Source organism: Macaca mulatta, chromosome 6, assembly GCF_049350105.2.
Source record: "Macaca mulatta isolate MMU2019108-1 chromosome 6, T2T-MMU8v2.0, whole genome shotgun sequence".
NCBI classification, from domain to species: Eukaryota; Metazoa; Chordata; class Mammalia; order Primates; family Cercopithecidae; genus Macaca; species Macaca mulatta.
The window spans coordinates 107,520,961-107,757,210 of NC_133411.1; the positions used below are offsets into that span (position 1 = coordinate 107,520,961).

Here is a 236,250-nt window from a genome sequence, read left to right on the forward strand (position 1 = left end):
GCAAATGAAAAAAACTTAGGAACATCAGGAGTAAGCAAGCTATGATCTTGACAACTGAAGGGTTAGATGTACACATTAGTTGAATGTTCTAAAAGCTCAAGTGCTATCACCTTTTAGTGAATATTCAGAAGATGGTGCATATACACATTGTATCACCAAAAAGTTTCTTTATAGTCAGTAGAAAAATGTTAAGTCAACTTTACTGAAAGGGGACTTTTTTTCCCTTCTCTATTCCCATCTTTGTTCTATTTTGCTTGATGTGACAAAAAAAGAAAGATCAAGGCCAGGCGTGGTGGCTCACGCCTGAATCCCAGCTCGTTGGGAGACCTAGGCCGGTGGATCACCTGAGGTCAGGAGTTCGAGACCAGCCTGACCAGCATGGTGAAGCCCCGTCTCTACTAAATACAAAAGTTAGCCGGTGTGGTGGTGCATGCCTGTAGTCCCAGCTACTTGGGAGGCTAAGGCAGGAGAAGCGCTTGAACCCGGGAGGCAGGGGTTGGAGTGAGCCGAGATTGCGCCATTGCACTCTAGCCTAGGCAACAAGAGAGAAACTCTGTCTCAAAAAGATAAAAGAAAAGAAAAATCAAAATGAAATCAGGTGAGAATGTTGTGAAGGATTGAGCAAGATTTTTTAAAAATGGGGATAAGAAACAAGTCATGTCCTTTTACCAATGAAACATCCAAGATCTATTTAGAAATGTAAATGTTTTAGCATATTTGAATGAGGCAGTGGGAGTGTTGAGATTGATACAACTGAAAGCAACAGACTACTGTATAACATTTTGACTATAGTTACTAACAAAGTATTCTATTCTTGAAATTCACTGAGAGTAGATGTTAATTGCACTCACCATAAAAAAAGATATGTGAAGTAATGCATATGTTAATTAGCTTGATCCAGCCATTCTACAATGTACACATATTTCAAAACACTATGTTGTATACCATAACTATATATAGTTTTATTTGTCAATTAAAATACAACTTCTGTTTTTAGAGACAGAGTCTCATTTGTTGCCCAGGCTGGAGTGCAGTGGCCAGACCACAGCTCTCTGTAACCTGAAATTTCTGGGCCCAAGTCATCCTCCTACTTCAGCCTCCCAAGTAGCTAGGACTACAGGCATGTGCCACCATGTCTCCTAAGTTTTTAAAATTTTGTAGTAATGAGGTCTTGCTATGTTCCCCAGGTTCATCTCTAACTCCTGGACTCAAGTGATCCTCAAGCCTTGGCCTCCCAAAGCACTGGGATTACAGATGAGCCTAAAATATAATGTTTTTTAAAAAATGAAAGCAACAGAATTAGACAAGCTCACAATATTTTCCTACCAATGTTGTTTAAGGAAACTTTTTTCCCAAAAAAAAAGTATCCCAAAAAGATACTTAAGAATCCTCTTTAATAACTTGTAAAAGTGTGCATTGTATGAAAGCTAAGCCATTCTAAAATTCTGTTGTTGAAATTGAAGCATGATATTTGTAATTTAAAAGTTAATGCTTCTTTATGAGATTTTACCCTTTTTTGCCTTGGTTGCATAGAAAGTTCCCAGAAATCAGACAAGCTTGCCCAGAGGGAGAACTAATGTTCAAGCTTCCAAAGTGGGTAGTGAATTGAAAATCATGAAAAATGTTATGAAACTAAAGAAAAATTAAATGTATGATTTGATGAATGTATTTATGTGATGATTGACAAGTTAGCATCCAGGTTCTACTGACCAATATTTATGGGAAAAGACTGGAGGAGACAGGGAATTCTGGCAGCTTTTGCCTGCTATTTATGTACCGTCCAGCTTAGCAGGAGAGGGAGGAAGGACTGGGGCTGCATTAAAAAACATCCTCTGGGCTGGCTCACTGGGCTTGCTTTGAACTCTTGTTCATCATTATTTTATGCTGCAGCTTGTCTTTGTGTTGGTGGAAGGGAAAAGAAAAACACAAGAGACTAGCCTTTAGTTTCTAAATCAAAGCTGTGCTTTGCTGACTGCTGGAGTGGCTTTTCAAAAGCAAAACAAGTGGGGACATTAAAATTCCTTGCTTTTGTGAACCAGGAGCTGAGTTGGGTGTTTTTTCTTCTTCTTTTTAAATTCTCAGATGCAAAAGAGTGTGTTTCAATGTGTCTTACATTTACCTTTAAACGATCTTAGTATTTTTTTTTTCAATTTGACTGTCACTTAGAAAAGATAAAGCAAGGTGAAAAAATACTAAGAAGGAACCTGCAGAGGTTTGGAGGAAGGGCGTTCATTGTCATCGCATTTAAGAAAGAGAAAAATATGTAAATTTTACTAATTATTGCCTCTTACACATCCTTTCTTGATAGTGACCCCAAGGTCCAAAGACGTTAAATCTGTTGCCTAAGACTCAGACCCAGAAAGTCAGAACTAGACCTTCCTCTGTGGATTCCCACTCGCCCTCTTTACACTGCCCTATGCTGCCTCTAGCGTTAGCCGGAGAAACTATAAGGAGGGGTTGGGGGAGGAGAAGGCAAAGAAAAGCTGGAGAGGGTCGTAGATTCTTGCCTAAGGAGGCAAGAAGTGACCTCCCTGAGTCAAGGTACTTGAGCATTTGACTTGACTAAGAGAAGCAGCTCGCTAGTTCCAGGAGTTGAACGCGCCGATTAGCTGCCGCTGAGTATCTATAATTTTTTTGTTTGCTTGTTTGTTTTTCTACTTTGGAAGATCAATGTAAGGTAGAAAGTTAATCGCTTTCTTCTCGCCCTCCACGCCTTCCACGCTGACCGAAGCGACCGTCCTGCCTCGAACGTTTCGTGGGCTCATTCTTTGTAACACTTGCTCTGGGCCTTAGGTGTCTCTTTAAACCCTCTCTCCCCTCTTTATTTCCAAATCTTTATCATTGACTTTCTTAAGCTGTAAAGACACACTGGCACCTTAGGTGGTCAGGGAAGATCGCTGGATTCCTTATTTCGGCGAAAGTCCAGAGGACCATTCCCGCCACTGTCCCCATTTTAGAAACACTTGGAAGACCCTTAAGGATCATTTACGGAGAGAAAGGGGAGCATTCTGCTGCTGCCGGCGGGCAGCTAGAGAACGTGGCGGGGGGCAGCGCATCTGGCGCCTTGGCCGAGGCGCAGAGTGGGAACAGCCCGCACGCGTCCGCTGCCGCCCTGCCTGGCGACGAGTGGCAAAATCGCCCACCAGGAATCGGCTGGTGCCGCGGGTGGGCGAAGGCACGGCCGCCGGCCCGGAGGGCAGCGCGGAGGGTGGCGCTGGCGGCGTGAAAGGCGTCTTTGTGCAAGACTGAGTGTGGTGGGGGGAAGGCGAAGAGAGAACTGAGCCCGGACCTGGACGCGGGGGTCTAGGGCGCCCCTATGCCCCTAGCCGTCCGCTGTGCCGGAATGAGCCGGGTAGCGCCGGAAGGGGGCAGTGTGGCGACAGAGGAGTTGCCGGGAGGAGGGGGTTCTCTGTTCACCTCTATTTGAGGCTGGACTGGGGGAAAAGCTGCCTGGAGGAAGCTGCTGGGGTGCGGGGGACTGAGCGATTTGGCTCCCCGCCCTCTCCCCTAGGTGGCGGAGAAATCGGGCTAGCTGGAAGGGCGCAGCTCCTCTCCGAGAGCTCATTCCGGAATCGGAGAGCTGGGAGAGCGGCCCCCGAGGCGGAGCCTCCCTCCCGCCCGGAGTCCCGCTACCCCCAACCTGGGGGAGAGGGGCGGGCGCCGCGCTGCCTTCCCTCCGCGCCTCGGCCGCGTGGCTTGCGGCTTATTTTCCCAGCTGGCAAGCGTCGCGCTGCAGACAAGGGAATGCCTGTGGTGAGTTGTTTATTTTGTTGAAGTTTGCGGTGGGCCCAGGGGACGTGGGGGGCGAGCGGCAGGCAGCGGCCGGGACTGTTTTGTTTAGGTCTCCATCCACCTGTGTGGTATAAATCTGCCAGCCTCAAGGCGGCGGGGGACCGGAGTGAGAAAGCGCTCCCAAAAGCCCCTTTTCGCCACTTACAGATATAGGACCACATTTGATTCTCCACGCCTGGAACCGGCTAGATCCTAATTTACTCTCACCCCGCCCTCCAGCCTCCCATCAACGCTTCCCGCACCCGCTGTGTGCAGGGCTGGCGCTCCGCAGAGCAAACAGCGCCCACGACCCAGGGACAGCTGGCCACCGAAATCCCTCCCCGGCTCTCTTCCCCGTTCCTTGAGGACAGGGGAGCTGAGGTTTTGATGTGAAGGGCGCCCATGAAATTCGTGGGAACTTGTTCTGGCGTCTTCTGGAGTGGAGTTCTTTCAGGGGTGCCGGGTCTGCCCGGGACTACAAAATGGGATCCTGGGTTGGCTGGAGTCTCCCAGACTAGGCTGGAGAGAGGTCGGCTGTTGGCTCGCGGGAGAGCCCAGAGGAACCCCTTGAGCTGATGGCAGTCAAGACCGGCGGCTGCGTTTGCCTGGAAGAAAAGCCTAAATACATTAGCGAGCCGGTAAAGCTTTTAAGGCCTTCTTGGGAACGAGTGGCTGGCTAATGAGAGGTTAATTTTGTTTCGAAGGGAAAGCTGCACTGGTTTCCTGAGATAAATGGACAGGAAGCGCATTACCTCCGCGCCCTGGCAAGCGGCTCCCAAATGCTTTTTGCACCTGCCGTTTTGAGCGGTGAGAGCAGCGGCGGAGCCCGCAGGGATTGCGGGGGCCCGTTGTCTACGAGCGGGTGATGAGCCCTTCGCAAGCCCCGGGCTGTCTCCCTCCGGGAGTGCATTGCTCACACCAAGCTCTGGGACTCTTCTCTCACACTCAGGTCCTGCGTGTTCCGAAGTTCGGGGGCCCCCTGATCCCGCTGAGCCCCCTCCAGGAGCGGAAGGGTTAAGAATGATGTAAGTACAGGGACTTGGTTTCTCAAGTCGCCCGCTTGGCCCTCTTCCAAGTTGTACTTTCCTTATTTTCTCTCCTTTCCTTTCCTTACTGTTCTAACGCTTTTTAATAAACTTTTACTCCTGCTATGAAAAAAAAAAAATGATGTAAGTACAAACCACAGGCTGCTTGACGCTGAGCTGTCGGACTCTGAGCCATTTCAGCCGCTGCTTTGGGTACACAGTGGCCGGGGAGCAGCCGGGGAGCCCTTACTCTAGAATGGATTGCACAAATCGCAAACCTAGATGATCTGTTAAGCAGTCAGAGATTCTCCTGTTAGATTTCTGGAAATGGAGACATATTAACTGGAGAACAGTTAAAAACATCACGTATAGGTTCAGGAAATGAAACCGCATCTTGTTTAGAATCCATTAGTGTTTCTGACATGTGTTTTAATTCTGTGCACTTGCACGTTCATACCGTGGTATGCTTTGCTGGATTCTCTGGATGTACTGTTCAGGTCTCCTCCTTCCTTCCTGAAAACAAAGAGGAAGGGAGAAAGAGTACCAGTGGCAAGAAACAGGGTGGATGTGTGAGTTGCACCACTCATCAGTCACTTCATGATTTTTTTCTGATTAAAACATAAAACTTTTATAAGTCACCGATTTTATGTTTGTTTTCTACCTCCCTCCCCGATTTTTCTTTGTAGAATCTAAAATCCTTTGTAACTTGCAGCTCACGGGGTCGAGGAGTGGCTGCGCTATAAGTGACTATTCACTACACTCTTGCTTGCCAAGCTGATTCCTGCTCTTGCGAACAGTACGAATTTACCCGCGAGTGTGTCAACTGACCTATGTCTTGAAAATAGGAACCACCTTGCGGTTTAATTGTGAAAATTAGCATTTTCCTTTAGCGGGTGAACACTTATGCAGCAATAGAAAGTGAATTGTTAGGCTTATAAATCTCGAGCTTGTCAAATTTTACAACAGAGGAGCAATAAAGCGCCTTAGAGATGAAGTTTTTCCTCTGAAGAACAGTTCGGTTTAACGACACCAGGGTATACAATGACTCGAGGACGCCCTCTATTGATAGGAAAATCTGGAGCACCCGTGTACTTAAGGAACAGGATATGGGGGGAGGGGAGTAAAAACATGATAAAGTCACGAGTGGAAAGACCCAAACCAAACAGAAATTATTGATCCTTAACTATTGAGTATATGTTTTGAAGTATGATCAATAAAGTGAAGTGTTTCTTGTATAGGGGTCGAATTAAATCTTGGATTAAGAGAAAAAAAAATTTAGTCCTTGTTAGCCAAATACTTTGAAAATCAGTATTTGATTACTTAAGATGCTTCTTAGTATGTCATGAACTGTACCTCATTAGTTATATGAAGTAATTGCAAGATAGTAAATTTTTGCTCTAATAATATTTAATCCACAGCATTATCTAAAAATGTCATATACCTTCCTCCCCAAAAGTCATTTCTCCAGGCAACTGTGAAGCTATTATTAAGCATATTATGGATATACACAGGCTTGGATTATATCGTGGGTAGTGAAAGGTGTGTTTACCCCGTAAGTCATCATAGTATGTAATAAGTAACTAATGAAAAGTTACAGTAAAAACAGATAGGCATCCTTCGTTAGGGACATAGTGGTTTGGGCAATTCACAATGTGTCTATAATGAGTGAGCTGGTGAGACCGAAGGTTTGCCCCTCAATTATCTTAGTCCATTGATTAGCACATTTAAACATGTGTGGAATATCAGCATGTCCGTGGTTGATACGAAATTCCTAATTAGAGATTCTGAGTAATGTAGCGTGTAGAGTTGCCAACTACGATTTGGATGTTAGTGGATTTTAAATGGCGGTCCTGTGCTGTTTGGGGAAAGGCAAAGGCAAGGGCAGTATCAAGTGTCTCTCATTCTTGAGGTTATTCTTGAGATTAGATACCACTTCACACCTACTGATAACAAATTGGAATCTATCACCAGTCTCATAACTGCTTTTCTGTCTCCACTTGGCAGCCTCTTTCTTTGCAGACAATTGGCTTTTTCCTCACTTTCGGACCTATCCAATCATAAAAGGAGGAAGTAAGCTGCCATTGAATTAATCTATAGAAATTTGCGGAAAATTGAAATAATCTGTAGAAATCTGTGAAAAAGTCACTGAGCAACAACAAATCGTGGCATAATTACACTGCATAAAAACCCACCACTCTCATTAATTACACTGTAACCGAACGTTGAAGTTTGCCCACTCTTAGACCTCTCCTTGCCGCTTTCAGGAAGGGAAATGTCAAAGAAACTAGAACACCTGAGCCTCGCACAGCTGCCAGCGAATTCCGCCGGGAGTTCACGGGTACCTTCCCAGCCCATCCTATCTGCTCCGGACCGCGGGTGACATTCAGATTTCCAACACTGCCCCGAGCTTGCTTTACCAGACACCCGCAAACGGTTCGGAACGCTGTTCCGCAGATGTGATTGGCTAAAAGGGGACCTGCCGCGCGGCGCTCTGTAAAAGCGCCAGCTTCCTCCAAGGAGGTGGAGCTGAAGTTGGCCGGGCCAGGGCGGGGAAGGGTAATTAAATTAAAAAAAAAAAAAAAAAAAAAAAATCTTGGAGGGAAGATGAATCGGATCACATTAATTCAAGCAGAGGTCAAAGGCCGGTACCTTTGTAACGCCGGCGGGAGTGAGAGCTGCGGTCGCCCATTTCTATTGGGCGCAAGGAAACAGTAAATCGCGGAAGGTGGTAGAGGGGAGAGGAAAGGGAGTGCGAGGAAGGTTGCGGCACAGGAGAGGACTTGCAGTCTCGATGGACACGGAACTCGAATTACACTGAGCAGGCGGGGGAGAGGGCCCTCTGAGTCCTGCGATTGGCAGGCTGAGTCGGGCGGACGTGCGGTCACAACCAATGGGGAGGAAGGGAGGGACGCGGCGGGGGATGATGGCGTCGCAGATTGGCGGGCACAGGGCGGGGCGGGACGGCAGTGCGGGACTGAGATTGATTGACCGCTGGAGCTGCCGCGCAGAGATATCCGGGCCGCCGGCGGCTGCCACTAACTAGGGCTGGGCGAGCCGCTTGGAGGTCCACGCCCGCCGAGCCCACGCTGGCTGGGGCCGGGGTGCCGGCGCGCTCGGGACTCGTCTCAGCAGTCGCTCACGGTCTTTGTGTCTTCTCTTCCGCCCCTCTTTCCCTGCCCGCCGCCTCCGGCCGCCACGATGCCCTTGCGCCCCGTTGTTGCCGCCGCCGACTGGCTGCGCCCGCGGCGTGCTGCTTGCTGCGGCGGTGGTGGCGCCCCATCTGCTACACGGGCCTGAAGGAGGAAGAAGAGGAAGCGAGGCGCGCCCCCCGGCCCATGCCGCAGCCACGGGCCCAGACCCGCCACGGCGCCCGCCCCGCCGCCCTCGCCGGAGCCCACGAGACCTGCATGGACGGGCATGGGCTTGAGACCAGCACCTTCCAGCGCCGCCGCTGCTGCCGCCGAGGTTGAGCAGCGCCGCCGCCCCAGGCTCTGCCTGCCGCCGCTGGAGCTGCTACTGCTGCTGCTGCTCAGCCTCGAGCTGCTCCACGCAGGTAGGACGGGAGCGCGTGAGGGGAGCCAGCCCTGGGGCCGAGAGCTTTGTTCCCAAACAGCCCTGGGTCTCGAAGGCGCTCGCCCGGGCGGAAGGGTGGCGTGGCGCAACGAGAAAGGCCTCCCGAGCCCCTGACACGCACCTCTGCCGGGCTCCCGGCGACAGGAACGCAGCCACCCACCGGGCGGCCGCCAGGCGCAGAGACGAGCCCTTTCCCCACCCTCCCTGCCCTCGGCTCGGACCGCTGACAAATCTCCCCACCGACAGCCGCTTATCAAACACTTAGCGGGCGGGGGCCGCGCGCCGGAGACAAATGTTCCGGATGCTTTATTGCTCTGCGCTGGTGTTTACTGAAAGTGAGGCTCGGATCAGGTTTCCGCCGCCGCAGCCTCCTCGGAGGGAGACCGGGAGCCTTGTGCCTTTTTTCTTGAGTTGGGGGTGGCGGCGAGGCGAAGGAAGCGCATCAGATGGAAAGATTTTCACCAGATTTTGCAAACCTGGAAGTTAATCTCGAAGTAACGTCAACTTTTTTGACTAGGGATTTCTTTCGTTTTGGCAAAAGCTGCTTTTAATTCAGCTATCAGTCTCCCGGGAAAAGCTCGTGCTCTGTGGCTAGCCGGGTGTCTTCGGGCTCCGTGAGGGGTTGACAGATAACCGTGCTGTCTTCTGGAGGTCGGCGCTTCCCCCGCGTCGAGGAATATGTTCCTAGGGAAGTAAGCCTGCAAATGAGCCTTCTACCATGTGATACCTATTTTTCTTTTAAAAAAATAGTTTCATGAAAATCCAGGACGCTCTTCACACTATTTTATTTTAGGAATTTGCCTAGACAACTTTTTTTAATGCTAAGGTTGAAAGAGGCATTATCTTTTAGTCTTGAGAACAAACAGAGCATTGGATAAGTTTCTTTTCCTTCGAGACCTTTTTGTCCTGTGTATATGAGACACTTCACAACGTTCTGGTCTGGAGAATCCTGAACTTCGATGCTACGCAACTGTGCAGAGTAATTTTTACTTATTTATTAAACCATACCCGCCATGCTAAAAATCAGGGAGGTCTTTTAAGTATTGGGGGGAAAGTGTGGCATCTGAGAAGACTTAATTTACTTTGCGTAGCTTTGCATTGTGATGTAATAGCTGCCTTTTAACACCGACAATTAGGGAAAAGACTGACGACTTAATAAAAAAGTGTAATAGAAAGTTTTAGAATGATTACGGCTTTCAATTAGTAACTTAAGAACCTTAGGAAATAGTGTCAATCTGCATGTAGTTACGTGGAACATTTTTCTTGATATGTTAAAAGATATATTCAGGAGTGTTTTGTGCGAAAAATATGTGTCCATAATACAAAAAGGTACGTTTCATGAAATGGAAATTGTGCTAGGTGGGACTCTGTCCCCCTTGGCTGCTTGGATATTGTTTCCCATAGTTGCCATAGGATCCTGTGACAGAATTGGAATGTGGTCCCTGAAGATTTCTTTGCTGGCCTTTGAAAGGCATAGTAAGTTGGCTTAAAGGTTTAGAAAAGTAGGGTGTCTTAGTTCAAGAATTTGGAATGTGAAGCTCTCAGTAGCTTCATGTGTCCTCATTTAAGTCACCATTAGATTCAACCCAACATAATGTGGTGAGTGATTTCTATGGACAACTTATTGGAGTGAAGCGATTAATCCTGTTAAAGAAAAGAACGCTGCTTTTGAGAGATTTCTTTGAAGAGTGGTGCTATTTAAATGCCCGGGTTGTTTCTCAGAGAAGGGAGCCTAGCAAGAGTGCCAGTGCTCTTTGCAGATGGACTATACTATATATTTTATGCCTGAATCCTTATCATCTGCCTCAGCACCCCATATGGCTCCACATTTCACTTGGTTCAGCTTCAGAATATCTCATTTCTTTTAGTATAAACTGGTGATTGTGCTGCAGATTCACACGTGTAGTCCTGGTGTTAAGGAAACTGTCTTGAATGGTGAGGTCTTTATGTCTGACTCATTAAAAAATGATTAAATGAAAGCTCTAGACCCACAAAGGCTTTAGCATATTCAGTAACTAGTATGAAAATACTGTCACACTGATCACAGATGATCTGACCCAAAAGTAGAGAAATCTGTAACTGCAGAGTTTTCATTCTGCCCTTGGGGAATGAAAAGAGTATGAAAGGAGTACCTTTAGTTTCATTTTTTTTTTAAGCAAATCTCTGCTATTCGTGAATGGAGATCCAATATGGGAGTTACTTGCTTACTCATACGCTTCATGGCCTTCTTGGCTACATCCTTGAGATTGTTTCTGTTCCGCATTGTCTTGGCATTTTGGCAGGAGGCTTACTTTACCGCCTGTAACAGGCAAAGTGTGCATTGTCGTTATAAATTCATGAAGCCTGGATATTTCTGGGTGTATGCTACAAATTAGTCATTATATAGGAGCCCACAGCGAAGCTGAAAATGCTGACCCAAATGCACTTTCTCTCTAGCCGTCTTCCCTCCCATCATCTCTGTAGCAAAAGGCTGTTGGAAGCCTTAGCCAAAGCAAAAGAACCCCAGGAGATCTGTTTGATTTGAGATTTGTTTAAGCAGTCAACACCTACCTGCTATGAAAAAGGAAAAGGTGTAGGCCGGCGCGGTGGCTCACGCCTGTAATCCCAGCACTTTGGGAGGCTGAGGCGAGCGGATCACCTGTGGTCGGAAGTTCAAGACCAGCCTGACCAACGTGGAGAAACCCTGTCTTTACTAAAAATACAAAATTAGCTGGGCGTGGGGGTGCATGCCTGTAATCCCAGCTACTTGGGAGGCTGAGGCAGGAGAATCACTTGAAACTGGGAGGTGGAGGTTGCAGTGAGCCGAGATCGCGCCACTGCTCTCCAGCCTGGGCAACAAGAGCAAGACTCCGTCTCAAAAAAAAAAAAAAAAAGAAAAAGAAAAGAAAAAGGGAAAGGTTCGGAGGGTTGCAAGGAAGGTATGAAAAGGGAGCTGGGAGGCCAGGCGCGGTGGCTCGAGCCTGTAATTCCAGCACTTTGGGAGGCCGAGATGGGCGGATCACGAGGTCAGGAGGTGGAGACCATCCTGGCTAACACGGTGAAACCCCGTCTCTACTAAAAAATACAAAAAACTAGCCGGGCGAGGTGGCGGGCGTCTGTGGTCCCAGCTACTCCGGAGGCTGAGGCAGGAGAATGGCGTAAACTCGGGAGGCGGAGCTTGCAGTGAGCCGAGATCGCGCCACTGCACTCCAGCCTGGGCGACAGAGCCAGACTCCGTCTCAAAAAAAAAAAAAAAAGAAAGAAAAGGGAGCTGGGAAACTAAATTGTACTTTTCTTCCTTCTGAATGATTCCATCTGCATTTCCATACTGTTCTTACTTTTGATATTTTATGACTGTTTAAAATAATTATAAAGAAACGCATGCTCGGATAGATTTTATAGACCATAAAAAGAACAAATAGGCACTGCAAGTTTAGCGGTAAGTTCTTGTGCTGTCATTTATCTGTAGTCTTAAGAGCTCCTCATCACTGAGATGTTGGCCCCGTGTTTATTTTCTTGCTTTCTGTGTATCTGATTTTAAAAGAAAAAAAAAAAATACAGTGTTAAGTCTTTTTTTTTTAGCCATCAAGTACTGTCATTAGAGTTAGGAAATAAGAGGAGACATGATCTGTGATGGAAGAACAAGTTTTGAGGGAAAGCACCACCTCCTGGCTTAATAATGCTAGCTGTTTTATGAATCTGCTAGAACAAGCCTTTTAATATCGCTTTGCCTTGGTTTTTCCATATGCAAAATGGCTTTAACCCTTTTGGGATTAATTAGTTAATTTCTGTTTCAGTTTGATTTGGGTTCTAGTGAAAAATAGCCAAAAATTATTTGATCTGCTTTGGAAAAAGAAATTCTGTAAATACCGGGAGCTACTTTTGTCAGCTTTGGAATGAGCAAACATAGATTCCACACAAAGATGTTTTTGTAAATTTTTTTTTTAAAGTATGATTTGGTGATTGCTGTAAATCCATAGCTCCAACATATTAAAATGTTTTAATCTTTGACTCAGGTTAAAGTGAATACCAAGCCTTAACTACATAGTATTTTCCCCTTTTGACCCAAATGCACTTTCTCTCTAGCCCTTTTCCGTCCCATCCTCTCTGTAGCAAAAGGCTGTTGGAAGCCTTAGCCAAAGCAAAATAACCCAAGATTTGAAATTTAAAATTTAAAATTTAGAATTTTTCAAATTTAAAAATGGTGACAGAGTTGTCTTCAGAAGTTGTCTCCTCCCACCTATTTCTCCCAGCTAAAGCCAGAAACAGATTACAAGCTACTAAATTCAGATTTAAGAGCAGTTTACTAGTGAAAATGTTAAAATAGCTTTCTAAGACAATATTAGACTTAATTTTAAGTCTTTATCAGATGGAGTTCCCTAAATCTTGATATCATCCTAAAGTTTATTGCATCCACATCTTGAAATAATTATATATTTAATAATAATCTACTGGCCCTGAATTTTTTCCCACATCCAGAGTATAAATTAGAAGATATTTACTGTCTGGAAAAGATGACAAATTTCGTCTTAGAATAGCTTCCTCGTTTCTCAGATGGAGGACCCTCACACTTAAAGAGATTAACAGACGTCTCCATAGTTTAAAGACCTATAAAGATTTTATGTAACACAAATGTGTGTTACAGTTCATTTATATAAAATTTGCAGTTGATGAGAAAGAATAGTGTCTCTTTTCATTAAGTCTGTTGTTTCCATTTTATGGAACAGAATATTAAATTTTTGGGGGGCACAAAACTGACCTAGTATTGGTAGTTCTTCTGCTTTTTGTGCTTTAGGAGATTTTATAAATTTTTGTTCGAGAAACTAGTGGTAAAAAGCATCATTTGGGAATTGATTTTTTTTAAACTAATAGGGCAGTAATACTTTGGTTTTTCATAATGTTTATATGAATTGTTTTTATTTAGTGTGCTTTTACTTGTGATCTGCTTGGGAGCTAGAATCCTAGGATAGTGGAGATAGATGGTAAGGAAAAAGCAAATATATAGCTTGGTCAAGTTAATCTTGTGGTTTTTTTTTTTTTCTTAGAGCATTTACATTTTGTAGAAATTAGAAAATTGTGTCAGTTTATTTAAGTTCCTTGGTAAATGTGCCTCAGGAGAAGTAGAATGACAGTACCTGGATTTTTGTTTGTTTTGTTTTGTTTTCTTATTCTGTAGCCATACAGGTAAATGAAGTAAAGGTGTTTTAACTAATCATACTACCATTTAGGATTTTACACCTTCCTGAGGTGGGAAGGTTTTAACCATTTTTGTGCCTAGTGCTGCTTTTCCAATGCTTTCTGAAGGATGTTATGCAATTTTGGAAAACCAAAACAATGTTCATGTTTTTGGCGTAACCTTAGAGTAGAGGAATCTTTTTCAAAACCTATAAACAAATAGCAACATTGATAAAATATTTTATTTACTATTCCCTTGTAATCTCAACCTGTGATCACTGGACTAGACTCATGTTCGTTCACAGTGGCTCATGCATTAAAGTTTTAAGTTAACTCATTGCATGCAGTTTTTCTTCCAGTGGCTTAATTTGAGGAAGACACAGGAACACAATGAAACCCTATTTCTGAAGGTTTCTTAAAACAGGAGTACAGTATATAAAATAGAACAAACAGTTCCCAAATAACAATGCCATTTTCTCATGTAGCCCAGGAAGTTAAGAAGAGTTTACAAATGTTTGGTCTTATCTTCTTTCCCATAGGTGACTGCCAACAGCCAGCCCAATGTCGAATCCAGAAATGTACCACGGACTTTGTGTCCCTGACTTCTCACCTGAACTCTGCCATTGACGGCTTTGACTCTGAGTTTTGCAAGGCCTTGCGTGCCTATGCTGGCTGCACCCAGCGAACTTCAAAAGCCTGCCGTGGCAACCTGGTATACCATTCTGCTGTGTTGGGTATCAGTGACCTCATGAGCCAGAGGAATTGTTCCAAGGATGGACCCACATCCTCTACCAACCCCGAAGTGACCCATGATCCTTGCAACTATCACAGCCACGCTGGAGCCAGGGAACACAGGAGAGGGGACCAGAACCCTCCCAATTACCTTTTTTGTGGCTTGTTTGGAGATCCTCACCTCAGAACTTTCAAGGATCACTTCCAAACTTGCAAAGTGGAAGGGGCCTGGCCACTCATAGATAATAATTATCTTTCAGTTCAAGTGACAAACGTGCCTGTGGTCCCTGGATCCAGTGCTACTGCTACAAATAAGGCAAGTATACTTTCTTTTTTCCCTCTCCCTACTCAACTTTCAGATGTTTGATTCTTCAGATAACTTTTGAAATGTGCCAAAAAGGGCCTAGTTTGAAAGGAACTTCTTTTTGGAAAGCAATTAACAGTTGATAAAGGGTTAAATAAAAATTACTTAGTAAGGAATTTCTCATTGGAATGTAAACGTGGTTCTAATTTTAAATAGACAGTGATATGAAGAATAAAAAGTAAACAGTGAAATCGAGTTCTCCAGGGAAAAGACAGGCCTGTTTAATAAAAAAAGGATGCTTTTTTCAGTGATGTCTTTTTTTGAGTGCATATATGTATGACTCTTGAAGAAATCCAAGTTCAGATTTATCAGATGATTGACGTGGGTGTTCTGAATAAAGAAAGCTGTGAGGCCTGAGGCAGTGACCTATCAGAAAACATATTTTATTGGAGATTTGGAAGGTATAGTAAAACATAATGGCAGTAAGCCAGCCTCTCAGTGGTAAACCCAATGTGGTGTTTTAGTTACTAACTTCTTGATGACCAAGAAGGTTAATAAGTGGATATTGCAGAGCAGCAATGTGTAACCTCTGTGTAATCTCAGGGCCTCAGGTTAACAGTTTCAGTCAGAAGCTAAGAGAAACACTGACAAAATTTAGCTTACCATGACTAGCTGCCGGTTTCTGTAGTCTGTGTTCATTTGTTTTAAAGAAACTACTACTGTACAGAGATCTTTGAAACCGACTTCAAGGCACCAGTGTTTAGTGCAACCAGGTAGAGAGGACCTATGAACTGGGTTTCTAATTGACAGTCAGTGTTAATCCAACCATTAGTAAGTAAAGTGAAAAGAGTTTTCCGCTAAAATAGTGTCCCAACTAACCACCTCCTTCCCTGTCTTTTCCAACCACAAAACCACACGCATAGATCATCTCATCTTGCTTTATTTCCTGCATTTATTGTATCTATTCAAAAACATTGATTTAGATTTTTTTAATGTAATTGACAAGACACAGGCTTTTGAAATACTTAAGACTGTTCTCTTGATTCCAGGACACCCTCCCCTGCGTCTAAACATGTGTGGCATACTTTTTAAATGAATTAGAGTTATTTTACTTGGCATTTTGTGGAGGGAATTTTACAACACCTCGGGAGATATCTGCAGACACCCTGGGGTGTCACAAATTTAAGACTAGAAGTCATTTCCCTAAACAAAGACGACTGTTACACTGGTCTAGAAATCTTAGGGGAGCTCCAAAATGTTTATACTTCAACTCTCAGTAAAAGCTCAAGTTTCTATTTTGCCTTACCAAATTCCATATCTCAAAGTTTTCTCCCTCTGGTTTTGTATGTATGCAAATCATTTTTTCTGTAAATATCTCAGAATATGTATTTGCTATGTTTTATATAGAGTTATAGAATTACGAAGTTATAAGAGAAACCGTGGCCCCAAATCCATCATTACTGCAGAGTCATATGGCACATGAAAGCTAGGAATAGTCTTTGGGTAACTGAAAGAAGGCAGTCCATTGAGAATGGAAAAAGTCATCAATTGTGCAAATAATTGAGGACTTGGCAGAGTAACCTTCAAACAAAACTATAGAGATTAATCAGAGCTTGTACATGGGGAAATACTGGTTCTCGTCACAAGAACCAGTATTCAAATTTTATTCTCCATGTCTTCCATCCACTCATGTCACTTCTGTTTGTTATTCAGTCTTTCAGAATTCTGTTGTTACTGATTATGGTGAAAATATGTGGGGGATAGCCTTATGAAAATTGCTATTATATAAATGGAACAGTTTACACTGAAGTATTTAAGATCATTTTATTTCAGTTGAATTAGTTGTAATTTTTAGCAAATAAATAAAAAGGACAATCTTGTTTTCTCCCTCAGTTTGGAATAAGGATCAAAGGTTTTACCCATTCAAAAAAAGTTGGAGAAAGTGGTCCTCTGACATAAATTCAAGTAGATGATGGGAATGCTTGGTCTTTAATTGCACTATTGGAAAGTATTTTCCCACATCTGGTGACCATGCTGTTTAGCAGCAAGCTATTCTGTAGCTTCATTTCACGACCTCTAGGAGTTGTTGGGTTTGGTTCCCCACCCCCCTTCTCTTTGTAACTCTCTCCAAAGCACCATAAGCATCTGGAAGGTTGCTCTTGAAGACCTGTCTCAATACTAGTATGACATGTGCTGGTGAAACCAAAGAAAGTCCTAGAATCTTGCAGTATGATTTCCTTTTACCCACATAGGACCAAAATAAAACCTTAAGCACAAAAAAGTGGTGGTAATAAAAATAAAAACAATAGGAGGCACAAAGTGCTTATAAAATAAGTTCTAAACAAGATCTGAAATTTTCTCTTAATGTCTACCACAATACTTTCTTTGAAAAATCTTTTGAAAAATTATTTCATGGGAATCTCAGCTTTACTGAGAATTTAAGCAAGTGCATAGACCAGTTGTTGGGTAACCTAGTACTGTGCCTTGTAGATACCAGATCATCCTTGTGTGGTCAAGCGTTTTTAATAACCCACACGCGCAGTGCCACTAGATTGAAAGACTGATGATGTCGTTGACTAGCTAGCCAGCTGTGATACTGAAATTTTTGTAAACATCCATTCATTTCGCTCCCTTTAGCACTGCACTGAAGCACTAGACCCTAGGATATTTTGCTCAGTGAGGCTATTAAGACAGCTCCTCAGTCCTGGGTACCTGGCCTCTTAAGCAAGCCATCTTCAAGCCCAACTTTGTGAGCTCTGTCTATTCCTAAGTACCCCCCTTTTCCTTATCACAAAAAAGACAAAGTGGGGGGAAAATCTAAACACCATAAAATAAAATGAAGTCATCCGGGGTCATATATTAGCTAAACCTTTTCTTTTTTTCTACATGGCAAGCAATGAGTTCAAGGCAGACAGGCTTGCGGTGCTTAATGATGTTGCCTCATCTCCCCTGGTCTACTGTTTTCTTCCCCACCATGGCCCTCTCCTCCCCTTCCTTGGGAGAGGTAGGCTTGTTTTCCCGTCGGTCGTGGTGTGCACAGGTATGCCTTCTCAAGGCCTCTGTGTTTTTAGTTTTGCCCTCTGCCTGCCTCCCTGTCTTTGGAGGAGCCTGTGCCAGTTGGCTACCTTGCCAGGTAGATGTGTTTCTGAAGGGGAAGCCAGGGCTGGTTTTTCATCTCTCCACCCCGGGGGCTGCAGGGGTGTCTGGCACACACACATACCTCGGCTGACATCCACATCAGCTCTGGGCCATCTTCCCCACCTTTGGCTGTGAGAGGCGGCTACAGGCATGCAGGCACTCAGAAAGAGGTGAGAGGGACAGGCTCTGAACTGGCAGAATTAGCTACACTGAGAAGAAAGGCAGGTTTTGTTTTGTAGGAGGAAGTAGCCCACCCTTCACAGGCTCCAGAGAGGGCACATGTCAGCAGTTGTCTTGTACCTCACACACACAAGAGAAACCAGATCATCTGTTTGTGAGGATGCTTGACTTTTTCCATGTTATTTTTGCCAGCCTCTCAGTCTCAACTCGTTTCATTCATTCTATGGATCTTTGTATTTCTGTTTAAGTGGGTTCAATAAGAATCTGTATATGCCATGATCACAGAAGGTGATTGGGGAATACATTTTTTTATGAAAGATTCTGCTTTTGCAAATGTATTCCCAATAGCATATATTAAAATTGGCAGTGTCCAGGGAATTCAAAATTACTCCTTTTTCAAAAACAATTCAGAAATCATTTATTATTAAGTTGCATACCTAAACAAATAATGGAAATGTTTTTAGTAATTATTTTTGTGCAAGTAGTTTGAATTCCTTCACTTTATTTTTCCTTTTGTTTTAATGTGATTGTATCCTTTTTCACCACTCTTGCTTTCTTACGCTATCCTTCTACCTCAGTAACACAAAATGAAGAGCAGGAGTGAGACTGGGGATGACAACAGGTCCTATTGCAGATCTTCTACTACACATTTTACTGTGCCTCACTCTTGAGTAGAGAAGGTGGTTTACCTTAAGGCATTTGAATTTGGGAAAGGACTGTGCTCATTATACTTGACCAAGCCAGATGACCATTGGCCAGATGGGCAGATGCTCTGAGGTGCCTGTCTTGTATGTTTTTGGAGCTGCCAAGGGCCACCAGCTCCTGGCAATCCTATGGGCAGCACTCACCACCTGTCCAAAGCATGGTAGCATACCCTGCCCATCATGTATTATGGATATAGTCTAAATTCCATACTTACCCTGAATTTCAAATTCTGCAGCTACTTTCTTGGGAGTTCTTGAAAATTTCCACTGGTTGAAGATACTAGAGATGTAGAAAGACTTAGTTTGGTTTGCTGTTGGTTAATGTCTTCTTCAAACTATAACCTGCAGTTTTCCATTGTAAGAAACACCATTGCCTTGTAGGCTGCTAGAGCATGAGGTAGGTCTACTGCTTTCTGGTGCCCCTTAGCATGTAGTTATTGTTCGGCAACAGCTTGTGGGCATGTAAACCAGTGTTCTGGGTCATTCTTTGTTGGTTACAAAATCAGAACCAGACATGCCTGCATTGCAACAGCTTTCAGCTGTCATTTTAAGTATATCTCTGCATAAGGTTTGGAAATCTGTCCTCTGTTGACCCCAGACCTAGTACATTTATTGTAGCTAAGTTTTTGCAGCCCATTATGTTTTTAGCATCTTTATGGAAACCATGTGAGCTACATAGTGTTTATCATTATTTTTCTAGACTAAGGGATATGGTTCTTCCATTGATAGGTCTGTGTTTGAATGCAAGACACTATTCTTGCACGCAGTGTTATAAAGAGGGGGACACATAGTATTTTTGGGGGAAAAATAGACCATTTTCCCTCCACAAGGAAACTACAACTCTCTTGGTGATACGTTGTAACTAATCCTTATAGTCTAAGATTGCTCTTTATTTTGGTTGTGATTATATTGCTGCATTGGTCATTCTTGCCATCTTTGGGAGATTTGCTCCTTATTGTGACCCGCCTTGCTTTATGAAGATGCTAAGAAGTTCTGACTGGTTGAGGCATATTGGGAACAGCAGATGGGAAAGGGTTTTGCAGTTACAGCTCCCTGCTTAATGTAATTCTTTCCCTGATAATCATTCTCTGATAAATGTATGGTTAATTTGGTGCTGCATTTGAAAGAGAAGGTACTAAAGGGTCCACTGTGGGCGATGTAGAGGTGAATGTAGCCTTTGCCTCAATCTAAGCACATAACTAAAATTTACAGCAGTCGGTGGGAAAGCGTGGGGTTTGTGTATAAACCTAGCGTTTTCAGGGTTTCTTTGTGGAACACGGGTGAACCACATTGACAAGCTGGTTCCAATTGATGTTATTCATTTAGCGAGTTGGCAGGGGTGTCAAGAAGGGCCAGAAGAGTGGGCTGCTACAAAGGCCCGTCCCATGCTAACACCTCTCCTTGCCAAATCATTGTCTTTACTCCTGGGATTTGGCACAGTCTCTTTCCACCTCCCACGGTAAGAATGCCCACCTGCATCTGTATTTCCTCGTCTGCATACAAGCTAGCACGGCCTAGAACCCTGGCTCCCACTTTTGAAAGGCTGCTGATCTTTGATGTTATACCAAAAGCTTTCTAGAATTTGACCATCACAGTCGCCAGTTCTTAATTAAATTCATTTTCCAGAGCCTCATCTCATCTTTAAAATTCTCATAAAAGCATATATTCGCTATTTTTACTCTCCGTGAATTTTTTTTTATTGTAGAAACAATATTGAAACATGAAAAGGCAGGTTTTCAGAAGAGCAGAAATCAGCTGTAGTTCCACGTGGCAGTCTTCTTATTTGTCCTTTTCTGTTTACCACGCAGCTCTTGTGCATACTGGATTATAAGGTCTTAGGCCCAGGAAGTACTCAACTTTGCTTTATATCATTTCAGGAAGTTGCCTGGAGGTGAAAAGGTTTGCAAGTGGATGTGGGGAAAGGAAGCAGAGAAAAATGGGGAAATTACTAGTTGTGTAATGAACCTATAAGTCTGAAAAATCATTTTGTAAGATAAATGAGCTACCTGTTTATTGTTTATGCTATACTTTTCAAACAAGCTATGCCTTTATTTCATTCATACACATTAAAAATTCTGGGTAATGAGTCTTTTACCATCTTTCTAATCTCCCTGACTGTGCCACTCCCTCTGTCCCAGATGTGGTTTGGAAGGAAAAAGAAACCTTCAGAACCCCCCCCCCCCCCGTTTGTAAGTGAAATTAACCCAGTGCCTACCCCTGTGTGAGCCAGTCAAGATTCCATGAGGGTGCTATGGGGCTCTACTGCTTTAAAACAAATCCACACTCTTCCATAGTTTCAACCAGAGGCATGAGGCCAAGTCTGATACACAGCTGAGAGTTAGAACTTGTTTTTCTGTCACATTTCCAAATGTCTCTTTGCCTGGTTAAATTTTCTTTGAGTCAACATTTTGAGGGGAGAGGGTGAGAAGGAAACATTGGGCGATTGGTCCTTTTTTTGTTGGCTTCAATTAATGCTAACCAGTTTCTGCTCGTGTGGAATGTGGCATGTGAAAAGTTACCTACAGTGTTGAACAATGAAAACTGCTACCTTACCCATTTTGTTTTTGTTTTGACTGCAGTAGAACTTGCTCTTCCACTGTTTTGAATTTTGTGTTCTTGTGGGTGTGGTAACTTAAGGACTTTTCATACTGACAAGGAAGCTGGCCAACTTGTCAGTAAGTGATAACTTAAAAGAAAAGCTAACATACATCTAAGTTACAGACTTGAACTGGACAGCCTTGCAGTGAAATCACAGTGCTACTGGGTCTAGAAAGAAGTTTAGGTGAAACTGGTTCTATGGAAAGAGGAGTTTTTTTATGCCCCAGTTAACTGGTTATTTTAAGAGTTGGAGCCAGAAGAACATGGGTTCTTTCCTTTTGGGACATAGCACGTATACTGTGGATAGGATGATATGACACCTTCTAAAACTCACTTCTCATCTGCTCTGCGTGTGCTCCTGAAATGGGGGTCAGTTTCCATTTAAGACGTGTGTGTGCATGCATAGATGTACGTGCATGTGCTTTTACGTGGTATTGAGGTCTTCCACTCTCCCTACCCAAGGAAAATGCAGACATAAAGATACTGTTTTGTAGGATTTCAGTTAACTGACTTCTTGAAATGCATGGGGACCACTTCTAACCACCTCATTCCTGAGTTCTCATGGGCCCTTTTTTTTTTTTAAGCCCTCGTGACTTAAAATTGAACCTACAAGTGACAGAAAGTGAGTGTATTGTGAAGACCTTCAAGCCCTTTTGCTTTTTTTGCTCACCTCCCAGAGCTGAAAAATGATCAAAGAGGCTGTGGTTTTCTAATCCCATCGGTTTGGAGAGCAGCTGTGCTGAACCTAGGCCCAGAGTAGGGCCTCGGGTCTGTAGTTCTGCAGCTTCTCTCCACCAGGAGGGGGAATGCCTGAAGGCAAGACCTGCTAGGACAGATTCGGCTGAGAGTTACTGCCACCAACCCTGGCTCTCACCGTTCAAAATATTTTTAGCCTCTAGTCTTAAGCAAGGTGGCATCCTGGGCCTGTAATACTCTCCATACAGGCCTGACTTCATATCTGGGCGCATAGTGAGTTCCTACACTTGCTGGCCTCCTCACCATGCAGAGTCCGAACACAACAGACAAGCTAAGGGAGAGGCTCCATTTGGAGTTTTTGGAATGGCCAAGATTTCCAGGACAAAGGCCTTTCCTCATGCTCACCCTAGCATTGCTCTGGTCTGTACAAGGAAGTTGGCCAATTTGCCTATCTCTGCACCTATTTATGCTTCCTGCCTTCATTGTCTTAATTGTACAGAAGTTACTCTTGGGAAGCCAGCATTTTTGTGCCTGTTCCTTTTATGTGTTTTCCGGGGCCAGCTTCCCTTTCATTCTCTTTTTAGCCTCTGAGCTTGATGCTGCTTCTCTAGACCACCCTAGCTGCCTTCAGCTCTGGGTGTCCTTCCCCTCTGGTTTGGTTTCTTCGTTCTCTATCTGCTGCCAAGTACCCCTTCTGAAGCCAAGGCAGCCCCTGTTTCTGCATGTATTTATTACCTAGGGCAACACTGAAGAATAAGTTTGGTCCATTCCATTTCTCTGGATCCTGTAAGTGCTCCAAGCTCTGTGGAAAGAGACGTGAGGATAGAGAAACTGATACCTCTTTTGAAGGTAGCCCATTTCTTAGTCTCATTCAAGCCCTAAAAGGAGTCCACAGTATGAGTTTTAATCTGCTACTCACCTCGTAAACACAGGTACTGTCTTACGGTTAGTATCTTGTCCTAGTCCAATAAAATTGTTTAACAAAATGTATTTTTGTGGATCTTAAGTTCAGCTTCCGGTAGATACTTGTTTTATAAGATATTTGATACATTGGCTGAGTGGTGATAGTAAAATTACATCCCAGTTCATTGAGTTCATAGCTTCCTAACAGTTTTTTTCATAATTTTTAAAGGAAATTATCAATGACATCAAATATTTTCTAGTCCAGTATTTTTTAATTAAACATGGCATATATAAAAACTCTCCTGAATTTTGCAAGAAATTGTTCAGAGTTATTCTAAATCAATACACCTCTTTTCCCCCCTCGAGGGAGAGACAGAGTTCTCCCCAGTTGTTATGTAACCAGGGGACAATTGCCACCCTTCCTGGACAGAGTTCCTCTGCTCTGGCCAAGATCCACACTTCAAAATTACCCTGGCGGGTAGGGAAGAATGGGACCAGGGAAGACACTCGAAGGTGCTTTCAAAGGCCTCTACTTCCTTTAGGTGCTTCAGAGCATCCTAGTCTCTGACTTCTTAACATTTAGAAAAATCGACCCTTGGAAGTAAAATTTGGGTTTCTTAGGAATGGAGAGAGAGTATGTGTATTTTTTTTTTTCCTTTGAAGTATGTGCTTTTGTTGGAATGGTTTCTTTTTTGTTCACTGGGGAAGACTGATTGTAGAGGCTGCATGCTGTTACCATGTGTTAAGAGTAAAAGGGGCTGTGAGCACCATGTTCTTATTCTCCCTTAGAGTCTTCTATTTTTCAACCTATCATTGCACCCAGAGGATATGGCAAAGTAGACACATCAGCTAATTATATGAAATACAATTTATTGACTTCTTTGACACAGCAGAATTTTAACCAGGTGCATATCAAAATTATGTTTCCATGTGTTTCAAGCTAGTTTCTGTGACTACTTCAGTTTAGTTTACTGACCAAGCTAGAGCCCAGAGATGAGAGCTCCTAAAGTCTGGTTCTCATATTTGAGGATTCCAGAAAAGTCCTACACTCACAGTGCCAAATGGCCTGATTAAACACAGATAAATGTTTCTTCCAAAATACGTTATGCACAAATAGTCAAGGTGCACAGCCATTTGAGAAGTCTGCTATTTTAAAACCTGTTTGTGGCATTTTGCAAGGCTGCTGTGCCTTGGATAGATATCTCTCTATCTCTTGGCGAGGCAGTACCTGTGTATTTCCCTCCTTGTTGGCTACCTCATTTTCATTTTATATATATATTTTTTTCTCCTGGTGGAAAGGAGAGGCAGGTGCCTCTTAGAATTATTTCACAGCAAACCTCCGTAAGTTCTTGTTGCCTGTTTCACGTAGAAAGGTTGATTTGTAGCTGCTGTCTTTCTCTTCCTAATAAACCTTGTGGGCGGTGAAGATCTAGGAGAGTGAAACATTAAAAATGAATGAAGAGAACTGGAGTAGTTGGTCTAAGGTGGGGGTTGAGAGGGGCCGGGTGGAGGAGGTTTAACAAAAGGCATTGATGTTTTAAATGCACAGAAATGCCATCTATCAATAATAAATGGTGTGGCATAGAACAGATGTGCCAAATTGAGTTATGACGGCATATAGATTAGTTCATAGAGGGGAAAAGTAAGTAGCATAGATAGCGTTTTTAAATTATCTTTGTGTGAGCTTTTGAAATACAATTTTGAATATTCAATTTTTATTTTCTAGTGGCTGCTAGCTGGAAATATTAAAAGTTTGGTGTTTTTTAAAATTCCAATTAAATTTTTTGTGCATGTTTCTAAAGTAAGAGTTAAGAATGAATAAATTTTGCTTTTCTGAAGAGGAAGACAGTCTGAAAAGGAATTTCTTGCCCTTCATTGGCTGAGTGCTTGCCTTTTGAAAGCTCATGTTGTAATTGTTATGAGGAATGAAATTGCATTATAAAACTTAAGTCATGTGAAACTATTACCCAGTGTTTTCTAAATTTACATTGATTGTATCTCTAGGTACCTGTTCAGTGCATATTTAAACTATAAGGGACTACTCAGGAAACCCACTCATGCTTTACAATCAATTCATCACCCTCAGCATTTTGATTCGAGGAATAATTCTACACATATGTTCTGTGTACAAATTACCTTGCTCAGTAGGGAAACGAGAAATATCCACTTGTCTCCGAGCAAATCACTACTAGTAAATTGGAAAGACAAATCTGTTAGGTTAACTAGAATATTTTGTAGGTGTAGATACTAGAGCAGAAGACAAGTTTTGAGCTGCTAGATAGGTAGGAGTTATGGTTAATGTCACTGGCATAGCAGAGGACAATAATGTGGGAGGTGTTTGAAACGAATCCTGAGTTCCTGAGTTGGAATTGTTGTGCTTAATGAAAAAAACAGTCATGGTGAGACGAATGGAACCATTCCATTCATCTCAATATGGACCCTTGCTTGCTTTTTGGAAACTTGTTTGGAATCAGTTACCTTTGCTTTGTTGGCCCAACACAAGTAAATCCTCTTTGTTTTTCCTAAGGTGAACAAAAAAGTAGTTCTTGCACATAGTATCAAGTTGGTTTAAATTTTAGGTTAGACTAGAGAGACCAATTAGCCGTTGTTGAAGAGGTTAATCGTTGAGTGGATGTTATAGGTGAAAATGATCAGAGTGATTATATAAAAAGTCTATTACTAACTCTTCTTTTAGCCATCTGTATTGTTAACGTTCAGTTTTTTCAGGTGTAAGATTTTCTTGAATCAATCTTTTCATCTCCAAGGGATCCCAGCATGCCTTAAAAAAAAACACTTGTCAACTGATTTTAGAGCCACCAAATAAAGCTATTTTATGGCCCCGTTAGATATCTAGCTGCAAACCCCCACTCACTCTGAAAAGACCTATGGATGGATGCACAACAAATTTCCTGAAATCATCTCTGATGCACCTCCTTTGGGTTGTTAAGAAGGTGTTGAAATGTGAGAAGGCTGGTAGTGAAATCAAGTTGTGGCTCAGGGTAATTAGGAAGGGAGAAAACCCAGCATTTTCATAGTACATTGTCTGGCTTTTAGTTGCAGCTGCAAACAACGGATATGAATTTAACCAGTTGCTACAGTGCAGCTGGTTCAGATCTGGCTTTATAACTGGCTGAAGTAAAATGAAATGGCTGGAAAATTCCAGTCAAGTAACACCAGTGGGAACATGTGGAATTAAATAGTGTGAGCAAATGCTGGCCGAGTTAGAGAAAAACTTCAGACATAAACTTGAGGGTGGTGGTGAGGACTTCAGGGGGGCCATTTTCTGGTCTTTTTCACAAGGGTCTATTGTTTTGATTAGTTTCCTTGCAGGGGGTAGGTTTCCTCCATCCAGGGTAATTCATAGGGTGTTTGGCCTGTCTACCTTCCTCCTGACTGAAATCACCTGATAGTTTTTGTTTTTTCAAGAAGGAAGAGAGAACCCTGTTGCCTCAGTTACTAGCAATGATACAAATCTCAAAATGTGGTCTTTTTTCTTTGAAATAGGTTCTCCTTGTTGTGTGACACAGCAGCCCCTGTCTCTTCATAGTTACCTTCCCTCCACCACCTGTACCAGAGATGTTGGATATGTTGGAGGTGAAGGTGTGCAAGGTTTTTAAATAACCGTTCTAATTAAGGGATTCTGCAGGAAAGAACATGGGTTTACAAAAGAGAGGCTTTTGTATTATTAGTAATTTTTTTTATTTGATGAATTTATGTGCTTAGTTTGGAGAATTGAGAGTTGGCTGGGAAAAGATTTCTGAGGAGTTAAGGGACTCTGGTGCTGTTTGGGAAAACATTTGCTGTAACTAGGTTTAGGGTATTCAGTCTCTGCCAGTGCTTAGGAGCTATATTTGCCAGGTGATTTCCCTGTCACAGGGATTAGCCAGTGATGTGAAACATTTGATGAAGGGACTAATAGAAATCTTTCCTGGGGTACATGAGTCGTGGCTGTTACTGGGGTGCCCCCTCCTCAGCTCTTTCTCTTTGTATTTCTAATGAGTAAGTTTGTAGTGGTGAGTCATGGGATATGGTTTTTTAGTTCTATGAAGAATCTTTGTAGGAAGCAAAGTTCTGTTAGGTATATTGTGTTTTTTTTTTGTTTGTTTGTTTGTTTGAGACGGAGTCTCGCTCTGTTACCCAGGCTGGACTGCAGTGGCCGGATCTCAGCTCACTGCAACCTCCGCCTCCCGGGTTTACACCATTCTCCTGCCTCAGCCTCCCGAGTAGCTGGGACTACAGGCGCTCGCCACCTCGCCCGGCTAGATTTTTGTATTTTTTAGTAGAGACGGGGTTTCACCGTGTTAGCCAGGATGGTCTCGATCTCCTGACCTCGTGATCCGCCCGTCTCGGCCTCCCAAAGTGCTGGGATTACAGGCTTGAGCCACCGCGCCCGGCCATGGTATATTGTTAATTAAGCCCCTTAAAGTTTCTGCATCACAACTTAGAAACGAACCTTGTTCTTTTCTCAGAACTATGCCATGACTCATCCACTGTGGAAGGAGACAAGATATAAATCATCAATAAAAATTGCCCATAATCTGGCCTGGCACAGTGGCTCATGCCTGTAATCCCAGCACTCTGGGAGATGATGGTGGGAGGATCACTTGAGGCCAGGAGTTCAAGATCAGCCTGGGCAACATAGCGAGGAACCCCCGACCTCTGCCGCCTCCCTCCCCCCGTCCAACCCCCCACCAACCCCATCACTTCGAAGTTTTTTAAATCAGCCAGGCATGGTGCCATATGCCCTTAGTCCTGTGGACTCAGGAGGCTGAGGTGGGAATGCCCTTTGAGCCCAGGAGTTGAATGTTGCAGTGAGCTATGAATATGCCACCGCACTGTAGCCTGGGCAAGAGAGTGGACCCCATCACTTAAAACAAAAACAAAAAAAAAGAAAGGAAGCCTATATTCTGATAGCAACACCGCTCGCTCACGCTCTTTCTCTTAGGAAAGTAAAAAAGTTTTATCTTGATGTACGTTGCCTGGATTTATGTTAAATTTTAATTCTAAATATATGGGACTTTAAAAAATGTTTTCTGAAAGTGATACCCATTTTTGAGGTACAAGCAGTTGGGTCCATTTTGGAGATACTGCCTTAAGCCATTCAACTTCAAAATGGATGGGAGCTCTTGCTACAGAGAGTTACCCCATTCTGCTTCCCTCGCATTCTGTTAAACCTTGTACATGCTCCTTCCCACAGATCACTATTATCTTCAAAGCCCACCATGAGTGTACAGATCAGAAAGTCTACCAAGCTGTGACAGATGACCTACCAGCCGCCTTTGTGGATGGCACCACCAGTGGTGGGGACGGCGATGCCAAGAGCCTGCGTATCGTGGAGAGGGAGAGTGGCCACTATGTGGAGATGCACGCCCTCTATATAGGGACCACAGTGTTTGTACGGCAAGTGGGTCGCTACCTGACCCTTGCCATCCGTATGCCTGAAGACCTGGCCATGTCTTACGAGGAGAGCCAGGACCTGCAGCTGTGCATGAATGGCTGCCCCGTGAGTGAACGCATCGATGATGGGCAGGGCCAGGTGTCTGCCATCCTGGGACACAGCCTGCCTCGCACCTCCTTGGTGCAGGCCTGGCCTGGCTACACACTGGAGACTGCCAACACTCAATGCCATGAGAAGATGCCAGTGAAGGACATCTATTTCCAGTCCTGTGTCTTCGACCTGCTCACCACTGGTGATGCCAACTTTACCGCCGCAGCCCACAGTGCCTTGGAGGACGTGGAGGCCCTGCACCCGAGGAAGGAACGCTGGCACATTTTCCCCAGCAGTGGCAATGGGACTCCCCGTGGAGGCAGTGAATTGTCTGTCAGTCTAGGACTCACATGCTTGATCCTTACCGTGTTTTTGTAGGGGTTGTCTTTTGTTTTGGTTTTTTATTTTTTGTCTATAACAAAATTTTAAAATATGTATTGTCATAATATATTGAGTAAAAGAGTATATATGTATATACCATGTATATGACAGGACGTTTGTCCTGGGACACCCACCAGATTGTACATATTGTGTTTGGCTGTTTTCACATATGTTGGATGTAGTGTTCTTTGATTGTATCAATTTTGTTTTGCAGTTTTGTGAAATGTTTTATAATGTCCCTGCCCAGGGACCTGTTAGAAAGCACTTTATTTTTTATATATTAAATATTTATGTGTGTGCTTGGTTAATATGTGTAGTACATATACACAGACACCCATACGCAGCGTTTCCTTTGAAGTGACCAGTTGTTTGTAGCTATTCTTGGCTGTACCCTCCTGCCCTTTCCCATTGCTACTGATTTGCCACGGTGTGCAGCTTTTACTCGCCACCTTCCGGTGGAGCTGCCTTGTTCCTTTGAACTATGCCCTCACCCTTCTGCCCTCACTTGATTTGAAAGGATCGTTAACTCTCCCTTACAGGTGCTTTGACTCTTAAACACTGATCTTCAGAAGCTCTCTTCCGGTCTAACAGCTGTTACTTTTTCAGAACGGAGGGTATTACTGGTTATTCTGATAACTCTCAATTCTAATTGTTATATATTTGAGCCCATACAGTGTATTAGGTTGAACCACAGAAACTGTTGTTCTTGTAGGTCAAAAGGGTGTAGTGATGGCAGTTTTTGTAGATAAGTACCAGGCATCTTGCTAGACCTCAGAAACTCCCAGACTTTTTCTCATCCCATGCCCCTTTTTAAATGGTCAGTTTTTCCTCTGACTCTTCTGTGTTAAAACATGAAACTATACATTTAGTAATTATCATGCCTTGCTCTTTTTTTAATCTGTATGACTGGCGCAAGCCCCTGATCTTAACCTTTTCTTGGCTGTCAAACCCAGAAACACACAGCTCTCCCTGTCTCCACCTCCAGTAAGCCCTCCTCAACCTCACCTTACGAATCCAAAGAACTGGGGTTAGGTTCTTTCTCTAATGTAGAGGCCCAGATCCCATCACAAAGTTTTTCATTCTTCCTTGTCCACCATGATCTTCATCACAGTCTTTGATGTGTCTGCATGCAAAGTGGAACAGAGTGGGGCAGCAATGACAGAAAAGCTTCCTTGGCCTGACTCAGTGTGTGGCCACTTCGGCACTGCTTAATCCAGATATTCTTGTTAACTAAGCATTGTGCTGCTTCCCAGGTGGTCTCTGAAGTCAGGTACTCTCCCTCTTCACACCTGTAATTGAATATGATTTAGTCAGTTGCTCATTGTAACTTGGAGAAATTTCTATAAAGTATGATCTCTCCTTGCCTTTTCCATTCCATTGTTGGCACCCCCTTGGAAAAGGAAAAGAACAGCAAAAGGCAGGAACAGTAATCTGAGAAAGTTAACTCCAGGATAGGTAGATTTCTATTGTTATATCTAGATGGAAATCTTTGGTTCCAACAAGAAGTGATACAGTTTGTGCTTTAATAATTTATTGATAAGTTTACATAAACAGAAATAAAGGGTATGAACTTTAAATACGGTAGTAGTTTATGCCAAGATTATGCTTAGTTTTAGGTCTCCAGGTAGTTACTTTTGCCATGTCCTATTGATCAGTGACACTGCCAGAGGCCCAGACTGGCAGGAAAAAGAGGACGTCGTTTTGTAAAGTTTTATTTCTTAGTGAACTGATGTGCCATCCAGTCACAGAGTGGAGTTGTGAATTCATGTAGAGATGGCAAACCTCTGCCTTGTGTTTATAGGAATAATCTTGGGCAGTTTGGGAAAATAAGGAAGGCATCTGCTTCTTACTTATAGAGATTCAACTGTAGAGAGTTGAAACCTAAACCCACCTTCCTTTTACAGAAGCTGGACTAGGGACTGACTGACCATCAGCTCTGAACTGTGGCTTTTTTTGTTCACCTGTGGAGCCATGTACCAAATTCAGAAGCTATTGTTGATAATTTGTTTTATAATTGAGTAGTACAAGTGAAGAAAAATACAGAGGATACTTTAACCACCATTTTTGTGCAAATACGAAAGTGAAGTAAAAGCAATAGAAGAAATTTCTATAGGATCTGGGTTTAGAGTGTATATGATTAATAAATATACCTTTGCTCTTTACAGGGAAAATTACAAAACCACCCTTACTGATAGTTGGGAAATGAAGATTGGGTTATTTTGCCATATGTAGCTGGAAGTGACACTTCAAAGCACCCTGCATCACTAGTAATAGTGTATTTTGCTATTCTCCCCTTATAATCGGTGTCCCTGTAAAACAGTCCCCACAGATTACAAATAGATGTACTTCTCTACATAAGGGCCAGGTTTATTTTCTCCTGAGATTTCTAGAAAAGAAAAATGCTGCTTGCACATGTTGGTTCTTGAAACCTTAGCTAGAAGAGTTTCAGGTCATGCCAACATGTGGATAGGCTGTAGCTGTTCAGAGGTCTCCCGGGGGAGCTTAAACCGGGGGAAACACTGGTTTTCACAGATGCTTCACATGGCTGTCTTTAAAAGACTCAAAACTTGTCCTCTTTGTTATGCTTGGAAACCCCCCCCCCCCACAGTGTGTCGAGTCTTTGCAAAGAAACCTTTAGATGTGGTTCATAGATATATGAATACGTACCTGTGTAAAACAGTGAGTGTGCAGTGTGTAAATACTTTAAATTATTACGCTAGAAAAATAAAGTTACATACCATGCTGTGGAATGTCTGTTCTGTGATTATAGGGACACCTGCTGGAAGAACTGAGAACTGCAGAAGAAAGGGAGTCGTGGGAGGGTGGGATTGTATAAAATCCCTAAAGGTTGCTGATAAGTCATACCACCTGCCCACAAATTCACTGATTTTCAAAACTATAGCACTACTGTCATTTTTTTCTTTTAAAATTTTAAGCAGTTACAAATCAGTATCTGTAAGACTTGTCCACTAGTATTGTCCCAAAGTTCTGTCTTTAGTAACAACTTTGGTCCCTTGAAGACGTGCAGCCTGCACTCTAGTTCTTTTTAAGGCAATATGAACTGTAACAACTTCCTCCTGGTGGGGAGGATTTGGGAGGGCAGTATTTTCTGGCTTTGAAAACATAAAGTCTCACTTCTTGGGCTTTAAAAAGAGACATCAAGAGATCATAAGTTGGTCTTTGTTCAAGAAACATACTAAAGAGTAGAAAAGTTAGGAAAATAAACGAAAGGCACAGGAAAGCAGTGTTACTTGTATTAGGTAGAATACTAAATGGATCAAATTCTGATTGGGGTAAACATACATCATTTCTTCTTCTTTCTTTTCTTTTTTTTTCTTCTTTTTGTTTTTGGAGACGGGGTCTCACTCTGTCACCCAGGCCGGAGTGCAGTGCTGCAATCTCAGCTCACTGCAGTCTCGACTTCCTGGGTTCAAGTGATGCCCCCAAGTAGCTGGGACTACAGGTGCCCAGCTAATTTGTGTGTTTTTTGTAGAGACTGAAGACAGGGTTTCACCATGTTGCCCAGGCTGGTCTTAAACTCCTGGACTCAAGCAATCTGCCCGCTTCAGCCTCCCAAAGTGCTGGGATTACAGGCATGAGCCACCACACCTGGCCATAATCATTCCTTAAAGAAATAAGCTTAATCATTGCAGTTGGTTATTTACATGCAGTAGTTCAGAGCAAAAAAAAAAAAAAAAAAAATCATGTCAGCTGAACAACATAAAATAGGAATGAAGTGACATAGTCACTGAGTACCCAGTGATGTTTCTGTGCTGAGTGAATGCAAATAATCTATAGCACAATGACATGTGCTATAGACTATTTGACTTTTATGCTTAAAAGTCAAAAATAATTCTTTATCATTCTCTCTTCATTCCCAGAACTCCAGCTCTTTGGGAATGAAACTTCAACTCCAAAATCCCAACAGTGACACAACCCTAAGAGTCCTGTTATCTGATTTATTTTTTGTCTTATTTTTAATTTTGTAGCATTGGCAGCATTCTATTGTCTGGGGTTAGCCGGAATAACACAGTATTGGATTGCTGCTGTCCTTTCTGAGCAAAGATACCTTGCTGCAGATTTTCTCCCTGTTCTATTTGTATGTGAACCAATGTCTCCTCCACAGAGAAAGTAATCGGGATGTTCAAGGAGCAGTTCAAAGTTCTTTATTATTTCACTACCTAACTCATCATACTGTTTCTTTCTGCTTCTATCCCTTTTCTGTATGTCTTCCAAATGGACAAGTTACATGCAAACAATTATTTAGATGGTATTTTCCTTTAAATTTACTGCTCTTTGGCTGGGCACAGTGGCTCACGCCTATAAACCCAGCACTTTGGAAGGTTGAGGCGGGCAGATCCCTTGAGGTCAGGAGTTTGAGACCAGCCTGGCCAACATGGTGAAACTACCATCTCTACTAAAAATACAAAAATTAGCTAGGTGTGGCGGCGCACACATGTAATCCCAGCTACACGGGAGGCTGAGGTAGGAGAATCGCTTGAACCCAGGGGGCAGAGGTTGCGGTGAGCTGAGATCATGCTACTGCACTCTAGCCTGGGTGACAGAGCAAGACTTAAAAAAAAAAAAAAAAATTCTGCTCTTCTTCCCCCAAGTACCTCTAATAAGCATGCCATTTGATACTATCAACTAAATAATATAATATGCTGTCCTTTGTACCCAAAAGGTTATGTCATGGCTCCCTGCCAGTGAAATATGTGCTTGGGGTGGTGATGTGTTTGTGTCTCACCTCCCTTAAGATCATGCTACAGATTTACAAGAAGACTGGGGCGTCCAGCACCCAGCAGGATACGCTAACATTCTACAAAGCCAGAATGGCTGCCCTCAGCCTCCTTGGAATGATGTTAAAGCAACTGAGTAAACTGGTCCTGCCAACTGCAATGTAATAAAGTAGGTCTATCAAACTTCAGCAGGAAGAAAGCAACAGGGCAATATTTTCTAACTGAGTTCTTCATGGGTAATATTTCTCTGACCCATTTTTTATTTCAGTAATGAAAACTCCAACTCCAGAAAGAAAAAAAAAAAAAAAAAAGCATTCTGCTACCAGATTGAGTATACGAGACCTAGCCACAGATGAATTAACCAAGTAGGAATTGCACCTGCCATAGATGACATTTTCAGAACATTATCTCAATCAATAATGTAACACTACCAAGGGAAATGGTGCTATTTGATAACCCAGAGGGTTTCCAAAGCCTTCTAACAGGAAGCAGTAAGGTGGGATTCACTGAAGGGGGAGATGGAGAGGGACAATAAATTTATTTTCTAGTGAGCCCTTCTTTTGTGCTGCTAAATAGCGATGCCATTAATGCAGGGTTGGTCATCAGCACAGTGAGGACTGTGAGTAGAGCTATTGATTGGCTCACCCTAAGTGCAAGGGAAAGATTCTCGGCCTGAGTCAGCTCATGAATGTCCATCTTCCTTCTTGGAAAGGAAAAGGAAAAAGTAGTGAAACAATTTGGGGCAGCCTGCAATACACGATCCTTAGCATCCCGTCACATTGGAAACCTGGATGACATCTGGAGGTTAGGAAAGTATACCTGGGGAGCTGGGAGGAAGGGTGGCAATAGGACAGGAAGCGTTCACAAAGCAAAATGACAAATGTGGAATGCATTCTGGTTACATTTTGAGCCGCAGGCCATTATGAAGGGTTCATTTGTGCATGGTCATTTATTTTATATATTCTGCCTTGAGGCAGCATACCATAGTGGTCAATATTATGGGCTGTAGAGTAGACAGTTTTGAGTTTAAATCCACCTACTTTACTAGTTATGTGGCCTTAGATGTGCCAAGCTCTACTTAAGCTTCAGTTTCCTCATGTTTACAATAAGAATTCTAAAAGAAATTCATACCTCCAACATTCATTATGAGGTTCAATTTGTTGCATTTTAAAGTTTTTAGCATAGGACCTGATACAAACCTAGTGCTCAACCTACCTTACTCAGAAATGGACCTAAGATGGATAGTTAGTTGTATTTTCACCTTTGGGAACTGGCAAACCTATGAGCTATTCCTAGAATGAAATTTGCATGTATGCCCCTGTGAACATCCAAGAATTTAGGACGCGGCCACAGTTCTGCATAGTTTATTCACATCTATGAGGGAGATGTGCTGTGCGCATGGTTCCTTGGAAGAGTGCATGAGACCAAATGCAAAACCTGTGCATATCAGGTGCTTCCTACTGGATCCCTCACTGCAGCCACCCCGGAAATCCAGCAAACATTCTTTAAAGCACCTACTAAAAAAATAACCCTGACTTGTGAGTAACCATTTGCCCTGGACATAACTTCAGGAATTAGGGATAAACTGGGGACAGAAAGAACTCTGAGGAAAAGCTGCTAATGGAGAAATTATTGCTAGTGATTGCTGGTCATGTATTATACAGCTTGGCAAATCGCAGTCCCAGTGTAGAGAGCACCTAACTTTGGGAAAGAACACTCTGAAATGTTTTGATAGATGGGGTTGTATATAAGTGGTGTGGAAACTGGGCTTCCAGGGCTCACATCATCACCATAACTCTTATCCACAGATCCCTTCTCGTCGTTCAGCCTAGGCCAATGATAGCATTCTTACCTTCTCAGAATTGCTTGAAATAGACAATGAAGAAAAGAAAGAGAATAGGCTGTCTGCCATGAAGGCTGACAGATTTAAATTGGCCCAATTGAGCAATGCCTTTCTCCTCTCTGATCTTAAAATGGTTTTCAAATGTGAGAGGTGAGAGGAGCTGTGAGAAATTTTACACAGGTGCTCAATAAAAAGGCAACATGGGAAAAAATAATGAAAAGATGTCCAAAAAAAAACTATAAAAATGACAGAAATGGGAAAGAGAACGTGGAGCAAGTGACAGAGAAGGGTGGAAGAGAGATGATTAAGAAAGTTGTATACAGTTAATAGAAACACTGATTACAGGCAATGCTTGAGGTGTTTATGGAGAAGAGCAGTGACAGGGAGCAACCATGTATTCTTTCATATCATGACTTTTAAAATTTATTTTATTATGTATTTATTTTATTTCTTTTTTTTGAGACAAGAGTCTCTGTTGCCAGGCTGGAGTGCAGTGGCTCCATCTCGGTTCACTGCACTCTCCACCTCCCAAGTTCAAGTGATTCTTCTGTGGCAGCCTCCTGAGTAGCTGGGATTACAGGCGCCCGCCACCACACCTGGCTCATTTTGTATTTTTAGTACAGACTGGGTTTCATCATGTTGGCCAGGATGGTCTCAATCTCCTGACCTCATAATCCGCCCCCCTCAGCCTCCCAAAGTGCTGGGATTATAGGCATGAACCACCACGCCCACTTTAAAATTTATTATAGATCCCTCAAGCATTAGAGAGCATAACTGGCCAAGACTGGTTTTGTCAACAAAATCGAATTTGGACTATCTCCAGCATGAAAGGAGAAAGGAGGGATTTATTTTATGGTCACAGAGGTACCTTGTGGAACCCAAGGGCAGGAATGGAGCCTGGGAAGCTGTTAGGATCTCATCTTCTGACTCTAAAGTCACTTTCTCCTCTCCCTCTCAGCAAGCTGACTTCTCTGCCTCGCAGGTACTCATGGTGGAACGTGGCCACCTCACAGAGTTATAGTTTTATCCACCTACAGAGAGTTCACAGCCTCAGCGGAGAATCCCTTTGGCTCAGCTTAGGTCAGGTAAGATAGCATAATACAAAAAGAGCAGCGGGCATCTCCCTCATTTCACCACAGGCCTCCGTGAATTTTTGGCACTCTGGGGCTCTAAGGCATTGGTGGTGTGGCCCAGCAGGAGAAGGCAAAGCACCAGCGCCCAGCAGTGCTGGGCAGCAACATCCAGGACAGATAGTCTAAGCTCCTTAGGAAAAGCAGCAGCCCAGCTGGGCACAGCAGGAGAAACACAGGCACACTCAGAGGAAGAGGTACAGGGCAGAGGCACCACCCAGTTAGCAAGACTTACCCAAAAGCCCATACAATTCAGCCCTGCAGCACTCACACCTAGGTATCTGAGTGGAATCTATAGGAGGCAGATGTGGCAAGAATCTTGGAAAGTTGTGCTGTTAATGCTAATATCACTGTATTTCTTTACGTTTGAGGGTGTTACGTAGATATAAAGCTCCTGCCAAATTACCTAGCACATCAACGATGCTTAATAAAGGTAGGTATTCTTGTTATCAGTACTGAGATTTAGGTAGTTTGGTTTTCTAATCCCAGTCTCTCACCTGAATTCCAGACATGTATTTCCAACTGCCTGCATATCACTTCCACATTAATGTCTCATAAAGATCTCAAATGTAACAAATCTAAAGCCAAACACTTGATTCCTGTCACCTACACACAAACACTGTCTGCTCAACCCACAGCCTCCTCCTGTCTCTAGCGATGGCACCACCCTTCACCAGGGCTCAGGCTTAAATAGTAGCTCAGAGAATCGGCCATGTGTCTTTTCATCTCACACCATACATTAAATTCACCAGAAAACTCTGTTACACATATTCCAAATCTGACCATTCGAAAGGTCTCCCTGCTGACTCTTTCTCCTGCCCATGCCTCCATGGACTCTAACCTGGACGATAGCAAGACACTCTTCACGAGCCTTCCTGCCTCCACACTTGCTCCTCTGTGGGCTCCAACTCGCCATGTGGCAACCAGATAGAACCTACAAAACATAAGTAGAATCACTCCCTGCTCAGAACTCCGCCCTGGATTTCATCACATTTAGAATAAAATTCAAAACCCATAGACAAACACAAACAGATGGACTTTCTACAAACTATTGACTTGTACTCTTCAAAAAGAGCAGTGTCATAAAAAACAAAGTAAAGCTGAGGATCTGTTCCAGACTAAAGGAGACTAAAGAGACATGGCGGTTAGATGCAGTCTGTGTAGGATTCTGGACTGGACCCCGATGAGGGGGAAAAATGGTTCTTAAAGGACATTACTGGGACAACGGATAAAATTTGAATATGAACTCTGTCTTCGATTATAGTGTTATACAATGTTAAATTTTTATGAATTATGAAAGTGAATATCCTTGTTCTTAGAGGCATACACTGAAATATTTTGAAGTAAAAGGTCTGCAAATTATTCTCAAATAATTCAGCAGATAATGGTAGTGTATATGTGTATATAATATACATAGCTAGATAAATAGTCTGAATGTGGCAGAAATTTAATAATTAGTTAATTTAGGTGACGCATACACAAAAGTTAATTGTACTATTTTTACAAGTTTTCTGCAAGTTCAATTTTTTTTTCCAAAAAAGTTAAAAACAATCCTTAGCCCATGCTGGCTGACATGGTCTATATTTTCAGCCCACCCCCTTCTTCTCACTTTAACCACATCCATCTTTGCTTCTTCTAGGACAGGTATGCTTCTGCCTCAGGGCTTCTCATCCACTCTCTGCCTTAGATATTTGCAGGCATAAAGCCCTTCTCTTTATTCAGGCTCTGAGAGGCCCATCATGACCATTCTATCTAATGATACCCCCTCCCTCTCTACTCCTGCACCCTCCTTTGTTTTCCTTCACTATCTTACTACAGTCCTTGTTTATGTGTTCACTGTTTGTCTCCCAAGTTAGGATGTAAAGTCCATAAGGCAGATAATTTTTCCTATTTATTGTTTTGTGCCCAGAGAAGACAGTTTTGCCCCTATGAATAAATATAGGAAGGGAGGAAGGAAGGAAGGGAGGGAGGGAGGGATTCAACTTGGTAATGCTTCAAGAGTAGAAGTAAAACTGAAACTAGAAGAAACAAAAAATGAAGGAGTCAAGAGTGAGCTGACAGATGTGATTTTATAATCAGAAAGGCTTTAAGCTTATGGTAACCCCTTTTTCTGATACTTGCCTATTAGCGATATCAGTAATGGAGGCTGTATGGAAGGGAGGGAGTTGGTTCTAGAACTAGACTGATCCTGTATCCAGTGCAGGGGAAGCAAAGGGATCTAATTTCTGTTGATCACCTCCTATGTCCAGACACAATGCAGGCACCTTGCAAACTCTATGAGATTTGAGGAAACTGAGGAAAGTGGTTGAGTAATTAGACGGTGATCACCAATCAGTGAGGGGTGGAGCTTACATTAGAATTTAGACTCCTTGGGATCTAAAACTCATGCTCCCCATATGAAGCCATGATCCTGCCCAATAATGTCTTACTGTTGCTATAAGGTTTACATTGAATTATATAGTACCTACTTGAAAGAAAATACTAACAAAGTCTGAACAAATAGCCCTATTAAGGTAACCCCCTTTTATGAATAAATAAACACTAAAAATGGCCATTTTAATTGTTTGCTAACAGGGCATCAAAAATATTTGAGAATACTGTCATTAAAATGTAAATGTTTCTCCTGTAATCTTACTTATCAAACACTTGTTTAATTATTATAAAAATGAATTTTTCCCCTAGTCCATAGCAAATGCAAAAATGAATTGTATTATTGTTGTTTAAATCAGTGGGGTCAATAAATCAGGCTAAAGAATCTTTAGCCTGTTTTGTGTGTAAACATCTGTATAAACACATATGCATATGTATAATGTTGATAAAACCTTATGTAAGCTTCAGCATTACTAATCACTTCATAAAAATGTGCTAAAACTTGTCCACTCATCAGAACCACATTCTTTGGCAATCAGAGGATAGTATGATGAATTCAGTTTATAAAATAACTCTCTGCAATAGAATAGAGATTTTAGTGAGGAGAAAAATTGGACTGAATGTAGCATAGAAGGGAAGAGTCATTCATTTAACAAATGTTTATTGAACACCTACTAAGTACAAGCCACTCTGTTAAAAACTGGAAATTCCACACTAAATAGGCTCATTTTCTTACCTGGAAGAACTTGTGGTCTAGCAAAAAGGAATATTATGTTCAACCTTCGGTGCTCAACTTTGAAATAAAATGTTTTAAAATGGACTAGTATGGTTTTAATATACCAACTATAATTTATTTCTATAATGCCTATCCATAATTTCAATAAAGTATAGTAATTTCTCTCATGATGTGTGCACTGACTGGGCTCAGCTGGGTGGTTCTTCCTTGGGATCTCTCATGAAGTGGTGGTTAGAGGTCACCTGAGGGAAGCAGTGATCTAAAGTTTCAGTTGGGCTGGACATCCAAGGTAGCCCACTCAAATGGTTTCAGTAGACTTTCAGTCTACTGAAACTTGTAATTTGCATTCATTTAGAAACAGGTTCAAGCATCTTATTTGCCCATCATTAGAAAGAAGATCACTTTTAAAGTCTCAAATTTTTCCCTAGTGCTTCATATAAAAAAGAACTATAATAATTTTCACAATAACTAACATAAATTAACTTTGGGAAATTGTTATCAATTCTTCATATTTGAATAGGTAGGCTCGGAAAACCCCCAAAGACTCTCCCTATACTTAAAAATTTGTAACTCACCATGTGGTTTAGTATTCTCAAAAAGATAAGTAAGGAAATAAAAAATTCCAGATGGCAACATGAGAGCACCCAGATCTATAAAGCAAACATTAGGTCTAAAGAGAAATATAGACTCCAATCAATAATAGATGGGGCTTTCAACACCCCACTCTTGGCACTGGACAGATTTATCTAGATCTAAAACCAACAAAGAAACATCAAATTTAAACTGTAGCATGGACCAAATGTACCTAACAGAGATTTATAGAACATTGCAATCAACAGCTGGAGATAATACACATTTTTCTCATCAGCACATGGAACATTCTCCAAGATAGACCATATGTTAAGATACAAAACAAGTCTAAACAAAATTCAAAAAACATAAATCATAACAAGTATCTTACCTAACCACAGTGGAATAAAACTAGAAACTAGTAGCAAGAGAAACATTTAAAACTATACAAATGGGCCAGATGTAGTGGTTCATGCCTATAATCCCAGCATTTGGGGAACCCAAGGCCAGAGGATCAGTTGAGGCCAGGAGTTCGAGACCAGCCTGGGCAAATATAGCAAGATCCCATCTCTACAAACAATTTCAAAAATTAGCTAGGCATGGTGGCACATGCCTGTACTCCCATTTACTCAGGAGGCTGAGGCAAGAGGATTGCTTCAGCTATGATCACACTACTACACTTCAGCCTGGGCAAGAGTAAGACTTTGTCTCTCAAATAAAAACACAAAAAGAAAACTAAACAAAAAATACTATACAAATACATCAAAATTCAACAACATGCTCCTGAATGGCCAGGCATGGTGGCTCACACCTCTAATCCCAGCACTTTGGGAGGCCAAGGCAGGCGGATCCCCTGAGGTTGGGAGTGCAAGACCAGCCTGACCAACATGGAGAAACCCCATCCCTACTAAAAATACAAAATTAGCCGGGTGTGGTGGCACATGCCTATAATTCCAGCTACTCAAGAGGCTGAGGCAGGAGAATCGCTTGAACCCAGGAGGCAGAGGTTGTAGTGAGCCAAGATCATGCCACTGCACTCCAGCCTGGGCAACAAGAATGAAACTCCATCTCAAAAAAAAAAAAAAATCAGTAACATATCTATACACAAATAGTGAACTAACTAAAAAAAAAGTCAAGAAGGCAACCCTATTTACAAATGCTACAAAGAAAATACGATGATTAAGAATAAATTTAACAACAATAAAAACAAAAACACAACAACAACAAAGGAATGAGTTTAACCCAGGAGGTGAAAGATCTCTACAAGGAAAACATACAACACTGATGAAGGAAATTGAATCTTTAGCCTGTTTTGTGTGTAAACATCTGTATAAACACATAGGCATATGTTGATAAAACCTTATGTAAGCTTCATCATTAGTAATCACTTCATAAAAATGTGAAGTGTCATAAAAATGTGAAGTGTCATAAAAATGTGAATGTCAAAAAAAATGAAAAGACATTTGCATCCATGCTCATGGATTGAAAGAATTACTATTGTAAAAATGACCATACTACCAAAAGCAATCTACAGATTCAATGCAATTATTATCAAAACTACCAATGATATTCTTCACAGAAATAGGAAAAAACTTAAAATTTGTAGGGTACCACAAAAAAAAAAAAAAATCCTAAGCAAAAAGAACAAAGCTGCAGACATCACACTACCAGATTTCAAAACATACTACAAAGCTGTAGTAACAAAACCAGCATGGTGCTGTCATAAAAACAGATACATAGACCAATGGAACAGAATAGTGAACTCAGAAATTAATCTGCACATATACAGCCAAATGATTTTTGACAAAGTCACCCAGAATACTCATAGGGTAAAGGACAATCTCTTCAATAAATGGTACTGGGAAAACTAGATATCCATGTGCAGAAGAATGAAACTACCTGTCATCTGTTTAAAAAATCAACTCAAGTGGATTTAAGACCTAAATGTAAGATCCAAAACTACAAAACTACTAGAAGAAAACAGGGGAAATCCTTCAGGACATTGGTCTGGAAAAATATTTTATGTATAAGACCTCAACAGCATAAGCAACATAAGCAAAAATAAACAAATGAGAAAGGGAATTAACATCCAGAGTATACAAGGAACTCAAACATCTCAATAGCCAAAAAAAAAAAAAAAAATCTGATTAAAAACTTGGCAAATGATCTGAACAGACATTTCTCAAAAGAAGGCATACAGTCACTAAACATATGAAGAAGGGCTTGACATCACTAATCATCAGGAGAATGCAAATCAAACTGTAATAGTGTATTATCTCACCAGAGTTAGCATGGCTATGATCAAAAAGACAAAAAATAACATGGTGGCAAGGATGTGGAACAAAGGGAACTCTTATACACTGTTTTGAGAAAGTAAACTAGTGCAGCCACTATGGAGAACAGTGTGAATGTTCAAAAAAAAAAAAAAAAAACGACAACTACAAATAGAGCTACCACATAATTCAGCAATACCATTATGGGCATTTATCCAGAGGAAAATAAATCAGTATATCAGAGACCTCTGCACCCCCATGTTTAATTGCAGCACTATTCCTAATAGCCAAGATATGGAGTCAACCTATGAAATCAACCTAGTTGTACAACACCAGATGCTTGGTTAAAGAAAATATGGTATACATACACAGTGGAATACCATTCAGCCATAAAAAATAATGAAATGCTGTCATTCACAGCAACATGAATAGAACTGGAGGATATTGTGTTAAGTGAAATGAACCAAGAACAGAAAGTTAAACTCCACATGTTCTCTTTCTTATGTGGAATCTAAAAAAAGTGGGTATCACAGAAATAAAAAAAAAAAAACACAAACAGAGTATACTAGAGGCTAGAAAGGAGAAGAGCTAAGAGGGAAATAAGGAAAGATTTGTTGACCAATACAAAATTACAGCTACATAGGAGGAGTAAGTTCTAGTGTTTTATACTACTGGAGGATGACAGGAGGAATACCAGAGTTAACAATAATATGTTATATAGTTTCAAATAGCTAGAAAGAGGATATTGGCCATGTGCAGTGGCTCACACCTATAATCCTGACATTTTGGGAGGCTGAGGTGGGAGGATTCCTTGAGCCTATGAGTTCAAAACCAGCCTGAGCAACATACAAAGACCTCATCTCTACTAATCTTTTTTATTAATTAGCTGGTCATGGTAGTCCACATCTGTAGTCCCAGCTACCACTTGACAGCTGTGGCAGGAAGATCGCTTGAGCCCAAGAGGTCCAGGCTGCAGTGAGTTGTGACAGTACCATTGCACTTTAGCTTGGGTGACAGAGGGAGACTCTGTTTAAAAACAAAACAAAACAAAACAGAAAGAGAAAACTGAATGTCCCCAGTAGAAAGAAATGATAAATGCAAATGAGTTATGAATATGCTAATTATAATTACTATGTGTTATTTTTTAATGTTATTCAGTAAATATATGTGTGTGTGTGTCTGTATACATATATACACACACATTATACGTGTGTGTATGTATGTATGTATAGACACAGAGTCTGACTCTGTCACCCAGGCTGGAGTGCAGTGGCGCAGTCATAGCTCACTGCAGGCTTGAACTCCCGGGCTCAAGCATTCCCCCTGCTTCAAGCCTCCTGAGTAGCTAGGACTACAGGCACTGCCACCATACCTGTCTAATATTTGTAATTTTTTGTAGAGATTTGATCTTGCTATGTTGCCCATGCTGATCTTGAACTGGCTTCACGTGATCCTCCCACCTTGCCCTCCCAAAGTACTAGGATTACAGGTATGAACCAGGTATGAACCAAAAAAAAAAAATTAAATTAAATTTAAAAAATAATAATTTAGTTGAACTGAGTAAAAACAAAGAGAAAACGAGAAATGTCCAGATAGTAAATAACAGATTCTAGCATAGAAGGAAGAGAAAAAAGTACATTAAGAGGTCTCAGTTGCAATTTTTTCCGATAAGAACTTCCTCCAGCCTCACTCTTTGTGTAGTCGCACAGTGCTTCCTGTACCTCCTGTTCTCCATAAACAAAGATTCAGTCCCATTTCCTAGCTCCCATTTTCATTGTAAGCCCTGCTGCCATTTATCAGTATAGACATGCATGTTGATTCCCGAGCTCTCTGGGAATCTCCGGATGATGAGATTACAAAGAAAGTCTCAGGAGGCTGGTTCACTGGAGGGCATTTTGAATCGATTGTGAACATGTGTTGGGTGTGTAGGTCAATGAATTCTGGGGGTAGGCTCAGGTGGCTCAATGAAGAAGGCTACTTCCTTAGGCTACTTCTGACCTCAATTTAAGCAAATTATTTATAGTTGGGATAAAGTAGTTTTTGCATGACCTTAAAGTAAATTGAACAAGCCAATAGACAATGTAATGATCACCCACTTTGAAGCTCCTTTTTTTTTTTTTTTTTTACAGGAAAGAGATGCATTTAGATATTTGGTAAGAATTTCATAGAGACTAAGGTGATGGAAGTGTGGGAAGAAATTTCAGAAGCAAAGAGAAATGGTTTGTTTTTTAGAGAAATAAATGGGCCAGTGTTTCAAATACTGCATTTCATTCATGAAGTTGGCAGCAGTATCAATAAGCTCAATTGCTAGCAAATGGTGATCTGATTAAAGTGGGAAGAATATATCCAAACAGGTAGAGATTATGAACTAAAATTCCTAAGATTAAATTATTATTATTTTTTTAGATGGGGTCTCACCCTGTCACCCAGGCTGGACTGCAGTGGTGCAATCATAGCTCACTGCAGCCTCAAACTTCTGGACTCAAGTGATCCTCCTGCCTCAGCCTCCTGAGTCACCAGGATTAAAAACATATACCACCATGCCCCATTAATTTCCTGCCTTAGCTTTCCAAAGTGTAGGGATTACAGGCATGAGCCACCATGCCTGGCCTAAAAGTACTTTCCTTCTTTCTTTCTTTTTTTTTTTTTTTTTTTTTTTTTTTTTTTAAGAGATACTGTCTCATTTGTTGCCCAGGCTGGTCTTGAACTCCTCGCCTCAAGTGATCCTCTCACTTTGGCCTCCCACAGTGCTAAAATTACAGGAGTGAGCCACCACTAAAAATATTCTTAATGTATTATTTTCTGACTGTGTTAGTAGGACATTGGGTAACTTTTTTTTGCCAGAAAAAAAATCTCAAAGATTTGCTTTTACTTTACAAACTATACATTCCTTGTTCTCTTGAGAATGTCATTCCACTTTTCAAGTTCACTGAACTATGCCAACCCACTTGAAAAATGAAATTGACCTCAGTTATCCTTGTTTATGCTGTTGAAAATGAACTTCTTAAGGTCACATTGCATTAAGTTGTTCATTCCTTTTGTTGTCCCATTCCCAAGTATCTCCAGGTGCTTAAAATGTCGATAGTAATAATGAAATCACAAAATGAAAACTGGAGACAATATGCCCAAATTTCAGAGAAGAAAGAAGAAAATGTTCTTTCTCTTCACTCCTCCCATGGAATATGAAAATGATAAAGAGAAGTAGTGACTAACCTCCAAACTCTTGCTTCAAGGCAGGCAAATGGTGTTTCAGATGGATATCTAAGACATTGAAGCTCCAAGCCCCAGACCTGCAACACCTCTGTCTCCTACCCTTGGATGACTCAGTTCTACATTTTGGATTATATGGTCTGCATTTACCTGGAGCTCTGCCTTAACTGATCTATTATGTGTAACAGGATGGCTCACCCGGCAGCAATTTTGCAATCTCTTTCTCATGAAATATTTTGCAAGAAAGCTCTCCCTTTGACACCCTATTCAGCATAATATTGTATCATGTGTAGATTAATATTGCATTTGTTCCATGATTAGTTATCTTGCAAAGTGAGTTATTCAGAACACAGCCAAGAATCAATAGGAAGATGAAAAAATTATCTGAAAAACCAAGTAATACTCTTACAGAATATTACTCAAAGAAGAATCTCTCTGGCCATTACTCAGGACTTATTTACTTCTATTTTAGATACAATTCTTACATGCTTAATAAATCAACTTGTTATTCACCCAATTCTATGCAATCTTTTTTAGAGATAGGGTGTCACTGTGTCGCCCAGGCTGGAATTCAGCGGTACGACCACAGTTCACTGCAGCCTCGGCCTTCCGGGCTCAAGCCATCCTCCCACCTATACCTCCAGAGTAGTGAGTAGTGGGAACTACAGGCAGGCTCCACTACTCCTGGCTAATTTTTTATGTTTTTTAAAGAAACAGATCTCACTGTGTTATACCTGCCTCAGGCCCACAAAGTGTTGGGATTATAAGCATGAGTCACTGTGTCCAGCCACTAATGACATTCTGAAAGTTACTCCTAGGCTAACCCAGGCCATAAAGATGGTGCAGAACTGAAACACGGTGCCTGGTCTTACACAGGTCCTCAGCAGCCTTAGAATGTGCTCAATGAACTGTTTATGATGTGACTGAATGGGATAATGAGACGCAGCCCAACAACACTATGTTCACTATGAGAAACTTAGTGAAAATATATGGATCTGAGGATTCATTTCTTTCTCTTCTTAATGTAAGGAACCATACTGGCTCTTCTTTTTAAATTGTAAACTCTGTGAACAATGTAAGTGATTGTCATTCATATTCTGCCTTGGTATCAGAAAGCTCAAAGCCAAGATTGTGATCCATTTCTCATTAGTGTAAAGGATTTCATGGGAATAATTTTGTGTTTTGCATTTTGTTTTATTTTTTATTGGCATCATTTTTCTTATTTTGAATTTACATCTTTTTGCCATATTGTTTGTTTTATTTTTAAAAACTCATATGGAATTTACCATATGCTAGACACTGTTCTAAGCACTTTGCAAATATTAATTCATTTAGTTCTCATAGTTACCCTATGTTATCATATCCATTTATGGATAGTTAACAATGGAGGCACTTAGAGATTAGTTGTATATAATTAAATCTACATAAAATCTTTTTGGAATATAAGAAAATATATGGCTGGGTGCAGTGCCTCATGCCTGTAATCCCAGCACTTTGGGAGGCTGAGGCAGGTGGATCACTTGAGGCCAAGAGTTCGAGACCAGCCAGGGCAATGTGGCAAAATCCCATCTCTACAAAAAAAATAAAAATTAGCCGGGCATGGTGGCTGCAGCCTGTAGTCCCAGCTACTTGGGAGGTTTAGGTGGGAAGATTGCTTGAGCCCAGGAGGCAGAAGTTGTAGCAGTGCTGAGATTGTGCCACTGCACTCCAGCCAGGGCAACAGGGGGAGACCATGTCTCAAAACAATAAATAAGTAAATAAATAAAGCAAGCTTATTCAAGCTGGAAAGGCTGATTGAAAAAAAAAATTTAATGCTTAAAATCGATGTTAGTAAAAAGCAATAGGTAGAAATATAGAGGTAAAATACTAGGGGAACAAAAGCTAAAGGTTTAAGTGATTGCTTTTGGGGAATATGATTCAGGTGTTAAGGATCATGGGAACTGCTGTGTGTGTGTGTGTGTGTGTGTGTGTGTGTGTGTGTGTGTGTGTGTAAGCCTTTAACACTTTAATCCTTTTTAAACCAGGAATGTGATAATGTGATTTCTTTGAAATTTCTAAAATATTATGAAAACATGCACACAAACTTCTCAATCATAAAAGTGACTATCCTTTGATCACTCGCTGTGTGTGGTTCACTGGAAGGATATGAATCATGTGATATCATAGGGAATTTCTTGAGCAACAGAGTGAAATTGAAAAATATGTTAGACTCTAGATCTGACTACATTTGAGGTTGGTATAGCTCTTCTGTCAAGGTACATATCTTCAGATTACTAAGGTTCTACTTCTCTGAAACATAGTACAAAGCTATGGCACTTTTGAAGCAAATACCTGAGAACAGGGCTTTTCACAGTGCTGGCCTCAGACTCTGTCTCTCATGGTCCATGAAGGATCATCTGTCTGTTTAGCAATTAAATATTTTTTTGAACTTACAATAATTATTTATATATATTTTGTAAATTTAAGATGTAAGATTAACTATAAGTTTTGCTAAAATCTTATTCTGTTCTAACAATTTATAGACTTTAAGAGTTTGTACTGTATTAATAAGAAACTCTTGCTTAACATTCAATTAAACTGAAATATTGTCTCTTGACCTCAGTGTTTTCAAGTTAATTAAATATTATCACTTAAATTTGTTACATTAAGCATGTTTCATTGCTGTCATTCCAATTCAAAGAATATACCCATCTATCAAAAGCAGCTCATTAAACATTAAAAGAACTGATAAAAATGGTAATATAAATACTGTGACCCAAAATAAAGTTGGAAGTATGAATAGGGAGAAGTGCTCTAGTGTGAATGTAAAATGCAGATCTGTATGTGCAAAAGCAAATAAATCTAAACATGTAATGATTTTGCACAAGCAGCCAAAAAAGAAAAGGGTGATTAAGTCCCATGATGAATATATAATAAACAAACTTTATTGGAAAATTGATCCACTGCCACCAGTCCCAGTACATTATCTGTTAGAATACTTGTCTATAGCAACATACAGCTCTAGAGGACTTCAGGCATAATGACTGTTCTTGTAAAATCAATCAGTTTTTACGAAACTGTGCAGAATTATGGTATTCAATAAATGATTTCTTTTTCTGATGACATATAAATGACCAAACTACCAACTGATATTTAAACAAATTTATATACCTATTACACTTTATTGCTGTGAAGGTTTTTAAAATCATAAAAATGTAAATGCCTTTTGTTATACCAGGGAGAACGCAGAATACTTTTGAAGAATAACATGTCCAAACAACATGTCTTACTAGGAATGAATAACTTACATAACACATAACAATTAAAGCAACATTATACTGCCTCAGAATTAGAAATACAATCTAGTGAAACAGAAACCAGCAGTTGACCCCAGCATATAAATAGAAATGACATATAATGGAATTGACAATTCAAATCAATGGGAAAAGAGTAACGTATTTAATAAATTGCACTTGAACTATTGTTTATTCATTTTCAAAAAAAAGTATCTTTACCTCACCCTACATGAATATAAACTCCAGATGTTTTAAAGACATAAATGTCCAAATTAAAACATTTTTAGATGTTAGAAGAAAATATAGATATATTTGTTTATAAATGAACCTTAAATTGAGTAAGAATTTCTTAAACAATATACCAAAAACACAAGAAGCAAACGACATGACAGTTGATATATCTGATTATATCAAAATGCTTAGCTTGAATATAAAATTTTAAGATATATTTATGTACTAAAAATATAAAATCATGAATCATTGTTAATTTGAGAGAAGCAGGAAAAACAATAGATCCAGAGAAAGTATCCAGGAGATTTTAATTATATGTATAATTTCTCAAAAACATCTTTATATCCATATATGCTTATCTATATATAATTGTATCTATATTTCTCAAAAATATGTATAATAAGCATTTATGGCAAAATGCTATAGTTTGACAAAGATGTCTTACTGGTGTGGGTTGTATTGTTTTTTATACTTTATCTATTTTATGCTTGAAATAGATTGTAGTAAAAAAAATCAAGAATATTTAAGAGACATGGAAAATAGAATTTCAGGTCCATCACATAGTAATAAGAGCTCCAGAAGGAAATATTAGGGAAAATGGAAGCTTAGTGATATGGTTTGGCTGTGTCCCCACCCAAATCTCATCTTGAACTGTAGCTCCCATAATTCCCACGTGTCATGGGAGGTACCTGGTAAGATGTCATTGAATCATGGGTGTGGGTCTCTCCCATGCTGTTCTATAAAGGGGAGTTCCCATGCACATGTTCTCTTTCCTGCCACCATGTAATATTGTGAGGCCTCCTCAGCTACGTGGAACTGTGAGTCAATTAAACCTCTTTCCTGTATAAATTACCCAGTCTCAGGTATGTCTTTATTAGCAGCATGAGAATGGACTAATATACTTTAGTATATTCCAAGAGATAGTGGCTGAATATTTTCCAAAATTCACAAAAGACATAAATCAAGTTTAAAAAACACATCCCCTTACACCCTCTCATAAATACATATTTTTCTCAAAGATCAGTTGTGCTCGATCTGGGATCTTTTTGCTACAATTTGTGCCAAAAGTATAAAAGTATCTGAACTGGGATGGAACAAATTTATTATAAAATTAGAATATCACAATTAAATATTCTTACCTAGATGGCCCAGACTGTTACCTGAGAAAGCTGAATAATTACTCTGACCAACTTAGGGCAAGCTTATGTATCCCTTCTACTACCACAGTTGGTGCTCTCTTGAAAGTGTTGCCTTTTGACTGCAGGCCAACCAACTCAGTCCATTACAGTAACTCCATAAGAGAACAACTCTGCTCCAAAGAAGGAGAGAACAACAGCTAATTCCAGTGCCTGCCACATCCTGGCTAACGAGAGGTCCTGAGTCTTTCCACATGGTGACTTCACTGCTAGCATAAGCAGCATTTGAGACAACCACCACACTAAACAAAACTACAACCACGGACTCTCACAGAGTCCAATTCACTGCCCTGCCACCTTCACCAGAGTAGGTGCTGGTAGCCACAGAGTAGGTGCTGGTAGCCGTAGCCGGAAGATTGACCACATCACAGAACATTTGCAGACATTCCCTAGCACCAGCCCAGCATCTGGTATCCCTGCTGGGTGGCTAGATCAATAGCCACCTGAGATCACTCCATGAGACAAAAGAATCTGAATAGCAGCCCTTGAGTTCCAGATTTTTCCACTGAAATAGTCTACCCAAATAAAAAGGAAGCAGAAAAGTAATTCTAGTATTATGACAAAACAAGGTTCTATAGAACCCCCAAAAGATCATACTAGCTCTCCAGCCATGGATCCAAACCAAGAAGAAATCTCTAAATTGCCAGATAAAGAATTCAGAAAGTTTATTATTAATCACTCAAGGAAGTACCAGAGAAAGGTGAAAACCAACCTAAAGAAATTAAAACAACAATACAGGATATAGATGAAAAAGTCACCAGATAAATAGATATCATAAAGAAAAAACAATTATAACTTCTGGAAATAAAAGACACACTTAGAGAAATATTACTGTAGTATTGTGGCAAAAACACAATTACTTTTGCACCAACCTAATACAAAATACACCAGAAAGCTTCAACTATAGACTATAACAAGTAGAAGAAAGAAATTCAGGGCTCAAAGACAAGGCTTTCAAATTAACTTAATCCAACAAAAACAAAGAAAAAAAGAATTTTTTAAAAATAAATAAAGCCTCCAAGAAATGTGGGATTATGTTCGATGACCAAATATAATTGTTCAATATATGTTCAGTGACAAAATATAACTGTTTAATATATGTTCAATGACCAAATAATTGGTATTCCTGAGGAAGAAGAGAAATCTAAAAGTTTGGAAAACTTATTTGAGGGAATAATGGAGGAAAACTTCCCTGGCCTTGCTAGAGATCTAGACATTTAAATACAAGAAGCTCAAAGAACACCCAGGAAATTCATTACAAAAATATCATCACCTAGGCACACAGTCATCAGATTAACTAAAGTCAAGATGAAGGAAAGAATCTTAAGAGCTATGAGGCAAAAGCATCAGGTAACCTATAAAGGAAAATCTGTCAGATCAGCAAACTTCTTTTTTTTTTTTTTTTTTTGAGACGGAGTCTCACGCTGTTGCCCAGGCTGGAGTGCAGTGGTGCGATCTCGGCTCACTGCAAGCTCCGCCTCCTGGGTTCACGCCATTCTCCTGCCTCAGCCTCCTGAGTAGCTAGGACTACAGGCGCCCGCCACCGCGCCCGGCTAATTTTTTGTATTTTTAGTAGAGATGGGGTTTCACTGTGGTCTCGATCTCCTGACCTTGTGATCTGCCCGCCTCAGCCTCCCAAAGTGCTGGGATTACAGGCTTGAGCCACCGCGCCCGGCCAGATCAGCAAACTTCTAAGCAGAAACCCTACAAGCCAGAAGAGACTGGAGCCCATCTTTAGCTTCCTTAAACAAAGTAAATATCAGCCAAGAATTTTGTATCCAGTGAAACTAAGCTTCATAAATGAAGGAGATTTTCAGACAAACAAATGCTGAGAGAACTCATCACTACCAGGCCAGCACTACGAGAAATGCTGAGATTTCTAAATCTTGAAAAACCTCAAAATACGCCAAAATAGAACGTCCTTAAAGTATACATCTCATGGGGCCTATAAAACAATAATACAATTTAAAAAACACAAGGTATTCAGGCAACAACTAGCATGACTAATAACAGAACGGTACCTCACATCTCAATACTTATATTGAAGGTAAATGGCCTAAATGCTCCACTTAAAAGATACAGAGTGGCAGAATTGATAAAAATCCACCAACCAAGAATCTACTGTCTTTAAGCTACTGACCTAACACAAAAGGACTCACATAAACTTAAGGTAAATGGGTGGAAAAAGATATTGCATGCAAATGAAAACCAAAATTGAGCAGGAATAGCTATTCTTATATCAGACAAAACAGACTTTAACGCAACAGCAATTTAAAAAGACAAAGAGGGATTAGTCCAACAGGAAAAGATTACAATACTAAATATATATGTACCTAACACTGGAGCTCCCAAATTTATAAAATAATTACTACTAGACCTAAGAAATGAGATAGATAGCAACACAGTAATAGTAGGGGACTTCAATATTCCACTGACAGCACTAGACAGGTCATCAAGACAGAATGTCAACAATAAAAAATTGACTTAAACTGCATTCTAGAAAAAATGGACTTAACATATATTTGCAGAACATTCTACTCATCAGCTGCAGAGCATACATTCTTTTCATCAGCACATGGGACATTCTCCAAGATAGGCCACATGACAGGCCACAAAACAAGTCTCAATAAATTTAAGAAAACCAAGATTTTATCAAGTACTCTCTCAGACCATAGTGAAATAAAATAGGAAATTAACTACAAAAGGAATTCTCAAAACTATACAAATACATGGAAATTAAATAATCTGCATCTAAATGATTGTTGGGTTAACAATGAAATCAAGATGGAAATTTGTAAAAAATTATTTGAACTGAAGAATAGTTGTGACACAACTATCAACACGTCTGAGATACAGCAAAGGTGGTGCTAAGAGAAAAGCTTATAGCATTACATGCCTACATAAAAAGTCTGAAATAGCATAAATAGACAATCTAAGGTCACCCCTCAAGGAACTAGAGAAACAAGAACAAACCAAACCCAAACCCAACAGAAGAAAATAAATAGAAAAGATCAGAGCAGAACTAAATGAAATTGAAACAACAACAACAACAACAAAATACAAAGGATAAATTAAACAAAAAGCTGGTTCTTTGAAAAGACAAACAAAATCAATAGATCATTAGTGAGATTAACCAAGAAAAGATCCAAATAAGCTCAATTAGAAACAAAACAAGAGATATTACAAAAAATACCACAGAAATATTAATACAAAAGATCATTCAAGGCTACTATGAACACCTTCACATGCACAAACTAGAAAACCTAGAGGAGATGGTTAAATTCCTAGAAATATGCAACTCTCCTAGATTAAGGAAAAAATAGAAACCCTGAACAGACCAATAATAAGTAGCAATATAGAAACAGTAATTTAAAAATTACCAACAAAAAATAAGTCCAGGACCAGATGGATTTACAGCTGAATTCAATCAGACATTCAAAGAAGAATAGTGTCAATCTTACTGAAACTATTCCAGAAGGTAAAGGGAATCCTCCCTAAATCATTCTATAAAGCCAGGATCACCAAAATACCAAAACCAGGAAAGGACATAACAAGAACAAACAAACAAAAACAAAACTACAGAACAATATCCTTGATGAACATATATGCAAAAATCCTCAGCAAAATTCTAGCTAACCAAATCCAAGAGCATATCAAAAAGATAATCCACCATGATCAAGTTGGTTTCATACCAGGGACACAATGATGGCTTAACATCTGCAAGTCAATAAATGTGATACACCACATAAAGATAATTAAAAACAAAAATCACATGATCATCTCAATAGACACAGAAAAAGCATTTGACAAAATCCAGCATTGCTTTATGATTAAAACCCTCAGGAAAATCAGCATAGAAGGGACATACCTTAAGATAATAAAATCCATCTATGACAAACCCACAGCCAACATTATACTGAACAAGGAAAAGTTGAAAGCATTCCCCCTGAGAACTGGAACAAGACAAAGATTCCCACTTACACCACTTCTATTTAACATAGTACTGGAAGTCCTAACCAAAGCAACCAGACAAGAGAAAGAAATAAAGAGCATCCAAATTGGTAAAGATGAAGTCAAACTGTCACTCTTCACCAGTGATATGATCGTATACCTAGAAAACCCTAAACACTCATCCAAAAAACTCCTAGGTCTTTACTAAATGAATTCAGTAAAGTTTCAGGATGTAAAATCAATGTACACACATCAGTAGCCCTGCAATTCACCAACACTGACCAAGCTGAGAATCAAATCAAGAACTCAACTCCTTTTACATCAGTTGTAAAAAGTAAAATAAAAATATTTGGAATATACCCAACCAAGAAGGTGAAAGATTTCTATAAGGAAAGTTACAAAACACTGCTGAAAGAAATCATAATTGACACAAACAAATGGAAACACATCCCCTACTCATGGATGGGTAGAATAATATTGTAAAAATGACCATATTGCCAAAAGTAATCTATAAATTCAATGCAATTCCCATTAAAATACCATCATCATTCTTCATAGAACTAGAAAAAAAAAAATCCTAAAATTCATATGGAACCAAAAAAGTGCCCGCATAGCCAAAGCAATACTAAGCAAAAAGAACAAATCTGGAGGCATCACATTATCTGACTTAAAACTATATTACAAGGTTATAGTTACCAAAACAGCATGGTACTGGTATAAAAACAGACAGATAGACCAATGGAACAGAATAGAGAACCCAGAAATAAAGTCAAATACTTACAGCAAACTGATCTTCAACAAAACATACAAAAACATAAAGTGAAGAAAGGACACCCTATTCAACAAATGGTGCTGGAATAGTTGGCAAGCCACATGTAGAAGAATGAAATTGGATCCTCATGTCTCACCTTATACAAGAATCAATTCAAGATGGATCAAAGACTTAAATCTAAGTCCTGAAACTATAAAAAATCTGGAAGATAACATCGGAAATACTCTTTTAGACATTGGCTTAGGCAAAGAGTTCACAACCAAGAACCCAAAAGCAAATGAAATAAAAATAAAGATAAATAGATAGGACTTAATTAAACTAAAAATCTTCTGCACAGCAAAAGAAATAATCAGCAGAGTAAACAGACAACTCACAGAGTGGGAGAAAATATTTGCAAACTGTGCATCCAACAAATGCCTAATATCCAGAATCTACAAGGATCTCAAACAAATCAGCAAGAAAAAAAAATCTCATTAAAAAGTGACCTAAGGACATGAATAGACAATTCTCAAAAGAGGATATACAAATGGCCGACAAACATAAAAAATGCTCAACATCACTAATTATCAGGGAAATGCAAATCAAAACCACAATATGATACCACCTTACTCCTGCAAGAATGACTATAATTTAAAATTCAAAAAATAATAGATGTTGGCATGGAGGTAGTGAAAAGGGAACACTTTTATACTGCTGATGGAAATGTAAACTTGTACAACCACTATAGAAAACAGTATGGAGAATCCTTAAAGAACTGAAAATAGAACTACATTCCATCCAGCAATCCCACTACTTGGTATTTATCCAGAGAAAAAGAAGTCATTATATGAAAAAGACACTAACTAGCACATGCATGTTTTTGGCAGCACAATTTGCAATTGCAAATATATGGAACCAACCTAAACACCCATCAACCAATGAGTGGATAAAGAAAATATGGTATATATACATACATATATACCATGGAATACTACTCAGCCATAAAAAGGAATTAAATAGTGGCTTTCACAGCAACTTGGATGGAGTTGGAGACCATTATTCTAAGTGAAGTAACTCAGGAATGGAAAACCAAACGTTGTTATGTTTTCACTTACAAGTGGGAGCTAAGTTATGAGGATGCAAAGGCATAAGAATGATGTAATGGACTCTGGGGACTCAGGGGAAAGGTTGGGACAGGGGGATGAGGGATAAGACTACACATTAGGTACAGTGTACATTGCTTGGATGATGGGTGCACCAGAATCTCAAAAATCACCACTAAAAAACTTATCCATGCAACTGGACCCCACCTGCTCCCCCAAAAAACTATTGAAATAATTAAAAAAAGAAAAAATATATTATGCACTAAACTCCATAGCCTGACATATTAGTTTCTCCCTGATGTCACTTGCCTTCTTTCCAGCCTCATTTTGCATCTTAGAAATCTTGCACTGAGTTGTGTACAAGGTCACCTGTGTCACTGAGGGCCTTGTTTTTTAAAACTTCTAGGTATTTTATCTTCCCAAGTTTCAAAATTCCAGTTTTGCTCCCACCAAGGATTTTTCTGACAAGAGTGGGTTCCTTCTCATGTTTATGCTGGCTTTTCTTTCTGAATGCCTTACATGAACTGTAAAAAAATAAATAGAAACATAGAAATATTAAAATATATCAATGTCTTAGTCTGTTCAGGCTACCATAACAACAACAACAAAAAATCATATCCGCCTGCCAGTGAACAAATAAAAAAAAAATTAAGTTACTGGTAAAATTCATTTTTCAAATGACACTGTTAGATATAATATAAGCGGTATAAAAGTGTAACAGCAATAATTTTCTTCGTGTTAGCAGATCATTCACTTTACTGTTAAATTACTACCAATGGTAAATGTATGATTTAGATTTAGGCATATATGTAATACATATAACGTATTTGATTATTTTTATTTGTTTTGTTTATCACTGAAAACCCAGACTACATGAGAACAGATATAGGCCAGGAGTTGACAAACTATGGCCCACAGATCAAATCTGGCCCACCACCTATTAGCCCTCCAGCTAAGAACAGACTTATATTTTTAAAGGGTTTTAAAAATAAAAAGCAATATTCCCTTATATATGAAAATTTTGTGAAATTAATATTTCATTATCCATAAATACAATGCTATTTTTTTAAACACAGGCACATTTGTTTGTTTATGTATTGTTTATGGCTGCTTTTATGGTACAATGGCCAAGTAGTTTCAACTGAGGCCATAGGGCCTACAAAGCCTCAAATATTAACTCCCTGGCTTTTTGCCAAAAACGTTTACCAGCCCCTGACATAGGATACAAATGGGCGACTTATATGCTCCAATTGAATATGCAGGAAAGAAAAGAGGTAAATTGTAAATGAAATAGTTTATACATTGATGCCAATGTACATACTACTTTATTCACAGAAAAGAGTTATGAAGAAAAATATGACACCTTACCATGAATGATTCAGCACTAGGTGAAATTGTAAAAATTATTAAGATAATTAAATTGTGGTAATTACTATAACTCCTTCATGTTATATGAAGGAATAATGAGTAAGTAAATGACTGTGCTTTTTCATACTACAGTTACTGAGATTTTGAAAGGAAAGTTGCTCACATGACTTTTGGAAAGGAGAGATGAAATTAAAACACTTCATCATGATGCTGAAAATGCCAGGAAAGATTATATTTTTAGTTTTATGTTTTGTTACTCTAGTGAATAGCCAGAATCTAATACTTCAAGACCAAAATCTCACAAGTTTATAAGTTGAAAATAAGATATAAATTTTCATCAGAAGACAAAATTGTGGCTCAAATTATTCCATTGCTGAGTGTTACTCTTTTTAAGCACTTAATATTTTTTCATTTTTCAGAGAATTAAATCAATGATATATTATTGTACAGACTTTAAGTACCCAACCCCACAAATGCTGAAACAGAACATGAAGAAATTATCCAGAACTACACGAAACCTACAAGTTTAACCTCATATGTCAAAGCAATCAACCTTATAGATTCCTTTTTGTTTTTAGTTGGGGTCTCGCTCTGTCACCCAGGCTGGAATGCAGTAGCACAATCATACCTTCTGCAGCCTTGAACTCCTGGACTCAAGCAATCCTCCTGCCTCAGTGTCCCGAGTAGCTGGGACTACAGGCATGCACCACCAGGCCAATCTAATTTTAAAATTTTGTTTAGAGAGTGTTTTATAAAGAGTATTTCTGTCTTGCCACGGTGCCCAGGCTGTTCTCGAATTCTTGGGCTCAAGCAATCCTCTCGTCTTGGTCTCCCAAAGTGCTGGGATTATAGGCATGAGCCACTGTGCCCAATCCAACCTTATAGGTTGCTTTGGTGGCTGTTGTTATTTTAATGTGATAACTCATCCACACCGTGTCCAAGAAAGTAACTAAAGTCATTATCAGTGAGCAATCACTAACTTTAGGTTCATTTTCAACACAAACATGGAAAACTGATGGTTATCAAATAGTTGCTCCCATTCTCAGTGATGCACAAATGTAATGTTCTAGCTCAATTGAAATAATCACAAGATAAAAACTGCCTGGATATGGAACCTCACTACTACCTTCATGAAAACTGCACATTGATTAGAAAAAAAGAAAAATTATTTCCAACCTAGAATTTTAAAGTCTGCCCAATTATCAATTAAGTGGGAGATTAGAAAAAAACCACATTTTTAGAAATAGACTCTCAAAAACTTAATTCCTGTTTATCCTTTCTTAGAATGCTGCTGGAGAACACACTCCACAAAATAAGAGAAAAACCAAAGAGGAAAATAGGAGATCCAGGAACCAGGGAATACAACACAGGAGGGAGGCCAAGAGAACCCCTATTTATGGAATGAAGAAAAATCCCAAGGCTATAGTTACAGCAGGGTAGAAGCACACCAGTCCTGAAGGGGAAAGGTTAGAAAGTTTTGGAAGAGACTTCTGAAAGAGATGAAGTTGATAGAGTATCTAATGTGTTTGAACATCATAACTGAAGATTTACACAATTAAGGGAGAGTTTGGGACTAAATTAAGTACATAAAAAGAACAAGTAAATTGACAAGACATTTAAAAATTCCAAGGAAGATAAAATATTGTGCTAGCAAAAACAAAAAGAGTAACCACAATATACCGCATGGTTCATCAACAAACTGTTTACATGGTCATCATAATGTCAACACTGAACATTTCTCTTTTTTTTTTAGACAGTCTCACTCTGTCTCCCAGGCTAGAGTGTAGTTGCATGATCTCGGCTCACTGCAACCTCCGCCTTCTAGGGTCAAGCAATCCTCACACCTCAGCCTTCCTAGTAGCTGGGACTACAGGTGCGTGCAATTGCACATCCAGTTAAAGTTTGTATTTTTTGTAGAGACGGGGTCTCATCATGTTGCTCAGGCTGGTTTCCAACTCCTGGGTTCAAGTGATCCTCCTGCCTCAGCATCCTAAAGTGCTGGGATTAGGCATGACCCACTATGCCTGCCAGAACATTGTTCTTATTAAAGTTATATCTATACCGGAAAGATGCGGTATGTGAATGCTGTTGGGGGGAAGCTGGAGATAAAATTGAACTAAATCCTTTCATAACAGAAAGTTAATAGTTAATGCTGAAAACGGTAATATTGAGAAGCAGAAATACACACCTTTTATAGAGATTTAAGTCAGTTACAACCACAAGAATCAATCAAGAGAGTTAAGAAGGGAAGTAGACAATGCTGGGGGTGAGTTGGGGGAGGCAAGGGACTGCTCTTTTTCATAAAAGTTTTGTGGAGGTATTTCTGTCTTTATATTACGTGAATGATTAATTTCAATAAAAACAGAAAAGTATGTTTTAAATAGTTAATAGTTTTAACTAGTTACTTTTAAAAGTATGTTTTAAAAGTATGTTTTAAATCATTTATATATAAATATCCATATATATATAGAGAGAGAGAGAGAGAGAGAAAGAGACAGAGAGAGAGAGAACTTATCTATCAATTAAAAAACGACTTCTTTATTTGAAAACAAGGATGAGTCTAGGCAGGGCTGGGAGAGGGGCACCACCCACAGAAAGCACAAGTCCCTCCCCAACACCACACCATATAATTTTTAAACGGATAGTGATGACTATAAAACTGCTAAGTTATTTAGATTCCTTCAGATACATGAAAAATGTACTATTTTATTTTAAAATGCTGTATTAGGGTTCTCTAGAGGTACAGAACCAATAGCATAGATGTATATATAAAAGGAAGTTTATTAAGGAGTACTGACTTATATGATCACAAGGTCCCACAATAGGCCATCTGCAAGCTGAGGAGCAAGGAAGTCAGTCCAACTCCCAAAGCTGAAGCACTTGCAGTCCAATGTTCAAGAGAAGGAAGCATCCAGCACCACGGGAGAAAGATAGAGGCTGGGAGGCTAAGCCAGTCTAGTCTTCCCATGTACTTCTGCCTGCTTTTTTTCTGGCTGCTCTGGCAGCTGATTAGATTGTGCCCATCCGGATTGAGGGTAGGTCTGCCTCTCCTAGCCCACTGACTCAAATGATAATCTCCTTTGGCAGCCCCCTCACAGACACAGCCAGGAACAACACTTTGCATCCTTCAAGCCAATCAAGTTGACAGTATTAACCATCACAAATTCCAATATTTAAAATGCACTAGAAATGATATGCTTTATTATAACATACAAAAATTATGTCTTATCTTGAACAATTTTAGATATCAACTTAAACTGTTTCATGGGATTCATAATTTTTGAAATTATTTTAGAAAGTCTGAGACCAAGCATTTCATACCAAACACCTGTTAAAAGTAAATGTTTCTGTGGTTCATTTTAATGGGTGGACTCATACTCCCCTCTAGTGGTTAAGATGGTCAAAAACACATGAGATACAAATTTGGACCTGTGGCATTTTGGAGACACAGGAATTTCATTTCCTTTTGTTGCATTAAACAAATAACAAGTTTTGTGAAATCTGGATATAGTAAAAGGATTTTGAAAACTAGGATTTGAGAACAAAATGGACCACAGAAAAACAACTTATCTGCCTTTAATATTGTGATTGGGTGTGAACCAAGCAAGAAAATTTTTGCTTTCCAGAGAGATCCAAACAATACAATGTCAGCATCATATTCAGAGACACGATGAAGACATTCAATTAACTGAATGCACCTATAGGTTCACTGTGTTCTCTGTGTAACTGTGGAGGTTTGCCTTTGTATAAGCGTCCCCATAGCGTCTTTTCTCCTTACCCATCACTGTCCCCAAGGATTCCATGGTGTGACACTGTCAGTAACAAGAACACACATTATGGAGAAAGCACAGCTTAGTGGTATGAGTAGGGAATGATGAAATTTGAGAAAGACTAGATATCTGAATTTTATCCCCGTCTATCCCTAACTGTGATCTTGGAAGAATTAACTTATTTAGGCCAATTTCCACAATAATAAAATGGTTAAAATTCTAGCATGTGTGTTGCCTCTGCCACTGTGGTGTGCCCCCATGGAGGCCGGCATCCCAGCACCCACTAGCACCCTGCTACAGCTGATGGAACATATACCCCACAGCGCTGCTGCTGGCACATGCAGATGAGAATGAATCATGCTGCCACTGCACTATGAAATGCTTTGACTGACACCACCCATCAGAGTGTAGTGACCAGCAGTCTGGGAGCACCTTGGGCCTCCTCCTACAGCACAGTGGATTTCTAATCTCGAGGAGACAGAGAACAACACTGAGCCTCAATACAAGTCCCCCTTAGTTAAAGCATGCAGTCTAGGAGTTAAGAGCTGACCAATGGTCTCCTAAAATCTTCCAGAAATGAAACCAGTCAGCGGAATCCACCTTATATCACAATCAAACCCTCAAGATGATTGAATAGGATAAAAGGGAAAAAAATCCAAAGGTTAGCAACTTAAAAGATTGAAGAAATTTTCAACCAAAAAGATGAGAAAGAACCAACGCAAGAACTCTGACAACTCAAAAGGCCAGAGTGCCTTCTTTCTTCTAAATGACCATACCACCTCTCCAGGAGGGGTTCTGAACCAGGCTGAGATGGCTAAAATGACAGAAATATAATTCAGAATATGGATAAAAACAAAGATCATTGAGATGCAGAAGTACATTGAAACCCAATCCAAAGAAGCTAAAAATCACAGTAAAACAATACAGGAGCTGACAAACAATATAGCCAGTATAGAAAAGAATATTACTAACCTGATAGAGCTGAAAAACACACTACAAGAATTTTAGAATGCAATCACAAGTATTAATAGTAGAATAGAACAAGCAATCTCAGAGCTTGAAGACTGTCTTTCCGAAATAAAACAGGCAGACAAGAATAGAGAAAAAAGAATGAAAAGAAAGTAACAAAACCTTTAAGCAATATGGGACTATGTTAAGAGAACAAATCTATGAATGACAGGTATACCTGAAAGAGATGAGGAGAATAGCACCAATTTGAAAAACATACATCAGGACATTATCCATGAGAACTCTCCCAGCCTAGCCAGAAAGGCCAACATTCAAATTCAGGAAATGCAGAAAACTCCAGTAAGATAATTCACAAGAAGATCATCCCCAAGATAGGTAACCATCAGATTATCCGAGGTTGAAATGAAAGAAAAAATGTTAAAGGCAGTTAGAAAGAAAGGTTAGGTCACCTATGAAGGGAAGCCCATTATACTAACAGAGGACCTCTCAGCAGAAACTCTATAAGCCAGAAGATATTGGAGGCCAATATTCAGCCTTAATTCTTAAAGAAAAGAAATTTCAACCCAAAATTTCATATTCAGCCAAACTAAGCTTCATAAGCAGAGGAGAAATAAGATTGCTTTCAGACAAGAAATGCTGAGGGAATTTGTTACCACCAGACCTGCCTTACAAGAGCTCCTGAAGGAAATACTAAATATGGAATGGAAAGATCATTATCAGCTACTACAAAAACACACATAGTGTGTTATAGGCCAGTGACACTATAAAACAACCACATAAACAAGTCTGCAAAATAACCAGCTAACATCATGATGACAGGATCAAATCTACACATATCAATACTAAAGCTGAATGTAAGTGAGCTAAATGCCCCCAGTGAAAAGGCACAGAGTGCAATCTGGATAAAAAAACAAAGACCATTAGTATGGTGCCTTCAAGAGACCCATCCCACATGCAATGACACTTGCAGGCTCAAAATAAAGCAATGGAGAAAAATCTACCAAAAAAAATGAAAAACAGAAGTAAGTAGGAGTTGCATTCCTAATTGCTGACGAAACAGACTTTAAACCAACAAAGATCAAAAAAGACAAAGAAGGGCATTACGTAATGGTAAGGGTTCAATTCAACAAGAAGACCTATCTATCCTAAATATATATACACCCAACATAGGAGCACCTAGATTCATAAAGCAAGTTTTTAGAGATCTCGAAGGAGACTTAGACTCTCAAACAATAACAGTGGGAGACTTTAACATCCTACTGACAATATTAGTCAGATAATTGAGGCAGAAAATTAACAAAGACATTCAGGACCTGAACTCAGCACTGGATCAAATGGATCTGATAGATATCTACAGAGCTCTCCACCCAAAAGCAACAAAATATACATTCTTCTCACCACCACATGGCACATACTCTAAAACTGATTACATAATCAAATACAAAACTTTGCTCAGCAAATGCAAAAGAACTGATAACAACCACTCTCAGACCACAGCACAATCAAATTAGAAGTCAAGACCAAGAAATTCACTCAAAACCATATAACTCCATGGAAATTAAATAACCTGTTCCTGAATGATTTGGGGGTAAATAATGAAATTAAGGCAGAAATCAAGAAGTTCTTTGAAACGAATGAGAACAAAGATACAGTGTACCAGAATCTCTGGGATACAGCTAAGGCAGTGTTAAGAAGGAAATTTATAGCACTAAATGCCCACATCAAAAAATTAGGAAGATCTCAATTTAACAACTTAACATCCCAACTAAAAGAAATAGAGAACCAAGAGCAAACAAATCCCAATGCTAACAGAAGACATGAAATAACCAAAATCAGAGCTGAACTGAAGGGAATAGAGACACCAAAAACCATTTAACAGATCAACAAATCCAGGAGCTGGTCTTCTGAAAAAAATAATAAAATATACCACTAGCTAGACTAATAAATAAGAAAAGAGAGAAGATTCAAATAAACACAATCAGAAATGATAAAGGGATATTACCACTGGACCCCACAGAAATACAAATAACCATCAGTGAATATTATGAACACCTCTATGCACATAAACTAGAAAATCTGGAAGAAATGGATATATTCCTGGAAACATACATCCTCCCAAGACTGAATCAGGAAGAACTTGAATCCCTGAACAGACTATTAGTCAGGGTTCTCTAGAGAGACAGAACTAATAGGATAGATGTATGTATGAAGGGGAGTTTATTAAGGAGTACTGACTCGCACAGTCCCAAGGTGAAGTCCCACAATATGCCATCTGCAAGCTGAGGAGCAAGGAAGCCAGTAAAAGTACTAAAATCTTAAAATTAGGGAAGCTAACAATGCAGCCTTCAGTCTGTGGCCAAATGCCCATGAGCCCCTGGCAAATCACTGATGTGGTCCAAGAGTCCAAAAGCTGAAGAACTTAGTCTGATGTTTGAGGGCAGGAAGCATGCAGCACGGGAAAAAGATGAAGGCTGTAAGACTCAGCAAGTCAGCGTCTCCCATCTTCTGCTGCCTGGTTTATTCTAGCTGCCCTGGTAGTTGACTGAATGGTGCTGACCCACATTGAGGTGGGTCTGCCTCTCCCAGTCCACTGAATCAAACTTTTTTGGCAACACACTCACAGACATACCTGGGAACACTACTTTGCATCCTTCAAAGCAATCAAGTTGACCTTTAACATTAACCATAACACAGACCAATAATGAGTTCTGAAATTGAGGCAGTAATAAATAGCCTACCATCCAAAAAAAATAAGCCCAGAGCCAGACAGATTTACAGCTGAATTCTACCAGATATACAAAGAAAAGCTAGTACCATTCCTACTGAAACCACCCCAAAAAATTGAGGAAGATGAACTCCTCCCTAACTCATTTTATGAGGCCAGCATCATCCTGATACCAAAACCTGGCAGACACACAACAAAAAAAGAAAATTTCAGGCCAATATCCTTGATGAACATCAATGCAAAAATCCTCAACAATATACTGGCAACCAAATCCAAAAGCACATCAAAAAGCTTATCCACCACAATAAAGTAAGCTTTACCCCTGGGATGTAAGGTTGGCTCAACATATGCAAATCAATAAATGTGATTCATTGCATAAACAGAACTAAAGACAAAAACCACAGATTATCTCAATAGATGCAGAAAAGACTTTCAATAAAATTAAACACTGCTTCATGTTAAACACTCTCAATAAACTAGGTGTTGAAGGAACATACCTCAAATTATTTGCCATATATGACAAACCCACAGCCAACATCATATTGAATGGGCAAAAGCTTGGAGCGTTCCCCTTGAAAACCAGCACAAGACAAGGATGTCCTCTTCTCACTATTCCTGTTCAACATAGGAGTCCTGGCCAATGCAGTCAGGCAAGAGAAAGAAATAAAGAGCATCCAAGCCGAAAGAGAGGAAGTCAAACCATCTCTGTTTGCAGACAACATGATCCTGTATCTAGAAAACCCTATAGTCTTGGCCCAAAAGCTCCTTAAGATGATTAACAACAAAGCCTCAGGATACAAAAGCAATGTACAAAAATTACTAGCATTCCTATTTACCAACAACAGTTGAGCAAAGAGCCAAACTAGGAATACAGTCTCATTCACAGCTGCCACAAAAAAAGAATACCTAAGAATACAGTTAACTATGGAGGTGCTTTCACCTCTCTACAAAGAGAACTACAAAAAACTGCTCAAAGAAATCAGAGATGACACAAAAAATGAAGACAATTTTATGTTCATGGATAGGAAAAATCAATATTGTTAAAATGGCCATATTTCCCAAAGAAATTTATAGATTCAATGCTATACTTATTAAACTACCACTGACATTCTTCACAGAACTAGAAAAAACACTACCTTAAAATTCATATGGAACCAAAAAAGAGGCCCGGTATTGGGAGAACCCCCCCGCCAATATTTCAACATAGGTTCTATTTTCCATAAGTGTCAGTCAGCTGAGAAATAGAGACAGTACAAAGAGAAGAATTTTACAGCTGGGCCGCCAGGGGTGACATCACATATTGGTAGGACTGTGATGCCTGCCTGAGTCTCAGACCAGCAAGTTTTTATTAAGGGTTTCAAAAGGGGAGGGGATGTAAGAACAGGGAGTAGGTATAAAGATCACATGCTTCAAAGGGCAAAAAGCAGAACCACTGATAAGGGTCCAACAAAGATCACGAGGCGAAGGGCAAAAGCAGAACCACTGATAAGGGTCTATGTTCAGCGGTGCATGTGTTGTCTTGATAAACATTTTAAACAACAGAAAACAGGGTTCAAGAGCAGAGAACCGGTCTGACCACAAATTTCCCAGGGCTGAGTTTTCCCAACCCTAGTAAGCCTGAGGTTTCTGCAGGAGACCAGGGCTTATCTCAGTCCTTATCTCTACTGTACAAGACAGACATTCCCAGACTGGCCGTTTATAGGTCTCCCCCAAGGAACGCATTCTTTTCCCAGGGTATTAATAGTAATATTCCTTGCTAGGAAAATAATTTAGCGATATGTCTCCTACTTGCATGTCTGTTTATAGGCTCTCTGCAAGAAGAAAATATGGCTCTTGGCCGGGCGCGGTGGCTCAAGCCTGTAATCCCAGCACTTTGGGAGGCCAAGGCGGGTGGATCACGAGGTCAGGAGATCGAGACTATCCTGGCTAACATGGTGAAACCCCGTCTCTACTAAAAATACAAAAAAAAACTAGCCGGGCGTGGTGGCGGGCGCCTGTAGTCTCAGCTACTTGGGAGTCTGAGGCGGGAGAATGGCGTGAACCCGGGAGGCGGAGCTTGCAGTGAGCCGAGATCACGCCACTGCACTCCAGCCTGGGAGACACAGCGAGACTCCGTCTCAAAAAAAAAAAAAGAAAATATGGCTCTTTTTGCCCTACCCCGCAGGCAGTCAGACTTTATGGTTGTCTTCTCTTGTTCCCTAAAAATCACTATTATTCTATTCTTTTTCAAGGTGCACTGATTTCATATTGTTCAAACACACATGTTTTACGATAAATTTGTACAGTTAACACAGTTATCACAGTGGTCCTGAGGTGATGTACATCCTCAGTTTATGAAGATAACAGGATTAAAAGATTAAAGACAGGCATAAGAAAGTATAAAAGTATCATTTGAGAACTGATAAATGTCCATAGTAAGATGAAATCTTCACAATTTATGTTCCGCTGCCATGGCTCCAGCCTGTCCCTCCATTCGGGATCCCTGTCTTCCCATAACAGCCAGGCACAGTGGTTCATGCCTGTAATCCCAGCATTTTGGGAGGCCGAGGTGGATGGATAACTTGAGGTCAAGAGTTCGAGACCAGCCTGGCCAACATGGTGAAATCCCATCTCTACTAAAAATACAAAAATTAGCCAGGTGTGGTAGCACACACCTGTAGTCCTAGCTACTTGGGAGACTGAGGTAGGTAAATTGTTTGAACCCAGGAGGGGGAGTTTGCAGTGAGCCAAGACTGCACCACCGCACTCTAGCCTGGGTGACAGAGTGAGCCTCCATCTCCAAAAATAATACTTTTTATTTTTAAATTTATATGACACCAAAAGAGCCTAAATAGCCAAGGAAATCCCAAGCAGAAAGAACAAAGCTGGAGGCATCACACTACCCAACTTCAAACTATACTATAGGGCTTCTATAACCAAACAGCCTGGTACTAGTATAAAAACAGACGCATATACCAATGGAACAGAATAGAGAGCTCAGAAATAAAGCCACACACCTACAGCTACCTGATCTTTGACAAAGTCAACAAAAACAAACAGTGGGGAAAGGACTCCCTATTCAATAAATGGTGCTAGGATAATTGGCTAGCCATAGATATAAGATTGAAACTGGACCCCCTCTTTACACCATATACAAAAATCAACTCAAGATGGATTAAAGACTTAAATGTAAAGTGCAAACCTATAAAATCCCTGAAAGACAACCTAGGCAATACCAGTCTGGACATAGGAACATGAAAAGATTTCATGACAAAGATGCAAAAAGCAATTACAACAAAAGCAAAAATTGACAAGCAGGATCTAATTAAACTAAACAGCTTTTGCACAGCAAAAAGAACTATCAACAGAATAAACAGACTATCAACAGACAACCTACAGAATGGAAGAAAATTTCTGCAAACTATGTATCCAACAAAGGTCTAATATCCAGCATCTGTAAAGGAACTGAAACAAAATTGTAAGAAAAAAACAACCCCATTAAAAAGTGGGCAAAAGACATGAACAGACACTTTTCAAAAGAAGACATACATGAGGCCAACAAGCATATGCAAAAAAGCTCAATATCACTGATTATTAGAGAAACGCAAATCAAAACTACAATTAGATACCATCTCGCATGAGTCAGAATGGCTATTACTAAAGAGTCAAAAAAACAAATAACAGGTGCTGGTGAGGTTGTGGAGAAAAGAGAACACTTTTGCACTATTGGTAGGAAAGTAGTGTGGTGATTCCTTAAAGAATGAAAATCAGAACTACCATTTAACCCAGCAATCCCATTACTAGGTATATACCCAAAAGAATATAAATCGTTCTGTGATAAAGACACATGCATGCCTATGTTCATTGCAGCACTATTCACAATAGCAAAGACATGGAATCAACCTAAATACCCATCAATGGTAGACTGGATAAAGAAAATGTGGTACATAAGTACCATGGAATTCTATGCACCCATAAAAAAAGAATGAAATCATGTCCTTTGCAGGAACATGGATGGAACTGGAGGCCATTATCCTTAACAAACTAACACAGGAACAGAAAACAAAATACTGCATGTTCTCACTTGTAAGTGGAGGCTAAATGATGAGGACACATGGACACATAGAGGGGAACAACAGAAACTGGGGTCTAGCAGAGGGTAGAGGGTGGGAGGAGGGAGAGGATCAGAAAAAATAACTAATGGGTACAAAGCTTAATACCTGAGTGATGAAGTAATCTGTAAAACAAAGCCCCATGACACAAGTTTACCTATGTAAGAAACCTGCACATGTACCCCTGAATTGAAAATAAATGTTTTTCAAAAATAAAATAAAGTATAACTAATAAGTAATTTAAAACTTCTAGCCCTGGCCAGCTGCAGTGGCTCATGCCTGTAATCCCAGCACTTTGAGAGGCCGAGGCGGGCGAATCATGAGGTCAGGAGATCGAGAACATCCTGGCTAACATGGTGAGACCCCGTCTCTACTAAAAATACAAAAACTTAGCTGGGCGTGGTGGCGGACACCTGTAGTCCCAGCTACTCGGGAGGCTGAGGCAGGATAATGGCATGAACCCGTGAGGCGGAGCTTCCAGTGAGCTGAGATTGTACCCCTGCACTCCAGCCTGGGCAACAGAGTGAGACTCCATCTCAAAAAAAAAAAAAAAAAAGAAAGAAATTCTAGCTTCACAGGTACCTTGTAAAATTATAAAAGCATATAAGTAAGGTGCTCAATAATAGCAACCACTTGTCGTTATTGCTACATTATATGCTTGAAAGATAAGTAGCTCTGTCCATTTAGAGGATACAGAATATAATTGCAAGGAGTCCCTTAAAGTAGCTTAGTCATTTAGTCATTTCTACTTATTTGGTCATGATAGTGCCATCTTCTAAGGGTTTTCTTTCCCATTCTCTGACATAAATATTTCCATTGAACTTCCTCCCTTCTTCTTTTATCAGGTTTGTATTAGGAAAAAATATCCAGCCCCCACAACAACCAGACTTTGAGCAATCATACCCATATGATTGCTCCTCCCTGACTGCTCTGACACTTGACCCCTGTAACTTTTATCAAAGGCTTCATCCTTGCAATTATCTGCTCTTCTGTGCGTTCCTTAAAGAACTAAAATCAGAACTACCTACTGTCATTTTTCCCCCTCTACTGGATCATTTTCATCCACCCAAAATATCCTCAAGTATCTGTTTCTCTTGAAAACAATCCCCACCCCTACCTCATTCCTCGAAATCCTTCTTAACTTCACATAATCTTGAAGCTAATGACCTATTTCTCTGTTTCTCTTCATCATTAAACTTATTGGGGCTGGGTCCAGTGGCTCACACCTGTAATCTCAATACTTTGGGAGGCTGAGGTGAGAGGATAGCTTGAGGCCAGGGGTTCCAGACCAGCCTGGGCAACATAGTAAAACTCCTGTCTCTATTGAAAATACATTTGTTTTTAAATTTATTGAAAGTGTTGTCTATATTAAATTTCTTGAAAGAGTTGCCTATAGTCCCACTTTCTATTTCCTCACCTCACATGCTTCCCTCAGTACTATCCATTTGGAATAATTTTCTTCCACTCAGCTGAGACTTCTCTTGTCAAGGTCAGAAATTAATTCCCTGATACTACATTCATTGAAACCTTTTCTGCTCTTACGTTAACTAACTCCTTAGCAGCTTTTGACAGTTGACCACTTAAATTTCTTTTTAATGTGGTATGTGAAAATGATATACTGGTGATACCTTGATGACTTGGTAGTAAATAATACAAACTCACTCAAAGTAACTTAAATAGAAAAGGATTCATTGGAAAAATGAAAAAATGATTAGGGGCTGGGCATGGGGGCTCAGGTCTGTAATTCTGAGACTGAGATGGAAGGATCACTTTAGGCCAAGAGGTCAGGACCAGCCTGGGCAACATAGTGAAACCTCCATCTCCACACACACAAAAAAAGTTTAATTAAAAGATTAGCAGCCGGGCACAGTGGCTCATGCCTATAATCCCAGCACTTTGGGAGGCCAAGGTGGGTGGATCACAAGGTCAGGAGATTGGGACCATCCTGGCTAATACGGTGAAACCCCGTCTCTACTAAAACTACAAAAGAAAATTAGCTGGGCATGGTGGGGGGCACCTGTAGTCCCAGCTACTCAGGAGGCTGAGGCAGGAGAATGGCGTGAACCCAGAAGGCCGAGCTTGTAGTAAGCGGCGATTGCGCTACTGCACTCTAGCCTAGGCGACAGAGCAAGACTCTGTCTCAAAAAGAAAAGATTAGCATATTTTAAATTAATACTATTTATTATAACATAGTACATTATAAACTCAAATACAAATTAATATTCGTAATATAGTTAAAATTTCAATCACTTCCTTACATAGTTTGACTATTCATATTGACATTTTATAGCTTCGGTGGCTAGAACTAAAATAGAAAAGGGACTGGTCGAGGTGGCTTACGCTTGTTATCTCTGCACTGTAGGAGGCTAAGGTCAGAGGATCGCTTGAGCCCAGGAGTTTGAGATCAGCCTGGAAAACGTAGCAGGACACCATCTTTACAAAAATAAAAATTAAAAATTATAAAATTTTAAAAATAGGCAAGGGCTAAAGGCTACAACAAAGAAACAAAAATATAAAAAGATTAGTGAAAAGAAGATGTTCACTCCTGTTGCAGTTTTATGTAAGGGGTTTCCTGCAGACTTCATCACGCACTTCAACTCAGATAGCAACTATAGCTCCCATCTGAAGCAGCCATTCCTCATTCTTTTCAGGACCCTGAACCACCAATATGACTACACATTTGATTGGATAATGTAAAAGCAAAAAGTAGCACAGCAAGCAGCCTCTTCCAGTGGGCAGCGTCAGCAGGCCCAAACTCCCACAGACAAGCAAACTGATAAAACCAAGAGTAACACAAAAGGTTTCTAAGCATGAATTGGGGAACAGAAGCAGCAGAGCAGACGATCAGAGCAGCATTCGTTTCTCTCCAAATCTAGAATTTTTAGTTCATATGTACACTAGCCAGTGGTTGTGGACAGTGATTTACTTGATGTAAAGAACTTAATTTCAGTATAAACTGACTTTGAGCAGCACTGGTGATGTTGTATCCTGAGTTGTAGCTGCTGTAACTGTGACTATTAACTGAGATAGTGAAACATGGTGTCTGGTTTTCTATTGCATTTTTTCAAGTGGAAAAGTTAACTAAACGGTTGACACACACAAATTGGGGGAATTTAAAAAATTAAAAAGTAGAAAAGGCACTCTGGAATCCTCTGCATTCTGGAAGTGAAAGAAGAGGTGACACTTTCAAAAAGATAGACCATATAGAAGAAAAGTTCATTGGAATGGAGCAAAGAGGTGAAAGATCCAAGGCAAAGAGTAGGAGGGAGTCTGACCTCACTTTCTGACAGCAGCTAGCCACTAGTAAACTCTTACCCTTGCCATTTTCTTTCTAGACCAGTATAGGGCAATCTTGAATACCACAGTAGTAATACAATATTTATTCACCCTAACGCTAAATTCCTAAAGTATACATGAAATGCAGTGTCTTATTTCTGTTTGTATGTGCGTGTCTTGTTTTCACAATTTGCAGCCAGAGCAAAACCAAAATTAACTGGAATTCTACAGATCAGAAAATAGGTTATACAGAAACTGAGGTGAGGGAAAATGGTTTGAAGAAGGAAAATGGGTTGCTAAAAAATTAAGCAGAGTTTGAGGTAGAGAAGACAACCAGATAAAAATGTCCAATGGGCCTCTGAAAACAGCACTCTAGAGTTTGGGAGAGGTCACCACTGGCAATGATGTAGAAATTATCTACTGAAACATAATAATTAAAGCCATGAGCCGGGCGCGGTGGCTCACGCCTGTAATCCCAGCACTTTGGGAGGCTGAGGCGGGCGGATCACAAGGTCAGGAGATCGAGACCACGGTGAAACCCCGTCTCTACTAAAAATACAAAAAATTAGCCGGGCGCGGTGGCGGGCACCTGTAGTCCCAGCTACTCAGGAGGCTGAGGCAGGAGAATGGCGTGAACCCGGGAGGCGGAGCTTGCAGTGAGCCGAGATCGCGCCACTGCACTCCAGCCTGGGCGACAGAGTGAGACTCCGTCTCAAAAAAAAAAAAAAAAAAAAAAAAAAAATTAAAGCCATGAAAGTAGATGGCATTGCCAAGGAAGAATGTGTAAAAAGAACAAAAGAGAGTGTATTAGTCCTTTTTCATACTGCTGTGAAGAAATACCTGAGACTGGATAATTTATAAAGAAAAAGAGGTTTAGTGAACTCACAGTTCCACATAGCTGGGGAGGCCTCACTATCATGGTGAAAGGTGAAGGAGAAGGAAAAGCATGTCTTACACGGCAGCAGGCAAGAGAGGGTATGCAGGGGATCTGCCCGTTATAAAACCACCAAATCTCATGAGACTTATTCACTATTATGAGAACAGCATAGAAAATACTCACTCCTATGATTCAATTACCTCCCACCAAGTCCCTCCCAGGACACATGCCGATTATGGAAGCTAAAATTCAAGATGAGATTTAGGTAGGGACACAGGCAAACCATATCAGAGAGCTTGGTACATTTTTAAGGATTTCCAACAGACAGAAAAAAGAGATCTGATTTAAGGGAGGGGAAACATCCACTATTATGCAGCTGCACTACTTGGCCTCTCAGGAGCATGTTTCCCTTTCATTCATTTTTCTCTTTTATTTTTGCTATGCCAATCCCAATTTATTCTATTTTGCCCACTTCACTCTGGGAAGGGTGAGCTACTCCCAGCTCCAGGGGTAAATCCTAATTTACCTAAGCTGATCATTGTACTCCCTTCGTCTTGTCATAGATTGGCATGCATATCTCTATATATAATATATGCATGTATATATTTGTATATGTTATATATAATTGTGTATACGTTTATATATATATACACACAGTAGTTCTGGCTCATGCATTGTGAGAGAAAACCCGCTGTAGAGACTTCTGGGAGAGAGTTTCGCTGCTGAAAGACACATGAGAAATGAAGTTCCCCTTCTTCTGGCTGTTGTTCCTCTTGGAACTGCAGCAGCCATCTTGTGGTACTGAAGAAAACGATCTCAAGATGGCAGAGTAGAAAATGGAAAGGACCTGGGTCCTCAATCACATCATTAAATTGTTGATGAGTTACCCTTGAGACAAAATACTTCAGGACTATGGAAGATAACTTTTCCTCGGTGTTTAAATCAGTCTAGTAAGGATTTTCTGCAGCCCAAAGTGCACATTAATATGTAAAATGCAGCCAGAGTTAAGAAGAGTCAGCTTAACCTTATCAAATGTTCCTGATAGTTGAAGAAGAAGAGAAGAGTCATTCTTGGTTTAGGTCCAAATAGAAAGTGAAAAACTCAAAATCCTTCATTTGATTTTAATACATATGTGCTATGTATAACACATATAGCTTAAAAGGACATTTTAGTCATATTTCTTCAAATAAATGAAGAAATATATCAAGTAAGGTTTAATCAGAAAAGAACTATTAGGAGACAGATGATTATGATGACTAGATAGATAGATAGATAGATAGATAGATAGATAGATAGATAAAGGGGATTCGGTACAGGGATTTGACCTTATCAACTTTGGGAGCTGGTTAAGCAGTCTCTGTAAGGCTGTAGACTTTGCACCTGAAGCTGAAACTCTTAAGTCCATACAGTAGACAGTCGGGAAAGAAGATGGGTCTAAAGTGAGGAAGACCAAGAACAGTCTCAAACCCATAAGCACAATTGGAGCCCCTGAGAACACACTGACCAATATGTCATTTCTTGTTTCTTCTCACCTTAAGGAAATACAAGCCCTGCAGAAACAAGGGCCTTTCATCAAGGTGTTAAACACACACACCTGGCCCAGGAGTCAGAGACACTGACTCCAGGGGAGGGTAGAACAGGTGCAGGCCTGGTCACTGACTCATGCCAGGAGGTGATCCAACAGACAAGCAACGAGCTGTCTAGGCCATAAAATGGCTGCATCTTCACTTTTGCCCTCTGAATCTCCCACAAAAATGTCCCTGGTGGCTCACTGTAACTGGCAACACACAGGACAGTAAATTCTGGGAAGTGTAATGTAGACTAGCCAAGTTGACACACTAAAAATTCACCAAAACTTGCCAGGTTCTCATGAAATAAATGGAGTCTATTGTTATCATGGTGTTTCTTTTTCTTAATCTAATAGGACAGTCTTTGGAAAAAACATTTACATATTTAGATGCATGCTTACCAAAGCCTTTTAGTGGCATCTGTTTTGCAAAATATTTGCATCTGCTCAGCATCTTACTATTTTAATTAAATGTTATAAATAAGAGAGCACTTATCGTCTCTGAACTGTATCCTGAACTTTCTTGAATATGCAGATAGTGAGAGATGTCCTTTCTGAAGACAGTTGCTTTACAGACATATGCTACTTGTTATGATAGCAGAACACCTTTGCCAAAGCACCATATCCTAGTCTCAATTTTGCCAAATTTATCAAGAATAAATATTATCTCTGCCCTAGAAGACCAATAATGAAGGTTATGCATGATCAAGGTAATGTGAACAAGAATTGTCTAATATATGAAAAATCTATTTTAACAAACATGTTTTTCTGTGTTATAGTGAATGAAAGACTCAGCACTGAATAAACCATAGACATCAGTACTATATACAAAGGTCAAAGTTAAGAAATACACGTATATGTTAAATGAGATTGATGAAGTCAATAATTAACCTGTATCCACTTAGGTCAATTTACCTCTTTGTGTCTCTATTTTCTTATTTACAAAGTGAGATAAATAAAGCAAATTCTAAGATTAACTTCCAACTTGATTCTATATATATTTCTGAATGTATTCATGTATTTAATTCCAGTATTATTTAATACTTTAGGAGTACAGAATAAAACAATTTAAAACATAAAAATACTTATACATAAAATATTTATACATTTGCACAAATATATTGCAAATATATCATTATAACAGAGGCATGAACTACTTTATAATTATTTGCATAAACTAAAAAATATAAATCCAACCAGAAAAATTTTGCATCAAATGTATCACAGAATATTTTTCTGTTTTGTTGTTGTTGTTTGTTTTGACACAGAGTCACACTTTGTTGCCCAGACTAGAGTGCAGTGGCATCATGTCGGTACAAGTGAGTCCCCTGTCTCAGCCTCCTGAGTAGCTGGGATTACAGGCGCCCACCACCACGCCTGGCTAATTTTTTTGTATTTTTAGTAGAGATGAGGTTTCACCGTGTTGGCCAGGCTGGTCTCAAACTCCCGACCTCAGGCGATTCGCCTGCCTCTGCCTCCCAAAATACTGGAATTACAGACATGAGCCACTGTGCCCTGCCCTGTGTATATTTTTTAATTTGTACAAGTTAATTTTAAAATCTGAAGGCCAAAATATACAATGAACAAACAAGACAATGTATTAAACAAGTCTAAATATAATATCAGCTTTGGGAAACAAGAAAAAGTTAATGACAGATAATTGGTTGGGAGGAGATATTTACAATATTTTGAACCAATAAGGAACTAACTTTTAGTATCCCAAAGGAACAATAATTAACACGTAAAAGGAAAATCAATATAAAAATTGGTAAATGATATGAGCAGGCAATCCATAGAAGAAAATAACTCAAAAGAGTATAAAATATATGAAAAGATGTCAAACTCATTGTTAATCGAGAGAAATACAAGTGAAATAAAAGGGAGAATTTTTAAAATAAAGCAAGATGATGCTACTTTATACTATAAGATTGGGGAAAAAAAAGAAAGTCTGATAATGTCAATCATTGACATGAATAAGGGACTACAGAATCTACAAATGGGAGTGTAGACCGGTGCAGACCCTCTGGAGAGCAATTTGGTAACAGTTTGTCAAATGGAATAATAAAGTAAAACAGACCCTGTGACTGAGTAATCCTATTCCTGGGTACATATGCGAGAATTTTCTTACACAGGCTCAACCTATAAGCGGACATATGCAAGGATATTAATCTCAGGGTTGTTCATAGTAATAGGAAGTTAGCTAAACTGGAAAGCTGAATGGAGAACTATACAGTCATAATAAAAGAATGGGGAGATTTATGAAACCAAAGTAAATATTAAAAACCAAAACACCACTGTTAAAAATTATAAAGAAATTAGAAACAGCACGGGGCAAAACAACCACAGCTGAAAATCAAATCAGCGGCCTAGAGAGAAAGACATAAGAGAATGACTGCAGATGCAAAATAAGAAAAACAGATTGAGGCCGGGCGCGGCGGCTCACACCTGTAATCCCAGCACTTTGGGAGGCCAAGGCGGACAGATCACCTGAGGTCAGGAGTTCAAGACCAGCCTGGCCATCATGGTGAAACCCCGTCTCTACTAAAAATACAAAAATTAGCCGGGCATGGTGGTGCATGCCTGTAATCCCAGCTACTCGGGAGGCTGAGGCAGGAGAATCGCTTGAATCCAGGAGGCGGAGGTTGCAGTGAGCAGAGATCATGCCACTGCACACCAGCCTGGGTGACAGAGTCAGACTCTGTCTCAAAAAAAAAAAAAAAAAAAAATAGATTGAAGAAATTATATAGAGGATTATAGAAAAAGAGGACAATGAAACAGAAAATATATTCATAGATACTATTTTCTTAAAACAACTTTCATAAATGGAAGAAGTAATGCAATCTGCAGTGTGAAAAAGTATACAGATTATCAACATAAACACATATTCTGGTTAAGTTACTGAAATTAAGAATAAAAAGTTATTCGTGTTTCCTTACAAAACAACTAACTACATGAGGAAAAAGGCTGTTAACAGCACACGACGTAGCAATAGCTACAAAAGGCTGAGGGAAACAAAGTTCGACCTCTGGGCATGATATTCAGTCAAGGGGATACACAGATGAAAGGCAGGTGTCCTAAGACCTCACTGAACTGGGAGAACACTGAAGTCTCTGCAAAATCTATTGGATGACAGAACCGACTCAACCTCGAGATTAAAGTAGAAATTTTGGGTGGCAACTTGGAGCCCTGGGCCCGGCAGCAGCCCCCGCGCGGTGCAGGTGTTCGCTTAGGCCCGAGCACTGGCAGGGACCCCTGGAGGCGGCTGGGCGGGAGCCAGGCTGGCCTGGGAACCCGGCACCTGGCGCCCGGCACCGGACGCCTCCGTAGCCAACGGTGCGCAGCTGACAAGACGGGACCCTCGGGCACCTGGAGACCATGCCAAAGCAGCAGGGCTTCGAGTTCTGGAGTTGCACCCTGGGCCACGGCCGCGCCATATGGTGGCCCCCATGGTGACCAGAGCAAGCTGGCCTGGAGGCTGCTGAACCGCCGCCATGGGGCACAGCTGTGCTACACACCCACGCTGCACACCCAGGTATTCAGCCACAACACCAACTACTGAAAGGAAAACCTGTACTGCGAGGTGTATCCTAAGGACCGGGCCCCTCATCCTGCAGTTCTGTGCCAATGACCCTGAGGTGTTAGTTCAGACAGCTCTCCTGGCTCAGGATTACTGTGACGCCATCAACCTGAACTTGGGCCGCCTACAGGTGATAGCCAAGAGAGGTCACTGTGGCGCCTACCTGCCAGACGAGTGGGACCTGCTCCAAAGAATGATTGAGCTGACACACGAGAAACTCTGTTCCGGTCACATGCAAAATTCGTGTCTTCCCAGAGATTGACAAGACTATGAGGTACGTCCAGATCCTGGAGAAGGCCAGCTGCCAGTTGCTGACCTTGCATGGGCGTGCCAAGAAGCAGATGGGGCCCCTGTCGGCCGCAGCGTCCTGTGAGCAGTGTGGAAGGCTGTGGCCATCCTTGTGTTTGCAAACGGAAACATCCAGTGCCTGTGGAATGTGGAGGGCTACATTTAGGACACACGCGTGCAGGGACTCATGAGAGCCGAGGGTAACCCGTACAACCTCACCCTATTTGAGGGCCGGAGCCCTGTGGGGTGGGAGCTGGCCAGGGAGTACCTGGACATCCTGCAGGAGCACCCCCGGCCACTGTCCTGCGTCGTCGGGGCCTACCTCTTCAAGCTGTGGCACCGTGCACTGCAGGTACATCAGCAGCTGCCAGAGGAGCTGGCCAAGGTGAAGACCCTGGAGGAGGTCACTGCGTGAGCCAGGAGTTGAAGCTGTGGTGTCAGGAGGAAATATCCAGGCAGGAGGTAGCAAAGACAGCCAGCGACTTGCCCTTCCCCTGGATCTGCCAGCCCTACCTCGGGCCAGGGCCCAGGGAGGTGAGCAAGGAGAAGGTGGGTGCGTGCAACAAGCAGACCCAGGAGGTGGAGTGCTGCACAGACGTCCTGTCCAAGAACAAGCAAAGAAGCAGCTGGGGATCTGCCACAAGACCTTCTACCCTATCTGGAGCTAAAATATGCAAAGTCTGACCAATGTGGAAATGTTACACTGGAAAGGGGAGAGGGGGTGTGGGTCCTTCTTCTTAGAGCTCCCAAAATGGTGGTGGGCTGCTTCCAAGATGGCGGCAAGCCTCTTGTTCTCTGACCTGGGATTCTTGGCCTCACCAATTTCAAGGAATGGAATCTTGGGCCATGTGGTGAGTGTTATAGCTCTATTAGAAGCCGTGGGCCACAGAAGAGAACCATGGAACCCACTGATTAGTGTTCAGCTCCATTAGGACCAACCTGGGCACTTAGCCCTGCGGGAACAATGGCAAGCCTTTAGCCCGATAGGGAGTGGCCATGGGCACCTCACTGGATCAGGAGGCAGCAGACACACTGCTGGATCTGGAGGGATAGAAGTCAGCAGTGGGTCTGCCACTGCACACAGCAGTGGTGGATGGTAAGCAAAAGCTCACCTTGAGCCCTAACAAACATGGAACAGAAGAGTGTGTAGTTGCAAGATTTAATAGAGTGAAAATAGAGCTCCCATAAAATGGGAGGGGACCCAAAGGGGGTTGCCCCTCCCTGTTTGAATGTCTGGGGTTTATATCCCAATCATTGTCCCTCCCTCTGTGCTCTCAGGCGATAGGTGATTGGCTATTTCTTTACCTCCTGTTTTTGCCTAATTGGCATTTTAGTGAGCTCTCTTTACTACCTGATTGGTCGGCTGTGAGCTAAGTTGCAAGCCCCCTGTTTATAGGTGGATGTGGTCGCCTTCCCAGCTAGGCTTAGGGATTCTTGGCCTAGGAAATCCAGCTAGTCCTGTCTCTCATTAACCCAAAGGGCAACAGGTGTGTGTTCAGCTGTGCTGTGGCTGCTGCAAGAATCAAGCCTCCAAAGAGACCACGGATTGCTTTTTTAAACCAAATTTGAGAAGAGTCTGGCCTGAGCTGCAGGAGCCTCACCTGACAGGGCCTGGAACACCAGGTGGCTTCTCCCAAGTCATGGGAGTGCCCTGGCCTGAAGGCCCCAGAACCCCCAACCCCCAGCACTGTTGCTGGAGACTGCCTGTGTCCTACTTGAGGAAACGCCTTTTACTTAGGGAATCTCCCACTACTTAACATGGAAAGATGCGCTCATGTCCTTGCCTTGGCCTACTCTTAGGGCCTGGAAATGTTGCAGCAGGAAGCAGGCCCCAGGCTGGATTAGCCTTGTTCTCCCAATGCATGTGTTCAAAAGTAAACAAATTATTTCAAAGATTTAAAAAAAAAAAAAAAAAAAAAAAAAAACAGAAATCTTGATAAAATGGGAATATTGAATAAATGTATAGAAATAAATTTACCAATGTAGACATTTTGATTGTAGAATACAATGTATGTGTTGCAAAACTTTACAAATTAACAATATAAGCTAGTTAATAAAATATCAGGAGGGAAAATATGGGAGAGGGACAGAGAATAGTTTACTAAATGTTTTATATTTCATAAAAAAGAGTCATTAGACACTACGTGAATTTTATAAATCAAGAAAGAGTTAAAAAGTATAAAATTTATAAAAATAACTGATATAAGAACTAAAAACAGACCTTTCAGATATCAGAAAAAAATACACAGAGAAAAAGAGAGCAAATCAAAGATAATATATAAAGTAAAAGAGAATATAAAGCATTATAAATAAAAAATAAGATGAAGACTAAACATATCTGTTCTTTTAATAAACATAAATGAGATAAATGCATTTTTTTGTGAGCAATCTTCACTCGCTGCAACCTCTGCCTCCTAGGTTCAAGTGATTCTCCTGCTTCAGCTGCCTGAATAGCTGGGATTACAGGCACACACCACCTTGCCCAGCTAACCTTGCCCGGCTAATTTTTAGTAGAGACAGGGTCTCACCATGTTGGCCAGGCTGATCTCAAACTCCTGACCTCAGGTGATTTGCCCATCTCAGCCTCCCAAAGTGGTGGGATTAGAGGCATGAGCCACTGCACCTGGCTTTTTTTAAAATTTGCTTTCTTTTGTCTGTCATATTGATGCAGGATTTTTGCTTCTTAGTTCAGCTAAAATCCAAGTTCTTATCCCATGACCAGGAAAAAATTAGGCACAAGGACACATTGAAGGTAGAGGAGAGCTGACTTATTAGGCAAAAAGAAAGCTCTCAGCAAACAAAAAGGGAGTCCTGCCAACAGGCTCCCACCTCACAGATTGAATACTAGGCCACCACACATGAGCTGAGGAGGCCAGGCTCCTCCCCCTGCATAAGGTGCAAATCCCCATTGGCTTCACCCTGCACAAGCGGGGCCCCAGTCAGTCGTGGGCATGCCTAGACAAGGCCCTGGGCAGGTTCCCTTATCTGCTTTCTTCATGGATCATTCCCTCCTCTAAAGAAGTACATTCAACTGCCATTAGAATAAGGATAAGGACAAAGACCAATCTTAACTGCTTCCTGCTGACAGAGGGCACTGTTTTGGGAAGACAGCATCAGATCTCCCTCAGAGGCCTATCTAAGGGTCCTTGGTAAAAGGGGGCTATTGTTTAAGGTTCCCATCGTTTGGAGTTCAGTGGCCTGAAGGTAGAAGAGACAAACTGTGTTATTAGAAAACATGTAGCAAAACGAAACAAAAAAGGGTAAAGACAGCTCAAAAATCCCAAGACTTCCAACACTCCCAGATAACTGGTGGCTACAGTCATGCCTGGTAAGATTTGGGTGCATGAGACTTGGCTTTGGTGAGCTCCATAGGTCTTATTTTCCCAAAAAGAAACCTCCAGGTTAGGAGCACCTATTTACTCCCATCACCTGGTAGGATTTGCAGGATAATTACTCAGAATTAAAATATTAATCTAGATTTTTACATTACCCATCCCTTTTGTTCCTTCTGAGCTGCAGCCGGAGATTGCTGGTTGGTCCACAGCAACAAGTAGGCTTAGTCTAAAATATAGGCAAAAACTTAAAAACAACTAATGAGTTTAGAATTTAATGACAAATGTATGATAAATTTCGAAACATAATTTCTCTCTCTCCAATCCTCAATTAGTTAAAAGCAAATCATGATAAGCCTGAGCTGTTTGCAAAATAGAGTTTAGTCTTAATACTTGGTTTGATTACTTGCATAAAGTGCAACAAGAATAATTGTTTTTACATAGGCTTTTTTTTTTTTTGAGACAGAGTTTCGCTCTTGTCGCCCAGGCTGGAATGCAGTGGTGTGATCTTGCCTTACTGCAACCTCTGCCTCCCAGGTTCAAGCGATTCTCCTGTTCTCCTGCCTCAGCCTACATAGGCTTTGATGGAATTCTGTTCCACAAGGAATCTCAGATAGGACTTTCAAAAGCCCAGCCCAGCCATGGGTTTGTACACTCAAATATCTATGAGTTGGGTAAACTCCATTCTTCTTGAGGTCCCAAGAACATGGCATTCCACGACCTGTTAGAAAGTGACATTCTTTACTCACCATAGGTTAGGAACCCTGTACAGGGACTGTGTAGACAAGGTATGAGGTCAGTTTTCCCAAGGGGCTTTTATCGGCTCTGCAAGTCAAGCTTGATTCCTTAAAGGGAAGCATACCCTTCCAGTCAAAGCCTTGGTAAAACAACCAGTTTCTCTAGTTGCATCCTGTTGCAAAAGAAAATGGATTCTTACTGCACTGATGCAAACAACTATACTGCCATAAGTCAAGAATACTCATAACAAGTTTCCAAATCCTGAAGAAGCCAGTCAGAGAAAAAAACAAATATGCTCCAAATTTTGTTCACAGGAGTATACGTTACTCAATTATTAAAGGCCATAAATAGCTCAAAATACATATCCTTGACTCTGAAAAACAAAACAAGGATCAGGAATGTTCCAAGCAAAGGTATGAAAAAATAGTACTTTAGTTTTCTATGAGGTCAGTCCATTCAGTTTACTCTTGCTTTGCTTGATATTCATGAACACTTCAGCTCTTCATGAGTCCTGTACTTCTTTTTATTCCATTGTCACATTCCCCAAAGTTATCAGAAACTTGCATTTGAGAGTACCTGTCAGGTTCTATAGCTGATTATAAACTGTGTTTTGAAGAGGATCAAAACAAGACAACAATTGTCTGTGAATAACAAAATGTCTAGGGTAGTTACTCTCAAAACATGACTGACAAAGAAATTTGGTTATCTCTGTGGTTTCTAATAACATAATAATCTTAATTGTGATTGATAGCATATACTCAGTCATTGAATTTTAGAAATCTCATACAATTCTGAAACAAATGTTAATATTATTTCCTAAAGTACAATCTGAAGAAGATTAAACATCATATTGGCAATCACACATACCTAAACATGTCAAATAATCCTGCTTACCTCTCTTTTGAATGTTCCAGGGGCCCTCTGTACCACTGAAAAGGTAGGGGTCAGGAAAGACAATCTTGAGGCTGAAATTTGATTTTGGGAAGCCCGTTAATGTTATGAAATAGAATTCCATATTACCATATGGAAGTTATTTATTTTGCCAAAATGATGACTCAAAAATTTTAAAACAAAGCAAAAACCTTTACTGATTAAGAGGGAAAATTTAGCTTTCCAAATAATTTGTCTCCTGCTTTCTCTTTCTTTTCCTTGGCAGCCTATCCACAAGGCAAACAGAAATCTTTCATTATCCTTTACTATTACACAAAAATCTTGTACATGGGAGAGAAAGCCAAATTTTGCCCTTACATTAGTTTACTGTTAATGTCAACCCCAATTTTCTAATGAAAACTTAGACAATTCTATCCAATCTTAAGCAGTTTGACCACGAGGTAAGATTCTTATAACCTTTTATAACCCTTTACAAATTTTGCTAAAGAGCAGATTCGTGCCGTAAGGGAAATTTGTTATGCTTTTATTTCAATGCTGAATTTACAGAAAAACAATATAATACACTACTGAATTTAGTCAATGTTTACACATAGAATTTCTTTTGCAAGATTTTTACAATCCTTCCATAATTTTCTTAAACCTTTAGCTTTATTTTAACTAATTTAAAGCAATCCTTTTACCATAGGCAAAAATTTAGATTTCCATGCCTTCTTATAATATTTTACTAAGATTACATGATTAATGAATATTTACTGAGATTAAGGCCTATGTACACAGGACTTACCATGTTGTAAAACAGGCAAGTTCTCAAAGGCCAAAGAAACAGTTTACAACTTTAAAACATTTAGCAAATCTAGTATCTGACCCACATAATTTAGACCACCTACTTCCATTTTAACTACATTTGCATTTTACCAGTAATCTTTAAGACTTTTTTTTTTTTTTTTTTTTTTTGAGACGGAGTCTCGGTCTGTCACCCAGGCTGGAGTGCAGTGGCCGGATCTCAGCTCACTGCAAGCTCCGCCTCCCGGGTTCACGCCATTCTCCTGCCTCAGCCTCCCGAGTAGCTGGGACTACAGGCGCCCGCCGCCTCGCCTGGCTAGTTTTTTGTATTTTTTAGTAGAGACGGGGTTTCACTGTGTTAGCCAGAATGGTCTCGATCTCCTGACCTCGTGATCCGCCGGTCTCGGCCTCCCAAAGTGCTGGGATTACAGGCTTGAGCCACCGCGCCCGGCCTTTAAGACTTTTTTTTTTTTTTTTTGAGACAGAGTCTCACTCTGCTGCCCAGGTTGGAGTGCAGTGGTGCAATCTCGGCTAACTGCAAGCTCCGCCTCCCAGGTTTATGCCACTCTGCTGCCTCAGCCTCCAGAGTAACTGGGACTGCAGGCACCCACCACCACGCCAGGCTAATTTTTTGTGTTTTTAGTAGAGATCGGGTTTCACCGTGTTAGCCAGGATGGTCTCAATCTCCTAACCTCGTGATCTGCTCGCCTCGGCCTCCCAAAGTGCTGGGATTACAGGCGTGAGCCACTGTGCCCAGCCAAGACTGTTTTCATTACTCAAAGATTAATGTCACATGAACTAAAAGGCATTATAGCTTATATTTTTCTTTCAAAAATATTTGATCTAAGTACTCATTTTCCTTTATGCCAATTAATTAGAGCTCTCTTTTTTATAGACATCACACACAACACGTATATAACCACACAGACAAACAGAAGCAGATCCAGTAGTTACAAGATTTTCTGTTTACCAGCCAGGCGCGGTGGCTCACGCCTGTAATCCCAGCACTTTGGGAAGCTGAGGGGGGTGAATCACCTGAGGTCAGGAGTTTGAGACCAGCCTGATCAATATGGTGAAACCTCATCTCTACTAAAAATACAAAAATTAGTTGGACGTGGTGGTGGGCGCCTGTAGTCCCAGCTACTCAGGAGACTGAGACAGAAGAATTGCTTGAACCTGGGAGGTAGAGGTTGCAGCGAGCCAAGATCTTGCCATTGCACTCCAGCCAGGGTGACAGAGCGAGATTCTGTCTCAAAAAAAAAAAAAAAAAAAAAAAGATTTTCTGTTCACCAATCTCCTTTTTGGACTATTGGCCTCTAAGTGGGGCCCTTTAAGAGCAAGGCTAGGAAAGCATGCAGTTTCTAAGGCCTAATAAACAGGTATAGCTGGAAGACAAAAGCAGATTTTGAAAGGGATCCATCTGCCTCTAATTCCTGGAGCTCCATGAGGAAAACAGAGGTCTCTCCAAAAGTGGAAGCAGTGGCACCTTTTCTGTTTTTACCAGGCCATCAAAAATTATCTTAGGGCCTCCCATGCATACATTAAGGGTGGCAAGAAAAAATGGAGAAAAAGAATTTAGTCAACTGAGAAAACAACTTTTTTCCAACAAAATAAGATCCAAGAGGAGAAAAACATAAAGGTCTAATATACCTATAACTTGGATATCCACTTTTAATTAAGCTAAGTGCTCTTTAAGAAAATCCTTTTAAACCCCTTATTACCTGACTTTGCCCATGCCAAGCAGGCAATATTTCTGGCTTTTGAACTTTACCAAAGGTAATCTCCTAGGTGCTCAGAGAAAGGAAAATTGAAGGTGGTTCATGAAGGGGGAGCAAATCAACAAATGGTAAAGGCCATGCAGATATCAAACTAGTAAGGACCCTTTACCTAAGCCAGGATTGAACCCAGGCCACCGTTGTAAAATGGCAGAGTCTAAAAGAAAGCATTGCCACGTGGTTACAGGTCATCCTTTCAAGGAAGTAAAACAAGATGGAGACCTGCAGCAAAGTTTGCCACTGACTGGTTTGCTAGACTGCGTTGAACAGTGGGCCTATGGAGTCCTAGGCCCACATGGCATCCTATGGTACCCCTATTTCTGACAGAATCATACAGAGAGACATGCCAAGCACACCAGCTTGGCTACAGCTTAAGACCAACCTCACAAATACTTTTTCATAATTAAAACTTTAAAGAGAATATAAACAGTGATCCTTATCATTCTCTTTACTGATTTGCACAGGGACAGGGAGGCCAAAAGCCTGACTGGTTTAAAAAAACTCTTATCCTTTTTCTAGCATGTCAGGCTTCTGGCTTCCAACCCCTCAAGTTCAATCCCAAGCCAACCAGTTTAAGGCTTGGGAAATTAACTTTTCCCAGTTTGGAGGATACAGCTGAGGGGAGTGCCCTGTAGCATGGGGACACAACCACCCATCTGTAAAGAAAGGACAGAGGAGGAAAAAGGCAGCATTTTTTCAAAGCAACCCCAGGACTCAGTATGCATTTGAAAGAGGTGCAGACTGAAAATGAATGGCTGTGCATCTAGAAAGAGGGGAGAGAGGCATCCCTGATTCCCTTCTCTTCCTAGTGAATACCTGAGGTACATGAGGTAGAGAAAGTGAAGCATCCTTCTTTCTTTATTTTTATCCCTGAGTCCCAGTGACCACACCACCAGGTGGTCACCAGCACATGGGTGCTGCCCATGAGTGTCAAAGCAGCTTTCACCCATGTTAACAGTGGGACCTAGGTGATAGGATTATCCTCTCTTACCCATGTATGTCCTATCTCCCCTGCTGTCAGTAGCTTGAGTTCCCTAGACCTCATTTATGCCATGGGATACTAGCATGACCTGTATCCATGAAATGGGAGACTTGGCTTAATCAGCAGCAATTAGTCATGCTCACCTGCACTGTGCCTTTTAACTTCAGTCATCATCTGCCTCTGAATCCCTCAGATACAGTTTTCTTTCCTAGGGCTTCAAGTCGAAGCTTGGAATTGAGTTTGGGACAAAAGACCAGCCTCAGGGGGTTGCATGGACTCCTTATCATAAGCTGAATGCTAAGGTGAAGCTGTAGAATTGAGTCCTCCTCCAACAAGGGAGACAAAAGGATGTCTTGTGAATTGAGGTCCTGTAAAACATCTTCTAAAAGGAAAAACAAAAACAAAAAACTGTTAACTCCTGACAGGGTGGAGAAAAGAAAAAAAAAAAAAACAGCTTAAATGCAGGGCTGGAAAGATGCCTCAAGGAAGAACCTCTTATTCTTATGCAAATAGGTTTCTCCAACAGGGAGATATTTTTTTTTTTTTTTTTTTTTTTTTTTTTTGAGACGGAGTTTCACTCTTGTTGCCTAGGCTGGAGTGCAATGGTGTGATCTTGGCTCACTGCAACTTCTGCCTCCCAGGTTCAAGCAATTCTCCTGCCTCAGCCTCCCCAGTGGCTGGGATTACAGGCACAGGCCACCACGCCCAGCTAAGTTTTTGTATTTTTAGTAGAGACTGGGTTTCCCCAGGTGGACCAGGCTGGTCTTCAACTCCTGAGCTCAGGTGATCCACCTCCCTTGGCCTCCCAAAGTGCTGGGATTACAGGCATGAGTCACCACACCCAACCAAGAGAAACTTTTCATTGCTGTTTCTTCCCTGGGGCTTAGACCAAGCTGGAGCTTAGACCAAGCTGGAGCCCTTGGCTGGGGGAATGGGGGAAGGGAAGACTCTGTGGGCACTTAGCAGGAAATGCTGTCCTGATGGCCACACAGGGCCCTGGCCTCCAAGGCCACCTTGGGCTGGGCGGTGTTGGTGGCTTATTCCTGCCCTCCATGGCCACTGGACATGGCATGCACATGCAATGGACACTGCCATGCACCCCAGCTGGGAGGGAAGTGGGGCAGGGAGCCGCCACTCACCCATTTGTCCCACACGTGCACCTGTGGCCATTGGGGTGGGAGTGGAACACCCCCAATATTGTAAAAGAAAAGATAGGTGACATTACAGTCCCCCCAGAAAAGAAGGGAAATGCCATAGAAAAGGCTGGGTTGGACCGAGACCAATATTCCTGATCCCCAAGAGCAACAAGGGCTCGGGGGTCAGGGGGCAGAGTTTCCTCTACCTTCAGAAGAAGTCTTAGGACAAGAAGGCTCAGAAATGACAGGGAAATAAATTTTTTTGTCCACATTTTACTCACCATTTCTCATAGTTCCAAGCAGGCCACCAAAATGATGCAGAATTTTTGCTCCTTAGTTCAGCTAAAATCTGGGTTCTTGTCTTACAAAAAGGAAAAATTAGGCACACAGGCACACTGAAGGGTGAGGAGTAGGCAAAAAGAAAGCTCTCGGCAAATAAAGAGGTGGTCCTGCCAACAGGCCTCCACCTCACAGATTGAATACCAGGCCACCACACACAAGCTGAAACCACAGGCTCCATCACCTGCATAAGGTGTGAATCCCTGGTGGCTCCACCCCATTCTCCCAGTGCACATGCGGGCCCCCAGTCTGTTGCAGTCATGCCCAGACAAGGCCCTGTGCACCCTTATCTGCCTCCTGCATCTATCAGTATTGTACAGGATAAGGCCTTTTTATAGGACACCAAAGGCACAATCCATGAAAGAAAAAATAAACTGGACTTCATTAAAATTAGTTTATTTTTTTATTTTTTTATTATTATTTTTTACTCTGTGAAAGACATTGTCGAGAGAATGAGAAGACAAGACACAGACTATGAGAAAATATTTGCTGAAGACGTATGTGATAAAAGACTGTTATTCAAAATATGCAAAGAATGCTTAAAACTCAACAGTAAGAAAACATACCCAATTTTTTAAAAAGGGGGGATTAAAGACCTGAACAAACACCTCACCAAAGAAAATATACACATGGCAAGTAAGCATATGAAAAGATGTTCCATATTATATGTCATCAAGGAAATGCATATCAAAACAAGTGAGATAACACTAAACATCCATTAGAATGTCTATAGTCCAGCACACTAACAACACAAAATTCTGACAAACACATGGAACAGAAACTCTCATTTACTGCTGGTGGGAAGCAAAATAGTACAGCCACTTGGAAGACAGTTTGAGAGGTTCTTCCGTAAGTCAACATACTCTTAGCATGTAATCCAGTAATTGCCCTCCTTGGTATTTACCCGAACGAATTGAAAATTTATGTCTCCACAAAAATATGCACATGGATGCTCATAGCAGCTTTATTCATAATTGCCAAAACTTGAAGACAATCGAGATATCTGTCCTTCAGTATGTGAAGGGATATATAAAACTATGGTACATCCAGACAACAGAATATTACTCAGTGCTAAGAAAAAAATGGGCTACCAAGTTATGAAAAACATGGAGGAAACTTAAATGCATATAACTAAGTGAAAGAAGCCAATCTGAAAAGGCTAGCTACATGCCATAGGATTCTAACTGTGACACTTGAAAGGTAAAAACTATGGAGACAGTAAAAGGATCAGTGGTTGCCATAAGTTAGGGGATTGAGGGAGAGAGGAATGAATAGGAGGGACACAGAATTTTTAGGGCAGTGGAAATACTCTGTATGATACTATAATGAAGGATACATGTCATTATACATTTATCCAAACCCACAGAATATACACCACCAAGAGTGAACTACTGACTTTGGGTGATGATGTGTCAATACAGATTCACCAATTGTAAGCAAATGTAGCACTCTGCTTATGGGGAGGTTATATGTGTGGAGACTAGAGAGTATATGTCTGTACCTTCCTCTCAATTTTGCCATGAACCTAACACTGTTCTAAAAAAATAAAGCCTTTTAGGCTGAGCACAGTGGCTCATGCCTATAATCCCAGCAGTTTGGGAAGCTGAGGCAGGAGGATCGCTTGAGGCCAGGAGTTAAAGCCAGTCTGGGAAATATGTGAGACCCTTTCTCTACAAAAAATTAGCTGGGCATGGTGGTGCATACCTGTAGTCCTGGCTACTTAGGAGGCTGAGGTAGGAGGATCCCTTGAGCCCGGGAGTTCAAGGTTACAGTGAGCCATGATGGCAACACTACACTCCAGCCTGGGCAACAAAGCAAGACTCTATCTCTCAATAAATAAGCCTTAAAAAATACATTTTTATAAAAAGACAAGCAATAAAAAAACCCAAAAGCTGGTTTTAAAACTATCAACAAAATTGGCAAACCTCTAGTTAGGCTGAATAAGAAAAAAAGATAAACAATTAATATCAGAAACAAAAAAAAAAAAAGGAAAGATCACTATGGAACATACAGACATTTAAAAGTTAAGGTGAAAGAACATATCACCTCAGTAGACAACATTTATGATAAAGCTTCTCTAAAAACCAAGAATACAAGGTAAATTACAAAGCCTGATAAAAGGCATCTATTTAAAAAAACTTAATGCTAATAATAAAGAAAGGCTAAATGCTTCCACTGTAAGATAAAGGATAAGCCAGGATATCCACTCTCCACCTCTCCCCCATGTCAACATGGTATAAGAGGTCATACCTAGTGCAGTAAAGCAAGGAAAAAAAAGTATACAGATTGCAAAGAGGAAGTAAAGCTGTTTTTATTTGCAGACATGATCATGTGCATAGAAGAACCTAAGGTACAAATAAAACTTTTCACTAAAGACATGATCATTTATGCAGAAAATCTTAAAGAATCTGGAACAAAACTATTAGACCCAATGAGTCAGTGAGCATGATCAGAGGACACAAGGTCAAAGGACACAAGGTCAAATCCAAAACATGAGCACTTAAAAACTGAAAATAAAAAAAAAAAAACATTTAAATAGCACAAAAATATAATTTACCAAAGATAAATGTAACAATATATGTTACAAGATTGTATACACTGAAAAACTGCTATATGCTGATGAGAAAAATTAAAATACCTAAATAATGTAGACATATTTTGTGTTCGTGGGCTGAAAGTCTCAATATTGTTAAATTGTCAGTATTTCCCAAATTGATTATGTAAACAATGCAATCTCAAAATCCCAGCATGTTTTCTAATTTAGAACAAAACATTGCAGTTCATTAAGATCCTTTTTTTTTTTTTTTTTTTTTGAGTTGGAGTCTTGCTGTCGCCCAGGCTGGAGTGCAGTGGCGTGATCTCAGCTCACTGCAACCTCTGCCTCCCGGGTTCAAGCAAGTCTCCTGCCTCATCCTCCTGAGTAGCTGGGATTCCATGCGCACACCACCATGCCCGGCTAATTTTTGTATTTTTTTAGTAGAGACGGGGTTTCACCATGTTGACCAGGCTGGTCTCGAACTCCTGACCTTGCAACCCGCCTGCCTCGGCCTCCCAAAGTGCTGGGATTACAGTCATGAACCACCATGCCGGGTCTGGGATCCAATTTTTAAAATATTAAATAAACAGAAAGCCAAAACAATTTTGAAAAAGCAAAATAGGATTCACGACTACCTGATTTTATGGCTTACTATAAACTATAGTAATCACCATAGTGTGGTGTTGGCATAAGGACAGAAATATAAATTAATGGGACAGAATAGAAAGCCCAGAAACAGACTCACACATATATGGACAGCTTATTTTCAATAAAAATCAAATAAGCCAGGCAAGGTGGCATTCATCTGTAGTCCCAGCTACTTGAAAGATTGAGGTGGGAGGATGGCTTGGAGCATGGGTGTTTGAGACCAGCCTGGCAATATAGTGAGACCCTGTCTCAAAATAAATAAATAAATAAATAAATAAATAAATAAATAAAAGAAATGTAGTGGAAAAAAGGATAGTCTTATTAACAAATGGTGCTGAAAAAAATGGATATATAATATTTAAATAGTAACAGAACCCACAACTCTTTGTGTTCCACACAATATAGAAAACATCAACTCAAAATGAATCACAGACATACTTAAAAGGTCAAGGCTGCAGTGAGCCATGATTGTGCCACTGCACTCCAACCTGGGAAAGGAGGATCACTCAGCAATAAAAGGAAATGAACTACTGATAGATGCAAAATCATGGATAATTACAAAAGCATCCTGCTAAGCAAAAGGCAAACTCAAAGGGCAATATACATATGATTCCATTTATATGACATTATGAGAAAAATAAAACTATAGGAACAAATCAGTGATTGCCAAGGGCTTGGTATAGGGGAAAGGAGCAAAAGAGAACTTACTTGATAAGATGGAAATACTTTATATCTCAAGTACGCTGATGGTTACAACAACTGCATAATCTGTCAAAACTCATCATGATGTATGCCTAGAGAAGGTGAATTTAACTTGGGTAAACATGATGTAAATTTCTTAATGGGAAAAATATAGCAAGTAACAGCAAGAGAGGGGATATTTTTTGTTTTTGCAATTTTACTTTAAAAACATTGGAAATACAACATATTTCTCTTAGTGTTTTTACAAGTTGTGCTCTTGTGCGTTAAAAAAGATAGTGTCTCATGATACTATCTAAAAATATATTTCTTTTCGAAAGATAAGGGAATAGACAACCCAGTCATTGTGGCTTGAGTCTGTAATCCCAGCTACTTGGGAGGCTGAGGGAGCAAGATTGCCTTGATCCCAGGAGTTCGATACCAGTCTGGAGCAATATAGCAAGACTCCACTTCTAATTTTAAAAATAATGAAGAAGAAAGGTAAAGCAATAGACAAATCAAAATGTTTTACATTTTCCTATTTTATATATACCACGTCTCTGCATATCTCTTTGCAAAGTATCGATTATATTTCCTAAGTAGCCATATAGTTACAGAAACCAGGTTTTCATTTAAGCATTAGTGTATTATTTATAACAGTGGAATTAACCTCTGTATTAATTATTCAGGTCAATGAAAGAGATATTAAAACCCCATTACTTGGAGCATTTCCCTGCCATTTTAATTCCAAGAGATGAGGCTTACGTTTTTCTATGTTTCTCAAGTACCTCTGGTGATTTTTATCAGTCAAGTTTAAAAACTGGTAGTAAACAGACTCAAGTAATCCATGAAACAGTAAAGCATACGATAGTTTCCAATACTAACAAATCAGGTTAACAATGGTAAGACAAAAAGTTTGGTAATGCTGGCCATTTATAGGGCATAGCATTTCTGGGAAGGACACTAAAAAAATGAAAACAATGTAATTGATACAAGGCATTAAGTACTGAGAATATAGCAGTGAACAAAATAAAGTCCCTGCCCTAATGGAACTTATCTTCTAGTGGGGAAGCAGTCAATGGCAAATGAACCAAATATATAAGCAGTGGTAATGCTAGAAGATGCAAGATAAGGGATTTTTTAAAACGATGGGGCAGGGTACTAATTTCAAGACTTGAAATGACATGAGCTGAAAGAAACCTGAATTGAGGAAACAAGTTTTGTACAAATCACAAATAAGCATTTTTAATAGATGGACAACAATGCAAAGATCAAGAAGTATTTTCTTTGTATTGAGAGGAGTGACTGAAGTGAAGCAAAAAGAACAGAAATAGGTAAGTAGAAAGTGCCTTAGGCAGAAAGCCGTGAATGCATTTATCAAAGACCCTAGTTTTTAAAACTTTCTCTTTTTTTGAGGCAGTCTCACTCTGTCGCCCACGCTGTAGGGGCGTGATCTTGGCTCACTGCAACTTCTGCCTTCTGGGTTCAAGCAATTCTCCTGCCTCAGCCTCCCGAGTAGTGGGGATTACAGGCGCATACCATCATGTCCAGCTGATTTTTGTGTTTTTAGTAGAGATAGGGTCTCACCGGGTTAACCAGGCTGGTTTCAGACTCCTGATCTCAAGTGATCTGCCTGCCTCAGCCTCCCGAAGTGCTGAAATTACAGGAGTGAGCCACTGCACCCAGCCTCGTAGTTTTTAAAACTTTTAATGTCATTAGTGTAAAAGGGTTGAGTTTGGTTTTACATATTTTAAAATTACATATTGTTAGCTGTCTAAGTGGAGATGACTTCAGGGTAGTGGTTGAAGCTAAAGATAGTCAGCACTAGAAACAGGAAAAAAAAAGAGTACAGCTGTTGAGAAATAAATCAGAAATTAAGTCTTATCATAACAATGACATTGGATTCCAGAAAGTAAAAAGAAGTGGGTAAGAGGCAACAGCTGATCAAAAAAGAAATTAAAATAATAATAATAATAAAACCACCACAGGACTTAATATAGTCAGCCTGCAGAACACTAGAGACAAAGCAAAGATTTGAAAAGTAAACAGAAGAAATAAAAAAAGTAACAGGTAGTGGCAGTTCCATAGCTCATTCTAAATTTGAAATCTAATGAATAGTAGTCTACAATAATGAAATGACAATACATCACTTTTCAGTCACATAAAGTTTTTGTATCACCAACGCAAACAATATCATTAGCTCCTTTAACAGAATCGTTAGGAGTTTTAGATTGTTCATACCTCTTTAGTTTCATCTTTAGATCAGGACTCAAATGTGGAGTAGAACATGGAATTAAAATTATTTCATTCATTTGAATGAATTGAGTTTCTACTACAAATTTTGTTTCAAATATAGGTGTAATTGTTTTTTACACCTTAAAAAAATTGTTTTTAAAAACAATTTTATGAAAAAAAAATTTTCCATAGTCTGAACATTAATTTCTAACATACTCTAAAAAATTGTTTTTTTTTTTTAAGCTAAAGGACAGAGTGGTTAGTGGCCTTTTAGTGTAGAAAATCCAGTGCATGAAGCCCCATTAGAGAATTTGTATAGGTACTTGTAACAATCGTAACAATCTTTTAACATTTTTTATTAATCCTACTTTCTCCAGTAATCTCATCTTTCATCCTTTTACACCATAGCTAAGATTTCCTATTCCAAGATCTTCCTATCAGAATTCATGGAATTTCTGTAATGGAGTCAACCTATTAGGTCCTAATTTTTTTTGAGTTAAGAAAATTAGCATGAAGTGTTCCACAAAATCAATTACTATTGTCAGAAAATATAATCTCAAATTTTCTTCAAAATATCTATAATTGAATGTCTTAGAAATTTTAACACATTTCCACTATCTCAAAATATTTGTTGTTGCATTACTATCTAATTGTGTCCTCTGTAACATCCTCCATTCATTACAATTATTGTACAGTGCTAAAATCTAAGTTTCGTTTGCATTTTGAGTAATGTGTATTTAATAGAGGCATCTATATTAATGTGCTTTTACATATTAACTCAGAAATATTTTAAAACATTTTTGCAGTTTCCTATGAAGCTGAAAGTCTTTTTTAAAAAATCCTGTATTTAAATATTAGTTGCTCTTCCAAATCCCTATCCCTTTTTAAAGCTGTTGTATTTATAAAGCTATGACAGCTAATTTGGGGTGCAAAGATCATTTTCTAGTTAGAGATAGTAGTGGGGTAGAAATACAAATCATGCCATTTACCCCTAGAGCATATTCTTGATAAACTTCATGAAAATGAATAACCTACTCAACCTTTTCATATTAATTACAAAAAGAGAAATTATATATACAATCTACATTACATAAAATTAAAAAGGTTCTCATTAAGCTACTCACTCTGAAAATAAATTATTCAAACTCATTTTCCATAGTCTGAACATTAATTTCTAACATACTCTAAACAAAGAATACCTTTATAAGCAAACAGGCTATTGCTTTTAGTAAGAATCATTTATTGTGTAAGAGTGGAAGGTTAATTGGTACAGTACTATGCATAATCTCTCACCCTTGAAAAATTAAACATAACTGGATAAAAATAACAAAGCAGAATGAGCATGTGAAAGACAAAAAATAAGCAAATTTTATAGAGAATGTTCTGCTATATTTATGTACTGTTCTTCTCCATTGTCTTTTCTACTTACTGATCTCTTACAAAAAAATGAACATATTTTGTCATTTGATAAATGTACATACAGTTCTATATTTTTCATTCAACTCAGCTGACTGAAACTTTCAACTAAATGTAGCATTATTTTAAAAATTAGAGCCCATTCCCTTGTCTCAGAAAATGCAACATTGTTCTGTGAAATTTGCACAATAGAATATTATGCAAGTATCTCAACTACAAAGCAATAAATTAAAAAATACCAGCCATGATCTTATGACTTAAGCATCATGAATTAGTCAAATGCTAGCTTGTGGAATAAAATAATCATACTAAATGTAGAGAAAAGTGATAAAAGTTTCAAAAATGTGTGCCAGGACTACGTTCATTACTTTTATATTTAAATATAAATTAGATGTTTAAAAAACTGAGCCATTTCCTCCCATGTTATCTCATATACCAGAAAAGAAATAAACCATCATTATTCTTCAGGGTAACTGTATTAGAAAGAGAAATTACTGCAAAACAAAACAAAAAGCAGAAAAACCCACAAGCTTTTATACACATAGACCTAATTGGACAAAGGAAAATTAAAAAAAAATAAATCTATGGACAGGTATCTGTAGGTTGCTCCCACAGCCAACTAACAGTGACACACAGAGGAATATTATAGAAATTATGTCCACATACTTATGTTTGTCAAAGTTAAGATTCAAATTTGTTACATCAAAGCATACATGCTAGAACGTGCCACATGACTTTAAAAAATCCCACTGAATATAAAACAACATAAAAATCTATGAATAAATATAAAGCATCCCATAATAATATCTGCAGGAAGCCAAAAGGGGCCAACAAAAATGTCTATGGCCTAAGTCTTACTTCATAGGAATATTCATATATTCTCCAAAAGATTTAGTTGTTAATGCTACACATTACAAATATTCAACTGCTTACCAAAATACGTTTTCTGGCGGCAAAACGTTACTTAAAAAGGGAGTACGGGGGGTGTTAAGTGCTTGAGGGAGTAAGAATGCAGCAGAAAATTACAGGAGCCCACATATCCTTTTTCTTAAATTTAATTTGTCATATATAAGGTTTTTATATACAATCAGTGTGCATTGTAACAGTTTATATTAAAAGTCAATCAAGTTTGTCTAAAATGTTAACCTGGCTGCATAGCACATTTGACATTATTGCCCACATGAAACGGGAAAACAAACAGATTTACAATAACTTTTGGCCGTTTTGGATTCTGAAAAGTGTTTATACACCTACCCTTTTAAACCAGATGCATCTGAAAAAAATGTTTCCAGAGCATGCAGTTTAAGATTTTACATATCATCTCGCCATTTTAAAACTACAAACACAATATTGACTAAAAAAGGAAAAAAAAGGGGGAAGAAATAACATGTATCTAATAAAATATTCAGTATAAAAAGAGGACTAATGGAATTAAAGTGGCCCCTTTCCCCATTTTTACATTCTAAACAATGATTCCATCAAGACAAATCATTAAAAAGTGTTATTACACTGATTTTTTTTTTTTTTAATAAGAAGGCCTGAGTTGGTAGGGAAAGGAACAGTCAAAAAAAGCCTGAGAAAGGGAAGGAAGTAAGGAAAGTTCCTTTAATATTTACAGTAATTTACAGCCATTTCTTTTTTGTAAAAAGGCATAATAATAGATCACAAACAGGAAATTCCTGGCTATTTTACAGATATAAGTACAGAATTTAAATATTCAAGCTTGTGATGAAAAGCGGCAAGGTGGTCGCAGTGTACAATGTAAACAAGTAGCTTTGGAAATGAACAAAGTCCTTGAGTGTTTTTCTTTATTAAGAAAGAACTCTCTTTCATTCCTTCCTGAAACATGATCACAGGTCAGAGTAAAGTTCATATATAAACATAATTTAAATGGAGGTCAGTCTAAAATCACTGACTTAAAAACAGTTTTATCCAGCCTGTATGGGAGGGCAGTGTTGAGGTCCCTGTAATAGTAAACATTTTCCATTTCTTTAAAAAAGAAACAAACAAAAAAAAAGTACTACAACATTTGTAGTACAGTGCAGCATAATCCTTAAATATAAAAATATTTTCTCTTCTGTTGGGATAATAGACCTTGCATCCTGGAAAGAAGTAACAATACTGCTACTGATAGAAGATCTGTTTATATCTTTCAAGTCATGTAAGGCAATTACTGTGTTGGTTTATGATATATGGCTAAAAGTCCAGAAAGACGAAATAGCAGTTTTTGTTATGTTTTCCGACTACTCCAGGTATGCTCCGGTGTACTTTTGTGTTCAACTGAATGTTCAAATGGAGATCTGGAGCCATAAGGAGATCTCTGATCTAGTGGTGACCTAGGGCCACTGCTGGAAGCTCTGTGGTCCATTTGCCAATCTGAGTGATACCTATAATCCCTGGAAGATTTATGGTGCGTATATTCAGAACTTGATCGGTGGTCTGAATGTAACCGATGATCTGAATGAGAACGATGATCAGAATGAGATCTATCTTTTAAATTTCCTTCCAAATTTGACCTGTGATCTCTACTCCTGTGATCATCCAGTTTTCTGTGTTTCTCTCTGTCACCGTAATATCTAATAAAGAAAAATTGAGAATTTTAGATAAATAATGCAAATTAAAATGTTTCCAAATAAAAGATTATTAAAAAACATAAAAATACCTTAAAACATGTTTTTAACTGTATACAAGCTCAGTGTTTCATTATAAAACTTACTAAATTAACTCAAAAATCACTGGAAATATCTCTTTGGAAGAACTATTTGATTCATAAAACTAAAGTGAACCATACAAAGTCCTTAAAATAGCATCTAATTTCACATGGCTATTTTAGATAATTAGCTGCTTTTTATTTTACAAATCATTTATATGACTGCATCTTAATTGTCTGAAAGTTGAAATTAAGACTATTACAACTATCTGAAACACTCCTGAGACCAGAGACTTTTATCAACCACTAAGCAGGAAAAAGTTTTAAAATGCTAGAATGCAGTCTACGAAATAATCTGAAAAAATTTTTCATTGGTTGCTGATGCCTATTACAAGCTTCCTCAAGTTTGACTAGTAAGACGTGACACATGAATCATTAAGAAATTTACTCCACAAACATGTGACAGCTTGACAAAAAATAAATGTGGCAGTTTAATGAGAAGTATTCTCTAAAATGACTGCCTATTCCAAAGTGACACACACTGAAGATAATGTGTTCCTTTTTTGTTGACCTTACTACAAACAACTATATTGTATAGGCCTGTGAAATATATATTACAAATCTGCCTTTTTAATTATTTGACGCTTTCTAATAATAAAGAGACATTTACAACTGATGTGTTCATAGTGTTGACAGAAGTTCTCAAAGAAATTATTGTAGTGAACACAACTAAAATACAAAGAATGTCTTCTAATTTGCTGCTTCTACTTACTATAAAAGCATAAATACCATAAATCTGTTTTCAAGTTTACTTTTAGTAATCATCATTAACTACTGACAATACTTCTTTATCAATAAAGGAATAAAAAGTATTCTATGTTATTACACTGAGGTTGCTTACTGTTCAAAGGCTTCAAAAAACAACAATAAACAAAAAACCCTCCTGGTTCCAAGAATATTCCAGATTGCTGAGATGAAGTTTAACCTCAACGAGATGTGTTTGCATATATTAATTTTTCCCCTCATGACTTTTTAAAAATATGGAATACAAAATTTCCTAAGCCAAACCTGAACCACTATTACATCAAGTTTTTATTTCATCCCATTTATTATATTTTAAAGAGTATTTGAGCCAATATTCTCCAAAACCAACAATGAATCCCACACAATTTATAATTATGCAACTCCCTACATTAACTTTCTTACTACATATTTTGATCTCAATTTTATGATTCAAAAGCCATTTTATAGAGAAATTCAGTTCTTAAAATATATAAATTTTTCTTAATTATATACAACACCTTTATTTCACAAGATTTGTTTTGACTGCATGAAGATTGAATTAGTTGATAGGTTAAATACAGGAACATCATGATAAGGAGAAAGACATGCATAAGCAAAATTTCTAAAGTGACTGCCAAGTTTACCTGCTGTCTTGCTTGTAGTGATCCCAATCACGATGGTCTTTACCATTACTAAAAGAAGAATAGGGTCTTTTCCTGGATTCACTTTTTTTGTAAGAATCTCCCTGATGTCGGTCTTTATGATGATCATGGTACTGAGTTAAGTGTCTATCAGAGGAATAACTGTCCCTGCTGCTATCATCGTGATTTGTATTCTCTTTTAATCTTTCCACATCTGTTAGATAAGTACAACTTTTATTAACGACCTTAAAAATAATATGTGGCAAAAAAAACTTAAGTTGATAGATAACAAGAACTCGTTTCAACCCTTGCCAAAACAAAATTGGTTCCCAAATACAAGCAGTTGAAGCATTTATAAATGGTGTATAAAAGCAGTACTAAGGATTATTTTAAAAGGGTCACTTGATTCTGAAATGTGACAAAAACTAAAAAATATGGGACCCATTCCTTTCTCAGACTATACTTTTGTGGCTGTCATACAGAAAGAATGCATTACTATTCCAAATTACATAAAAAAGAATATTTGTTCATTTTAGCAGTTATTCTACAATTTCTAGAAACTGGGAAAAAGATGATTAAAAGGATAATCAACTAAAAAGAACGATAGCTTAAGAGAATACATTTTATATAATAATGTAGGTATGTATCAGAATTACCGTATCTTCTTAATATAAAGGTACTTGTAAATAAAAACAAGGTAACAACTTTAACATTTAGTTTATTTAAAACAAATATTTAAAAAAAAAATTTTTTTTTAATTTATTTTCCCAATCAGTAAGACTTACATACCTGGATTTCTAATCACATGAGGATTCAAGTTGCTGTTTTGATCATTGTTTTGCTAAAATAAATGCACACATGTGTAAGAATCTTTAGGTGACTTCACAAACTTACAAAAAAGGATAATTCTTAGAAAATACTGATACTGAAGTCTTCAAACAAGGTATTAGAATGTTTATGTGTGTACATATATGTATATATGTGTGTATATATACATGTATGACATTTATAGATCTCCATTTTTAAAGTATGAACTACTTGTCCCATGACTTAAAGATATTTTTTCACTTTGAAATAAACTGACTTAACAGAAAAGTTGCAAAAATACTGAGTTCTCACATACCCTTTATCTAGCTTCTCCTAATGTTAATATCTTATATAAACATAGTATAAAGATCAAAACCAAATAATTAACATTGGTATAACACTATTAACTGAAGAACAGACTTCATTCAGATTTCACATTTTTCCACTCATGTTCTTTATCTGCTCGGGGATTCGATTTGGAAGCCCATATTACACTAAGTTGTCATGTCTTCCTCTGGGGCAGCTCCTTAGTCTACTGCATGCTGTTAATACTTCTGGAGAGTAGCAGTTATTTTATAGAATATCCCTCAAGAAGGGCTTGTCTGATATTTTCACATAACACTTATATATTTTTGGCAAGAATTCCACATAAGTCATGTGCCTTTCTCAGTATCAGAGGGTTCATAATGCTGATGTGTCTTACCACTGGTGACATTAACCTTGATCACTTGTTTAAGGTGGGTCAGGCAAGTTTCTCTATTATAAAGTTATTATTTTCCCTTTATAATTAATAAACATTTCAGAGATCTGTCAATATCCTATTTTCTTGCCCATTAACTTTACCTCCCTTCTGTGAATCTTGCCTGCAACAATTATTACTGTGGTGTTCAAAGGTGATTTTTAAAATTTATCTTATTCATTCTGTATTTATTAATCAAATTGCTTTGTAAAAAGAATGTCTCATGGTTTTAATTATATAAATTAAGGGAAAAAAATATAATGGCAAGTTTACCTGAGATTCCTGCCGTTTTTTAATAGCATGCTTATATAATTTATGCAATTTTCTTGCATCAAATTCAGTAAACTTAGATACAAAAATCCATAGGTTTCTAGAAGAATTAAAAAAAAGGCAAATTACATTAGTCTGGTGGAAAATATTTAGTTTTTTTCATGGAACTCCTTCCCTCCAAACAGAAACACATACACACATACACAGCCCTCTATGGAACAAACTCTTAAGGATATTAATTCTATGTATTTTTTCAAAACTTCATATAAGACTCCAGTGAAACTAAACATTATATTTTACTTCTCTTCCAGATCACTTCATTTTATAGTCTTTAGACTGAAAAGCAGTAAACAATCCTAATTTGAAATGCACCAAAGATATAAATTAAATCAGGAAGTGATTCAGATTCATACTGTGATCCTGATTATGCATATAAGGGACAGGTATGTTAATAATTGGGAGTGGAAATACCATCAGGTAATACGGATTATGCTTGTAAAGAATTGTCTTAAATAATGCATTAAAAAGTAACTGTCACTTAATAATAGTAATGTAATGGTCCCAAGAGTTAACACGATCAAACACCATAAATAAGGTACAGCTTGGTATCTCTTGCCATTCCAACAGAGGCATCAGTAATTAATCAGAAACTGTGGTGATTATTTCATAATGCATGTGTATATCAAATCATCAAACTGTATACCTTAAATACATAAGAACTGTAATTGTTAAATATACCTCCAAAAAGAAAAGGAATGTTAAGTTCTAAGGGAGGGTGGTAGTCCCTAGAAGATTCAAATGTACACTAGAGGTAAAATATTTACCTTGAAATATATTTTTAAAATGAACTTAAGAGAATATATTGAATGGTACCTTACTGAACTGAAATCCACAGAAGGGGGAAAATTCATCTAGCCTTTACATAAATTCACAGACTATCTCGAACATATCTACATTCTAAGGTTAACTCATAAGGGTAAAAGGTGGGAATTTAATAAAGTACCTTTTTGTTCCTAAGTAAATTCCTTGTAAAAACATATTTTCCGGCCGGGCGCGGTGGCTCACGCCTGTAATCCCAACACTTTGGGAGGCCGAGGCGGGCGGATCACGAGGTCAGGAGATCGAGGCCAACCTGGCGAACACTGTGAAACCCCGTCTCTACTAAAAATACAAAAAAATTAGCTGGGCGTGGTGGCGGGCACCTGTGGTCCCAGCTACTCGGGAGGCTGAGGCAGGAGAATGGCATGAACCTGGGAGGCACAGCTTGCAGTGAGCGGAGATCGCACCACTGCACTCCAGCCTGAGCAACAGAGCGAGACTCCGTCTCAAAAAAAAAAAAAAAAAAAAAAAAAAAATTAAAAAAAATTAAATAAAATTTAAAAAAATATCTATATATACACACACACATACATATACATATTTTCCCCCAAAAAATCTAGTCAGGAACCAGATTCTGGTCTTAATTATATCATCCAAATGACTATCTGATCTTGAACAAAGCACCAGAGCTGAGGCAAGCATCAGCACTTACACAAACCTAAGAATTAGTGCCTCTTTTAGAGTTCAGGTCCTAGTGTTTCCTCTGTCATTCTCCAGTTCCAGCCCTAAAATGCTTTTCAACTGAATCCATTTTTTTCCTTCTGTAAAATGGAATAGTAAATATCTGTTCATATTTCCTACAAGTAATACTATTAAAAGGATCAGCTAGAATGAGGCATATTTGATAGACAAATAAAATACAAATATACATTCTATTTTGGCCATCACTTTATTACAGTGATCTTTAAATAAAAACTAGTGTTGCATTTCAGTTGTTTTTAAGAAATTTGGTCAAAAAATATATTGAAAAAAATTGTAAGCAAAAAACAAAAAGATCATTATAGTAACTACTGTAACACTTGCTTAATGCCAACCGTTCTGTAATCTTTAGATTTCTATCTTCTTTCATTCTGTACAATTCCCCAGATGGGGAAGGAAAGATGGAAATATCTCATAAAGCAAAACAGCTGCGACTTCTGCCTCCTTGGTTCAAGTGATTCTCTTGCCTCAGCCTCCCGAGTAGCTGGGTCTACAGGCACGTGCCACCATGCCCGGCTAATTTTTTTTTTTATTTTTTTTTTTATTTTTAGTAGAAAGGGGGTTTCACCGTCTTAGTCAGGATGGTCTCGATCTCCTGACCTCGTGATCTGCCCGCCTTGGCCTCCCAAAGTGCTGGGATTACAGGCATGAGCCACCACGCCTGGCCCACAATGACTGTTGTTGAGGGGATGGGGTCAGCCAATAATAGGTCTCAATATAAGGTACTTTTTTTTTCTTGTTTCTGTATTAAAAAAAAATTCCCCCCAGCACTTTGGGAGGCCAAGGCAGGCAGACCGTTTGAGGTCAGGAGTTCAACACAAGGCTGGCCAACATGGTGAAACCCGTCTCTACAAAAAATACAAGAATTAGCCAGGCCTGGTAGCCTGGGCCTGTAATCCCACACTACCAGGGAGACTGAGGTGGAAGGATAGCTTGAGCCCAGGAGGCAGAGGATGCAGTGAGCCGATATCCGCCACTGCACTCCAACCTGGGCAACAGAGCGAGATTCCATCTCAAAAAAATGAATAAATAAAAATACAATTTCTCCAAGAGAGCAAAAGCTATTTTGCTTCATGGGATATTTCCCTCTTTCCTTCCCCATCTCCCTCTTAAGGGAATTTGGTTTAACCAGAGACAGAGGCAGCAGGAATGAACAATAAGGCATACGAAATCAAAGTAACTGAGAACCAAACGGGAAAACCAAAAAGGTAATCTGCCCAACTGAATGAAGAAAAGTGAGGTGAGAGCATAGCCTTAGGATGTAAAGTGACAGAACACAATGAAAAAGTTAAGTCTCCTGGCTATTAAGTCTCTCTTCTTCCAAAGGTTTCCCCACTCTTTCCTAATAAAAAACCGAATTTGAAATGGTACCTATTTGTATTAGTCGCTGTGTAATTTTTTTATTTTACTTAAAATTTTATTTCAAATTATTTAATTCTTTGCTCATTTTTAAATTTACTTTCAACCAAATTCACTGTGTAATTTCAGTAAGATGTTCCTTATTCTCATCTAGAACGCAGAAAAAGTAGATATTCTAACTCTTTGAACCTCAAAAATCTAGGCCCTAATTACAAGGATTCAAATATTGGTGTGTAAGATACAACTAAATATTTTCATTCAGTGGTCCTCCAAAAATGATAACCCATTCTTGGTAAAAGGTATTACTTAAATGAGAAGTTGCCAGGCTTTCAAATTTTGTATTTCTGGTTAAATGTAAAAGATAGAAGCCAAGCATTTTTACACTAAAAAAAGTAGAGAAGAAATTAAATGTAATCCTTTAGATTAGCTAAATTTAGCTTTAAGAATAATGCACTACATTACTTTTATTTTCCTAATTTTTGCATTTTACATTGCTTGAGGATGTTAATTTTTACAACTTCATACATGTATCCAGGATGTAAACTGCTAAATTCATGCAACAATAAACTTTGTGGGAACATCAACTTCAAAAGATATTACCGATAATAATTTGGTAAATTGCAAAGACTTTTTCAAATAAAATGCAATCTGAATTTTAATGAAACAGCTGTCACTATTTCTTTAAAGGCAGAGATGCCACTTGTTACATACCATGATACCTAAGTAACCACCCATAAATAAAAAACTTTAACGTTAAAGGGAGAAAAATTAAAACAATCATCTGCAGGTTACCTCTTTAAAAATTATCTTGTTCCCTAAACTTCAGAATCAGGAAAGAAAACAGAAAAACAAAAGACAGTTACATAATACAAATTTAACACTTCCTGAAAAGTGTATCACTTACTTTCTCCATTGCTTAATTTGTTCAGGATTTGTATACTCTTTTAGACATTCTGTGATATGGTCTCCAATTTTTATTAAACATTGTCTAGTATGTTCTAGTTGTTCTCTTTCTGAAAGGCCTTTCTCAGGCCTATCAAGTTGTTTCAAAGCTGCTTTAACAGGCCTCATTCTTTCTTTACACTTTAAAATGAGAAAACAAGAATATAAACACATGTATTAAAAACCTAAAGTCAACAAGATCTACCTCCTTCAATGATATTTACATGAATATTATAACACTGTTTGATAGCAAAGTAAGCAATTAAATCTCACTTCACAAATCTTATACATCAGGGTTCTTTCCCCTTTAGATTTTTTTCAGGAAAGTAAGCCTTTCTGTTATCATTTAAAATTAGTATTTGAGTAAGTAAAAGTTTTGGATTTTACTTAGCTTCTACATAAATGGTTATTTTTTATACTGTAGCACACTATTATAAGAGTCTTAAATATAGAATATTAAAAGAGAGAGAGTAAAAATATTTCAGAGTATAACTTAATATACCCTACTATCCACTAAATACAGGGTAAAATGATTTTAGCAAAACTATTAAAATCAATATAGCTAGATATATAAACTGTCTATTCTTCCAAACTTTCGCAACAACGGAAGGTGGCAATAATGACTTGCTCTTCATATTTTGGGTGGTTGGGGAATACAGGGTCAAAGGGTAACTTTTTCCTTGGCCTGTACATTCCTGACATGCTTATAAAAGGCTGACATATTAAGAACTGCATGTTTTATTGTAGCAATAGGAACTACAACCTTCTACCAAAATCAAAATAAAAATATTACTAACAAGGGAACCTTCAGATAAAATTTGTAAATGCAAAAATAAATTAAAAATTAACATTATATTCACAGAAAGCAAGCTGGTTAGTTCTAGGAATATAAGGATGATGGGTCAACAACAGACAATACATTTAGATAATCCAACATCATTTATTAAGAAATCGGGCCAGGTGTGGTGGCTCATGCCTGTAACCCCAGCACTTTGGGAGGCTGAAGCGGGAGGATCACTTGAGTCCAGGAGTTTGAGATCAGTCTGGGCAACAGTGAGACTCTGATTCTATACCAAAAAAAAAAAAAAAAAAAAAATTAGCCAAGCATGGTGGTCCCAGCTACTCAAGAGGTCAAGGTGGGAGGACTGCTTGAACCCAGGAGACTGCAATGAGCTGTGATCATGCCACTGGCACTACAGCCTGGGCAAGAGTGAGACTGTATCTCAAAAAAATAAAATAATAAATCCTCACACCACTGCTCTGAAGGACCTCTCTTATTATAAAGAAAATTAAAATTCAGTCAGATCTGATGCTTTAAGAAAATCTTTAATTTCCTTTCTAACTTTTAGTTTATTCATTGCTGTTCTTTATGTTTCCTATTTTTTGTTCAACTTTGGCAGTTTATATTCTGTTAGAAAATAATTTATCCAACATATGTCAGTTTAGTACATACTATGTTCTAGATATTGTTCCAGACCCAGGAAATAGAGCTGTAAGTAAAACAGATCCTGCCTTTATGGAACCTGGAATCTAGTATAACACTAGAGAGCCAATAAATAAAGAAGAAATAGTGTGTCAGGTGACAACAACTGTGATAAAGAAAAATAAAGCAATAAAGAGCAGGGAGCTTCCTATCTTATACAAGATTTCAGAGAAGGGCAATGTTTGAGAGGACATCTAAAGAAAATGAAGGAGTAAGCCATTTCAAGTAGAGGAAAAAACAAACATGAATGCCCTAAAACTTGCTTGACATGTTTTAAAAAAAAGTATGAACACCAGTGTCGCTGGAACCAAGTAAGTGAGAGAAGTGGCTGGCAATGATGGGAGGTGACTAGATGCTACGAGGTTGGTTTCAGGCTAAGAATCTTTTCTCCTACATGAGATAGAAAGCCATTGGAGTGTTTTAAGCACAGAAATATAATGGTGGGACTTTATTCTCCCTCTAAGTCATGATTACTCTGGTTGCTATGTGGAGTACCAACGGAGGTATGAGCAGGATGGAAGCAATAAGAATAGACCCTGACAATAGTCCTTTGCAGTAGTATTTAATCTATTTTATAGAAGAAACTGAAACTTAGAATAAAATGACATCTGTCAAATCCAGCTCTAACTGACCTCAGACTCTGTGCTCTTTCTTGACTGCTAAATTATACTGTCACTTAGGAAGACAACCAGTAAAAGATAAGGAAAACCAAGGTGCCAAATGAAGCAAATATGTTTAGAGAGTGACGACCTAGAAAAGGCCATTGAATTTCATAATTATTTAGAGCTATTCCCAAATACAATGGAATTTCTTATTTAGAGGTAAAATCCTATACAAGCCAGAAAGTCTGGCTCCGGAGTCCATGTTTAAGAACTATTATTCCAGTCTTCATTTCCATGATACACACAATATCATTTAAGATCAATGGAGAGAAAATTCATGCATTGTGCACAGTAGGAATTTTTCCATTCCAGCAGTTACATGAAAAAGTCAGAAGACTAAAAAAGAAATGTAGGGGAAAAAAAGTGGCAAAAGGCACAATCTCACCTAATTCATTAGTGGACCACAGAGAGAAGGGGAAGTAGCTCAAGTGAAGAGTTTAATGTTTTCACCTCAAAAAAGCAAAAGAATACCACCTCCCCCGAGTCCCACCCAATACAGAGTAGACAAAAAACAAAAACAAAAAAACAGTTACCCTTAAAAAAGAGAGAAGAAATCCCAATCTGTGAATCTGCAGAGGAGATAAAAATAAAAGTCCAGAGATAAAACATATGGCTCAAATAAATAAAATGGAAGATAGGAGCCACAGCAGCTTTGAATGTCTCCAATATTCTCAGTGACTGGAAGAATGTCAACAGCTCAAAGTAGGGAGAACAAGAAGACTGGTAAGAACCAATATATTTAAAGGGCATGAACAATATTTGAACTATATTAGGGCATGTTGTGGAATCAGTAGGAAATACATTAGTGGGTTCATTAAATCAGCACTGTCTAGTCATCGTGCAAAAGAAGAGAAAGCAGGACAAGAGGGTAAGCTGGGGATCTAGAAGGACATAATGGGTCAAAAACAAATATAATTTTAGAAGGTGAAATTTCCCATCTTTGAAGTATAGCATTTGATTAATACTAGTGATAAAACTAACAACCAAGTCTAACAAGTGACTGAAGTACGTTAACTGCTCCAACTAGTACAAAAGATTCAGATTCTAGAAATGCATGTTGTCACGCATATCATGCATGTTGTCATGCATTCTCTAAAAAGGAAATATAGGAATATATATTTATATATAAATTTGTATATATTGTAACTATATATAAACATGATACATTTATATATCAGACTACAAATGTTACCTTCAGTTGTGGCCTGTAAGGAAACGTTTCCTAGTCCTAGTTAAGGCCAAACTACGTATCTGTCTCATACCACTTGGCTTTTTTCTCTAAAATTATTATTCCTTTCTGGTTTTGCTCTGCAATTGGACTTTTTAGTCTCACAATCACTATCAATTTCTGAGCTTTTCTGAAGACAGCACTGATCTGCAAACTTTACATGTACCAATTCATTTAATCTTCATACTTACTTTCCAAATAGCAGCATTCTGCCTCAAGAGTCAGTACTATTAACCACATACATACTATTATATTATGTAATTACATAAGTATACAATAATATTCAGTAAATAAATTATGAATATATACATTGAGTAAATTATAAATAAATACATAAATTATAAATATCTTCAGTAAATAAAGTCTTTAGAAAAGGCACAGATAGTTTCTCCCTCACTTTGAGGAACACAAAGGCATGACAACATGCAGAATCAGTATATTTTAGACAAGAGATATTGCCAGACCAAAACAACATAGGTACAAAAATTGAGCCTGTTTAGATACTCATATAATTTGACAATGCAACTTTACAGCATCTACTAACAAAACATTAGGCTCATATTTTGTACATAATTTTTTCTTATTTTACTTTTCTAGTGAAACATTTCACTCTTATTGTATTTTTTTAAAAAAATATTGGTCTGCAAAAGACTGGGAAAAAAACTAGTCCTTCACCATAGATAACAAGCACAATTACATATATGTGTGTGTGTATATACACATATTTATTTTTTAATGGCATTCGGGAATTTAAAAATTTGAAATATGAGCTGGAGGAAAACAAATACACTCAAAGTACTTGTCAAACCCCTCTTCTTAAAGTCTTTCTTAAAGTCTCTCTGAATTGCTTCTAAATTTAAGACACTAGCTGGGCATGATAGCTCAAGCCTGTAATCCCAGTACCTGGGCCCACCTTGGCCTCCTTTTATCTCCCTTGGTTTTTTTTGTTTTTTTTTTTTTGAGATAAGAGTCTCACTGTTGCCGGCCCGGGCACGTAGTCATCTGAGGTGCAATGGTGCAATCTCAGCTCAGAGCAAGCTTAGCCTTCTGGGTTCCAGCAATTCTCCTGCCTCAGCCTCCAGAGTAGCTGAGATTACAGGCGCCCACCACCACGCCCAGCTAATTTTGTATTAGAGTTTTGTATTTAGAGTTTCATCATGTTGGCCAGGTTGGTCTCAAACTCCTGACCTCAGGTGATCCACCGCCTCAGCCTTCCAAACTGCTTACAGGTGTGAGCCACCACACCCAGGCTTATCTCCCTTTTTCACCAAGGAATTCAAGACAAGCCTGGGTGATATAAAAAAATCCCCATCTTTACAAAAAAACTAAAAATTAGCTGGGTGTATGGCACATGTCTCTAGTCCCAGCTACTTGAGAGGCTGAGGCAGGAGGAGCACTTGAGCCCAGAAGGGTGAGCCTGCAATCGGCTGTGACTACACCACTGCACTCCAGCATGGGTGACAGAGTAAGATGCTAACTCAAAAAAAAAAAAAAAAAAAAAAAAAAAAAAAAAAGGCCTTCAAATTTTAAATATATTGCTTTTATCAATCTAATCTACAATAAATTCAAATGCAGTTCTAAATTAAAAGCTATAAATGACAAACTTCAACTTAAATGTTATATGATTTAGTACTAATAATCAGAAAGTCAAAGGCTTACAATGCTGAATGTCTTCTGATCCAGCTCTTCAGATTCTTCAGAAATGGGAACTGGTTCACCACTTGCTGTGATATGAACTGGAGCATCTGACACTGAAGATTTCTTGGATCTTTCCCTACCATCAGACTTGGATTCGCTCAACTAAAGAAAAAGTGAAAAGAAAACAAAAACAAAACCCCAATAGCAACAAAGGCAAAATGACTAACACTTCCAGAAAATAATTACTGTCTCATTTTATTCTACAAGTGCTCATTCTCACTGAATATCCTCATCTATTTTAATTTTTTTTCCCCAATTTCATTTGGGGAAACAACCAAAGCTACTCTGTAATGTTACTCTGAAGGTAAAACATGAAAGAGTGTTCAGACCTATTATTCTCCTCTACTGCATACCCACACATGCTTCTGAAGAACTCAATTATTGAGACTAGTATCGGCTGATATGCAATTTAGTCTCCTAAAATATAAATATGCTGATTGTTTTTACTTTCTATTTTTTATTATGATTTGCGTACCTTTTCTTCCTTTATGTCTTTTTCTTTCTGTATAGCTTCTTTTACTTTGTTTTCTCTTTTTTCTTTAAAATCTTTTTCCTTTATATCTTTCTTATCCTCTTTTTCTTTTATCTCCCTTTTAAGTTCTTTTTTATTCTCCTTTTCTTTTGCTTCCCTCTTTTCTTCTGGTTCCTTCTTTATAAAAACATCTGGCTCAGGTTTTTCTTCACTGTCTCTTTCTGTTTTAATTTTTTTATTTGGATGTTTCACAGAACTGATCTCATCCTGAAAAGTGCAAGTATGGCCAATGTATTACTAACCAAATTTTAACAATGACTAATTTTTTTTTCACATGACTACAGATTGCATGTATGTGGATTCTGAAAGACAGCCCAGAATCCCCCTAATAATTATACATGCAATGTTTACCTTCCTATAAAGCCAGTCCCGTTCAGGTTCATAATACAATTAAAGGAGACAGAAGCTCATCGAACTGGCAATTGTTTGAAAAGGAAGGACCTTTGCTCTATGCCTCTAGTGCTATATAATATCTACTGGATAGTTAGAATTCTGTTCTATAAATGAGACTATGTCATGAACCATAAACGCGCGCGCACACACACACACACAGACTTCAGTACCTAAAATACAAATTTTAAGGGACTAGTTCAAATTTTAAATGTAAAGTACACAAAAACATGCCATAATTCCCTTTCCATAGAAAAGGTTGTTGTTCTAAAACACATTCTTACTTTATCATCATCTTCATCAGACTTCTCTGAAGGCAAAGGAGAAGAATCACTCTTTATTTCCTCTTTCACTTTTATAGACTTCATTGCTTTATTCTTCTTAGCTCTTGCTTTTCTCCTCTTTGAACTTCCCTAAAAATCATTATTTTAATTTTAACCAATTCTACAGATTTCATTTTTAAAAACTTCATAAACATTAAATCCAGTGGCTAGAATACATATACCTAACCTGATCCTTAGTCTATTGGTAATAAGCTGTACCAACATTAGAAACTCAAAAAAGGTGCTATAACTTAATGAGTCAAATATAATATTAATGTAAATAAAAAATACTAGCCAATTATTATTCCTTTAAAAAAAGAGTCAGAGAGAAGTAGAAACAATTTTTTGTCCTCTGAGATTATTATCACCTTCAGCTTAATTCAATAGCACAAGAGACAGCATTAGGAATGATTTTTAATGCTACAGGTAGTTACTGACATTATGGTCATAGGTAAACTTCTAATGGTTGCTCTAAGTTTCCAATCACCTCCTTTTTGGTGTCTGTTTCGTTCTTTTTCAGTAAGCTCGGCAAGCTATGATGCTGTCCCTTAAGCACTCTAATGACTCCAAGTAAAACAGTCATGTAGGCTATGTAGGCTTGACTTCTCAAAAAGCACTCTACACTCTAAACGAATTTTCTTTATCCCTCTCTAAAACTAGAAAAAAAAAATCCTACTTCTAAAAGCTATGATTCACCAGTTTTAAGATGTATGCCGAGATAATTTAAGGTAAAATTTGAATATGGCAACATCAAATAAAACTACTTAATTATAGAAAAACCTATTTATATAAGCTCATATTGACTTCAGATGTTTAGCATGGTCAAGTAAATGAAATTTATCTTACTAAAAAGTAAACTGGTCTTAGGCATGTGGGCCTTAACTTACCGCACCAGAAAGAGCTTCTTTTTTTGCAAGATCTCTACTAAGTAATTTGATGAGGTAGTCTGCACGGGTCTGCAACTGTTTTGCTTGTGGTTTTTTATCAGGATCATCTGGAAGAATCTGAAAAAGCAATTAACGTTTTCACATTGTCTTAATAAATAACATGAGAAATTTATTGGGTAAAACATGCTTAACCATTTAAATATATATATACACATATAGTTCACCAAGTTTCAATTAGTATTTGTAGGAATAAACTCAATGCAAAATACATTTTTTATACCTATGCCAGAGCCAAAGATTTAATTTTTCTGAGAATGAATTCTAAATATACTTTAAATACCCTCATATTATCTTTCAAAATGAAAATAGAAAGTATGAGGTTGTAAATTTCCTTCAAATATACAAAAGTGTACTTAACATCCACTGTTATTCCATGTTATATAATTCTTAAATGCCTTCCCTTCTCAGTAAAAGTGTATTTATATATAATGTACACAAAAATTCCTAGAATACAAGATGTCATCTTTCTAGAAGAAGACCTAAAGCATACACTGGGAGGAAAGTTTTATAGGGGAATCTAGACTACTTAATTTTTTCTTCACAGTAACAAAGCACCAATATCTAAAGGTTCCCAACACATAAGTATAAACAATAAGGAAGTTCTCCCAGTGTTTCCCGTTTTAGGTAAAAAAAAAAAAAAAAAAAAAAAAAAAAAAAAAAAAAAAAAAAAAAAAAAAAGATTTCAGCTAGCACAGTGCAACCAAATGACCAAAAATACTAAAATATGATGTTTTTAAAAATATATATATAAAAGATTTTAATGATTTTGTCTTACTGGAATAATAAAATTAATGATGAATGGGTACAAATATATAGTTAGATGGAAGAAATAAGACCTAGTGTTTGATAGATGAGTAGGGTGACTATAGTTAGCAATAATCTATACATTATAAAATAGCTAGAAAAGAATCATTTGAATGTTCTAGTGTAAAGATAAATATTTAAGGTGATAATGTCCCAGTTACCCTGATTTCATCTCTACATATTATATGATTGTATCGAATTATCACACGCCTCCGAAAATATGTACATCTACTATGCATCAAAAAATTTTTGGTAGAATAAAACTTTTAACCTAATAATCTGAAAAATAATACACCTAATGCCTTAATAACATATAATTTCACAGTAACGCAAAATCTCAGAAATCATTTAAATTTCATCTTTTCATGCAAGGCATCTTCTAAATACACCAAGGTCACACAACTAGCTAGAGCCTTGGTTTACATATTTCCATTATTTCCAACATAATTTAAAAGTAAGAATTAGAATAAATTAAATTCAACATGAATGGTCAACAGAATCAAGAAATAGAAGTACCTTGTGTGTTAGACTGAGGTCAGGATCCATTTTAATCATTTCCCAGCTTCCATATCCATATTCATAGATGCCAATTAACAAATTGGAATCATCTTCTTTGCCCCAGTCTATATCAAAATGAGCTGCCTTTGTGTGGCATGGGATAGTATACCTGGCATTAAAGTTAATAACTAATGGTAAGTTTGTAATTGCCTTACTGAAAAATTAATTTTGAAAAACGTGAGTCATTAGAACTTTAAAATACTATGCTTTATTTCTTTGATTTTTTTTCATAACTAGCCAGTAACACCATAAAAATTAAGCACATTCATTTTGTAATTATTGACTAAGAAAAATCTTACAATGGAGAAAATAAGTAACTCACTGCTTTCTTTCTTCTGGATCAGAAGGAATGGATTTGTGCAAAGGTATTAATTCTTCTTCATGGGAGATGACTAGCTTGGCATTCACCTGTACTCCTGATATTCGGAATGTTGGACCCTTCACTTTTCCGAGTCTACCACCTTGATTTTTTTTTAAAAAAGAGTATTTTTAAAAGTATAAAACATAATTCTATAAAACACCAAGCAACTGATGCTATTACTTATGTTATTTAACAATAAGTATTCTTTATTTATGTTATTAAGAGATTACTGGAAAACCTTAAATTTCATTACATATGAACTAGTGATTATCATCTAGCAGATGTAGATTCACGAAAAGTATTTATCTAAGTGTTTTACCAATTACATAAGATGGATCAATCTATTCATACCATCAACCTCTAAATAAAGAATTATAGGATGATGACTCAGGGTCTCGCTCTGTCACCCAGGCTGGAAGTGCAGTGGTGCAATCATTGCTCACTGCAGCCTCGACCTCCTGGGCTAAAGCAACCCTCCCACCTCAATTCACAAGTAACTGAGAATACAAGCATGCACAATCACAACCTGCTAATTTTTATTTTTTCATTTTTCTTAGACACGGGGTCTCATTACGTTGCCCAGGCTGGTCTCAAACTCCTGGGTTCAAGCTAAACCCCCATCTCAGCCTCCCCAAGTGCTGGGATTACAGGTATGAGCCACTATGACTGGCCTGCTTATTAAATCTTATCTAAATATTTTTATTCAGGTAAATGAACTGTAAAATAAGCATAATAATAAAATATGTACCAAACCAATATCATATATGTATATTTGCATTATATTTTCCCAGTCATCTATACTAAAAAACCCTATAGATACTATACATATTGTATTGTGTGTGTATATACACATATAGCTATGAATGTATATATGTGTATATACGTGTATGTATACATATACGTATATGCATACACACACACACACACATATATATATAACTGATATAAAACAGTAATTTCTGACCTTACCTCTCAGACAGAAAATGTCAGCAGAATTAAAAACAGATTCTACTGCCTTCAAATTGCAATTCTGTTCTCCATTTCCTATTACCCAGAATGGCTTTACTTTGTTTCATAAATAATCTTTTGAGACTGATGAATAGATAATTTAAGATATAATATCTAGCTCAACAAAGCATGTTTTGAAACTTTCATTTACTTCTCTTTTAAATCACTCTCATTTTAATGTTACCTGTTCGTTCTGTTCCTGAAGAACTATCCTTTAAAGCTTTAATGCAACCATTATGTACCAATTCTCCCAGTCGTCTAAGGTCTGTTTCCGACTTATCAACTAATTCAGCATCTCGAGCAATTGCATCTAATCTGTAACAAAATAATCCCATTTTCAGGTAAATATGTTAAATGAAGTGGTGCCATTTAAGATAAACTAAGTTTCACTCTATTTCAAGATCTAAATGCTACTCTACTGCATGCTCTATATATTCTTGTTCATATAATTGGCAGGAAGCACATAAAAACCAGGACAAGTGGCAGAGAAACAATTCATTTATATATTCAATAAGTTTACTTAATTATAGAGCAAATGGAAGATTACATACCAATTCTGTAAAAGCTTTTAATAACTGATCAAATTTTAAGATGTTCAAAATGAAGTGGTGAAGTTTTATAATTGTAAACAAAAAAGCTGAGTAAAGTTCTGTAACTTTTTATTCCTCTGCACCAAATAATATGAATGATTAATATTCAAGACTTTTGTTCATCTAAAATAATTATGCAAGTATTTTGTTATATTTTAAGTATGCCATCTCAAAATGAAACAGAAAATATGTCTATTTTTGAAGGGATTTTTTAGATAAAAAATAAACTAATTTGAGTCTTTGCTGGTCTATATTCAAACAGTGGGTTGACCACAACAAAGGGCAAAGAATATCCAAATCACAATACTTAGTGAGATTATTTGATAACTTCAAAAAACTGTCTTAATTTGAATTTCAATACAGTTTGTATAATAAGAGAATGAATTCGAGAAAATTAAGAAAATATCTCTAGTTAGGGAAAGCAGAGCTGGTTAAAAGGCTGTGTTAGCCTTTGGGAGGCTGAGGCGGGCAGATAACCTGAGGTCAGGAGTTCTAGACTAACCTGGACCACATGATGAAACACTGTCTCTACATAAAAAAAAAAAAAAAAAAATTAGCTGGATGTGGTGGCACACTCCTGTAGTCCCAGCTGCTTGAGAGGCTGAAGGAGGAGAATCACATAAACCCAGGAGGCGGAGGTTGCAGTGAGCCGAGATCGCGCCACTGCACTCCAGCCTGGCAGACAGAGTGAGACTCCATTAAAAAAAAAAAAAAAGACTGGATTAGCAACTCAGCCCTTCTATGGATAAATCTGCTTATGCTACTTTTAAGTTACTGATGAAAAATGAGATAAAGACTGTAAAAAGTGTCTTACAGTCATAAAAGTGCAATTTAAACATGTATTGTATAAATAACTTCATTTACAGGAAAGAAATTTGAGACTAGAAATTAAAGATAGTATAAAAACATTTTTAAAAATCAATCTGAAATTTGTCTTGTACATTAATTTTGTAAATGCCGATTAAAAGCAAATTTAACAAAGTAGCTAAACTGAATGTTAACACAAAGCTGACAGCATGTAACACATTCCATTATTCTATGAGAATAATAAATGTATTTACCTTTCCAGAGGACCACCAAATTTCTTATAGCTCTTGATAAACCTAAGAGAAAATAATTGTTTGGTAAATGTGAGCTTCAGTATTCACTAAAAATATAGGTATTTCTAATATTTACAGATATAAGAAGGTACTTGTTAGTATAAAAATTAATTCAAGGCACTGTTATCTAAGAAGAATGAATCAACTATGCTAAAAACAAAAATGTTAAAACATTAAGATACAGCAGGTAAGACAAGGCATATTTTAACACCCAGGATGATGTTTAGAGATATCAGTATAAATAAAACAATAGAAGCTAAATTTTGTTTTAAAAATTACTTTATTATTTTCATAAGACCAAAAAAGGTCTGAAGCTACCATAGGAAGTGTCTCCATAATAATTATTAATTATATTACACTTCCTCACATTCCAAGTGCTGATAAAAATTTACTGAATGGCTTTAATTCAGATGCGTGGTATTACAACAACGAAAAATTAAAATTTTACTTAAGAAAGCTACATAAGTGGTTAATAAATGAGGAAAAATATCCAGGTAAAGTAGAAGTCGAAATGCTTCCTCAACTAAAGACGAAAAGTCCAGCAATTCAGGTGGTCAGTACCTTTAAAAAAGGCTAACAATGTATTAAGTTTTCTGGTAGAAAGAATGAGGAAGAATTTTGTCAGGTCTAAGATTTAAAAGAAAAAAGTTACAATGGCTTGCAAGAAACAAACTTTCAAAATACAAAACTGAACAAGATTTTAATAAATCTCATATCCAAAACTATTACACAAACAAAAGTAAGCCGTTATCCCATTCCCCTTAAATAAATGTGTATATATAAACATTCTGAACGGACATTACAATTTATCCTGCATGGTCAATCTTACCTCACCTCAATTCCTACTTCAACATATCAGAAAAGGTTTTATAACAGGGTTATTTTCAAAAAGGAAATTACCTTGGTGTTAAGAAACTAGAAAAATACAGAACTTCTACAAAATATTAGTAACTGGGAGTCCTAAGTGCAGTGAGAATTTTTAATAAAAAATTTTAATAAAAAACCAAATGTATCATAAACACTTTTATTATTCAAAAGGATCACTATTCTGAGTTAAATTAATAAAAAAATTTTGCAGCCTAAGTAGTTTAGCAATAAATAAATAGCACGCAAAGGTAAGACACTAAACTTGTTAGTTACAATACCCAAAAGCAGAACCACCCAATTCCTACTCAAATAACATACATTTGCCTCTTCTAAAACTTCATCACAATTTTTGAAAATTATGAAATTTTTATATTTTAGTTTCACACTCTACTAAAACTAAGTTGAAGCGATTGTCTTATATCATCTTACCGCCTAATTTCTGCATCACTAAATCCTTTAATATTCTCGCGAGGAATAGTCCGTGGTCTTCCCCGTTTCTTTGGCCTTTTCCCTTCTGAGATGGAATCACTATCAGATCCAGAGTATCTCCTACTTCTACTGCGCCTCCCTTCACTTCCATTGAAACTAATCTGGAATTGGAAAATAAATATTTACCCAACCTTAGTGTAAAAACAGCTTTTATCTTAGGAGCAAAAGCCATTATAAAAGATGGTCAGAATCTTAAAAATGTTACTCAAAGTATCAAAAACATTCCATAAACAAAATTAAAAAGCAAACAGAAAAATATATACATCTGGTGGGTATTTTGACTTAAAGGGTAATGAGACAATGTTACATCAAAAGCCTCAAAAGTTATTCTACTGACCCAGCAACATAACTTCTAGGCATTTTTCCTGAGGAGATCAGAACTGTGAAGAAACACTGATCAATAAAGTTATTTACATCATAAAAGAAAAATGTGGCTGAGCGCAGCAGCTCATGCCTGTAATCCCAGCGTGACTGGGAGGCCAAGGCAGGAAGATAACTTGAGCCCAGGAGTACAAGACCAGCTTAGGCAATATAGTGACACCTTGTCTCTACCAAAAATTTAAAATATTAGCGAGGCATTTTTGGAGCTACTTGAGAGGCTGAGGTGGGAGATCACTTGACCCCAGGAAGTTGAGGCTGCAGTGAGCCATGATTGTACCACTGCATTTCAGCCTGAGCAACACAGTGAGATCCTGCCTCAAAAACAAAAAGCAAATAATCTAAATACTCATCAAAGAGAGACCAGACAAATCTATATGATAGAATGCTAAGAGACCATTAAAAATGGGGTTGTAGAATAATTAACATTCATGACATACTGTCAAAAAGAAGAAAAAGTTCCAAATTAATACGACTCCACAATTTAATTTGGCAAATGATAATGAATTTTTAAAAACTGGAATGATGTACACTGTGATAATATTAGTCGTTATCTCTGAGGGAACGGATTGATTAACTGTCCCTTTTTTTCTGTTCTGCTTAATATCCACATATTGCTATTCTAACTAGACAAGTCAGATATTTGAAAGAAAAAAATGCCAGTTGAACCCACATAAAAGACTATTTGTAACATCCATGAATTTTAATGGGATACATCAAAACATACATTCTGTAAGTCTTGGGAGTTTTTCCAAAGCTTTGGCACATATTCTGAACCTCTAATATGCTGAAACTTAAATGAAGTAAAAAATGGTATTTAGACCTTATTTTTTCTAACCTCCCTTGATCCTTTCACAAGATCTAATGTAATGCTGCATTCTCACACACTCTAAAACAAAACTACTTAGGGGTTTGAAGAAATAAACAGAAACAAGAAATAACATACATGGTTACTTTTAGGCCAAAAACATTATTTTTGGCTCCACTTCTGACTGTTATGTAGAAACTTGGTAGGGGCACTGCTCCTACTCTAACAACAAATCTGATCTACAAGATCCTAATTCTTCTGTTTAACATCAGAGAGATGAAATTTCAGGGCAACCTATACATCTAAATGTAAGGAAATACAGGAGATTGCAAAAAGAGAAAAAGATATAGGACTCGAACAGTGGCTCATCTGTGGACAGCATAGGTGACAGAAATCAAGTACCATACAAGACGGTATCAGCTAAAATCTGCTAATGGCTGAGTACAGGCTATTGTGAGATCATAGGACCTAACAGCCAAAACTCGGAGGACCTGCACCCATTCTCAGGCACTCTGCCACAAACTTCCACTAGGTGATCATGAGAAAGCAGCATGGTAGAAGACTGGACAAAACCTTTCTCCATGGTACAGCCTTAGAGAAAGTGAGCGGTCACCTTTGTGGAAACAGGAAGGAAGCCTTGCCGGACCCTTCTGATCTGCTCAACTGAGGGCACAGAATAAGATCTAATATGGTTGCAAGAAAATAAAAAACAAAAAACTCTACCCTTGGGGGAATGGTAGCAGGGCAGGGACTAGAGTGGGGCAAGCCCCTCATTTGCCCCAGGCTTAATTTAAGGAAACACCAAAAAACTCAGTAATCAAGACAAATAATTTTATAATATCCTAAAAACCAAAGGATAATAGAAAAAGAAATTAGTCTTAGAATTTTTTCCTTTTTGGCAATATAGCTTGGCATGGCACTATTATAGTTATTTAAAAATCTGATATTTGTTTACTTAGGCCACTGAATAAATACCAAATGTTTAAAAACTAAAATTACATAAAGTATGCTTTCTGAACATGGCAGAATTAAATTACCAATAATTAACAAAGATAGTTGAAAAATCTCCTAAATACCTGAATATTTTAAAACATACTTCTAAAAAAACCTATGGGTCAAAGAGAAGTCACATGGGAAATTTTAAAATATTTTTAAATTAAGGAAAATATAAAGACAGATTTGGAAGATTCAGAAAAAGCAATGCTTAAAGAAAAATTTGTAGCATTAAATGCCGATATTAGAAAAGAGAGATTACATTTCTATATCTAAGCTTGCACCTTAAGAAACTGAATAAAAGAGGCCAGGTGCAGTGCCTCACGCCTATAGTCCCAACATTTTGGTAGGCCAAGGCGGATGGATCACTGAAGCCCAGAAATTCCAGACTAGCCTGGACAACGTGGCAAAACCCCATCTCTACAGAAAGCATACAAAAATCAGCTGGGTGTAGTGGGGCACACCTGTGGGAGGATCATCTAAGGCCATGAGGTTAAGGTTGCAGTGAGCCAGAATTGTACCACTGCACTCCAGCCTTGGCAACAGAGCCAAGATGCTGTCCCAAAGAAAAAAAAAAAAAAAGAAAGAAAGAAAAGAGCAAATTAAATCAAAAGCAGAAAGGAAGAAATAATAAATTGCAGAAACCCATGAAATTAAAAACACACAAAAAAATCAATGAAACCAGGAGCTGGTTCTTTGAAAAGATGAATAAAATACAAGAGGAGTAAACACTTCTCATTTCATGAGGCAAACATTATCAAATCAAGGACATTACAAGAAAAGAAAATTATGGACTGATACCTCATAGAAACAAACAAAATCGGTCCAGGTTGAATACTCTACTTTATAGAAACATCTTTAAAATTGCAAAATCACCTGTTTTGCACAATTTCTCATTCTTGGGAGCATATAAATTTCTTCAAGTTCCTTTTGTCTTTCTTCTTCTTCTAATCGTCTTCTTTGATCTTCGGGAATAATTTCCTCCCAATTCTTTGAATTTCTTTCAGGTTCCAACTCAATGTCATCCTCATCCATATTTGAGAAGTTGGCAACCTGATAAATTTCAGAATTTTAAGAGTAACTGTTATAGAAAAATTGGTCCCTAATTTTTTTTTTAAAGGGAAGAAACTGACATGCCTAAATATCCTTAGGATAATGAATATGACTGTGGACTAAACCAAAAATAACTTCTAAACAACCTAGATTCATTACCTCACTAGGGCAAAGCAGATCAAACAAATGACATCTAATAATCCTCTAGGAAAGATTTTCTTTTGCCCTACTGCTCAACAAAATTAGTAGCATCTCAGAACTAAAAGCAGTTAACAGAACAAAAAAAAAAGTAATTTATACTATTAACATGCTAAATAATCTGCAGAAATTCTCAGACCAGTCCATGTATCAAGTATTGTAGAACAATCTAATATCATTTTTATGATCGCAAAAACACAATCTAAAGAGCTACTGGCAGCAAAGAGCTACTGGCAGAGACACAGAGCTCTTTGAGAGCACACTACCTTCTGGGAGGATTATATAAGATAGCACATTTAAGGTACTATGCAAGGTCTGGTATACAGAAAGCACCCATTAAGGCTAACTATCACAGCCGGGCGAAGTGGCTCACGCCTGTAATCTCAGAAACCACCTCTTAACCAGGATTACTCAACAGTCTTCTATCTTATCTCCCTGCTATAGCTCTTGTCTCACTACAGTCAGTCATCCACATAGCAGCCAGAGTGATATTAAAATTACAAAAGTTTTTTATTCACTGTGTGGGGTACATGCAGATGTTCTATAAATACTTGTCAAATGAACACATGAAATGAACTGACCCTTAAAAACTGCAGTTCATAGAAAATAGCTAAGATGTAGAGAAGCCTGTTTCTTTAAACAAATGGCACTTAACTTACTCCATGAGGTCAGTTGACTTATGTTGTTTTAGGACTCCTTTCAACTCACTGGCCCTCAAAAAACCAGGGATATTAAGTATCAATATATAGTAGCTTATTGCTTACTTTGACTGATTTACTTGAGTTTTCTTATTTGTGATAAGTTAATGTCAAAAACTGCTTCAAAAAAAATCAGCTGAAAGCTTTCAGTCATGGAAATCTAAGAGATCACATTGATTCATTTATTTACCCAAGTATTTAAGGACACGCTATTTGCCAAGCACTATTCTAGTTGCTAATTAGCAAACAACAGCTCTTTCCACCCAACAACATGTAACTTCATAAATGGATCTGGTCTCTTTCAAATCAGTTTGCTACTGGTTTGTCTGAACAAGGGAGAGTAGTTTTTATACAACATAGCAATCTTCCTGATTATGCTTAAAGAAAGATTAACAAACCACTAAATGACAATAATTCAATTCCTCTCAATTTATGTAATTACAAGGAAAATTTTGTTTAAATCTACCTTGAACTGGGAAAGCAATTCGTCTCCTACAGTTAAAGGACCTGGTTCATTTTCATGAGTTTCAGCTCTCTTCAAGATTTCATCTATATCCATTTCCTATAATTAGAAAAACAGTATTTAAATATACTTGAATCCTTTCATCCTACCAAACAGATGACACATATTCTGAAGCGGGTTTGTTGTTTTGTTTTGTTTTTTTTTTTACCTGGGGCTCTTGTTCTTCTCCTTCAGGTTCCTTAAAAAGTTCCTCAGCACCAAACTTTAAAATGGCTGATAACTCTTCTTTATTGAAAGGAGTAGAACTAAAAGAGGAAAAACAAAAATGCTTAACATTTAACAGTTAAAAATATTTACACAGCACTTTTATTAATTACTGACATTTTCACCTTTACAAAAGTTACATGAGGAAGTTAGATGAATCAAGTATTAGTATCCTTTTTTTTTTTTTTTTGAGACAGTATCTCACTCTGTCACCCAGGCTGAAGTACACTGGCACAACCTTAGCTCATTGCAACCTCCGCCTACCAAGCTCAACTGATCCTTCTGCCTCAGCCTCTTCAGTAGCTGGGACTACAGTCGTGTGTCACCATGCCCATCAAGTTTTTTATTTTTTGTAGAAGTGGGGTTTCACCGTGTTGTCTAGGGCAGTATATTTACTTTAAAATAAGGAACTTGAAGCACAGAAGTTAAAGAGATTACCCCTAAAATTACAAATCTATAGCGATGAAACCAGGTATTGAAGTATGTCTTCTAACTAGAAATTAGTCAAAAGTCTTCCAAAATATAAAAAGTACAACACTGAATACATTTCCTCAATGATCTATAGTGATGTAACATATCAAAAAAATGAGTTTCCTGACTCTAAAATGACATTTTTTAAATAATAAAGTAACCACCTTGATGGGGCAGAACCTGTATGTAGTACTGTCTTCCCAGTTGTGTCCATTCTTTGAATTACAAGATGATCTAAAACCATCTTCTTTTTGGCCCTTTCAAGAATATCTTCTTCAACTGATCCCTTTGTAACTAGACGATAAATATTCACCTGTAAAAACACACACGAGGAAACAAATTGCAGCATAAAGGATTTGTTTTGCTAACTTCAAGTGCCTAAACATTGGCACACAAATTGAAGCTCATTCTACACTACATGAAGTTTTCACGGGTTAAAAGCAAAATGAAAATTTAAAAAACATGTTTAAAGCTAGAGTTCCTCAACTCAAACTATTTTGAAATATATCCTTCCTTCCTTCTTAACATTTTGGCAAGGAGATTGCATTTGCTTATTTTTGCTTTTTTTTTTTAAAGGAAAGACAGTAATTTGTAAGTTATGATTTAGCTGGGAAAAATGGGGGGGGGGGCACATAAACTTCTGACAGCTTTATTATACTCGCTGCCTTGATTCTAATGTTTCATCACTCTATATTATACAAAATTCTATGAACCACTCCCCAGGTTAATTAATAAGAAGCCCACCATAAAACAAACTCTTCAAAATTGAAAAAAAATTGGTGTAGTAAATTTTCCCTATTTCTCTAGGTAAAGGTTCAGTACCACCATTTAAGGGTATTTTGTTACAATTATAAAAATGGGGTCACATATTATATGTGGAAAATCTTGGAAGCACACGGACAAAATATACACTAACAGAAAGGCAGCATATGCTACTCAAACTCTTTCAAGTTAAAACAAGCAAGTAGACTTTTATTATAATTGAAAAACACTGCATTTTATAGTTATGACTAGAACACAGGATAAAAACAGCATACATGATCCTATTTATGCATAGTTACCTCAATTCTGTCATATTCTCCAGGTGATTTTGGTAAACCAAGTTCCTTAGCATCCTATCTGTTAAATAGTAGTATGACTGTTGCAGTGATCTTACCCTCTAGAAGATACACTGAAACCATTCCCCCACAAAAAAGAATTCTAAAACAGCAACATAATACAAATTAAAATTAAAAATACCTGTTTCTTTTGCCCAATTCGATGGGCTCTAGCCTGTGCCTGAAGATCATTCTGTGGATTCCAATCGGAATCAAATATAACAACAGTGTCGGCAGAGGCTAAATTAATCCCTAGACCTCCAGCTCTTGTAGACAGCAAAAAGCAAAAATCCTGTAAGAAATTAAATAATCAAAATGAAAATTTTTCAATTAATTTTCTGAACTTAAACAGCATGTTACTAATTAAACAAAAAGGCAGTTTTTAAAACTAATACATAAACATCTAGCAAGACCAACCAACAAAAAGACTCCAAAATCAAATATATATGTTATTAATACCGAATTCAATATAGTGTTTACTTCTGTTGAAAAAAAAAAAAGAAAATGGAATAGGAAAGGAATGATGCTTCAACTCGAACTGTAAATTTTATTTCCTTAAAAAATAAAAGGCACATACCAAAAAAAAAAGAACTCTATGGAAAATAGTGTGGAAATTCCTTAAAGGAACTAAAAGTAGAACTACCATTTGATCCAGTAATCCCACTACTGAGTATCTGCCCAGAGGAAAAAAGTCATTACATGAAAAGATACCTGTATATACATGATTATAGCAGCACAATTTGCAATTGCAACAATGTGCAACCAGCCCAAATGCCCATCAATCAACAAGAAGATAAACTGTGGTATACATATACAATGGAATACTACTCAGACATAAAGAGGAATGAAATAATGGCATTCGCAGCAACCTGGATGGGATTGGAGACTATATTCGTTTTTTTTTTTTTTTTTTTGAGATGGAGTCTCACTCTTTTCATTTTGCCTCACTGTAACCTCCGCCTCCCAGGTTCAAGCAATTCTCCTGCCTCAGCCTCCCAAGTAGCTGGGATTACAGGTATGCACTACCACACCCAGCTAATTTTTGTATTTTTAGTAGAGATGGGGTTTCACCATGTTGGCCAGCCTGGCCTCAAACTCCTGACCGCAAGTGATCAACCTGCTTCAGCCTCCCAAAGTGCTGGGATTACAAGTGTAACCCACCACGCCCAGCCTGGAGACTACTATTCTGAGTGAAGTAACTCAGGAATGGAAAACCAAACATTGTATGTTCTCGCTCATAAGAGGGAACTAAGCTATGAGGATGCAAAGTAATAAGAAATGATACAAAGGACTTTGGGGACTCAGAGGGAAAGGGTAGGAGGGGGTGAGCGATAAAAGACTACAAATTTGGTTCAGTGTATACTGGTGAAGGGTGCACCAAAATCTCACAAACCACCACTACAGAACTTACTCATTTAACCAAATATCACCCGTTTCCCAAAAATCTATGGAAATAAAAAAAAATTTTAAAGCAAAGTGCGATAATTTGCTGTTTTGGGGTCTTGTCTTTACTTTTTTTGAGACAGAGTCTCACCTCTATTGCCTGAGCTAGAGTCTAGTGGCATGAGCATAGCTCACCACAGCCTCAAACTCCTGAGCTAACTGATCCACTTAACTCAGCCTCCCAAGTAACTGGGACTATAAGGGAGTGCCACCATGCCCAGTTTATTTTTTTACTTTTTTTTCTTTTTTTTGTACAGACAGCAGTCTCACTGTTTCCCAGGGTGGTCTCAAACTCCTGGCCTGAAGCGATTCTCCTGCATTGGCCTCCCAAAGTGCTGGGATTACGGGTGTGAGCTACCGTGCCCAATCTGCCTAATTTATTTTGAAGCAAATTAAAGTAACTGTTCCATGTGAAACAGTATTGATAATAAACGGTAAAATTCTTGGCTGGGCATGGTGGCTCACACCTGCAATCCTAGCACTTTGGGAGGCCGAGGCAGGTGAATCACCTGAGGCCAGGAGTTCAAGACCAGCCTAGCCAACATGGTGAAGCCCCATCCCTACTAAAACTACAAAAACTAGCCAGGCACGGTGGCATGCACCTGTAATCCCAGCGACTTGTGAGGCTGAAGCAGGAGAATAGCTTGAACCCAAGATGCAGAGGTTGCAGTGAGCTGAGATCATGCCACTGCACTCTAGCCTGAGCAACAGAGCTAGACTCTGTCTCAAAGAGTGCAATTCTTAGGTTTAAACTAGAATAGTGATTTTAAAACCTCGTTTGCTGATCAAAGGTGGCTAACACTACTCCTTTTTTATCAAACTAGATATGAAGATTAAAAATGTCTGAATATAATAATGTAATATACTGATACTAAATCAAAATTATTTATAATTTAAAAAGCATTAATACATACCTCTGATCCCTCAGCATTAAAATGATCCAGAGCTTGTTTCCTCAGTTCTCCTTTTATTGATCCATCTAATCTCTAGAATAAAACACATTAAAATACTGCATATAACAGAATCGAAATGTTACAAAGCAATTATAAAATTAAGTAGAAATATGAAGCATGTCTTGCTAAAACTATAATAGAAGGTACCTTCTAGACGGTAAAATAATGCTCAGGCATTCCGTCTTTGGTCTGTGCTCCAAATCACTAAGACTGCACCCTCAAGAGTAAATACAGCATAGGCTGTCATACTATTCTGCCTCAGTCCCATTCTAAAGGTATGTGATTGAGTACACAGCTGTTTACAAACACCTGAAACAAGTTTCATATCATGCCATGACATACTGTGTTATACTCTCATGTTTTATCATTTTACTTTCAAAATGTTGGTGTAACCCATTAAACTGATTCACAGATCCATTATCAGGTTACAATTAAGTACAGTGTGGTTACTAGAACAGCATTAGTGTCACTTGAGAACATAGATAGGCCAATTATTCAGCCCTACCCCAGACCTACTGAAGGGGTTTAGCAAAGGCCATCCAATTAATTCTGATGCACACTAAAGTTCGAAAATTATTGATGTGAAGCATCATGGGCTCTAGTCAACATCCTGCAAATGCTTATTTTATTCACTGGGTATCTTGAGCAAGTGATTTGACTTTTCTACACAAACTTTTTCTCCATGTCAGTTCTGCTTTAAGTAAAACAGACGTAATAGTAGTCCCTCTTTCGTAGACTATAGAGAACTCAGTGAGAGAACATAGGAAAACACGTAGCACAGTGCCTACACATACTGAATGCTTATTAAACATTAGCTACTATTTCACTTTCTAAATGGCAATGATTTTGTAATTATTACCTGGTTATAGACTAGAAATAACTTGTCTACTGTGATCCATGCATTTAACCGATGTATTAAACTAGTATTTTGGGAAGCCATATGCCTACCTTTGCTTTGTTACTGTATGAATTTTAACTCTGAGAAGAAAAATATATACATTTTAAACGATGTATTCTAAGTGGTTTAAGTGAAATGCTCTTAATTATCACCTACACAAAGTAGGAAAACAGATGTCTATTAAGGTTTTAAAAAAAATAATGTTTCTTTTCCACTAAAATACAAACTAGTACAAATATTAAGACTAGTGGCATCTCATTACTGTTGCATGACCTAAACCAAATAAAATTAAAAATGATTCTCTCCAGGAAGCGACCTAGGAACAAGAAGGCATTAGCGGCAGAGAAGTGGTGCTTATAAACACTCAAAATTAGTCAAACTAATTTTTTGTTTGACCAGGTACACAATAATTTGTTTAAAAACAAATCAACACAAGGCAGGAGAAGAAAGCAAATGGAAGGACAGGAGGAATAGCTAAAGAGTACAAGTTGCTTTCCGATGAAAATGTTCTAAAACCACCTGTCTGACAATTACACATATCTGTGAACATAGTAAAAACCACTGAATTGTATACTTTAAATGAGTAAATTGTATGATATGGGAATTACATATCAGTAAAAGTGTTTTCAAAACCCTCAACTAATGGTACTCTTCTACGTTTTCCCCTAAATGATTGTAATTATTTCTCAATGATATTCATATCACCAAATACCTGTCCTTCTTCACAACACTTACCAGAATTGTAATGTTACATTTATTTGCAATCACCTGCTTGATGTTTGTCTCCTGTAAAAGATTATGAGCTCTGACCAAGCAGGGAATGTGTGTTGAGTCCCATTATTATAATTTTACTGCTATTTTACTATCCACACTAAATATACACCATTTGCTAGCTGTATCTACATAATGTCTGCTATGTTCCTAGCACTGTTCATAAAATTGCTTCAAAGATTAAATAATTAGATGTAAAGTACTGAAAATAGCACCTGACTTTAAACACTCATCAATAATATTAGCTTTAGTTATACTGAATGAACTTCAACATAAATTTTGAATAGATGGAAGGGAATTTTGGTCTTTAGTTTCTTCTCTAAAGTTGTCCAGTTTTACTCAGCGAACACTGTGTCAGATAACTATGAGCACACCAATCATCAGAATCTTGGCAGCATTCACATTCAGAGGCTGCTGGCTGTTTTCCTCATTCAGATTAAAGACTAAAGGCTCCCCTGCTTTTAGATCTATCCAATCAAGAAAACTCTTAGTTCAATTTTTAAAATCTAAAGCAAGCACAGAAGAAAAAGGCAGAATTAAAAGAAAATAAAAATTAGAGGAAAGGAAGAAAAATTGTTTTGTTGCAATATGTAAAGTCAAGAAGAAAAAACGGAATGACATTTTTTAAAGCAGATATATCTTTTTAAAGAAAGTGCAGTTTATATAAAAACCTAAACACTTATAAAATAATTTCAAAGGTAATACTGTAAAATATGCACAGGAATTAGATAAAATTTAAAACAACAAATACAATTAAATGCTTACTTGAAAGGGGAATTGACGATATTTCAAATATTCTGCAAGTATATCTAACATCCGCACCATTTGCGAAAAAATAAGAACTCGATTGCCTCGTTCTCTTAGGCGAATTAAGAGCTTGTCAAGAAGAATCAATTTTCCGCTACTACGAATTAAGTGCTACAGAAACAATAAATTCAAGTCGTTATATGTTAAAAGACGTAAATAAGTTGTCCACATAACACTTTAGTTGCTTGAATTCTTTTAAATTGAGATTTTCAATTTTCATGTTAGAAAACAACTTGTTTCACTTTTCAAAATTTTCTAAGACCTTTACCATTTCACTACGACTTAAGCTAAAATATTCCTTGCCATATCACACCTAGGTTTTTGTTGTATTGTCAGGGAGGAAAAAAGTACTGTTCACTCTGTTTGCTAGTTACTACACCACAGTGTTTCTCCAAAAATCTTAGCTGAAGAACAATTACACTGGAAGCAGCAGCAACTAAGCAACCAAAGGTTTAAAAGGAGTAAGCAAATGCATTCTAATGTATTAATTCTAGATGCTGATCCCAGCCCTTCAAGGCACTACAGTGGCTGGACTGCAGTTGTGCCTTCACACTTCTAACTTATCTTCCAGAAGTACCAGGAAGGGTTAATTAAGATGTGAGGTCAAGATGTCCTTTAGACTACCATCTTACCAAATCACTAATGCAGCACAATTACTATTAATGATTTTTTTCATAATTATGAACATACTGTGGGATTTTTTTGCTGGATAAGTCATTATAGTCCATGGTTTGAGAGACATATTTTTAGAAAATTCATCAAAATAATTAGATAAATTAGAATTTTAAAATCTTTTCTACAAAGATTAATAACTGAGACCATTATATAAAGGCACCATTAACTAAAGAGAACTTTGAACCAATATATTAAAGCACTGAGCTATTTTCGATTGTAAGTGAAATCAACATTTCTAGAACTTTATCATAAAGTAACAACATTTAAAAATTCTTACTTGTAAGGCCTCCTGTTTATTATAGAATTCATTATTATCTGGTGGTTTAATGAGGTAGCAATGGTTACAACATTTCTTTAGTTCCATCATAATGTTCAAAAAGCCTGAGGTACTGCCCTTGGAACCTTTGCTGAGGGCTTTGTAATTCCTAGTTAAAATCCATCTTAAAAAAAAAAAATTATGAAAATGACATTTAGCAGAACAATTATCAGGATAAATTCTAAAAGCTTAAAAAAAAAAAAAAAAAAGGCAAAAGGTAGTACCAAAGTAAAACTGTACCATTATGAAATTCACAACTGGATATATGATGGACCAAGCCTCTTTCATAATACTCACGAGAACACAACTTGTTTTCCGAACCATTAGCTACACACAGAACAGGCTAATGTAACATAATTATTACAGAGTATTAATCCTTTTCCCCTCAAATTTGCTAAAAAGATGGTCGCCTGCATTATTTATCTTAATCTTCTTACAACTTTCACTGCATTAGACATCTAATGAAATTGAATCTTCTACATGGACCTAAAAGAAACCTGAGGATACCTGGTTTTAGCCACAACTGTCTTCTCTAGATTGCAATTACACAATACATATGCAACTTACAGAAAACACCTTGGTGCTATTTTACTGCTCCTAACTATATGTAACAATTCCTGTGCTCACTTCGGCAGCACTTATACTAAAACTGGACCGATACAGAGATTAGCATGGTCCCTGTACAAGGATGACATGCAAATCCACGAACCCTCCATATTTTTTGTATATATATATATCATGAATACTACACAGCCACAGAAAAAAAAGGATGAAATGATGTCCTTCAAATAAAATAATGTCCATGGATATAGTTGTAGACCATAATTCTAAGTGAATTAACACAGAAACAGAAAACCAAACATCGCATGTTCTCACTTATAAGTGCAAGTTACACACTGCGCACACATGGACATAAACATGTAACACTGTGGACTACTAGAGGGGGGAATGAGGGGAACATGGGTTGAAAACTACCTACTGCATACCATGCTCACTACCTGGACGCAATATTACCCATGTAACAAACCTGCACATACACCTCCAGCATCTAAAATAAAAGCTGAATTTTATTTTATTTATTTATTTTTTATTTTATTTTTTTTTTTTGAGACGGAGTCTCGCTCTGTCGCCCAGGCTGGAGTGCAGTGGCCGGATCTCAGCTCACTGCAAGCTCCGCCCCCCGGGTTTACGCCATTCTCCTGCCTCAGCCTCCCGAGTAGCTGGGACTACAGGCGCCCGCCACCTTGCCCGGCTGGTTTTTTTTTTGTATTTTTTAGTAGAGGCGGGGTTTCACTGTGTTAGCCAGGATGGTCTCGATCTCCTGACCTCGTGATCCACCCGTCTCGGCCTCCCAAAGTGCTGGGATTACAGGCTTGAGCCACCGCGCCCGGCCGTAAAAGCTGAATTTTAAAAAGAAAAGAAAAATTTCCTCTCACCACGACCTTTTCCACCTTTTATTTTCCTCCTTTTAACAAGGTCAGTTTTTGAAGGGACTTCAAAGTCTCAAATATCTAGTGTACATACTCTTTTATTACCATTCTTTACCACTAGTTATACAGGCAGTTCCCCAAAACTGGAATGAAAAGCAAAACAAAACCCATGGACAATGCTCAATGCCGTAAGAGGTAATCAAGAATAAAGAATTATTTTTCCTTATCCAGAAAAAGTTTATTATTAATTTCTCTAGAGGTAATAATTCTAAGAATTTTTCCAGAAATTTATGGCAGTATCTTATTACCTTAGTTGCCAAAAAGTACCCTGAAGAGTTTAAGTTCAATATTCATGATATATGACTAGCACTGAGAGAATTACAGGTGAATGTATCTTCTTCCTACTTTGACTTTTCTTCCCAGATATTCTACAAAATGCATTACTTTTTTTAAAAGAACCCGATAACAAAATCAGATAATCGCCATTGTGTACTACAAAATATACTCTTATCATAATTATTAATTTGAATATTATCAAGCACCTAGATCTAACTACCAATCTATAGGGAATACAGGGGATACTGTTAAACTATTTTAGAGGGAAGTACTATGCAAAATCTAGATTGTAGAAAAATTCTACAGAACAACTGTTTTCCTCATCGTATATATTTTAACAAAAAAGAAATACCTATGGATAAACTCAGAGACAAATCAATTGCCATATATGAACCTAACTCAATCCTGATTTGAGTAAACGTAAAAAAATTTTTTGAGACAGAGAAAATCTGAACAGACACTGAATACTGGCATCAAGAAATTACTTGATTCTGTTGAGAGAGCAATAATTTCCTAAATTGTGAAAATTTTAAAGTGGGTTATTTATGATGGGGTCTCACTGTCACCCAGGCTGGAGTGCAGTGGCATGACCTCGGTTCACTGCAACCTCTGCCTCATGGGCTTCAAGCGATCCTCCCACCTCAGCCTCCCAAGTAGCTGGGACCACATGCACCCACCACCACTCCTGGCTAATTTTTTTGTATCTTGGGTAGAGACAGGGTTTTGCCATGTTGCCCTGGCTGGTCTCAAACTCTTGAGGCTCAAGTGATCTGTCCCCCCTCAGCCTCTCCAAAGTGCTGGGATTACAGGCATGAGCCACCATGCCCAGGTGATACTAGTATTTTTAAAAGTCAATTATTAGAAATACATAGAAAAATATTTATGGAAAAATGTCTGATCTGCTTCAAAAGGATAGTTACTGAGGGAAATGGGGATGATCAGAGATACATAAAAAGACTGGCTTGAGAGGAAAGTGAAGCTGGGGCTGGGCACAGAAGCTCACACCTATAATCCCAGCACTTTGGAAGGCTGAGGTGGGTGGATCGCTTGAGGTCAGGAGTTCAGGACCAGCCTGGCCAACATGACAAAACCCTGTCTCTACTAAAAATAAAAAAATTAGCAGGGCATTGTGGGGCACACCTGTAAACCCAGCCGCTCGGGAGGCTGAGGCACCAGAATCATTTGAAACCGGAAGGCGGAGGTTGCAGTGAGCCAAGATCGTGCCACTGTACTCCAGCCTGGAGTACAGAGGGAGACTCCATCTCAAAAAAACAAACAAACAAACAAAAAAAGTAAAGCTGAGTCATGGGTATAAGAGTTCATTAAATTATCCTATTTTTGTACATGTCTGAAATTTTCCATAACAAAAATAATTATGCAGTAAGTATATTCTTTCAAATGTGTGGCACCTATAGATTTACCATAAAATATAAATGTTTCAGAAACTCCAAATGCATGTAGCAATGTATTTCCTTTTATGCAATTAAATGTTTAAATAGATATTAGAACAGATTTTCCTTTCTGACTCTTTGAAAAGTCCTACTGTATAGATCTTGACATACAAAATTTATACCAGCTATGATCTGTTAATACTCTTCAAAAAGCAGCAGGGCCTAAAATTTTGTTCTAAGTTTCTTTTTTGGCCTCTATCTGTTAACTGTCATAATCAAATAATACCTTCATATCGTGGAAATCCTAACACTTAAACTTTTTATAATGTAACAGTATGATATACAGGAAAGCAATTAATAATGTGTTAGAAGATAAATTAGTCTTGTTACTCATTTTGGACATGTCATTAAATCTCCTTTTGCCTCCTAATGACACAGAATAAACTTATTCTAAAACTCAAGAATTGCAACTGCTCTACAACACTATTGTAGAGAAGGTGGGGGCACCAAGAGCAGGACACAGATATGGAAGTTATTCAGAATTAGAAGTTCAGAACATGTGCTCTGTGTACAGCTTACTTGTAATATTGTTTCTGTAAAGCACTCATTTCCATTCTTAAAATCTGCTCAACCTTGGCAGGAAGAGATTTTTCCACATCTTTCTTAACTCGGCGTAACAGAAACGGCTCAAGCTCCTTGTGAAGGCTTGCATAACCATATTCTCTCCCTTTGCCATGTTCTTCTTCAAAATCTTCCCAGGAAGAAAACCTTTAAAATTTAAGAAATTGGAACAATCACTAGAAAAAGTCAAACTGCATATGAGTTTTTTTTTTTTTTTTTTTATGGGAGTGATTTATAAACAAAATACTACAGATTTTTAGAATAAAAAATTAGCTAAAAACTTACTGGCCGGGCACGGTGGCTCACGCCTGTAATCCCAGCACTCTGGGAGGCCGAGATGGGCGGATCACGAGGTCAGGAGATCGAGATCATCCTGGCTAACACGGTGAAACCCCGTCTCTACTAAAAATACAAAAAAATCAGCCAGGTGTGGTGGCGGGCGTCTTCAGTCCCAGCTACTCTGGAGACTGAGGCAGGAGAATGGCGTGAACCCAGGAGGCAGAGCTCGCAAGCTTGCAGTGAGCCAAGATCGCGCCACCGCACTCCAGCCTGGGCAACAGAGTGAGACTCCATCTCAAAAAACAAAACAAAACAAAAAAAACTTAGTTACTTCTAAAAATTTCCCTCCCAAGAAGATGCATGAAATATAATTAGTTGTTTTATAAGTTATGATTCTTGAATCAAGTGAATATGAAGTATTTTGAGGTATGGGAGTAATTATCACTAAAATATTTCTCAAAAAAAATACTTTTAAAGTTCTGGACCTACTGAAAAAGCACAAGTAGTGACCTTAGGGAACTTATTTAGCCTAGTCTAGTCTAGTTTTCCTCATTTAGAAAAAAGGATTGCCAGCACCTCATTGTTGTTACTCCTACTATTAAACACAAAGAATGTTACTATGTTAGTTTTTTGAGCAAGGTATATTTTGAACATATGCAAAATCAACTGTTGTGATTTATAACACATGGCCTAAGTTTACTAACAAAATTGAAAAATTGAAATGGTATTACAAACTACCTGACCTCATTTTCCTTTTTTAAAAATTCTTAGTGATCTGTGATCTAATCTTTTAGGGCAATACAAACTCTTACTGACCTTATTACCTGGGTTTCTTCCCACTAAACATAACCACACAAAACTATGATTAAAATTGTAAATTTGTCTTACTTTTCTGGCATAATGAAATGTAGCAAAGACCACAGCTCTTTGAGGGAATTCTGTAGAGGAGTTCCAGTGATAAGGAGACGATGATTGGATTTAAAATCTATTAAAGTTTTATAGAGAAGGGAGTCATCATTCTTTAATCGGTGTGCTTCATCAACACCTATAAATGCCCAATTTAGACCTCCAAGGAATGCCTTAAAATAGAAAAACAATATTTTAAGAGAAAAATGGAATTCAGATTTAGCCTTACCATTAAATCTGAACTCTATTATTAAAATGATATAAAAATTAAAAACACACTTTGTCTAATTTTCAAATAAAAAATTGTAATTTCAAGATTACAATACACAAGTAACTCAGCACATATTCCTTCTATGACAAATTTAACCACTAGAACGTAATATCAAGCTAAAGTTTTTATTAGCTTATAAACATAATTAACAGAGAAAAATCAGCAGTGTCATTGAAAATTTTTACAAAAGATTTTTAGCCTAAGCCCAATAGAAGCCTCTATTAATGTCAATATGAAAAAAAACTAAGACACAAATTCAGAACAGCGTCTTATTCCAAGTGTAGGTACAATTCTTTGTACAACTTTTATGAACTGTAGAAATCTCTTAAACTTAGGTCTCCAAGTTACAGCAAGCCTGATTCCACTACTTAAGAGTTGTGTTACCATAGGCAAGTTCATTACATTCTTTGAGACACTCTTGAGTCCCGTTTTCTTTTCCATAAAGTAGAGAAAGCGAATATAAAGTCGATGGAGGAATTAAGTAAGGCAGTATCCATAAAGCCTTCATTGCTTCACACAGTGGTAGCTTAATCCTATTAGTTATCTTCCTCTTCTTTAAAGAGCTTACAAATCAATACACACTATAACAAACTAGTTTCATTAGACCGAGTTGGCAAGGTTTTTCTAAAAAAAGCCAGATAGTAAATATTTCAGACTTTGCAGATAAGTATATGGTCTCTGTTACATATTCTTTCTACGACCCTTTAAATGTAACCTTTCAAAAAGGTAAAAACCACTCTTAGTTCAAGCACCATTGAAAAAATAAGACCACAGGCTATAGTTTGCTGACTCATAATTTAGGCTATTCTCTCATCTTGGCCACAGCATATGATAAAGACAAAACTGATATACAAGAGACAAAAACACGTGAGAAATAAATACATACCTTATCCTTTAATAAAATTTCATAAGTTGTTAACAGTATATTAAATTTTAACCGTTTGGTCTGATGATGTGTCCATTCATGAGTTCTTATCTATCAAGAAATTTGAAGGACAATTTTAAGACAAACATCAAGCAAATTATACTTTTACTTACATATCTAAAAATAAAAATCCATTCAAATATGTAAATGACTATTAATATATGTTTATGTAACAAAAGAGTTTTTGTGGTTTTTTTGAGACAGAGTTTTGCTCTTGTTGCTCAGGCTGGAGTGCAATGGCATGATCTTGGCTCACCACAATCTCTGCCTCCCGGGTTCAAGCGATTCTACTGCCTCAGCCTCCCGAGTAGCTAGAATTACAGGAATGCACCACCACACCCAGCTAATTTTGTATTTTTAGTAGAGACGGGGTTTCTCCATGTTGGTCAGGCTGGTCTCGAATTCCCGACCTCAGATGATCCACCCACCTTGGCCTCCCAAAGTGCCGGGATTACAGGCATGAGCCAGCGCGCCTGGCCTGAGTTATTCTTTATATAGTCCAAAATGCTATGTAAATCTTATAAATAAAGCATAAATACCACAGCATTTGTTAAAAAATGAAGTAAACACAATTTTAAAGCACATCTTTCACAAAAGAAAAGGTCTTATTTAAGAAAACATTAGTGATTAATTCATTTAATAATGTAATGTTTATGGAGGAAATATGATGTCTGGGGTTTGCTTCACAGTAACTAGGAAAGTAGTGTGAAGAGGTATAGATAAAACAAAACTATCAGTAAGTTTGTGAAACTGAAGATGAGAACATGAGGGTTTATTACATTCTTCTGTCTTCTCTCATGTATATTTGAAATTTTCCATTAAAAATGTAAAATATGGGAGTGTGGTGGCCCATGCCTGTAAATCCCCCCAGCACTCTGGGAGGCCAAAGTGGGTGGATCACTTGAGGTCAGGAGTCTGAGACCAGCCTGGGCAACATAGCGAAACCCCATCTCTACTAAAAATACAAAAATTAGCCGAGCGTGGTGGCAGGCACTTGTAATGCCAGCTACTTGGAAGGCTGAGGCAGGAGTATCACTTGAACCTGGGAGGCAGAGGTTGCAATGAGCTGAGATCGTACCACTGTACTGCAGCCTGGATGACAGAGTGAAAAGAAAAAAAAAAGAAAAAAAAAAAAAAAAACCACACAAAACCAGTCAAATATATATATGAAGTAACACTAAACCAAAATTGACTTTGTTATAGTCAATTAAACATGTACTGAGAACTTATTTGTGGCAAGTTCTATGCCAGAAACAAAGATTTTTATAAAGACCAAAACAAAACAAAACCCTTCACATCCTTATTAGGCCAAGAACGGTGGCTCATGCCTGTAATTCCAGCACTTTGGGAGGCCAAGGGAGGCAGACCACTTGAGCTCAGGAGTTCAAGACCAGACTGGGCAACACAGCAAAACCCTGTCTCCACTAAAAAATATAAAAAATTAGCTGAGTGTGGTGGTGTGCTCCTGTGGTCCCAGTTGCAATGAGCCAAGATCATACCACTGCACTCCAGCCTGGGAGACAGAGTGAAACCCCATCTCAAAACAACAACAACAACAACAACAACAACAACAAAAAAAAAACGCTCGATCCCAAAGACAAGTACATTTTTATTTCTACATTTACAGGGAAACAACTTACCATGTTTCTGCTGTTAATGTCACCTAAATAAACCACAGCATTCATTTGAGAAGCCCATGTCTGAATTTCCCTTTGCCAGGAAGTAAGAGTGGAGAGCGGTACTACCAATAGAAAAGGTCCATATAATTGATGTTCATGAAACAAATAATTCAGAAATGAGATCGTCTGTATTGTTTTTCCAAGGCCCATTTCATCAGCGAGTATGCAACTATTTCCTCTACAAAGTTAAAAAAAAATTAGCATGGAAGAAAATATTCAAATATACAAAGAAACCTTTTTATATCATGTGTATATGTTTATATGAAGTTAAATAAAATTAATCTGATAGGTATTATACATATCACTTTTATTAACTACAAATAATAAATGTAAAGGTATTTGGGTACTCAATCACTAATGTTGTAAGAAAAGTAGAAGGAGATGACCACTTTAGGCCAGAAGAGGCTTAAAGATTAATAGTATTATGTTTAATCAATTATAAAGACAATAATGCAATTCATCTACTACTAGTAGAGTCCAGATATATTAAGTATTAAATAAGTAAAAAGCATATAGGAAGAACATAGATTAAAAGAAAAAATCTACAGCTAAATTGCAACTGAGAGTCAAAAAGTAGACTGGGGGCCACAGAGGACAGAAAAAAAATGTAGAAGACTAAATGGATATTAAAATAACTAGGAAAAAAGAGAATATTCCAGGAACAGCATGGGATGAAAATGGATATGCATTTTGATTTTTAAACAGAATAAAAACGTATTTTAAAAAGGCAACAATCAAGTTAAACTCAAACTCCACTGGATTTTCTTCCTAGTATGTAATAAATATTGTTTATATAAACTAGGAAATACAAAGAGTAGCATATCAACTGCCAAAGTCTTATCCTTTATGTAAATGGAAATCTTTTCTGAATTCTGTATTGGTAAAATTCTTACTCTGTCAAATTAAATAGATGATTCAAAATACACTTACTTGCACCAAGAATGAGCAAGCCAATTTAAACCATTCAGTTGATAATCTCTTAATTCTAAGCCCTCATGTCCTCCAATATAGGATGGCTGCTTCTTCAGGGCTACAAATCTTGGCCTTTGTTTTAATACCTTCAGCAGAAATAAAATTATGTAGAATTATTAAATATAAGAAATTATACTAAAAGATGAAAGCCTCAGCTTTACCATAAATTCTTAAATTTCATCTCTCATCATCAAGCTCAGAGATTCCATTACTCAAAATGTATCTGAGGATTCAGTCAATACTGTTTTCTACTATTCTAACAAAAATGAAAAGTGAAATATTTTGCCTTCTTTTTTAAACAAAAATTTATAGAGAAAATTAAGTTCCTGCCAAAATATGAGTCTCATGTATATCACATGCAAAACCTATGTTAAATTGTTCACAACCATTGCTCCAGCCTTAAGCTACAAATAAACCATAAAACTGGCTTAGCTTACCATTCAATTTCTGAATTCCAAGTTATCCCTATGAAGAATGTAATTCTTTTAATAAGGAAAGAAAGTCTAGTACTATACAGATCTCAACACTATCACTAGTAACTTTGGGTAAGTTACAAGGATTCAAAGTATTGTGCAAGGTAGTTCTGGATACTTTCCTATATCCCTCCCTCTCCTCTTTCTCTACCTTCTAAGAAAATATCCACTATCTTTAATATTGAGCATATCTCTAGTTTCCAAGAGCTTTTTTCTATTTAGTTTCCCAACCCTTTCCAACAATCGACATAACCAACTTATCTTTCTGACATAGTGATGCTCAACAAGATAAAAGACAGTACAACATTTAAGAAGATATACTGACCAAAACATCGTTTACAATTTTTTTAAAAGAGAAAGTTTCAAATAAAAAATTATAAAACTAAAACTAAAAAACAAAAACACACAACAATTGCAGCAAGTTCACTTCCTGTAAGACCAATTAACCAAGAACTATTCTCCTTTAGTCTATCTGAAATCAGGATCCAACTGCTGTATTTAGGCTTGTAAATATTTATAATGCATAAATATATTTTTAATAATTTAAAATGTTAGACAATACTCACTTTGCAATCTTTAAAAGGAGTGGTTTTTGATTGGTTCCTGCTAAAATACTCATCAATACACGCTTGAAACTTTTTGGAAATGAGAGCTCCATCTTCCCAGCTGCACTCTGAGTATGGAAGGCCCTGCCATTTGCAGTAATAATCAGGATAACCAGCCGCTGACTTTTGATTGGAATGAGCTGTGAGATAATCAGGCATTTACTTATTTTTTTTTTTTTTACATTTAATCATCAAATGCACAATTCTTAGTAAAGGCTACACGAGTAAAATTTAGCTATCTAGTTTACAATACTGTTTTAGTAAGAGCAAGCTACTGTGTTTGATGTGTAAGTGGCAAATTTATGACTTTTTTCAGATTATTTCAAGCATAAAAAGATAAAGTTTTTTTAACCAGAATCATTTATCACTAACCAATTATACGTTCCACTATTTGATACTGTTTATGTAGATCATCTGTAAGTTCTTGCTGGCAATTATAATATTCCACATCTTCTGGAGAAGCATTTTTCAACCTGAAAAATTATTAATCCGGGAACAGACTTAAAAATCTCCCATAAATAACCTGTCACTCCCCCAACCCCAACACTATTTGTAGCACAGAATCTTCCATTTTGCCACCGTGTGGGCCAAGTTTCAGTAATAAAGAAACTAACAGGAATAAGGCATCATTAATTTTTAACTAAAAATTTGTAATTTATAATGTATGAGACACTCTATGTGACTGTTACCACGGACAGGTTTAGATAGGTACACCCCTAGGAGTTTTACCTTGAGATGGAATAAAATCATCCCTCAGTACCTGCAGGGGATTGGTTCAGGATCCTCTACAGATACCAGAATCTGAGGATGCTCAAGTCCCTTACATGAAATGGCATGGTACTTGCAATATAACCCACACACATCCTCCCCTATACTTTAAATCATCTCTAGATGTTCTTAAAATACCTAATTTTACATTTACAGTGTAAATAGTTGTTACATTGTATTGTTTTTAATTTGTATTGCTGATTGTTGTTTTTTTTTTCCTCCGAAAACTTTCAATCCATGGTGGGTTGAAACCAAGGATAGAAAAACTGTGGACAAAGACAGCCAACTGTATTATAAAGTCTATAGTTATTTTAGGCTATCATTTGATGTTACTATGTATTCTTTATTAACATAAAGGCTTAGTAATCTTTGAACTATTAAAAAAAAGTATGACATACAGCATACTTACCATCTTTTTGTTTCCTGATCTTTTTTCTTATAATTATCCAATTTTTTCATTCCTCTAACATTCTGCTGCTTGAGGGTTTCTTCTGTCTCCCAAGTGTTGTGGATATGGGACCATCCTTTCCATTTAATTAAATACTGAATCTCTCCTGGTTCTTTGTTTTTTTCAAAGCCTGCATTTGGGTCACCATCTGCTTCAACTGCATAGATGGTTGTAGTAGCACCAGTAGCTGAAAACAAAAGCATAAGATCCTTCCATGTAATCAATTCTGTTGTAGGATTATATTTCAACTCAAAATTTCAAAAATACGAACACAAAAACATAATACTCTTAAAGTATCGGGGGTATAGAAACTTATGGGAAATTCTATTGCTCATAAATAAAACTAAGAATTTCAGAATTATCTAATATAATCCCCTCCTTTTTCAAATTAGAAAAAATAAAAAGACAGAGGTCCACCTGAGATCCCACAGCATTATTCTATAATTATCCACAATATAGGAAATGTGGTCAGATGGAGGCCCAGCACGGTGGCTCACACCTGTAATCCCAGCACTTTGGGAGGCCAAGGCAGGTGGCGGATCATGAGGGCAAGAGATGGAGACCATCCTGGCTAACATGGTGAAACGCCGTCTCTACTAAAAATACAAAAAATTAGCCAGGCTTGGTGGCAGGCGCCTGTAGTACCAGCTACTCGGGAGGCTGAGGCAGGAGAATGGCACGAACCCGGGAGGTGGAGGTTGCAGTGAGCCAAGATCGCGCCACTGCACTCCAGCCTGGGCGACAGAGTGAGAATCCGTCTCAAAAAAAAAAAAAAAAAAACATGTGGTCAGGTGGTTATTAAGAAGATACTCAGGCTAAGCAAAGCATGCTTTTATAAAACATAAGTAAAACAACAACAAATCCACCCTCTTAGCTTTCAACACTGTTGAAACATCTTTAACACTTGACTCTTTTTTTTTTTTTTGAGATGGAGTTTCGCTCTGTCACCCAGGCTGGGGTGCAGTGGCGCGATCTCAGCTCACTGCAACCTCAGCCTCGTGGGTTCAAGCAATTCCCTTGCCTCGGCTTCCCAAGTAGCTGGGTCTACAGGTGTGCACGACCTCACCCAGCTAATTTTTGTATTTTTAGTACAGACGGGTTTTTGTCATGTTGGCCAGGCTGGTCTAGAACTTCTGACCTCAGTTGATCCACCCGTCTCGGCCTCCCAAAGTGTTGGGATTACAGGGGTGACCCACTGCGTCCGGTCCTTTACTCTTGTAAATATTATTTAAATAAGCAAACAATAAATGGTTTTTAAAAAACTACCTCCTTTTCTCCCAATCCGACAATCCATAAATCTTTCTATGGTTTCAAATTCCTCTTCCTCAGGTTGAGGAACGTCCTCTCCGCAGACTTCCAATAGGTCATCAGAATCTGTTTTCATTTCTTCATCCTCCTTATAGCTAACATTAACAGTTGCTTGGCGACGAGAACTTCTTTTATCATTATCATAATCTTCTTCATCCTCCTCCTCCTCAGACGAATCAATCTGTCTCTTTTTTTGTCCAAGAATCTTCTTTCCATTTTTTGACTTAGATCTAGGAAAGGACAAGAAGAAAAAAAAAAAACCAAGATTTGAAAAACTATATACACAAAGAATGAACACCTTCTACAATCAATTTTCACCACCAAACTGAGACCATACCTATTTTGAGGTTTTCTGCTTTTGACTTTGTTTTTTGGCTCATAATCAGATTCTGTTTCATCACAACTGCTTTTATCTCTCTCTTCTTCAGATTCTGAATCTGAACCAGACTGAGACGGAGATCCTGACCCAGACATTTGCCAATCTTCACTGTAGACAAAATTTATAAAGTATTTTTATTTGTACTTATACAGCAAATTTTATCCCTAATACAAAGATGATCAAATCAACTAAACTATATTCCAGTTATTATCAAAAATACTGTTGCTTTTACTCATGCTAAAAATGATGAAGCATTTACAGAATAAACACACTCTGGATAATATTCTTCATAGACTTCTCTCACAAGTCTAGTTTTGTTTATCAGTTATACGTCAATGAACAGCAAATAAATGATATTTTAATTTTCACTATAGATGAAAATCTTGTAAAATTATTCTACTTGCCCTCTCAAAAAAGAGATACTAATCCATGCCATTTTAATTCTCTAGAGGCTGTGATTTTGAAAAACATCTTTTTAAACTGATTTTTTAAATAGTGCCCGTCCACTAAGAAAAGCTTACAGAAAAATGTAAAAACAAAACAAAAGCAACATTAGTACCATCTCAAACATTCAATCTGAGTACCTTACTTTTATTATTTTTAGCCTATTAAGTCAACTTCATTCCAATCAACATGTAGAGAAAAATAATGGATGTTAATATTTTGCTATCATAAGAAGTTCAAATGAAAGGCACATACTGATTTCTTATAAATACACTATATCCTATTTCAGCTATGCTTCTGCTTCATTGCTCTGTATCTTTTGCACCAATTGTAACTATGATGAAGGCTACATAAACAAGCATATATGATCATATCTGCTTATGATAAAAACATAATAGAAGCAAATTTTTTACTTTGAGATCTTTTCAGGGCTTGCATGCCAAGAAGTCTCCATTTAATATTTTTATAACGGAAAAAAAAAAAATGGATGATCCAATATACATCTATTAATAGGAGGATCAGAGAGATTTGTAGAAAGAGAAAGGAAAAAAAATCCAAAGATAAATGATTGACCTTTCAGAATAAAAGATAGAACAGACTAATAAAAGATATGAGTCTTCACATTAAAAATGCCTGAATCTTTTGGGAAAAGCAAGTAACCACTCTAATAGGCAGAATATCAAAGGCAAATAGGAAAATAAAAGTCAAGAAAATGGAATGTTTCCAAACCATTAAAATAAACATGGATTGATATTTTGAAGTATTCTTAATACTTGCTGGGTCAAGATCTTTAGGAAAATACAGTGAGTTTCTAGAATGAGTTCTACAGTATGAAGTAAATTTCACATGCAGCTGAATAGTAAGGATAGCTATTAACATAATTATAAGAATCATCCCAAATCAGTCATCCTGTCATCCCTATACTCCTATATTCCCAAGTTATTAAGATTTTCTGACATTACAACTAAGGAGATCATTAAAGTTTAAAAATATATAGGGGGAGTTATAGGAGATAAAGAAATGGCACAATACCCTCGGGTAGTCACAGAAAGATAAATGTTAAAGATAAGATTTATCTTTAAATGGTGTAATGGTGTAAATTAACTTTATAAAATGCCAAGAACTAAGAATTTAGAAGACTTTCCTTTTGGCAACAATTTTCATAAAGAAAGAAATACGAAATCATTAAGATTTTTCTAAAATGAAGAAGTCAGTTGAACAAAATGACATACTCTCTATGCTTTTTCCTTTTGACCTCACTTGATGAGTCATCGGAATCTTCACTGCTAGAAGAATCCTGCAGAAAAAAAATAAAGTCAGTATCATCCACTAATGATTAGAATGTAACCATATCAAAATTTTACTTGCTATACTATTTAACATTCACTTTATGAGTAACAGCACTTGTGAAGCCTTTTTTAATGTAGTTTTATTTATATTAACTAGCTGAAAGGAATTAGTAACATTTTTATTGCAAATTAATATAGCCAGTGAAATTAAGTAAACAGCAAAATGTCAGCATTTTGTATAAAACCTTAAAATCTACCCTCTCTGGAGACCATTATTGTTGCCTAGTATAGCCAAAACAAGAAATCCTAGGTGCCGGCATGCCAAATTTTGAACTTTTTTCTTCACCATTACTATTACTTTTTGTTATAATTTTTCCTGAATGTTTTTGTGCAAACATACATGTATGCAAGCTTGCACACACACAAAAACTACATTGTTGAAACAAGTTACTCTTTCAAAAATATTATGTTGAGAATTCTGTTATTTCATACAAATATGATTTAATGGTATAATATTCCTTCATTCATACATGTATATGGATATATGTGTGTAGGTGCATATCAAATTTAATTATTTCCCACGGAGTTCACATTTAGTTTATTTCTAACTTTGCTGTGATGAGCAAATGCACACAAATGTCCCACTGCTTATTTTGGATTAATCCCTAAAATTGGAATTATTGGATAATGCAAAAGGTGCATTTCAACATTCTTGATATATACACTTAAAGTATTTCCTACTTATTCTTTCAAAGCACCTATTATTTTTAATAATTTCACCAAATACTAGTTAAGTGATTCGGCAGCATGTCCACTTTTAAAATAAAAGCTCATGACGAAAATGCACCTCTTCTGATCCGCTATTAGATGAGGCTTGATGTTGCTGTTGTTGCTGTTGCTGCTGCTGCTGCTGCTTCCTGAGCATTGCAGATCTCTGAACGGCCAGAATACTAGGACTAGATTTCCAAAACTATAATAGAAATATAAACCAGTGAACGATGAAGTATTAAGAAAATTGCAAAAAAGGTTAATTTATTGAAAAACTGTACCACCATCTTTACTGCCTCAAAGTAATAAAGACTATTTTCCTTACCTATATGTAACACGATTATCATTGCAATATAATTAAAATGCTGAGTTTTAGTTATGTATAAAAAAAATGGTGTGTTGAGTTCCACAGACAATGTTAATCAATATCCTCTTGATGTTAAGAGCATCTAAGTGATAATACGCTTTATTAGTGCAACTCATAGAGTGGTTACCTATTTTATCAGTGTGAGGTGAAGAGGCTGAGTCAGAATATACACCAACGATGTCACTAGGCACATTGTTTTAGTTCAGATTTGGTGGGGGGCAGTAGTAACATTTTTTTCTATGAAGGAAGCGTGTGTCGATTTATATTCTGGCCCTCAAGCATCTTATCTCATCACAGACAGGTACTCTGAGTAACACTGTACACTACCATGAGGTATAGACAACTTTTGTATCTCTTGTAGTAGTTTTTTTCAAACAGAATAGCCGCTTATCCTATTCTATCATTATCTTTGAGGAATCTGAGTTCCATCAAATTATTCTGCTAGTAGCAATAAAGTATTTCCTTTGAAGATCTTGAAAGTAGAGATCATACACAGTAAGGTTAACAAGTAGACCTCAGGATGTCTTAAATTTGTATCTATGACACAATGGATATTTATGAAACTCAATTTCTGCGTAAGAGGCAGAAAACGTTTTATTTGCCTGCATGTGATTTACACTTTGTGTTTTCTAGTTCGAAAATGCATCTATTCCAAGCCAATTAGTCCACACGTGTACCACCACGAATGTGAGGATCACTAAAAGTAAATTTTAATTTAAAACGCTGTCTTGTCTAAAAGCTAGATTAAGAATGGTATAAACCAATCCTCTAAATTTTCCCAAAGTAATACAAGCAATCTACCTTTCATTGGGTATTTTATTGATTACCTCAGCTCCATCAACTTTCGGTGGTTTTGCTTGAACTTTGTTTTCTCGGGAAGTGTCTGACTCAGACTCTGACTGACTGCCTGATTCAGATCCGGAGTCAGAGTCACTGCTACCTGACTGGCTACTGCTTCCATCACTACTGCTTCCAGAACTCGAACCAGATCCAGAGCCTGAAGCTGACCCAGAATCATCATCCGACTGGCTATAATTTGAAAATAAACAATTTCAAACAAAATTCATTAGGAATTTAATTTTTCTTAGACGTCAGCAGAATGCCCCAAATCATTAATTTCACTTCATACTTAATATTTCAACTACCTTTGGCCAACAAAATAGAAAAATAAATTGACTTAATCTATAGTAACAACTGCCATACTTGATAATTTATATGTGATATATTACATACTTGATAGATTTATGACATATTTTATAGATTTTTATGGCTAAAACATAAGCAACAAGATTGTAATCTTCTTCTAAGACAAAATGCAAAATCCACTAAGTACAAGATCCTGGGTTAGAAACCTTGAGAAGTCAAGAAGTTGAAGCCATGATACCTACCTTTATAAAGTTCTAGCAATTATAAAGTAAGCAATATGCGAAGAAAAGATTAAATGTGTTTAAAAAAACTCTTAACAGTAATAAGCAGAAATTTATTTGTAGTTTCTGCCTGTTTTCAAGTTTCCATCTCTATCACTCCAGGAGAATGTAGTTTATTATAATCGAGCTATGATAAAATATAATTTATTTTAAAAAATCAGTAACGCTTAATAGTTCTTCATGGATCTGTAGCAATAAATCTGAAACAGCAAATTCTCATATTTCCTAACATGCATACACATACATACAAAAGCAATTAACATTTCATAAACTATCTTTTTTTCCATTTCTAATTTTTAGTCCAAGATAAGAGCAGAAATGGTCTGGACTAAACAGTTCATTATATAATTATCCCCAAGGTCATTTGTTTATATGTTGAAAACTAGGGCATTAAATTTCTGGTACATACGGTAGAATCAGATTTTGATGTAATTTCATTTGGCTTTATGAGAAACCACAGGTAACATAGTTTACAGATACACAAGAAAATACAAGCTTCCGGCCGGGTGCGGTGGCTCAAGCCTGTAATCCCAGCACTTTGGGAGGCCGAGACGGGCGGATCACGAGGTCAGGAGATCGAGACCATCCTGGCTAACACAGTGAAACCCCGTCTCTACTAAAAAATACAAAAAAATAGCCGGGCGAGGTGGCGGGCGTCTGTAGTCCCAGCTACTCGGGAGGCTGAGGCAGGAGAATGGCGCAAACCCGGGAGGCGGAGCTTGCAGTGAGCTGAGATTCGGCCACTGCACTACAGCCTGGGCGACAGCGCGAGACTCCCTCTCAAAAAAAAAAAAAAAGAAAATACAAGCTTCCTGTCCTCTTCTGTAATTTTCTAAAATGCCACCAGATGGAGGTATTTACTCTAAGACAACACAGTAATTCTCTCTTTCCAGAGCAAGAATTTAATACTTTCTGCATGAAAACAGAAATAAAACTTTGCAGGAAGAATTTTGATTCTACAGGTGAGATATATAAATGCCTAAAGTATGAATAAGCATTATTGTGTTTTTAAATCTAATGGAATAAATGTTATATTCACAGAAACGGTAAATTAAAACTTGCTTCTTAAAGGCTTATGTTATGAACATCATTTTTTGCCATCATGTCTACTCTCTGGTCACATAGTTTTGAGGTCCAAAAACATCGTATTAAATTTTAATTTTTAAGGCCATATTTTACTTGCATCTCTTGCAAGAAATTTTAGCAAGGATATTAGACTTTTTTTCCTGATATACAACTTTATTTTTCCAGTAAATAAAACAGTAGGTAAGCAAAATATTTCATTTACTCAATACACTTTATTGAGAACTATCATATGTTAGGCACTGGGGACAGACTGAGATGAGACGAAGTCCTTACCATTAAAAGAACTATTTAACCTTGAGACAGTCATATAAATGGATAAATATCATTCTTCGCTATGTTTAAAACAACTGATCCACATGTATGGGGAGCACTAAAGATACAACCAAGTTTGGTACAGTAGTCAGAAAACACTTAGAAGGTAAGTGCTGCTAAATGAATTCTTCAGCAAAGAAAGAAAGTGTATCTCTTTCTTTTGAGGAATCTGAGTTCTATTAAATTATTCTGCTAGTAGCAATAAAGTATCTCCTTTGAAGATCTTGAAAGTAGAGATCATACACAGTAAGGTTAACAGACCTCAAGAGGTCTTAAATTTCTATCTATGATACAATGGATATTTATGAAACTCATTTTTTTTCCAGAGTACCTAGCACAGTGCCTCACACAGATGTGTGCTCAATAAATATGTGAACAGTAGATAGATGAATGACTGAATTGTGGGGGCTATTGTGGGCCTGTAATTCTTATTAGTCATTAGTCACTCCAGATGCATAGCTAATACAAACTGCTTGTTAACAAATCAAAATTCTAAAATGAATATAGAAATCTTTCCTTTCACATTCTTTAGGCAGTAGTACTGACTGGAGATAAAAGCAACAACCCGAGGCTAGGCTACTCTAATCGCACGGGTTTATTGTTAGAATGCCTTTACCTTGGGTATTAGAAATACTGAATAAAGTATTTTATTGAGTTGTTCTTTAGTAGGATAAAGAATATGCAAAAAGAGCCAGGAGCGGGGACTCACACCTGTAATTCCAGCACTTTGGAAGGCAGAGGCAGCTAGATCACCTGAGGTTGGAAGTACGAGACCAGCCTGACCAACATGGAGAAATCTCATCTCTACTAAAAATACAAAACTGGCCGGGTGTGGTGGTGCATGCCTGTAATCCCAGCTACTTGGGAGGCTGAGGCAGGAGAATCGCTTGAACCCTGGAGGTGGAGGTTGTGGTGAGCCAGGATCACGCCACTGCACTCCAGTCTGGGCAACAAGAGCAAAACATCTCAAAAAAAACAAACAAAAAAACAAGATGCAAAAAGAGTAAGGAATATCTTATTTACTGCTACAGAATGATCTAAGATACAGTTTAAGTGAAAAAAAAAAGTTTACAGAATGTCTCTTTTGCATAAGAAAAAAAAATATTTATATATATTCGCTTCTATTTTTTGAAAAGCAACAATGGCAGAATAACCCAACTAATTAAAAAATGATCACCTAAAGACAGAGGGAGGGAAGAGCAGAAGGAACAGCAACTGAAATGAGTCTTCAGTTTTAGAATTATGTAAAGGTTTTGCATGATTTTTTTAAAAAGAGATTTTAAAAATGAAAGAAAAATATATATGGGGCCAGAAAAAAAAATTATAGACTGAAAACTCTGAGCTAAAATAGGTCAAAAGCCTCTCCCTAATTAAGAAATTTTATTTCCACCTATTGCTGCAAATGCTCTTTCTAAAATAAAAAGCCAATCGTGCCCTTTCTTTTTTAAGTCTTCTGTTCTGTAACAAAGTTCAACAAACATCTATGAGACCTTTCAGGAATCTCTAATTCTCCAATCTATTTTCAACTGGTTGCTCACTTAAATCCCTAAGTTCAAGCTATGGCAAGCTACATGTAATTCTCTGAAAGCCACTTACTCTTTCCACTTCCTGCCTTTGTATCATTCCTTCTCTTTTCTTTTTATTATGTAATTTTTTAACTTGAGTCCCACCTCACAGCTACTCCTCCAACAAATCTCTGCCAACTCTATCTCAACCCAATGTTAAATCAGGTATCCTTCCTCAGCACTCCCAAAACTTCTTGAATATATACCTCTATCTTGGTTACGAGCAAACGATGTAATAATCACTGTAGTGTTTTTGTTTTCAGGTACCCCATCTAAGACTTTACGTTCCTTGAGTGCTGGGATTGGCTTATTGCTGCTCTTATGTCAAGCATTAAATGAAGAGTACAATGTTTCACAGGTAGATGAATGACTAAATAAAGTAAATCAAAGAGATACAGGGGACAGTTTTACATATTTTATGTAAAACTCACAAATTTGGCTACTAAATCTCTGATCTCCAATTAGTATTTTATTTTAGGTAACAACCAGTATTACTAATCTTTTATAAAACTGAAATATCTGTACAACACTTAAGAGTTATCCTTAAAGTATATTAAATCTCACTAGCACAATACTATTAAAGTGGTAGGTAGATTACTAAAAACACTGAATTCTTAATTCAGATAATACACCCATGGAATAAATAAATAAATAAACCCATTGAATTCTTTTCCTCACTTAATTCACAGAAGAAAAACCACCATTAATAGGTACTGTGATAAAATTTTAGTGTTTTCTTAGGGTAAATTAAGGAGAAATACCACATTTAAAAGATAAAATAGTAATTCAAATTAAAGTGTCTTTTCAAGTTTATTTTTATATACAATTTCAAATATAAACTGTAGAGTAATATGAATTATCATGAATCTATCACCCAGCTCCACAATTAGCAACTCATATCAATCTTGATTCAACTAAGAAACTATTTGTAAACATTTGCAATACCAATATATCTTAAAAGATCACTTCTTTAATATTAAAGATTTAATATTATTAAACATTTAAATTAAGTATACTGAATATTAAATATCCACATCAGGCTATACTTTTAGTCTCATAATTGTTTCTTCCATTCTGCTTTCTAGATTTTGCTAAGTGCACCTGTGTTACCATTTAATATATTTTTCTATCCCTTGTATTTCTTATAAACTGGCTATTATATCTAGAGGCTTGATCAGATTCAAGTTCTGTTCTTGACAAGAATAGTTTATATGTGGTGTTGTGGACTTCTACCAGATGGCATTTAATGTTCTGTTGTTTCCTTTTGTGTGAGATTTAGTAAAAATCTGTGGACTCAGGTACTGCCAGCCTTATCCATCCATTATAAAGCTCCCCATCACTTCATACCTAGTATTTTTTAGTAGCCATTGATGATCATATGTTTTCTTCCATTAATTAGAGGCAGTAAAGTGGTGACATCATTCATCAGTTACTCAAAACATCTTTTCTTCATTATTAGGTAGAATACTTCTACAAAGAGAAACTTCTCCCTCATTGTATTTGTTAACTCTGAGGTATATAGTTCATGAAGGGATTTTATTTCTTTTCTTTATTTACCAGTTTTCAAAATGAGTTAAATCGCCAGCATCTTCTAAAGTTGACCAATAATTTTTTAAGTCCCATTATGAACTCGTGGATTTCAATTTATTTTATAAATTTTAATCCACTGTCAGCATCCTTGATGTCCAAACTCTCCCACCTTTTGCCAACAGGAAACCCTTTATTAGCACTTAAGTCCTTCTGACAAGACCTGAAGTAGTCTTTGATAACCTAACTGCCTTTCTAGTATGACAGGATGTACCAGGCTCATCTTGTGTATTTGTTGCCTGGGGCTATAACCCAGTCATTTTATCAAAAAGCCCTTCTATTTATAATAAATTAGAAACTAAGCTGCAATACTACTGGACTGGTTGCCTTATTTAGGATGTTTCAATGGAATGAGCTAGGATGCGTGTATTTATTTAGAGAAAATACATTAAGAATTCATGTAATTCAAAACTGCAGGCTTTTTACTTCGATTGTATATTCATGTCGTCACTCAGGCTGAGTTGGTTGCAAATGGCACTAATTATTTGCTTTATTTCATTTTTAATAGTTTCAAAATAATACATTATAAACAGTATGATTATTCAAGTTAAAATGACTATGCAATTCTTTTTGTTTTCAGGAATACTCACTTCTACAGTCAAATGACTGCTATAAAGTCAGGTAAAATAATTTATCTCTGTGTGACCACCAATTTGGCACAGTTAGGACCATTTGCTTTTTTAAATAGAGACTGTGCTTTCTTACTACTTTTGATTTTTATGTTGCTTTATTTACTTGGATCCAACTTTGGAGCTACAGAACAAGTTATGGTCAGAAGTTCAGCTTCCATTCCTGACTCCTGTACACTACGTCCTCTCTTCCCGTATAGTAACCATTTAAATTTTTTTATTTTCCCCTTTTTTAACATAAGCAAATTATAAGAATGTTTATATTTCCCCTTTCATAAATAATCATTAACATATTTTACTCTTAAATAAATGGTAGCAGATTATATACACATTATATCCAGGAGATCATTCTGTAGTAGTAGACATATTTGTGCAACTGCATATACTCCATTTTGTAGATGCACCATAGTTTCATGTCCCTCAAGGATGTACATGTTGTTTTCAGTTCTTTGATTCCACAAATAGTGATACGAAAAAAAAAATGGCCCTCTGCAGATATCTTTTTTATTTACAACAGTGTATCTTTTGATGTGCTATTTATCAACCAATGCAAACTCATCCTTTCTGAAGTTTTAAATTTACAATCACCTAGTACCTAGATTCTGACTTCTAAATACTACTCCACACTTAAATAAACTACAGCTCCTTTGAGAAACGGCAGGTTCTAAGGCTGCAACAGGGAAGATACAAGATGAGTCTAACAACCTTCCTGTGCCAAAATGAAAAAAAATGCATATATATGGAGGAATGTCAAAAAGTGCAGAGGAAAAACAAAAGGACATGGGAGCCAACTTGAAGGGGCTTCCATTGACCAAATCTGATTTGAGTATAAAATAAAGACAGTTAAGGATCACTACTCAGTATATAAAACAGGAACCCTTGAGTCGGTGCTGATGACAGAAACAGACACACAGAGGAGGGCTCTGATAGAGCTCAGAATGTCAACTGGTAAATATGGACAGGATATTAGTCTTAGAAAACCATAATTATGCAATCATCCAAGAAAATGCTGATTCGGGCAAAAAATCATCAATGAATACTAAATCTAGGGGAAGAGTTTGCTGAGTAGAATAATTTACATAGACTCAAAGTGTCTTCTCACAAATTGCTTCTTAGCTGTTAACAAATGAATTAGAAATCACAGTGGAGAAACTGGACACCATGTCCTGGTGACTGAATGTAGCATCACTAATAGGGGCAGACAAACAATGTGAGCTCCAGCTGTGAAACACTTGAGAAGATGTATCAATACCTATACAGTTCTCCAGCCAGGTATGCAGAGTAAGGAACACATAACTTGGATATAATGATAAGTGAATACCAGAAAAACCCAAATTGAGAAATATATTCCATAAAATAACTAGCTTATAGTCTTTCAAAATGCCAATGTCATGAAAGACAAAGAAAGAGGAACTGTCCAGATTAAAGGAGATTAAAGAGATACGACAGTCAAATGCAGTATGTAATCTCTGTACTGAAAGATGATTGACCAAACTGGAATGCAGGCTGAAAATTCAAGTACTGTATTAGTGTAAATTTTCCTGAACTTAATAAACAATACAGGCCTTAAGTAAAAGAATACTTTTTTTATTCTAAAATATGTACTGACTGTTATGGAGAATGGTTTAAAAGAAAAAAAAACAAAAAATATATACTGAAGTGTAAGAGGTGTGATTTTTGCAACCTACTATATCACAAGTTTTCTTCATTAACATCCATGATTATGAAATCTTCTTTGCAGGTAGTAAAAATGTACAATGAAGCAAAAATTTAAAAGCCACAGAAGTAAAGTGAACAAAACAGGCAACTAAACATTCAATGTAAGAAAAATGGAAATACAATTATCTAATGTATAATGTATCAATAAATTGGCCGAACTAGGCCAGTAGAAATAAAATAACAAAACTTCTTTTTAAAAAATCTGAAAAGATAAAAATGAACATTAAAGAAGGCAAATGTCAAACTGGGCAGGGTGGCTCACGCCTATAATCCAGCACTTTGTGGGAGGATGAAGCTGGTGTATCATTTGAGACCAGGAGTTCAAGACAAGCCTGCCCAACATGGTGAGACCCCATCTCTACTAAAAATACAAAAATTAGCCAGGTGTGGTGGCACATGCTTGTGTTCCCAGCTACTCAGGAGGCTAAGGCATGAGAATCACTAGAACCCAGGAGGCAGAGGTTGCAGTGAGCCAAGATTGAGCCATGGTATTCCAGCCTGGGTGACAGGGCAAGACTCTATCTAAAAAAAATAAAATAAAATAAAGAAGGCAAAGTCAAATGTATACAATAGCCACCTCAGAAACTGCTAGTAGCACTAGAGAATAGACTGTTTATGTGTATTTAAACATTATATGTCAAAAGCCTTAGATCTATTTTCAATTACATTAAATAACATATATTTATTTACTTCTATTCTTAGCACATAAAGATTTTCTTTCTTGTATATATAATTTCCCTACTTTTTATTTCTTTTTTTTTTTTTTTATCAGTTAACAGTGATTAGATGAATTAGATTCCAGTTGGGGGTGTTGGGGAAACCCTGACAGAAGGTAAACTGATTTTCCACAGAATTATAATGGAGGATGGTGTGCTTGACAAAGAGAGCTATAAATAAAGAAATCAAAGAATTTTATTTACTAAAGAATAGAGCATAGTGCACTACATTCTCATCCTATGCCTCTTGTTCCCTTCCACCTATAGCTACTGCTTAAGTGTCAATGTCATTTGAAAGAGCTTCTTGCTAGGCATGGTGGCTCACACCTGTAATCCCAACACTTTGGGAAGCTGAGGCAGGAAGATCACTTGAGGCCAGGAGTTCGAGATCAGCCTGGACAACATAATGAGATCCCGTCTCTCCAAAAAAAAAAAAAAAAAAAAAACAAACTTAGCCGGGCGAGGTGGCATATGCCTTCAGTCCTAGCTACTCAGGAGGCTAAGGTAGGAGGATCATTTAACCCAAGGGTTCGAGGCTGCAATGAGCTATCAACTGTACCACTGCACTTTAGCAGGGACAACAGCCAGACCCTAACTCTTAAAAAAAGGGGAGGCGGCCTTCTTTTAAGGAATTCTTGGAAGAATTTTTGGACACACACTTACAGGGTAAATTCTGGACTAACTTGATGTTCTGAAGTTCAACCACAAATTATTTTCCTCTAGCTCTCTAGCCCTTTCTTCTCCTTCTAGTTGTATTTATATCTGTACACTGGTTAGATGAGCCTCAGGTTTCTGCCACATAGAACTAATTATTTAATTATTTAATTAAAAAAGGAAAATATGATGTTATTTGTTAATTGGTGCTATGTGCCAGATATTAGGTTCTTATTTAATCCTTTTATTTTCATAATACAGACAAATAAATTAAGGATCAGAGAAGGCTGTGTAAATAAATGCCAACATTGTAATAACAAGGGTACAAATTATGAATATCTATGGAGAACTAAAAGGAAGTTCAGAAAAATAAAAGTCCCTAATTTCTTAGGATGAGAGTAGTAGTTTATTTTTTAAAAAATTCCTTAATGTTTGTGGCAGAAAATGTGCCCCAACCTATCCACCCAGTATCCATTTTGCTTGTCCTCTAGTATTAATAACCATCCCCCCAGTTTTGGTTGACACATGCCCGCCCCGCTAAAGATTAGCTTTCTCAGTATCTTCCATAGCTCAGTGTAGTCATGTGAGTAGGCTGTGGCCAATGAGATACAGCTAGAGGTGATGGTGATGTGTGATTTCTACATCATAGCCTTAAATATGAAGTGGCTTGCCTTAAATCCTCCCCCTTTGCATCTTCTCCCTGATAGCTGAAAAGGGTAACCACTAGTATTGGAAGCCATACATTAACAAAAGTAAGGCTGCCCAAAGGTTTGAACTCCCTTACCTGGGAGTGAAAGAGAAGTAGTTATATTTAAGCCTCTGTGTTTTTAGTTCTCTAATACAGTACCCTGTTTCTCTAGCCTAACAGCTGTACTAACTTTGTGAAATAAACATTTTGGAAAGAACATGTTTTATACATACACAATTTTAACTCACCTGCTCATATCCTCAACTAGTGAGTATTGAGCTAGAGTTTCTATTGGGAACAAAATGCCATAGGAAAAAAAAAAAAAAAAAAACTTTATGTGAAAGTAAAAAGATAAAATACAACTGGTCGGATTCCTGACTGAGGAACTGAAAATAGGGGAAATGCAATCATACGCATGGTTTTATGGGGAGTGATTTTAGGACTCAGCATCAGTATCTTTCTCTATACTTTTCCCTCTGTCTGGAGAATGCTTTCTCTCCAAAGCAATCAATAAAACTTTTCACTCTTCAAGACTATTCAAAACCACGACTATTCAAAACTATGTCCTCTAGGTAGCCATTCCCTGATTTCCCCAGGCACACATCACTGCTCTAGCTCATGTTCCCACAATACTGTGCTGAAGTTACTAACAATTCCTTCACAATATTACAATTATTTGTATACATATATCTCTCTGCTAACTAGGTCTTGAAGATCATTCAGTCAGGACCTTAATTTTAGTTATTTTATAGACCATTGTCCACTTTAGCATGACTGCAGAAAGAATCTGGAAAGTAGTAGGCAACGACTAAATGCTAAGCATTAACAACAACAAAAAAGAATAGTGGCCAAAGTCAAGCAATGGCTTTCCAACTTTTTGGACCATGACCTATATAATACATTTTACATCATGATGGAGTATACACACACATAAACACAAATAAAAAGTTTGATGACATAGTACAAATAAAAACTGTCAAAGGTTTCAGAAGACCTGGAAAACATCTTCTCATCTGTACAACTCTGAAAACCAGGTAGTTCCACTGCTTTGTTAAACACTGACCAGCAAAAACAACAGTTCCTTTCAGCATTCTAAACTACCAATCCAAGACAAAATTGTACTATAAACTCTTCTTAAAGTACAATATGATTCTATCTCCTTAAAGTTTCTAACTGAAGAAATTTAAAACTGCTGAAAGTGGAGCGATACTAGGAAGAGTAACTTTTAACATGACTGATTTCAAAGATGATTACTTAGTTGTGTTGAACCTGGGATAAACTCAAGAGAAAGTATTTTCTGCCGGGCGCGGTGGCTCAAGCCTGTAATCCCAGCACTTTGGGAGGCCGAGACGGGCGGATCACGAGGTCAGGAGATCGAGACCATCCTAGCTAACACGGTGAAACCCCGTCTCTACTAAAAAATACAAAAAACTAGCTGGGCGAGGTGGGGGGCGTCTGTGTTCCCAGCTACTCGGGAGGCTGAGGCAGGAGAATGGGGTAAACCCAGGAGGCGGAGCTTGCAGTGAGCTGAGATCTGGCCACTGCACTCCAGCCCGGGCGACAGAGCCAGACTCCTTCTCAAAAAAAAAAAAAAAAAAAAAAAAAAGAGAAAGTATTTTCTAGTAAGCAGAGAATGATCAGATGAGAAATAAGGGCTATGGATATATACATTGAAAAGTCATTGAAAAATAGTTTCCTAACATACGTACAAAATTTATTACAATATTATGACATGAATGAAAATCTCTAAATCTTTATAGTTATAACAAGCAGGCAAACCTTAATGATTTTTCCCCCTTTAGTATTATCTCTCAGGTAGAAGTCTAACACACACAGAAATTATGTTTCCAAAAAATCAAGTGAGGTTGGAGAGAGTAATAGGAGTTAAGAGATTAAATTAGATTGGCTATGAATCGAAATATGTTGAAGCTGTATGGTGTGTACATGGGGCTCATTTTACTACTGTCACTACTTTAACATAAACTTCAAATTATTAATAATAATATTTCAGTTAACACAAATAATGCCTACATTTAATAGTTCAATTTTGGTTGGGCGCAGTGGCTCACACCCAAAATCCCAGTACTTTAGGAGGCTGAGGTGGGTCAATCACCTGAAGTCAGGAGTTCAAGACCAGTCCGACCAACATGGTGAAACCCCACCTCTACTAAATACAAAAAATTAGCCAGGCATGGTGGCACATGCCTGTAATCCCAGTTACTTGGGAGGTTGAGGCACAAGAATCGCTTGATCCCAGGAGGTGAAAGTTTCAGTGAGCTGAGACTGTGCCATTGTACTCCAGCCTAGACAACAAGAGCAAAACTCCGTCTCAAAAATTAAATAAATAAATAAATAAATAAATAAAGTTCAATTTTAAAGAGATTACTGATACTTAGTCTGCTTTTTTAAAAAGGTTTTGGTAGGGCACGGTGGCCCACGCCTGTAATCCTGGCACTTTGGGAGGCCAAAGCGGGCGGATCACCTGAGGTCGGCAGTTCGAGACCAGCCTGACCACCACGGAGAAATCCTGTTTCTACTAAAAATACAAAATTAGTCAGGTGTGGCAGTGCATGCCTATAATCCCAGCTACTTGGGAGGCTGAGGCAAGAGAATCTCTTGAACCCAGGAGGCGGAGGTTGTGGTGAGCTGAGATTGCACCATTGCACTCCAGCCTGGGCAACAAGAGCAAAACTCTACCGCCAAAAAAAAAAAAAAAGGGGTTTTAAAATATTTATATGCTTTTATATTACTTTAACGAATACTGCCACAAAAAAATGAAGTTACCAGCAATATATAATTTTAAACAAAATTATTTGTTATGTGGTATTTCATCTGTCTGCATATACCTATAGGTCTGTACTGCACCTAAGAAAAAAATTCTTTTACTGTGAGTCATTTGATTAAAAAAAGTGAAATAAACAATGTAGTATGTATCAGATACTAGGCTGGACACTAGGTTAATCCTTCACTATAAAATACATTCTAAAACTGGAATAGATAAAAGATGATTAGGAATTTCGGTACCCCACATACAACTAATTCTGATTCTTTTACTATAAATTTTCCTTTCATATCAAACCTCTGCCGTTTACTAATGTAACTGAGGACTGAATCATTTAGAACTGTGAAAACAGTATTACAGAAGTAATAATAATCAGTATCAAGCACAAAAACAAAAAGACTCTTTCTTATTTTAGGCTTCTAGGAATTTAGACTGTTACTTCACTCTTTTCCAAAGGCCCCATGCCTTGACATAAAAACTTTTGATCCTAAGACTCACGATCTTTTACTAACATACTTTTCCTTAGTATAAAAATTAAATCACTCTGCTTTTTGCTTAATCCTGTCAAAATGCCTTACCACCAAAGTCACATTACCAGGACGTTTTTAACATATGTGAAATTTAAGATTATCATGGTTTAAGTCAATCCCTCCAAAAACAAAGAAACCAAAAAAAAAAAACAAAAAACAAAAAACAAAAAATCCTCTTCATTTTAATATTGGGCTTGATACTTGTCCTTATGATCAAACCGCACTCCTACATTTGAACGGCCACAGATTTTGGTATCTCTCTGCATTTATGGTATTCACCTGATATATACATGTATTTTTGAAGACTTTTATCTCTTTCTTGATTATAAGCTTTAAAGGAACTCAAATTTTAGAATCCCATGATATCTACCACACAGTAATTGCTCAATCATCTAAATAACTATCAGAAAACAAACACTTGTATTTCTGAAAGCAACAACAGTAGAACTGAGAAATAGCTATTCGGAGTCATTCTCATTAAGACTAACCCACTATTCTTGTGTCTTATGCCTCAGTTCTGAGAGATACTGTAGACACTGAATTCCAGAAGTCAGTACTGTTTGAATAGAACTTTGCACATCTCCAGCTTTGTCTCTACATATTTTAATATCAATAACTTAGATAAATCTATCTACACCAAAGAAACTTCTGAGCACAATTTAACATTTAAAGTTGACTTCTGACTCAACAGTCACCTCATACCATAGTGATAGATAATATATTTTCAATCATAAACACTAATTTTCTCAGTCACATATACAAGTTGATTTTGGAACAAGATTCCTGGAATTTCTCCCTAAAACTAGTGGTTCCAACCCATTCACACGGGGAATACACTCCCCATGGGTAGTGTTTTTTCTGCTATGCTTCCTTTTCCTTCTTTCACCTGGAACTAACCAACACAAAAACTTTTTTTTTTGAGACGGAGTCTCACTCTGTCGCCCAGGCTGGAATGCAGTGGTGCGATCTCGGCTCACTGCAAGCTCTGCCTCCTGGGTTCACGCCATTCTCCCACCTCAGCCTCTCGAGTAGCGGGGACCACAGGTGCCTGCCACCACGCCTGGCTAATTTTTTTGTATTTGTAGTAGAGGTTTTCACCGTGTTAGCCAGGATGGTCTCGATCTCCTGACCTCGTGATCCACCCACCTCAGCCTCCCAAAAGAGCTCGGATTACAGGCGTGAGCCACTGCGCCTGGCCAAAAACTTTTAACAATGAATAAACCTCAGGTAAAGAACTGCAAAGCTAGATGTCAAACATATTCTCCTTATTAGGGGACTTGCACACTTCTTTATTGGGGGACTATGACTTCTATAAAAATCTTCCTGAGCCAGGTGCGGTAGCTCACGCCTGTAATCCCAGCACTTTTGAGAAGTCAAGGTGGGCGGATCACGAGGTCAGGAGATCGTGACTATCCTGGCCAACATGGTGAAACCCATCTCTACTAAAAATACAAAAATTAGCTGGGTGTGGTAGCATGTGCCTGTTACCCCAGCTACTCGAGAGGCTGAGGCAGGAGGATCACTTGTCAGAGGCTGCAGTGAGCTGAGATCATGCTACAGCACTCCAGCCTGGCGACAAAGCAAAACTCTGTCTTAAAAACAAACAAACAAACAAAAAAAAAACTTCCCCTCTAACACCTTTTTGAATATATATTATTTGTTCTTCCTTTCTTTTCAAACTGCATTTCTCATCATTATTGAAATTACAAAAGTTAAAGCATGCTATGAAAACTTTCCAACTAGCTCATTAAATGACTCCAGTAATTTACCCTCCATTTTCTTTTTACCTCACTTTCATGCCCATTTGGTCCCACAAATTTGAATATACTCAATTGTATATTTAAACTGGCTATTCCATTATCACCCCTAGATTATAACAGTCTTTCTTGAAGTTAATTTATAACTTTAAAACATGGCAAGATGCTGAATGACTACAGGTGAACAGCTTCATATACATGCATATGAATTTAACATTGAATACAATTCTCCTGGGAATCTTGTCAAAATGGAAATTCTGGTTCAGTAGATCTGGGACCTTTTAAGATGAAGGAATGGTTCTGTACAGTACTGGAATAGAGAATAAATGATTCTATGCACTTGTCAAAACCCACAGAACAGTGCCTCATGGAATAAGTATTAATATACACAAATTTTAAAAATCAACCGGTATGATGAAGATCACAGGATGGAATGCATATTGTGACAAATGAGTCTAATTTTATTACAAATTTATCACATAATTACACTCAAACGGGTGAGGGAAAAATGAACTTGACCAACATCAGAAAACAGTGTTTTGACTAGAAACTTAAAGGCTAAATATTAAAGTGTACTGTACATAAACACCATATTTTAGTTGGGAAATTAGTTTCTCCTGATAAAGTATATCTAAAAATTCTAAAACTGCTTTACATGTATATTAGGAGTGAATATATAAGCACATAAATGGTGGATGGTGAGAGCCAGGTTTCTCACTGTTGAATAAGGAAGTTACAAAGGAATAAGAAACAAAGGTTAGAATGAACCCTATAGTACAGGATTAGAGTTGGAGCCATCGGTATGAACTCATGTTTATGTATGAGTTGGTATGTATATAGATGGAAGGATACAGAAATTACTACAGATATGTAGGTATACATAGTGTATCTATATATATTACCTAGCTCTGTCCACTTCGTTCACTGAGAGGAAATAAAAGCAGTGACACTTGAATATCAAGAAGCATACCCAATACCCAAATCTTGGTTTCTAATACCATTCTCCACAAAAATGGAACCAAGGCTCCTTGGAGAGTGGCTGATTCTAGGGTGAAAGTAAGGGAGTATGTAAAAGAAACATACAAGCCAAACTAAGAAAGCTTCCAAGAGCCAAGGCTAGATCAATTTAAGTAACAAAAAAGTCATTAGGTATACATTAGGTACATAAAAGTACCTATTATACATAAACACATAAATATTATACACAAATATGTATTTTATAGAGTCGTAATCCAGTTTAGTGGATTACATATAATCCACTAAATCCATATAAGCACACATATAAATCCACACATATATAAACGATTTATAAATTTCCTTATAGAAATTCCATTTAATATATGTAAATACTCCCCCCACCAGAGGATGGAATTTAATTCCTACCCAACCCTCCTGAAAGTAGGCTAGACACAGTGACTCATTTCCAAAGAATATATTATGGAAAGGGAACTTTAGAGTAGAGAAACTTGCAAATACTACCTTGACCAAGTGATGGAGGTTAACACCACCAGTAATGTCATGAGGATAACATGTTTCCCATGATGTGACTAGCACACTTTATCTTTGTGGTATTCTTCTAAAAACCAATAACCCTAGTTTATCCTAAGAATAATAGACAAGGCCAGGTATGGTGGCTTACACCTGTAATCCCAACATTCTGGGAGGCCAAGGCAGGTGAATTACCTGAGGTCAAGAGTTCAAGATCAGCCTGCCCGACATGGAGAAACCCTATCTCTACTAAAAATACAAAAATTAGCCAGGCATGGCGGCGCACACCTGTAGTCCGTCACTCAGGAGGCTGTGGCAGGAGAATTGTTTGAACCCAGGAGACGGCAGTTGCAGTGAGCAGAGATCGCGCCATTGCACACCATCCCGGGCAAGAGAGCAAGACACCGTCTCAAAAAAAAAAAAAACCAAAAAAAAACCAACAACAGACAAATCTAGATTTCAAAGACATTCTACAGGATACCTGGCCAGTATTTCTCAAGATGGTTTAGATCATGAAAACTAAGGAAAGACTTAGAAACTCTCACAGATCAAAGACGACTGGGGAGATCTGACAACTAAACGCAATGTGGTACTCTGGATTTAATCCTACAACAGAAAAGACGGAGTTAATGGAAAAATCAATGAAATCCAAGTAAAGTATAGAGTTTAGGTAATAGTTTTTTAAAAAAGAACTAAAAAATATATAAAATGGCTATAAATCTTGTTTCCCCATCTGGAAAGTGGGAATCATAACACTATACTTCACAGAAGTTTTGTGAGGATGAACTGTGATAATTCAAGTAATGCACAACGCCCCATGTGCATCATGCTAGGTTAAGGCACAGTAAGAGCTCAACAATCATCGGTTGCCATTGTTACCGTTTCTGAAGAAATGAAACTTACCTAGCCTCTTGCTGGTCTTGCTCAAGACACAGTTCATTGGAGGTTCCCAGAAAAGGAAAACCATATATAACAACATCAATAACAAAAAAAGTGGCAAGATGCTATGACTCCAGATGAATAGCTTCATATAAATGTGTATGAACTTAATACATAAGAATCACTTGGGAATCTTGTTAAAATGAAGATTCTGATTCAGTAGGTCTGAGGCAAGGCACAAAGTTCTACAGTTATAATAAGCTCCCAAGTGATGCCAACACTGCTGGTCCATGGACCACAACTGGAGCAACTTTTCTATTTCTGTAGTTTTAAATATTCCCCATTTTAAAAAAAGTTTAAACATTTTCTCCATTTATCATAACGTAATATTCATTTTAAAACACAAAACTGCACCACATATAACCCATCAGTCATCAACATCTTAAATAAGCAACCACTTAAGCAGAGTAAAAGGGATAACATCACATTAATGTTTGCCCACACATTATCTTATGACTATATACAGAAAAGTAGTATCTTTAAAAGTTAACTCATATACCATTCTGATCTTTAACCGTATAGCCATTCCTGAAGTAAATCATCACTCAAGATAACTTATTTAAAACTAAAAACAGTCGGTTAGGCACAGTGGCTCACGCTTGTAATCCCAGCACTTTGGGAGGCCGAGGTGGGTGGATCATGAGGTCAGGAGTTCAAGACCAGCCTACCCAAGATGGTGAAACCCCATCTCTATCAAAAATACAAAAATTAGCAGGGCGTGGTGGCAGGCGCCTATAATCCCAGCTACTCAGGAGGCAGAGGCAGAAAATTGCTTGAACCCAAGAGACAGAGGTCACAGTAAGCCAAGATCATGCCACTGCACTCCAGGCTGGGCAACAGAGTGAGACTACATCTCAAAAAAACAAACAAACAAAAAAATTTTTAAAAAGTCTACCAGGATTTGAAAAATTTGCTTGCAAATACCACCACAAATCCACACAGCTGCAAACTGATGCTTTGAAATCTTCCAGCATTATCTTTAAAAAGCTTAACTTCAGTTATATAAAACTTTGTGTTGAGCTATAACTGTTATACAGGTGCATCCTGGCCCACATTTCTTAGTAAATAAATTTCAAGACTGTCAGCAATAGCATAGCCAAAGAGACGTATTTTCCTGTGTATTCTTCCTTTCAGTGAATAGTTACAGAGAGCTCTCCAGACAGAACACTTAAAAAAATTTTTTTTCAATAGAAAGCTAACTGTAACCTGCCAATGCCAAATGAATTCTTTCTTAATTCTATTCTGTTTAATAAACTCTCACAAAGGAAAAAGGAAATTTTGAAGCAAAAATACATTATAGAATTCTAGCCACTAAAAAATCAAAATTTACTTTAGAAAGCTACTTACAATGAATATCAACTTTAAAAACAAAGTATATTTCTCATCTAATTGTATTAGGGGCCCAGGCACGGTGGCTCATGCCTGTAATCCCCAGTGCTTTGGGAGGCCAAGGTGGGCAGATCACTTGAGGTCAGGAGTTTGAGACCAGCCTGGCCAACATGACAAAACCCTGTCTCTGCTAAAAATACAAAAATTAGCTGGATGCAGTGGTGTATGCCTGTAGTCCCAGCTACTCGGGAGGCTGAGGCAGGAGGACTGCTTGAACTCGGTAGGTGGAGGATGCAGTGAGCTGAGGTCACACCACTGCACTCCAGCCTGGGCGACAGAGCAAGACTCCAGCTCAAAAAAAAGAAAAAAAAATTACTCTATATTAATATTCATAGTTATAGAAGCTTTTGTTTTTTTGCAAGAAAATCCCTCTACCTCTAAAGTTCACCTCCTCAGTCTTTTAACAAGGCACAATCTCCCTTCTTCGTAATGTCTTATGACAAACGCTTCTGGGGAAAGGAGTGGGAATAGAGTGTTAATGACTGTAGAGCATAGCTATAGCAGCAGTAAGAAAGAAAATGAAGGCAAAAAAGGTCTCTCTCCTGATAAACTCCAAGGCAGTTGTAAAAGCTAGATAACCACACTTTTCAGAAGCACACAAAATTAATAACTCTGAATAATTAAAGAAATATGCTTTGCAATTATTTGAGTATGCATTGTAAAAGATTCCTTAAATTAGATTTCACAAGGTTTAATTTTTTTTTTTTGAGAAGGAGTTTTGCTCTTGTGGCCCAGGCTGGAGTGCAATCGCGCGATCTCCGGCTCACCACAACCTCCACCTCCTGGGTTCAAGCAATTCTGCCTCAGTCTCCCGAGCAGCTGGGATTACAGGCTACCACACCCAGCTAATTTTGTATTTTTAGTAGAGACAGGGTTTCTCCATGTTGGTCACGGTGGTCTCGAACTCCCAGCCTTAGTACGCCCGCCTCAGCCTCCCAAAATGCTGGGATTACAGGCGTGAGCCACCGCGCCCGGCCACAAGATTTAATTTTTTTTCACCTGTAGTATCAAATTAGACCAATTACTCCTCCTCACTTTAGATATGGCAGAAAAATAAATAAAATATTGGAACAGGTAAGTAGTCAGAATATACCAGCACATGATCTGTCTGCTAGACAGATCCAACTAGAGGATTTACTCCCAAAAGTCTTATTTCCTATTTTATGAGTAGTTTGGTTCCTGTGTTTCCTCTAGATATTTCTACCTACTAAACATTTCATTGCAACTATGAAAAAGAAAATGTGAGGCCGGGTATGGTGGCTTACACCTGTAATCCCAACACTTTGGGAGGCCAAGGTGGGAGGACTGCTTGAGCCCATGAGTTCAAGACCAGCTGAGGCAATATAGTGAGACCTCATCTCCACAAAAAATTTTAAAATTAGCTGAATGTGGTGGCATGCACACCTGTCAGGATGCTGAGGTGGGAGAACCGTTTTGAGCCCAGGAGGTGGAGGCAGAGGCTACAGTGAGCCGAGACTACACAACTGTACACCAGCCCGGGTGACAGAGTGAGGACCTGTCTCGGAAAAAAAAAAAAATTGTGGGTGGACAATATGACTCTTCTATTCACTTAACTGTAGTCAGTAGTCAGCATACCTACAGAGATTTGAATCAAAGCTGAGATTTAAGTCTTTTAATTAAACCTCAACTCTAGTGGTTCTAGTAAAACTTTACTGTTTGAAACTTTACAATGCACTTTGTAATTAATTAAGGTGAAACTTCAATATCAGTTCAATCCTTAGAGTAGAGGCAATCATATGAGTTCTAATTAATGCAGAGATAGCATCAACTCAGGTTTTATAACTCCTAGACTATACTTGTTCAATAATGCTGCTTTCCATAACTGTTCCTTATTTTATTCTATATGATATTCTTGTTCATCCAAACGGTACCTATGAAAGCTGATAAACTAAAGTATAACTAGTTAGGTCAGAAAATTCCATGTGTCAGGCCGGGCGTGGTGGCTCACGCCTGTAATCCCAGCACTTTGGGAGGCCGAGGCAGGTGGATCACTTGAGCACAGAAGTTTGAGACCAGCTTGGCCAACGTGGTGAAACCCTATCTCTAAAAAAAAAAATACAAAAATTAGATGGGAGTGGTGGCCTGCGCCTATAATCCCAGCTACTCTGGAGGCTGAGGTAAGAGAATCACTTGAGCCTGGGAGACGGAGGTTGCAGAGAGCCAGGATCGCACCACTGCACTCCAGCCTGGGCGTCAGAGTGAGACTCTGTCTCAAAAAAAAAGAAAAAGAAAAGTCCAAGTTTCAGATTAAATACAAATACCACTACTTAATTTTAGTTTTCTATCTAACATTTTTCTTAATCTTCTTAATTGCCAAAACTTTCCCGTTTCTTGTCTACCCCCATGTCGCCATCACTGTAATTAATGTTTTTGTTATATAGTATCCTGTGTTACACAAAACATGCTGGTTACAATAAGCAAATATTCAGTGCTCATTATCTCAGAAAATATTTTAAGCCCTTTACATGAAGCATCTCAATCCTCAAATTTTTTTTAATTTTATTTTTTATAAATTAGAGACAAGGTCTCACTATGCTGCCTAAGCTGGTCTCCAACTCCTGAGTTCAAGTGATCCTCCTGCCTCAGCCGCTCGAAGTGCTGGGATTACAAGCATGATCCACCAAACCTAACCATGAACTTTAAATAAGATAATAGTGTAATCCTCTCTTTATGGGGCAAAAATCAGAGCTTCAGAGATTAATTTGCCCTAATTCACACAACTAATAAGAGACAGAAATGGAATAAGTAAACAGTTTGACTCCACATTTCTAATTTCTAAATATGATAATGCATATAACTACATGGACTGTAAATTAATGTGCAGATAACTCAAAATTTGAGAGCTACAGAATTTGAAGAATCTTCTTTGCAAACACTTGGCCCAAGCAAGAACTCTTAACTCCTTCACAGATAATTAAAACTCCAATCTGAAAATAAAACAGGGCGCAGTAATATTTCAACAAATGTTTGGCTCAGCACTGTCTAAAACTTTCTCCAGTGATAGAACTTTTCTATGTACTGTCCAATATGGTAGCCACTAGCCACATATGATTATTCAGTACTTGAAATGTATCTAGTACGACTAAGTAAATTCTGAATATTTTGTAATTGAAGTTTAAATAGCCACATGCGAATAGTGGTAACCATACTGAACAGTACAGGTATAGAAGACAAAATGCCAGAAAAAGATGAGTGAAAAAATTTTTACTGCCTTCATCTAGAAATTTCACTAACAGTCAAAACAATTTAAATCTATTTTACATGCTTCAGCTTAATTATTAGCTCAAATATAAACTTCCAAATAGATTTAGGTAAACAAAAACTTTCTATATTTAAGACCTACTGTGTATTTGAATGAAAAAAATTAAAACCTGTATTATGAGAAAAGGTTCGTATATCACAATTTTTTTAGTATTTTGGATAGCTAAAAGGAAAACCTGAAAACTCTGCTACCTATGAGGAAAACTAAACAACAACAATAATAAAGAAAAAAGAGAGTGAAGTTTTCAACTCTCTTCATAGTAAACAAATGATAACAGAGTGCTTACTTACCTTGATTCTCCACTACTGTTTCTAACACTTTCTTCATCACTGTGTCCATTCATTGTAAATTATTATCAAGAAGTTTTAAAGTAAAATATAAATCTTCCCAGTTTAAAAGATGACTATAAATACTGACTCCTTGAATATAAAAATTCACAGATAAATTTTCTTCAACAGTCACAGGTTTTCTGGGACTCTCCTTTCATTCACCTAAAGAAAATATATTAACAAATTAAGAAAATTTCCTACAGAAAAAAAGTAAATAAGCCCTGTTTAAAACATACAAATCTACGTAGGCCAATTAGACTAGAGGTAGTAAGGAAGAAGTGGAGGCCTTTTATTAAATACTTAAAATACCTAGACTTCTAGTAACCACACTCCTGACTACTAACTGGAATTTAGTATGCTACTGCTAGTATACTTCGGACAGAAGAATTAAAATACTTGCGGAGTGATATGATTTTGAGAGACTAACTGAAAATGCAACTATCTAACAATGTTTGTATAGACTCCTAAAGCAAGGTGATACGATGTAACATATGCATACATCCCAACAGTAGATAACGGAGTTTTATTAGATAACTTGGTCGAATAAATGAAGTGGGGGGCAGGGGGAGGTTACCTTTAATCAAGCTCTCATTCCTCCCACCAAGAACTTCATACACTTGAGTAAGAAAGTTTTGAAAACGCTCCCATGGGAGGAACAGGCAAATAAAAGATATCATATAATCTCAACAAAAATGCACAGATCAAAATAAATGTGTTCTTTAACAGGTAAACGGATAGTGGGGTAACATTTAAATAATAACCAGTTTGCACTTGGTTTTTATTTTGTGAAAAAAATTAAAAAGGTAATAGAATATCCACTATATCTGATTTTTTTACATAAAAAAATTGGGGCAAGAATAATGAACCAAGACACAACATTTCCACCTTTAGAGATTTCAGTACAACACTGAAGAATCACCTACAAGCCATCCACGAATAAACAAAGGAGATCTCTGGCAGGGGAGGGAGAGGAAGAAGCGGGGGAAGGAGACGTCAGATCCTTCCCCAGCCAGAAAGTACCGAGACAGCCAACTGAGAGCAGAGCTGTCCTCCGACCTCAGCAAAGAGAATTCACTCCTACGATTATTTCCCTTCCACAAAAGAGGGAGGGAAACAGACTGTAACCAACTCAATGATAGCAAAGTCTGCATCTGGATCAGGATGTTAATTCTCTAGACTACAGTCCAGAAAACTCTGCAAGCACAGGTTATCTAAAAAGTAACCGTTCTACTCAACATTTATTCCTAATGTTAAATATTAATCTCACCCTAGTCAAACAGCCTTACTGAACAATTAAGTCTTAAAAAATCGATGTTAACAAACTACCTTTCCCGTTTCTTCCTTTAAAAAGTTCACTCCCCTTTTCGTTCTTTCCTTTTCACTTTCCTTTCGTCCCTCAAAATGGCTTTCTCTGTACATTTTTAACTTCCTTTCTCCCCCACCTCCCTTACCCGAAAAAATCCTCTGAAACCCTTTCACAACCTTAAGTTCTGAAGCTCCAAGCGCACACAGTGCTCTGTCCTCTCAAGTGTCTCCATGAGGACTATCCTAAGTTATCAAACGTCTTCAGTCCCCTGTCTTTTAACAGTTGCTTTGCTCCTGTTAAGTTTTTAGAGCTGCACTCGAAAGAGGTTTGGAAATCATCCTCCTTGCTCATCCATTCAACGCGCTCCAATCAGCCTCCCTTGCGGACCTGCCCCCCTCTCCCAGGGCCTCCATCCCGGTCCGGGAGTCCCTCTTCCCGCCTCAAACTTCCCGCAGACCCGCCCCGCGCCCTCCCAGGCTCGCCCGAGCCGCCGCCCCCTCCCCCTCCCGCCGCTCCCCACGTGCTGGGAGCCCGGGTCGCGGCGGGACCCACGCACCGGCTAAGAGCCAGCCATTCGCGGGTCTCCTCTCGCGGCCCGGTCCGCACCAACCTGAAGCGGCCGGGGCAGGGCCGCCAGACCAGCTAAGGACGCGTTCTGCGGCCGCCGGCCTGTACTCGCCGCTCACACGCCCCCTGCGCGCCGGGCCCGTACACCGCCACCGGCACTCACAGAGCCAGCCGGCCTTCGCCCGGCCGCTGGGCCGCCGCCTGGGCACCGCGCCGCGCCTGCCCTCCACCCGGCCGGCTCCTGTCCTCCCCGCCACATCCTGACCCGCCCGCCGCCCCCTTTCTTACCGGCGGGCTTGGCGGGGCGGAGGGAGCCGACTCCAGTCGACGGCCTCCCCCGCGCCCAGGCCCGGGATCTCCGCCGCCAAGGTCCTAGAGCTCCGGCGTCTCCGGGTAAGGAAGAGTCCGTGCGGGGGAGGGGGAAGGGGACAGACGCGGAGGGGAAGGGGAAGCCCTGGCCCGCAGCACCAACGCGCGATCCCCTGCGGAGTGGAGCTAACAATTCATTATTGAAGCACCAACGGCGAGGGCAGCAAGAGCTAGAAGTAACGAGTCGTCGCTGCCGCCGCCGCGCGCGCGCGCTCCCGCTCCCGCCGCTTATCTGCCCCCGGCAGCCGCCATGACGCCGAGAGAGCGAGCGAGCGCAACCGTCTCCGTCGTAGCCGCCGCCGCCACCGAGGTCGCCGTCGCCTCCGCCTCCCGCGCGACGTAAGCGCTTCTGCTCACTCCCCTTCTCGACAGAGCGCGACGCGGGCAGGCGAGCGGGCGAGTGCGCGCACGCCGAACCCTTTCGGCTCGCGCGCGGGCTGCGGGAGGGACTACGTTCAAGAGTCGTGGGCGTAGGAAAAAAGCGATTGGTACTGGGGCGGGGCGGAGGGCGAGTGCGCGCACGCGCACGAATGGGAGTGCGCACGCTGGCTGCGCGGAGGCCGCCGGACTCTGACTGCGGGGAGGCCGCCGGACTCTGGTCGCGGGCTTAGTCCGCTGATCTTCGCTTGGGTGCCCGCCCTTAGCGGCGCGGCGTTGAATTCCGGGAAATGGGAGCTTCAGGCTCGCTCCGTGCGGGTATGGGCGCTAATGTCACTCGGGATGGTTGCGCAAAGACGTCGCGGCGGAGACTGACAAGGAACCGGGGAGGAACGGGGGTGGGGAGAGAGTGCGATGATACTCGGGAAGCCGGGAACGGCCGCGCCGAATAAGCCTAAAGCGCCGGGTCGCAAGGAGTGTCGGGTAGCACAGGCCTCGGCTCCGTCGGAGCGCCAGGCCTCAGGGTCCGGGCGGGGGCTGCTGCGTCACACCAGGCAGCCTGGGAACGCAACTGTTGGGCAACCGTGGTGGCCTCTCGCCACCTCTTACGTTTGGGCGATCTGCGACTGACGCTTCCTCGGGAGCTGATGTCCCGCACAGGCGGGGCGCCTGAGGAGGAGTGAAAATAGAGACCCGGTTGTTGACAGCCTGTGATGCCGCTTGATTCCTGTGTGGGTGGCCTGGTTTAGACATGTACCAACCCTTCCTTTCTAGGTTCCTCCCCAGAGGGCGGGGTGAAGGGTGCGGCACCGAATCGCAACAAAAAACGCTACTCGAGGGATGTTAGTAACTGTCTCAGCTTAACTTGCTGCCTTTTAGCTGACAGTTTGTATCGTAACTGTAATTGTGGGCCTTAGTTAAATCCCTTCAATGTGTTGGAAACATCTTTTTTAAGTGTGTTTTTGAAACATACGTAAAGCATTTTGAAATGCTTTTTTGAAAGCATTGTTTTTTAAATCAGAATTCTGTTACACGTTATTTTTTTCAGTCTGTAGATGGACTTGACTCACTCAAGGTTAATGATTTTTGTTTTTTACTTATTTTTATAGAGGGGGGGGTTTGTCATGTTGCTAGGTTGGTCTTGAACTCCTGAGCTCCAGCGATCCTCCTGCCTCTGCCTTCCAAAGTGTTAGAATTACAGGCGTGAGCCACGGCACCCAGCGGCCAAGGTTAATAGTATTTAAAAGTTTCTAATTCCATTGTTCAGTTATTTGATTTGGTGTAAAGGCCCACTTTCCTAGTCAAATGAGTCTGTGGTAACATGCATTCCCCAAATAATTATTTTTCTCTTGTGGGAAATATTCCAGAGTTTTAGACTACCAGCTGTTTAAACAATTTGGTTCAAATCCTTCAAAAAAAATCTCAAAACATAACTCCACATATGTATTTACTGCATATTGAAGGGTATATTCACCTGGAGGAGTAGGGAAAAGCAAACAGATGCCCATGGCCTTTTTGAAAACATGTATTTATCAGCAATAATTGAATAGCAAAACGAAATGGAACACTACCGTCCTTTGCAATGTTAGTTTTAATACTGGGCTGTGAGGGATAAAAGGATCATACAAATCTTCATTTCTGAAGTCCCTAGAGTATTACGAACTGAGTGCTAATTTTTCATATTAAGCTTTATGTTAATATCCTTAATGATAGGAACTTCCTGTGCCCCTAATTTCTCCAGAGAAGCTAATGATTAACATATATAAAGAATGTTGTAATCAGAAGTGTAGTTCAGTTAATAAAGTCCTCAATTACAACTCTGACATTTTGTCATTGTCTTATGAAAATAATTACTGTATAATACAGTCTATTTTACGTTTTCTGGAAGCACATCAGACTTTTTTTTTTTTTTTAACTACTAATTGTGCCATCAAATATGCTATTCTGCCATATTGTGCCATCAAACATGCTATTCGAAAAAATATCTTGCCCAATATGTAATAAAATATTGAACATTGGAGATTTAGATTTCGAGTAAAATCATACTTTATTGCTTCACAGAAGTAGACAGTAGGTGGAAACTTGCAACAATCTTGCCGGTTTATTTTTTAAAAAGCGTGTAGGCAATCCAAAGATACCTTTTGGGTGATTTATCAACGTAGTTAAATTTACAGTGTCACTTTATCTGAATAAACTGGCTTTATCTCTGCTTACTGGTACTAAAACAATATCCAACAGTTGATAATCTCACATGACTAACGAAAAATTCCACATAATTAACATTAACCAGGAGGTTTTTTTAACTATTTAATTTCCCATTTTTTAAATTTCATATTCTTTGGAAAGAATGTTATTTTCCAGAATCTAAGACAGCATTTTGTGGGTCCTTAATTGTGATATGCTTTACTAGGCGAAGTACTAAATGGGTATCCTTAGGTGGGGATAGACTGGGAACCACATATCCAGAATTTGAAATATATAACGTAAACAGGATGACTTGCTCCTTTGTTAGCTTTTTGGATGCCAGGGTTGAGATTTTAATTCCATAATTATCTTCTTGTTGCCTGGAGGATTTGCATATGAGAAACCACAAAAAACAATCAGGACAGTATGAAAATACCCTAGAATCTCAACCTATGACAGTATTTCCCATGTGCTTGCCAAACCAGAGGAAGTCTTTCCAATATGATTCTTAAATTTACAAAGTTCTCTGAATAGAACCCATGAAATCCTAAGTCATCATCTAGTGAAGATTTACTGTACATTTTCTGTTTTCCTAATAAGAAATTAGGGGAGTTTAGTTCCCAGTGTTGGGCAAGGGACAGGACTCAGTCACCTGTAAAGTTCAGAAACTACATGTGCCTGACCTTCCTATTCTTCCCCTCTTCTGATATGCAGAATTTCTAGGTTCTAGGTAGTATTTGGGAAGTTTCCCAGATTATTGTGATGTCCATCAGTGGCTCATTCACCTTATTTATGGTCACTGTGTTTGGGGATTTTGACTGATAAATTCTTGAATCACTAAAAGCTAAATTTCAAACAAAATTCTTAGCGGTGATACTAAGAGGCAAGTATGTATAAAATCTAATAGGCATTGAAGAAGATATAAAGATTCCATCCTCTGCTCCAAAAATTGTGTGCACGCGGAGTAAGAAAGAAGGTTCAGTAGCCAACCTCAAAAATATTAAAAAATAGTTGCATTGATGCTGTATCACTCCTTTCCTTGCCCAGATTCTCTCTCTCTTTCTTTTCTTTCTTTCTTTCTTTCTTTCTTTCTCTTTCTTTCTTTCTTTCTTTCTTTCTTTTCTTTTCTTTCTTTTTCTTTTCTTTGTCTGTCTGTCCTTCCTTCCTTCCTTCTTTCCTTCTTCCTTTTTTTTTTTTTTTTTTGACAGTCTCTGTCACCCAGACTGGGGTGCAGTGGTGAGATCTCAGTTCACTGCAACCTCAGTCTCCTGGGTTCAAGTGATTCTCATGCCTCAGCCTCCCAAGTAGCTGGGACTACAGGCACGTGCCACCACACCCAGCTAATTTTTTGTACTTTTAGTAGAGACTGGGTTTCACCATGTTGGCAAGGCTGGTGTCAAACACCTGACCTTGGATGATCCGCCTGCCTCAGCCTCCTAAAGTGCTGGGATTACAGGCATGAGCCACCACGCCTGGCCCTCACCCAGATGCTTTACTCACTGCTGTCCAAATACGGTTGGTCCTCTGTACCTGCAGGAATTTGCAGGTACAGAGGCTCAACTATAAAGGACTTGAGCATCCCCAGGTTTTGGTAAATGGGGGTCCTGGAACTAATTCCATGAAGATACTGAGGGACAAACTCTACCACCACTCATTTTAATGCAGAAATTTTGTATTCATCCTTTCTTTTTAAATCCCACTACCAGGCTTAGTTTAGGCCTCTATTTTCTCTACATCTTTCCCTTCAGCTTATCCTTCAGGTTTCCTTCAAACTTGAAACCTAATTAAATCAGTCCCCTGCTTATATACCACATATATTTGTAAACTAAACATATATAAACATATATGTACATATCATATATTCCTAGTATTTTAGTTAATTTTTTCACAGACCAATCTCAGGATTGCCTCCCATCATTCCTCACGAACGCTTGGTACTCTAGACACTTCTGCAGGTCACTGGAAAGGTATCTCTCATTGTAAGTGGATATAGCCCATTTATCTTATGGGTCAATCTTTCATAGGTTCGTTTAAGGAAATGCTCAAGAGCTCTTGAGTACCCTGACACAACTGTGCTGTCAGCCTCTGAGACTTGTCAGACAACTCTCTGACCTCCCTTTTAGGACATGGAATTGAGTATTCTGTAAGTGCAACATGTCATTGTATCACAATATAACATTTGTTTCCATACTACATTGTGAGGTCCTTGAGCAAAGAGACTGTGTCCCAGTGCATTGTATTGATATTCATTCAATACAATGTATTACATACCAGACATTCTGCTGAGGGTAGGGAGGGATTATAATACAGCAAAAACTAACACTTCCAGAGTTAAAGCCCAGTTCAGGACACAGTCACACTATAAAATCACAGCTTAGAAAAATAGTATGAGGAGACATACAGTGCTGTGAGAATCCATAATAAAGAACCCTAGTCAGGAAAGTCTCAAGAAAGTTACATGATCGACTTGATCTAGACCTGAAGAATTAACATGAATTAGGCAAGAAAGGGAAGTAAGAGCTGCTTTCTGGGTAAAAGAAACAACATGGACAAAGATTCTGGGGTCAGAGAGATCACGTCAATGCATTTGCCAGTTTGCCAAGAACAGGCTATATTCACTTTCAGAAGTGTTCAGGTTTGGATAGTAAATTGCATGACCACCCTATTTGTAAGGAACTCTTAAGAGGCTTGTTACTGCTGGAGCAAACAGCAGCTGGACAAGATGAGGCTACATAGACGCTAGGCCCAAGGCTAAGTGAAGTATGTTTTTCAAGACAATGAGGAAGCTACCGAAGGATTTGAAACTGGGTGGTAGCTTGATGGGATTGACAAATTGAAAGTTTTTACTTTAGGTGTAAATCCCAGAGAAGGATTAGATGTGAGTTGAAGTAGATACAGTATTCCTAATAGAGTCAGGAGTCTTTGGCAGATAAGAGAGGTTAGAAATGATACGATAGACTAGGATAGTGTAATGGAGGTGGAGAGAAGTAGAATTGGGAAGAATGACAAAACTTGATGGGATTGGATTCAGGCAGGGTTAGGGGGAGGAGGGATGTTAGTCATTTGCTGGTGAATGACATTCACTTATATAGTAATGTATTTACAGATGTGTAGATAGGGAGATCATTACATTTGGTTTAAGACAGAATTGGGCCCAGTGCGGTGGCTCATGCCTGTAATCCCAGCACTTTGGGAGGCTAAAGCAGGTGGATCACGAGGTCAGGAGGTGGAGACCATCCTGGCCAACACGTTGAAACCCCGTCTCTACTAAAAATTAAATTAGCTGGGCGTGGTGGCATGCACCTGTAGTCCCAGCTATTTGGGAGACTGAGACAGGAGAATTGCTTGAACCTGGGAGGCGGAGGTTGCAGTGAGCCGAGATCGCGACACTGCACTCCAGCCTGAGCGACAGAGCTATACTGTCTTGGAAAAAAAAAAAAAAGACTTACAGAATTTCCAATGCCTTTGAATTGCCCGGGAGGTTTCTGGATAGAATGATGTAGCTAAGTGAAGTCTAGACTGAAAATTAAAGCTGTTAAGTGTGAAGTGTGTAGGGAAAAATTAAAGTCTTGAGTATTCATGAAGTAAACTTGGAAGACAGCCTAAGTGTGTGCAATGAAGAATTTCAGTTTATTTTTGACTAGGTAAAGGAAGATGAACTGGATAAGGAGGAGTTACACAGTTACCAGAAGGGTGTTGTGCTATTGAAGATGAGTAAGTGCTTCATGGAAAGAGTGGTGAATAGTGTCCAGTTGCTGTGTAAGAATTAGGTGGAAGGATTATCACATATTAATCATCTAAAAAACAAATACATTAATATCTTCAAAGTCTGATTTGGGATAATATGTTTTCATTGTTTTTTTCAAACAGGAACTGAACAATACCATCATTTACAGTTATGGGCTGTGGGTGGTCACTTAATTGGTGTGATTTGAGACTGAGAACCTCCTATTCCACAAATCTGTACTTCATCCTCTACTAATGCTTGAAAAGTCATTGATGGAAATCTGTTTTAAAGCATATACTCCTGGGAAGAGTAATATGTTTAGAAGATACATAATTCTCAGCTGTGCCAAAATTTAGAATTACCTGAGGAGTTGTATACTAAAAATGCTCAAAATTCTATTCCATGGTTCTGAGGTGGGGTCTTGGCATATGCATTTTTTTTAAAAGCTCCCCTAGGTGATTCTAATGTGCCATTGTTGGAACAATCATTGACAGCATCCTATTAACACAATGTTGACTCATAACATTTTTTTTAGATGACATGTGGGGAGGACAGGACACTTATTTATAAAACAGTGGTCGGTAATGGCCATTGAGTAGGGAGGATTTTGCCCCCAGAGAAAACATTTGCCAAAATCTGGAAAAATTTTTGTGGTCATCCCAGTGGGTGGGTTTTGCAGAGTTGGCACTATTCATATATAGTAGTTAGAGACCAGGGATACTGCTAAAAATCCTACAGTGTACGGCACAGCCCCCTCTTCCCCTGCACAAAAGAATTATCTGGCTCAAAATGACAGCAGTGCCCTTGTTGAAAAAACTTGCCATAAGCGATGGCAAGCTAGGTAGTATTTTCCAGTGAAATCTTACACAGATTGGAGTTGTGGTTTGGTAAGGGTGCAAATGAATGAGGATCTACTCTCTACCTAGCAGCTTAGCCAAAACTCACCCTTTCTTATAACCAGTAACAAAGGAGCCTCAAATAAAATACATTCTGCAGAACAAAGAAATGTGACTAGCATAAAAGACTGATTTCAATGTTATTTTTCTTGTTAACAATTTATAGTGTAACAAACTCTTATTGCTGGTAAGGGTGCAAATTGGTTACAACCACTTTGGGAAATTGATGGGCAGTATTCATTATAGCTGAACTTATGTCTACCCTGTAATTCAGCAGTTTCACTCCTGAGTGTATACTCAAGAGAAATGAATGTGTCTACTAAAAGTTTTTGTGTAACAATGTTCATAGCAGTTTGATTCATTATAGCCCCAAACTGGAACAAAGTGAAGCATATTCATAAAATGGAATATTATCTGGTAATAAAAAAGAAAATGCTACACACATAACATAGATAAATCTCGCAGTCATTGCATTGAGTGAAATACACACAAAATAATTCATATTGTATAATTCCATTTGTATGAAATTCAGAAACAAGCGAAACCAACTGATGATTGAAGTCAGGATGGTATTGACCTTTCTGGCGTTGGTATTGACTTGGAAGGGGCACAGTGAGCCTTCTGAAGTGATGGAAATGTATACCTTGATCTGGAATGTTACACTGGTGAATGTGTATGAGAAAGTGCATCAAACTGCACATTTAGACTTTTTGTGAACTTTATATATGTTATACTCCAGGGTTTTTTTTATTATTAAATATAAGAAAAACAGCGAAGCCGCTTCTTAACTACTTGAAGTCTTCTGTCTCAAGCTTGGTTAAATACAGGGTCAACTACATAATATAGTCTCAATAAATATAAATAATCTAATGCATTATTTGGTAAAAGGAATATTGGATTTGGAATCAGACCTAGTTTGTTTTTTAAGACTAGTCAAGTGCAGTAGTGAGAAGGAGGGAAAGAGTAGAACAAGAGTTCAATCTAGAACAGACTGAACAACCAGCTGAGATAACTCACTACCTTTGGACCAGCTTCAGACCTGGTTTTGTATCACAGTTTCATCTTTCATTAGCTGTATGACATTGAGTAAGTCTCTCACTTGGGTACTTTTTGTGACTGTAAAAGAACAGAAGATAGCTGAGAGAAGTATAAAAAACATTTTTAAAATTTTAGCCTTGATTCATGATCCCTCACGACTGAGAAACGTCCACACACATTCAGGAATGGGCCTCAGCAGTTAGTAATGTATTAGGTGACCTAACACTTCTGGCTTTAGCTAGTTGAACAACAGAACCGTATCTGAATGAATCAGATTGTTCTGAGAATTTAAAATTAGGATTGAGAGAAGCTTGTCAGACTGCTGATCACTTGAACTGGGAAAATATAAATGTAGGCCAGGGCTGCTTTGTTTGGTAGCAAGCAGCATGTGGAGAATCTGAGAGATGTGATAGAGAACAAGAGTAATCTCAGATTGCTTACTGTGTCACCCAGTGTTCTAACTGCTATAAGTCTATGAATTTGGGTACAGGTTTAGTATTCCTTATCCAAAATGGTTGGGACCAGAAGTGTTTAGGATTTGGGTTATTGGAATATTTGCGTGTACATAATTAGATATTTGGAGATGGCTACTCAAGTCTAAACATGAAATTCTGTTATGCTTTCTATTTTATGCTTTATATACGCCTTATACGCATAGCCTGAAGGCAATTTTATACAATGTTTTCAGTAATACTGTGCATGAAACACGTGATGTATTTTACGAGGTCAGGTGTGGAATTTTCCACCTGCTGTATCATGTGGGTGCTCAGAAATTTTCATGAGGGAGGAAGATTGCTTGAATCCAGGATTTTAAGACCTGCCTGATCAACATAGTGAAACCCCAGCTGATTTAAAGAATAATAATAAAAAGTTTCAGATTTTGGAGCAATTCAGCGTTCTAATTGGGGGTGCTCAACCTGTACTATTATCCTTACTTACAGGTAAGGAAACTAAAAACCTTGCTTAAAGTAAGTGCTAAAGATACTAAACCCCAAGTAATTTGACCCCAGAGTCTGCTTTCATGAAGCAGTGCTGACATATCAGACACAGATATAGTAGCTGCCTCAGTTACTGATAGCTTTCTGGTTCCTGATCTTAGTGCTTTGCAAAGATAGGTCTGCTGCCTATCTTTGAATTATTTGTAATAATTTATCCTTAAAATAAAATTTTGTGTCTTTGGTTAATCTAGTTTGAGTGGATTTCAGCCAGTTGCAACTGAAAGAGCCCTGCCTCAGTTTGACTGTGAATGGGGTTGCAAATAACAAACCTCAGAGAAACTGAAACTGGCTGATTCGAGGTAAGATTGGGGGGTAATGTGGACTTTCCACCATTAAGATGGAAATTTAGTTTGTGTTATGCAGCAGTGAATCTTTTATCCAGACATTCTCCAACAGTGTTTTAGAACTCAGTCATTGAGTGTTGCATTAGAGAATTTGGTAGCCAGATATTTTTAAATGTCAAGTATATTGGTTACTATATATGAGTTTTGAAAAGTACATTGGAAAAGAGAGGCATTCTAAACAAGTTTTCCAGAAAAAAAGCAGATTGGAGCAAATTCTGCAAATTTGACAATTATTGGAAGCCATTTCTGCCTGTAGCCTATGGTCTAAGAATGTAAGACCAGATCAAATTATTTGAGAGGCATGTTTAATTGCAGCATTTTTTTTTTTTTTTTGGCCACATTTTTTCTAATACTAGAGTTTTTACACTGAATACCAGAAAGTGAAATCTTAGTATTAGCAATAAGACTGTCAAGGAAATGCAAGTGATAATAAAGAACTCTAATTCCTCAGCTCCCCTCCAGAATATTTTCTACTGCCTACCCCCTTTCATGCCTCACAGAAATATGATGATACCTCACACCATCTATCAATAGCAACTAGGATCGGAATGCACTGTGTGTATAGGGATATGACTAAAGGGCAAGCTGGCATGCCTACTTATTCTCTTATTTGCTTGTGAGGCTGAAACAGAACAATGTCGATGGACAGAGTCCCAGCTGTTGCTAAGAAACAGAAGTTCAGAAGAATTGACAACTTAAGGAGAAAGCTGACCCACTAAGGTCTTCAGCATTAACTAAATACAAAAGGAATCTCCCTAAAAGAAAATTGTCAAGCAATCCTTCACAGTAGAGCAGTTGCATGCCATAAAACCCCAATGTCTGCAGTAGACCCAGACCACAGACTATCTCAACTTCTTGGGCACCTTTCAGTCTCCAATTCAAAGGAATGTGCGCCTGCCATAAGTGAGTACCCTTACCCCAAATGAGGAACTTCAGTGTCTCTCACTTGGGAGTGTACCTGAAGGACTCTATAAAAGGGAATCCAAACTAGGTGTAGCCAGATTTTCTAATAACTGGTTAGGAAGTGGCTTAATTAATTTGTACCTTGTAAGATTACAAGGGCCCATTATGTCCTATTATACTCCTGCTGGATACAGTATATACTCTATTTGAGCTAGTTAAATTTATATTGAGTCCACAGATTGCAGTATAAATTCAAATATTTCTTGAAAGCTGTCTCTATCCCTGTCCTCAGGCCAAGTACTAGGAAAACAGTGTTAAGGAAAGGGTTTTTCTTTTTTTTTTTTTTTTTTTTTTTTTTGAGACAGAGTCTTGCTGTGTCGCCCAGGCTGGAGTGCTGTGGCGCAATCTTGGCTCACTGTAAGCTCTGGTTCCCAGGTTCACACCATTCTCCTGCCTCAGCCTCCCAAGAAGCTGGGACTACAGGCGCCTGCCACCACGCCCGGCTAAGTTTTTGTATTTTTTAGTAGAGATGGGGTTTCACCATGTTAGCCAGGATGGTCGCGATCTCCTGACCTCGTGATCCACCCACTTCGGCCTCCCAAAGTGCTGGGATTATAGGAGTGGGCCACCGTGCCCGGCCTAGGAAAGGGTTTTTCTCACTTGGAGTTGACAATCTAGTTTGAAGTTGGAGGAGGAGAAAGATGGATGAATAAGTAAATAACAGGATTACAAACGGAAGCTGGGTTCCGTGGTACATGCCTGTAGTCCCAGCTACTTGAGAGGCTGAAGCGGGAGGATTGCTTGATCCCACGAGCTTTAGTGGAGGCCCACCTAGGCATCATAGCAAGTCCTGCTGTCTTAAAAAATAAATAAATAAGATATTGGGATGATTTCTGTAAAGAAAAGATAGGGTACTATCAGAAAGAGTAACGAGACATTTACATGGGAAGAGCAGTTAGGGCGGTCAGAGAAGGCTTCTTTGAGCAGTATCTGGAAGGATGAGAAGGAACTGATTGTAGGAAGAACCATGGGAAAAGTAGGAAGGAGAGCAAATGCAAAGACCCTAAGGTAGGAAAGGGTTGTGACATGGAAAGGACTGGAAGAGGCAGATATTGCTGGAGATAAATGAGTAAGAAATAGAGTTGATAATAGAGTGAGCACTCATGCAACAATTTAAAAAAATATTTTTTAATTTTTATCTGAATTCATTTTTACTAATTTTGTATTAACATTAATTTGAAGAAGTAAAAATACTCATTTGGCTAGAAACTTCTCTCTTTCTTTTCATTTTTTAAGTTCTCCATACATCTTAATTTTTTAACTACCTGAAATTAGACTTGGTGTAACAATTATAAGGCATGAATATTTTACTTTTAAAAAATGATTTTTCAGTCAATTTGATTTTATGGTTTCTTAACATTTGTTATTATGAATCATATTTCTGTTTTTTCCTCTGACTAGTTAATATCACTTTAATTAGAGAAATGTAAGTAAAAACTGTGCAAAACTTGTTGTTTCATATACTGCCATTAACAAAACTTCCCGAGGAGATAGTATATGAACCTGCCTAACTCATCAAAAATAATTAGCCTAGACAAATAGACATATTTGATGGGAAGGGAAAAGAAGTACAAGTAGCTCTCCATGTTGATGTCCTGTGGGTTTTCACAGTTAAATCAACATGTAGTTTTCAAGGACAATACATTAATAAAATAAGCTAATTAGACATTTTGAAAAGGGTTCAAACTTAAAAAACAACAACAACAAAAAAACTATCTGTATAGCCCAAAATGTACAGTACAATAGAACTGCTGCAAGGAAGAGAATGGTAGTAGGACTTCTGCCTGTTTTTCATACTTCCATTTCTGTGCCTTCCCCCTGCCTGCCACTCTCATACAGAAATCAGAGAGGGGTCTTTAAAAACGTAAAACAAATCATCTTGCTTCACACTCTTTCAGAAAAATTCAACCTCCTTTCCATTGAGTCTTACAAGAGCCTGCATGATCTCACTTCAGTCTAACTCTCCAAAGTCCCATCCCCTATCATTCTCCCCCCTACTCATTATGTTCCAGCCAATTGGCTTGCTTTCTGTCCTCAAGCCTGCCAAATTCTTTTCCACTTGCAGGCTTTTGCTCTGGTCATCTCTGTTCCTGGAATGCTTCCTTGGCTCTTCACACATAGGGCTATTCGTCATCCTTTAGGTCTGAGGCCAGATGTCACTTCCTTAGAGAGGCTTCCAAAACATTTTCCAAAGAGGGCTTCCTCTGTTACTTTTTCTAATTCCCCTGTTTATTTCCTTCATAGTAATGATCATGATTTGCAGTTACTTTATTTTACCTGTCTTGTCTGTTGTCTACTCCCTTACTAATACATAAGCTCCCTGATAAACTGATATGATGAAACATTTGGAAAACTTAAGGATATATTAAAAGTAAATTTTGTAGGATTTTTAAGAAGAAGCAATTAAAAATTACCAGTGAAACATAACAATTATACAGAAAAGAAACAAAATCATCGGACCCTATTACCATCCGTTGTCAACATGAAGTAAATATTGTTATTGATTTTAAAAAATATGGTGTTACACAGTAGTTCTATTGGAGTGGTAGGGATGTAGGTAGTATGTGAGTGCTGAATGCCCATAGTAGAAGTTGGCGTTGTTGATCCAACCTCCATCTGTCTTTCTCCCATAGGATATTGGCCACATGGTCCAGCTTTAGAGTTCAGCCTGATTAACTTAAATTGATTAGTGTAATCCCATCCTGCTTGCCACTCTACTACATTTATGGATGGGTAAATCTAAGCCAATAAATTCATGGCGTTCCTTAGGCCATAGGGCATAGTTAAGGAATGGGCATATAACCCAATTTGGAATAAAGAGTTATGAGAGGTTTGTTTAGGAATTCAGAGAGAGGGCTTTTTTTTTTTTTTTTTTTTGAGTGAAAGATGAGAATGAGCTTCTTTGTTGCCTCTGGGTGTTGGGTGTGTTGTTGTGAAACCAGGAATTGTTACATTTCTTTTGCTCCCACAAGAGACGCAACCAATCTAAAGATGAAGACATCACACAGAAGAGAAGAGAACTGAGGAAATCACAGAGAAATGGAGCTAGAGCTGCTGGGTGAAGCTGACTCTGAGGCTTCTCATAAACTCTGTGCTTCCAATTGTGAAAATAAATGCAGTTCTCATTTTTTTTTTTTTTTTGGTAAGTTTTTCAAAATTTTATTTATTTAGAGACGGGAGTCGTCCTATATTGCCCAGGCTGTTTTTGAACACTTGGGCTCAGGTGATCCTTCCCTCCGGAGTAGCTGGGACTGCAGGCACATGCCACTGTGCTCGACTTAATTCTCATTTTTTAAACTAGGTGGGATTGTTACTACAAGTTGAGGCATCCTAACTGATAAAATCCTACTAATAAGAAGTCAAGAGATAAGGTCTAAAATATATAAATGAAGAGGTAGCTAGGAATGTATATTATTTAGAAAGATGAAACTTGCTAGCAGAATAAACAGCTTTCAGTAGCTAAAAAGTGTTTGTCTCTTTAAAATAGAAAACAGATGGGGAGAAGAGAAATGAGGTGCAGGCTATTTTTTTTTTAATTGTGAGCCTTTCAACACTTTGATTTGTTAATTACATATTTTAATTATTAAGTTTTTTAACCTGATGAAGCTTAGACTTAAATTGAGCCCATTTAAAAAATTGTATCTTAAATTGCTATTTTAATGCAAGCAATTTTAAAATAAAAATATTTGGTGTTCCAGATATAGAGAATGGGTAATAGAGGAGTAGGGTACATGGAGTAGACCTAGAAGGAAAGTCGGGATCTTAAAAGATAAGAAGTTTAAAGTTTTGGGTTTTTTTTTAAAGTGCCTAGTGGCTATTTTTTTTTTTTTTTTTTTAAGACGGAGTTTCATTCTTTTTGCCCAGGCTGGAGTGCAATGGCGTGATCTCGGCTCACCGCAACCTCCTCCTCCCAGGTTCAAATGATTCTCCTGCCTCAGCCTCCCTAGTAGCTGGGATTATAGGCATGCACCACCACCCCGGCTAATTTTGTATTTTTAGTAGAGAAGGGGTTTCTCCATGTTGGTTAGGCTGGTCTTAAACTCGCGACCTCAGGTGATCCACCTGTCTCGGCCTCCCGAAGTGCTGGGATTACAGGCGTGAGCCACCGTGTCCGGCGTGGCTAAGTACCATGCTAAAAGTACTGCAAAAGTATTGAAAAACAACAAAAACACTGATAGATTTATTAAGATAGATTTCTTAAAACAAATTGAACATTTTATACATAATATGATTTATCAAAGCCCATTTTGGAGAGATAAGAATATCAGTTTTTCTTTTTCTTAGGCTGATATTGGCAATATGTTTTCCCAAAGTAATATTATAGCCCTATATTCCACTTGTAAAATACTCAACTGTTCCTATGTGTAACAAATTTATTACTTCCCAATAGATTTTCACAGTGTTCTCATATTCACTGCATAAAATTCTTGTGCCTCAGCCTCCCAAGTAGCTGGGATTACAGGCATCCTGGAAGTCCTTCAGAGTTGATACTAATCTTCTCCATCCCCACCTAAAATGTGAGATACTGCTTTTGGTTTACTCTTTTGTCTGAAGTAGACCAGGGATCAGTTTCCAAAACTCTACTTAGCTTTCCCTACTATAATAGGTCTTACTTCACGATCTAAAACTCAATGTAGGAATTACTCTAACTGCCAAGCATGTCTATACCAAATAGCATTCCGGGACTGGGGACCATCAACTGTTCCCATGGACCCAGGGTACCCATCATGAGCCAGGATTTGGCCAAGACTAAAGTTTATTATTAGTTTGGTGCAAAAGTAATTGCGATTTTTGCCATTAAAAGTAATGACAAAAACCGCAATTACTTTTGGATAAACGTAATACCTGGCTCCTATATGCTGCTACTCTAATAAGAAGGCCAAGATGATACTGTTGATCTGCAGGTATCAATGTTAACTCAGACCCTGTGTCTGTCTTCCCTGAAGTGTCTAAATATTTCCCACTTTCCAGTGTGCAGTCACCTGAGAAAAGGGCTAGATCCCTTTAGGGAAGTATGAGAAGAATCATTACAGTATATGATTATGGGATCCTTCCCTCCAGTTATCTGGCCACCTATCAACAGGTTCCCAGTCTGAAAATTGGCTCAGATCTGGCAATTGAGTGAGGGATCATGGTGTTTTTTATTGTGATAACCACTCTTAGTCTCCCCATCCACTCTTGCTTTTTTTGATTATATATATGAGGCAGTACTCTTGTTGCCTCCCCATCTGTTTTGCACGTAGGGACACTGAACTCTGTTAGCCAACTCTAAAACTCATTTTGGGTTGAACTCCCTTGACTGTCACTCTGCTTTTGCTCATCATAATTGTGACTCCCCCTGACTTCTGGCAGTAAACCCTGCCCCCTGGCATTTAATGTGCGTCTGGGGCCCGTCATTCCCATTCCTTTTGATAAGCCACGCCCTGTGATAGTATCTTTTATCGTTAGCTCTGACTATCAAAGGTGAACTGTCACTGAACTTTTTAGTGAGGCTAGTGCATCTCTTACTGGTACATTCCTGATGACCTTAGTGAATGGTGTGTCCTCCGGGCCCTCCCATGGAACATAATTCTTGTGTGGGCTGCTGGCCTCACATAATATATCTCCTCCAGCCTACCCATTTCCCTGATCCCTTTTAATCCTGTTCTTCACTATCTTCCTTTAGCAGTTTAGGTGTTTTGACTTCACTCAACATGGGCAATTGCTTATAGTAACCATCCTAACCGGAAGTTTGCACCCTCCTCTGGGACCCTGATAGAGTATTAAATCTCATATCCTGAAAATACCTCCAAGTTAATAATGTCACTTTTTTCCAGTCTTATGTTTCAGCCTTCTTGATCAAACACCCTCAACATCCAGTCCCACATACTCCTTTATTTCCTACCAATATATTCTAATTCTTGCTGCTGCTTTTGGGGGTATACATTGGGCCTGGCACATTCCCATTTGGGCCATGACTTAATTCTAGTTACTGGTCTGGCAGTCATGAGAGATAGGGTGGGTTTCCAAGAAGGCACTCTGTTGCCTTATTCAGGAACTATCTACTTTTGAGTACTAGCTTTCAGTAAGAAAGGTAGGCAGCCTCTGCAGACTGAGTGTTCAAAGGAGATTTGGCAGCCAAAATCTTTGGGGGTATCCCCCTAGCTGTCCTCATCCTGTATGCCAGAGTCCCAAGTTTTCCAACTAGCAACCTAACCTTGGGTTCAATTGTATTTTAATCTTCTTGACTGTTAAGTCCTGAGTTTGGTGTTCCAGCTTTTTTCTGTTTTCCCAGGGCAAAAAGATAAGGGCCTCTTTGTAAGCTACTAAAGAAGCTGTCTGACCTACACAGTAAGTTTTCACTTGTTAACAAGCTCTCAGATTTTCATTAACCTTTTGTAGGCCTTAATGTAATTTTATAATAGCTGGCCAATTCCATTGTTCTTCTAGATATTATTACAAACACATACACACACACACACACTCACACACTCTCACACTCACACTGAATTTTTGCCCCAACAAGGGCATTGCTCTGTATCAGAACATTCTCCCAAATTACTCCTGTAAGTTTTTTTTTTTTTTTTGAGACGGAGTCTCACTCTGTAGCCCAGGCTGGAGTGCAGTGGCGTGATCTCAGCCCACTGCAAGCTCCGCCTCCTGGATTCACGCCATTCTCCTGCCTCAGTCTCCCAAGTAGCTGGGACTACAGGTGCCCGCTACAACGCTCGGCTAATTTCTTGTATTTTTAGTAGAGACGGGGTTTCACCGTGTTAGCCAGGATGGTCTCAATCTCCTGACCTCGTGATCCGCCCGACTCAGCCTCCCTAAGTGCTGGGATTACAGGCGTGACCCACTGCGCCCGGCCACTGCTGTAAGTTTTAATGACTGAGCCACCACGTTCTTCCAGGGACTATCCATGCTCCAACAGTCACACATCCCATTGACAGTGGGTCATTTCTGATCGAACCCCAAGCCCCTTGTTTGTTTGAGTTTGTGGTGTAATATGAAATAACTTGGTCTTTGTCTCCAGTTCCTGTCACAGTGCTAAAACCCTTGGAATTTCCTTGTTATTCATAATATCCCTGTCTTGATCACATCTGAGTTTATGCTAATGAGATAATTTAGGGTGGGGCCCCTAAATAGCCTCAGAATCAGGCCAGCTGCCAGAAAAACCAGGTGATTTCAGGATTAGAGGATTGGAACTTTTAACTACACCCAACAACCTCCAGGAAAGGGAGTGGGGCTGGATGGATGTCAAGCTCCATAAAAACTCTTGGACAACATGATTTGATGAACTTCTGGGTTGCTGAAGATACAGAGATGTTGGGAGGCTAGCACACCCAGAGAGGGCATGGCAGCTCTGTGCCTGCTTTCCTCCCCATACCTCATCCTGTCTATCTCTTCATCTGGCTGTTCATATGTATCCTTTATAATATCCTTCATAATAAACCTAGCAAATTAATTAAATGCTAGAAGGAGGTTGTGGGAACCCTGATTTGTAGCAGGTCAGAGTATAGGTGACAACCTAATACTTAAATCTGAAGTGAAGGCAATCTTGTGAGACTGAACCCTTAAACTGTGGGATCTGACGTTATCTCCAGGTAAATTGCCAGGTGGATTACCCTATTCCAGGTAGATAGTGTCAGAATTGAATTCAATTATGTAATACCCAATTGGTGTCCAATGGAGAATTGCTTGGTTTTGGGAACAGCCCCCCACACATCTGTTCACAGAAGTGTTCTGTGTTGAGTGTGAGAGTGGGGTTGTGGGGAACAGTATGTTTTGTTTTGTTTTTTTCTTCTTTTTTTACAGGGTTGCTATAACAAAATAACATAAACTGGTTGGCTAATAAATAACAAATTTATTTCTCACAGTTCCAGAGGCTGGAAAGTTCAAGATCAAAGAGCTGGCAAATTTAGTGTCTGGTGAGGGCCGACTTCGTAATAGATGGTGTCATCTCATGTGCCCTCACGTAGTTGCTTTTGGCTTTTTTTTTTTTGAGACAGAGTTACGCTGTTGTGCAATGGCATGATCTCGGCTCACTGCAATCTCCGCCTCCCAGGTTCAAGTGATTCTCCTACCTCAGCCGCCCGAGTAACTGGGATTATAGGCATGTGCCACCACGCCCAGCTAATTTTGTATTTTTAGTAGAGACAGGATTTCTCCATGTTGGTCAGGCTGGTCTTGAAATCCCAACCTCAGGTGATCCGCCTGCCTCAGCTTCCCAAAGTGCTGGGATTACAGGCGTGAGCTACCATGCCCTGCAACCCTCACATAGTTTAAGGGACAAACTAGCTCTCTGAGGCACTAAGCCCAATCATGAGGGCTGATTACTTCTTAAAGGCCCCACCCACCTCCTAATACTATCACCTTGGAGGTTAGTATTTGACCATAGGAATATTGGAGAGACATAAACATTCAGACCACTAATCCTTATACCAACTGGTTCACTTTGGATGTTCCAGGAAGCAGAATATAACATTAATTTAAGAGTACAAGAAGTCTATTGGAAAAATGGGGAAGAAAAAGACAGAGACTGTGGTGTAGATCTAAAAATCAGGCTGGGTTGGGTGTCTCATGCCTGTAATCCCAGCACTTTGGGAGGCCGAGGCAGGTGGATCACTTGAGGTCAGGAGTTCGATACCAACCTGGCCAACATGGTGAAACCCCGTCTCTACTAAAAAATACAAAAATTAGCCAGGTGTGGTGGTTCACGCCTGTAATCCCAGCTAGTCAGGAGGCTGAGGCACAAGAATCACCTCAGCCTGGGAGTCGGAGGTTGCAGTGAGCCGAGATTGTGCCACTGCATTCCAGTCTGGGCAACAGAGCAAGACTAAAATAAATAAATATCTAGCAGAATCTCAGCTAACCCATTGTGGAGCTCTGGGGAAAATATTGCTTGTTAGGGAAATTCAACTTTGGGCAGAAATGACTAGACCCTCATACCATTGCCATGTTCAGTCATTGTCTGGGGGCTGCCAGGGAAGACATTACCTCAACTGGTGTGCTGTGGTAGATCTTGAGAGTGCTGCAGATGGAGGCAGTTAGCTTACTGGTATTCATTGCAGCTGAATGGCAAGTTCTATCTAAAATGGAGATATTAGTGGTGTACCTCCTATGACTGCCCCACTGATCTAACCTGAGAAGGTTCAGGAGATGCCTGCAACTAGTAGTCTAAGCATTTGATGGGGAAGGAGAGTAAGGCCAAAACAAGGCGGGTTGGCTGAAAGTTGATGACGGAGCAGTTATCCCATTAGATATCCCCAACTCTTGTCACTAGGCAAAGGCCAGTTGAAAACTGGTTTTATCAGTACACATTCACACCTGTTCATTTACATATTGCCTATAGCTTCTTTTTATTTTTTCATTTACATATTATCTATGCCTCCTTTTTTTATTTTTTTCTTTCTGAGATAGGATCTTGTTCTGTCACCCATGCTGGAGTGCAGTGCTGCCATTATGGCTCACTACACTCTTGACCTTCTGGGCTCAAGCAATACTCCTACCTCAGCTGCCCGAGTATCTGGGACCACAGGCACACACCATCACACCCGACTAATTTTTGTATTTTTTTGTAGAGATGGGGTATTGCCATGTTGCCGAGGATGGTCTCGAACTCCTGAGGTCAACCAGTCCACCCACCTTGGCCTCCCAAATTGCTGGGATTAGAGGCATGAGCTACTGCACCCAGCCTGGCTCCTTTTTCACTACGATGCAGTGTTGAGCAAATTCGAAAATATTTACTGCTTAGTCTTTTCCAGAAGAGCTTGCTGGAAAGTTTGCTGATTTTCAATCTATGCCATTGGGGTTATTTACATCTATGCATTGAGGTTATTTGTATCTATTGTATCTCCATGGTAGATTTACTATATAATGGTGTGCTGCTGCTTATCTCTTCCCAACTGCATTCAGAGGAATCATATTGGTAGCTTGAAATTGGCTACAGTGGGGGAATTTTACCATAGAAGTTAGCAAGTGCTACAATTCAGGCCTTTTTCTTTTTGGACAGCTGATTGTTAAACATTGACCTGCAGCATTTTTCAGTATAGGATATTACAGGCTGCATTGTTTCCACTCTCCAGAGGTATGTGTTGAAGTGCCTACCCACAGTACCCCAGAATGTGGGTGTGTTTAGACCTAGGGTCTTTAAAAAGACATTGAAGGCTAGTCACGGTGGCTCATGCCTGTATTCCCAGTACTTTGGGAGGCCGAGGCAGGCGAATCACGTGAGGCAGGGAGTTTGAGAGCAGCCTGGCCAGTGTGGTGAAACCCCGTCTCTACTAAAAATACAAAAATTGGCTGTGTGTGGTGGCATGTGCCTATAATCTCAACTACATGGGAAGCTGAGGTGGGAAGATCACTTGAACCTGGGAGGCAGAGGTTGCAGTCAGCTGAGATCACACCACTGCACTCCAGCCTAGATGACAAAGCGAGACTACGTCTCAAAAAAATTAAAATTATAAAGTCATTTAAGTTAAAATGAGGTCATTAGGGTGGGCTCTAATCCAGTATGACTGGTGTCTTTATAAGAAGAGGAAATTTTTACAGGTTTTGGGGAAGACTCTGTGGTAACACAAGAAGACAGTCATCTACAAGCCAAGACCAGAGGCCTCAGAAGAGAACAACCCTAGTGATACCTTGATCTCAGACTTCTAGCCTCCAGAACTGTGAGAAAATAAATTTCTGTCATCTCACCTGCCTATTCTGTGGTACTTTGCTATTGTAGCCCTAGTAGACTGATAGAATAAGTGACCTGACAAAGTGTCAAAAGTTCCTGCAGAAGCAATCAATTGAAACGACTTCCAAAGAGCTTTGGTATAGGACCAGGAGTAGTGGCTCACGCCTATAATTTGAGCACTTTGGGAGGCTGATATGGGAGTATCACTTAATGCCAGGAGTTCAAGACCAGCCTGGGCAACTTGGTGAAACCCCGTCTCTACGACAAATAACAAAAATTAGCTGGGTATGATGGCAGGTGCTTGTAATTCCAGCTACTCCAGAGACTGAGGCAGGAGAATCATTTGAACTTGGGAGGAGCGGAGATTGCACCATTGCATTCCACCCTGGGCAACAGAGTGAGACTCCGTCTCAAAAAAAAGACCCTGTCTCTAATGTCAGTTTAAAAAACAAATACAACAACAACAACAACAAAAATGGCTTTGACTATTTAGTGCATGGTCTTTTCCAGAAAAATTTGCACCTCACAGAAGTTTGCTAATTTCTGTGGTAAAAATTCCCCCACTTCAGCCAGTTTCAGGCTAGCAACATGATTTCTCTGAATGCAGTTGAGGATAAGCAGCAGCACACCATTATGTAGTAATCCACCACAGGGATACAGTAAATATAATGCACAGATGTAAATAACCCCAAGAGCATAGATCAAGAGTCAGCAAATACACCTGATTCTTTTTACCCCAACTGCATTTTGGTGACATTTAATAAATTTGTTGAGCACTGTAGGTACCATGCAAGCCTTTTGGACTCTGTAAAGACCAGTTACCCTAGGAAATAATCTTCAAGACTCTGGAATCAGGGTTATATAAAGGCAGTACAGCTTTGCTCCCTCCCACCTGTACCTTGCCTTTTGTTGGCCTCATTCCTAAGGTAAAGTGATAGCTAGGTAAAAAGCAGAAGTTACAGCTAATAGCAGTCTTAAGGGAGAATTTCTGGAAGGATTCAGTAGGCTAGGTGAGTGACACCTGAACTACTTTTTGTTTAAGATATACTCATGTAGAAAGCCCTTGAGAGCTGGGCTCAGTGGCTCATGCCTGTAATCAAAACATTTTGGGAGGCTGAGACAGGCGGATAACCTGAGGTCAGGAGTTTGAGACCAGCCTGGGCAACTTGGTGAAACCCCGTCTCTACGACAAATAACAAAAATTAGCTGGGTATGATGGCAGGTGCTTGTAATTCCAGCTACTCCAGAGACTGAGGCAGGAGAATCATTTGAACTTGGGAGGAGCGGAGATTGCACCATTGCATTCCACCCTGGGCAACAGAGTGAGACTCCGTCTCAAAAAAAAAAAAAAAAAAAAAAGAGTCCTTGAGAGAAAGGGGCAAAGGGGCAAGTGATATGAATGTACCACTCCCTAGGTAGTATAATCTTTAGCCTTAAAAGTTCTGTGTGACTTGACCTAGGGTGTTTTTAACATGGAAAAGAGCAAACTGATTGGGAAAGTAAATAGTCCCAAGACTTTAGGAGAATAAAATAATTCCAGTGACCTTTTATGCTGTTGTGGTGTGAATATGGCACCCCGAATTAATATGTTGAAACTTATTAGCCAATATGATAATATAAAATGTGGGGCTGTTGGGAGGGAATTAAGGCCCTTATAAGAGGGGTTGAGGTAGTGGATTTTCTCTCTCCCACTCTTTTGCCATGCAAGGGCACAGCATCCATTCCCTTTTTTACCCTTCTGCCTTCTGCCATGTGAGAAGGCCCTCACCAGACATCAAATGCCAGTGCCTTGATCTCGGACTTTCCAGCCTTCAGAACTGTGAGGAATACATTTCTATTGTGCATAAATTACCCAGTCTGTGGTATTTTGTTACAGCAACACAAATGGACTAAGACATATACCATTAGCACTTTTGGAACATAATTTACTTTACTGGCACAGTACATATATAAAATAAACTCTCTTTTATCCTTTTGAAAATCAATAAATATGCATTGAATGCCTACATATTTATGTAGATGAACACAGGCTATAATAGGAGAGCTCTAAGATATTTGAACATTTATTCTCACATCATTAGTTACTTGACAGAGAGTATAAAGGACAGAAAGACTTGAAGTAGTGGGAGCATAGCCACTGCTGATTAAAGACAAAAAATAAGAAAGTAGATAAACAATTATTTGTCAGTTAAAAAAAAACTTTTAAAAATTAAGAAAATATATATGTGAACTACATCCTTAAAAGGTCAGCTTACATGTAACTTTTCTGGAACAAATATATTTCTGAAGTAAAATATATATATAAAGGTATACTTTCATTTAGCACTACTGATATATGAAATTCCACATTTATGAAGTATACAAACTGTATTAGGATTCTCTAGAGGGACGGAACTAATAGGATATATATATATAGGAATTTATTAAGTATTAACTCACATGATCACAAGTTCCCACAATAGGCCGTCTGCAGGCTGACGATCAAGGAAATCCAGTCCGAGTCCCAAAACTGAAGAACTTGGAGTCCCATGTTCGAGGGCAGGAAACATCCAGCATGGGAGAAAGATGTAGGCTGGGAGGCTAGGCCAGTCTCATCTTTTCACATTTTTCTGCCTGCTTTTTTATTCTAGTCCTGCTGGCAGCCGATTAGATAGTGCCCACCCAGGTTAAGAATAGGTCTGCCTTTCCCAGCCCACAGACTCAAATGTTAATCTCCTTTGGCAGCACCCTCACAGACACACACAGGATCAATACTTTGTGTCCTTCAACCCAATCAAGTTGACACTCAGTATTAACTATCACACAAACTGAAGTGGATCATTTGGCTTTCCAAATGGATATGCCGTGAGATTAATCATGTATTTCACAAATTGAACACCAATAATATTCAAAAATATTTTGCAACCAAACCCATTTTATGACATCATTCAATGACATTTTTTAATTTCATGAAGAAAACACAAATTCAGCACCCCCAAAATGAAAATTATTTATACAATAAAGCATAATATAAATGTTGTATAATGACATGACATATAACTTTGTACTGTTAATACTGATTTAGATGATATTGTATAGTGAGTACTAGAATATGTATTTGAATACAATACTTAGCAAAGCATCTTTATTTTTTGACATAATTTGACTTTAAACATTTTATTTTGTTACATTTTTTAAGACACAGGACCTCACTGTGTCACCCAGGCTGGAGTACAGTGGTGTGATCATAGCTTACTGCAGCCTTGAACTCCTGGGCTCAAGCAATCCTTCTGCCTTGGCCTCCCAAAGGGATTACAGGCTGAACCACCACATGTGGTGTATTTTATTTTTTTTAATGAATTTTTCTAACCCCTTTTGTAGTAACCAGGACCTACCCTTAGGTGAGGCATAGATGGACACCCAGAGTCAACACACTAGTGGTCCCAAGCTGGGTCAGAAAACCTGTGTGATCACAGGGAGACCCTTTGAGAAATCCCCCCTCAACCAAGAACTAAAGCTGATAGGTAAGTGTGGCCTCCAGAGCAAATGTGACATCTGGAGAGTCAAATTTACCCTGGACAAGTCTGCAGAGCTGCCCAGGAGCTGCTGATGTTTGCTGAGAAGGACCCATGGCCTCTGTTTGAAGGCAGTGCCCTGCTGCAGTGACTTATTCACATCAGAGTGCAGTACAGGGACAGAATGAAACTAGATTGCAACCTATTCCTGAAGATTGAGGCTTTCCTGCAGAGATGCCTGCAGACCCAGTTCTTCAAGCCAGGGTTTGGCCAAGTCCAGTCATCATGCCCCTGTGCTGATCCACTAGCACCATATCTGGGTCTGCAGGTGGTGAACATCCTGTCTGTACTTCACTGACTGCCTGGACTCCCAGAAGCACGGCAACTTCTCCCTTTGCTCTTTGTTTGGCAGTGGTCGCCTGGGCCTCCTGAAGAGAATTCCAAGAAGGACCAGGGTTGGGCTGGAGAGCCCCTGGAGATAACCAAGAGGAGGGTTAAGCACACCCATCCGCTCCTGGGGTGGGGGATTGATCAGATAATGGGATCAACATTTTGAAAACAAGGATTCTAGGGATGATGCTTCTCTATTTTCCATTGATAATATGGAAACATGTTTTTGAATGTACATACTGTTATATTCCATTAATAAGTACAATCATCTACCCAAATCATTTTTTTCCTGCAATTTCAGTAACTGAATTTGAGGTAAGTAAAAATGCTTTGTTTTCTTTCTTTTTTTGTTTTTTTTGAGATGGAGTCTCGCTCTGTTGCCCAGGCTGGAGTGCAGTGGCATAGTCTCGGCTCACTGCAAGCTCCACCTCCTGGGTTCACGCCATTCTCCTGCCTCAGCCTCCCGAGTAGCTGGAACTACAGGCGCCCACCACCACGCCCAGCTAATTTTTGTATTTTTAGTAGAGACGGAGTTTCACCTTGTTAGCCAGGATGGTCTCGATCTCCTGACCTCGTTATCCACCTGCCTCAGCCTCCCAAAGTGCTGGGATTACAGGTGTGAGCCACCGCGCCCAGCCGCTTTGTTTTCTTTCAAGCATGCACAATCTACTTTCTAAAATTCTACAAGCATGAAAAAGAGGAGCACTTCTTAAAACACATACCATTTACTAAGAAATCTGTTAAATGTTCAGGTGGTGTTGCACAGTTTTCTAGGCATAATATTTAAACCATATGTGCAGTAATAGGCACATACCTCCTTTGGACAATGTGAAATCACTCCATAAAGTATTTTCAAAAAATGTTCATATATTTTTTAGTAACGGAACTATTTTTAAAACAAAAATTTGCTTAGAATCTTAGGAAGCCAAAGAGGTAAACATAGCAATGCTAGAGTTGAAGCTGGGTTGGGATGCAGAGGCTCTTCCACTCAGCCATCCATCCATTATCCTAGAAGCCCTGCAGGTTTCACCAAGAATCCTGGGTCCTTAAGAAACCGAGTTTGGGAACTGGTATAAGGAACAAGCACCAGGTAAGAATCTGAAAGCTTTGTTCTGAATTTGAGACTTGTAGCTGGTCGTTAACTTTCTCTGGTTTTTGTTCCCTGATTGGTATAGTGGAGGTATAAGATGTAGATGATCTCTGAGGTGTCTTCCAGCTCTAAAACTTTATGATCTCAAGTGCTACTAGTGATAAATTACTCCACATCTGTCCAATCAGTGCCAGAGATTTAATCTAAGTTCATGAGCAAGCCAGGCTGTGCCAAAGAGGAAATAGTTCTCGACTCTGTATTTGGCATTGTTTTTAACACTAGAAGCAAATTTCATTTTTCATATTGGCTACATTCATCCCTTATCATCAACCAAGAATTATTTCAACATTGCCTAGTTTATCTAACATAAATAAGGAATGTTCATATTGTTCCATATTTGAAAACTCTGACTTCTAGTTCATGAATATCAAGTTGAATAGAAACTTGGCACATAGTAGGTATTCAATAAATAGTTGTTCCTTATGACTATGCTAAAAACCACTGAATTGTATACTTTAAAAGAGTGAATTTTTATGGTACATGAATTGTACCTGTTTTTTTAAGTTGTTAAGTGAATGAATTAATTATATTTCTGGATGTAGAAGTAAGAGAATTTGTTGCAGTTTTAAAATCCTAATTTCTGGTGCTCAGAATAAAACAACAGCAACAACAAAAACCAAATAAAAAATAATAATAAAAAAGAACAAAAGAAGCTGCCACTTGTCAGGAGACATTAATTATTGGGGCTGGACACAGTGGCTCACACCTGTAATCCCAGCACTTTGGGAGGCCAAGGCAGGAAGATTGCTTGAGCCCAGGAGTTCAAGACAAGCCTGGACAGTAGAGTGACACTCTGTTTGTATGAAAAGAAACAAGGTCTCCCTTTGTCACCCAGGCTGGAGAGCAGTGGTGCAAACACAGCTCACTGCAGCCTTGACCTCCCAGGCTCAAGCAGTCCTTCTGCCTCAGTTCCCCAAGTAGCTGGGACTACAGGCCCGTGCCGCCACACCCAGCTAAATTTTGTATTTTTTGTACAGATGGGTATTTGCCATGTTGCCCAGACTGGCTTGAATCCCTGGGCTCAAGAGATCTGCCCATCTCACCCTCCCAAAGTGCTAGGATTACAGGCGTGAGCCACTGCACCTGGCCACATTCCTGAACTTTTAAGATTTTGGCAAGATGTTACATAGAATTTTCCTTGCTACTTTTTCAGAGGCAAAATAGTGACTAGATCAACTTCACTCATAAATCTCTATGGCATTTTATAATGTTTTGATGTGCCGGGCGTGGTGGTTCACACCTGTAATACCAGCACTTTGGGAGGCCGAGGCGGATGAATCACATGAGGTCAGGAATCAAGACCAGCCTGGCCAACATGGTAAAAACCCGTATCTACTAAAAAATACAAAAAACTAGCCAGGCGTGGTGGCGGGCGCCTGTAATCCCAGCTACTTGGGAGGCTGAGGCAGGAGAATCTCTTGAACCCAGGAGGCAGAGGTTGCGGTCAGCTGAGATCTCACCATTGCACTCCAGCCTGGGCAACAAGAGCAAAACTCCATCTCAAAAAAAAAAAAAAAAAGTTTTTATGCTTTGTAAGTATTGCATTTAATGCCATGAATTCACGATGCCTAATATGTTGCCTATTATTCCCTTGAGTCAATTTCTTAATGCGGTGAGAGCCATGGGCTTACACATTAACTGTAAACATTTACAATGTTTGGGAATTGGGTACAGTGGCTTGTACCTGTAATCCCAGATACTGGGAGGCAGACGCAGGAGGCTTGCTTGAACCCAAGAGTTCTAGACCAGCCTTAGCAACATACCGAGACCCTGCCTCTACAAAAAAAAAAAATTGTTTAAATTAGTCGGGTGGGTGGCAGCACATGCACGTATTCCAAGGTACTTGGGAGACTGAGGCAGGAGGATCTCTTGGGCCTAGGAGTTCAAGCCTGAAGTAACTCCTCATCTCTCTAAAAAAATAAATTACAATGTTCAATCAAATGTACATAAATATCGTATTTTTATATACTTCCTTCTTTCTGAGTAAATATTTGTTGGAGGAGATCTTATAAATTAGTTTAAAATAAAAACTCTTTATATTTGGTTTATTTCTTATCTTTACTATATCACTAATAAGAGAGGGCAGCCGTAGACTATTTTTAAGAATTCTATTCTAAAATAGAGGCAAAAGTCCTTTAATTCTACTTTAAAAACACTTCATTCAGTAACGCATGGTACTTATTTATTTATTTATTTATTTATTTATTTATTTATTTTGAGACAGAGTCTCACTCTGTTGCCCAGGCTGGAGTGCAGTGGCACAATTTCGGCTTACCACAACCTCCGCCTCCCTGGTTCAAGCAATTCTCGTGCCTCAGCCTCCCAAGTAGCTGGGACTACAGGCTCGTGCCACCATGCCCGGCTGATTTTTATATTTTTAGTAGAGACAGGGTTTTGCCAGGTTGGCCAGGCTGGTCTCGAACTCCTGACCTCAGATGATCTGCCTGCCTCGGCCTCCCAAAGTGTTGGGATTACAGGCGTAAGCCACCGCACCCAGCCAGTACATACTATTTAAAGTCATTGCTGACACATCATTTATACCTCTGATATCACCCTTAGAACATAGAGGGTCCTAAGTAACTGTCTAACTGTCTCATTTTATAGATAAGAAAAGTAAAGCCTGAAAAGCTTACATGACATGTCCAAGACTACCTAGCCACTTGATGGCAGAGTTTATGCTTCAGAATTACCTAGAAATTCAAAACATAATTCAAAAATCATTTACATCATCTAAATTCACAAACCTGATGACCTTTCCTGATCCTATATCCTAATTCTCATTTGCTGTTTTTCTCCTTTTGATATGTTAATATTTACATATATCTTAATTATTTACAGAGTATTTGAGATAACCCAGCAGCATATTGCATAAAACTCTTAGGTTTGCTTTGTACTATAGTAATACCTTTAGATGATTTATTTTATTTATTTATTTATTTATTGAGACGAACTTTCGCTCTTGTTGCCTATGCTGGTGTGCAGTGGTGTGATCTTAGCTAACTACAACCTCCGCCTCCCAGGTTCAAGCCATTCTCTTGTCTCAGCCTCCCAAGTAGCTGAGATTACAAGCATGTGCCACTATGCCCGGCTAATTTTTGTATTTTTAGTAGAGACAGGGTTTCACCATGTTGGTCAGGCTGGTCTCAAACTCCTGACCTCAGGTAATCCATCTGCCTAAGCCTCTGAAAGTTCTGGGATTACAGGTGTGAGCCACCATGCCCGGCCAAGTTTGGATAATTTCTAAAAGTCATTATTTACAGCACGTTATAATGACATCTATACGTCTGTTAAAATTATTCTTTATATAGGCTTTGAACATTTCTGGCAAAAAGTGTATTTGTTTTTGTTCTCAGTGTTGTAGTGCTCACTTTAATGCTATAACCTGAGGAAACTGAAGATCAGAAGCATGAGGAGAGACATTTTTATGTACTTGTTTCTCTTAGTTAAAAGATTAGTTCCCTCAACCTTGGTTTTCCCATGCCGGTTTGTCTCTGCCTCAGAGATGATTTGAAGAATTATTCTCACCAGCAGCAGGTGTAGTCAGTTTACCAACATAGTTGTTATATCACCAGAATACTTTGATCGTCGGTAATCATTTTTTATGATCCACTTACTGACTAACCAGAGATTCACTAAATACACACACATGTGCGCACACACACACATACACACAGACACACTTGCAAAGCTACAAATCAGGTTCTATGGTGGATGATGTGTTATGACCCCCACTACGCCCCCCAATTCCAGCCCCTTAAGGACTAAGACACTCATGCGCCCGTTTGCCAAGAGTGTTGGCTGCTGACTGCTGGCAGCTACATTCTTATGATTGTTCTTTTCTTAAAGAAGCTGCCTCACCTAAGTTTATACCCCCACTATCGATGTGGGAATACAAAGGCTTGGACCCTTGGCTTTAATTTAGAACTTCTCTGAAGGGGCTTCATAGCTCCCGTGGGTCAACTGAGACCTCTGTTGTAACTGCATCACAGTTCAATTCCTCCCTCTCTAATCCTACTTCCTTACCTCTCACAGATCATGTTTCTGAGAGAAACCCTCCTTTCCACAACAAACCTCCTACATGCACCTCAGAATCTCAAAGTCTATTTCCTGGGATCCCGACTTGCAGCTGCTTACAAATATGTGTGTGTGGAAATGGAAGGAGAGAAAAGAAGTTTGAATGAGTTGATTAATTTTACCTGTCACATGTGGCATAATCATGGGAGAAAGGCCAGGAAAACAAGGCTTGGATATTAAATTCATTTTCTCATATAATACTACTGGTTCTATTTTATCTATAGTCCTTACATTGGATTATCATTTATTTACTTCTGAACGTTAGACTACCTCATCCTTCCATTCTTTACCCTCTTTTCTCTCTATAATTCCATAAAGAGACCAGATGTGGTGGCATACATCTGTAATCCCAGCGTTTTGTGAGGCTGACATGGGAGGATCAGTTGAGGCCAGGAGTCTGAGACAAGCCTGGGCAATATAGCGAGATCTAGTCTCTTAAAAAAATTATAAACAATCTTTTCTATTCAGGTAAGTCCTATGAATTTAATTAGCACCTATACACACATGGATTCCTAAATCTTTAGCTCCAATTCTAACCACTTTCTGAGGTTTAGGTAAGAATTTTCAAAGCCTATTTGACCTCTCACCTTGAATTTTTGACACTTCAAATTCATTGTGTCCAAAACTAAACTCGTTACTATCAAAACTACTTCCCCATGTAGTCTCTATGTTTTAATATAGTCACTGTCTGCCCAGCTCCCCCAAAGTAAATGATCTAATCATTGTTAATCTTCCCATATGTTATACTAATGATTGATCACCAAGTCTTGAAAATTCTAATCAGAAATGTAAAATCTACTTTTTCCACTGCTTTACTTAAGTCTTGTCATTTTATTTTCTTTTTTGGTCTGAAAGGCTACCTACTATTCAATGTTAGTTCTTTAACCATCCTCCCAGTTTTTCAGTGTAACTCACCACATACCACCTACCTTTAGGCATATAAAAGAAACTGTATCCAGTGATATTTGTGAAAACCAATTTGGGCCCTACTTCCCTGTTTCTGATCCCTTACCTATCCCGAGTTCTTATTCTGTCTCTTTTACTTCAAATTGGCATTTAGGTGTGTGTTTGGGCTCTTGAATCCTATCTATCCTGTAGGATTCTGACTTGGCTGTCTCTACTATGGACCCCTGCAGGTGATGTTATCATAATCATTCTCATACTCGGAGCTGAAGCCTCTGGGTACTAAGGATGTAGCAGTCAACAAAAATTACTGTTCTCATAGAGTTTACATTCTAGTGGGATAAGTGCATCTGTTGAAGCTCAGAGATGAGGGAGGGCAATGCTAACCACAATATTTACACTTTCTCACCTGGCTGACCTAGTTTGTTAAAGAGGGAGAGAGACTGTCCAGCAGATTGTACCAGCATCTCCTCCCATAGTTGTCCAAGGGATCTGTAAGCCATTGCTACTTCACCCTCTTCAAACATATCTTGGGATCAATTAAAACAAAACCGAAAACAAAAACAGCCTTCCTTGCTTAAGCAACTGCAAATTCATGTGAAAGCCTGAGACTCATAATCGGCATGTGTAATCGGGTGATATTTTACAATATTACACGGATACAACGTAATCTTCACAGCTTTCCTTTTCCTTGGTTTGAGGCTTATTACACAAAAGGAGCCAGAGGATTATTACACAAAGGAAGCGACACCAGAAAGGACATTGATTAGCTTTGAGACTCAAAGCTGACTTTCCTGACCTCTCTAAGAAGAGAATTGTCTTGCAAACGTGGAGAATGAAAGGGTTTCCCAAACTCCTTTTGCTAGCGTTAACACATCAAAGACTAGGCCTGATAGCTATTAGGCTCTCACATCACTACTACCCACAATAGGAAACATCATATTGTGACCCAGTTCACATGTACCTAGACCGAATATTATACATTCATGTGAACTGAATCATAATATGATATAGGTACACACACACACATATGCATTATCGCTGAAACAAAAATTTAACATGCATTTTGATATATTCACTACAATTTTATTTCTTTTTAATACACTATTCACAGCACACTGAACTGAGATGTGCATTAAAAAATATATATATATACCACCTAGGATTTTTCAAAAGGGAGAATTCGGTGAGACAGAAAAAGAAGTTAATTCTGCTTCTGCTGGGGGCGAGGGTTGGGGATGGGTACGGGTGGGGGCCGTGCTTAGGGAAAGGATCTGAAGAATCAAAATGTTCAAATTTTTGGTGTTGAGTAGATTTTGATCAGAGGGAAAATATCTTACAGTGAAGAATAGAATTATTTGATGTCGGTTATTAAAAGCAGAAAGTTTTGAAGTCACTGCATTCAGGGGGAAGTATAAGGTCACCAAGACATTGTAAAAAAAATAGATATGGATGAGGCAACTGCAGAATGTTTACATTCTTACAGGGATAAGCACAGGATAAGCTAAAACCACAGCTGGTGTTTGACCAAAGAAGGACTGGCTATAACTGACATTGCTCTGTGTGGGTCCCTCCTGATGACTTGGGCAATGAAATTCCTCCTTATGATAATGATACTATAAAAGGAAAGAAGTAAGAAAATGAAGCAATTGGTAACCAGTGATGGAGCAACCTGTGGTCTAGTTACTGTCATCTTGAGGGAAAGACTGGGGAGCACTTGTGTTTGTGGTAGGTTGGGTGGTGGTGGCTGCAGGTGGAAAGTTGTGCAAGAAAGATGAGACCATGAAAATGATAAACATGAGGTAGGCATAAAAATGTACAGACTTGTCGGCCAGGTGTGGTGGCTCATGCCTGTAATCCCAGCACTTTGGGAGGCCGAGGCGGGCGGATCACCTGGTCGGGAGTTCGAGACCACCCTGACCAACATGGTGAAACCCCGTCTCTACTAAAAATATAAAAAATTAGCTGGGTGTGGTAGCACATGCTTCAATCCCAGCTACTCGGGAGGCTGAGGCAGGAGAATCGCTTGAACCCGAGAGACGAAGGTTGCAGTGAGCCAAGATTGTGCCATTGCACTCCAGCCTGGGCAACAAGAGTGAAAACTCCATCTCAAAAAAAAAAAAAAAAAAATGTACAGACTTGAATATTTAGAGAAAATGCTTGGATGCCATAGACATGTTATAATTAACTGACAAGGTTGTGTTCGATAAAGATAATAGAATTCTGTGTCTCCACGTTGCCTCATCAGTTTCCCCCATCCTACCTTTGAAGCAAAAAGTAGATTAAGCTGAGGTTTTTCTGGGCTGGGTTAAATATAGATTTTTTTTCTTCCTTGCCTCCCAAAAGGGGAGGAACTAAGAAGGAAAATGAGATTGTTGACTGCAATATCCTTAGTACCCAGAGGACCCTAAGAGGTTATAGTAAATGAAAAGACCTCATTGTCGTCGTACATTCAAGGATAGTCAGCAAATGTGTGACCCTATCCATATGGTCTTTGCTCAAATGTCACCTTTCGGCAGGCCTTCCCTAACCACACTATAATTTACCCCAAGCATTCCTTCTTCTCCTGTTCTGCTTTACACTTCTACATAGCATTTATCACAAATAAACAACAGTGTGTGTGTATGAATAATATAATGAATCTCTTATGTTCCCATCACCAAGCTTCAATAATTATTAATATTTTACCATCATTTATATTACCCTCATCATTTTGTTTTGCTTTGTTTGGGCCTTTTTCTGAAATGTTTCAAAGTGAATACCAGACATGACATTTCCTTTCATACTGTATGTTTTACTTATTTAATGTCTGTCTGCTCCTACTAGAATATGTGCTCCATAAGGGCAGGAATTTTTATCTACTGTTCACAGAAACATTCCCAGCATGTTTTTTACTTTTTCTTTTTAAATTCATTCAATTTTGAGAAGTGATTTCGAGCTTTTTTTTTTTTTTTTTTTTTTTTTTTTTTTTAAGACCAAGTCTCTCTCTGTCACTCAGGCTGGATTGCAGTGGCATGATCACAGCTCACTGCAGCCTCAGCCTTCCCAGGCTCATGTGATCCTCACACTTCAGCCCCCTCAGAAGCTGAAATTGCAACTGCATGCCACCACACCCAGCTAATTTTGTATTTTTTGTAGAGGTGGAATTTCACATGTTGCCCAAGCTGGTCTCAAGCTCCTGGGCTCAGTGATCTGCTTGCCTCAGCCTCACAAAGTGCTGGGATTATAGGCATGAGCCACCGCTCCAGCCACAGCATCTTAAAAAGCTTCCTGGCACATAATAAGTGCTCAATAAATATTTTTTGAGTGCATAAATATGGAATCCAAAAAGTAACATTTTCAGTCTCTTCCTAGTTAGGCATTGTCTCAGTCGGTTCAGGATGCTATAATGGAATATCATAGATTAGGTGGCTTAAACAACAGAATAGTTTGTTTTCAGTGTATAGAAATGCAAATAACTTTTCATATGTTGGTTTTGTATCCTGCAACTCTCTGGATGTATTAGTTCGAAGAGTTTTTTTATCGCATTTTTAAAGGATTTTCTATACATAAGATGTTCACAAAAAGGGACAACTTTACTTCTTCTTTTTAGATTTAGATGCTTCTTATTTCTTTTTCTTGCCACATTGCTCTGGCTAGGACTTCTAGTACTTTGTTGAATTGAAGTGGTGAAGGTGGGCATGTTTGCCTTGTTCCTGATCTTAGAGAAAAAGCTTTCAGTTTTCCACTGATTAATATGATATTAGTTGTTGGCTTTTCATATATATACTTTATTATGTTGAGGTACTTCCCTTCTCTTCCTTTTTAAAAAATTTTTAACAATTCCCAAATTGTAGTAGAGAGAGTCTGTGGACTTTTTTTAAATCACAAAAGGATGTTGAATCTCGTAAAATGCTTTTTTGGCATCTATTGAAATGATCATATGGATTTGATCTGTTGATGTGGCAAATCACATTGATTAATTATTTTGTATCTGAAAAGAAAATTAGGGAAACAATCCCATTTACAACCGCACCAAAAAGAATAAAATACTTAGGAATAACTTAATTAAGGAGGTAAAAGACATACACTGAAAACTATAAAACATTGGTGAAAGAAGACATGCATAAATGGAATGATACTATATTTGTGGATTGGAAGATTTAAAATTGTTAAAATATTCATACTATACGAAACAATACAGATTTGAAACAATACAGATTTAATGCAATCCCTGTCAAAATCCCAATGGCATTTTTACAGAAATAGAAAAGACAATTCTAAAATTCATGTGGAACCACAAAAGACCATGAACAGCCAAATCAATCTTGGAAAAGAACAAAGCTGGAAGCATCACACATCCTGACTTCGAAATATATTACAAAGCTACAGTAATCAAAACATATATAAAAAATGTACATACAAAACCACATAATACAAAAATCAACTCAAAATGAATGAAAGACTTTAAGGCTTGAAACAGTAAAACTCCTAGAAGAAAACTTAGGGGAAAAACTTCATGACATTGATTGGCAATGATTTTATATATACGACACCAAAAAGACAGGCAGCAAAAACAAAAATAAGTGGGGCTACATCAAGGTACGTAAACCTGCACAGCAAAGGAAACAATCAACAGAGTGAAAAAGCAACTTACACAATAGAAGAAGATATTCGCAAACCACATTCTGATAAGGGTTAATCTCCAAAATATACAGTGATTTCCTCAAAACATTACTCAATAGTAAGAAAATGGATAACCAGATTTTTTTAAAAAATGGTCTAAGGACTTGAACAGAGATTTTTCCAAAGAAGACATGCAAATGGCCAACAGATATGTGAAAAACAAATGCTTGGTATCATAAATCAGGGACATGCAAGTTAAAACGACAATGAGATATCACCTCACACCTGTCAGGATGGTTACTATCAAAGGAAACAAAAAACAAGGATTAGCAAGAATGTGGACAAATTGGAACCCTTGTACACTGTTAGTGGGAATGTAAAATGGTGCAGTGGCAATGGAAGACAATAGAGAGCTTCCTCAAAACATTTTAAAAATAGGACTACTGTATGATCCTGCAATCCCACTTCTGTGTATATATCCAAAACAATTGAAATCAGGATCTCAAAGATGTTAGCACTGCTATGTTCATTACAGCACTGTTTCACCACAACCGAGATGAGGAAATAACCTAAATGTTCATGGAAAGATGAATGTGTTTTTTAAAGTGTGGTACATACAAATGGTAAAATATTATTCAGCCCTAAAAAAAGAAGGAAATTCTACAATATGCAACCACATGGATCAACCTTGAGGACATTACATTAAGCAAAGCAAGCCAGTTACAGAAGGACAAATACTGCATGATTTCACTTATTTGAGGTATCTAAAATAGTCAAGTCTGGAAATTCAAGGAGGGAATGGTAGTTTCCAGGAGTGGAGGAAGGAGAAATGGGGTATTAATCAATTTGAAGTTTAATTTAAGCAAGATGAGCAAGTTGTATAGATCTGCTGTACAGCATTGTGCCTGTAATCAACAACACTGTTACTGTACACTTAAACATTTGTTAAAAAGGTAGATCTCACGGTAAGTGTTCTTACTACTGTGAAATAAAATTAAAAACTGCAAAGTCTAACACTGCTATCCTACCAATGAGCACTTTTTTCCTCAAACTTGCAGCAGCCACTGCTCAAAGTTCTCCATCTCAGTATCCATTTGTCAGTAACCCACCATCATAGGCCAATTACTGTACTGGGTCTTAGATTATTTACACTTCTACATACTATACAGGCCCAAGGCATAATTCACTAGAATAGAATTTGCAGAGTGTGTTGCTCTACCCATTCAGCTAATCACAACAGTCATTACCATTACAGCTTCGATCCCTAATTTCCCACTTCCCTGCCCCTCTAAAAACCAGCCTCTGATTGCTGGTGGGATAAGATGCTTAAGAAAACCTACAGGATCCACTGTGCTCTTGGACATCTAATGTTTTAGCATAGTCAGCACATTGTCATTCTTATGGTAAATGCACCAGATTTTTGCTTAGGGCACTGTCTCTCTTTGGTTACCATTCCACATTGTTAGGTTGGGACTGATCCCTCCACTTTTGCTCCAGAAGTAATTATGTAAGCCAGTCAGAGAATCTCATTAGCCTTACCACAGTGCTTGGGTCATAGATAAATGTATAACAGGAAACAGGCAAATCAAATGCATGAAATCCATTTCTGAGCTATATGTTGGAATTGTTGGGGGCAGAATAGCTCTCTTTACAACAGGTTTAAACCTAAAAAATTTTGAGCTGCTGGTTGCACTTTTGCTATCATATGTGGAGAGCCTAAAGTGAGCCTATCTGAGACTGAAGATAATGCTTAGGAAAGGAGAACCAAGAAATGACTAGTTAATATCAATTGAGCAATTACTATATGTTAATCACAATTGATCATTTAATTCTACAGTAACTCTTAGAAACAGGGTCCAAATTGATCATTCATAAGCTAGAGATGAGGTCAATAAGAATAAATGTCTTGCCTAAAGTTTTACAGCTAATGGCAAAGCTGAGATTTGTACTAGCTAGATCTAGTCTAGATCTAGATCCATGTTCAGTACCACTATGCTACACTGTCTCAATGTATGCTAATATATTGACTAATAAATACATGCACTTCAGAGAGAGTTGGAGAGAGAGTAAGAGCCTGAGAAAAACAATGAGTCCTGGTTATTTGTCTTTGAGTACCTGGATCTAATCATACCTAAAATCATAAACTTTTTTTTTTTTTTTTTTTTTTTTTTTTTTTTTTTGAGACAGAATCTCGCATTGTCACCTGGGCTGGAGTGCAGTGGCACAAACTCAGCTCACTACACTCTCCACTTCCTGGGTTCAAGCGATTCTCCTGCCTCAGTCTCCTGAGTAGCTGGGATTACAGGGGCCTGCCACCACGCCCAGCTATTTTTTTGTATTTTTAGTAGAGATGGAGTTTTACCATGTTGGCCAGACTGGTCTGGAACCCCTGACCTCGTGATTCACCCACCTTGGACTCCCAAAGTGCTGGGATTGTAGGTGTGAGCCACCGCGCCTGGCCCTAAACTTTTTTTTCCTTTAAATTAAATAAGCAAATTTCCCTTTCCACTTTTTTTCAGAAGCCAGTTTGACTGTTAAAACTGATAAAACTCCTAATATATCCTTCAATATGCAAGGAGTGATACACAGAAAACTATATCAAACATGAAAGCTTTCAGATCACACTGAAAACACTGGATGGCTCTACATACTTTATAAATATTTACACTTGTCTCTAGGAGAAATTTGAGGACTATTTCATGAGATTCTTTGAAGTAATTCATTGAAGTAACCAATCCTTCAGTATTCTCCCTATATTTACCCCTGCCCACTTATGCTCTCTTTCATTTCTTCATGCCAGGCCTGACTGACATACACCTTGCTCTACATCTAGGGCCTACAACTTCAGGAAAAATCAGAGTACATAGTAAAAGTAGTGTCCTGGTGACCTGGCATGCTGCAACCCAGGCTCCCATCTCAAAATTGCCCATAAATGTATCTGTTTTCCTTGGACCTTCCCCAGAAAAGTTACACTGAGCCTTGTCTAGTAGGGGAGCCTTGCCTCAGATACAGTGTCCATCTCAAATTTGTTGCTTGAAGTCATCCTAACACATCCACACAAGGAACCTAAAGGAGCATGACCTGACCCTCCTCATTTGTTCTTTTTCTGTTCCTGCTTTTGTCCTGTCCTTGAGTGATTTCCAATTGGAGACGCCTCTTATTTAACCTACCATTTCTGTAGGCAAAGATTTCTTAATCAGTATTACAGACAACACAATAAACAAAAAGATTAGCAAATAACAAAGTGATAAAATTAAGAATTTCTGTTTCTTGAAAGATACAATTGAGACACTGGAAAAACAAGATAGGAAAAAAACGTTTGCAATGCGTACAGCAAAAAGATCCTACAGATTAATAAGAGAAGTACCTAGAAAAATAGATAAGAAACTTGATTGGCCAGGTGTGGTCAATCCTAGCACTTTGGGAGGCTGAGGCAGGCAGATCGCTTGAGTCCAGGAGTTTGAGACCAGCCTGGACAACATGGTAAAACCTCGTCTCTACAAAAAACAGAAAAATCCGAGTGTGGTGGCAGGCACCTGTAGCCCCAGCTACTTGGGAGGTGGAGTGGGGAGGATCACCTGAGACCAGGGAGCTGAGGCTATGGAGAACTGTGATTGTGCCACTGTATTCCAATCTGGGTGACAGAGTGAGACCGTGTCTTAAAAAAAAAAAAAAAAAAAAAAAAAGTTAAAATCCCAAACTTAATTTGGTACTCCATATAATGGGATACACAGTTGATCAATCAGTATATGAAAAGGTATGTAGCATCATTAGTCAAAAGGGAATCGAAATTAAAACTATAAAGAGTTAACATTACCTACCCAGTGATCAGAATGGTTAAGAATATCAATACGAAGAGTTGATGTGGGCCACTTGGGGTGACTCATGCCTGTAATCCCAATACTTTGGAAGACTGAGGCAGGAGGATCCTTTGAGGCCAGGAGTTCAAGACTAGCATGGGCAACATAGCAAGACACTGTCTCTACATAAAAATTAAACCGTAATTTAAAAAAATTTAACCAGGCATAGTGTCATGTACCTGGAGTCCTAGCTACTCAGGAGACAGAGGTAGGAGGATTCCTTGGCCCAGAAATTCAAGGTTATAGTGAGCTATGACCACACCACTGTACTCCAGCCTGAGAGACCCTTCCTCTATTGAAAAAGATAAAAAGTTGATTTGGATAATTTGTTGATGATCTGGAACTCTCACACACTTTTGGTAGGACTATAAATTGGTACAACTTTGCAAAAACATTATTAATCTGCTAAAATTTTAATCTCCTAAAATCTTAGGGACATGCCCACCGGGAATGCAAACATGCATATCAAAGCTACACTGGAAGTTGTTAACAGTATTATTTATTCTAGCTATAAATTGCAAGCAACCCCAATGGAATTAGAATAGATAAATAATATGTGATATATTCATGGAACAAAATACCATTCAGCAGTGAAAGTGAACACACTATAGCTATGTACACAATGTGGATGCATCCCACAAACATAATATTTCCTGAAAGATACCAGACACCAAATAATATAAATGCATGATTCTATTAATGTATACTCAGAAATGAAATTTTAGAAGTTAGAATATTGGTTACCTTTGAGGAAAAGAAAAGGGATAGTTCACCTTGCTCCAGAATACCCTGGTAACATACATACTACCCTGGCTGTCTGGTGGATAATTCTACCCTCTGCCCCAAGTCCGATGTCCCACTCCAGACCACAAGCAGGTTCCCCAGTCTTTCTACCCGATTCACCAATGGAAGGGATGGTGGAACTGTGTTCTAACAATGGTCAACAACCCGGATTTTCCTAAACGTTGCACATACATGCATAACTATTTGTTCATATTGTTCCCTCTGCCTAGCATGGAATTCTCTCTTCTCTCTCAGCAGAGAAACCCATACTCCCAATTCAAAACACAGATGGCACCACACGAGGTCAGAGAAAGAGGTAAGAAGTTTTAGTCAACTTGTCTTTGATTATTGGCTTACCATATGCAGTCTACATGAACTTGGTCATTGCTTAACTTTTTAGCCTGTTTCTCACATATGAAATGAGAATAATGATATCCAGCTCATGGGCTGTTTAAAGGAATACATGACATGATAAGGTAAAAGCTTATTATATATTATTTTTCTTTGTTTTCCTTTTTCCCTTGCAGTATCACTTGCTTTCAGCTGTGTACTGGCACCACTCAGAATCATTTTAGAGTCATTAATTTTATTTATTTTTCTCTTTTATTTCTGTTAACCTTTTTTTTTTTTTTTTTTTTCTTTTTTTTCCAATTTTAAAGGCATAGTCTTGCTTTGTTGCCCAGGCTGGTCTCAAACTTCTGGGCTCAGGTGATCTTTCTGCCTCAGCCTCCCAAAGTGCTGGAATTACAGGCATGAGCCACAGTGCATGGACCCGAGTCATTGATTTTGTTTTAGTTAATTTAATTAATTTATTTATTTGAGACAGAGTCTCACTTACTCTGTTGCCCAGGCTGGAGTGCAGTGGTACGATGTTGGCTCACTGCAACTTCCCTCTGCCTCCTGGGTTCAAGCGATTCTCCTTCCTCAGCCTCCCGAGTAGTTGGGATTACAGGCATGAGCCACCACGCCCAGCTAATTGTTGTATTTTTAGTAGAGATGGGGTTTTACGATGTCAGTCAGGCTGGTCTTGAACTCCTGACCTCAAGTGATCCACCTGGCTCAGCTTCCAAAGTGCTGGGATTATAGGCATGAGCCACCGCCCCTGGCCCCAAGTCATTAATTTTAAAAAGTATTTATTTAGCCTGGGTGTACTTGGTAGGAGCCAAGGTTAGAAAAAGAGCAAGATAGGATTTGTGAGAAATTATTACTTTGGCCAAGAATAGCAAGTTAGTGAATAAGAAAATGTCTAATGAAAAAATAATTTTCAGAAATTCTAAGAAAACTTTAAGAGATTTTAAAGCCATTATGTGCAAGAGACTAAATTTTTTAGATAACCAGAGAGATAAATCTACAGTAGCTATGCTGATCTAAAGTTATTGGTATCTAGCTTAATAGGTGTGTCAATGGGAAGATTAAAAAAAAGATATGACACATGAGACAGTAAGAAGGAAGAAGCATTAGAATTTTTAAAAACAGATACTGTATAAAGAATAGTACAGGCCAGGCATGGTGGCTCACATCTGTAATTCCAACACTTTTGGAAGCCCAGGCGGGAGTATCACTTGGGGTCAGGAGTTTGAGACCAGCCTGGGCAAAAAAATCAAGACCCCATCTCTAAAAATAATTTTTTTTTTTTTCCTCCTGTCTCAGCTTCCAGAGTAGCTGAGACTACAGGCGTGTGCCACCACGCCCGACTAATTTTTTTTTTAATTATTATTATTATACTTTAAGTTCTAGAGTACATGTGCATAACGTGCAGGTTTGTTTAAATTAAACTAAAATTAAAAAAAAAAAATTAGCCGGATGTGGTGGCATGCACCTGTACTAGGTGACAGATTGAGACCTTGCTGAAGAAGAAGGAGAAGGAAGAAGAAAAGAAGAATGAGGAGAAAAAAGGAGGAGGAGGAGAAGTGGTAGGAGGAGGATGATAAGCAGAAGAAGAAAGAAGGAGAAGAAGAAGAGGAAGAGGAGGAGAAAGGAGAAAGATAAGGAGAAAAGAAGAAGAAAAGAAGAATAGTATAATGTGAACCTGTTTTGTATTTTTTGGTTTTGTTTTTTTTTAGAGACAGGGTCTCACTAAGTCATCCAGGCTGGATTACACTGTCTTAGTCATAGCTTACTGCAGCCTTCTGTACTGTAGGCACACATCACCATCCCCCGCCTGCCCTTTTTTTTTTTTTTTTTAAGATGAGGTCTCTGTGTTACTCAGGCTGATCTCAAATTCCTACACTTTTGCAGTCCTACTGCTTCAGCCTTCTGAGTAGCTGGGATTATAGGCGTGACCCACACTGCACCTCACAATTTCAAAGTCACATAGAAATTGTATTTGTTTACTCTGAAACCAAAAACCTACCAATATTTTATCAATCTAACTGAGTGTGCTTCTAATGGTGATAGCTGAAAATTTCAAATATTCAAAACAACACACACTGTTATAGAATAAATTCATCATGTTGATTCTAAATAACATTAAACATGTTTTATTAAACATTTTAATTTTTAAAAGATGAGACTTTTGTCACTTCTGTCAAAATATCTATCTTGGAAAAAAGAAAATAGGATGCAGGAAAACATCAAGTGGCAACTGTTGCTACATAGCTGGAAGGCTACATATGTTTCGGTTATTAGACAAACATTTTCATGCTCTGTGGCTTTTAAAAAGATTACTGCCCCTGTAATGGGACATAAATCTTAACAATACATACAGTTTGACAACTTGAAATTTATTGGTATTGTTATAAGCTGTTTTAACTGACAAAATTGTACCTTGACATTTGAATAAAACATCTAATATGCAATTTGCTTAACACATAATTTGCATATCATCTGCTATAATATAAACTTCTATTGTAACAATGGGAATATAAGATATAAAGACATTTTTACATAGTAGACGTGAACCAATGAATCCTTTAAGATGAAATGTGAAATCCTGGCAAGGAGGGGGAAAGAACAGAACATATTAACGGAATGCCCTAAGATGGTCTGGGAACACTTACCCCTAATCAATATTTCATCAAGCAGATCACATAGCAAAGCTACTAACTGAGCTAAGCACTGAACTAAGATACATAACTAAGATACGTAAAGAATAAAGAATAAAAATTTGTAATGCACAAAATAAATTACATGTTTACAGTTGTGGATATATAAAAAGCCAGTATTTTGAAAAAAGATTCTGGAAGAATCATGGCTTGCCAATAATCAAAATTGACTCTGGACTGTTTGATCAATGGAAGATCTTTTGAAGTAACAAGATACTCATAATGGGGAAGATACACTCAGGAGAGGAAAAAAAAAAAACCTTCTGGTATGAAATCATGGAATATCACAATAACTATTTAATGGGAACAAATATTCCTACTGAAGTACTAAACTTTAATGTTCCTATTACAATACTAAACTCCTGGATATTACTCATCTGACAGGAGACAGTTGAACCTTACTGTTATGCTTATACAAATGTTTGGAATGTAACTTAATCTGGAACAGTATTTGCACCTGGAACTTTTGTTATAATTTCATGAAATTTGCTTTATGAGTTTCCACTGCCATTTGGGAGTAACCTACATTCAGTCCTTGCCTCTGTGTTAGTTTGTTGTTGCATTGCTATAAAGAAATACCTAGACAGACACAGTGGCTCACACCTATAATCCCAGCATTTTGGGAGGCCGAGGGGGGCAGATCACTAGAGCCCAGGAGTTTGAAACCAGCCTGGGCAACACAGTGAAACCCTGTCTCTACAAAAAATACAAAAATTAGCCTGGTGGTGCACACCTGTAGTCCCAGCTACTCGGGAGGCTAAGGTGGGAGGATAACTTGAGCCCAGGAGACGGAGATTACAGTGACCCATGATTGCACCACTGCACTCCAGCAGCTGGGTGATAGAGTAAGACCCTGTCTCAAAAAAAAAGAACAGAGTGAGAGAGAGAGAGGAGAAGGGGAGAGAGACAGAGCGAGAGAGAAAGAAATACCTGAGACTGGGTAATTTATAAACAAGTTTCATTGACTCACAGTTCTGCAGGCTGTACGGGAACTGAACACACCCACATAGGGTATGTACAGAAGCAGATGCTCTGGGGCCTCAAGGAAGCTTACAAGCATGGCAGAAGGCGAAGGAGAACCAGCATGTGACATGGAGAGAGAGGGAGAAGGTGTCATACACTTTTAAACAACCAGATCTCACGTGAACTCAGAGCAAGAACTGACTAGCACCAAGAGGATGGTGCTAAGCCATTCAAGAGGGATTCACCCCAATGATCCAAACACCTCCCACCAGGCCCCACCTGCAACATTGGGAATTACATTTGAACATGAGATTTGGAGGCAACAAACATCCCAACTATATCAGTTTCTACCCTGGTACAGGAATCTTCATTGCATATAGTGCCATGCCATATTGGGTGCCCTGAATTTCTTTCAGTTCTAATAGGTAAAGTTAGCTGCTTGTGGGCAGTGAGTAACATTCATGAACTTTATGGAGGCTACAGAATTGCCTAGCTGTTCAGTTTGAGGATGTCCCCGGGGAGGGCTATCTCTTAGATACCTTAATAATTAATCTTTTTGCACATAGCATCAACTTCCCAAGACACAATATATCCAAACGTTAGAAGAACAGAGTTCATGAATGTTTATGCCTAAGCATGGATTTTGCTGAAAGTTGTGGCTTGTTTATGTGGGTGTGTCTTTAGTTAGGTACCCTATATGGGTGTGTCTTTATTTAAGTACCCTAACCCTCTCAGGTGTGTCTCTAACCCTCTAAGGTTAAGGTACTTAAGTAAAGACACACCCACATAGGGTACCTTGGAGTTTAGGGTACTTATTTAAAGACACACCCACATAACTCTTACTATGCTGCTCTGACTCACAAATAAAGGTGGAAACTGGCAGGCATAATTCCTGTTCCCTTATTTCATGTACATGTCTGAGAGTAACTGGGCTCCCCAGAGCACTTGTAGATCCAGGTCATGGTGGATTCCCAAGCATTAAAAACCACATCTGTTAGGGTCTAGGACAGGAAACCCAGACTATGTCATGCCTAAGTGCCACTCCAGAGTACACAAAAATGAGAACATATTAGAAAAGATCTTACAGCTTCTCAAGCAGCTCTGTAGTTCATTTATTCCCAATCTTCTCTTAACCCTGAAGTGCTGGTGTTGCTGGTCGAGGACAGTTTCAGAGCAATAATTTCAGAGCCTATGAGCTGCCTCTGTGTATACAATGATATATGTCATAACTCTCCTAGTTCCTGCGAAAGAGCTGTAATTCTTCTTAGGATTGGGGGTGCACACTTTAAAGGAGTATGTTGATAGAAACTTGTTATAGGAATTCATTTTCCCCTCAAGCCACTTCATGGAAGCACAAGTACAATTTGTAAATTTAGTGAGGCCATAATTCAGGGATGCACTGGATTTGGGCTTCAAACTGAGTGCACAGAGATCACTAGAAGACTTAGGGGAAAAAAGGAAGTGACCCCATGAACAAGGGGGAAAAATTGACAGACGAAAAAAGTGAAACAGAATGATAACTGCCAGAGGAAGGGATGAAGTTTTATTCCCTACAACATCCTTTCTTGTACTGCCTAGGTGCAGAGGCACATCTGCTGCCATGATAGGAGTTTCCTAGAAAGTGGTGAAGAGACCATAGCCTAATGCAAGTAGAGAATTGGGACCAGGAAAAATAAAGCCATGAAATTATGAGTCTATTGTGTTAGAGGTAATTTATTACTGCTTCCAAGATTTAACATATGGAGTAAAATCCTAAATGTTGAATGAAAGAATCCAAAAGTTGAACATAATATAAGGTGTCCTAGGATCCCTCAAAAAAATTAAATACCATTGGTTTAGAGAGAGGTATTCTATGGATTGACATTTCCTGGGAATTTGGGGGTTTCAGGAAAAAAATATACTATATGTTTAGTATTTGGTTATATTACACTATTTGTTTAAATACATAAACATTTTAACATAAGTTCATTGTCTGAGAATTTGCTCTATTTTCACATATCATCAATACTTCTAGGAAAGAGTTTCCAGAACATTTTATGAAACTTTAATCAGTGGGTATCTATAAATTTTATTGGATTATGATGCCATATAAACAGGTAAGAAGCCATTTTTTCCCCTAAAACATTATCCACACAAAATGTTCTTATAAAAACCATGAACTTTGTCTTTTCTCTTTGGTCCTACAACTTCACCGCCACCAGAGCAGGTAAACAGTTCTTGGGATTCCATGCCTCAAAAATGTACTTTCAGGCTAATCTGTTGTTGGCCAAGAAAAAGCTATAGGGCCATAATAACAGGCAATTTGTAGCAAGAGAGACTTGAATTTAAAGTACCTCGTCACTTCGCCCACCACACTGGGCCCTGAAAAACCTTAAGAACAGGTCACTGAGCCCCTTTCAAGTCAGGAATTATCTAGTGTACTAGTACCTCATCGTCTTCTTTCAAATATCTCCAACCTATTTTCCATTGCTTATATTCAGGCTCTTTTTTTATAGATCTCATGTTGCATCCTGATTGTTTTCCTGATAGAGCTAGGAGAGAGAGACAGCATGTTCCATTTATGCTTTCTGGACTCCTGGGATCCTAGAAGCCAGCTAAAGCACATAGTTGTAGAAAGAGCTACTAGCTACAGAACAGAAGAGCCAATCTTTCCTTGTGTATTCTGCCAGGACAAATTCTAGCTTTCCATTGGCTGGCCCCATTCCACCTCACTCCCGTGCCAGGTAAGTCTTTTGAGTCATCAAGCACAGCCAGGCTCACCCTGTTAGATATGTATACCCCCAGATTAAAACCTAATGCTTCCCACCTCACCCACTCCACCTGGCTTCTCATTCTGAAAGTTGTACTTTATTAAGGGCCTAATTGTTCTTTTTTTGTGCCTTACCTCCACTCCCTAATTTGAATTACTCAGTTTCTTTTGTTTTTTCATATTGAACATTTGATACACAGACTGTAATTATTCATAATTCTTATTTACTATCACACTCTCATCATTTGTACACACAGGGCTTCCTTCCTTCTCTCCTTCCAACCTTCTTTATTTTTTATTTTTTTACAAACCGAGTCTTGCTGTCACCCAGGCTGGAGTGCAGTGGCATAATCGTAGCTCACTGCAACCTTGAAATTCTGGGTTCCAACAATCCTCCCACCTCAGCCTCCAGAGTAGCTAGGACTGCAGCCATGTGCCACCATGCCCAGCTAAGTTTTATTTTGTTTTGGTTTTTATTTTTTAGAGAGAGAGTCTCACTTTGTTGCCCAGGCTGGTGTTGCACTCCTGGGCTCAAACCATTCTCCCGCCTTGACCTCCCTAAGTGCTAGGATTACAAGTGTGAGCCACCATGCCCAGCCTTATAATTATTTTTTAAAATTTATTAGTGTAGTCAGAGTCTCACTATGTTGCTCAGGCTGGTCTTGATCTCTTTGGTTCAAGCAATCCTTCTGCCTCAGCCTTCTGAGCAGCTGGGACTACAGGTATGCACCACCACATCTGGCCAATTTATTATTTTTTATTTTTATTTTAAAATATTTTTTGATTATTGTTTTTATTATTCACTGACTATTCCCCAAATGTTTTAAAAATTATTTTGTTGAGACAGGGTCTTCTTCCATTGTCCAGGTTGGAGTGCAATGGCATCATCGTGGCTCACTGCAGCCACAACCTCCTGGGCTCAAGGGATCCTCCTGCCTCAGCCTCCTGAGTAGCTGGGACTACTGACATGTGCTACCACACTTAGCTAATGTTTTCTTTTCTTTTTTTTTCTTTTCTTTTTTTTTTTTTTTTTGTAGAGAGGTGGTCTCACAATGTTGCCCAGGCTGGTCTCAAACTCCTGAGTTCAAGCAATCCTCCCACCTCAACCTCCCAAAGTGCTGGGATTACAGGTGTGAGCCACTGCACCTGGCCTTATTTTTTTAGAGACGGGTCTTGCTATATTGCTCAAGCTGGTCTCAAACTCCTGGGCTCAATAAATCCTCCTGCCTCAGCCTTCTGGATAGCTGGGATTAATAGGCCTAAGCTACAGTGCCTGGCTCAAACCTTTTATTTTAATAATTTTATATACTGCAAAAAAAGAAAAAGACCATTTATGAGTCTACCACAGGAAAACTAGAGCACAGACAATAATTTACATCCACCTCTGTGGTTCTTCCTTATCTTGTTCCCTCCTGCTTTGATTTGAATGTGTTTCCCCAAATTATTGTGTTAGAAACCTAATCTTCAATACAACAGTGTTAGAATGTGGGGCCTAATTAATGGGAGGTGTTTAGGTCATGAGGGATGGACCATCATGAATACATTAATGTTGCTATAAAAATGGTTTGTGAGACTGGGCTCAGTGGCTCACACCTGTAATCCCAGCAGTTTGGGAGGCCGAGGTGGGGAGATCACTTGAGGTCAGGAGTTCAAGGCCAGCCTGGCCAACATGGTGAAATCCTGTCTCTACTAAAAATACAAAAAACTAGCTGGGCATGGTGGCACATGCTTGCAGTCCTTAGGTGGCTGAGGCATGAGAATCACTTGAACCCAGGAGGTGGCAGTTGCAGTGAGCTAAGATTGGGTCACTGAACTGCAGCCTGGGAGACAAAGCAAGACTCCATCTCAAAAAGAAAAAAAAGGGCTTGTGAGGGTAGGTTTTCTCTCTCTTCTGCTATATGAGGAGGACACGGTGTTCCTCCCCTCCGAAGGATGCAGCATTCAAGGTGCTATGTTGGAAGCAGAGAGACTGGGCCCTGACCTGTCAGTGTCTTAATCTTATACTTTCCAGCCTCCAGAACTATGAGAAAGAAATTGCTATTCTTTATAAATTACCCAGTCTCAAGTAGTCTGTTACAGCAGCACAAAACAGACTAAAACACCTTTATCCCCCACTGCATCCAAGGTAATCACTATTTTGAATCTTGTGTTCGTGATTATTTTGCTTTCCTTTTACTATGGTACTGTATGTATGCCTAATTAATTAATTAATTGTAAAGATAGGGTCTCCCTATGTTGCCCAGGGTGGTCTGAACTCCTGGGCTCAAGCAGTCCTCTCACCTCAGCCTCCCAAAATGCTGGGATTACAGGCTTAAGGAACCAAAACTGGCCATATGTATGCCTTAAAGGTTTTAACTGTTACATGACTCATTTTCATTTGACTTCATACTTGAGCCCTCACATGACTGCAGTGTTCAGTCTGTTAGTCTGTCATGGTCTTGCATGAACTAAAGACGAACTGAAAGTCAGATAAATAGTAATTCAAAGACACTTGACATCATGACATCTGTGCCTTATTTGTGAAAGAATCCAGTAAAGATGCTCTAAAAGATAGGAACCAAAGATATACTATGAATATTTGCCTTTTCTTTATATCTATTCCTTTAAAAGCTTTAGAGAGAGATTACCTGATAAGTAACCCTCTGAAGATTTCTGATAGTTTGCTGTTTTTCTCTTCACTAGTCTTCTTTACCTTAGAGTGTTCTACTCATTGTTTAAGATACATTTCAAAATTCACCTCAGGGCAACAAATGCAAGCATAGACAAATGGGATTACATCAAACTAAAAATCTTCATAGTAAAGGAAATAATCAACAGTGAAGAAACAATGTATAGAATGGGAGAAAATATTTGCAAACTATACACCTAAGAGGTTAATACTCAAAATATATAATGAATGTAAACAACTAACAGCAAGAAGACTACCCAACTGAAAAATGGGCCAAAGATGTGAATAGACTTTTTTTTTTTTTTAAAGAAAACACACAGTGGACAAGTATGCAAAATCTCAACATTATTAATCATTAAGGAATCAAAGAAATGCAAATAAAAATCACAATATCACCCTACACTCCTATTAGAAAGGCTACCATTAAAAAGACAAAAGATAAACAAGTGTTGGTGAGGATGTGGAGAAAAAGGAACCCTTGCACACTGTTGCAGGGAATGTAAATTTGTATGGCTATTATAGAAAACAATTTAGGGATCCCTAAAAAAATTAAAAGTAGAGCTAGCATATGATCCAGCAATCCAACTACTGGGTATATATCCAAAGGTAATGAAATCAGTATGTCAAAAAGATATCTGGCCTCCCATATTTATTGCAACACTATTCACAATAGCCAGATACAAAAATCATCCAAGATAAAGAAAATATTGTACTTACCTAAAATAAAATACTATTCAGCCAAAAAAAGAAGTCTTGTCATTTCCAACAACATGGGTAAACCTGAAGGACATTAGGTTAAGCGAAATAAGCCAGGCGCAGAAAGACAAATACCACATGATCTCACTTATATGTGGAATCTAAAAATTTTATTCTATGGAAATAGAAAGTAGAATGATGATTACCAAAGGCTGGGGTTGTGGGGAGTGAGAGAGGAGATATTGGGAAGATGTTGGTCAAATAATACATAATTATAGTTAGAAGGAATAAGTTCATGCGCAGAATGGCGACTAGTTAATGAAGATATGTTCTTGAAAAATGCTAAAAGAGTTTAAAAATGCTAACTGTTCTCACCACAAAAATGATAACTGTGAAATAATAGATTTGTTAATTAGCTAGATTGAATCATTCCACAATGTGTATTTATTCAAAACATTATATTGTACATATTAAATACATATAATTTTATATGTCAATTTTTAAAAATAAATAATTTGAAAAAAAGTAAAAGTCACTTCAGAAAATCCTTGTACAATTCTCATAGGCATATAGTTCTCCATCGTTTGTTCTTTAAGCGCATGCCCAAATCATTATTCTGGAATTTATCTCACTTTGTGATGATTATTTCTAGAGAAGCCTGTCTTTTCAGGTCACTGAGCTATTAAAGAGATGGTCTCACTCATCTTTGTCTTTTCCAGAAATTAGTCCAGTACCAGGGCAATAGTAAATATTTGTTTAGTAAATGAATGAATGAATGATAGGCACTATTTCAGATTATTAGTAGTGGAAAAGAATGGGGCATAGTGTTACATGTCTGTAGCCCCAGCTATTTGGGAGGCTGAGGCAGGAGGATTGCTTAAGTCCAGGAGTTCAAGGCCATTCTGGGCAACATAGTGAGACTCTGCATCAATATATATTTTTTTCTTTTTACAAAAAGAAAACATTACCAAAATGTCTACTTATGGTCCCAACTACAATAAGAATGTGCTGTAACAGGAGTGAACTTAAAATTGTTTCCATATCTGCTCACCCTACTAGGCTTTTTCCTTATAAATGATATCACTGAATAGAAAATGGTAAATCAGGTTTAACAATCATGCAGTAATCACAGTAGTGGTGGGTACTATAACTGATTATAACTGAGGCTGAGGATTACATTCATTTACATCCTCAGGAAATTCTGACTAAAATGGCAGATTTGGAGACAGTGGTAGAGGGGACAGTAGCAGACAAGGAATTTATTTGTTTGTTTATTTTTTAGAGACAGGGTCTTGCTCTGTCACCCAGGCTAAAGTGCAGTGGTGCCATCCTAGCTCACTGCAGCCTTGAATTCCTGGGTTCAAGTGGTCCTTTCACCTCACCCTCCTGAGTAGACTGGTACTACTGGTGCACGCCAGCATGCCTGGCTTCAGGCAAAGAATTTAAACAAATACTTGGAAGATGGAAAGCAGAGAAGGAGCAATAATTACATTAGTAGAGCAAAGTAAGCTGCAATCTAAATGCCTGCAGAAGGGAATACCAAAGAGAAGCAAATAGAATTGTTTCAGGACTCTGGTAAACAGTTAAAATAAGGAGCAAGACAGGACTGCTGGAAACAGAGGGAAACTCCGAAAAATCTATACTCGGCGTACCTAGACTACCCTACAAATGCCTTCTTATCTCCCACCACGAACTAGATGTTTAGTCTCTGGATATATTGAACTGGAGAAGCTCTAGGATAGGAGACACCAGCTCAGCAGATGGTGGTGGGGGAGGGTTAACTTCAGACACTGAAGGTGACACCCTGAGTTCATTTGTTCTTTTCCCAAAATGCCAACAATCAGATCTATGCCCTATCGGACAGGAGATCAGGGGATTTCTTCATGGAAAAATTGAATAGTCTTGGGATCCTCCAACCAAAAATTCAGCTTTTTACCCAGGTAATCGAGAATTAAACTAGCCAATAAGCTTTATACTGCCTTAACCTGAAATATAGGTGATTAGCCAAAGATCTCCAGATGTTTGAAAATGACCCCTTGACACGAGAGGCACAGGTTCAATCAACCTAATATGGAAAAAGAACCCAGAGAATATTGAGATAGGGCAAGAAGAAAAAAAGAAAATCTTTTTTAAAAAAATCAGTAATATTCTCAGAGAAACAAGAGAAGATATTGCATCCTCGCAACAAAAAACAATGTTACTTTGTAGCAGAGAAATAAGATGCTATATTTTAAAAGGAATAATTTGGGAACCCTCCCCCCAAAAAAGTCCTCTTAGAAAAAAATGACAAATGAAAACGTTAAGAAAATAGAACAACAACAACAAAAAGCAATGGAATATAAGAAAAAAATATAAGAAAATCCAGTAAATTTGGGCCAGGTGCAGTGACACATGCATATAATCCCAACACTTTGAGGCCAGGAGTTTGAGACCACCTTGGACAATAAAGTTAGGGCCGTATCTCTACGAAAAGATAAAAAGAAAAAAAATTCAGGAATTTCAATATCTGATTAATAGAGTTCCAAAAAAAATAAAGAATAAAGAAAATGGAAATGAGGGAGTTATCAAAGACACAACATAAAGAAAATTTTTCAAATAGAACGAGAGTCTATGTGTTTAAAGGGCCCACTCAGTGCCCATAGTAGCAAATGAAGACCAACAACAAGGCATAGAATGCTATGAATAAAATGAAGATTCTTTAACCTGAAGAGAGAGAAAAAAAGTAGTATGTGGAGGATTATCTCATCAGACTGCAAGAGTAGTAAGTACATGTAGAAGACAGTGCAGCAATGCTCTCAAAATTCTAAGGAAAAATTTGCAACCTAGAGTTTTATATTCAGCCAAACTATTCATTAGTTATAAGAAAAAACCAAAGGTATTTTCAACATGCGAGTCTCAAAAAATATACTTCCCTTCCATTCTTTCTTAAGATATTACAAGCCATGGCCGGGCATGGTGGCTCAGGCCTGTAATCCCAGCACTTTGGGAGGTCAAGGCGAGTGAATCACCTGAGGTCAGGAGTTAAAGGCCAGCCTGGCCAACATGATGAAACCCTGTCTCTACTAAAAATACAAAAAAATTTACCAGGTGTGGTGGTGCGCCCCTGTAATCCCAGATCCTCAGGAGGCTGAGGCAGGAGAATTGCATGAACCTAGGTGGCAGGTGGTTGCAATGAGCTGAGACCAGGCCACTGCACTTCAGCCTGTGCAGCAAAATGAGACTTCATCTCAAAAAAAAAAAAAAAAAAAAAAGATACTACATTACAAGCCAGATGTGGTGGCTCACACCTGTAACCCCAGTGCTTTGGGAGGCTTAGGAGGGAGGGAGCCCTTGAGCCCAGAAGTTCAAGGCATTGAACTATGATCACACCAGTGCAGTCCAGCCTGGGTACAGAGTGAGACCTTGTCTCTAAATTAAAAAAAAAAAAAAAAAAAAAAAAAAAAGATATTATTTAATGATATTATTTACTGCATCCAAACATATTTTTGATCATCCTGGATCTTGGAAATTAGAAGCAAATCATGAGCACTGAGATCCAGGATGTCCCAAAATAAAGGCAGGGTAAAGGAATTCCTGGATGGCAGCTATGTATCTGGGATTGATGGATAATCTGATGCATTTTAACTATATACAAAATAGTATTGAGGATATTTTGAAGACCTTTCTGAGAATTTGGAAAGAATTTTTGATAGGTATGTGGGAAAATAAGTAAATTGGAGATATTGATAATTTGTATCTCAGAAGAAAAAATGGAAACAAGAAAACATTTCAAAATGAAAAACTATATTACATAGTGAATCAATAGTAGATTATATTTTAATATTCATACTATTCTTAAGAGTGATAATTTAAAATATTTAGAGAAATTTTAGGGAAAGACAAATGGGGTTGTATATATCCTTATCTACTATGATATATATAACTAATAAAACAAGAATTAACAATATTAGTGTATCATTAGAAACTCCTTCACCTCAGCAAAATGTATGAATATTGAAAGTGGTAGCATTTAAATAATAGGATGAGAAAGGTAGGGGAAAGGTTATAGTTTGCTACAATTTGTTACAAGCTTTTTTCTGTTCCATTGAACTTTTACATTATATGTATACATTATTTTAATACAAGTTAAAATTAGTTAAAAGTCAAAAGTATTACAAATTATTATCCTATACACACAGAATCACATATAGAATACACTAGCCCTGTGTTAGTCTAGATCCTCCAAACAGCAGAAGCCAAGATAGGATTAAATATGAAAAATATTTAGTAAGGTAAATACTGATGAAAGAAACATGGGGATTTGGGAGAGGCTAGGAGAGCCATAGGACTATTATGCATGTCTGATTTTGAGTGGAGAAAAGAAAAAAAGAAAGGAGGAAGGTAGGCAGGCAGGAAGGAAGGGAAAAGGAAGGACAGGTAGAAGCAACTTTTACTGTTGTGTAATCAGAGGAAAAGTCTACAAGACCACTGGGGTCCTCAAACCAAAGTAGACCGGCTGGGTGTGGTGGCTCATACCTGTAATTCCAGCACTTTGGGAGGCTGAGGCAGGCAGATCACCTGAGGTCAGGAGTTCAAGACCAGCCTAGCCAACATGGTGAAACCCTATCTCTACTAAAAATACAAAAATTAGCTGGGTGTGGTGGTGCACGCCTATAGTCCCAGCCACTTGGGAGGCTGAGGCTTGAACCTGGGAGGTGGAGGTTGCAGTGAACCGAGATCATGCCACCGCATTCCAGCCTGGGTGACAGAGTGATGCTCCATCTCAAAAACAAACAAACAAACAAAAAACACAAAGCAGACCATCAGAAGAGTCCTGGCATCTCCCAGGAACAGGCCTGCCTTCCTGCTGGATGGAGCAGCTCCTGGAAATTTTGGCTTCAGTGCAAACCTAGCAGTTGATTTCAGACCACAGAGGTAAGAGCTCTTGACCCATTAGACTTCCTGCTGTAGAAGATCTAAGAGGCGCACTCTCATGGTTGCCACTGCCACAAGGACTGTATTGAAAATAAAAAGATTTTATGTCATCTATTGAAATAAGTGTGTTAAAAAATCAAATTAGCAGGGGATTTTTGTATTTTGTTTTTTGTTTTTTTTCATTTGAAAAGAAGGGATTCTAGTATTACCTATCACTTAGGAGCTTTGTGAGAATAAAGTGAATAGAAAGATTAGATAAATAGATATAGATATGTCTTAATCTCATAGCCTGTCACATAGAAAATGCTATATAGTTACACATTAAGTAACAATGCTACAATAAGGTAGACAGTTCGGGTTTTTATTTATGTTACATCATCTTCCCCTTCCTGAGACATGGAAGACTACTGTGTCACTAGATTTGATGAAAAAATGTGAGCAGAAGTGATGCATATCATTTTTAGGCAGATGCAGTAAAAGTCCATTCACAATTCTTCATGTATCTTTGCCTACTGGTCATGAAGGAGGCCTCAAGTTGAGATGAAAGAGCTAACATACAGCAAAGTAATCTGGATCTCTGGAAAATCCACAGAAAACATGTGCCCTAGAATAATTCCTGCACCAGCAGCAAACTTTGCATAAAAGAAGAAATGGATTTTTGTCTGCATTTTTTTTTTCTGAGACAGAGTCTTGTTCTGTTGCCCAGGCTGGAGTGCAGTGGCACAATCTTGGCTCACTGCAACCTCTGCCATGGGTTCAAGCGATTCTCTTGCTTCAGCCTCCCAAGCAGCTGGGATTATAGGCATGCACCACCACACCTGGCTTTTTTTTTTTTTTTTTTTTAGTAGAGATGTGGTTTCACCATGTTAGCCAGGCTGGTCTCGAACTCCTGACCTCAAATGATCCACCCGCCTAGGCCTCCCAAAGTGTTGGGATTACACACGTGAGCCACTGTGTCCAGCCAATTTTTTTCCATGATAGCAACATAACCTAGACCCTCCTGATGAATGCAGCTATTATTGTTGTTGTTATTATTTCTAAAGATCCTCTCATTGAACAAATGACTGAATTTCTGTGTTTTTGTTTTTGTTTTTGTTTTTTGCAGTAATGTGGAACAAGTGACAATTTCATTTCCTAAGAATGCTGTTGTAAAATAAGGAGAGAAAAATGGAGCTGGAATGCAATGAAAGTCTGATTCTGAGTGAAAAAGAGAGGAGTAAAAGGAGGAGGAAAGCAGGCAGGCAGGAAGAATGAAAGACAGGTGGAAGCATCTTTGACTGAAGTAAAGTCTAAGTAAAAGAAGGAATTTGTAATTTGGAGTAATTGTTAATTTTTCTTTTTTCATAACCACATCCAATCAATTACTAATTCTTTTAGACTCACCTTCAATAAATATCCGAAATCCAGAACTTTTCACCATTTTGAAACCATCTTAATCTCCTGTCTGGATTAGTAGTGTCTCTCTCTCTCTCTCTCTCTCTCTCTCTCTCCCTCTCTCTCCCTCTCTCTCTCTCTCTCTCTCTCTCTCTCTCTCTCTCTCTCTCTCTCTCTCTTTTTAAGACAGGGTCTCACTCTGTCGCCCAGACTGGGGTACAGTGGAGCAGTCTTGGCTTGCGGCAACCTTCACCTCCTGGACTCAAGCGATCCTCCCTTTATTTCACTGTATACAAAAATTAATTCAAGATAGATTAAAGACTTAAATGTAAGACCTGAAACAATAAAAATTCTAGAAGAAAACCTAGGAAAAACTCTTCTGAACATTGGCCTAGGCAAAGAATTCATGACTAAGACCTCAAAAGCTAATGCAACAACAACAAAATAGAAAAATGGGACTTAAACTCAAAAGCTTCTGTACAGCAAAAGAGTCAGCATAGTGAACTGAAAACTTGCAGAATAGGAGAAAATATTTTCAAACTTTGCATCCAGCAAAGGACTAATGTCCAGAAACTACAAGAAACTCAAACAATTTGACAAGAAAAAATCTACTCCAGTGGGGCATGGTGGCTCAAGCCTGTAATCCCAGCACGTTGGGAGGCCGAGGTGGGTGGATCACAAGGTCAAGAGATCGAGACTATCCTGGCCAACATGATGAAATCCCGTCTCTACTAAAAATACAAAAATTAGCTGGATATGGTGGCACGCACCTGTAGTCCCAGCTATTTGGGAGGCTGAGGCAGGAGAATCACTTGAACCCAGGAGGCGGAGGTTGCAGCCAGCCGAGATTGCACCACTGCACTCCAGCCTGGCAACAGAGTGAGACTCAGTCTCAAAAAAAAAAAAAAAAAAAAAAAAAAAAAAAAAAAAAAAAAAGAAGAAAAAGAAAAAAACCCATTAAAAAGTGGGCTATTTTTCAAAAGAAGACATACAAATGGCCAAGGAGCATATGAAAAAATGCTCTAATCATCAGAGAAGTATAAATTAAAACCATAATGAGATATCATCTAACACCAGTCAGAATGTCTGGGATTGGTTTTATTTTGTTTTTGTTGTTGTTGTTTTGTTTATTTGTTTTTGTTTTCAGGGACAAGGACTTTGTATTAATCTGTTTTCATACTGCTATAAAAAACTGCCTGAGACTGGGTAATTTATAAAGGAAACAGGTTTAATTGACTCACAGTTCAGCATGGCTGGGGAGGACTCAGGAAACTTACAATCATGACAGAAGGCAAAGGGGAAGCAGGAACCTTCTTCACAAGGTGGCAGGAAGGAGAAGTGCCGAGGGAAGAGGGAAGAGCCCCATATAAAACCATGAGATCTCATGAGAACTCACTGTCTATCATGAGAACAGCATGGGGGAACCAACCCCTTGATTCACTTACTTCCACCTGGTCTCACCCTTGAGACATGGGTATTATGGGGATTATAATTCAGGATGAGATTTGAGTAGTGACAGAAGGCCTAACCATATCAATTTTGCTCTATCACCCAGGGCGGAGTGCAGTGATGTGATCACAGCTCACTGCAGCCTCAACCTCCCACACTCAACTGATGCACCCACCTCAGCCTTGCAAGTAGCTGGGACTACAGGCACATATCACCATGCTGAGCTAACTTATTATTTTTTGTAGAGGCAGGGTTTCACTATGTTACCCAGGCTGGTCTCGATATCCTGGGCTCAAGCCCAAGAGTCTGGCTGGAGCCCAGGAGTTTGAGACCAGCCTATGCAACATAGTAAGATCCTGTCTATGTTGAGACTCTGTCTAAATCCTCCTGCCTCAGCCTCCCAAAGTGCTGAGATTACAGGAGTGAAAAATGGCTGCTATTAAAAACGAAAAAAAAAAAAACAAAACATGTTGGTGAGGATGCGAGAAAAGAGGACGCTTATACACTGTTGGTGGGGATGTAAATTAGTACAGCCTCTGTGAAAAACAGTATGGAGATGTCTCAAAGAACTAAAAATAGAACTACCATTCAATCCAACATCCCACTACTGGGTATCTACCCACAAGAAAAGAAATCATTATATCAAAATCTACCTGCACTCATGTTTATTGCAGCACTATTCACAATAACAAATATGTGGAACCAACCTAAGTGTCCATCAGTGGATGGTTGAATAAAGAAAATGTTACATATATACCATGGAATACTACTCATCCATAAAAATACATGCAATCATGTTTTATGCAATAGCAATGGATGGAACTGGAGGCTATTATCTTAAGTGAAGTAACTCAGAAACAGAAAGCCAAATACTTCATGTTCTCACTAGTAAGTGGGAGCTAAATAATATGTATACATGGACATAGAGAGAGGAATAACAGATGTTGGAGACTTGGAAAGGTAGGAAGGTGGAAGTAGAGGGTGAAGGATGAGAAATTGCCTAATGAATATAATGTACACTATTAGGATAATGGGATCATTAAAAGCCCAGACTTCATCACTATGCAGTATATCCGTGTAACAAATTGGCACTTGTGCTGGGCCAGTGGCTCACACCTGTAGTCCCAGCACTTTGGGAGGCCAAGGTGTGAGGATCCCTTGAGCCCAGGGGTTCAAGACCTGCTGGGCAACATAGGGAGACCCAGTCTCTAAAAATTTTTTTTTTTTTTTAAACAATTAGCTGTGTGTGGTGATCCCACCTACTCAAGAGGTCCCACCTTGTGGTCTCACCTACTCAAGAGGCCAAGGTGAGAAGATTGCTTGAACCTGGGAGCTCGAAGTTACTGTGAGCTGTGCACTCCAGCACTGCACTCCAGCCTGGCAACAGGCAAGATCCTGTCTCAAAAAAACCAACCAACCAAAGAAACGAACAAAAATTCACTTGTACTCTAAGTCTATAAAAATTTAAAATAATAATAATAGTAAAAGGAAAATTGATCTGTGAAAAACCAATCTTATAAGTATTAAATTAATAAAAGTCATTTGATAGCATTAATGTAAACCTTAAGTTGAATACCAAATTTAATATTGCTCCTCATCTTTTGATTTCTAAGCTGTGTTGAGATATTAGAGAGACAAATGAATAATTACTATCTCAGCTCTACAGGTTTCCTAGTAGAATTGGAGTCTGCTGAAGTCATCTGCATTGCACATTCATTAGATATTTTATATATTTGATTTTTTAAAAAATTATTTTTATTTGGAGGCAGGGTCTCTCTATGTTGCCCAGGTTGGACTTGAATTTCTGGGCTCAAAGAATTCTACCACCTCAGCCTCCCAAGTAGCTGGGACTACTGATACATGCCACCTGAGTAGCTGGGATTACAGGCATGCGCCACCATGCCCGGCTAATTTTTGTATTTTCAGTAGAAACAGGGTTTCACCATATTGGCCAGGCTGGTCTCAGACTCCTGGCCTCAAGTGATCTGCCTGGGTGTGGAGATATATTAGTATATTGAGTATTAAATAAAATTGTACAGTTCTTAGCAGAAGAAACTTTGCACACTTTCCTAATTTCTACCTATCATTCTGTTTTGTTTGTTTTTCTTGAGACAGAGTCTTGCTCTGTTGCAGAGGCTGGAGTACAGTGGCACGATCTTGGCACGATCTTGGCTCACTGCAACCTCCATCTCCCGGGTTCAAGTGATTCTCCTGCCTCAGCCTCCCGAGTAGCTGGGATTACAGGCACACACCACCACACCTGGCTAATTTTTGTATTCTTAGTAGAGATGGGATTTCACCATGTCGGCCAGGCTGGTCTTAAACTCTTGACCTCGTGATCTGCCCACCTCGGTCTCCCAAAGTGCTGGAATTACAGGCGTGAGCCACCGTGCCCGGCCCTCCACCTGTCATTCTTGACCATTTTCTCATAAACCCAGACACTAGTTTGGGCTCTTAATGACTTAGAGATGGTAAAAGATTGGTATTGTGGAAGACAGTGTGGTGATTCTTCAAAGACAGAAATACCATTAGACCTAGCAATCCCATTATTGGGTATATACCCAAAGGAATATAAATCGTTCTGTTATAAAGACACATGCATGTGTATGTTCATTGCAGCACTGTTCACAATAGCAAAGAAGTGGACTCAACCTAAATTCCCATCAATGATAGACTGGATAAAGAAAGTGTGGTACATATATGCCATGGAAAACTAGGCAGCCATACAAATGAATGAGGTCATGTCCTTTGCAGGGACATGTTTGGAGGTGGAAGCCATTATCCTTAGCAAACTAACTCAGGAACAGAAAATTCATACTGCACATTCTCACTTATAAGTGGGAGCTAAATTATGAGAACATGTGTACACACATAGGGGACCAACACACACTGGGGCCTGAGAGGGTGGAGGGTGGGAGGAGGCACAGGATCAGGAAAAATAACTAATGGGTACTAGGCTTAGTTCCTGAGTGATAAAATAATCTGTTCAACAAATCTCTGTGACATGAGTTTAGCTGTGTAACAAACCTGCACATGTACCCCCAAACTTAAAATAAAAGTTTTAAGAAAAAAGAGAACTGGGGGACAAGGGGAGGGAGTGCATTAGGACAAATACCTAATGCAGGTGGGGCTTAAAACCAGGTGATGGGTTGATGGGTTCAGCAAACCACTATGGCACACGTATACCTATGTAACAAACCTGCACATTCTGCACATGTATCCCAGAACTTAAAACAAACAAACAAACAAAAAACAAAGAACTGTCACAAGCAAAAGTATATCACAAGCGAAAATATGTTTTTCTTGAAGACCAACAAGTTCAAATAGATCTCTTTGAATTCTTTCTGAAGTGAACTTTTAAAAAGGGAAGGTTTAGGAATGGAAGAGAAAAAAGAAAAGGAGACACCACTTTCTCAATTAGGAGGAACCCTAAGGCCATCTACTACTTACCCATAAAGAAAGCAAGGTTTATAGAAAAAAAACTGAGTGAGGAAAAGCCAGGTGCAATACCACATGCATTCAAGGAACTTTAAAGAGTGCTTCTCAAAGAAAAGGGTCAGAGTGTGCCTTTGGGGCAGGTAGGAGGATGAAAGAATTTCATCCCAGTCACTGCAGGCTGTGGCATAAACTGAAAAAGGTTGAGAAAGTACTGCTTTAACCTTTTCACTAGTGACATAAAAAACTCCAGCCCCCAGCATTGTTGCTTACTTCTGTTATCAGTAGGTATCCTCTTTTGGAGGCAAAGTGAGGCAAGAAACACCTTGAGTTCCCTCAAGTGTACAGCCAGTAGCTTTTATTTTGTCCTCCTGTTAACCCACATGAATTTAATACTCCAACCATGGGATGTTGCTGTTTCATTCAAATGAGATCAGAGTATTAGAAATACCCTAACTGGGCCAGGCACAGTGGCTCATACCTGTAATCCCCAGCACTTTGAGGGGCCAAGACAGGTAGATTGCCTGATCTCACGGGTTCAAGACCAAACTGGGCAAAGTGGGGAAACTCTGTCACTAGAAAATATATAAGAATTAGCCAGACATGGTGGTGCACACCTATAATCTCAGCTACTTAGGGGGCTGAGGTGTGAGGATCACTTGAGCCCAGGAGGTGGAAGTTGCAGTCATCCATTCAGTTCACACCATTCAGTTGACACCATTGAAGTCCAGCCTGGGCGACAAAGCGAGACCCTGTCTCAAAGAAAAAAAAAAAATTTCCTAACTGTTTATAATCCTTACCACAGCTCCTTTGCATCATCCAGAGATGGGCCATATAGCCCACTCAAGGCCTGGTGTTTCCCCTAGACACATCAGAAATAGGATAGGACAATATTTTAACTGAAATGACATATGACAACTCAAAACTATGTATGTGGCCAACTGGGAGCTAGCCTCTTAGAATGATCCAAAAACTGTTTAATTTGGTTAGCACTTTTGATAATTAAATACTGAATGTGAATGCCCTGAGGCAATAGACATGCTTACTCTGATTTGCAAAAGCCAAATACCTCTTCTAGATTCTACGTTTCGCTACTTTATTTTCCTGTCTCTGAACTCCCCAATACACCTTGTAATGTTTACTTTTAGGTGTCAACTTGACTGGATTACTGAATACATAGAAACCTGGTAAAGCATGATTTTGGGGTGTGTCTGTGAGGGTGTTTACAGAAGAGATTAGCATGTGAGTGTGAGTGGACTAGGTGAGGAAGACCCTCCCTCAACGTGGGCAGGCACCATCCAATTTGCCAGGGCTGGAGAACAAAAACAGAGGAAAGACAAATATGTCCATCTATTTCCTAGAGCTGGGCTTCATTCTTCCTCTCCTATCCTTGGATATCAGAACTCCAGGACCTCTCCTATCCTTGGATATCAGAACTCCAGGCTCCGGCCTTTGGACTCCAGGACTTAACACCAGCAGCTCCCAGATTCTCAGGCATTCAGCCTCCAACTGAGAGTTACACCATTGGCTTTCCTGATTTTGATGCCTTCAGACTTGGTTTAAGCCATGCTACCAGCATCCCAGAGCCTCCAGTTTGCAGATGGCCCGTTGGGAGACTTCCCACCCTCCATAATTATGTGAGCCAATTCCCTTAATAAATCCCTTCATATGTCTATGTACATATCCTATTATATCTGTCTTTCTGATGACTCTGACTAATACACATTGTCTACATATATTTGTGCAAGTTACCTGTCCCCTACAAGTATGTGGGCTTGCTATTTCCTTTGTAGCCTGCATTAGGCAAAGCAGTCTCCTTCTATTCCTATCCTTGTTTTATTTTGCTTTTTCTTTTTTTAAATTTTTTACTCTTTCTGGCATGTGCCTCTAGATGTGATTCTTTCCATATTTTAAAGTATGCTCAGGCCAGGCACAGTGGCACACACCTGTAATCCCAGCACTTTGGGAGGCCGAGGTGGGTGGATCACCTGAGGTCAGGAGTTCAAAACCAGCCTGACCAACATAGTGAAACATCATCTGTACTAAAAGTACAAAACTAACTGGACGTGGTGGCACATGCCTGTAATCCCAGCTACTTGGGAGGCTGAGGCAGGAGAATCGCTTGAACCCAGGAGGCAGAGATTGTAGTGAGCCAAGATCATGCCATTTCAGTCCAGCCTGGGTGACAAGAGTGAAACTCCATCTCAAAAATAAATAAATAAATAAATAAAAATAAAGTATGCTCAGCTATTAATTGCCCAACAAACTTACCACACTATAATACAGTGATTATAGCTAACATTTTTACCGCTAGTATGTGCTAAACACAATTCTATGTTTTCTACATATGTCAGTGCATGTAATCCTCACAACTAATTTATGGGTAGGTATAATTATTTTTTCTACTTTTTTTTTTTTTTTTTTTGAGACGGAGTCTCGCTCTGTCACCCAGGCTGGAGTGCAGTGGCCGGATCTCAGCTCACTGCAAGCTCCGCCTCCCGGGTTCACGCCATTCTCCTGCCTCAGCCTCCCGAGTAGCTGGGACTACAGGCGCCCGCCACCTCGCCCGGCTAGTTTTTTTGTAGTTTTAGTAGAGACGGGGTTTCACTGTGT

General features: G+C 38.6%; 3 protein-coding genes, 3 long non-coding RNA genes, 1 other non-coding gene and 1 pseudogene across 16 annotated transcripts; 6 read left to right on the plus strand and 2 right to left on the minus strand.

The window, feature by feature from the left end:
* The first annotated feature begins 2,479 nt into the window (after window positions 1–2,479).
* On the plus strand, window positions 2,480–31,397 carry RGMB (repulsive guidance molecule BMP co-receptor b). Of its 5 annotated transcripts, none has more exons than XM_078003886.1 (6): window positions 2,544–2,677; window positions 3,512–3,753; window positions 4,721–4,796; window positions 8,096–8,349; window positions 14,063–14,571; window positions 27,976–31,397. In XM_078003886.1, exons 3-6 carry the CDS (start codon window positions 4,792–4,794, stop codon window positions 28,642–28,644), a joined length of 1,437 nt encoding a protein of 478 aa, XP_077860012.1. In that variant the 5' UTR covers window positions 2,544–2,677; window positions 3,512–3,753; window positions 4,721–4,791; the 3' UTR covers window positions 28,645–31,397.
* Window positions 31,398–78,043: 46,646 nt separating this feature from the next.
* Window positions 78,044–80,621, plus strand: LOC705766 (tRNA-dihydrouridine(16/17) synthase [NAD(P)(+)]-like; annotated as a pseudogene).
* A 16,443-nt stretch (window positions 80,622–97,064) lies between these two features.
* On the minus strand, window positions 97,065–169,818 carry CHD1 (chromodomain helicase DNA binding protein 1). 6 transcript variants are annotated; one of them, XM_028849605.2, is made up of 37 exons: window positions 169,618–169,818; window positions 164,620–164,635; window positions 147,604–147,805; window positions 146,489–146,611; window positions 145,585–145,649; window positions 143,867–144,016; window positions 143,488–143,759; window positions 142,183–142,408; window positions 141,378–141,478; window positions 140,967–141,145; window positions 139,886–140,013; window positions 138,917–139,133; window positions 137,238–137,327; window positions 136,063–136,253; window positions 134,854–135,042; window positions 131,079–131,241; window positions 130,085–130,237; window positions 127,612–127,683; window positions 125,397–125,546; window positions 124,322–124,470; window positions 123,631–123,727; window positions 123,426–123,521; window positions 121,887–122,063; window positions 118,772–118,932; window positions 117,437–117,478; window positions 115,970–116,100; window positions 114,739–114,877; window positions 114,375–114,525; window positions 112,995–113,111; window positions 112,069–112,197; window positions 111,338–111,601; window positions 110,824–110,964; window positions 105,754–105,932; window positions 101,916–102,012; window positions 100,886–100,937; window positions 100,100–100,310; window positions 97,065–98,598 (listed from the first exon to the last, which is right to left on the minus strand). In XM_028849605.2, the coding sequence occupies exons 1-37, from the start codon at window positions 169,664–169,666 to the stop codon at window positions 98,253–98,255; spliced, it is 5,415 nt and encodes a 1,804-aa protein (XP_028705438.2). In that variant the 5' UTR covers window positions 169,667–169,818; the 3' UTR covers window positions 97,065–98,252. The 6 variants fall into 6 exon arrangements, 4 of the variants coding, with proteins under 4 accessions (XP_028705438.2, XP_077860592.1, XP_028705440.2 ...); XR_013418187.1 differs by having other exon boundaries at window positions 97,614–98,598; window positions 105,754–106,858; XM_078004466.1 differs by lacking the exon at window positions 164,620–164,635.
* On the plus strand, window positions 131,737–131,840 carry LOC114679090 (U6 spliceosomal RNA). The gene has a single exon (XR_003730774.2). It is a non-coding gene; the product is annotated as a U6 spliceosomal RNA (small nuclear RNA).
* On the minus strand, window positions 169,646–173,029 carry LOC144341285 (uncharacterized). Its single transcript, XM_078004360.1, has 4 exons — window positions 172,908–173,029; window positions 172,635–172,816; window positions 171,818–172,504; window positions 169,646–169,818 (listed from the first exon to the last, which is right to left on the minus strand). Exons 1-4 carry the CDS (start codon window positions 173,027–173,029, stop codon window positions 169,811–169,813), a joined length of 999 nt encoding a protein of 332 aa, XP_077860486.1. The 3' UTR covers window positions 169,646–169,810.
* A 354-nt stretch (window positions 173,030–173,383) lies between these two features.
* Window positions 173,384–228,689, plus strand: LOC144341326 (uncharacterized). Its single transcript, XR_013418189.1, has 2 exons — window positions 173,384–173,505; window positions 228,485–228,689. It is a non-coding gene; the product is annotated as an uncharacterized LOC144341326 (long non-coding RNA).
* Window positions 181,310–215,155, plus strand: LOC144341327 (uncharacterized). Its single transcript, XR_013418190.1, has 3 exons — window positions 181,310–181,418; window positions 212,576–212,661; window positions 213,996–215,155. It is a non-coding gene; the product is annotated as an uncharacterized LOC144341327 (long non-coding RNA).
* LOC144341328 (uncharacterized) lies at window positions 182,229–193,107 on the plus strand. Its single transcript, XR_013418191.1, has 2 exons — window positions 182,229–182,366; window positions 192,957–193,107. It is a non-coding gene; the product is annotated as an uncharacterized LOC144341328 (long non-coding RNA).
* Window positions 228,690–236,250: the final 7,561 nt, after the last annotated feature.

Bases quoted from the DNA above. Each gene is read 5' to 3' on its own strand.
- RGMB (XM_078003885.1), top strand. The intron at 4,797-8,095 runs GTAAGTACAGGG...ACGGGCCTGAAG, and splicing joins GCGGAAGGGTTAAGAATGAT to GAGGAAGAAGAGGAAGCGAG. The intron at 14,572-27,975 runs GCAAGTATACTT...TCCTTCCCACAG, and splicing joins GTGCTACTGCTACAAATAAG to ATCACTATTATCTTCAAAGC.
- LOC144341285 (XM_078004360.1), bottom strand. From the start codon at position 173,029: ATGTCTAAACCAGGCCACCCACACAGGAATCAAGCGGCATCACAGGCT. The intron at 172,817-172,907 runs GTCAGTCGCAGA...GGTGTGACGCAG, and splicing joins ACATCAGCTCCCGAGGAAGC to CAGCCCCCGCCCGGACCCTG. The intron at 172,505-172,634 runs GTCTTTGCGCAA...CAGCGGACTAAG, and splicing joins TTGTCAGTCTCCGCCGCGAC to CCCGCGACCAGAGTCCGGCG.
- CHD1 (XM_028849605.2), bottom strand. From the start codon at position 169,666: ATGGACACAGTGATGAAGAAAGTGTTAGAAACAGTAGTGGAGAATCAA. The intron at 125,547-127,611 runs GTATGTATTAAT...AATTTCTTACAG, and splicing joins TTAATGCTGAGGGATCAGAG to GATTTTTGCTTTTTGCTGTC. The intron at 118,933-121,886 runs GTGATTTTGCAA...TTCCAATTCCAG, and splicing joins TGAGAAATTGTGCAAAACAG to ATTAGTTTCAATGGAAGTGA.